The 279,975-nt window shown below is 54.6% G+C and overlaps 7 protein-coding genes and 1 non-coding gene across 23 annotated transcripts in view; 6 read left to right on the top strand and 2 right to left on the bottom strand.

Moving 5' to 3' along the window:
* THOP1 (thimet oligopeptidase 1) overlaps positions 1–9,902 on the bottom strand; it is a 17,795-nt gene extending 7,893 nt beyond the window's left edge. For 2 of the 8 annotated variants that reach the window (XM_027085874.1, XM_027085875.1), the window contains exons 1-5: positions 9,739–9,902; positions 7,362–7,574; positions 4,921–5,069; positions 3,803–3,910; positions 1,007–1,109 (exon numbers count right to left, since the gene is read on the bottom strand). In XM_027085874.1, coding sequence (XP_026941675.1) covers positions 1,007–1,109; positions 3,803–3,910; positions 4,921–5,069; positions 7,362–7,574; positions 9,739–9,754 — 589 coding nt within the window. In that variant the 5' untranslated portion in view covers positions 9,755–9,902. Of the gene's footprint in view, positions 1–1,006; positions 1,110–3,802; positions 3,911–4,920; positions 7,021–7,361; positions 7,575–9,738 lie in introns of those variants that run through there. The other 6 variants (XM_027085882.1, XM_027085878.1, XM_027085876.1 and 3 more) reach the window with 6 other exon arrangements.
* A 1,536-nt stretch (positions 9,903–11,438) lies between these two features.
* SGTA (small glutamine rich tetratricopeptide repeat co-chaperone alpha) lies at positions 11,439–26,320 on the top strand. Of its 3 annotated transcripts, none has more exons than XM_027085971.1 (12): positions 11,439–11,513; positions 18,536–18,674; positions 19,361–19,467; positions 19,654–19,738; positions 20,775–20,874; positions 21,233–21,337; positions 22,025–22,163; positions 22,842–22,904; positions 24,065–24,102; positions 24,642–24,731; positions 24,912–25,033; positions 25,168–26,320. In XM_027085971.1, the coding sequence occupies exons 2-11, from the start codon at positions 18,575–18,577 to the stop codon at positions 25,024–25,026; spliced, it is 942 nt and encodes a 313-aa protein (XP_026941772.1). In that variant the 5' UTR covers positions 11,439–11,513; positions 18,536–18,574; the 3' UTR covers positions 25,027–25,033; positions 25,168–26,320. The 3 variants fall into 3 exon arrangements, with proteins under 3 accessions (XP_026941772.1, XP_026941770.1, XP_026941771.1); XM_027085969.1 differs by having other exon boundaries at positions 19,630–19,738; XM_027085970.1 differs by lacking the exon at positions 11,439–11,513 and adding an exon at positions 11,556–18,423 and having other exon boundaries at positions 19,630–19,738.
* A 13,223-nt stretch (positions 26,321–39,543) lies between these two features.
* Positions 39,544–45,238, top strand: SLC39A3 (solute carrier family 39 member 3). Of its 4 annotated transcripts, none has more exons than XM_027085974.1 (4): positions 39,544–39,652; positions 40,265–40,380; positions 41,207–41,449; positions 44,307–45,238. In XM_027085974.1, exons 3-4 carry the CDS (start codon positions 41,240–41,242, stop codon positions 45,039–45,041), a joined length of 945 nt encoding a protein of 314 aa, XP_026941775.1. In that variant the 5' UTR covers positions 39,544–39,652; positions 40,265–40,380; positions 41,207–41,239; the 3' UTR covers positions 45,042–45,238. The 4 variants fall into 4 exon arrangements, with proteins under 4 accessions (XP_026941775.1, XP_026941773.1, XP_026941776.1 ...); XM_027085972.1 differs by having other exon boundaries at positions 41,111–41,449; XM_027085975.1 differs by lacking the exon at positions 40,265–40,380 and having other exon boundaries at positions 39,568–39,652.
* Positions 45,239–55,514: 10,276 nt separating this feature from the next.
* On the top strand, positions 55,515–56,111 carry DIRAS1 (DIRAS family GTPase 1). The gene has a single exon (XM_027085997.1). The coding sequence runs from the start codon at positions 55,515–55,517 to the stop codon at positions 56,109–56,111; it is 597 nt and encodes a 198-aa protein (XP_026941798.1).
* A 4,367-nt stretch (positions 56,112–60,478) lies between these two features.
* On the top strand, positions 60,479–215,002 carry GNG7 (G protein subunit gamma 7). Its single transcript, XM_027086008.1, has 5 exons — positions 60,479–60,594; positions 108,090–108,141; positions 180,053–180,089; positions 208,039–208,157; positions 211,442–215,002. The coding sequence occupies exons 4-5, from the start codon at positions 208,077–208,079 to the stop codon at positions 211,565–211,567; spliced, it is 207 nt and encodes a 68-aa protein (XP_026941809.1). The 5' UTR covers positions 60,479–60,594; positions 108,090–108,141; positions 180,053–180,089; positions 208,039–208,076; the 3' UTR covers positions 211,568–215,002.
* Positions 215,003–229,961: 14,959 nt separating this feature from the next.
* TRNASTOP-UCA (transfer RNA opal suppressor (anticodon UCA)) lies at positions 229,962–230,034 on the top strand. Its single transcript has one exon. It is a non-coding gene; the product is annotated as a tRNA-Sec (tRNA).
* A 10,438-nt stretch (positions 230,035–240,472) lies between these two features.
* On the bottom strand, positions 240,473–242,550 carry GADD45B (growth arrest and DNA damage inducible beta). 2 transcript variants are annotated; one of them, XM_027085696.1, is made up of 4 exons: positions 242,291–242,550; positions 242,088–242,189; positions 241,481–241,703; positions 240,473–241,209 (listed from the first exon to the last, which is right to left on the bottom strand). In XM_027085696.1, exons 1-4 carry the CDS (start codon positions 242,332–242,334, stop codon positions 241,096–241,098), a joined length of 483 nt encoding a protein of 160 aa, XP_026941497.1. In that variant the 5' UTR covers positions 242,335–242,550; the 3' UTR covers positions 240,473–241,095. The 2 variants fall into 2 exon arrangements, with proteins under 2 accessions (XP_026941497.1, XP_026941498.1); XM_027085697.1 differs by having other exon boundaries at positions 240,473–241,019; positions 242,291–242,526.
* A 16,958-nt stretch (positions 242,551–259,508) lies between these two features.
* Positions 259,509–279,975, top strand: part of LMNB2 (lamin B2) — a 20,556-nt gene continuing 89 nt past the window's right edge. The window contains exons 1-12 of one of the 3 annotated variants that reach the window (XM_027085693.1): positions 259,509–259,821; positions 268,197–268,333; positions 272,635–272,791; positions 272,874–272,999; positions 274,553–274,723; positions 274,849–274,974; positions 275,104–275,324; positions 275,420–275,693; positions 275,772–275,879; positions 276,395–276,514; positions 276,696–276,809; positions 277,420–279,975. The exon at positions 277,420–279,975 is cut by the window's right edge and continues 89 nt beyond it. In XM_027085693.1, coding sequence (XP_026941494.1) covers positions 259,534–259,821; positions 268,197–268,333; positions 272,635–272,791; positions 272,874–272,999; positions 274,553–274,723; positions 274,849–274,974; positions 275,104–275,324; positions 275,420–275,693; positions 275,772–275,879; positions 276,395–276,514; positions 276,696–276,809; positions 277,420–277,461 — 1,884 coding nt within the window. In that variant the 5' untranslated portion in view covers positions 259,509–259,533 and the 3' untranslated portion in view covers positions 277,462–279,975. Of the gene's footprint in view, positions 259,822–268,196; positions 268,334–269,403; positions 269,920–272,634; positions 272,792–272,873; positions 273,000–274,552; positions 274,724–274,848; positions 274,975–275,103; positions 275,325–275,419; positions 275,880–276,394; positions 276,515–276,695; positions 276,810–277,419 lie in introns of those variants that run through there. The other 2 variants (XM_027085692.1, XM_027085694.1) reach the window with 2 other exon arrangements.

The following is a 279,975-nucleotide window of genomic DNA, read 5'->3' as shown; positions in this document are numbered from 1 at the left end:
GACAGCTTGTGCCAGCAGATTCAGCTGCCAGTTTCCAGAGGCCTGGGATCACCCTTTGGCCCGTGAACCCCAGGAGCCACGTGGGTCTTGCTGCCCGGGACAGGGGGTTGGGGACCAGAAGTTAGGGCAGCAGAGGTTGGCGTGATGGACCTGAAAAACCTGCCTGGGTCAGCGTGCATCCGTGGGTGTCCCCAAAACCCACCCGCCCAGAGGCGAACGAGGTGTCACATCTTATGCAACAGCCTGTTACACAGAACTGGTGAGGATGCTCAGCCCCATCTGAACCCCGGGCAGAGCTGACAGGCCGCTGCCCACCTGGCCTAGATTTTGCAAAACTATCAGCGTGGGCAAGACGCAAGCAAGTTTGTAAAAGGCTGAGGAACCGATCAGCAGGGAAGGAGCCTGGAGAGACAGGAACTAAATGCAATGCCTGAGGCCTGGCTCAAGCCAGATGGGGCCAGAAACGTGAAGACTGCCATCGGGACGGCTTGGGGGACCGCTCCACGCTCTGCTTGCCGAGGGCTGCCTGCACCCGGGGACTCAGGAGGTGCCCTTGCTCCTAGAGACATGTCCGGAGGCCCTGGCGCAGGAACAGCACACACGGCATCCACGTAGGGAGGCCAGGCCCGGGGAGCACACGGGGTCTCCCTGGTGCTATTCTTGCCACTTCCCTACAGGTGTGAAGTTTTCAAAATAAAGCATTCGAGGAAGAGGGCAGAAGTTGCAAAAGCCGCCCAGGCCCCAGCCCTTCAAGACCCCACGCCGGGTCAGGCTGGGGAGGACCCTGTGAGATTAAAGAAACATCACAGAGAGCAGGGTTGGGGGGGGGCTCTTGGGGGACAACTCCCTTTGGGGCAGAATCTCGGTAGACAGACCGCAACCGCCCCCAAGGAAGGATCCAGAACATTGGGACCCAAACACTCTGAGCACCCCAGCAGAAGAAGGCCCTCCCGGGGGTCAGGGGCACACAGACGCCTCTCCACCACCGTGCGGGGCCCGCACGCACCCAACTCCTCGCGCGTGAATGGCAGGAAGGTGGTGTCCTCGTTCAGGTTCTTGTTGAAGTCGATGCACAGGAGACTCAGCTTCTTCTTGATGCTCTTGATTTTCTGAAGGAAGAAGATGGCCGTGAGATCGGGGGGTGGGGGCACGGAGTGGGGTTAAGGCAGAAGAGGCGGATGAGAGGAGGGAGATGGGAGAGAAAGGGCCTCGGGTCCTAACTGTTAGGACCCTCCTCAGGAGTTACCCCAAGGTGACAGCCTAAGCTTCAGCCATTTCAACGGAGCTAAGTTTCTGTCCCTTCAGGGTCTATCTGGTTTTCAGAAACAGGGAGAAATGGACCAGTCTGGGGGAGGGAGCAACGTGGGGTGCAGAGGAAGGCACCGGCTCCCTGGGGCCCCTGCCAAGCCAGCAGCAGGAGGGACGCCTCGAGGACCTGCCCAGGCTGCACCCCCTGCCTGGCCCAGGACTCAGCGCGCCCGCCCCGCTCCCGGGCTGAACAGCCATGCCTGTCGGAGGACAGGAGGGGCGCTGGGGGAGCGTGCCCGCTGGCTCTGCCAGGAGCAGGGGCTCGTTGGGCACGCCTGGTTCAGAAGCAGCCCGAGGGACGCCAGGCGTTTGCGGGCAGCAGGCGCCGTGCCAGACACTGGCCTCCCTGCAGCCTCACGGCCCCATGGGCCACGACTGGGCAGGAGCACAGGGCGCCCTGGGAGGGCGGGGCGGCACTGAGGACCCCGCCCCGTGCCAGCAGGCCGCCTCTCCTGGGCGCCCTCCTCCCGGGGGGCCCCGTGGTCCCTCCGGCCAGTGGTTCTCAAGCGTCAAGGCGGTCTGCGCAGCCCCAGCGTGCACACCCTCGCCTCCCCCAGCCTCGAAGCTCCACGCGCCTGCCACTCCGCAGGACTTCGGGGCCCCCGCGCCCGGCCCACCCTGGAAGCTGGAGTCCCACAGTCCTCCGAGTCCCGGTTTCCTCCACCACAAGGCACAGCACCGGCCGAAGTGGGACAGCGTTTTTCTTGAGTAACGAGAACTGCCGCTGAGCCCTGGGTCGGGCCTGGTACCTGCATTAACCGCTTCTGTCACTTTCTGACGCAAACCAGCCAGCGCAGGGATGCACCCCAGCCCCTTCTGTACGGGGCTGCCACACTCGGGGCCACCGTCCCTCTGCGCTCATCACCCTGGGTAGGCCCAGAGCCCCGGATCATTCTAGCCGATCCTGAGCTGCTCCTTCCCGGGGACGCACACCTCAGGCTCCAGTCCCCAGCCACCCCTCCCCTCATTGCTGCTGAACCCTCGTGCTCCCGGGAGGCCCTAGGTGACGAGGCGGGCCCCTGCCCAGGACCGCGAGTGACAAGCTCTTTCCTCATCTGCTGGCCTTACTGTTCTCTGTCCTCCACACAAACCGACTCGGTCAGCGCTCATGACCCCCTGTGAGGGGGTCCTCGGGTCACGCACGTTGCAGAGGGTGAACAGGGACAACGGGGTCCAGTGACCGGCCTCCGGGGACCCAGCCGGTTGGTGGCAGAGCTGGGTCTGATCCTGGAGGTCAAGACGCGTGCAGCTACGGCGCCACACGCCCCCCCACTGAGGTGACGCGCTCGACCATCGGTGGCTCGCCGTGCCCGCCCCCCTCCCCACCCTACGAGGCTGCCTCCTGGGAGGGGCCGGGCTGCCCATCACCCGCCTGTCCAGGGCGCTGCAGGGACCCCGTCCTGCTGGACCAGGGGTGGGAAGAGCTGAGGGCTCTGGGGTCCACGTTGGGGGCAGAGGGGTGTCAGGTAACTGGGAGGACCTGAAGGGACAGGCCCCGGGGGGCTGGGCCCACTGGGAACCTGCGTGGCCACAGGGCTCAGCCCAGAGAGGAGGGAGGGGGTGAAGGCGGACGCGCTCGTCAGCCTCCCATCACCCCCAGCCTCCGTGCCCAGCGGGATCCGCGCTGTGAATTACAGGAGAAACGCGTCGGAGCTTGGCCCCCAGTCCTGGCACACAGCTCCTAAACCTAAAGCCACAGGATGGGTTGCATCTTATAGCCCCACTACCTGCCCACCTCCTGGGAGGGGAGAGGGACAGGGGTTGCAGCGTGAATCAGTGGCCCATGGCCAACGATGTAATTGTGCTCATGGAACAAAATCTCGGTAAACTCGGGGCTCAGAGAGCTGCCGGGTGGGCGCCTGCAGGGGGACCGGAAGCCCCGGCCCCGCCCCACGCCTCCACACCTCCTCCAGCCACCTGGCTGCTCCTTATGATAACCCGGTGGTCCGGTCCGTGGACTGGGTGCCTGTGTTCTGGGGGCCGCGCTAGCCGACGAATGGAACTCGGGGTGGGTGCGTGGGAACTCCTGACACAGCCTGTCAGCCACAAGCGCAGAGGACGACGTGGACCTGTGGCCGGCGTGGGCCGAGCCCTGACCTGCGGGCTCTGACTCCGGGTAGACGGAGTCCAAACTGAACCGTAGAAACCCGACAGTCACAGAGCTGCTGCTATGGGAGCCCCACGGGCCTGGCGTCGGGACGGAAGCTCTGTGGGAGCGGGGGCTCAGGGTGGAGTGGGCTCGGAGGAGGCGGTCCTTCCTTGAGACTCTCCCAGCAAAGCCACGGGGGGCGGGGGGCCCGGCTGAGGCGGGGCTGAGGCGGGACGCAGAGAGGGGCCCACGCCGCCCGTGCTCTGGGGAAGCCCTGTGACCCTGAGGACCGAGGGCAGAGCAGGTGCAGTGGGACTGCTGGTCCACGTGGACCTTCCCTCCTGGGGTTGAGGCGGCAGAAAGATGGGCAGAGGCAGGCACGCGGGGCCCAGGCCAGGCGCTCACCTCCTGCGTCTCCTCGGGCAGGTGGAGCCCGTTCCTCCTGCCCAGGCTTATCAGCCGCTCCAGGTACCGCGACGCCTCTGGCCTCAGCGAGTCACTCTGGACCTTCTCCTAGAACAAGATAACCAAAGTTCTGCTCGCAGCAAAACATCGAGACGGTGCCCAGTGCTGGCGAGGCAGCAGAGAACAGGGAAGTCATCACTGGAGGCAGCGCAAGACAGTGCAGCCACTCTGGAAAGGAGTTGGCCAGTTTCCTAGAAAGCAAAACTTCCTAACAAAGCAGCCATCACAGGACTCGGCAACCGCAGTCATGGGCACTTACCCCAGAGAAATGGAGACTGAAGTCCGCACAGAAGCTGTACACAAATGCTCGCCCGACTGGGAAGAGCCCCAGACCGAAAGCTGCTGGGGACCTTCCCAGGGCAGCGGATGACACGGGCAGTTGTGTCAACGTCAGGAGCCTGCTGGGACGCTGACTTTACTTTCACAAAAGGTGACATTGGGGAAAACGGGGCCAAGTAGCCGGGACCACTCTGAATCATTTCTTACAACTGCACGTGAACCTACGATTAATTCTGTCAGTGAAAACGTCTGTTAAAAGCAGCACTGCCTGCGCTTTCAGAGGCCCCCGCCCTGTGTCTGCACAAAGCACCCAGGGGCCTCCCCTGGTCCCGAGGGATACGCATCAGCGGGTTCTAAGAACCACCCACCAGCCATGTGAGAAGTATCTGTGGTCCCGACACAGGCAGCAGTGCTCGGCCGGCTGCACGGAGCACCCACAGGAAGGCAGGAAGTGCACACACGTGTTACTCGTCCCTCACCTCACATTGGAGACTGGACGTCCCCTCTAGGTGTGCCCAGCAAGGTCGGGAAAGTGAGGTGACGTGTGGACCTGGGAAGGCATTTTATGCTTCCTCTCCTCCCTCCCCCCGTCTTTGTCACGTTTCTAACGTCGTCTGCTGTGGTCCAACGGCCCCACCGTGAAACTCACCACCTTCCCCAGGCCCGGCGCACAGCCCGTGGTGCCCACTGCCCACCTGAGGGGCTGCCTCCAGCTTGACACCTTGTAAAGCCCGCGGAGCGGAACGACCCAGTCTGAAGAGGTCCCACCGCGCGCTCACCTGCAGCCAGACGATCCTCTGGTACACGTCCTGCCTCATGCTCATCTCCACGTCGAACTCGGACAGCTTCTTGTCCGCCTCCGTGCTGGCTGTCCGGATGTCCTTGGATGGGGAGACGTGCTGAGGGAAGTCAAGGATGTTCCTCTGAACTGAAACAGGGAGATGACAGGACAGGTGTGAAAACGGCCCCGGGTGGAAACGGGTGGATGCCAGTTCCAGGCTAGAGATGGGCGCAGTTACCCCCGTCCTCGGGGACTCACATTCCAAAAGGGAAGGAACTTAGCTCAGGACACCCCAAGTCAAGAGGGACCGGAACAGGGAGTAGGATGAGACCGGAAGAGGCCAAAGGGACTCGGTGCCAGAAAAGAGCCATGGATGCCCATGGCTACGCTGCAGCTCACCAAAGATTTTGTACTTCACGGCACACGTGTACGCTTCGTGAGACAGAAAGTGTGGCGGCTGTGAAAGCACACGCTTCAGCTGAGTCACCACATGACCCGCAGACCCACCCCCAGGTGCACACCTGAGAGTAAGGGAACATCCTCCACCCAAAACTTCTACACACGCCATCACAGTAGCATGATCCGTAGTCACCAAACAGTGGACACGACCCAGACGCCATCAGTAGATGACTGGACACGTGTCCCTCCACATACAGGGGCATCACTCAGCCATGAATAGGGGTGAAGCCCCGACACTCACTGACACGTGGACGGACCCTGAGAACACGATGCTCAGTGAGAGAAGCCAGACACAGAAGGACACACAGGGTGTGATCCCATTGATGGGAAACGTCCAGAACAGGCAGATCCACAGACACAGTGGGTTGGTGTTGTCAGGGGGTGACTGCTGATGGGGTCGGGGCTTCTTTTTGGGGTGATGGAAGGCTCTGGAATTGCAGAGTGGTGAAGGTTGGATGTGCTAACTACACTAAAAACCAACGACATCTGTGCTTTAAGTGGGCAGGTCACGCGGTAGGTGAATTCTACCTCAACACGGCAGTGTCTAAAAAAGCATACACTTTGCATAGGGGAGACCTGAATTAACCTCACAGTTTGGTGGCTTCCACGGTTCCAGGCCACCGAGATGGCCCAGGTCTGGTGGGTCAGCTGCAGCGTGGAAACCTCTGCAGGGCAGTCACCGGCTCAGCTGACTAGGCCAAACACGGTGGGGCTCTGGGCGGGTGTCATGCCGGTGGCCCGAGAGCAAGCTGTGAAAAGGACAGAAACAGCCTTTTCTGTCCGTTTGGGATTTGCAGGCTGTGACTGCACCGAGTATGACAACGAAACACCAGAGTGTGGGATTAGTCCAGGTGGCTGGTGTGGGGAGACGGGGCACAGGAAGGGGCGCTGGGCGGAGCTCAATCTGTGCTCAAAGAACCCGACGCCCGGCCAAGCAGAGGGGAGGGGCTCCCCGGCTGGCACGAAGCCCCCAGATGGGGCACAGGATGAGGGGCAAGGCGGCGCGTGGCTGGGCCCCAGAGGCCACGTCGAGGGCTCCCACCTTGACCCCCAGGGCAGTGGGAAGGCACCGGAGTTGGTCGAGGGGAGTGCCATGGTCCAATTCTAGTTTTCTTTAAAATTACTCAGGTTACTGAGGGGAGATGGAAAGAAAAGGCCACAGAAGTGGAGTAGGAGAGACCAAATCATGTCTGGCAGGGTCCCTCCCGAGGTGGGAATTTGCATCATCCACCCTCCAGAGCCTCCTACCACAAATGAGAGGGGAGACTGAGCCCGTCACCCCTGTCCCGCCAGAGCAGGGGACTGGGGGGCAGAGCCGGCCTGCGGCCTCTCCATCTGCTGCCTGAGCCGCAGCCCTCACCCTTGGGCCCAAGGCACACTGGGTCCCCCCAGGGCGGACCCTCTGGAGTCTAAGCCTGCAGGCCAGGGGCAAGCAGACCCTGCACGGCGAGGCGTCAGGGACATGTGAGAATCCCGCAGCTGGAATTCAGGGATTCTAGACAGTTCGCAGAAAAACAGCTGCTCTGGAGATTCGGGCACAGGGGGCCTCCTTGGCTCAGAGTTCTCTGCCTCATCAACCTCTGCAGAGGGGGCTCTGGGAGGCGAGCTGTGTATCTGACATACAAAGGCAGCAGACAGACTGTGGAGGAGAAGAGGGAAGGACCCACGGGGTGGCGATGAGGACGCCTCAGGGTATCAGGGGACCCAGGGCGCCATGGGAGGAGAAAACCAAAGGGGACCAAGTTCAGCGGCTCAGAGAAAACAAACAGATCCCCGGGCAGGCACACGGGCAGGGGTGAGAAGGGGCTCCAGTTTCAAGGCTGGCACGTGAGCCGGCTCCCCAAGAGGAGAACTGGCAGACACTGCCTGACGCTGCCGTTCTGGGCCCTCGGGGACAGAGCAAGCTGGCCAGCCCGGGCTGCCTTTCTCCACCGGGCCCCCCGGGAGGAGGTGGTGTCGCCCAGTCTGGGCAGGGCTCACCTGTGTAGGACACCTCCACGTCGGCCAGCGCCTTGAGTGTGTTCTCGTAGGACACATCTTGGAGCTCCTGGGAGCCCACGCGGTCGTACACGCGCTTGGTCTCCTCGATGAGCTCGGTGGTGAGCTCCCCAATTTGCTGGGCACTCAGATCCCACCGGAGGTAGTTCACAGCCGAGCACGGTGCCGCCACGTCCAGGGCGTCTCCTGCACAGGCTGGACCCAGAAAACAGAACCCCACACCGGCGTGTCTGCTTCAGGCTCGGAATCAGGGTCAGAATAACAGGCTGGGGAGAGCCCACAGTTTCCCAGAACACATGGCGAGGCCCCAGGGCTTTCTGGGGACGCACAGGGCGATTGGTCCTCTAGAGCACAAGGTGATCCTGCCCCCAGGGGACACTGGGGGATGTCTGGGGACGTCTGTGGTTGTCACCACTAGGGAGTGATGCTCCTGCCTCAGCGGGGTCAGGCGTGCTGCTCAATACCCCACAGCAGCCAGGACCGCCCCCAGGAGAGGCCCCGCCCCCGAAGTCAGCGGTACTGAGTGGGACATCCGGCATAGACCTGCGTTTCACTGAAAGAATAACTGCACTGCAGGGTGGTACCCCCAACCTCCCTGAATGGAACCTGGAACATCTGTATTGTATTACTTCTCTGAAAGAGGGGCAAATCCTGATTACTGTGACGTCCCTAGCCCCAGGAGTTTTTGGATACAAGACTGTGGTCCTATAACAACAGCTGTCGGGCTTCCCTGGTGGCGCAGTGGTTAAGAATCCACCTGCCAATGCAGGGGACACAGGTTTGAGTCCTGGGCCAGGAAGACCCCACGTGCTGCGGAGCAACTAAGCCCGTGTGCCACAACTACTGAAGCCCGCGCGCCTAGAGCCTGTGCTCCGCAGCAAGAGAAGCCACCACAATGAGAAGCCTGTGCACCGCAACAAAGAGTAGCCCCCGCTTGCCACAAATAGAGAAAGCCTACGCGCAGCAACGAAGACCCAACGCAGCCAAAAATAAATAAATAAATAAATAAATCAAAAGAAAAACAACAGCTGTCACTTGAAAACCTTCTTGTGTGTTCCAGGGTGTTTTGACCTCACTGAACTCTCAGGCAGTTCTGTACTCTGCACCCTACGTAGCTCCACTTTACAGACGGGAATCCTGAGTTTGCCATGATGCCACAGCCAGCAAGCGACAGAGGTGGGGTTCAAAGCCGGGCAGCTTACTTCCACTGATACACACTAAGTGGCGGGGGGAGCCTCTTCACCTCAATAGAGGTTCGATTTTTCTGGCCAAATGACTGCTTCAAATTAGAGAATATCTTTGCAGAACATTCTGGATTTCAAGAACTGCACAAGAGGGACGGTGAGTCTGCATTAAATCTGGTGGGAAAGAAGGGCTCCAGGAGCTCAGGAAAGGCGGGAGGTCCGAGTCGGGTGGAATTGTCGGGAAAACCTTTTGGAGGAACTAGGATTTGAAAACTTGGAGCAGGCCCATTCTTTTCATAAATATTTACTGATTGTCACCTACGTCCCAGGTCTCTGAGCTAACAATCCCACAGCAAACAAGGCAGACAACATTCCTGCCTCCCTGAGGCCTGAATAACCATAATTATGATTATCAGCATGAATACAATTATCATCATCATCACAATAGGCTGCAGAAAGAACAGAGGGAGGATAGGTGGGCAAGAGAAAATTCCAGGAGGCACCACTCAACATCTTGGGCGATTTTCTAAAATAGAGTATGCGGGTGGCATCGCTCCCCTAAATGAAAACCAACCCTTCCATAGCGCCCCTTTGTGCTTCCCATAAAAGGGACTCCCAGCTGTGTTCCAGCTAAAATGACCTGTTGCTCCCCAAACGCCCTGCTGGTGCGCTTGCCTCCCCGCCTTTGCCCTCGCGAGTCCCACCACCTGGGACGCTCCTCCCGCAGGACAGCTGCTTCTCCCCACGGGGTCCAGGCTGAGTGAAATGCCACCTCCACCGAGAAGTCCTCCAGGACCGCCCTCCCTAAAGAAGCACCACCAGCCCCGGCACCGACGACTGTCTAAAGCCCTCGCTTAATTTTTGCCTGTTGAACGTCCGTCTCTGGCTCTGGAACTGCGTCTAGAACTCCCTCAGAGTCCACCCAAGGGCCAGACCCATCCTCATCAAAAGCGACACGGAGTTTGCCGAATGAGTGAAGCGCTGGAAAAGTTGTTCATTCATTCGGCAACCGAGGGTTCGGGGTTCCGGGCTCGCTGACCCCCCTTCCCTGCCTGGGCCCGGGTCACTCGAGAGTCACTGGGCTCCGCTCTTAGGCCCCAGGGGCCACCCCGAGGGACGGTGCGCGCGGCTCCTGGGTCCGGCGAGCGGGGCCAACACCAATGGGCGGCCGGTACCTGCGGGGGGCTTCATGGCTGGCGGGTGTGCACCGGCGACCTCTCCCTCCACCTGGCCTGCGTCGGCGTAACAGCCGTCAGCCTCCGTCCACTCAACCGCCGAAGCCTACTGGACTGAGGTGCCCGCCGCCCGCGCACCAACTGAATGCTGGGAGACGCGTGCGCCGGACGGGAGGGCGCACGCGCACCCCAGCTCCGCTCACAACCCGAGGCTGTGCACCCGAGCGCTGACTCCTCCTGAGCATGCGCTGGAACCACCCCCGCCCGTCATTGGCTCTCAGTGGTGAGAGGGCAGAGCCTTCGGGGAGGCGGGGGAGAGGCGTTTCCATGGAAACCCACACAGCTGGCACCTCGGAGCCTTCGCTAGGTTCTCTCTGCCAGTAGTTCGCTTGGGCTTCTAGCTCCTGTATTAATTTGTACTTGCCTCCTTTCTACCTTTGTTGGGTATTTGGCTAGTTTTACAAGTTATCTCCCTCACTTAAGGTCCTCCGTGGTCCCTTCCCATATCTCAGGCTCTTATCCCATTCCCAGCATCCTGGCCAGCTTCTAGCGTCTAATGAACAGAGATGGTGCGCCACATATGTTAGCTGAATCCAGTTGGTCAATTAAATTAAACACACATTCATTTAAAAAACAGAAATGTAAGCAAGTATCATTGAGAAAGCTTCAGTGAACGGATCCACGACTTCAAACAACAGGTGTTTTGGAACAGTGCAGTTACCTGACCTATATCTAGGGTTCTCGGTTAACACAAAACCTTGAACCGTCTAAAACACCCAGAAAGAAAAAGTTGCGAGAATTAAACCGGCCCCAAAACCCACCTCATTTATTTCTGAAAAAAAATGAAAATAACCCAGGGTGTTAAGTGTGCATGCGTTTTAAGTAGGATAAAAATGAGTTAGGAGAACGCTTCTGGCAACTTTAACGCTAATTTACTAGGGAATTTCGCGTTACCCACCCTCGGTTTTTTCTCTCTTGAGGACATCAAGTTTAGTTCTGTTAATCTTCATTTTCGCTGTTTCCTGTACTTGGAGTGCTTTCCTTCCGTACTCCAAATCCACGTGTGAAAGAGAGGCCTTCCCTAATCATCCCAGCCAACTTACCCCCGCCCATCACAATCACAGCACCCCACTTTTTCTTCATAGCGCTTGCCATTAAGTAAAATTTGTTCATTTATGTACTAGTATACTAGCTTATAGTCCGTCTACCCCAATACAAGGTAATGAGAGCAAACATTTTGTTGGCCATCAGAGTTGGTGTGCAATAAATATTTTTCGACTATTAGACATCTGCTGTAAACAAATATCTCTATTACTTTACTCTTATGGATTGAATAAATGAAAGAACGCACTTGTAGGTGGATAGGTGGGTGAATAAATGAACAAATATGTTCAAAGAACGCCTGTAATTCTCTGGTCGCCAGATACCTAAACACAACTGCACCACGTGGTCGACTCTGCACCACAGGACGGCTCCGCCAACCCACAAGAGTCCGCCACTGTCCCACCATGCACCGCTCCATTCCGATCAGTTCTGATTTCCGCCCTCCTTTCGGTCGCAGAGGTCAGTTGCCCTAACGACTAGCTTGTCCCAGCCTCTAAATTGCGTCACTTCCCCCCCACGCCCGCCTAGATAATTGGTGCGCCTGCGCAAAATGAAAGCCCGCCGGTGCTGGCTCCTTCTGCGCAGGCGTCGCAGCTGGGGGGGGCGGGACCGGGCGGGGCCGCGGTACGCAGGCGCAGCCGTCGGTGGGTCGGGGTTCGGCTGCCTGAGAGGTGAGTGGGGGGTGCTCGGCGCTGAGCTCGGCGGGCCTGAGGTCCGCGGTTCGGGGCTCTTGGGGCTCCCAGGGCTCCGGGCTCCGTAAGAGGACGTCGGTGTGGGGCCGGGGTCGCCGCGTCCGCGGGGTACTATGAGTGGGCGGCGCGGAGGGGAAACTGAGGCCGGACGGCGTCGGGCAGGCCCTCGCCGGCCCGGGTCTCCCTCCCGCAGACCCCAGGCCCGGGAAATGCGGGTTCGCAGGCCGGCGGGTGGACAGCGGGAGGCGAAGCGCTCCGCACATAGTGAGCGCTTGCTGGGTGTCCGCTGCTTTCCGGAAACACGGTCCTTTTGAATCGGGGCCCCCGTTCGTGGAGTTCAAGTCGGGGCTCCTGTCTCGGCGCCGCCACTCTCTACATGGGTGACCTTAGCCAGCCTCTTGGCTTCTCGGAGCCTCAGTTTCCCCTTCTGTAAAATGGGCGTCGTCTCCGCCACTGCCTGGGGTGGGAGGCTTCCGGGAGGATTAAAGTCGCAGGGCCCCCAGCGCGAAGTGAGAGCTCAAAGGGAGCAGCAGCGGTTAGTCTGATTTCACACGGAGGGCCTCTGCCTACTGTGCTGGAGGTGGGAGAAATCTGGGGTCGAGGACTAGCTCGTCCACCTCTCGCTGGCTGTGTAAGCTCGGGGAGATCGCTTCCACTCTCCACCAGCCCTTTTCTTCTACTAATAGGGGATCTAGAAGTACATGCCTCTTACAGGCATTTTGAGGTTAAATACACGTGGAACATTCTTTACTTAGTTTCCCTCTCCTTGTCAAGAGCTTTCTAGAGGACAGCTAGTTTTGTTATTAGGTGCCAGGAAATGCGTGTGCACTCTGCATCCTCGCTGAGTGATGTTCCCATTTTCCTTTGTTTCTGCCTCACTGGTTATTTTTCTCTGCTTTTCCTCTCTGTAGACCAGGGATTTTGTCCTGTCAGGGGACCCGGGGCCGTGTCTGGGGACATCTGTGGCTTTCACGACCAGGGGCACTCCTGGCACCAAGTGAGTGGGGACCAGGGTTGTTGCTCCACACCCCTCAGTGCACAGGATGGCCCCCACAAAAAATGATCTGGCCCCAAATGTCCACAGTGCCAAAGTTAAATCCTACCCTAGACTAGTGATTCTTTGCCAGTGGGCTTCAGAGGGGGCAGAGGGTGTGAACCCCCAAGAAATCACGTGCACGGTTTTGTGTGCATGCCCACTTTTGTGGGATGAGGAAAGTGTATTTTGGAGTTTAGGCTCTGGAATCAGCCCGCCCAGGTTCAAAACTGCCGATTTGCATCTTAGCTGGGTGCCCTTGGGGGGATGCCCCCATCTCTCTAAGCCTCAGTTTTTTGTTCTGTACAATGGGAGTTAGATTAAACAAACTGTAACCAGGGGGCCAAATCCCCCTGCAGCCTGTGTTTGTGAATGAGGTTTTGTGGGATCACAGCCCACTTGATTGCATACATGTTATCCATGGCCTGGGAAGCTGAACGTCCTCATTCTGACCCTCCTTTTCAGAAAATGTTTGCTGACCCCTGAAATAGGCCATTATGTGTACTCAGCTCAGGGCCTGGAAAGTCCTGGGCACTCCAAGGATTTCATTCAGGGGTTTATAATTCAGTCTTCCTGAAAGGGTGAGTGGTTCTAAATGGGGTTAAGGTCTGCCCCGGATTGAGAGCTATAGTCTTCCTTGTTCCTCCTTTTTTTTGGGGGGCAAGACCCAATGCTGGCCTTGACGGCCCATGCACAGTGAGGGTGAAAGAGTAAAGAGGACGGTTGGTAGGTAGGCTTGTCATCCCCTCTGCTGATGAGGAAACCGAGACCCAAGAGAAACGACCTCCCAAAGGAACCTGGTCACGTGTCTCTGACCATGACAAGGATCCAAGGTTTCTCTGAGTCCATGTGGACCAAACGCCCCTGAGTGCTGGGGTCCCTGGGGGAAGGTGATCTGTCCAGTGGCTCACAGTCGGGTGCAGAGTGGGCAGGCCAGGAAAGAGTCGGAAGGCCTTGTAGGAGATGCTGGACCAGAGGCAGGACAAGTACTGGGCTTTGCTGGAAGAAGAGGGTGTCCAGCTCTGTCTGAGGAGGTGACCTTCTGGCTTGGTGTTGAAGGGGGAGTGAGTGGTTCCCAGATGGCAGGAGGGAAGGTGAGCATTGCGTTTGAGCAGAGCACAGGGGCTTTGGTGAGGGGCCACATGTGCCTGCTCAGGAGGTTTCGGGGGGCTGTGGAGGGTTTTTAGAGTGCAGGACATCCTGGCAGCCCCTCAGAGGAAAACAGGGCTGCGATGTGGGGCTCGGGCTGGAGCCTGAGTTCCAGCTCTTGGGACCGCCCTTTCCTGGGAACCCTAGGTGCCCTGGGAGGGGAGGGAGGAGCAGAGGACCAGCTTGCACACACTGGTGTTGGTGAGAAGAGCTGGATTCGGGGTGGAGGCGGGGCAGGGCACCCCCAGAAGGGGTGGGCAGTCTCAGAAAGAGGGTGCTTCTCCTTCCTGGTGTCCGGGGCTGGGTCACTCATTTTCCTGAGTGTACCCTTTTGCCTCTTCAAATGATCAGTTCTGAGCAGGGAAATAAAAGGAGTAGAGGCTGGGGTGTTTGGGCGTTTTTTGGCCGAGCTGCACAGCGTGTGAGATCTTAGTTCTCGGACCGCGGATCAAACCCACGTCCCTTGCACTGGAAGTGCGGAGTCCTAACCACTGGACCGCCAGGGAAGTCCCGAGGCTGGGGTGTTTTTAATGATAAAATGGAAAGGTGGACGGAGAGCCGGCGGGGGTTCTGAACGCACAGGGAGGAACTGGCACCGGGACCCCCGCTGCAGCCGCACCCCGGGGCCAGCGTCCGTCCCCCGGCCAGGCTCGCGCCTGAACCCCGCACCTGCAGCCAGCGCCCCGGGTGCCTTTGGAACCTCACAAAGCCCTCGCTGTTCGCAGAGAGAGCGGCCTGCCCCAAGAATTCTGTCCGGCAGCCAAAGCCCAACAAGTCGGGATTGTTCCCAAGACCCCAGTGCCCAGGGGCAGTCAAGGAAAAGAGCATCCTGGCGTTCCTGGGCCTGCTTTGCAGGGAGCGGGAAGGCGAGCAAGGGCCGACAGCTGTTCTGCGCCCAAGAGGCAGGAGAGCGGCAGTCCTCACGGCGCGCCTGTCTCGGACATGTGCTGGGTCCCCGCTGTGGACCCACATCCGCTTTTCTGCAGTCCGGAAACCCCAAATACTCTGCAAACACAGGATTTGCTGAAAGTTTGCAGCCAAGTCGTTTGGCCAGAAACTCTGACCCGTGCTGACTTTTATTTTTCCCACTGAGTGTTTATCAGTGATTTTCAGCTGGTGGTGGTTTGGTGACGTCTGGAGACTTTTGTGATTGTTACCCCTGTGGGGGAGGGGGGCTGCTCCACACCCCATGGTGCCCAGGACAGCCCCCCCCAGAGAGTGACCCAGCTCCCATGTCAGCTGTGCTAAGGGGGAGGGGCCCTGCATTCATTCTTTGGGAAAAAATCGAGTTTGATCCCTGTTCACACTGGACACCAGAATAAACCCCTGATGATCAGACAGTGTAAACCAGGGTGACCCCCAGCATGTGTGGGTCACCTCCCCTCCCTCCCACTCAGGTGTGGATTTAAATGTGTGTAGCATCCCGGGACCTCAAAGGTCAGACAGTCATGGAACGTAACCTCCGGGGGTCTCGCCCCGAGTGATTCTGCCCCCGGGGGACACTGTTGGACGGATGCCGGGATGCTGTTAAATACCCTACAGTGCACACGCTCCACAAAAGGAGTGACCTCCCCCGCACCACGCGGATAGAGCCCGGGGGAGAAGCTCCGCGTGGGGCGCTGGAGTCTCACCACAGCCTCTGTCACCCTGTTTCATAGAAGAGGAAAGAGAGGGCATCGCGGGGGCTCCTTCAGCCGTGACACGAGCATCCCGGCTCAGGGGTGGGGAGGCGACGTGGAGCTGGCCTCGGGTGGAGACGGCTGGACCTCAGGTGCTAAGACTGCAGAGCCCGTTGTTACCCCCAGGGCGCCTCCGGGAGCCCTGGTCTCGGTGCTCACTGTGTCAACTTGGGGGGCCGGCCCTCGGGAGGAGGTCATGTCAGTAGACCAGGAGAAGCCGGGAACCAGGAAACCGGGTAGCGGTTGCCTCAAATGAGCCGTTTAGTCGGGGTGGGAGGGCTGGTAGCAGCATGTACAAAGGCCCTGAGGTACAAAGGGCCGGGGCCCTTGGAAGAACTGAAGCTGTGCCAGGAACGGGTGTGACTTCGTGTCTCAGTTCTCTGCACCCTGACGGTCCCCTCAGAGTCACCCCCTCCGTCCTCACAGCTCAGTCACGTAAAGATCAGATTGCCTCTTTATCCTACTCTTAAGCAAACGCTTGTCACCACAGGGCCTCCATTAGTTCCCTGTGAGGAAAACAGATCCCCCCACGCACAGACCCTCGAGCCCAGTGTGACGCTCAGTCACCCAGTACCAGCTCCCATGGGTCTGGCAGGGGGGCCGTGCCCCTAAGTGCTGCCTGGAACACATCGGGGGAGCCCCAGCTGCCCAGCCTGTGACCTTCCCATGTGACCTGTCAACCTGTGACCCCCTCTGGGAGACCCTGGCACCCCTCCACCCTGTTCGGTGATCGAGAAGTCGGCTGGGAGGGGTTGGCAAACATGAAGGCCCAGGTGGTAAATTCTGTGGGCTTTGGGGCCCTTGAGGAAAACCAAGCATGCTCTGCAGACACTTCTATAACGTAGGGATGAAAAGACATCCTCAGCCAAACAGGCGGCTGCCAGGTGTGGCCCTTGACCCCTGATTAGAACAGAACGTACAGAAGGATCAGGGTCCTGGGGTCTCGGAGGGTCACATCCTAAGAGGGTCACTTTGGGCTTTGAAAACAGATTTTCTCCTAGTTACAGTAAAATAGATATACCGCGAAGTTTACCACCTTAACCATCTTTAAGCGCACGGCTCAGTGACATTAGGCACATTCACATTGTCGTACAGCCATCCCCACCATCCATCTCCAGAACTTTCTCATCTTCCCAAACTGAAACTCTGTCCCCGTGAAACAGAGTCCCCCAGCCCCTGGCCGCCACCGTCTAGTTCCTGTCTCTATGGATTTGAGCCCTCTAGGGACCTCATGTGAATTGAATCAGACAGCGTTTGTCCTGTGTCTAGTTTATCTCACTGAGCAATCATGTCCTTAAGGTTCATCCAGGTTGTAGCAGGTGTCAGAACTTCCTTCCTTTTTAAGGCTGAATCGTATTCCGCTGTGTGGATGGATCACATCTGTTGATCCATCCATGCATGGACATTGGGTTCTGTCTGCCTTTCGGCCGTGGTGAATGATGCCTCTGTTTGTCAAATGTCTGTAAAACCAGAACCTTGTTGATGTTTTGGGCAGCAGCTCGCTGGTTCGGCTGGGGAAGATGACTCACCTTTGGGGGTTTCACTGTCTTCAGAACGAGCGGGTTGTGCTGGCTGGTCTCCCTGGGCCCCTCTGTGTTGCCCCTGAGAGCCTGTGCATCTGGGGCTGGCCGTCTGTCCTCTGGGCTCTAGCGTCCTGATTCCAGACCTCCCAGTTCCTGGGACGCTCTTGGGCCAAAGGCGCTTGCTTGGTAAAGGCTCATTGTATCCAGAAATGGGGGAGGAGAAAGCTCATTACCGTCCCCGTAGAGCTTTCCGGGGGTGGCCAGAGTGCCCTGTCCAGCTGTACAATATAGCTGCTTTAAGTCCTTCCCTTTTTAAAATTTGAGATATAATTCACATACCGTAAAACTTAGTAGGTTTTAGTATATTCACGGTGCTGTGCAACCATCACCACTAATTTCAGAACATTCCGTGACCCCAAAAGAAGCCCCACCCCCTCCCCAGCCCCTGGCAACCACGAACCCGCTCTCTGTGTCTGTGGATTGGCCTCTCCTGGACGTTTCCCATCAGTGGGATCACACACTGTGTGGCCTTCTGTGTCTGGCTTCTCTCCCTTTTTTTAAGTTGTCGATGGATGTAGTTTTCTGTGAACCGGAAACGGCTCTGAGCGCGGCCAGCATCGCGTGTCTTGACTGCACTCGCCCGGCGGCTCTGGGCCGGCAGCGCCCGGCCTGCTGTCGGCCAGTGTGCGAAGCCTGGGGGCTATGACTTGCTCTGTCCGGTTTGGTTTAGCCGCCGCTGGCCAGTGGTGGGTTAATGATAACTCAGCCAGGAGGCCGCCTCTCGGTTTCCAAGCCACACAGGCTGTTCACCCTGCGGGGGCATGTTTGGGGGACCAAGATGCTTCACACCATGGATCCCACCCTCCTGGGCGAGCCCTGCATGGCCTCGGGCAAGCGTGGGAGATGGGCCTGTGCAGGGGGCGAGGCTGTGTGTGAAGTGCCTGGCGCACCACGGCCCACGGGGAACAGGCCCTTCCCACGCCCGTTCTCCAGGCTTCTCGCCTCAGCACGGTAGGGGGCCATCCGCCAAGTTGTGACGACCACAGCTGTCACCAGTGTCCCCTTGGGAGAGTCACACCTGGCCTAGGAATACAGCAGGTTGTAGAGGAACCCGGAGGAGGCCCTGAGGCGGCCTGGGAGGGGGTGTCAGTGCCCTCTGGGCCTTTGGTCTGCTCAGGCCCACCCAGGGGTCCTGTCTGACCCTCGTGGGCGGTGCGTGTCCCCCGGGTGTTCGGGGCCCGGAAACTGTTGGACCGTTTTCTTGTCCAGAGCGTGGAGTAGCAGCAGGTGGGACTGCAGCCTGCCCTCTGTGTCCCTGGGGAGCCCCACGCCCCCCGTCCAGCTGGTGAGGAGGGATGACCACCGTGCCCAGGGCCACATCACCCTGGGGTTAGAGTCAGGCAGGACGGCAAGGGGCTCTGGACCTACAGCCTCAGCGTCTCCTCTGTGAAATGTGGAGAATTCACATGTCTGCCTCACCGTTGTCAGGCAGACACAATTAGCCAGTGAGTTAAAGTGGCTCCTGCCGGGCAGGGCGGGTGCGTGAGGGCAGAGGGGCAAAGGCTCGGCTGTGCCCGCCGCCCATCCCGTCCTCACACTGTGGACCGCCGTCCGCAGATCCTGAAACCCCCAGACCTTGTCTGCTCCCATCTCAAGATGGATAACAAGAAGCGTCTGGCCTACGCCATCATCCGGTTCCTGCATGACCAGCTCCGGCACGGGGAGCTCTCCTCTGACGCCCAGGAGAGCTTGGAAGGTACGTGCTGTGGGCCACGCGCGCCTCCCAGGGCCTCGAGTCCCCTGCCCGACCCCCCACTTGCATCAGCGCCTAGAAGCTCCGCGGGGTGGGAGCAATAGGCTGGTCCCTGTCCTCGTTTCACAGGTAGGGACGCTGAGCCCCAGGCGGGTGCAGGGCTGCCCCCCGCCTCCCTCACTTTAGGCTGGGCCTCCCGCAGCTGTTCTCTTCCGGAGGGATGCAGTTCCCGAAGGTTTTCCATGTCCCCTGTTGCGCGTGTGTCCCTATCGGTCAAAGGAGTGAGAGAGGCCAGGGGTGGGGAGCCCAGCCCAGACCCGGCCGCTAGCCTGCCTGGCAGGAGGTAGCTGTTACATGCCCACCGGGCCGCACCGAACCCCCGAGGCCTCCCACCCGGGCAGCCCCCGCATTGTGACCCCACAGAGAGGCCTGGCGTCACCACCTGAGCCCCGTGGGGCAGGGACGGCGGCTCCCCCACTCCTCCCGGCCTCAGGGCTCGAGGGGCAAGTCCATCCTGCGCTGCCCGAGGAATCACAGCTGGCACCCATAGGGCCCCGCAGGGCGCACGCAGCGCCTGGTGCATCCGAGGCCTTAGCGAGCACGTCCGAGAAAGGAAGCGTGAGCGCTGCCCCCCAGAATCGTCAGCTTGGGGTTGGGTTCAGTAGAGCACACCTTTGTCCCCCTGACAGTTGCCATCCAATGCCTGGAGACCGCTTTCGGGGTGACGGTGGAGGATAGCGACCTCGCGCTCCCCCAGACTCTTCCCGAAATATTTGAAGCAGCTGCGGCGGGCAGGGTGAGCCTCGGGCACTGCGGGGCTGTGGTTCTGTCTCAGTTCGAGGGCCTGAGTTACCCCCCAGAGCTCAGCTGTCCTCGGGCGTCCCCTGGCTGGTTGGGGGAGGGGAGAGGGTGCTGGGCTTGGGGGAGGAGGTCAGCGGTTTCCTGCTGCCCCTCAAAGAGATCATTGTGGCTTTGGGGCCAGGAGATACCACCTGATCTGAGGAGCCCCCAGCGAACCCCACCTTCGGAGGAGGACTCGGCCGAGGCAGAACGCCTCAAAACCGAAGGTAAGGAACGCCCCGCACAGCTGGCCTCCGGGTGCTACGGGCAGAGGCCGGCTGGTCCTGGGCTGTGGAGCGGATGGCAAACCAGCCTTTGGAGATGGGGCCGGAGGGCTTTTACACTGATGCAGAGATGCAGAGAAATCAGACCCTTGACCAGGAGGAATTAAAGGGTGAGGCCGCTGCGGAGGGCGGTCTGACAGCTTCCCAAATGGTTAGATAGAGTGACCATGTGACCCAGCAGTTCCACCCTAGGGTGTGCCCAGGAGGGGTGCAAACGCACATCCACAAAGACGCTTGTGCACGCGTGTTCATAGCGGCATAGGAGTGGAAGCCGCCCAGGTGCCCATCGGCTGACGAGCGGACACACACACGTGTCCCTCCACACACGGGGACGTCACCCAGCCACGCAGAGGAGAGAAGCCCCGACACTCGCTCCAGCGTGGATGGACCCTGAGAACAGGATTCTCAAGGAGAGAAGCCAGACACAGAAGGACACACAGTGTCTGATTCCGTTGGTGGGACACATCCAGAACAGGCAGAGCCAGACAGAGAGTGGATGTGTAGTTGTCAGGGGCTGGGGGGGGCGGTGACAGCTAATGGGGACGGGGCTTATTTTGGCTAATGGAATGTTCTGGAATTAGTGCTAACAGTTGGACCAGTTTGAATATACTAAAAGTCGCTGAGTTATATACGCTTTTAAAGGGTGAGTCTCACGGTATGTGAATTCCATCTCATTAAAACTGCGCTGTTTCTGAAGGAACGAGCAAAAGTGATGGTATCTGAGGCTCAGGTTCCCAAATACCACAACCAGGACAGTGACAGCTGCTGCACCAAGGGCTGGCTCCGGCCAGGCCCTGCGCTGGACGCAGACCCGCCCTCCGCCTCGTGCCACCACCCTAGCCTGTGTCTAAGCGTTGCATCCTGGGCCCCCAAAGTCTCGAACTGTCACATGGAAGCCGGGCGAGCTGAGAACGCCGTCTCAGAACTTCGGGGTCCGAGGGGAACAGCCGAGGGTACGTTTCCTTCCCTTTCTCTTCAGGGAACGAACAGATGAAAGTAGAAAACTTTGAGGCTGCCGTGCACTTCTATGGGAAAGCCATCGAGCTGAACCCCGCCAACGCCGTCTACTTCTGTAACAGGTACGGCAGGGACCGGTGGGGTCCTGGGCAGGCTAAGCGGAGTCCCCAGGGGAATGGGAGGGGCGGTCGATCTGTGGGTTAGTGATGGCTCAGCCGCTGTCCCAAATAACGAGCCCATGCCTGGTGGCCGGCCAGGTGCGGCCCAGTGTCAGTGGTGCTAGCGGCCGCACTCGTCTGCCCCCACAGCCTCGGTTTCCCTGGTGAACGGGGTGGCACCCAGATTGCTGTATCCTCCGGCGCCAGCCCCGGTGTCCAGCCCCACCGGGCCTCCCATCCTTGGCAACCCTGCCTCCGCCCCACCTGACAGACGGGGAAGCTGCAATCAGCTCCCCGACTGCCCTGGTTTGCCTTCTCCCAGAGCTGCGGCCCACAGCAAACTGGGGAACTACGCGGGGGCGGTTCAGGACTGCGAGCGGGCCATCTGCATAGACCCGTCCTACAGCAAGGCCTACGGCAGGATGGGGTGAGTGCCGCCCGCCCCGTACATGCTGTCTGCCTGGGGTCAGCGCGGCCCCGCACGTTAAGGCCCCAGCCCACTGGGCTGCCCCACCTCACGCACCAATCCCGAGTCCAGGCCGTCAGCTGAGCTTCTGACCGACCAGCTGTAAGTCCGGGTTCCCACGACCCTCTCCTTGGGTTCAGCGATTCCCTCGAAGGCTCACAGGACTCAGGAAAACGTTTCACTTAACCTTCTCTGGCTTATCGTAAGGGATGCAGAGGAGCAGCAGGCGGAGGACCGCCAAGGGCGAGGTCGGGGAGGGTCCCGAGGCAGAGCTTCTGTCCTGCGCGGTTCGGGGCGCGCCTCCCACCCAGCACGCGGGGCGGTCACCAGTGGGGGTGGGTTTTATAGCCCGTCTCTAACGCCTCCCTCCCCGGGAGTTGGGGGTGAGTTTGGTCTTTGTGGCCAGCAGCACATCCGGAGGCTTCCTGGAAGCCCACCTCATTAGCATAAACAGGCCTCCTCGTTAGCATAAACTCCAGTGCAGTCCAAGGACACACCTGTGATTCAGCTCGCGGAGGAGGGAGGAGCTCTGACCACGCCTGCCCCGCCTCCTCCCAGCTCTGGCGACCCCAGCAGTTGGGGCTGCTGGGCCTGGGCGGGCAGGCGGATGGCCTCTCAGGCCCTCCACGCGCACTGTCCCTCCTGCAGCCTGGCTCTGTCCAGCCTGAACAAGCACACGGAGGCCGTGGCCTACTACAGGAAGGCCTTGGAGCTGGACCCCGACAACGAGACCTACAAGTCCAACCTCAAGGTGGCGGAGCTGAGGCTGAGAGAGGCACCCAGTCCCGTGAGTCCTCTGGGGACTGGCCGCGGGGGCAGGGCGGCTCGGGGTCGAGGGCTGGGCCTGACCCGTGTGGGAGGAACGTCTCTGGTGCCGGGGGTCCGGCATCTGTTTAACGGGGTCCTGTCGTGAGGGAAGAGGCTTATCCTCGCAGAGTCCCCGGAAATGGGAGGGCGTGGGTCACATGGGGAAGCCCCAGCTCGTCAGGAGGCAGAGGGCTGGGGGCTGTGTGGGCCTTGGGAAGGAGCTGGCAGGCTGGGTGAGCAGGCGCGGGATCGGGTAGTTTGAATGGCACCAGGGCAGGGGGGCTGCCCGGGGTGACCAAGGCAGGGGGACAGTGGCCCCAAGCCCCGAAGAGGCTGGTTTGCGCGTGAAAGGTGCACTCGCGGGCCATTTGTTTACCAGTTTCTAGGGATTGGCCACCCCTGGGAGGGGCCGTCCCGCCACATTCAGCGTCACAAAGTGAAAGACACGGTTAATATACCGTGCTCTTCCGGGGGACCCACACCGTGGTGCGCGTCTTTCACGAAGCACCCCCGGCCGCAGGGCCTGGCCGCCCGGGTTGCTGGGACGCCCAGGATTCCAACAGGCCCCAGGTGGGACCTTACCCCTCAGTTCCCGGGGGGCCGGCTGTCGAGGTTCTGTGTCGAGGCCCCACTAACCAGGGCTTTTCTCACCCCACAGACGGGAGGTGTTGGCAGTTTTGACATCGCGGGCCTGCTGAACAACCCAAGCTTCATGAGCATGGTAACGGCCCCCGCCTGCCATGTCACCATGGGCCCCGGGCCAGGGCCGCCCCACTGCAGACACCATGGACACTGGGCGCCGTGGGGTGTGGAGCCGGACAAGCTGAACCCGCCTCTCCCAGCTGAATAACCTGGGGAATCTCCACACCCCTTCCCCCCCAGTCCGGGCCCCCTTGCGGTGTGGCCACGGTGACAGCAGCATCGCTGCACCTGCTCCCTGAGGTGCAGACGAGACACCGCCGGGCGCGGGGGCCCCGCGGAGGAAGGGCCGACCACCTTCTGGTCCAGATGCGCGTGTTCTGCGCAGGGCCGTCCCCTGGAACAGGCACCCAGCGTATCCGGCACATGCCTGTCAGCCCCCGGGTGGTCTCACCGGTCCTCAGGCCACACCGCTGGCTCAAGGGGCCTCATCTCAGGTCGCCAGGGAGAGAGGAGCCTGGAGCCCCCCTATCAGAGAAACGTCCGCACCTGAGCGGGAAGCGTCTGGCCTCCCATGTCTCGGAGCCTGGGCTGCCGTTCTCGTCCAGGGTGGGACGGGCACGAGGCTACCAGAGGACTCCTGGCGGCGGGGAGCGGCCTGACAGAGGCTGCTCCTTTGGCCTTGTCCGTCGGGGTCGGCGGTCTCGGTCCCCCTTAGCTTCGTGCTGTGCTGTTGGCACCCATCCATGCCCGACACTTGCATGACCGTGGCCTGGACACCCAGCCATGCAGGGCAGTGGACTGGCCGAGGCTGGCTGGTAGCGCTCTCCAGCCCTTTTCGGAAAGAGCCACAGCCTGGAAGGTGCTTCCCTGGCTTCTGCTCATGTGCACGTCTTAAAATCGGCCCTGAGGAGCTAATCCCGACGTGGCTGGGGGTGTCAGTGTAGGAGAGATGCCAGGATGATGTTCATCCACATAGCAGAGCTGGAACTGACTCCCAGGTGTCCCTGGTCGGGGAAGGATGACAAGGTTCCTGGAATCTTAAGATGAGAGTCCAGATGGGATCGAAGTGGGGAAAAGGCAGGGTCACAGTGTGTGGGGATGGGGTGGGGCCCGGGGAAGAGGCGGGCCTGGCGCTCTGGGTTCTGGGCTGGAGGCCCACGGTGCGTACGGGGAAACCTCGTCAATGATGAAATGCGTTTGGGAGCTTGCTTTTTCTGAGAAGTCTGTTTTTTTCTTCAGGCATCCAACCTCATGAACAATCCCCAAGTTCAACAGCTGTAAGTGACCACCGTTCTCCTTTGGGTCTTGTGGTTAAAATTACTGTGGTGCAAGGTACACAAAATGTACCATTTTAACCATTTTAAGGTTTGTGATTCCGTGGCATTAAGTATATTTACGACGTCCTGTAGCTGTGGCCACCATCTAGTTCCAGACATTCATCACCCGAAAAAGAAACCCTGTCCCATTAGCACCATCCCCAGCCCCTGACCACCAGGAACCCACTCTCTGTCTCTGGATTTGCCTGTTCTGGACGTTTCCCATCAATGGACTCAGACTCTGTGTGGCCTTCTGTGTCACTGGCATCACCCGGTGTCCCTGAGGGACAGCATTGCCCCGTTACGAGTCACTGTCTTTAAGCCAAAAAAGGGTGTTGCTGGGAAAGCTGATGGAATTGGCAGGCTGCAGTCAGAGAGAAGCGTGGGCTGAGGGCAGGTTCGGGCCCCAGGAGATGTCCATTGCCGGCAGAGGGGAAGGGCCAAGTGGGGATCAGAGGAGGAGGGCTGAACCGTCTGCGAGTCAAGGGCTCTCTTTGCAGCATGTCCGGCATGATTTCGGGCGGCCACAACCCCTTGGGGACTCCCGGCACCAACCCCTCGCAGAACGACCTGGCCAGCCTCATCCAGGCGTGAGTGGACCTGCCAGGCGGGGCTCCTGGGCAGGCGGGGCGTGTCCCCACTCCCCCAGGAAGAGAGACCTGCTCTGTAGGGCCTGCGTCCTCTGGGGAGCGGTCCCCCTGCCCTCGAGGGGCACGTGGGGTGGGCACCCTGGCCCAGGCTGAGCCCGGGCGCACCTCACCTCCCCGCAGGGGCCAGCAGTTCGCTCAGCAGATGCAGCAGCAGAACCCAGAGTTGATAGAACAGCTGCGCAGTCAGATCCGGAGTCGGACCCCCAGTGCCAGCAGCGACGACCCGCGGGAATGACTGCCCGGTGAGTCCGGGGCCGGGCCCGCGTCACTGAGGCCACGCGGGGGTGTCTCTGGTCATCAGGCCCCTTGCCGAGGGTTCCCACCCGGATCCCCTACCCCTCTCAGTCCCGCTCAGTTGGGCTGTTTCTCTCTCCAGCCCCCCAGCGCCATCAGGTCCTTCCTGGCTGACCAGAAGCCTTCTCTCACTTTTCCGTCTCTCTTCCCATTGGACCGCCCATGAGAGGAAAAGGAATTGGACCTGCATGTTAAGACGGATTTTTATTATTTTTATTTTTTTGCCTCAGCCCTTCCCTCCCTTTTTGTATTCTCTCACGGCCCCCAGACCCTTCTCGAAACAGAGCCAGCAAGCTGTGAGCACAGACCAGCACCAGTCTCACTCCCAGCCCCCCCAAAACCCAGTCTCTAAAGTATTTTCTAGAATAATTTGGGGGGGGTCCTTTCGCCGCTCTCAAGAAGCGCCCATGGGGAAGCCGTGGCACGAAGCCCCTTCCGCAGCCCCGCCCCCTCGGCCTGTCTTCAGGGGCCTCGCAGCCCACGAGAAGCTGCTCTCTGCGTCGACCTTGGCCACCCCAGCCGCTCCTGCTCGGACGGGCTCCCTGCCAGCCAGCCCGGCCCTTGGACCCGGGTTCTCGCATGAGCAACTCCCGCTGCAGGTTCCCAGGAGCCGGTTCTGTTGCCCTGGGCCTGGGGGCGGCCCGGAGCGGACGTCCTGGGTGTGCAGGACCCATTTCTGGGACTTTTCTTCCAGTCGAGCATTTGGATGGACGCGGGTCTGATCCCAGTGCTCTCTTCCGAGTACTCAAGACCGAAAGACCGTGAGGGGCCCTCTCACCACCTTCAGCCTGGCCCCCGAGCCCATCCCGGCCTGGCCATGTGTCCCAGCCACTGCCCTTCTACCCACAGGTGGTCCCGCTGGCCCGGCGCCTCCTCCCGTTGGGAGGGGGGGCTGCAGGGGGTCCTGGTGCCACCCGCCTTGGCCTGAGATTGCCAGGCAGCCACCGTGGATGCCCGGCGGCCCCAGGCGAGGCGGGACGGCGTGGGGAGGAGGGGTCGGCTGGCACCACCGCTCCGGCAGCAGTGTTGGCAGCTGGATCGTCGGAGGCTCCCTGGTGGTGTCGGGCCATGTGCGAGGTGACCCAGCACCGTGTGTGTAGGTAACTAGTAGGGAGACGGCCGCCGGCCACCCGCCGTCTGGCACACGTCCGGCGAGATGTGTCCTAACTCTTGCGTGCTAGCCATGGTGACAAGCATAACGTAACGTGTGGGGAATAAATAGACATCATGACCTCTGCCTGTCTCTGTGTTGACCTCTCAGCGCCGCCTCCCCTCCCTGCCCCTAGCTTCCAGGAACCCCCAGCCTGGACCCTGTGTGGGTCGCCTTGGAACCACTGAACCGGGTTGTGTGTGCATCTCCTGTCACCGCTGAGACAGTCCCACAGATTCAGTGGCTTTTAACCACACAGAGCATCTCAGTCCTGGAGGTCAGAAGTTGGACATGGCCCCTGCCCCCAGAGGCTAAATCCAGGTGTGGGCGGGTCTGCCTCCCTGCCAGGGCTCAAGGGGAGAGTACCTCCTGCCTTTCCCAGCGTCTGGAGGCCGCCACAGATGGTGTAGGCAAAGGGGGGCGTCAGCACCTGCACTCGGCTCCCCACTGGCCACTGGGCTGTGGGAACACCTTTGGGCCACGCTCGCTTCCTTCAGCCGTGGCCTCTGTGGCTTCTGGGGGATTGTACTTCAGCTTCCGGTGACCTTGAGCTGCCTTGTCCTGCAGAGATGACTTCCCCGTGTTCCCTGCCTCTTGGACGGTGGCCAATAGGGGATGAAGGAAGTTCAAGGAGGAGGAGGGGTCCGTCCCCGGTGGTTGCCGCTGGCGGGGTGTGGAAGCTCCTTGCCGTCCAGCCCTCCTGTTCCAGCTACCCAGTGCCACCGGGCAGCCTGGCCACCCGCGGAGCCGGCGAGGAAGGCGGGGTCCTGGCCGCCCCGAGTTCCCGATCTGCGTTTCCACAGAAGTTAATGCAGTAAACTGGCATTTACGTGGCTCCAGCTACCTGTCTGGGGAAATGGTTCCCTTAAAAAAAATTGAGATATAATTTACATGACATAACATTTGCCATTTGAAAACGTACGGGGACTTCCCTGGTGGTCCATTGGTTAAGACTCCACGCTCCTAATGCAGAGGCCCCGGGTTCGATCCCTGGTTGGGGAACTAGATCCCACATGTGGCAGCTAAGAGTTTGCACGCCACAACTGAAAGATCCTGCACGTGGCAATGAAGATCCCACGTGCTACAACTAAGACCCGGTGCAGCCAAATAAATAAATATTAAAATAAATAGCTAAAAATAAAATTGTACAACTCAGTAGTTTTTAGTACATTCACCATGTTCTGCCACCATCACCACTGTCTAAACCCCCAAAAGAAGCCCCGTCCCCATCAGCAGTCTCCCCCAGCCCCTGACAGCCAGGAACCCACTCTCTGTGTCTGTGGATCTGCCTGTTCTGGACGTTTCCCATCAATGGAATCACACCCTGTGTGTCCTTCTGTGTCTGGCTTCTCTCACTGAGCATCGTGTTCTGAAGGTCCATCCACATGGCGTCATGTATCAAAACTTCATTCCTTTTCATGGCCTAATAACATAGGAACCGGTTCTTAATCCTGACGCAACATTTTAATCATTGATGGAGCTTTAGAAAAAGTACCCATAAAAGTTAAGTGTTTATAAGATGTTGCATCTGGCGGGGAGGACATTGACAACCACATCTCCCTCACGGGAGTCACCAGTCGTCGAGCCCCTGCTGTGTGTCAGGTGTGTAGCGCCTCTTCTCCCATTCTTCAGAGGAGGGGTTTTTATCCTGAACCCACAGGCCCAGGTGCAGAGCGTGTTACCTGCCTGGCTCCAGGAAGCCTGTTTGCTTTCTGATACATGGGCCTTCTTCATCCTGCCAAACCCCATCAAAGGCTTGGTATCCGTTATGTATTTCTGCATAACAAAGTGCCATGAACTTAGAGGCTTAAAACAGTACACTGGTTACTTCCTAGTTTCTGTGGGTCAGAAACCAGCAGGGCCTCTGCTCAGGGTCTCAGCCAAGGCCACGTTCTCATCTGCCCACAGGTCGCTGGCAGACTTCAGTCCTTATGTTGTGGGTTGAGGCCTGGCCTCCCTCAGCTCTGCACCACCAAGGCCTCCTGTGTTCATTTCCTGGGGCTGCCATAACAAATTACTACAGACTCGGTGGCTTAAACGAGCACACATTGACTCTCTTGTAGTTCTAGAAGCCAGAAGCATGAAATCAGTTTGTCCAGTCCCAAAGCAAGGTGTCACAGGGCAGAGCTCCCACCAGAGGCTCCAGAGGGGGAGCCTTCCTGTCTCCCCCAGCTTATGGGGGCTGCGGTGTCCTGGGCTTGTGGCCGCATCACCCCAGTCTCTGCCTGTCTTCACGTGGCCTCTCCCCTTTTGTCTGTGTTGAATCTCCCTCTCCCTCCTTCTTATAACAGCCCCTGTGATGACACTGGACACCCCCCCCCTCGGGTGAGCCAGGATCATCCCCATCTCAAGGTCCTTAATTTAATCCCACCTGCAAAGTCCCTTTTGCCATATAAGGTACCATACTCACAGGTTCCAGAGATTAAGACATGGACACCTCTGGGGATCGATAGTTAGTCTTCCACAACCACCCCCCCCCTCCCCCCCATGGCCACTTGCTTCCTCAAAGCCAGCAGGGGAGAGAGAATCTAGAGGGAGTCAGCTAGCAGGACAGAATCTTAGGTACCATGATGGAATCTTGGGAATGGCAGTCATCGCCTATACTGTTGGTTAGAAGTGAGTCGCAGGTCTCGTCCACACCTGACGGAAGGGGATTATGCAGGGCATGACCACCAGGAGGTGGGGGTTATTGGGGTGCCTTATAGCCTTCCACCACAGGCTTGAGCTTGGCCAAGTCTTCCAGCCAACCAGAGGGACCTGATTGCCTAGCCTCGCAGCCTCCATAAAGGGCTGTCACATTCAAAAGTGAATCAGCAGGTCCCAGGTCTGGCAGGAGTCCCGGCATCTTGGGTCTTCACTGACCCTCCCCCCTCCCCCAACCTGGCTCACCTCCACATGGGTCCCAATTTACATCAATCCATTTGAGCAAGAATTCTTCAGAAAGGAGAGAGAAAAATCCCAGCATCCTTCTAAGGCTTTACAAACCTTCTAGAACGTGCTTTTAGCAAAATCTTAAAACTTCATGGTGCCAGTTAAGCCTGTTTCCTCCTTGTCTGTGATTAGCAAGGATTGGCTGGTGGCCCCCAGATCAGAGGGGAGGATTAAGTGGTCCCCACCTGGGCCAAAATCGTCTGAGAATCCTTATCACTGGTACCTGCATCCCGCCCCCATAAACTGACAATTCACCTAGGGTGGATTGTCCGCAGGGGTAACCCTGCCTTCCCAGGGGAAACTGGGCAATATCTGGAGATATTTTTGGATGTCAGGACTGAGGGATGCTCCTGGCATCAAGTGGGTAGGGACCAGGGATGCTGCTGAACACCCCACAGAGTTTGAGAACTACTGGTCCAGTCTATGTAGTCTCCTGAATTTATTAAGCCAGCCCCCTACTGGTTCTGCTTTTTTTTTTTTTTTTTTTTTGCGGTACGCGGGCCTCTCACTGCTGTGGCCTCTCCCGTTGCAGAGCACAGGCTCCGGACGCGCAGGCCCAGCGGCCACGGATCACAGGCCCAGCTGCTCCGCGCCATGTGGGATCTTCCCGGACCGGGGCACGAACCCGTGTCCCCTGCATCGGCAGGCGGACCCCCAACCACTGTGCCACCAGGGAAGCCCTGGGTCTGCATTTTAAACAAGCATCTCAGGGGATTGGGACACACCTGTTTGGAGAAGCCCACGTTGAGAGGCACTGGTGAGCACAGGAATAGGAGCCGTATCTTCCAGGAGCATCTACCTATGCCCCTTAGGTCTCCCCAAACGATCTCTGTTCCTTCTCTCCCATCCTGGGTGTCCATCGCTGGGAGACCCTACAGAGCCTCTTCCAAATTGACCCCACACCCAGTCTAAGTGTTCAGGAAAGATCCAGAAATTTTCTGTTTTGGAACCGCTGGAAGTGTGGGGAAGAGGGAAAGGAAAAAAAAACAACAAAAAAAGGAGTAATTGTCAACAACTCATCCCAGAAGCCCAGAAGCCAGCAGCTTCTCTATGTAACTTGATGAGTTGTGCATCACGGAGAATCACTGCTTGATCCCACACGAGCTAGAAATAGGATATTTCTGAATATTGCTGTCAGAAGTGCATTGAGTAAAAAAAAAAAAAAAAAAGGCAATTAAACATAGATTTAGCATAAGTCGTGCCTTGGAGAAAGCTTCCAGGAATAGGTTGAGCCTTGAGATGTAAGGCAGCTGCTGCTACTGTTGACGGGGTTAGAAAGGCTCCGTTCTCTGCATTTCCACAGCCTTGGTGCATAATTCCTAGGAGCAAGACTGCAAATCTCACCCAGATTAAGTCCCGTGAAGCAACAAGATGGAAACAAAGTTTGTCTCTCTCTGTCACAGAAGCAGGGGGTATCACCCGGGGGGCAATTCTGCCCCCTAAAGACACCAGGTGAGGGACTCTCCTGGTGGTCCAGTGGTTAAGAATCCACCTTCCAGTGCAGGGGACATGGGTTCGATCCCTGGTCAGGGAACTAAGATCCCACATGCTGCGGGGCAACTAAACCCACGCACTGCAAATACTGAGCGCTGGAGCCACAGCTAGAGAGCCTGCCACAACTAGAGAGCCCATTCACTCTGGAGCCCGTGTGCCACAGTGAAAGATCCCGAGTGCCACAACTAAGACCTGACGCAGCCAAGAATAAAATAAATAAATAAATAAATATTAAAAAAAAAAAAGACACCAGGTGATGTCTGGGGGGATCTCTGTGGCTGTCACAGTGGGGACCAGGGGTACTGCTCCACTCCCCACAGGGTCCAGGACAGCACCCCCGCCCCAGAGAATGACCGGGCCTTGAAAATCAGCAGTGCCAAGGCTGAGAAGCCCTGTCCTGCAGTATTACCAACACACAGTAGGCCCTAGATAAATGTGTCAAAGAAACAAATATCCCAAACAATTTTGCCATCAGCAAAAATGTATAATTTATTCAGGGGCACTCTCTGGGGGTCCAATGGTTAGGACTCCCTGCTTACGCTGAGGAGGGCCCGGGTTCAATCCCTGGTTGGGGAACCAAGATCCCTCAAGCTGGGCAGAGTGGCTAATAATAATTATAATTATTTGTTCACTGGCTCCAGAGTGCCCCTGTATCTTTTCAGCAAAGATTTCATCCCAACCTAGGTAACTTGGAAAACCCAAACTGAGTTGGCTTCCCCACCCGACCCCTCCCCCAAATCGACGCCAGCCCTGCAAAATCAGTTATTTCAAAGTCAGAACACATACCGAGCCCTCCGGACGTGACCCCCGTAGATGAGGAGCTGAGGCCACCAGAGGGCGCGCCGGCGCCGCTGCCTCCCCGACGGTGCCGCCTCCATCCCTGCGGGCCGCGCGCAGCATCAGGACCAGAAAGAACAAGGCTGAGTTTAACCCTGAAACCACCCGGGCTTGAGTCTAGAAACGGCCCGCGTCCTAGAGACTGGGGTTGCGCGTTTAGAGCTGATTCCCCTTTCAGAATTTTAAGTTCTCCTCACCAGGGATGTTTTGTGAGGCTTTGTGCTGTGGTAGGGCTGCCATCCTGCATTGCATGATGGGATATGGGGTCAGAGATGGGCTCAGAGAATGTGAATCCCTTCGGGGCGTGAGGTTGAGGGTACCAACCACAAATTCTGCTCAGCTCACAGCTGTTCCCAGGTCTTTGTAAGCTCCTGCGGACTTAGGGTGTCATCCTTCTCTCTCGCTCTCATGACTGTGCTTCCTAAATTTTTTTTTTATCAAAGTGTAACATACAGGCACGAAAGTGCACACATTATAAGCAAAGAGCTCAATGAATTTTCACAAAGGGAGCAACCCCCCTTGTCATTGGCACCCAGACCAAGAACAGACCCCACGACCCCCAAAGGATAAGATCTCCACTCATGACCCCCAAGGGATAACACTGCCCCAGTGTCTGTGCCAGGGGTTAGTTTTGCTTGTTTTTGAAATGTAAACAGATGGAATCTATGAAAGGTAAAGCCAGAAAGATGGCAAAAGAAAATATAGAATATGGACTTCCCTGGTGGTCCAGTGGTTGACTCCACGCTTCCATTGTAGGGGACATGGGTTCGATCCCTGGTCAGGGAACTAATATCCCACATGCTGCATGGCAAGACCAATATATATATATATATATATATATATATATATACACACACATATATAAATATGATTTGAGGCAGGCAAAATTTTCTTGAAGAGAACACAAAAATGCACTGTGGTAGTTAATTTTATGTGTGCACTTGGCTAGACCACAGCATCCAGACATTTGGTCAAATACCAGCCTACATGTTGCTGGGGAAGTATTTTTAGATGAGATTAACATTTAAATCGGTCAACTTTGGGTAGAAAATATAAGATGGATGGCTAGTGGGAAGCTGCTGCATAGCGCAGAGAGATCAGCTCGATGATTTGTGATGACCTAGAGGGGTGGGATAGGGAGGGTGGGAGGGAGGCTCAAGAGGGAGGGGAAATGGGGATGTATGTATACATATAGCTGATTCACTTTGTTGTACAGCAGAAATTAACATAACATTGTAAAACAATTATGCTCCAATAAAGATGTAAAGAAAAAAAACTTTGGGTAGAGAGATAACCCTCTTGAAGGCGGGTGGGCCACATCTAATCAGTTGAAGGCATTACGAGAAAAGACTGAGGTCTCCCCAGAGAAGAGGGAATTCGGCCTCCAGACACCCTTGGAACTCAAGCTGCAATGTCAACTCTTCCCTGGGTCTCCAGCCTGTCAGCCTGCCCTGCAGATTTCAGACATGCCAGCCCACATGATTGCATGACCCAATTCCATAAAGTAAATTCCTCTCTCTCTCTGTCTCTGTCTCTCTATCTCTGTCTCTGTCTCTGTCTCTCTATCTCTGTCTCTGTCTCTGTCTCTCTCTCTCTCTATATATATATAGATAGATACGCATCTTATATTGGTTCTATTTCTTTGGAGAACGCTGACTAATACAAGCTCTAACCATACATTAAGCTCTAACCATACATTAAAAAAAAAAATCAACAAATTGGACTGCCTTAAAAGAGAGAGGAAAGGTGAGCCATTGAATGGGTGAAGGCATTTGCAATATATACTTGACAAAAATTTAAAGTACTCCTACGAATCAATAAGAAAAAGAGAAATAACCCAATTTTTTAGATGGGCAAAACAGAAAGGCATTTCAAAAACCAGGATATGCAACTGACCAATAAACACATGAAAAGGGACTCAATTTCATTAGCCATGAGGGAACACTAATTAAAACCATAATGTGAGGGACTTCCCTGGCAGTCCAGTGGTTAAGACTCCGTGCTCCCAATGCAGGGGGCCCGGGTTCGATCCTTGGCCCGGGAACTAAGATCCCACATGCCGCAACTAAGCCTGCATGGCCGCAACTAGAGAAGCCCGAGCACCACACAGAAGAGCCCGTGCACCACCACAGAGACCCAGCGCAGCCAAAATTAAAAAACAAGACAAAACAAAAACCATAATGTGAGATGATTGCACCCGGATAGCTAAAATGAAAAGACAAAAGCAAGGGTTATTCATCACAAAACTGCATTGGGGGTCTCCAAGACTCATCAATGATCGTCCTCATGGCCATGGTTTACGAGAGGATATGAAGGAAAATCAGCAGAGGAAAAAGGCTTGGGGTGGGGTCTGGGGGACCAGGCACAAGCCTTCAGAGCTCTTTCCCAATGGAGTCCCACAGGATGCAATTAATTCCTGCAAAACGAGACGTGACAGCACGAGTGGGGTGTGGTTCCCAAGGAGGCTCATGGAGACCTGGTGCCCGGGGTTCTCTCTGGGGGGTCTGTGCACTCAGGCACCTCTGCCCAGCACAGCCGAGGCCCCAGACTCTAGGAGGACAGCAGGTGTTCAGCGTAAACCACGTGTTTGCACAGACAGTGTAGGGACAGGGAGCCCCCTCCGCGATGACTGAGGGTGGCAGGTGCCTCCAGAGTCCAGTTGCAGACCCTGCTGAGGGCCTTTGCAAAGACAAAAATCTTAAGCCTGCTATGTTAACTCTTTTCTGCACCAAAAGGGACAAGCCAGCTGTATATGAAGTTCTAAAGCTGAGCGTTTAGATACCCTAGAAACCCTGGATGTACAATTTCCCGCCCCGTGGTTGTATGCCCAACAGCAATGTGTATGAATTGCCACCCAGCGGCAGGCAGAGGAATGTTGGGAGCAGTGCCAACAGAAAGCCAACACTGGAAACTACCCTGTTGAGCAACCATGGCAGAATGGCGGTTGCTTGGGAGACGGGGCTGGGGAGGGGCAGGAGGACATTTTTTTCAGGGAGTGTAGTTTATGTTCACTATCTTGATTGTGAGGATGGTTTCACAGGTGTGTACATATATCAACACTTAATCAAATTGTATACTTGGAATATCTATAGTTTATTGTACGTCAGTTACACCTCAATAAAGCTGTTTCAGATGGTGGGTTTTTTTTTTTTTGGCCGAGTCACGTGGCACACGAGATCTTAGTTCCCTGACTAGGGATGGAACCCGTTCCCCCTGCAGTGGAAGTACGGAGTGTTAACCACTGGACAGCCAGGGAAGTCCCTGTTCAGATGATCTTATTTCCTATTTCTGTGATTATCTGTATGGCTTGAGCATATTTTCCTATATGTATTCACCTCTTGCGCTTGTTCTCCTGAGAACTGTCTGTTCCTTCCCTGCCCTTCCCATTTTAATTTTTTATTTATTAAAAAAATTTATTTATTTTTGGCTGTGTTGGGTCTTCGTTGCTGCGCGCGGGATTTCTCTAGTTGCGGCGAGCGGGGGCTACTCTTCGTTGCGGTGCGCGGTCTTCTCACTGCGGTGGCTTCTCTTGTTGCGGAGCACAGGCTCTAGGCGTGCCGACTTCCGTAGTTGTGGCACGTGGGCTCAGTAGTTGTGGCACACGGGCTTAGTTGCTCCGCGGCATGTGGGATCTTCCCAGACCAGGGATCGAACCTGTGTCTCCTGCATTGGCACACGGATTCTCAACCACCGCGCCATCAGGGAAGTCCCTCCCTTCCTATTTTCATTTTAGGATGTTTGCTTGCTATCAAAAGCTCGGTCTCATCTATTATCAACATTTCCTCCTGGCCTATCACTTGTCTTTTTATCCCATTCATAAGAGTCTTTCACTATGGGAGATTTTTGAAGTATTCAATGTAGTCAGATTTGTCAGTATATATATTTTTTATTGTACTCTGACAGTACCTGCTCTTACGTAGGTCCTGGCGTCTAGGAAGCTTTCAAAAATGTGTCTGAATGAATAAAAGCCCGAAGCTTTGCAGCTTCTTCTCTGAGTAGTCTCATGCTCTAAAGAATTATGAATAAATATTGCACATTACGAATTCTCCTATAGGAGGGAGTCACCCTGTGGGCACTTACCTGGTGTGCTGTTACTATGAACGATCCTTTTAGTTATTGTTGTGAATTACAGAAAACAGAAAAAGAGTCAAGTCACTTTGTGTCTAATAAAAATAGCTACCACACAAAATACAATGGAACACTACTCAGCTGTAAAAAAGAACGAAATAATGCCATTTGCAGCAACATGGATGGACCTAGAGATTATCATACTAAGTGAAGTAAGTCGGACAGAGAAAGACAAATACCATATGATGTCACTTATATGTGGAATCTAAAATGTGAGTCCATTGAGCTTATCTACAAAACAGAAACAGACTTACAGACATAGAAAACAGATTTGTGGTTGCCAAGATGGGGAGAGGCAGGGGAGGGTTGGATTGGGAGTTTGGGATTAGCAGATACAAACTATTATAGATAGGATGGATAAACGACAATGTCCTACCGTATAGCACAGGGAACTATATTCAGTATCCTCTGATAAACCATAATGGAAAAGAATATGAAGAAGAATATATATATATATATGTATAACTGCGTCACTTTGCTGTACAGCAGAAATTAACACAACACTGTAACTAATAAGAACCTACTGTATAGCACAGGGAACTCTACTCAATACTCTGTAATGACCTATATGGGAGTAGAATCTAAAAAAGAGTGGATGTATGTATATGTATAACTGAGTCACCTTGCTGTACAGCAGAAACTAACACAACATTGTAAATCAACTATACGCCAATAAAAACTAATTTGAAAAACATTGTAAATCAACTATACTTCAATTTAAAAAAATACCTACCATATATTGCATGCTTATAATGAAGCAAGCTCTGTGAAGGCAGAAAGTGACATTAAATGTTAAGAACTCATAGACATTTCATACTTAACCTCTGCAAAGCCAGACTTAGACTCTTGACTCCTCCAATGTCTGTGCCTCCTCCAGTCTTTCCTATTTTAGTGAATAACACCAGGATCCATCTAGTGGCTCAAACTAGAAAGCTAGAAGTCATTCCCGACACCTCCTACTCCTACGGCCCACAGACAAACCAGGACCAAGTCCTGTCAATTCACCCAAGATATCTTTCAAATTCATCCACTCCCTTCCTCCTCCCACCTACACCTAAACTAGCATCAGTTCTTTTTCAAATGACCCAACTGGTCTCCCTGCCTTCATTCTCGCTCCCTTACAATCCTTTCTTTACACGGGACTCAGAATAACCTTGAAACATCAGTTGAATCACAACCTTCACCTTCTTAAAACTCTTCAATGAGTTTTCATCATTGACTCACATTGCATCGATGGGGAAATTCAGATGCCTTAAAATGGTCTCTGGGAATGTCCTTGTCACTCACCAATATTCAGACAGCCTGGCTTTCCAGTTCCTCCAATATCACAAGCTCCTTTCTACTTTTGCATCAAACATCCTCTCTTCACCCCTTACTTCTCACTGTTCTTTATTTGATTAACACAGAACTGTCTCTCTCTCTCTCTTTTTTTTTCTTCATAACACTTAGTACAACCTACAGTTTTCCCTTTATATATATGTATTGGTTATCTTTTTTTTTTGATATGGACCATTTTTAAAGTCTTTATTGAATTTGTTACAATATTGCTTCTGGCATGTGGGATCTTAGCTCCCCAACCAGGGATCGAACCTGTACCCCCCGCACTGGAAGACAAAGTCTTAATCCTTGGACCAACAGGGAAGTCCCTGTATTGGTTATCTTTTGCTGCATAACAAATTTCCCCAAAACTTAGTGGCTTATGATAACAACGTTTATTATCTCATAGTGTCTGTGGGTCAGGAATCCAGGTTCACTTAGCTGAGTCCTCAGCTTCAGGGTCCCTCAGAGGCTTCAATCCAAGTGTCCACTGGGCATCAGTCCTCTGAATGCCCAATGGGAGCAGGACCCCCCTCCAAGATCACTCGTGGTCATTGGCAGGATTTACTTCCTTGTACGCTCTTGTGCCAAGGTCTCAGCTGTTGGCTGGAGGTCACCCTCACTTTCTTGCAGTGTGGGCATCTTCAGCATCTCAGCTTGCTTTATCAAAGCATGAAAGCAAAAAGGCAATAGAGAGAGCTGTCTAGGAAAACAGAAGTCAGTCTTCTGAAACCTAATCATGGAAATTATATCCTATCACTTGACAATATCCTATTTGTTGGAATCAAGTCGCTGGGTGCAGCCCAGGCTTAAGCAGAGGGGATTATACGAGGACATGTATCCTAAGATGTTGGGATCATTTGGAACCATCTTAGAAGTCTGCCTAATAATATGCTATTATTTCATTAATACTTGTCTCTCCCACTAGACTGTGAACTGTGAGGGCATGGGCTTTTTCACTCCATTTTATTAAAATTTTCAAAAATTGTGATGAGATATACATAACATTAAATTTACCATTTTAACCATTTTTAAGTGTACAGTTCAGTGGCGTTAAGTACATTCACATTGTTGTGCAACCATCCCCATCACCCATCTCCAGAACTTTCTCATCTTCCCAAACTGAAACTCTGTCCCCAGGAAACACTGACTCCCCAGCCCCTCCCCCGGCCCCTGGCCCCCACCATCTACTTTCTGTCTCTATGGATTTGACTAATCTAGGGACCTCTTATGAGTGCGATTACACAGTATTTATCCTTTTGTGACTGTCTTATTTCACTTAGCCTGATGCCTTCCAGGTTCATCCATATTGTAGCATTCTCCACTTTATTCTTAGCAACTTTCCCTATGCCTGGCTCATGGTAGGCTGACAATAAGATTTTGGTTAACAGATGAATACAGTCCTCTCTTTCATAAGTCTGGTTGCTTTTTTTTTTTTTTTCTTTTGCGGTACGCGGGCCTCTCACTGTTGTAGCCTCTCCCGTTGCGGAGCACAGGCTCCGGACGCGCAGGCTCAGCGGCCATGGCTCACGGGCCCAGCCGCTCCGCGGCATGAGGGATCTTCCCGGATCGGGGCACGAACCCGTGTCCCCTGCATCGGCAGGCGGACTCTCAACCACGGCGCCACCAGGGAAGCCCAGTCTGGTTGCTTTTATGGGGCAGTGGATCAACCCATTAAAAAAAAAAGTCTCCTTCTCTTCACCTAAAAAATATCCATTTGACCCAGCAATTCCACTCCTGGATACACATCCTTAAAAAACCTAAAATAGCAATCCACCACCCAGCACTCTTTTTTAAAAAAAATATATTTTAATTTTATTGGAGTATAGTTGATTTACAATGTTGTGTTAATTTCAGGTGTACAGCAAAGTGATTCAGTTATACATATACATATATTCATTCTTTTTAAGATTCTTTTCTCATATAGGTTATCACAGAATATTGAGTAGAGTTCCCTGTGCTATACAGTAGGTCCTTATTGGTTATCTATCTTATGTATAGTAGTGTGTGTGTGTTCATCCCAAGCCACCTCCCAGCACTCTGATAACCCTTACTGGGCTCTATTATTCCAGAGCGCTTGTCACCTTCTGACATAATTTTATTACTTATTATGTTTGTCGATTATTTTCTGTCTTCTCCTAGCACGTAAGCTCCAAAAGAGGAAAGATCCTTGTTTTGTTGACAGATGTTCTCCTAGAAAAGGTCCTGGTACATAGGAGGCAGAGATGTTGAACGGATAAATCTGCATCTTAAACCGACGGGAAGGGCATCAGCAGCGAGGACGCTCCGAGAGAGGCAGTCACCCGTAGCAAATCGTTTTCTGACAATGGCCAAACCTCGATCCGAACGGGATTCAGCACCAGGAACCCCTGGACAGCTCTGGAAGCCAGACGCTGGCGGAACCATTCCCCTAGGGTTGGAGTTTCCCACCGGAGCCGCCCGGTGGCTGTACCCGCCGCTCAGTGGGAGGAAACTACTTTCCCTTGCCGGTAGGAGAGGTGGAGTCGCGGAGTGAGTGGCAGCCGTAACAGCCAATGGAATGGAGACGTTGGCCCGCTGAGCTTGGGGCGGCCAATGGGCAGGGGCGTGGGTGGGGCGTGGGCAGCTGCGCGCCGAGCCGGGACTAGACCGGGAACGCTGCAGTGGGGTCGACACGGCGCGGCGGTTGAGCGGTGGGCGGCTCCGGCGGGCGGGCGAGGACCCGGCGGAGGTACGTGTGGGCCGGGGCGGGACTGGGGGCCGGGGCGGCCCGGGGCCTGGCGGGCTCTGCCGCCCGTAAGCCGAGGCCCCGCCTTTACTGGCGATCTGTGTGATTTGCGTCCGGCTCCCCCGGTGGAGCGCGACTTGTCCCCTCTCGAGCGGGGCGCCCAGTGCAGCGCGGGACACACAGAAGGCGCTCAATAAGTGCTGAGTGAAAGGATGAATGAATGAACCCGTCCCCGCTGCCCAGCCCCATCAGCCCCCGGTTTGAGGGCGTCCAGGTCACCCTCACCCCCACGCCACAGACTGGGGCATCCCGACGCTCGGTAGATATTTATTGGGCGCCTACTGTACCTGGCTCTGGGCTGAGGAAGACACACTCCCTGCTCCCGTGGAAGTCTCAGCCCAGGGCGAGTGATGACATTAAGAGACTTTAAATTATGTAGTTCCCTGTAGCACCAATGATGCCAGGGGACGGGGTAGGAGACCCCTCTCCACTGGTGGCATCTGAGCTGACATGGGGACGCGGGCAGTGAGAACTGGGAGGTTGGGGAGAAAGCCTAAGGACAGGGGAGCAGCCGCAGTCCCTCATTCTAATGGGAACATTTTCGGGTCTATCTAGGGCGAGATCTGCTTTCCTTTGGCTCATTGAGTCCCCGTAAAGAGGTCCACATGCTTCAGCTCATCCGTTTATTCAGCCAGCGGTTACTGAGCATCTGTTCTGCGCCAGGCCTTGCGGTGGGTACAAGGGATGCCATTTAGGGCAGGGGGAGGCCCTCCTGAGGGCCTGAAAGACAAGCATCATTGGAAGGTCAGGGGAGAGAGGTGGTCCAGGCCAAGAGAACAACCGGTGCAAAGGCCCTGAGGTGGGAACGGGCTTGCCACCGTCAGGGACCACAAAGGCCAGTGAGGTGAGGTGGAGCCCGAGCTGATGGTGCAGAGCCTTTGCCTCAGGGTAAAGCCTTTGGATTTTATGTAAGGGCAGTGGGACCCAGAACATTCTGCAACAATGGAAATGTTCTCTGTCTGTGCTGTCCAGTAGGGCAGCTGCTAGACTCAAGTGGCTATGGAACACTTGAAATGTGGGTAGCGCAACTGAGGAAATGAATTCTACATTTTCTATAATTTTTTTTTAATTAAAATAAATTTTTTTGGCCGTGCCACGTAACAGGATCTTAGTTCCCCAACCAGGGATCGCACCTGTGCCCCCCGCAGTGGAAGCGTGGAGTCCTAACCACTGGACTGTCAGGGAATTGCCTACATTTTATTTAATTTTAATTAACTTACACAGACACACTCGGCTACGACTGCTGTGTTGGACAGTGCAGCCGTGGAGAATTTTCTGCAGGAGACAGGGACGTGTGCTAGGCCTGGAATGGGGTGAAGTACTGGGGGTGATGGGCTTGGTTGCTTTAGCTGGTCAGATAACCAATCCAATAGCTGACGCGGTTGCCCCTGACATTCACAGTGGCTGGACTGAGGCATGAGCCCCCGGCTGCCTGGCTGGGCCCCGTAGCGCGTCGTGGGAGGGGAGTGTGTGCCCACACATGGTTTGGCCCTGCAGTGACCGGTGACCGGAGCAGCCCGGGCCGCCGCCATGGTGAAGTTGTTGGTAGCCAAAATCCTTTGCATGGTGGGCGTGTTCTTCTTCATGCTGCTGGGCTCCCTGCTCCCCGTGAAGATCATCGAGACGGATTTTGAGAAGGCCCATCGTTCGAAAAAGATCCTCTCACTCTGCAACACCTTTGGAGGCGGGGTCTTTCTGGCCACGTGCTTCAATGCTTTACTGCCGGCCGTGAGGGAAAAGGTAAGGCTCCCTGGGGTGGCAGCAGCAGCCCTTGGCACCTTATGGCCAGTCGTCTCTGGTGCCTTTTGTTTTTTCTTTCCTTTTTTTTTTTATAATTGAGATATAGTTGTTGTGTTTTTGTTTTTTTTGGCTGTGCTGCGTGGCTTGGAGGATCTTAGTTCTCTGACCACGGACTGAACCTGGGCCCTCAGCAGTGAAAGCACAGAGTCCTAACCACTGGACAGCCAAGGAATTCCCTAATTGAGATATAGTTGATGTACAATATTGTATAAGTTACAGGTGTGCAACACAGTGATTCACAATTTTTAAAGGTTATACTCCATTTATAGTTATTATAAACTATTGGCTATATTTCCTGTGCTGTACAGTATATCATTGTAGCTTATTTATTTTGCACATAATAGTTTGTACTTCTTAATCCCCTACCCCTATCTTACCCCTCCCCATCTCTGGTGCTTTTCAACCCTGATACCAAGGTCGGGGCCTTGACACTATAAGGGTGATGGGAAGTAGAAAATGAATTTGCTGTGTGACCATGAGTTGGTTGCGTCTCTTCTCTGGGTCTTATCTGGTAAACAAGGGGTCTGAACTAGACCTAGGGTTCCCGGCTGGTGGGCTCATCAGCCATTACCTGACCAGACCACCTGCCCCAGACACATGCACTTTGTCCTGAAGCTGGCAACTGTGGCCTCTCTTCAACTCCTGTATCAGTTAGCTACTCCTGTGTAACAAATTATAACAAACTTAGCATCTTAAAACAACACGTGTTTATTCCTACACAGTTTCTGTGGGTCAGCAGTCTGGGCACCACTTGACTGGGTCCTCTGCTGCCGGCTCTCATGAGGCTGCAATCAAGGTATCAGGTGGGCTGTGGTCTCATCTCAAGGTTTGACTGGGGATGGATTGGCCTCTGAGCCCGTGTGGTTGTAAGGCGGGTTCAGTTCCTTCCTGGCTGTCAGACTGAGGGCCCAGTGTCTCCCTGGCTGTTGGTTGGGAGCCACCCTCAGTCCCTGGCCACACTGTGCCATTTGCTTTATCCACAAGCCCCATCCTGTGCCTGGACCCCTGACGTTGAAGGCTGGGAGGTGTTTTATGCTGCTAAGCTTGCATTCCTCTGTTACACAGCGTGGGAAACTTGTGCACTTGGCATCAGTGAGGATGAGATCGGAGTCCTCTCTGACACCCTCTGCACCCTCCCCCCACCCCCCCACCCCCCGCCGTTTCCCACATTCCCGCAGTGCCACCCCTCAGGCCTGGACTGCTGCAATGGCCTTGCCCTTCCCCATCCCCCTTCAGTGCTCGGGGCCCTCTAACAGTCCTTCCCAAACCACTCCTGGGCCGCGCCCCTGCCCCAGACTCCCCACGCCTCAGTGAGCCAGGCCCCTCCTCCTGGCCACCTGCCAGCCTCAGCCAGAGTGTCTGCCTCACAGTCTGGTGTGGCTGCCACTCACCATTCTGGCTGGTCAGGTTTCAGTGAATTGAAGTCAAACACACTTCAACGTGCCAGTCCTCAGCCGCACCAGCCACATTTCAAGTCCTCGTGGGCCACGCGAGGCTAGCGGCTTCCATATCAGACAGCACAGATAGAGGACATTTCCACCATCCGGAACGTTCTATGGGACAGCGCTGACTCAAGGATCTGACGAGGATGGCTGGATGTGCCGGCGAGCCTCATGCTCGTTCTCAGCATGTTCACCCAGTGGGGTGGAGTGGTGGGGGCTCTGGAAACAGCCTCCGGGTTGTGTGGAAGCCAGCCCCGTGCAGGCATCAGGGCCAGAAGCCCTGGCTGATATCCCAGTCTGGAGGCCAGAAGTCCGAGACCAAGGTGTCGGTGGGCTGGGTCCTCCGGCTGTGAGAGAGGTCTATCCCGTGTCCCTCCCAGCTTGTGCGGATCGTCTGCGGTCCTTGGTCCCTTACCTTGTGGCTCCATCACCCCAGCTCTGCCTCTGTTGTCACATGGCCTCTCCCTGTGTGTCTGAGTGAGTTTCCTGGGGTGGCCATAACAGAAGACCAGAGACGGGGGGCTTAAACAGCAGACACTTATTCTCTCCCAGGGCTGGAGGCTGCAAGTCTGAGACCAAGGTGCTGGCAGGGTTTGGTCCTCCTGAGGCCTCTCTCCTTGCTTTGTAGATGGTCACCTCTTGCTGTCTCTTCAGATGATGGCTCTTCCTCTTCCTGTAAGGACAGCAGTCCTAGTGGATTAAGTCCACCCTCACAGCCTCCTTTTAACTGAATCACCTGTTTAAAAACCCTATCTCCAAGTATGGTTAGTTTTGAGGCACTAGGGGTTGGGAGACTTTTATATAGAAATTTCCTTTTGTTGGGGAGACACAATTCAGCCCATCACACCTCAGTTATATCTGCAAAGACCCTTCTGACAAATAAGGTCACATTCTGAGATTCCTGGTGGACATATCTTTTAGGGGTCATGATGCAGCCCACTACACTCTTTTTAAATTGGTTGACATAGTGGACATGACGTGAGGCCTAGTCCCTTTCTAATAGAGTTTTTATTTTTAAATATTTATTTATTTATTGACTGTGCTGGGTCTTAGTTGCGGCATGCAGACTTCTTAGTTGTGGCGTGCATGTGGGATCTAGTTCCTCGACTAGGGATTGAACCCAGGCCCCCTGCATTGGGAGCGCAGTCTTACCCACTGGACCACCAGGGAAGTCCCTTTATTTTTAAATCCGTCAAGGATGAGCCACCACCCCTCTTTAAGACCTGTATGATTTGGGTATTTCTGCTACTTGAAAGGTGACGTCTGAAGAACCTGTTGCGTGGGCAGCGGGGTCTCGGCGGTCGCGCCTCTGAACCTCTGCCCGTCTTTTCCCCCTCTCGCGCCCTCTGCTCCAGCTCCAGAAAGTCCTGAGTCTTGGGCACATCAGCACCGACTACCCGCTGGCCGAGACCATCATGCTGCTGGGCTTCTTCATGACCGTCTTCCTGGAGCAGCTTGTCCTGACCTTCCGCAAGGAGAGGCCGGCCTTTATCGACCTGGAGACGTTCAACGCCAGCTCGGACGTGGGCAGCGACTCAGAGTACGAGAGCCCCTTCATGGGTGGCTCGCGGGGCCACGCGCTCTACGGGGAGCCCCACGTGCACAGCCACGGGCTGAGTGTCCAGGAGCTGTCGCGCTCCAGCCCGTTGCGGCTCCTCAGCCTGGTGTTCGCCCTGTCGGCCCACTCGGTCTTCGAGGGCCTGGCCCTGGGCCTGCAGGAGGAGGGGGAGAAGGTGGTGAGCCTGTTCTTGGGGGTGGCCATCCACGAGACGCTGGTGGCCGTGGCCCTGGGCATCAGCATGGCCAGGAGCACCATGACCCTGAGGGATGCTGCCAAGCTGGCCGTCACCGTGAGCGCCATGATCCCCCTGGGCATCAGCCTCGGCCTGGGCATCGAGAGTGCCCAGGGCGTGCCCAGCAGCGTGGCCTCCGTGGTGCTGCAGGGCCTGGCAGGCGGTACGTTCCTCTTCGTCACTTTCTTTGAGATCCTGGCCAAGGAGCTGGAGGAGAAGAGCGACCGGCTGCTCAAGGTCCTCTTCCTGGTGCTGGGCTACGCCGTCCTGGCGGGCATGGTCTTCCTCAAGTGGTGACCATCCCGCGCCGGGTGCCCGCCCTGCCCCCACCCAGCTGGAGCCTCGCCTCCCCCGAGGGTCCGAGCTCAGCCCCCGGGCTGCGCCTGCGCACAGAGGGGCCGCCCGGGACTGCACTGAGCCCCAGATCCTACACCCCGAGCCTTGGGGCACCGCTACTACTTTTACAAATTCTTCTCTTAAAAGTATTCACCAAAGCTGTGTGGCCATGTCATCCGTGGGCGTGGGGGTCTGGTGACTCGCAGGGGAGGTGGCCCCGGGCGTCCAGGTGGGGTCAGACGCAGACCCTCCCCACCCCTAAACACCGCTGGCTGTAGACGAGTGCGGGAGAGGCCAGCCTCTGTCCTCTGCAGCCATGGCTACAGTGCCATCGCCGTAGCCACCCCCCACGCCTTCCCTGGAGCCCTGCAGCACGTGGCGGGCCTGTCCCCAGGGTGAGCAGAGGGTCCAGTCACTGTCACGTGATGCCCTGAGGGGTTTCTGAAAGGAGTCCGCCAGCCAGGAGCCTCTGGCCAGGAGCCTCCGGTTCGTTCGTGGTTAGTGGGGGTGATGGGGCTATGATTCCTGCCACCTGAGGCTGTGCTTCTGGGGAGACGGAGGTTCCAGGGATCTCGGAGCCGCCCTCTTCTTCCCTGCTTTCTGGTGCGGCCGCCCTGCCCGGAGAGGTTGCTTTCCAGGGGCTGGGGTTCCAGGCCGGGCTGAGCTGCTCGGCTCCCCGAGGCCACAGAGCCCCAGGGCTGCAGAGAGTGCGGGCAGGCCTGGGGCAGCTTGGCCACAGGGTCTCCAGAGCAAGACGACTCCCGCAGGCCAGGGTCAAGGGCCATGTGACTCAGCTCCCCCAGGCCAGACACGAAGCTAGGACCCCCCTCGGGGAGCGCAGGAGCCTAACAGCCCCGTGGGGCTGGCCCGAACCCTCCCCTCCGTGGCAACAAGCTCTGTTAGTGTAGTCATGGCAACCGTCTCCTGCTCGGGGCTGAGCCAGGGCTGAGGGCCCTTCCGGGGGGACTTGACTGTGTGCCCCCAAGCCTGGAGGCCCGGCCTCGGCTTCCGCAGCCCATCCCATTACTTATACCCTTCCTGTCTTCTCACTTGTCCACTCGGCCATGGGGCCCAGGCTCCTTCCTAGCACCTCTGATTGCCTTCCTCTCACTTACGGTTGCTGCCCAGACCCACACTGGGGAGACTGGCCGTGGCAGTGGGGCTGTCAAAGCTTCCCGGCGAGGACGGGCCCCTCTGCCCTGTGGCCCTGGGCGCGGCGGGGCCTCCAGCCCGTCACTCCAGCCCGGTGGGGTTCCAGGAGCCGCTACTTGCTTGTCCCAAGGGGCGTCCCAGGCGCCGGCCTGCTGCCACCTGCCCGGCTCCGCGGGCAGGAGAGCACACAACCTCCGCCACGGCCCCAGCCTCATTCGGTGTCGATATGGGTCTCAGGGGGCAGGGCCGTGTGTCCAAGGCCCCCCACCTCCACTCTGTTGGAAGTATTGGGCCCGTCTCCAGGCACTTCTGTCTGGCTTTTGCCAGGACCCACGTCTGAACCCCGCATGGCCTGACCCTGTCCCCATGCTGGGAAAGTGACCCCTGTGGGCATGGGACCATCACCTCCACCTTGTCCTAAACCCACCCTTGCTGGCGACCCCTGCCCCTACTTCACTCCACCTTTGCCCCGGGTGGGCGGGATGTCATGGAGTGGCCAGATTCCAGAGCCTGCCTTTAGAAGGGTGTGGCCCGTGGGACGGGGCTGGGCAGGGTCCCCCAGGGGCCCCGTCCCCCTGAATCCAGTAGGAAGCCCCCCCGTGGGTGCAGAGCAGCCTGCTCCAGGCTTCCCCCACTCCATACTCCTTCCCCTCCGTTAGCTAAAGCACACGCACAGCAGGGGCCCCGCCCTCCCGCCAGCCATCAGCTTCGTGGGATGCCTGGGGACACCACAGGCCTCTCCACCCATCAGTTGCATTTCCCCTTCCCTTCCCTGCACTGGAGGCTTCAGGGTCATATCATCCCCCCTCACTCTAAGCCAGCTTCCAGACCACGAAGGGCGCTGCCACACCAGTGAGGGGGGAAACCCCGGGGCGCCCCATCCGTCCCTCAGACACCGCCACCCCGGTCCCCGGCATCCTCGGATCCCCAGCCTGCCCAGCCTCTGTCTGCCAGGCTCTGGCCTCTCTCTATGGTCCTGCCAGACCCAGCAAAACTGCTTCCAGGTCCCCCAGGGATGGTGGGACCCCAAGAAGTTTGGGGGGAGCTGTGTGTCGTAGGAGAGGACACAGGCTGCCCCGCCAGCACCCCCAACGCCACCCCTCCCGTCTGCTGTGGTTGGAGGGGCCAGGGTCAGCCCTGGGGTCTGCCTCCTGGGGCCACAGGGATGATGGTGTCACTTGGTCATTTCCGGTCAGCTTTCCCTGCTTTGGCCAAGGATCAAAGTTGAAAGCTGAGGTAAGAAGAAAAATGGTCGTCCCATCTGACGGGGGCCCCGGAGAGGCCGACCTCACTCCTGAGGTCCCCCGGCTCATGGTGGCCGTGTCCAGCCTAGACCAGGGTCTTCTCGTCTAGGCCAGCTCAGTGGCTCCATCTCCCCCACACCTGCTCTGACACGACAGGTGCCGTGTGGTGACAGCTCTGGCTGAAGAAGCCTGTGGGTTGGTCACCCACCACCTGGGGCCCTGGACCAGCCCTGACATGGAACTGGACGTTGGCCACGAAAGCCTTCGTCTCTGTGCAACTTTGCGCCATCTAGGATGCGTCGCTTTGAGATCTGTGTGCGTGTCTCACGGAGGAGAGGGGGCACACGCCTGCTAATGACCTGTGTATTGCTTGGTGTCAACCAGGCACAGCCACCTTCACTTGGACACGAGCGTTCCCAAGCAGCACAAACGCCTTTCTGTTTAAAGAAACAAAACTCCCAGCACAAAACGCCACCTTTATCTGGATGTGCCTGGCTGGGTCAAGGCCACCCCTAGCCGCTTGGCTGTGACCAGACAGGCTCCTGGCAGCACGATTATGGGCGCCCAATGCGGGGGCTCAGCAAGCAGGAGGGTTGAGCCAGGACTCGGCTCTGGTCCTTGGTACAGCGTCACCCTCACCGGCCCCGCCGCCCCCGGGCCGAGTGGAGTCGGGGCTCCCAGTGCCAGCCACAGCTGGATGCAGTCAGCCGGGTCCCCCTCCTTGATCTGGAGACAAAAGAGTAGAAAGTTAGGAGGCGGCACCCAGGACTCGCGGATTGAATCAAGCGTAATAACAGTGTCGTGGCTTCTGTTGTCTGCTGTTTGCGTTTCTGGTGGAGAAGTTATTAGTGTGGAGCCGGGGAGGGGGTCGCCGGTTCCCAGCCAGTCTACATCTTCTGGGCCCTGAAAGACAGGCATCGGACGGGATGCTGTGTCCCTGCACGCAGCGCCTCCAGGCCTGCCCTGCCCACCAGCTCTGGACCCTCAGCCTTGCCAGGAAGAGAGGGTCATGCAGCCCACATGTCCCAGCCCGTGTCCACCCTGAGCTGTCTGTCAGCTTTGGTACAGAGCCGGTGACCGACCCACCTGACATTTTGAGAGCCTCCTAGAGGCTGGGACTGGGCTGGGACTCCTGAGGGCAGAAGGGGGCTGCTGCAGGGCTTGGGGTGGTTCTGGGAAGACCCTAGAATTCTTCTCCTGGCTGTCAGTTGGCTGAGGCCAGATTGGGCTGAAGAAGGGAGACCCCGTCCCTCCCCGACCCTGACACCCTCCAGGCCTCTGCAGCTCCTGGGACAAGAAAAGCTGACCTGGCAGACCGCAGTGTTCTCGCCGAGGGCCCAAGTGATTGCTGTGTGCCCAGCCTGGCAGGAGAGAGCCGGGATGGGCAGGTGGGCCGTTTAGAGCCCCCCGTCTCAGTGCCTGGGAGGCACAGCTGAGATGCTGCGTTTAAAGCAAAGGAAAAGGCCGCCACGGTTCACATGCCCTCTCCTTTGAGGGACCGGCTGGGCCTCCTGCTGAGCTAGTCTTGGCTGGCGCAGGGCCAGAGATTTTTCATTTCTCTTTTCTTTTTCTTTTGGCTGCGCCGCACGGCTTGTGGGATCTTAGTTCCTCCACCAGGGATCGAGCCTGGGTCCATAGCAGTGAAAGCCGGCGTCCTAACCACTGGACCGCCAGGGAATTCCCAGATTTTGCATTTCTACCAAGCTCCCAGGGGATGCTGGTCTGGGGACACGTTTGAGGTCCATTGCCCTACCCCAGGGTCCCCCCAGCACTGCTGACGTGGGGCTGGGTCATCCTCTGGGGGGCCGTCCTGGATGCCCTGGGGTGTGGAGCAGCCTCCCTGGCCCCACCCACTCAATGCCAAGAGCCCACCCTGGTCATGGCAACCACAAATGTCCCCAGACATCGCCCAGGGTCCCCTGGGGGCAGAATCACCCCCGGGGGAGACCCACTGTCCTAGAACCTAAGGCAGCTCACATTCTAGCAAGGGAGACAGATGATAGATGGACACAAAATGTGATAAGTGCCCTGAAGATAAGCAAGGTGGAGGGAGAGCCACGAAGGGAGACAAAGACTAATTTAGCAGTGTGGTCAGCGGGGAGTCTCTGAGGGCCTCACTGGAGTCAGGAGTTGGGTGAAGAGCTTTTCTGGCAGAGGAAGTGGCCTGTGCAAAGGCCCTGAGGTCTCCCTGCATGTCATGGTCCTTTTCTCTGACTGATCAAAGCTGTCCGGCTCTCTGTTAAAGGATGCAAGTGTGGCAGGGGTTCATCCTGCTGATGGCTTAGGCCCCAGTGACCCCGCTCCTTGGAGGTGTTGATGACAACACAGCCCCGTATGTGCAAGAGCCCCTCAGGCCACTCCCAGGGGCTAGGCAGGTGGCTTCAGTGAAGGACCAGCATCTTCCACCAGGGGCTGGGGTCCAGCTCCCACAGGAGCTGGTGGGCAGAATTTGGGCTCGAGACACCAGCCCATTCATTTTTTAAGGCAAACTGTGTTTTGACAAATGACCTTCTTATTTTTAAATGTTGACACCAAAGTTAAAAACAAATAAAAACCTCTGTGGGCCAAACAGCATCGGTGAGAGGCCGTGGCGCCCAGCCTCAGCTTCGCCCACGTAATTGCATTAATCCCGGGAGCACAGAAAGAACAGAGCATGAGACCCAGCCACCTTCCTCCCTGAACGGTGGGTCTGGAGAGCGGCCCCCACCCAGAGCAGCTGGCAGGAGGCCCATAGGCTGCAAGGCCAGGCGAGGAGCAGGGACCTCTCAGGTGAGTTGCTGTCCCTTTACATTTGAGAGGACTTCTGCAGATCAAGGACAGCCAAAGTCCAGGTGTGCGTCCCTGGGCCAGGCCCCCAGACAGCCTGGGACAGCAGAAAGGCTGGCTGTGGCTTCAGAACCTGATGGACCTGAGCTCCAGTCCCAGCCCAGTCTCTTCCCAGCTGGGCCACCCCAGGGGAGCCGATCCCGTTCTCTGAGCTGATAAAACCCAACCCTCTCTTGCACTGGTGCATGAAGGGCAGGGCTCTCCCGGCCGGCCACGGGAAAGGGGGCACTGCCGTCCTAGTTTGGGGTGCTCGGGTGGGCGTTGAGCCCCGTGCCTGGGAGAGCGAGGGGGAGACTCTGGGGCCTGTCCTCTCCTGGCTCATCTGGCCCGGAGCCTGGCCTGGGAGCTATAAGTAGCAGCTGCAGAGTGCAGCGTGCCCACACTCCTAGGCATGAGTCAGCCTGCCCCCGCCTGGGCTGGTGCCCGGAGGAGCAGAGGGCCGGCCCAAGGCTGGAGGCCCGGCCCAGTGCCCCTGGTCACTCAGAGACGGAAGCAGGCAGGCAGTCGGAGCGGGAGGGAGCAGGGCTATCATCTCTGAGCTCCTGTGTGCCCAGCAGCCCCAGGAGGGTGGACGTCATGCCCGATAGATCGCTCCCAGCAACGCTGGGAGGCAAGACAATGGTGATCCTCATTCACAGATGGGGAGACTGAGGCTCAGAGGAGCGCTTGGCCGGGACGTGGAGATCCACAGGGCTGTCTCCATCGCTGGCTGAGAGCACTTGGAGATGTGGGGCTGGGGCCGGGCCACCCTCTGTGGTGCCCCACATGGCCTAGGACAGGGCAGGAGTGGGGTGTGTCCGGGGAACAGCTCCAGGCAGCCGGGGTTGGATGGGGAACCGGAGGGGAGCTTGGGTCAGGTCGGGAGCAGCTCGAACGCCAGGCTGAGAAGCTGGACCTTGACCCGGAAGTGAAGGAAGCCAGGGGTGGCATGAGAGCAGGGGAGTCTGTGCGGTGAAGGCCAGGGTAGAAGGAGGGCTGGAGGGGGCTGTCCTGGGAGGCCAGGAAGGAGGCAGTTGGGATGGTCCAGGTGCTAGAGGCCGGGAGGTGCAGTGGAGGGGCTGAATCAGGGAGAAATGGGGCCCTTCAAGCCCCCAAAGCAGGACGAACCTCAGAGGCCCGGCCTCTGGGGGAGCCAGATGGTCTTGGGGGCAGTGCCCACCTCTCCAAGGGAGCAGGAAGGGTCTGGCTCAGCCAGAGCCACAGACATGTTGGGTCAGCAAAAATCAAGGAGCCAAGAGCCAGAGGAGCCCTTGGGCTCCAGCCGACCATCTGCTCACACACCTCATGATGGGGAGCTCATCACCCTACAAAGAGCCTCTTTCACCCTCCGACTGCTCTGACCCCAGAAGGTCCCTCCTTGTGGGACCCTTAGTGTCAGCCTATCCATCGAGGGGTGCCTGCTTCTAACAGGCTTGGGCCCTGGGGCGTTCTCACGCCCACCCCTGCCTGGTTCAGTTGCTGTTTCCCAAAGCCCGGTCTTCTCTGAGATGAGTCTCCACCCTCCCAGTCTTCAGGAGGGAGGGGTGATGGTACCCTGTTGGCTTAAACGTGGACACACAGAAGTCAACCGCACAGACGCTTCCCAAAGGCAAACGTTTATTCTCAGAGACAACTCCTATTTGATGAAGATAACATTTTCCTACCAGAAAACTGCAAATCCATTTCCCTTGTCTCCCTGTTCACCCCCAGCTTCAAAAGCAACTGTCCTCCCACCCCCCCCCCCCCCCCCCCCCCCCGGCCCCCACGCCCTCCCTGCCCCCGGGGCCCGCCCCTTGGGGCCCCCCCCCCAACCCCAGCCCCCCCCCGCCAAAAAAAACCCCCCCCCCCCCCCCCCCCCGGGATGGAGACTAGTCTCCAGGTACGTCCCCACTGCCCCGAGCCCCCTTGGGCCACCTCTGCCTTCTCATACATCTATTGATTGATTGATTGATTATTCATTCCATCAATGACCTCCCCGCTGAGGGGCCCTGCCCTGGACCCTCACCCCCACCAGCCCAAGGGTGTCCCGTTCTGTTCCCCCAGGCCCCTTGTCTGCAGTTCTGTCAACTGGCCCCTTCTCTTTGCTCCTGGGTGACCTCGGCTCTGCCCCCATCTTGCCCAGCGGCCGGCTGCTGGGTGGCCCTGGGGTGCGCCAGCTTCCTCCCGGGGAAGAAGACCCCACCCCTATGGCGTCCCTGGCAGGAGCCGGTGTTCACCGGGCGGGGGTCCAGATGGGGCGGCGGTGACCTTGCCCGGGGGCGCGGGGCCGGGGGGAGGGGCGGAGCGCGGCGCCCGGCGGCGGGCGGGGACGGGCGGGGACGGGCGCGGGCGCGGCGGCGGCAGCAGCTCCGGCGTGCGGGGGGCGGCGGCGCCCGAGCGGACACGGAGACGGCCAGCAGCAGCCGCGGCGGCGCCGCAGGGACGAGCGCCCAGGTAGGAGGCCGGGGCGGGGGACCGGGGCGCCGGGGCCCGCTGCGTCCCCCCGCGAGGCCCGCAGGTCCTCTCCCCGCGCGCGCTCCTTTGTCCGAGCCCCACCCTCCCCGGCCGCGGGGCCGGGCCCTCCACCGGGCCCCGCTCCCCGGTCCGGCTGGGCCCCGGCCGGGCCGCCCTCCTCGTGCCCACCTTGGACAGCTCCCTCCCGGCATCACCCCTCCCCCGCGGTACTGACGGGCAGCCTTTCGGCCGAGCCAGCCCCTCCTCCGGCCCACAGGAGCCCCCCTGGGTCCCGCTGTCAGGGCGCCTCCAGGAGGAGGAATCGAGTGGGCCCCGAGCCCGTCTCCCCGCACCGCCGCCCCGTTCAGCTCTCCTGCTCCCTCTCCCAGCCGAGGCCCTCATCCAGGAGCCCCTCCTCTGGTGGACGGCCCTCCCCCACCACTTAGATCCTCCTCGGGCCCAGGGGAGCCCCTCTCCTCAAAGCCCTCACTGGTCACGTAGTCCTTATGTCAGACCCCCTTGGGGCAGGCAGCCCGAGCCCCCAGGCCCTCCCCTGGGTGGGGCCTGCTTTCTGCACCTGAGGTCGCTCCAACCTCCCAGAGCAGTGGGCTCCGGGGACCCAGGACCTGGCACCTTCCCCTGGCCCGGGAGCCTCAGGGTGGGCTGCCTTGCACAGGGCAAGGACCCCAGGCTGTGTAGCCAGCCGGGGCCGGGTTCAAATCCTGCTCTGCTCTGCCACCTCTCTGCTGTGACCTTGAGCCCATGCCACCCCCTTTTGCGCCTTGGTGCCCACAGGCCCCTTCCCCCAACCCCAGCCCATGGGAGGTGCAGGTGGCTTTCAGATGGCACCAGGTGGATTCCTGGCATGGGTTTGCGGGTTATTGAATGGGGCTCCGAGTCAGGGATCCCAGGCCCCGGTGGGCCCCTCCCGGAGGATACCCCTGCTGACAGGCCTGGAGCACTGCCAGGGGGTCTGCACCCAGAGCGAGGCAAGGGCTGGGTCTGGGGTGGAAGAACGGAAGGTCACCAGCCACCCCAAGTCCCTCGGCCAGTTGTGGTGGTGACCCCTGGCTGCATGCTGATGAGCTCACTTCTTGGGGTGCCCACCCAGGAGAGGGTAGCGACTGCAGAGCAGGCTGGCAGCCCTGCCAGCCCCCCACCCCCAAGTACTACGCATGTCACCAAGATGCCTAAAAACAGTCCCCCACGAGTTAGAACCGCTAAAGCTCCTACAAGTTTGCCTGGCACGTAATTTGTGAGGTACGTGTCGGCTGTTACCTTCTCCGTATGTCTTTTTCTGACAAACTTGGTCCTTTTGATCACTGAGAATGTGCCTTCCCAACCCACGGCCAGCCGAGTGCTTTACACCCTGGGCCTTTGTGATTGATAACCACGTCCGTCCATCTTTACTGAGGGCTCTGTGTGCCAGGCACCTGGCCAAGGGCTTTATCCAGCTTATGGCACTGCTTGTGCCAGCGGCTCTGTGGAGTGGGCACTGAGACTGCTCCCATTTCACAGATGAGAACATAGAGGCTCAGGAACATCAATTTACTTGCCCGGGTTTTCACCGCCAGGGTCTTTCACACCATTGGGTCTTGCTCCCCGCCCCACCCCCCACCCCGCTCCCGCCCACCACACACACACCTGAGGGAAGTAGCATGGCCTGGGTGCAATCTTGCCATATCTTCTCTATCCCATTGTAGACCCCGCCCCGTGTTATGGGACCCTCAGAGATGGCTGAGAAGGAGGCAGGGAAGGGGTCTCTGCTGTTTCTATAAGTAAGGACACAGATGCTTGGAGACAGGCTTCTGCCTTCCCACCCCCAGGTCACAGTTCTTCTCCCACCTCCATCATTTCAGGAATTGCTGTGCTGTGTGACCTCCCGAGGTCACTGGACCTCTCTGAGCACAGGGTAGCTGAGAGGGGTGAAGAGGACCCCCTCGCAGGGAGTTCTGTTCCTACGGACACATCAGACCTGAGCGGGAGGCCAGGGCAGGCCAGACCATAGTCTGGGTTTGGAGTTCAGGGAGCGAGGCTTTCTCTCTTTAGGCTAAGTTTTACTTTTCTCACCTACAGCCTGGGCTGCTGTGGGAAACCCGCTTCATGATTTGCAAATTCTTGGACCTCCAGCACCAGGATCACAGTTATGGGAGGAGGGGAGGAGAAGAGCTTTAAAATGCAAGTTCCCAGGGCTGTGGCCCTGAACCAAAAGATTCACCACTTCCAGGGCTGAGGCCCTGCAATCTGCATTTTAAAGATGCCCTACCACACAGCTCCCACGAGGTTGACGAGCCTCTGGGCTGGGGTGAGAGCAGGGAGCCTGTGATGGCCGGAGAGAGGCACCCCTTTACTTATTTTGCGGAGGAGAAACCTGAGGCTCAGGGTGGCAAAGCAGCTTGCCCAGGTCACAAAGCCAGGGAAAAGCCAGTGCCACCTGGGGGCTGGGGGAGCATGCAGGTGGAGAAAGCAGTTGGTGTGCACCCCACGCTGGCATCTCCATGCCTCTTCCAGCCCAGAGACCACTCCCCCCCCGGGGAAGGAGTTTAGGCCCCAGATTTCATTGAGGGGAAGCAGACAGGCAGAGGGTCTGGCTCTGAGCCTGTGTGCAGGGCAGAATGGCAGAGTCGACCAAATCAACCGGGATGCAGGAGAAATGCCGCTCCTCTGAGAGGCCGACCTTCCCACCCCCTCCTAGTGGGTGGTCGCTCTTGTCTGACACTCCTCTCTGTGCAGGGTTGGTCTGGGGTTCTAGCAGCCGAAGCGAGCCCTCCCGGCCCCACCCCGCACCGCCGCGTGGAAGATGCCTGAACAGAGCAATGACTACCGGGTGGTGGTGTTCGGGGCGGGCGGCGTGGGCAAGAGCTCCCTAGTGCTGCGCTTCGTCAAGGGCACGTTCCGGGACACCTACATCCCCACCATCGAGGACACCTACCGGCAGGTCATCAGCTGCGACAAGAGCGTGTGCACGCTGCAGATCACCGACACCACGGGCAGCCACCAGTTCCCGGCCATGCAGCGGCTGTCCATCTCCAAGGGCCACGCCTTCATCCTGGTCTTCTCGGTCACCAGCAAGCAGTCGCTGGAGGAGCTGGGCCCCATCTACAAGCTCATCGTGCAGATCAAGGGCAGCGTGGAGGACATCCCCGTCATGCTGGTGGGCAACAAGTGCGACGAGACCCAGCGGGAGGTGGACACCCGCGAGGCCCAGGCCGTGGCCCAGGAGTGGAAGTGCGCCTTCATGGAGACATCGGCCAAGATGAACTACAACGTCAAGGAGCTCTTCCAGGAGCTGCTCACGCTGGAGACACGCCGGAACATGAGCCTGAACATCGACGGCAAGCGCTCCAGCAAACAGAAGAGGACAGACCGCATCAAGGGCAAATGCGTCCTCATGTGAGCCCAGAGCGCCCGCCGCTGGCGCCCTGCTGTCCTGGCCCCAGGCCTCTCCCCACGTCCTGTGCCCCCGCTGCCCCCCTCCTCCTCCTCTTCCCTCTCCTCTTCCTTCTTTCCCCTCCCCCCACCATCTCTTCCACTTCTTTCCCTCCAATGTCTCTGGCGATGAGGCCCTGCCGAGCGTGTGGCAGACCTGGGGCTCCAGCCCAGCTCTGTCGCGCCACTCTGCCTTCCCCTCCCTCTTTGCCCCGCCCCCCGTCCTGTCTGTACGCCCCGCCAAAGCCAAGCGCTGGAGGTGGCCCCCTTGATCTGCACATGGGAAAACGGGGGAAGCTGCCTGTCCCCACAGGGACTCAGGAAGCCGGTTTTTCCTCCATCTCCGTGTCTCCCAGGACTCCCACCTCTGACTCTGACCCCTGGGTGCCCCCAGCCAGACCTGCACCCTGCCCCTACATTAGATCACTGTGACCTTGCCGGGGAGGAGGGAGTTGAAATGCACATGGACCTCAGATTTTCTTTTCTCCAACTTGGTGTTTGACATACACTCCCCTCCCCCTTCCATCCCTCATGACCTCTGGCCTGTGCCCCCCTCCCCAGGTCCCAGACCACCCCTCTTGCCCCCGTCCCCACGGATTGGTGGGGGGCCTTGCGGGCTGGGTCTCAGGCCGCCAGGCAATAACCACAGGGCTCACAGCAGTGCCCCGCCAGCCCGGAATCTCACTCCTCGCCCCGCCTGGGCTTGGGGTGCAGGCAGGGGAGGCCCGGGACCGGCCGATGGCCACGGCACAACTCCAGGGGACTGTCTGGAATGAATATGGAGGGACTTCCCAGACATAGCCCGCAGACAGAGATCGAGACAGTTTGTCGCCGCCGAGCCCAGGGCAGGGAACCCGGGGTGCTGGTGAGGGGTTGCCGGGCCCTGTCCAGAGGCAGGCATCCGGACCCAGCACCGGCAGGATCTGAGGGGCCGGACGCAGAGCTCTGCCCAGCCCGATTCCTCCCACCTATGGGGCCCCCCGGGGGGGCGCACCCAGGAAGGCGTGGGTCCCCGCCACCACTGTGAGATTCTGTTTCTGTGAGTGTCTAGATGACACCACACTCACGGGACCCAGTGAGGCTGTGTCGGACAGTATGAAGGTGACCTGTAGGCCTGGGGTGGGGTGGGGGGCACCCATGGGATGATGCATTGGGCCCCTTGGTGCGCTGGGCGGATGGCTTGTGTCTAAGCGTGTGTGTGGGGCTCCTGTGTGTGTGATGGTCTGTCGTGTGATCCCAGTGTAGGGTGTAGGCAGGGGTGGGTCGTGTGGTTGCCAGGAGGACCAGACACCTGTGATGTGTGAGCCTTGGCACCTGCAAGAGTGTGACTGTGTGCAGCTGCGTTTTCGGGAGTGGGTTACGGGATTTAGCAGAGAGCATCTGTGGACCTGTTTGTCCTGACTGTCTGAGGAGCACCACGCCTGCTGCACTCTGTCGTAAGGGGGCTCTCAGCCCAACATCTGTATCCATCAGCTGTTGCTGGGGAACACAGGAGCGCAAACTCAGCAACTTGCAACAGCACACATTTGTGGTCTCAGCATGAGGCCAGCTGGGCTGTGGTCTCATCCAAAGGCATGACCAGGGACAGAGCCACATCCAGCTCATGTGCTCCTGAGCAGCGTTCAGTTGCCTGTGGTCTCAGGACTGAGGGTCTCAGCTGCCTGCTGGCCGTGGCTGGAGCTGCCCTCAGCTCCCTGCCTCCTGGGCCTCTCCCTGGGGCCACTCACGGCGCTGGTGTCATTAGGTGCAAGGAAGCGGCACGTGTGTGTGTACGTGCGCGTGTGCACCTGCAAAAGAGAGGTCATGTGACCACGTGGACTGTACGTGGGTAAGAGGGACTGTTTGCGTCCATCTTGGTAGCAGTGTGTTTTTTTCCTTCTGCATCTGTATGGCTGTTCACTCCGCAAATATTTACTGGGCCCACTGTGAGAAGGAGGGAGTGTGTGTGTGTGCACGTGTGTGTCACCGCCCGGCGTGTGGACAGGCCCACGGAAGAACAGGTAACATCCTGTCTGAGCACTGCGGAACACCCCTGTCCTGTGGCGGGTCCAGGGCCCACCAGCAGCTGGTGTTGACCCCTCCCACTTGAAGGTGCCGGAGAAAGTGGGGCTGCGCAGGGGTCTGCAGCCCTTTCTCAGGGACACACCCTGATAGCACAATCTCCCTGGGGCTCTGCCTGCCTCCAGGCCTCTCCTGCCCCAGGCCCTGCCCCGACTCTGGGGTTCTCCAGCAGGAGGGGGCCCAGAGCCTGCCCCAGCTGCTGGCCCGTCCTGCCTCGGCACCGCTGGGTCTGGGGACCGTGCCAGGCCACGCTTGCTGTCCCCGCCCCTGCCCCCTCGCCTCCCGCATGTGGGTGCCCCCCGACCCCGCTGTGGGGTCTGTGTAGCATTCGCTCTACAAATAGTCTTCCTGCAATAAAGAAGTGGATTCCGCATTCCCCAAAAGTGCGCCTTTTTTGGGTTGGGGAGGTCAGCTCGCCACCTGTAAAGGCTGAGAGAGACCAGAAAGATGGGGGTGAGGGATGGGTCTGTGGGAAGAGTTCCGACTTTTGTGACGAGAACTCTGGGGCATCATGGGAACATTTCAGTGCTTCACCCCTGTGACCCCCACAAGAGCTCACACCAGCCCCGCTGGACCCTGTACTTCCTGCAGCCATTGAGGTGATCGGGCAGGCACTATGATCCTCATATTACCTGGAGAACAACCTGCAGGATGTAAAGCAACTATACTCCAATAAAAATTAATTAAAAGAACAACAACAACAAACAAACCTGCAGGGCCTCAGTTTTCCCATCCACTAAATGGCTCAGGGCAGATTTCGTGAATTTATAAACACGGCCAGGACTAGGGTGAGAGAGCGAGGCACTCACCACGTGTGACAAAAAACTCAGCCATCTAGATACATATTTTACTGCAATATTTAATGTAAAGGAAGCCATGATGCACAGAACATCACTATTTTTGAAATAAAGACAGGATCTGACAGGGCTGGGGCTAGAGAGTAGCAAAGGAGGTGGTTTGCACCAGCGCAGAATCAAATCTTGTCTTTCTTTAAAATTTTAGTTATTTTGTTCATCATGGATTATTTCTGCATTTATTTTGACTTTTTAAAATATGGCATTTATACAGCATTTATCTGGATGGTGAGTGTTTTGGGGTGCCCCTTTAGGTTCAGGATTTGAGAAAAGTGCTTCACTTGCCTCACCCCAGCCCTGCCCTAATCTGTCTTTGGGGCTGCAAGAATCGCCAGACCTGATTTTTCAAGAATGCCTGGAAATCTGGATTTCTCTTTGTGAAACAACCTGATTTTTAAATGTTGGCAACGAATTTAGATTTTTACAGCATTTGCGGGCCACCAGTTTGCAACCCTTGTGCAGACAGTAATTCCTCCTGTGGGATGGAGCTGGGGAGTGAGATGCTGTCCCCAGGTACCTGGTTCTGCCTGTGCACTGCAGGGGGTGGGCAGGGAGGTTCCTGCAAGGATGACAGCAGCCGTGGGGGGGCCCAGCTGGGAGGCCAGCAGCTCAGATCACAGAGTAACAGTGTTGCACAAAGTTCTGGAAGTCCCAGAATACGGTGGCTCCATCCTCCTGTATAGGAAAGTCTCCCCTCCATGACCGCTGGGTACTTTTGGAGACAAACCAAATGTTTCCCAACATCAACGAGGGAGCATGTTAAAAATGCACATTCCAGGCGTTCAGTTCCTTTCAGGATTCTGGTTCATTCGATTTGGGTGGGGGCCCAGGAATCTGCATTTTACAATCAAGGTCCAGGAGTTAGGATATTAAGAAACCCTGGACAGGGTTGGGCAAATGACCTTGAGTTTAACCTCTCTGAGACTCAGTTTCCACCCCTGTGAAACGGGGGGTAATATCGTCTCGCCTCCTAGCCTTATGCAGAGCGTTCAACGAGAGGAAGCAGTTATTATTATTGTCTTGCAGGTCAAGCGACTGATTAGGAGGGGATATTCTCCCCCCGCACGTGAGGTAGGATTCGGATTTGAAGCCGCGGCCCCACCCGGGATTCGAACTCGCGAAACGCCTCGCGCCTCCTCGACGTCACTAAGTCACCTCTGAAACTCGGCTCGCCGCCCCGCTGCGGGGTGCCCCACACTGTACCTATTTGCGTATTAGCATAGCTCCTCCCCCCTACGCGTTCTCCCCTTGCGGGTGGCCAGCAGCGGTGCCACTCAACGCTCCGCCTCCCGGCCCCGCCCACGCCCCACGCCCCACCCCCTCTCCCTGGCGCAGCCTACCCCGCTGCCTGCCCTGCGCCCCGCCCCGAGCCCTGGCTCCCGCCGCCGGCGCCCGCGATTGGGCGCGTTGGGCGCCAATGCCCGCCCCGTGCGAGCCGCCCCCGCCCCCGCGGAGGGGAGCGAGCGCTCGCGGGCCCGTGGTGGGTTCGGCTGCGCTGCGTGAGGGGCTGAGGCGGTCGTGGTGGCGCGAGCGCAGGTAAGGGCGCGTGCGGCCGTGATTTGGGCCAGGGTCTGCCGCCACCGCCTCGAGTGCCGGGGGCAGGGCGCGGCCGGGGCGGATGGGAGGCCCGGGCGGCCGCGGGTGGCGAGTTCTGGAACGGCTGCGGACGGAATCGGGGGTCGGGGTCTGTGAGGAGGGGCCGGGGATCCGGCTTAGGGGTTGGGGTCGGGGTTCCTGAAGGGGTTGCTGGGCTGGGGGTTTGGGGTGGAGTTGGAGGCTGGAGCTGGGGGTCGAGGTTAGCTGGGGAGGGGACTGCGATGGAGTTGGGGGTCCCGGTGGCCGAGGAGGGTGATAGAGGAACTCGGGCTCAGGGTGAGCTGGCGCAGGGCCAGAGAGCTGAGTTGGGGGGAGCCGAGGGAAGAGGGGGCGTCAGGCTCCTTTCAGAAAGCTTCCGAGGGCTATCAGGAGAAATGGAGAGTTAGGAGTCTTTGAGTGATGAGAAAGGAGGGGTGGGGGAGGGAGGTGGGATAGAAGCTGAGAGACAACCCCCCCCCCGGTTTTGCAGGAGGTTGATTATTCCGGAGGAAATGGGGGGATCTCGGTTAGAAGTCAGTTATGAGGATTGTGGAGGGGAATTCCCCCCCACTTCGGCTAATCACCTGGTGTAGAAGGGGGCATGGGGCAGAAACCCCTTGGCAAGGCAGTGAGCTGCGGGAGATGGGCTTTGGACACACTTTGCAAGTTCTGTTTCTGGGAGGCAGGGTGCAAAGGGGAAGCAGAAAGGCTCGTGTTGGTGACCGAATTTTCCAGGAATTTGGGGGCTCAGGAGCCCGGAATCAAAGTGGGAGTTTTGTGGACAATGATATTGAGGGAAGTGGGTGGCGCTTTTATTTTTCCTGGGGAGCGGGGGTTGCTCAGGGCTGGAAGGTGGGCGGTAGAAGACAGGCGTGATGAGCAGCAAAGAGCCTTCCCCATTGCTAGGTGTCAGCGAGGCTAACGCCAAGTTCACAGACTTGTTCAGTCGCGTGCTGTGGTCTTGCACGGGTTGAGAGTGTAGCGGGCTCTGGAAGGTGGGCCCGTGTCCCCATGTCCACTCGGGCTGCTTGCTCGGCTGTGTCGCCTCTGGGGATTTAGTTTACTCCTCTGTAAAGTTGGAATAATAAAATAGGAGCAGGTACCTCACAGGATGGCCGCGAGGGTCAAATGAGGGGATGCGTGTACCTCGCACGCTCCTGGCACATGGCAAGGGTACATGTGCGTTGATAATAATGTTCTAAATTAAGGTTTTTTGGGGGGGAGGAAGGTGGGTGGGTAGAATTACTGGGTTGTCAGGGAGGGGAGAGAAGGAATCACTTGAAGCTTGACACCAGTCCCTCAATCTTGGGGTGCACATAAGAATCCCCTCTGGAGCTTTAAAAAAGAATCTGCAAAAACAATTGTTTCTTCATGTTATTAAAAATGAGGGGAAAACAACAAAAGCCAGGTCTACGTGCACCTGCCTGGATTCTGAAACTTTATCGAGGAACAAGCACATCTACTTAAGAGAAAGCTTCTCGGGTGGTTTTGATTAAGTGTACCCCACAGGAGCCATTCGGATGTGTGCCCTGAAGGGGACCACTGGGCCACGACTATATGAGCTTTACAGCTTGGGTTCTCGTGATGGACCAGGGTCCTTCCCCTTGGCAGTGCTGACAAACATCGCACTGCTGGCATTGGGGCTGGGTCTGTGGGGGGCCGTCCTGGGCACTGGGGGGCGTGGAGTAGCATCCCTGGCCCCATCCACTCAATGCCAGGACTCCTCCCCTGCCAGTGTGACAATGACAGATGTCCCCAGACGTCACCCCCTGCCCCCAGGGAGCAGAATCACCCCTGGTGGAGACACCTTTCGGAAACAAAACTAAGTTATTTTCTCCTTTAAAGGTCACACCTCACCTTTGATCCTTAGGAAGTATGGCCATTCAGATTTGGGTTAGTTTTTATATCATCTCGTGTTCTGGTTTTGAGAGGAAAAAAAAATCACACCGCTTTTAGAGAATTTTAGAAATGCTGACTTCTTTCTAGGTGGGTCTTTTGTGTGGCTTTTGAACACCTATACTGATTTTGAATATAGGATTAATTGATTGGCCGCAGTCACTGGAAGACGCCTACATTTGCGATTTGTTTCCTTGGCTGTAACCTAGTGCAGGAGGCTTCTACAGGAGCTTGAGTTCTTCCAGTGGTTCTTGGTCGCCACCTGCAAATAATTGTGACGGAGGCCATTGTTTTCTGCTCCATGTTTCATAAAGCCTGGGGCCCTATAGTTTGAAGGGAAAGACAACTGAATATGAATTACCCTGACACACAGACAGTTCAGCTTCCTGAACTGAATGGAAGCATTTTTCTGGGTACACCCTGTTGTGTAAAAAGTGCCTTCTTCTCACTTCTCAAAGTGTTATTACAGGTTTTCTCATTTGCATCTGGAAACAAATCGTCGTCTTTAAAATTGGATTTCCTATGGCATTTATGTTGTTTTCCTTTGGCTGTGCCGAGGGGCATGCAGGATCTTAGGTCCCCAGCCAGGGATTGAACCCGTGTCCCCTGCAGTGGAAGCGCAGTCTTAACCACTGGACCGCCAGGGAAGTCCCAGGCATTTGTGTTCTTGAAGCTCCTGTGTAATTTCTTAGGGAAGCGTGGTTGGGCCAGGCTTCCATGACTTTGGAACTTTCTGGAGCTTTCTAGAGAGGACGGTACCCAGGACAGTTGCGTGAATGCTGGGTGTTGACCCAAACTTCAACCCCTTCCATTGCTCCCTGCAGGCTGCTGTGTCTTCACAGCCCAAGGGAGATGGGCCGAGCCACGTCTTTGTTCTGGGAAGGTTTGTCTCCTGCAGGCCCCGTCCTTGACAATGTCAAGGTTTGCCATGTTCAATGCTCATTTCAACACCTCTGGACCTCGCTTTTCACTGCTTCTCTCTTGTGCTGCCCTTGGGCATGGCGTCTCCCTCCCTCTCTTCAGGATCTAGAGAAAAGTGTTCATTCCGTATGTCACCCAGGAGACCTCAGAGACCTGACTGGGTCACTGAAAAGGTGGGTGACTTGTCCCAGGCACTCACATCCCGCCCCCTCCTTGTCCACGCTGTGACGTTGCATCTTGTCCTGCAAGCTGGTGGATAGGGGGGCTTGTGGGCAGCTCTGAGACTCTAACAGAAAGAGTACCAGTTCTCCCTGAGAACCTTGCAAAGGGCAAAAGTCTTACTTTTTTATTTTTTAAATTGAGGTACAATTGCCATTTCATAAAACTCAGCCACTTTAGCACACAGTTCAGTTTTTTCATACGTTTATCGAGTTGTGCAACAATCTCTAGAAACCCGTCTTAGAACCTTCCATCACGTCAGTAAGATCTCCATCCCCATGAGCAATCACTCTGATCCCCCCTCCCCAGTTGACAACCATGAATCCACTCTCTGTGTCTGTGGATCTGCCTGTGCTGGATGTTTCCCATCAGTGGAATCACACACTGTGTGTCCTTCTGTGTCTGGCTTCTCTCTCTGAGCATCGTGTTCTCAGGGTCCATCCACGTGGTAGCAAGTGTCAGGGCTTCTCTCCTTTCGTGGCTGAGTGACGTTCCCGTGTGTGGAGGGACACGTGTTTATCCGTTCACCTGTCGGTGGACATCTCGGCCGCTCCCACATTTTGGCGGTAAAGAATCGTGCTGCTATGTGAATGGTTTTTTTCCTGGGCATTTGACAGCCCACTAAACTGAAGCTCAGAGGTTGGGGGTGGTCATGCGGGCATCAGCACCCCCGGATCTGCCTTTCTCTCTCCCGTCTGTGTTTCTTCCCCCCTTGAGTTAAGTGTTTCCCCGTCTCTCGATCAGAACATCCCAGCTGGCAGATCAGCCTCTGGTCTCTCCTGCTCCGATGGGTTGACCCCCCCCCACCCATGACCAGAATCTTCTCTCTAAAGCTGAGATTGGTTCGTCATTTTCCCGCCACCTTCACCAGCTCATCACCCACTCGACAAAATCGAGATTGCTTCCTTGGGCCTTGGTGGCACCGGGGAGTTGGGCCCACCCCACCTTCGGAGTGACCTTCACTTGGCCTCCAGTTACCACCGCTCCCGGTCCTCCTGGCCTCCTGCCCAGCTCAGGCCCCCCGGCTTTCCTGGATGGTGCAGTGTGCTGTCTCCTTTGTCTGAAATCTTCCTTCCTTCCTTCCTTCCTCTCCCCAACAAAGGCTGGTTGTGTGCCTATTTTAAGCTTCAGACCGGGTGCCAGGCTCCGGGAGCACCACGTGAATGGGACGCTTGTGTGCGTGTGGGGCGCAGCGTAGAGACGGGGCCCCGGGGCCTTTCTGTCCCTGGCCCGGCTCTCTGAGTTGGGGTCCCTGGGGGTGGCGGAGATGGGGGCCCAGGCCTGTGTGTTCCATGAGCTCCCCAGGTACGCGGCGACAGGAAGAAGTCTGTTGGGGGGCGGAGAGGTGGGGATGACACCTGTGCATAGGACGTCAGGGGCAGAGGCCAGAGAGAAGGTTTGCACCGAGAAGTTTGCCAGGGCCAGGGTCTCCCCTGTCCCTGGGCACGCTAGACCCTGGGGCTGGTCATCCTCTATCCGGGGCCCTCCTGGGCACCGTGGCTGTGGAGCAGCTCCCTGGCCTCCACCCTGTCGATGCCGGGATGCAGTGCCGAGGGGGAGAAACTGATTTGTAGAAGTTGCTCCCCTTTTTGGAGTTTCTGAAAATTAACTGTTTGGAGATGATAAAAGACAAAAAGATGACCCATCTTTGCAGTATGTCAATTAGTTTGCTTTCCATGACTGTGGGTGTGCATGGGAGTGTGCATGTGAGTTTCCGCAGCTCTTTGCTAACATGATGAGGTGCCGGGCAAGGGGCCAGGTGAATCTGGGGTGCGAATTAATTTGAAACCTGCCTGCCAGCTCTGCTTTGTGACAGTTACTAATGATCATATCTTTTGTCCTTGGTTGTCAAGACCGTGACCCCTGCCCCTGCCTTCTTAAGAAGCTCCTTAATTTGTTGGACAAAAAAGTCAAGAGAAATCAAAAACAGGAGATGAATCCAGCCAAGTCCGTGCAGCTCCCGTGCTGGAGCAGACAGGCTGTGGCTGGGAGGGTCAGAATAAGGCCCCGGCCCCACCAGCCCTGTCTTTGCCTACTTGTGTGACTTTCCTGGGGCCCCCGTAACAAAGCGCCACAGACCAGGTGGCCTGAAGCAACAGAAATCTGTCTTTTCCCAGTCCTGGAGGCCAGAAGTCTGAAATCAGTGTGGGTCGAGCCGCGCTTCCCCTGGGGGCTCCAGGGCAGGGTCCTTCCTGCCTCTTCTGGCTTCTGGAAGGTGGTAGTTTCCAGCAACTCTTGGTGCTCCGTGGCTTGTAGATGCATCTCTCTGGTCTCAGCCTCGGTCATCACGTGGCCATCACCCTGTGTGTCTGTCAAAGAAAACCCAGGGCTGGACGGTAGTTGGAACAGTAAAAACAGACTTTACCCTGAAACGATTGCAACGGGGAAAAGAAACCTCAGTGTGGAACTAGACTCCACTCTGAATACAGCACGGACAAGCGGGGACGCATAGCCGAGGAGCCGGTGGGGGTCCGTGGATGGAAAATGGCCAAGAGGAAGCATAAGGGAAGATTCTGGTTAAAGGGACCTCTGAAGATTCCGGCTGCAGGTGGCCGGATCAGACATCACCTGGGGGAGGGGCTGAGGAGCCGTAGCAGGTATTGGGAGTTATCAGATGTCGAGGCTGGGGGGGGTCTCAATCAACCAACTTAGCAGGATCCTTGTTAAAACTGGACGATGCAGAGATGAACACGGGAACCCAAATGTCGAGGTCCCATTGAAAAGTTCAAGGTAGCCTGAGTAGAATCGGGTCAAGGAGAGCATCTTTATCAAGGCTCACGCGTGTCCACGTTTCCCTCTTCTGAGGACACCAGTCATTGGCTTAGGGCCACCCTACTTTAGCTCGATGACACCCACAAAGATGCCATTTCCAAATCAGGTCCCATTCCCAGCTACCGGGCCTAGGAAGCGCACGTATCTTTGTGGGGGGACACTGCACCCCACGCCACCTAGAAAGGGGTCACCCTCATGGGGTGGGAGTCAGCTTTTGTGGGGCACTGTGGTCCTAGTTTCTAAATGCGCTTTTCCCCTCTCCCCCCGTTCCCTCTCTCTGAACACCAGAAAAGTCAACGTTGGCACCATCTGACAGAAAATGGAGAACTCGGGGCCTGACTGGGCCCCTGGGAGGAAGCGGGAGTTTTCAAGTTCTCGGGGACAGGAGCGTGGAGGAGGTCACAGGTTACCTCGCAGCCCCGGGGAAGCTCTTGGTTATTTGTCATCTGGAGGACGGGGCAGGAACACCCTCCTTGGCCACTTCCAGGTTGTGCAGATCCAGTGAGGCGCCTCTGGAGGAGCTGGTGGGAATTTTCTGCAAATATGAGGCGTTCTTGTTATTAACGTGATGGGTTTGTTTAAGGCAAGGTTTCTCCTCCTCAGCAGTGTGGACACTGGGCGTCCGTCCGGTCATCCTCTCTGGGGGGCTGTCCTGGGCACTGTGGGGTGTGGAGCAGCCTCCCTGGACCACACCCACTCGATGCCAGGAGCCCCCACTCCTGATAGCCATAGATGCCCGAGACATGGCCCAGTGTCCCCTGAGGGGGCAGAGTCACCGCAGATGGGAACCATTGGGCTGAACTATGTCTAATAAGATTTTACAATTCTATGATTGCACTAAAGTAAAAAGATACTTTTTAAAAATTTTTAATTTTAATTTTATTTATTTATTTTTGGTCGCATTGGGTCTTCGCTGCTGAGCACGGGCTTCAGTAGTTAGCTGCTCCACGGCATGTGGGATCTTCCCGAAGCAGGGCTTGAACCCGTGTCCCCTGCATTGACAGGTGGATTCTTAATCAATGCGCCACCAGGGAAGTCCCCAAAGATACTTTTTTTAATAGACTTTTTTTTGCTTATTTCTTTTTGTTTTCTGTTTTTATTTTTTGGCTGTGCCGCACAGCATGTGGGATCTTCGTTTCCAGATCAGGGATCGAACCAGCACCCCCTGCACTGGAAGTGCGGAGTCATAACCACTGGACTGCCAGGGAAGTCCTTTAATAGACTTTATTTTTTTTTAGAGCAGTTTTAGGTTCACAGCAAAACTGAGCAGAAAGTACAGAGGTTTCCTGTACGCCCCTGCCCCCCATGTGGACACAGCCTCCCCCATCATCACCGTCCCCCACCAGTGAGACTTTCGTTATAATCAAGAAACCTATGTGGACATGTCACTATCACCCAGTGTCTGTAGTTGACCTGAGGGTTCCCGCTTAGTCTTGTATGTTCTACGGGTTGAGACAGATATATACGGACATGTATCCACCTTGACAGTACCATGCGGAATAGTTTCACTGCCCTAAAAATCCTCTGTGCTCTGCCAGTTCATCCTCCCTCCCCATTATTTTGTTTTTATGGGCAAGGAGCTAAGAACAGCTTAGTAACCTTGAGTGCCCGTAGGGACAGGTTTAACTCTGTAGTGTACGGAGTTTTATATGAATTATTTCTCCACGGTCTCCACTCCAAAAAGCCATGCTGTCCAAACAGAAACAGGATTTGAGCCTCAGATGTAATTGTATTTTTAATTTTTTTTTGGCTGCGTTGGGTCTTTGTTGCTCCACGTGGGCTTTCTCTAGTTGGTGGTGAGCGGGGGCTGCTCTTCATTGTGGTGTGTGAGCTTCTCATTGCTGTGGCTTCTCTTGTTGCAGAGCATGGGCTGTAAGCGTGCGGGCTTCAGTAGTTGTAGCACGTGGGCTCAGTAGTTGTGGCTCGCAGGCCCTAGAGCGCATGGGCTTCAGTAGTTGTGGCGCACGGGCTTAGTTGCTCCTCGGCATGTGGGATCTTCCCGGACCAGGGCTCGAACCCGTGTCCCCTCCATTGGCGGGTAGATTCTTAACCACTGCGCCACCAGGGAAGTCCCTATTTTTTAATATTTTAAAATTTTATTTTATTGAAGTATAGTTGATTTACAATGTGTTAATTTCTGCTGTACAGCAAAGTGAAAGTTATACACATATATACATTCTTTTTTTTTTTTTTAATTTTGTTTTCTGTTACGATTTATCCCAGGAGTTTGGATATAGTTCCCTGTGCTCTACAGTAGGACCTTGTTGTTTATCCATTCTAAATGTAACAGTTTGCATCTACTAACCCCAAACTTCCATTCCATCCCTTTCTCTCCCCCGCTCCCCCTTGGCAACCACAAGTCTGTCCTCTATGTCTGTGAATCTGTTTCTGTTTCATGGATAGGTTCATTTGTGCCGTATTTTAGATTCCACGTATAAGTGCTATCATACGGTATTTGTGTTTCTTTTTCTAACTTACTTCACTTAGTATGATAATCTCTAGTATCAATGTTGCTGCAAATGGCATTATTTTGTCCTTTTTTATGGCTGAGTCATATTCCATTGTATCTACATCTGTATCCGTTCATCTGTTGATGGACATTTAGGTTGTTTCCACGTCTTGGCTATTGTGAATAGTGCTGCTATGAACATAGGGGTGCATGTATCTTTTTGAATTAGAGTTTTCTCCAGATATATGCCCATTTGGTGGGTCGTTTTTAGAGCTACTGAAATATCTGCAGGTTGAAAATGGGGATTGAGAATCAGAGCATCTTGGAAAGTCAGTTGTGGAAGGGCCCCGAGATTGACCAGTCCAGGGGGCGGTGTGGCTTATGGGCCAGATCCTCCATCGCCATCTATTTTTGTAAGGCCCCTGAGCTAAGAATGGTTTTTCTGTTTGTTTGTTTGTTGTTTTGGCCCTGCCTCGCGGCTTGCGGGATCTTAGTTCCCCGACCAGGGATTGAACCCAGGCCCTCGGCAGTGAAAGCCCCGAGCTCTAACCGCTGGCCCACCAGGGAATGGGCCACCAGGGAATTCCCAGAATGGTTTTTACATTTTTCTTTTTAATTGGGATATAGTTACTTTACAATGTTGTATTAGTTTCTGCTGTATAACGAAGTGAATCAGCTATATGTATACATATATCCCCTCCCTCTTGGACCTCCTGTCACCCCCCATCCCACCCATCTAGGTCAGCACAGAGCACAGAGCTGAGCTTCCTGTGCTATACAGCAGGTTCCAACTAGCTATCCGTTTTACACAGGGCAGTGCACATACGTCAATCCCAGTCTCCCAGTTCATCTCCCTCCCCCGGCCCCCCGCTGTGTCCACACATCAGTTCTCTATGTCTGCGCCTCTATTCCTGCCCTTCAAACAGGTTCATCTGTACCATTTTTAAATGGTTGAAAAAAATCAAACGAAGCCTGATATGTCATGACGCATGAAAATTACAGAGTTCACGTTTCAGTGTCCAGAAGCAAAGTCTTATTGGCACAGATCCACATGCATCCGTTCACGTGTTGCTCATGGCGGCTTTCCCACCACACACGAGACGCTAAGGCTCTCAAAGCAGAAAATATTGATTCTTTGGCCCCTTCCAGGAAAAGTCTGGCCACCCCTCTAGTCCAGCTTGTGTGATTTACAGATGGCGAGACTGAGGCCCAGCGGTTTCCCGGGTTCATGGCAATGCTGGGACTTGAACTTGGGGTTTCATAGCTTTTATGGTTTCATTTAAACTCTAGTATTGGGAGAGCAAATAATACTTGACTTCTGAGACGTTGCCTCTGATGCTGCCTAGTTAGGAGCTTGGATTCCCATAGCCTTCTGGGTGAGCGGGGGTTAATGATTTGGGAACAACTATATGGAATGGTTATATTTCCCGTAGCATTGTGCCCTACTGAGATGGATCATTGATTTTCTGTAGTGTCATGAGACGTGAGGGACACGCGTCTTAGAAATAACAGGCTCTTAGATTTAAAGAACCGTGGCCTCTGATAGCTCAAAAATAGGTCTCATTATAAGACATCAATTATGTTTATTATAACGTTACTTAAAAATGTACAAACATCAAATTTTGTATATAAATGTCTGTGCTCGTAGCTTTTACATAATGAACAGAAGAAAAGCATGTAAAGTAAATGAAAACAAAATAGTAACACAGTGAAGTAATGGGCATCCAAATGCATATTCAGACGAACGCTTGTAATGTCAGGCGATGGGTGTTTTTTAGAAAGATGTTCCAAGAGCCACAGTTTGCCACGCATAGCGTCCCAGAGCATCCCAGAGCGAGCTTGGAAAAGGCCAGGTTGCGGTGAAAACTAGGCTCCCTTCCCTGGGCTGGGGCTCCTTGCTCAGCACCTGCTGAACTTAGCACTGCCTTTCTCTTTAGGTTGAGAAACTGACAGATTAGTTCTTCCAGGCTGACTTGTAAATATTTGAGGCAGGAGCCAGAAATGGAATTTTTTTCTCCTTCAAATTGCTACTTAATGAAATGCAGAGCTGTTCTTTTTTTTTTTCAGAGTTGTTTTTGACTTGAATGATTGACAGCAGGAGGTGGTGGGAGGAAGCTGGGCTGGTGGGGCTTTGGGGAGGAGCTGGGCGGTTTTTATTGTTTAAAAAAATAGATTGGCTTCGTTCTGTCTCTCTGTCTCTGCCTCTCTCTCTGTCTCTCTTTGTCTCCTTCTGTCTCTGTCTTTCTGTCTCTCTTTCTCTGTCTCTCTTTTTCTGTCTCTCTGTCTCTCCCTCTGTCTCTGTCTCTCTGTCTTTGTCTCTGTCTCTCTCTGTCTCTTTCTATCTCCCTCTCTCTCTGACTGTCTCTTTTTCTCTGTCTCTCTCTCTCTGTCTCTCTTTCTCTCTCTCATCAGACGGTTCCAGGAGCTTCTCAGGGGCTGCGTAAAGAAAACAAAGCATGTCCAGTGATGTTCACAAACCTCACATGTGTGTGCAGTTTGGGGCCATGAAGGACAGGGACCAGGGTTCTGGAACCTCAGGTTCCAGTTTCAGCTCCATTTCTTTCTTTTTTTTTTTTTAAAAAAAAATATTTATTTATTTATTTGTTGTGCCGGGTCTTAGTTGCTGTATGTGGGCTCCTTAGTTGTGGCATGAGAACTGTTAGTTGCGGCATGCATGTGGAATCTAGTTCCCTGGCCAGGGATCGAATCCGGACCCCCTGCATTGGGAGCGCAGAGTCTTAGCCAGTGCGCCACCAGAGAAGTCCCTCAGCTCCATTTCTTATTTCCAAATTGTCAAAGTCCCCCGTCCTCTGGGCCTCCGCTTCCCTCACTGTGAAATGGGGCATAGGATAAGCTGATACTCATGCCCGTCGCTCTGGGTGCCACAGCCAGCACCCCACATGTCGTCTCTAAGAAGGATAGTGGGCTGCATTCTGAGATCTGCTTTTTTAAAAAAATTTTATTGAAGTATAGCTGATTTACAATGTTGTGTTAATTTCTGCTGTATAGCAAAGTGATTCAGTTATACATATATACTCCTTTTCATATTCTTTTCTATTATAGATTATTACAAGATATTGAATATAGTTCCCTGTGCTCTATAGTAGGACCTTGTTGTTTATCCATCCTATATATAATAGTTTCATCTGGCAATCCCAAACTCCCTGTTTCTTTTTAATTAACTTTTTTATTTTGGACTAATTTCAGGTGTCCAGAAAAGTCACAGAGGTAGTACAGAGAGTCCCGTGTACCCCTCACCCAACCTCTACCACCACCAGCATCCTGCTTTCCAGGGGTGCCTTGGCCACCCTAGGAAATCAGCGTGGGTGCATCACCATTGACTCAAGCCCGTACTGAGTTTGCATTCCACTAGCTTCCCCTGATGTCCTTTTCTGCCCCAGGGCCCCATCCAGGATCCCACATGACATTTAGTCGTCATGTCTTCTCAGCCCCTCTGAGCGATGACAGTTTCTCTAACTTTCCTTGTCTTTCATGCCTGGACAGCTGTGAGGAGGACGGGTCAGGAGTTTTGCAAGATGCCCCTCGGTGTGGGTTAGTTTAATGTTTTTCTCGTGATTAGATCGAGGTTACAGATTTGGGGAAGAACCCACAGCTGAGTGCCTTCTCATCCTGTCCCAGGGGTCCCTGACACCCACGTGGCATCACCCAGATGTTAACCTTGAACACCTGCCTCAGGTAGTATTTGCCCCCTCAGGTACGCAGAGGCCCGGATTAGTCTCCTCCCTGCCCCCCGCCCCCCCCCCCCACCGCCACCAGAACTGTTCCCGTCTCCATCCTCTGTGCTGTGAACTTTGCCTTGCATCTTTGCAGTGTGATGTCAGCTTTCTCCTGGTTCGATCATACCCAACAAAGGCTGTGCTCCTGGAAGTGACTTCGGGGAGTTGAAAACTCATTGTCTTGCATATTGTGGCCGCAGACACTGCTGGGTGTTGGGGAGAAGCGTCTTCATCCTACTGTGAGACACATGGGTCCCACCCATCCCAAATCCATGCATTGGTGGGGGGCGGACTTGGACGGTCCCGCTGCTGGTGACTGAAATCCCAGCGGAAGCCAGCCCTTCCTGAGTGTTCTGGCCCAGCTTTGCATAGGTGCCATGTTCTGATCAAAGGAGGGGGAGCTTTGAAACCCCAGGGTAGAGTTTTTTTTTAAAATATGTATTTATTTATTTATTCATTTTGGCTGCGCTGGGTCTTAGTTGTGGCATGTGTATCTTTAGTTGCTGCGTGCGGACTTCTTAGTTGCGGCATGCGGGATGTAGCTCCCCGACCAGGGATCAAACCGGGGTCCCCTGCGTTGGGAGCGTGGAGTCCCACCCCCTGGACCCCCAGGGACACCCCCGAAACCCCGGGGGAGAGTTTTGGCACAGACGGCCCGAGGCTGGGAGGCCTCCCGAGGGCGCTGCTGCCCCTGCCCTCCCGCCTGGGTCCCTGCCTCCGAGCAGCGCCCTGGGTGCTGGCTCACACATTGGAGGAGCATCTGGCCAAAGCAGAGGGTTGCTGGAAAGCAGCCTGCTTTGTGGGGAGGTGTTTGGTGTGTCCTTTAAAAGTGAAACTGGGCACCCCTGGGAGATGTCTGGGAGAAAGCGGGCAGGAGTTGCCCCTGCTCTGGGACCTGGGATGGTGAATGGGACCCTTTGTTGCTCCGAAGCCTTTTTTTCAGTGGCCTCTTTACTCAGCCATCAACGTCGGATGGTGCCAGGGGCAGGTGTAGGGACCATCCCATGCATGTTTCCCGCCGCCCCAGGGGAGGGCCCTGCCAGTCATGGTAGTTTCTGGGAATCAATAAATCAGTTTATCACATGCCAGACACCATCCCCCTTCCTTCTCCCCTAGCCCCGCCCCCGCCCATCTCTGCTCAGCACAGTGTGAGCACCCTAACTCACCTCCCTGCATCCACTTCCGCCCACTCTGATTTGTTTTGTTTTTTCATCATGGTGAGTTACACGTCGCTTTAAATTCACCACTTTAACCGTTTCTAGTGTACAGCTCAGCAGCATTAAGTACATTCACGCTGTTGTGCGACCACTGCCCCCCTCCCGCCCCCGCATCCATCCTGCACCTTTTCATCTTGTGAATTTGCAGCTGTCCCCATTAAACACTCCCCTGTCACCCTCCCCAGCCCCTGACAACCAGGAGCCCACTCTGACTCTGTGGATCTGCCTGTCCTGGACGTTTCCCATCAGTGGAGGCACACCCTGTGTGTCCTTCTGCGTCTGGCTTCTCTCACTGAGCATCGTGTTCTCAGGGTCCGTCCACATTCATATTTTACAGCAGAATAGTATTCCTTTGTACGCATCTGTCACGTTGTTTTGAGGCATTCATCTGTCGATGGGCGTTGAGGTGTTTCCACTTCTCGATTGCTGTGACTCGGGCTGCAGTGAACGTTTGTCCGGCTGTTTTCAGTCCTCTCGGGTGGATAACCAGGAGTGGCATCGCGGGGCCCATCATCTGTTTTTTTTTTTTTTTTTTTTTTTGCGGTACGCGGGCCTCTCACTGTTGTGGTCTCTCCCGTTGCGGAGCACAGGCTCCGGACGCGCAGGCTCAGCGGCCATGGTTCACGGGCCCAGCCGCTCCACAGCATGTGGGATCCTCCCGGACCGGGGCACGAACCCGCGTCCCCTGCATCGGCAGGCGGACTCTCAACCACCGCGCCACCAGGGAAGCCCCCATCATCTGTTTTTAAACCTCTAGATTGTTTGTGCTTCTCTGCCTGGTGGGATTTTCATCCATTTGCTGCTTCTCTCACAACTCAGCCCTGGGGGACTCTGGCAGGATTTGAGTTCTTCTGGCTGATTCCATTCACCGGCTCCCCGCCTTCATTCTTGTTTCTGTACAGCCGGCCTGGGGCAGCTTTCTCTGCACTGTGGATTTGTCTCCCTCCTGCCTCTGGGGTCCCACTCCTGCTTCCTTCCCCTGGCCTGGAATGCCCTCTGCTCTCTGTTCTGACAAACGCCACCTCCTTGCTGCCAGCCTGACCCTCCTATGGCCCCCTGTTCCCCGTGCCTGACTTCAACTTACTCCTGTGTCCAGTGATGCCACCCTAAACCCACCGGACTCCCAGCCACCTCTGCTCAGCAGTCGCCGGGGGACCTCACCCAGTTTTCTTTAGCCTGAGCTTCAGTGTTTGGTTGGTTGGTTGGTTTTCTCTATAAAGGAGGCTCCTGCCTCAAGGGCGGTCAAGCAGACCACACAGAATGTTATGTCTAGTAGCCAGCAAGGATTAAATGTGCAGAAAAAAATGGGTGTTTTATTCAGACAAAAGCATGGAAGAGTGAAAAAAGCAGAAGAAGCTGTGATAGAGTGATGGCCCCAAGGACGTCCCGGTTCTGGTCCTGGGGCCTGTGGACATGTCACCTCACAGGGCAGAGGGGACTTTGCGGGTGGGATTAAGTTAAGGCCCCTGAGACGGGGAGGACCCTGGATTCCCGGTGGGCCCAGCGTCATCCCAGGGTCCTTATAAGAGGGAGGCGGGAGGGTCAGACGCAGAGAGAGACGGGAGATGCTGCGCTGCTGGCTGTGAGGATGCAGGAGGGGCCGCGAGCCAGGGATGCGGCGCCTCTGGAAGCTGGAAAAGGCGGGAACCGATGCTCCCCTGGAGGCTCCGGCAGGACCAGCCCTGCCCACACCTGGATTTAGCCCCGTGAGGCCCAAGTCACACTCCTGACCCCCAGAACCATGAGAGAATCAATGTGTGTGTGTGTGGTTATTTTTTTAACATCTTTATTGGAGTATAATTGCCTTACATTGTTGTGTTAGTTGCTGCTGTATAACAAAGTGAATCAGCTATATGTATACGTATAACCCCATATCCCCTCCCTCTTGCGTCTCCCTCCCACCCTCCTTATCCCACCCCTCTAGTTGGTCACAAAGCATGAGTGGGTCTCCCTGTGCTATGCAGCTGCTTCCCACTAGCTATCTATTTTACATTTGGTAGTGTATATATGTCCATGCCACTCTCTCACTTCGTCCCAGCTTACCCTTCCCCCTTCCCGTGTCCTCAAGTCCATTCTCTACGTCTGCATCTTTATTGCTGACCTGCTCCTAGGTTCTCCAGAACCTTTTTTTTTTTTTAGATTCCATATACATGTGTTAGAATTACGGCATTTCTCTTTCTGACTTACTTCACTCTGTATGACAGTCTCTAGGTCCCTCACCTCACTACAAATAACTCAATTTCGTTTCTTTTTATGGCTGAGTAATATTCCATCGTATATATGTGCCACATCTTCTTTATCCATTCATCTGCTGACGGACACTTAGGTTGCTTCCACGTCCTCGCTATTGTAAATAGAGCTGCAATGAACATTGTGGTACATGACTCTTTTGGAATTATGGTTTTCTCAGGGTATACGCCCAGTAGTGGGATTGCTGGGTCATATGGTAGTTCTATTTTTAGTTTCTTAAGGAACCTCCATACTGTTCTCCATAGTGGCTGTATCAATTTACATTCCCACCAACAGTGCAAGAGGGTTCCCTTTTCTCCACACCCTCTCCAGCATTTATTGTTTGTAGATTTTTTGATGATGGCCATTCTGACTGGTGTGAGGTGATACCTCATTGTAGTTTTGATTTGCATTTCTCTAATGAATAGTGATGTTGAGCATTCTTTCATGTGTTTGTTGGCAATCTGTATATCTTCTTTGGAGAAATGTCTATATAGGTCTTCTGCCCATTTTTGGATTGGGTTGTTTGTTTTTTTGATATTGAGCTGCATGAGCTGCTTGTATATTTTGGAGATTAATCCTTTGTCAGTTGCTTCATTTGCAAATATTTTCTCCCATTCTGAGGGTTGTCTTTTCGTCTTGTTTATGATTTCCTTTGCTATGCAAAAGCTTTTAAGTTTCATTAGGTCCCATTTGTTTATTTTTGTTTATATTTCCATTTCTTTAGGAGGTGGGTGAAAAAGGATCTTACTGTGATTTATGTCATAGAGTGTTCTGCCTGTGTTTTACTCTTAAGAGTTTTATAGTGTCTGGCCCTACATTTAGGTCTTTAATCCATTTTGAGTTTATTTTTGTGTATGGTATTAGGGAGTGTTCTGATTTCATTCTTTTACGTGTAGCTGTCCAGTTTGCCCAGCACCACTTATTGAAGAGGCTGTCTTTTCTCCATTGTATATTCTTGCCTCCTTTATCGAAGATAAGGTGACCATATGTGCGTGGGTTTATCTCTGGGCTTTCTATCCTGTTCCATTGATCTGTACTTCTGTTTTTGTGTCAGTACCATACTGTCTTGATTACTGTAGCTTTGTAGTATAGTCTGAAGTCAGGGCACCTGATCCTCCAGCTCCGTTTTTCTTTCTCAAGATTGCTTTGGCTATTTGGGGTCTTTCGTGTTTCCATAAAAATTGTGAAATTTTTGGTTCTAGTTCTGTGAAAAATGCCATTGGTAGTTTGATAGGGATTGCATTGAATCTGTAGATTGCTTTAGGTACTATAGTCATTTTCACAATGTTGATTCTTGCAATCCAAGAACGTGGTATATGTCTCTATCTGTATCATCTTTAATTTCTTTCATCAGTGTCTTATAGTTTTCTGCATACAGGTCTTTTGTCTCCTTAGGTAGGTTTATTCCTAGGTATTTTATTCTTTTTGTTGCAGTGGTAGATGGGAGTGTTTCCTTAATTTCTCTTTCAGATTTTTCATCATTAGTGTATAGGAATGCCAGAGATTTCTGTGCATTAATTTTGTATCCTGCTACTCTACCAAATTCATTGATTAGTTCTAGTAGTTTTCTGGTAGCATCTTTAGGATTCTCTAGGTATAGTGTCATGTCATCTGCAAACAGTGACAGTTTTACTTCTTCTTTACTGATTTGGATTCCTTTTATTTCTTTTTCTTCTCTGATTGCTGTGGTTAAAACTTCCAAAATTATGTTGAATAATAATGGTGAGAGTGGGCAACCTTGTCTTATTCCTGATCTTAGTGGAAATGGTTTCAGTTTTTCACCATTGAGAACGATGCTGTGGATTTGTCATATATGACCTTTATTATGTTGAGGTAAGTTCCCTCTATGCCTACTTTCTGGAAGGTTTTTATCATAAATGGGTGTTGAATTTTGTCAAAAGCTTTTTCTGCATCTATTGAGATGATCATATGGTTTTTATCCTTAAATTTGTTAATGTGGTGTCTCACAGTGATTGACTTGCGTATACTGAAGAATCCTTGCATTCCTGGCATAAACCCCAGTTGATCATGGTGTATGGTCCTTTTAATGTGCTGCTGGATTCTGTTTGCTAGTATTTTGTTGAGGATTTTTGCATCTATGTTCATCAGTGATATTGGCCCGTAGTTTTCTTTTTTTGTAACATCTTTGTCTGGTTTTGGTATCAGGGTGATGGTGGCTTCGTAGAATGTGTTTGGGAGTGTTCCTCCCTCTGCTATATTTTGGAAGAGTTTGAGAAGGATAGGTGTTAGCTCTTCTCTAACTGTTTGATAGAATTCGCCTGTGAAGCCATCTGGTCCTGGGCTTTTGTTTGTTGGAAGATTTTTAATCACAGTTTCAATTTCACTGCTTGTGATTGGTCTGTTTATATTTTCTATTTCTTCCTGCTTCAGTCTCAGAACGTTGTGCTTTTCTAAGAATTTGTCCATTTCTTCCAGGTTGTCCATTTTATTGGCGTATAGTTGCTTGTAGTAATCTCTCATGATCCTTTGTATTTCTGCAGTGTCAGTTGTTACTTCTCCTTTTTCATTTCTAATTCTGTTGATTTGAGTCTTCTCCCTTTTTTTCTTGGTGAGTCTGGCTAATGGTTTATCAATTTTGTTTATCTTCTCAAAGAACCACCTTTTAGTTTTATTGATCTTTGCTATCGTTTCCTTCATTTCTTTTTCATTTATTTCTGATCTGATCTTTATGATTTCTTTCCTTCTGCTGACTTTGGGGTTTTTTTGTTCCTCTTTCTCTAATTGCTTTAGGTGTAAGGTTAGGTTTATTTGAGATTTTTCTTGTTTCTTGAGGTAGGATTGTATTGCTATAAACCTCCCTCTTAGAACTGCTTTTTGCTGCATCCCATAGGTTTTGGGCCGTCGTGTTTTCATTGTCATTTGTTTCTAGGTATTTGTTGATTTCCTCTTTGATTTCTTCAGTGATCTCTTGGTTATTTAGTAGCGTATTGTTTAGCCTCCATGTATTTGTATTCTTTAGTTTTTTTTTCCTGTGATTGATTTCTAATCTCATAGCGTTGTGGTAGGAAAAGATACTTGATACGATTTCAATTTTCTTAAATTTACCAAGACTTGATTTGTGACCCAAGATATGTTCTATCCTGGAGAATGTTCTATGAGCACTTGAGAAGAAAGTGTATTCTGTTGTTTTTGGATGGAATGTCCTATAAATATCAATTAAGTCCATCTTGTTTAATGTATCATTTAAAGCTTGTGTTTCCTTATTTTCATTTTGGTTGACCTTTCCATTGGTGAAAGTGGGGTGTTAAAGTCCCCTACTATTATTGTGTTACTGTTGATTTCCCCTTTTATGGCTGTTAGCATTTGCCTTATGTATTGGGGTGCTCCTATGTTGGGTGCATAAATATTTACGATTGTTATATCTTTTCTTGGATTGATCTCTTGATCATTATGTATGTCCTTTGTCTCTTGTAATAGTCTTTATTTTACAGTCTATTTTGTCTGATATGAGAATTGCTACTCCAGCTTTCTTTTGATTTCTGTTTGCATGGAATGTCTTTTTCCATCCCCTCACTTTCAGTCTGTATGTGTCCCTAGATCTGAAGTGGGTCTCTTGTAGACAGCATATATACGGGTCTTGTTTTTATATCCATTCAGCCAGTCTGTGTCTTTTGGTTGGAGCATTTCATCCATTTACATTTAAGGTAATTATTGATATGTATGTTCCTATTACCATTTTCTTAATTGTTTTAGGTTTGTTATTGTAGGTCTTTTTTTCCTTCTCTTGTGTTTCCTGCCTAGAGAAGTTCCTTTAGCATTTGTTGTAAAGCTGGTTTGGTGGTGCTGAATCCTCTTAGCTTTTGCTTGTCTGTAAAGGTTTTAATTTCTCTGTTGAATCTGAATGAGATCCTTGCTGGGTAGAGTAATCTTGGTTGTAGGTTTTTGCCTTTCATCACTTTAATTATGTCTTGCCACTCCCTTCTGGCTTGCAGAGTTTCTGCAATCCCCTTATGGGGATTCCCTTCTATGTTATTTGTTGCTTTTCCCTTGCTTTTAGTATGTTTTCTTTGTATTTAATCTTTGACAGTTTGATTAACATGTGTCTTGGCGTGTTTCTCCTTGGATTTATCCTGTATGGGACTCTCTGTGCTTCCTGGACTTGATTGACTATTTCCTTTCCCATATTAGGGAAGTTTTCAACTATAATCCCTTCAAATATTTTCTCAGTCCCTTTCTTTTTCTCTTCTTCCTCTGGGACCCCTATAATTTGAACGTTGGTGCGTTAATGTTGTCCCAGAGGTCTGTGAGACTGTCCTCAATTCTTTTCATTCTTTTTCTTTATTCTGCTCTGCTGTAGTTATTTCCATTATTTTATCTTCCAGGTCACGTATCCGTTCTTCTGCCTCAATTATTCTGTTATTGATTCCTTCTAGAGAATTTTAAATTTCATTTATTGTGTTGTTCATCATTGTTTGTTTGCTCTTTAGTTCTTCTAGGTCCTTGTTAAACGTTTCTTGTATCTTCTCCATTCTATTTCCAAGATTTTGGATCATCTTTACTATCATTACTCTGAATTCTTTTTCAGGTAGACTGCCTAATTCCTCTTCATTTGTTTGGTCTAGTGAGTTTTTACCTTGCTCCTTCATCTGATGCATATTTCTCTGTCTTCTCATTTTGCTTAACTTACTGTGTTTGGGGTCTCCTTTTCGCAGGCTGCAGGTTCGTAGTTCCCGTTGTTTTTGGTGTCTGCCCCCAGTGGGTAAGGTTGGTTCAGTGGGTTGTGTAGGCTTCCTGGTGGAGGGGACTGGTGCCTGTGTTCTGGTGGATGAGGCTGGATCTTGTCTTTCTGGTGGGCAGGACCGCGTCTGGTGGTGTGTTTTGGGCTGTCTGTGAACTTAGTATGATTTTAGGCACCCTGTCTGCTAATGGGTGGGGTTGTGTTCCTGTCTTGCTAGTTGTTTGGCATGGGGCATCCAGCACTAGAGCTTGCTGGTCGTTGAGTGGAGCTGGGTCTCAGCGTTGAGACGGAGATCTCTGGGAGAGCTCTCACCGATTGATATTACATGGGGGCCAGGAGGTCTCTTGTGGTCCAATGTCCTGAACTTGGCTCTCCCACCTCGGAGGCTTAGGCCTGACACCCAACCAGAGCACCAAGACCCTGTCAGCCACATGTCTCAACTTGGTACGAGGGATGCTTGCCAGTGAATTAAGGTGCGAAAAAGACACAGGGCATAAATATCAAAGGTGTTGCATGTGGTGCCATCACTCTGGTTCCACGGAGTCCAATGTGTGTGGTTTTAAACCCTGAATTTGTGGCAGTTTGTTACAGCAACTGCAGGAAACTAATGTGGTTTAGGGAACTACAGCACGGATGAAGCTCTGTGTCCTCACAGCTTCTGGTCCGTGAGCTTCTGGTCTGTTTCTGGTCCATGACGCGGATCACAGTTCCTCCCTGTCATGGGCTGCACTGCACCCTAAAGGGAGTGTGGAATTTCCAACCACACACTTTCCACCGTGTCTGTGGCTGAGCCCGTAATGCAGGATTCTCTCCTGGCGCCTCTTGGAGACGTGTTTCCCGTTATAGTTAACGTCAGCTGCATGTCTTTAGAGGGGTTTTTATTCACTCAACCCAGGTTGAATCTTTCAGAATGTGCTAGAATGTGTGTTCTGGGGCTAATGTGCTGCCTTCCTGCCCACAGAGCTGCAGTTGCATCTCTTTCCCCCTCCCTCTGCCCCAGGTCAAGTTTCCAGTGATGTACTGGTCACTGTTGTCTTGCATTTAACTTTGTGCATGGTGGTTCTCACCCAGGGCTGCGTTGGTCCCACGAGCAACTTCCTGCGGTGCCCCTCTGAGGGTCTGTCTTCAGATATGGAAACTGAAGCTCAGAACAGGGGAGCCAACACCCCAATGTTCATAGCGGCACTATTTACAATAGCCAAGATGTGGAAGCAATGTAAATGTCCATCGACAGAGGAATGGATAAAGAAGGTGTGGCGCATATATACAATGGAATATTCCTCAGCCATAAAAAATGAAATAATGCCATTTGCAGCAACATGAATGAACCTAGAGATTATCATACTAAGTGAAGTAAGTCAGACAAAGACATATTATGTGATATCACTTATATGTGGAATCTAAAAAATAGTACAAGTGAATTTATTTACAAAACAGAAACAGACTCACAGACTTAGAAAAAAAAACTTCTGGTTACCAAAGGGGAAAGGAGTGGGGTGGGATAAATTAGGAGTGTGGGGTTAACAGATACACACTATTATATATAAAACAGGTAAACAACAAGGATTTACCGTATTGCAGAGGGAACTTATATTCAATATCTTATAATAAACTATAATGGAAAAGAATAAAAATAAGAATACAGATATATTCACATCGTGTATAACTGAATCACTGCTGTATACCTGAAACTAACACAATATTGTAAATCAACTATACTTAAATTAGCAAAAAAAAAAAAAGAACTGGGGAGCCGAGTCAGGCGGGACCCCAACCCCAGGCTGTACCACCCTGTAGCTCTTTGGTGAGACAAAGCCAATCATGCTACCTACGTTTTGCACAGGATTTTTTGTCTTGTTGAGGGAACCAGCCACGCTTCCTTCTGGCTGTGGAATTGGGTGTGTGAAGCTGGCATTGGTGTACCTATCTCCTAGCATTGAAAACTGTGGTCGCATGTGAAAAGATGCTCCAGGTCAGTAGCCCTCGGGGAAATGGAAATGAAAACCACAGTGAAACACCCCTTCACATCCATCAGGATGGCTAGAATCAAAAGACAGACAATAACAAGTGTTGGTGAGGATGTGGAGAGGGTAGAACCTTGTGCCCTGCTGGCGGGAATAGAAAATGGGGCAGCTGACCGGAAAACAGTCTGGCAGCTCCTCAAAAGGTCAAACCTAGAGTTTCCATATGACCCAGCAATTGTACTCCTGGGTGTCTGCTTAAGAGAGATGACAATATATGTCCACACAAAAACCTGAACGTTAATGTTCACACAGCGTGATTCACAGTGGCCAAAAATGTGAAAGCCACCCAAATGTCATTTCATCAACAAACAAGCAGATATATGAAACTGTGGTCCATCTGCACACGGGAGCATCACTCAGCTGTGAAAAGGGGTGAAGCTCTGACACTCCCTACCATGTGGATGGACCCTGAGAACACGATGCTCAGTGAGAGAAGCCAGACACAGAAGGACACACAGGGTGTGATTCCATGGATGGGAAACGTCCGGAACAGGCAGATCCACAGACACAGAGAGTGGGTTCGTGGTTGTCAGGGGCCGGGGAGGGGGAGGGGGGTGACTCCTGATGGGGACGGGGCTTCTCTTTGGGGTGATGGAAAGTTCTGGAACTAGACGGTGGTGATGATTTCACAGCTCTGTGACTGTATTAAGTGCAATTGAATTGTACACTTTAAAATGGTTAAAATTGTAAATTTTATATTATGTTTATGTTACCAAAAAAGCCCCCCACCTATTGGTCTAAGTGGTGACATTTCAGGGCGTGAGCCCACTGGCAGTCCTTGACGGGCTGTGGGGGACTCCCGTTTCCGGCTGAGGTCAAGCCCGTGGAGCCATGATCTTTGACACGTTCTCGTTTTAAGCCCCGTCCTTGAGGGTCTGGCACAGGGGCGTGAATTCCTCTGCGTCTGGGGCTGCTGAGCAGTCACACCTTGGACGTAGGTCCTGCCAACCCTGGGCCCTAACTGACCATGCATGGGACTTAGAAGGACGGCAGATGCTCCGGGGTCCCTGGGAGAAAGCAGTGAGTGAGACAAGGCTGTGGGATTGTTGAAAGTCCTGCCCTCCTTTCAGGAAGGGGGACTCTGAGAGGGGGTAAGGTGTGGGGGAGGTGAGAGGTCAAGAATTATGGAACTTTCTGGAACCTTCTGGAACCTGGTGGAATGCAGGTGGCCTTGTGGCATAGTGAGACTTTGGGGTTGGAGTGATTGCTTAACCACTGGATGACTTTCTCCCTGCATGATTTTGGGCCAGAGGATGAGAGATTTTTGGATGGGGCAAGAGGGCCTTAGGGTGTCACAAGGATGGACTTGTCCTTTGAGCCAAAGGGACATTTGCACTGACATCTGTGGAAGGTTGGCAACGCACAGGCCACGCTCGGTCACTGCTAGGGCAGCGTCCAGTTACCCGGGAGCGGCTGGCGGGCCGGGGGAATATCTGCGCCGTAGACATCTGCGTTATTGTCTCGCAGGTGCAATCCCCGCCGTCTGCATTCCTCGCCCTCCATGCCGGATGTTCTCCAGGCTCGTTGCCTCTAAAGCAGGGTCCCCCCCTCGGCCCTGCTGACAGTGGGGCTGGGTCATCCTCTGGGGGGCCGTCCTGGGCACTGTGGGGTGTGGAGCAGCATCTCTGGCCCCGCCCACTCAATGCCAGGAGCACCCCCATCCAAGTCCTAATGACCACGGATGTCCCCGGACGTTGTCCAGTGTCCCTGGGGTGGGGTGGGGGAAGAACTGGTATGTAATGGGATCAAAGCCAAAGATAACGTGTTTGGAATTGTCGGCCGCTCTGTGATGCCTGTTGACATCAGAGCGAAGCTTGAAGCCCCACACTGACTCAGCACTGCCTGGAATGTTCTGTCTCCAGATGATGTTCCCAAACCGTCTTCCCTAGAAAAATTCTTGGTAGCACGTATGGAAATGTAATTAAGCGGCCGTTTTTCCTCTGCGGGGATGACACAGATTTGGGTCTGTAATAAAGATGAATGAGTCCCTCTAGCCCTGAGGGCCAGGCTGGGTAGGCTTCCTCAGCCTCCCCACAGCCGCTGCGGTGGAGCCGGGTTGTCCTCTGTGGGCCCGTCCTGGGCTCTGTGGGTGTGGAGCAGCATCCCCGGCCCCCACTTACTCGATGCCAGGAGCACCCCAGTTGTGATGACCATAGATGTCCCCAGACATGGCCCAGTGTCCGCTGGGGGCAAAATTGTTTCTCTTCTTCATTGAGAACCTCTATGCAATATATGTGAATGTAAGTTTTTCTTGGTATCCTACAGGATCTTGGGGAGCTGTTTCCCAGCTGTTCTCTGTGGGGCGAAGCCCACATATGAACCAATTTAGGTCATGGCTGTCCTTCAGAGCTGTCCTCAGGAGAGGGGCCACGCAAGCTGAGATTTGCAGTCTCTCACCAGCCTGGTTTGGTAAATAATGTTCCCTGCCTTTTTACCTCCGAGCGAGCGACCTCCTTCTCTCCTTGCTGGCCAGCATTTCCTGGTCTTTGCAGTCATGGGTTTTCAATGGATAACACTGAACTTGGCCATGGCATTCTCCCTTCCACTATTCCCTGAGCCTGGATGTCTCATAAAAGCCAGACTCCTGTTTCCTGTGATGGTCCGGGGGTTTGATGAGGCCCCCTCTGTGGCGGAGACACCCTTTAGTTCCACTGTGCACCTGTCTCCAAGAATGTGATCTGTTTCAATTCATTTATGAATATGACCAACTGTCAGGGTGGTTGGCACAGTCAGGACATATTTGAAGAATATAAAGCAGTTTGCAACCCCATAGAATGTTCCATGTGTTAAAACATTGGCAGCCCCAAGTGTGTAAAAATCTGGACTTTTATCTATTCTGGTCTCAGCCAGAGGGGGAGGCGTTCTGGCAGTTCTGTTTTAAGAAAAGTAGTACGATATATATACATATATATAACATAAAGCATTGTTTTCTGAATCAGTTTTTATTTTTGGTGACACACAGCAGCACAGCTTTCAAACCTGGTAATGCAGAAAACCTGCCTGATGTAGTATTTGCTATTGAGTGTGAAAATCTGGTTATGATCATCAGCTAAGGATAATTCAGCACCCCCAGATTTCACATCGAAGCAGGTTGTCCTCTCCATCTTCAAACAGTCACCTTGGGCGACCTTGTCCTTGGAACGTTGCATAGATGTGATTGCCTTCAAGAGCAGGCTGCACTGCTTTTGTATATTTCAAATATGCAAATTTGTATGTTTCAAATGCATTTCAGAGTCTCATCTTCAGAGAGTAGATTTGAATTTGGAAACAGTCCATGTTAGCCTGCTAATGCTGCATAACAAGTCACCACACACTTAGCGGCTTGAAACAGCACACGTTTATTGTCTCACAGTTTCCGTTTCCGTGGGTCAGGAATCCAGGTGCAGCTTAGCTGGGTCTTCTGCTCAGGGTCTCTCAGGCTGCAGTCGGATTGTCGGCCTGGGCTGCCGTCTTATCTCAACTGGAGAAGGATTGCTTCCAAGCTCACTCCTGTGGCTGTTGGCATGGCTTAGTTTCTTGTTGGCTGTTGGCTGGAGGCTGTTCTCGGTTTTTTGGCTGTTGGCCAGTGGGCCTCCCCAGCATGGAAACCTGTTCATCACAGCAGCAAAGGAGAGAGTCTGCTAGCAGGGTGGAAGTTACATTCTCACACACAATAGTCATGGAAATGACATCCCCAGCCAATGCCGTATTCTAGCGGTTAGAAGCAAGTCACAGGCCCCGCTCACACTGAGCGGGGGGGCGGGGGGGCAGTGGTACAGGCACGGGGACCAGGAGTTGGGGGTCGCTGGGGGACCATCTTAGGGTGCCCTCCACCCAGCCAAAGGTCACTCAGTGGTGAGTAAGGTGGACGGCCCAACAGGAACAGGGTTGATTTTGCTTGAATGAGAGATATTATTATTGCCAAGTCACAGGAGTGTATTTCTTCGGTATAAGGTTTTTGCTTTGTCTCTGAAAATGATTTCTGAGGATGCATCCAGAAATGTCATGAGATGGCATATTGCTTGGAAATAGTTTCTCAAAGTGGCTGTTTGAAGAGAAGGGTGCCTACTTAGTTCTTTCATGGTGGTTAATCACCCAGCTACTTGCCTTGGATCACCTCATGTGTTAATGGAGAATTAGAGACCAGCCTTTGCTTGTTTCAAGGGTGACTTAGGATGGGATGAGAGGGAGGGAGGCATGCTTGGAGTACTCTTGGATTTGGAGTCCTTCAGGTATGGGTTGCATCCAGGCTGTGCCACTCAGCAGCTCTGTGACTTTGGTAAGTCACTTAACTTCTCTGAACCTCCATCTTCCCATCAGCAAAATGGAGATGTAAGGGTGCCACATAGAAGAGAGCCATTAGTGGGAAAACTAGTGAAATCTGAATAAACCGTGGAGCTTGGTTAATAGTAACATAGCAACGTTGATGTATGACAAATGCACCCTGGTTATGTGAGTTAACATTAGGGGAAGCTGGGTGAAGGATAAACAGGAGATACCTGTATTATCTTTGTAACTCTTCCACAAATCTAAAATCATTCCAAAGTAAAAAATTTATTAAAAAAAAAAAAAGAAGACTCTACTTTTCACCTTTAAAATGGTGACTATTTTTTTTTCTTTTGGTCGCACCCGGTGGCATGCGGGATTTTAGTTCCCCAACCAGGGATCGAACCCGTGTCCCCTGCAATGGAAGCGGGGGTCCTAACCACTGGACCACCAGGGAATTCCCCTAAAATGGTGGCTATTAATAAAAGTAATACCCGTGTTGATGAGGGTGTGGACAGAAGGATAGTATAAGGTGGCATAATCTTTCTCAACAATAATTTAGTAGTGTGTTTCCGGGAACCTTAAAAATAAGTAACGGTCTCTGATCCCTCAATGCCGTCTCTAAAATATATATATTAAGAAATACATCAGTAATTAGAGATAATTACTCTAAAGTAATTAGAGTAAATAAATAACGCAGCAGCATTATTTATAAAGCAAAAAGTGGGAACAGTCTAAGTGGCCAATAGTAAGGAAATTAGTTCATCAATTATGATATATTAACTCAATGTTAATATATCATGGGCAGCCATGAAAAACTATGTCTTCAAAGAATACTTAGTGATGTGAGAAAATGCAGTGATAGAATGTTAAATAAAAATGGCAGAGGAAAAAGGGCCTAGTTGCTTTCCTTATAATTAAAAGCTAATTCCTGGGCCCAGAAGCTCAGCTGAAAGTTTCAAGTTTGCTTTTCTAGAAAGCCGTGGCCAATGCCCAGTAAATTATATACGGAGATGTTCTGTATGGTGCCTGTGTCTTGGGGCGCATAGGCTCCTAATGTGAATGACAGTAGACGGGGTTACCCGTGCATTGACTGCCTATGACAACACTGCCGTCTCTCGGAGTTAGATTTCCGGAGCCGAAATCCACACGGACTTCATCTCCACAGAGCAGTCTTTAAAGTACAAGTTGGGGGGCTTCCCCGACGGACCAGTGGTGAAGACTCCACGCTTCGATCCCCGGTTGGGGAACTAAGATCCTGCATACCGGGCGCGACGCAGCCCAAATTGGGAACTTTTACGATTAAAAACAACAACAACAGCCCTCCCAGCTTCTCAGGACACTTGGAGGAGCTGAGGTCATCGGGCCACTTCCCACGTGGTGGCAGCTGGGCCGGGAGCAGCGCCCCCTGCCAACAAGCCAGGTGTCGTGTCTCCAGGGAGCCACATCGCCATCACCCGCCCGCCTGCCTCAAACTCGTGACCGTGGGTCGGGCACGGAGCTCAGCGCGCCGCCTCCTCGGGCCTCGAGGGGGAATGTTCCCGGGCGAGCTGCTTCCCAGCACACAGCCCTCCAGGAGACGTTGGGGAGTCAGGGGAGCGTGGCGGATGCCGAACCGGTTACCCGGGAGCACTTTCTGATCGGCGCGAAGGACGCGGTTCGGGGACCGGCATATGTGGGGGTCAGGAGAGCTAGGGCATGGGGTGAGGCTGGGAGAGCAGGAGGGAAGGCCAAAGAGGTGGTGCTGTGGGCTGAACTGTGTTCCCCCCAAAAGATATGTTCCAGTCCTAACCCCTGGTACCTGGACATCAGGCCTCATTTGGAATTAGGGTCTCTGCAGATGTAACTAGTTAAAATGAGTCATGCTGGGGGACTTCCCTGGTGGTCCAGTGGTTAAGACTTCGCCTTCCAATGCAGGGGGCATGGGTTTGATCCCTGGTTGGGGAACTAAGACCCCGTAGGCTGGTGCAGCCAAAAAAAGAAAAAAAAAGTGTACTAAAAAAAAAGAAAGAGTTATACAGATTTCAGTGGGCCCTACATCCAAAGGATGGTGTCCCTACAAGAAGGCCACGTGAAGACTCAGACACACAGAGAAGAAGGCTGTGTATGACAGAGGCAGAGATTGGGCTGATGTGTCTACAGGTCAAGAACTTGAAGAATTCTTTCAGAATCACCAGCGGCCCCAAAAGCCGGGAGAGAGCAGGGAGCACTTCCTCGCAGCCTCCGAGGGAACCAGCCCTGTGGACACCTTGATCTCGGGCTTCTGGCCTCCGGCACTGGGAGAGGATACATTTCTGTGGTTTGAAGCCGCCCCGCCTGTGGTCATTTGCTGCGGCCAACCCCAGGAAATGAATACAGTTGGTGAGGGTCAGGTCATGAAGTAAACAAGGTTTGGAAAACCAAAACAGAACCCCTCAGCAAACCACATATTTGGAGCTTGTCAGGTGTGGAACATCTGGAGGTGCCTGGCGTGCTGCGGCCTGACTTTTGGTTTCACCTCATCTCTGCCTCCCCAGTTTGGTCTCTGAGTGACGGGTAGAGTCCAGCGCTTACTGCCAAGGAGTTACTTTCAACGGAGCAAGTGGTTTCCATATTTGCCACTGGGCCATGTCTGAGGACATCGGTGGTTGTCACGACCAGGGGCTCCTGGCATTGAGTGGGTGGGGCAGGAATACTGCTCCACACCCCACAGTGCCCAGGACGGCTCCACAGAGAATGATCTGGCCCCAGATGTCCACAGTGCCAAAGGGGAGAAATCCTGTGTTAGTTATTTGGAAAAACAATTGAGTTAGGTCCCTAGCTCTTACTAGACACCAGAATAAATCCCCGATGGTCAGATGGTGTAAGCCAGGGTCACCCCCACTGTCTTTGAGTCTCCTCCTCTCCCTCCCACTCAGGTGTGGATTTAAATGTGTGCAGCATTCCAGACCTCAGACGGCAGATGGTCTCGGGGCGCACAGCTTCCTGGGGGTCTGTGGGATCCCTAACCCAGGGGGTCTCACTGAGGGTGATTCTGCCCCCGGGGGACACTGGATGACATCTGGGGACGTCTCTGGTGGTCACGACTGGGGGTGCTCCTGGCATCGACAGGGTGGGGTCAGAGATGCTGCCCCACCCCAGAAAGTGACCGCAGTGCTGATGAGGAGAAAGCCTGGCCAAAGGTGACCTTCAGATGAAAGCGTATTCTGTGGGTCTCAGCACCGGGACCAGAGCTGCACCGAGGCAGCTGGGGCTCCGGGAAGATGAGCTGGGGCAGCTGTGCCCGTCCTCGCTCAGCACGTTCTACCCTCCAGAGGCTGCAGGGCTGAGCTTGCAGGGTCAGGGAGACGCGGTTCCCGCCAACACCAGAGCACAGAGCAGAAGCCTGGCTCTATCCCACGTGAGAGCGAGGTTGAGATGACAGCGCAGCCCACGCACCGCAGCCTCAAAGGCAGACAGGCTGGGGGGCTGCCAGCCGCTAATCACCCCGACAGTCCCGCACACCTACTGTGACACACGCTCCCTGGGGCCGGGCTGGGGTGGGGTTGGTAGTCGGGGAGTGGGCAGACCCCCCTCTGGCCGAGGAGCGGATAGATCGTGGGGCAAGCCTCCTTGGCCAGAGCCAGGCAGAACCAGCCCGAACTCCTTTCATTTCCAGGGAGGCTGCCTCTGCTGTCTTCATGCCTCCAACAGAACCTTCAGTGAACACTTAGTCTGAGAAGAGAACCCTGCGGGGCTTTGAGGCGGTGAGAGAGGATCTTCGTGCAGGGCCAGTAAACACTATGAAGGGCCAGGGGGTAAATATTTTCAGCTTTACGGGCCAGCTGGTCCTTTGTAGGAGCGAATGTCATAGCTGATGTGTAAGTGAATGGTTGTGGCCGTGTTTCAGCAAAACTGTATTTACAAACACAAGGGGCGGGCGGGATTTGGCCCACGCGCTGATAGATCAGCACTGCCCATCTCCTTCCGAGGCTTCCTCCCAACTTGGTGGCCGAAGACTGGCTTTATTGCCTCTCGGAGCCTCAGTTTCCCCATCTGGAGAGTGAGGATAATTACGCTCCTATGGACCCGTGTGTAGATTGTTAGCTCTTGTAGGTCAGTGGTTCTCATTTGGGATGTCCTGCCACAAGGGACACTGTCTGGGGACATCTGTGGTTGTCACGACTCGGGGTGATCCTGGCATCAAGGGGGTGGGGGCCAGGGAGGCTGCTCCGCACCCCGCAGCACCCAGGACGCCCCTGACAGGGAATGACCCGGCCTTGAATGTCTGCAAGGCCAAGAGGAAGAAACCCTGATGTAGATAAAAGCGTCCAATAAGTCAACTTGCAAAGACCAGGATGCCGAGTCGTATTAGCTGTCTGTCTGGCTTTCTTTGGACTACAGCTTCACCCTCATGTTCCAGAACTCTCCATCCATAAAACCGCTGCCCTCCCCCAGGCCCAGGCGCTGGCTGCGTACTCAGCAGGCCTCGCTCCAGCACCGCCTGGGCGCCATGGCCTTTCGAGTGGATGCGCCACGTGGCCCGGATCCGCCTGGGATGTTCCAGAAGATTCCTCATGTGAAGCAGCCCCTGTGCCAGGGTCCACCATGGCTGTCGCAGGAGCCACTCAGTCACCTGTCTTTTCTCCCCCTCCTCACTCCTTTCCTGGGAGCAAACTTCCCCTGCTGATTGGCATATCCTGTTCTTAGCGTCTTTTCTTTTCTGGGCTTTATATAACCCTGTCATTATTGCATGCTGTCACGGGGACTTAATATTCCTTCAATCACATTTCAAAGCCTTCTTGAACATAAGTAGCTAATTGTCATCACTCCCTTCTTTCCTTTTTCTTCTTAAATGAACTTTTCATTTCAGACTAGTTCTAGATTCACAGGAGAACTGGGAAGACAGTACAGAGAGTTCCCACATACCCCCCCCCCCCCCGCACCCCCCCCCCCCCCCCCCCCCGTTCTTAACATCTTACATCAAATCTGGTACATTTGTCCCAATTAAGAAACCAATACTGATATGTCATTATTAACTAAAATCCATACTTCATTTGGATTTCTTTAATTTTCCCCTGATGCCCCTTTTCTGCCCCAGGACACATGCAGGATCCCCAGGACACTGAGTTGTCACATCCTCTAGAGGTTTTCTCAGACTCTCTGTCCCCAGGAACCATTTCTCCTTCTAGGGAAGGATTACTTGGGGCCGTTACCGGTGGCGATTTTGCAGACGGTAAACTGCCCTGTCCAGAATGATAAGAAAATATTTTGCTCACCAAGTCGAGCTATTTTGGTTGCCTTTTGCAGCCAAGGTTGATAGAGAGGAGGTATTTGCTAACAGAAGTCGGCCCATGAATTTTTTTCAAGGTGATGGGGAAGCAACTGCCCCTTCTCTGAGTCTAAGAGAAATGACGCCTCTGTGCCTCTGTGGCGGTGAGGTTTCGTGTTGCAGATGGCCTGGGATGATCTTGCTGGGTGATGGTGAGGGGCACCGGGGTCCTTCTGGTTAGGACCCGGGATCTAGTTTCCCTCTGCAGCGGTGCCTCCGTGTGAGCACCGGTGCCATCTCCTCATAGACCATCGTCCAGTCTGGGGGTCGCAAGCTACAGCCTCTGGGCCGGATCCAAGCCACCTGGGTTTGTAAACGTTTGTCGGCACAGAGCCTCACCCACTGGTCGATGACTGGCCAAGTCCGGTAGTAGCGACAGTGGCCAAAAGTATTTGCCACTGGCCCTTCACAGAAACACTTTGCTGAGCCCTGGCCTTGTCAGCAAAGCAGTTAATAGATGTTCTGATGTTATGAAGAAGTCCTACTGATAAAGAAGTTATACGCTATTAACAATATACCAGCACTGATTTCTGCATTTTATAGATGTTCACTTATTTAATCTGAAAAAACCAACCTGCTCAGGTGTGGGGTGCTGATGTCATTGCCATGTCACAGATTTGGAAATTGAGGCACAGGCGGGCCTTAGTCAGTCATGAAGGTGGGTCTGAACGCCACCCATGCTGCCTCTCAGATGCAGGAATATCTGTCCCCACCCACCCCCTTCCGGGGGACTGAGTGAAGCTATTTTAATTTTGAGTGGAAAACGAAATCTGTGTGTACATGGTTTTGTTTTTTTTTCTGTCGGAAATTGGTCCTCTTCCCAAAGCAGTCGCCCGTTCCCCCATACGGTACAGCGCCAGGTGGCGGGGGGGTCTGATGATTGCTGCCTAACACAGTGGGGTGATCCTGTCCCCAGGGGAACAGTGGCAGAGGTCTGGGGACGTCTGTGGTTGTCACACTGGGGGTGCCCTGGGCCTCGAGTGGATGGGGGCAGGGATGCTGCTGTACCTCCACAGCACCCAGGACGGCCCCCCACAGAGGAGGACCCGCCCAGTGTCAGCAGGGCTGACAGGGGAGACCCTGTATTAATTATTTGGGAAAATACTGAGTCTGTTCCCTGCTCACATCAAGAAGCAGAATCAACCCCCAGGGGTCAGACGGTAAAAAGCAAGGAGACCCCACCTTGTGTTACATGGAGGAGGGTTGGGAGTCTCTAAGGCACCAGGACACAGAGCTGAGGGCAGCAGCCTCCTTCCCCCCTTTCTGCTGAGCCCCCAGAGACCTTTAGCCCCTGGGTCAAGCATGCCAGGACCTTTTGTCCCGTCTGATTGGGGTGTGCTGGCCCCTGATCTGTTCAGTCCCGTGGCTTTGGAGCAGCGTGTCTGCCCCGGGTGCCTCCCTGCGAGTCTCTCCCGGGGCTCAGGAGCTCAGGTGGCGAGGCTCAGGCTGCCATCCCCCACCCCCCAGGCTTCTCCTCCCACTTCATGCAATCAGAGCTCCTCAGGGTGACACATTTAGATGGTTGCTGTGGTGATGAGTGAAGGCTGGGGTGATAACTGCAGTGCGTGTCTATATTGAGCCTCCAGTGAGGCAAGGTGCGCCTGCCACACGCTGGTGGGATGTCGCTGTGGGAAGGGAAGGGGGCTCAGACCTCCCGGGCCCACCCACTCGGTTCTCAGAAGGGGCCTGGGCGGGGGGGGGATCTGCCTGTCGCCAGGTGCTGGGTCCCTGCCATTCCTGCCCGTGAGGGGCATGCCAGAGCAGAGGATCTCCACAGGGGGCAGTCTCGCCTCCCAGGGGACACTGGGTCACGCCTGGGGACATCTGTGCTCATCACAACTGGTGGAGGGGCTCCTGGCATGAGTGTGTGGGGACCAAGAATGCTGCTGCACACCCCACAGTGCCCAGGACGGCCCCCCACAGAACGACAGGCCCCCATGTCAGGAGGGCCGAGGGCAAGACCCTGCTTTAGAGAGAAGCAGATCAAGGCAGTGGATTTGTTCAGTCTCAGAACCAGCTGCTGGTATTTCTTGATGATCTGTGAGACCCCGAAGGCTTCCTTTTCTTGCCTCAGTTGTTCTACTGCTCTCCCCTCGTTGAATTTACTGTGTCCCGTTAGTCTCTTGTGTCCCCCCCAGATGATCAGGTCTATAGATGGGAAAACCAGAAAATGAAAAATCCAATGCTGTTAGTTGCTTGCCGTTAGAAAATCATACTGGTTGAAAAAAATATACATGGAGCTGTCTGGTGAATCAGCCCAGATGGCAGGTGTATCAGTCATCTCTTGCCGTGTAACAAATTACCCTAAAAACTTAGTTTAGACAACCAACATTCACTCTCTCACAGTTTGTATGGGTCCGGAACTTGGAAACAGCTTAACTTGGTGGTTCTGGCTCGGGGTCCCTCGGGAGTCTATAAAGCACACATCAGCCAGGGCTGCCTTATCTGAAGGCTCGACGGGGCCAGAGGAGCTGCTTCCAGGATGGCCCCTTACATGGCTCCTGTCCACATGGGCCCCCATGGTGCTGCTTGAGCCTCCTCACTACATGGTGGCCGGCTCCCTGAGAGCAGACAGAAGCCACACGTCTTTTTTTTTTTTTTTTTTTTTTACGTCTTTATTGGAGTATAATTGGTTTACAATGGTGTGTTAGTTTCTGCTTTGTAACAAAGTGAATCAGTTATATATATATACATATGTTCCCATATCTCTTCCCTCTTGCATCTCCCTGCCTCCCACCCTCCCTATCCCACCCCTCTAGGCGGTCACAGAGCACCAAGCTGATCTCCCTGTGCTATGCGGCTGCTTCCCATTAGCTATCTGCCTTACGTTTGGTAGTGTATAATAATGTCCATGCCACTCTGTCGCTTTGTCACAGGTTACCCTTCCCCCTCCCCATATCCTCAAATCCATCCTCTAGTAGGTCTGTGTCTTTATTCCCGTCTTACCCCTAGCACACATCTTTTATGACTGGTCTCAGAAGTGACCTGCTATCACGGCTGTCATGTGGAATTGGTCACGAAGACCCTGATACCAAGTGGGAGGAGACTGCAGGAAGGCCGTGAATCTCAGGAGGCTGGGAGCATTGGAGACGCTGCCACAGCAGGTGAACGTAGCTCTGGAAATCAGTCAGGATGGGAACATTAGTTGCCCAATGTCCCTAAAAAACTGAAGGAAATGAAAGGGCACACCACCTGCCACCACAGAGAGATGCTCTATGGAGTGACCGAGATTGTGATTTTATCAGGAATTAGGGGCACAGTCCATTCCCAGGGCAATCTGGGTGGAGTAGCAATTCCTGGAACCCTACTTGGGATGCCTTTTGTCCACTTATTTTAGCCACTTTCACCCTCCTCCCCGCAAAGCTTTGACGACAGCAACAGGGTGGGTGAAGAACAAGTTTGTATGGTCCCATCTCTGCGTTCCACGCAGTGTGGTGCAGAGGGGCCTCGCCGAAAGCTTCACGCCAGGAAGTGGAAGGGACTGACTCTCCCAGGCAGGGAGCGGTGATGGGAATGGGTGAGAGTCAGGCTGATGTGCGGAGTCTGTCCCGCGCAACGAGAGAAGGAAAGAGGTTGCCTGCTGCCCGGCGCGATCTTGTGGAAATCAGCTCAGCACTGGCCAGAATATGCTTTCCATCGGCCAAGTGAGATTTGGGAGTAATCCCAGGGCGTGATTCTATTAGGGCCCTTGTCTGATCCGCTTGTGGGGCTTCCATGGTCCCCGGGCCTGGGGATGGCTGCGGAGTAGGTTAATCCAGGCTGGAGTGGCCAGAAAATCTTGATCCTGTTGGTATGATCTTGTTATGATACTGGCAGGGGCTTTGGGGGAAACATAGAAAATCCATTTGGCCAGGATTGACCCAGCTTGTGTCTGGGTCCTGTTCACAACAGCCTGATGAATGGGCTGGTCAAGTGTGAGCGCAGAGCTGTCATCTGGGCTATGATGGGCTCCCTCCTCCCTTCCTCCTTTTCTTTCCTTCTCTCATCAGAGTTCCTGGTTCTTGGTATAACCCTCCTAATTCGTCCCTCTTCCAATAGGCCACTTTTTAGAGTACTTTTATTTTTTAAAAAATTTTTTGTTTATATATTTATTTATTTTATTTATTTTCAAAATTTTTGGCTGCGTTGGGTCTTCGTTGCTGCACGTGGGCTTTTTCTAGTTGCGGTGAGCAGGGCTACTCTTCGTTGCGGTGCACGGGCTTCTTGATGGAATGGCTTCTCTTGTTGTGGAACATGGGCTCTAGGCGGGCGCGCTTCAGTAGTTGTGGCTCGCGGGCTCTAGAGCGCAGGCTCAGTAGTTGTGGTGCACGGGCTTAGTTGCTCCGTGGCATGTGGGATCTTTCTGGGCCAGGGATCGAACCCTTGTCCCCTGCATTGGTAGGTGGATTCTTAACCACTGCGCCACCAGGGAAGTCCTGGGGACCTGCTTTTAAATGCAATGTTCTAGGGCTAGATGCACTCACATCGTTGGGTGTTACAGTGTGCAGTAGGCAGAATGATGGACCCCCAAAGACATCCGTGTCCCGATCTCCAGAACCTGTGAATGTGTCACCTTATGTGGTGAAGGGACTCTGCAGATGGGGATAAGTTAAGGCCCCTGAGACGGGGATGAACGTCTGGCCTCCAAGGCATTCACACCAGTGCGCCTCGCTGCGGCCGCATTGCGAAAGGTCCTGTGCTTTTCCATCCGGGTCCTGCTGAGATGCTTGAGGGTCCCCCCGCCACTCTGGGCTCAGCGAATCGGGAATTAAGAACCGCAGGTGGTTGGTCTCCAGCTCCTATTGCATTAGGTGCGAAGTGAAAAACAACAATTAAAAAAAGGAAAGCAAAAGCATTTTCCTGGAACACCCCACACGAGAGGTGGGGCTGCCACACCCATATGACCTTGGATGGGTGGAGGTCCCTGTCAGTGTCAGCCTCCTGGGTGTTCAAGCAGGAACCCACCCCGCATCGGGTGCAAACCTCTTCAAGTCAGAGAGCTCCGTCCGCTACGAAAACGGAGAGGGTTCCTGGTTCCTACCCTCCACTCCATCAAAATTGCCCGATGGGTCATTACCTGACCTTCCAAGACTAGGCAGGCCAGACCCATACACACAATAATAATTAGAAAATGCAGTAGTAATAATAAAATAATAATGAATTATTCCGATAAAACAAATAGAATAAGGAAAAAAATAAAATAATGAATAATTATGAAAGAAGATAAAAATAATTTTGGGGGGTGCATCAGTTTTGTGTTAATTAAGCACAGCTAATGAACGAATACTTATTTATTCATGTCGAGGCAATTTTCTTTGCCAGATCAGTGAACAGTTTGTAGATCACCAGGCTATACCATGGAATCTGTGCAGTGAACAGAAATCACACTTTTGTAAATATGTTCTTCACACATACCAAATACTACTGTTGTTCTTTTTTTAAAAAATTTTACTTATTAAACTATAGTTGATTTACAATATTGTGTTAGTTTCAGGTGTACAGCTTCAGATTCTTTTCCATTGTACTTTATTACAAGATACTGCATATAGTTCCCTGTGCTATACAGTCGGTCCTTGTGTATCTATTTTATATGTAGTAGTATCTGCTAATTCCATACTGCTAAGTTATCCCTCCACCACCCCCCATCCCCTTTGGTAACCATAAGTTTGTTTCTGTCTGTGAGTCTGTTTCTGTTTTGTAAATATGTTCATTTGTATCATATTTTATGTAAGTGATATCATATAATATTAGTCTTTATCTGACTTACTTCACTTAGTATGATAATCTCTAGTTGCATCCATGTTGCTGCAAATGGCATTATTTCTTTCTTATTTTTTAAATATTTATGTATTTATTTTTGCCTGCACCGGGTCTTAGTTGTGGCGTGCAGGCTTCTTTCTAGTTGTGCTCTGCAGGCTCCAGAGTGCGTGGGCTCTGTAGTTGTGGCACACGGGCTTAATTGCCCCATGGCCTGTGGGATCTTAGTTCCCAGACAAGGGATCAAACCTGCGTCCCCTGCATTGGAAGGCGGATGCTTAACCACTGGACCACCAGGGAAGTCCCTCATTCTTTTTTATGGCTGAATAGTATTCCATTGTATATATACACCGCATCTTCTTTATCCATTCATCTGTTGATGGACATTTAGGTTGTTTCCATGTTTTGGCTACTGTGTATAGTGCTGCTATGAACATTTTTAAATAATAAAAATAATACATAATGAAAGAAGGTAAAAATAATTTTTAAATAATAAAATGAGATAAGAATTAAAAATAAGTCATAAACATAAAATAATAAAATAAAGATTTTAAACAAAGAAATAATTAACTAAAAGCAATACTATGATGTTTGAGTACCTGGCCGAGAAGGGGCGAGAAGGAGAAATGGAGCAGCCACTTTGGAGAACAGTCCAGCAGTTCCTCAGAAAGTCCAGTGTGGACTTGCCAAATGACGCCGAGGTTCCACTGCTGGGATTGTGCCCGGAGAACGGGAAGCTCGCGTCCATCCACACAGAGATTAGCGGGAGAGACGTGCTGCAGTGGCCCCTTCCTGGCTGTGAGGTCTCCCGAGCTCCGGGGCGGCCACATGGCCGGTGGTGGTGGTGGTCCCGCCTGGCACCTGATGTGCTGCTCCCGTGACCCAACGCGACAGCGCTAGGGCGGTGTGCGCACACCAGGCCCCGGGCGGCGACCGCCAGCTTTCCTCATTGCCATCCCTCCTTCATCTGACCTTTCTTTTTTTTGTTGTTTGTTTTTTTGTTTTTGTTTTGTTTTGTTGCGGTACGCGGGCCTCTCACTGCTGTGGCCTCTCCCGTTGCGGAGCACAGGCTCCGGACGCGCAGGCTCAGCGGCCATGGCTCACGGGCCCAGCCGCTCCGCGGCATGTGGGATCCTCCCGGACCGGGGCACGAACCCGCGTCCCCTGCATCGGCAGGCGGACTCAACCACTGCGCCACCAGGGAAGCCCCTGACCTTTCTTGCAGAGTGGCCCGGAGGCTCTAGATTTTCCTAAAATGAGGCTCCAGAGAGAGCTCAGTTCAAGAAAAGGGAGGTGCCTAAATGCACTGTGGGATCTGGATGGGATTCTGGGACCGGAGAAGGACATTTGTGGAGAAACCAGTGACATCTGGATAAAGTGTGGAGTTGGTAGTAGTGTACCAATGTTGGCTTCTTGGTGGTGACAAACGCATACCGTGGTGATGGACATCAGAGGTTGGCAAATGAGCCTGGGGGTCAAATCCAGCCTACATTTGCCTGTTTTTAAAATTGTATTAATTAGCTATTTAAATTATAATTAATTAATTTTTATTCTGTAAAATATACATAATATAAAATTTACCATCTTCACCATTTTTAAGTGTGCAGCTCAGTGGCACTAAGCACATTCACACTGTCATGCAGCCATCCCCACCATCGTCTCCAGAACTTTCTCATCTTCCCAAACTGAAGCTCTGTCCCCATGAAACACTGACTCCCCAGCCCCTGGTCCCCACCATCTACTTCCTTTCTCTATGGATGTGACTCTAGGGACCTCAGGTGAGTGGAATCAGACAGCATTTGTCCTTCTGTGTCTGGCTTCTCTCACTGAGCATGATGTCCTCAAGGTTCATCCGTGTTGTAGCAGGTGTCAGAATCTCCTTCCTTTACAAGGCTGAATAATATTCCACTGTATGGATGCAGCATACTGTTTATCCTTGGCCTATTTTTATACAGCTTAGGAGCTAAGTGCCTTTTCCATTTTTAAAGGGTTGAAACGAACAAACAGGAATATGCAGCAGAGAGCCTGGAGCTGACAAATCCTGAATAGTGAACATCTGGTCCTTTGTGGAAAGGTTGGCCGACCTCTGCTCTAAGGTGTTAACATGAGGGAAGCCGAGTGGGGGTGTTTGGGAACGCTCTGTACTAGCTTCGCAACTTTTCTCTAAATCCACAATTATTCCAAAATGAAAGATTTTTAAAAGGAAAGTTTGGGGAATGAGGGAGGTCCTTTTTTAAAAAAAATATTTATTTATTTGGTTGCACCAGGTCTTAATTGCGGCAGGCAGGCTCCTTAGTTGCAGGGAAGTCCTTCTGGAGCAAGACGTGAAATGCCGGAGTCGTGCCTCAAAACCACCTAGGACTTTGCCTTGAAGCTGCGTGTGCCTTCTCGTTTCTCTCTTTATTACGAGCGTTATTATTTTGTAACTTTGAAGATGATGATTAATCAGTTAGTGTGACACTGCTTCATGTTTGGGACCTCCCCGCTGGAGGATTCCAGGACATGAGATGCACCACCGTGGTTTTTGCAGTGTTTCTCTCTGCTCAGAAACTTTAGGGTTTCTCTGTTCCTGGCCTGCAGAGCCCTCTGGAATCTAACTCTGGTTCAGGGATTGTCAAACTAATTCTGTAAAGTCCCGAGTGTGTATATTTGGCTTTGCAGGCCTCGTACTCTCTGTGGCAACTACCCAATTCTGCAGTTGTAGCGTAGAAACAGGCTCAGACGATCCAGAAATGAAGAGGAGTGGCTGTGTGCCAATAAAACTTTATTTACAGAAGCAAGCAGTGGGCTGGATTTGGCCCATGGGCCAGAGCTTGGCAATCCCTGCTCTTGTTTATCATTTCACCTTTATCTAATATTTCTCAGCTGCCTGTCCAGTATTGGGAAATGATTAGGAATTCATGCCTGCGGTCTGTCCAACCTGCCTTTAAGGCCTGGCTGTGCTCACACGTGACCTTGAGCAACTTACTTTCTTCCTCTGTGACTCCATTTCTTCCTTCATAAGAAGTGAATTATAGGGGCTTCCCTGGTGGCGCAGTGGTTGAGAGTCCGCCTGCTGATGCAGGGGACACGGGTTCGTGCCCCGGTCCGGGAAGATCCCACATGCCGCGGAGCGGCTGGGCCCGTGAGCCATGGCCGCTGAGCCTGCGCGTCCGGAGCCTGTGTTCTGCAACGGGAGAGGCCACAGCAGTGAGAGGCCCGCATACCGCAAAAAAAAAAAAAAAAAAAAGTGAATTATAATATTTGTTAGGATATTTAAATGAGCATATACATATATATATATATAAATGAGTGGGTATATATATATATGTGTGTGTGTGTGTATATATATATATAAAACTCAGCACAGAGACTGGCATGTATGTGTTCAGAAACTATTATTCTACTGTATGATTTATTTAAATAGTCTCCTATTGTATTAGTTAGCTAGTGCTGTGTAACAAATCACTACAAACTTAGTGACAAAACACTTTTATTATCTCACAGTTTCTGTGGGTCAGGAATCTGGGTTTGGTTTAGCTGGGTCCTCTGTTCAGGGCCTCTCCCTCACTGGTTACAGTCAAGGTGTCGGCTGGGGCTGGGGTCTCATACAAAGGCTCAACTGGAGAAGTTGCTGCTTCCAAGTTCATATGGTTGTAGGCAGGATTCAGCTCCTGTGGAGCCTTGGTTCTGGAGGTCACCCTCAGTCCCCTGCCACGTGGGCCTCTCCGACACAGCCAATGGCTTCACCAGAGCATGCACACTGAGAAGGTGACAATCTGCTAGCAAGATGGAGGTTGATGGCCAAAAGGCACGTGAAAAGATGCTCAAAGTTGCTAAATATTAGAGAAATGCAAATCAAGGCTACAATGAGGAATCACCTCACACCAGTCAGAATGGCCATCATCAAAAAATCTGCAAACAGGGCTTCCTGGTGGCGCAGTGGTTGAGATTCCGCCTGCCAATGCAGGGGACGCAGGTTCGTGCCCCGGTCCGGGAGGATCCCACATGCTGCGGAGCGGCCGGGCCTGTGGGCCATGGCCGCTGGGCCTGTGCATCTGGAGCCTGTGCTGCGCAGCGGGAGAGGTCACAACAGTGAGAGGCCCGCATACCGCAAAAAAATAAATAAATAAATCTGCAAACAATAAATACTGGAGGGGGTGTGGAGAAAAGGGAACCCTCCTACACTGTTGGTGGGAATGTAAGTTGGTGCAGCCACTATGGAGAACAGTATGGAAGTTCCTTTAACAACTAAAAATAGCGTTACCATATGATCCAGCAATCCCACTTCTGGGCATATATCCAGAGAAAACCATTATTCAAAAAGACAGATGCACCCCAGTGTTCACAGCGGCACTATTTACAGTAGCCAAGACATGGAAGCAACCTAAATGTCCGTGGACAGAGGAATTGAGAAAGAGGTTGTGGTACATACACACAATGGAGTATTACTCAGTCATAAAAAACAGTGAAATAATGCAACATGTAACAACATGGATGAACCTAGAGATTATCATACTAAGTGAAATAAGCCAGACAGAGACAAATATCATGTGATATCACTTATGTGTGGAATCTAAGAAAAAAGGATGCAGATGAACTTATTTCCAAAACTTAGGGTTACCAAAGAGGAAAGGTGGGTGGGGGAAAGGGTAAATTAGGAGGTTGGGATTGACATATACATATACTACTTACTATGCATAAAATAAATAACCAACAAGGACCTACTGTATAGCACAGGGAACTCAATATTTTGTAATAACCTCTAAGGGGAAAGAATCTGAAAAAGAATATATATATGTCTGTGTGTATGTATAACTGAATCACAGTATGTGTGTACTATGCTGTGTACCTGAAACTAACATGATATTGTGAATCAAGTATACTTCAATTAAAGCAAAAAGAGTTACAAAACAATGCAGGTCACAGCCTCATGGAACTTGATGACAGGAGTGGGCCTCGCCTAACACCACCCAGCTGTGTGGGGCTGGCCCGCTCACCCCAGATCCATAGGGCTCTCCGGCCTGTGCCCTTGGCACCGACTGGATTGTGCAGAATCCCGAGAACTAGCGAGCACCTCCTGTGGGCCGGCGGTGACAGCAGTGTGCGCTGCCGTGGTGAGCAGAGCACACGCTCTTCCTGCAGTCTGGGATCTCGCCTCTCTCGGGGGAGACTCAGCTTTGAACCATGTGATGCTGGTGGGCACCAGGTGTCTTCAGGGGGGATGACAGTGTCCCGGGATTAGTGTGATGATGCCACAACCCTGTGAATCTCCTAAAAGACACTGAACCGGACACTATTTATTTATAAATTTATTTATTTTTGGCTGCATTGGGTCTTCGTTGCTGCGCACAGGCTTTCTCTAGTTGGGGCGAGCGGGGGCTACCCTTCGTTGTGGTGCGCGGGCTTCTCATTGCGGTGGCTTCTCTTGTTGCAAAGCACGGGCTCTAGGTAGTGTGACTCGCAGGCTCTAGAGCGCAGGCTCAGTAGCTGTGGCACACAGGCTTAGTTGCTCCGCAGCATGTGGGATCTTCCCGGACCAGGGCTCGAACCCGTGTCCCCTGCATTGGCAGGCGGATTCTTAACCACTGCGCCATTGGGGAAGCCCGAACTGGACGCTTTAAAAGGGTGAATTTTATAGTAGGTGAATTCTGTCTCAATTTTTAAAAAAGGAAAAGAAAAGGAAAGAGCGTGGATGAGGTGGGGCTCACAGGTCATAAGAAGTGCTGCCCAGGGGCTTCCCTGGCGGTCCAGGGGTTAGGACTCTGTACTTCCACTGCCGGGGGCGCAGGTTCGATCCACGGTTGGGGAACTAAGATTTTGCAAACCTAGCAGCACAGCCAAAAAAAAAAAAAAAGAAAAACAGTCCTGCCCATGACAAGAGTGGGCGAATGTCCTATCCATGCAGGCCTCTGATCACCACCCTTCTAAGTTCTGTCTGCTTCCCTCCAGTGATTTATTTCTCCCTCACAGCCCTGGGCACCTTGCACCTGGCGTTTTCGTTGTCTGTGTCTGAGATTTACCGACCCTGCCTCGTCGGCAGTTCTGAGGGCAGGGTGTGTGGGGGGTCAGCAGGCCCCGGCTTCATGCAACCCTGTCTGCACCCCAGGGCTCTGCTGTCACCGTCCTGAAATTTGTGATAGTTTTTGAACAAGGGGTCCCACATTCTCATTTTGCCGCCAGCTCTGCGGATTCTATAGCAGGTCCTCCTGATGGCCTCGATCCACTGCTGGCCGGCCCCTCACGGGGGGCTCGGGGTTCACCCTGATGGGAAAGTGAAATCCTAGCATCTTTGTCAATGAAGATCACAGGGACAGCCTGGCGCCAGCTGGTGCGCCTCGCAGCCTGCTGTCTGTGAGCCCCGGGGATGTGTTCCTGTGGGCACAAGTTTCGTCCTCGCCCTTCTCTGCTCCGGTCTAAGCCAGTCTGGACTGAGCACAGCCGGGGTGGAGGCTCTGTGGTGGTCACCTCACTGCCCAAGTCCAGCTCCAAGGACTAGAGGACAGCCGGCAGTGGGCATTAGAGGGCTGGGGCGTGGGGAGATTTGCAGATGGTAGATGTGAGGGCAGAGAGAGAGACACCATCTCAACAATGATTCATAAGCTGCCCATGTTCACAGCAGTGTGATTCACAGTAGCCAGAAGTGGAAACAGCCCGAACGTCCATCAATGGACGGTGGATACACCCACTGTGCCCCTCCACACACGGGAGCATTACTCAGCCGTGAAAAGGAGTGAAGCCCCGACACTCGCTACCACGTGGATGGACCCCGAGAACACGATGCTCAGTGAGAGAAGCCAGACACAGAAGGACACACAGGGTGTGATTCCATTGATGGAATCTGGGAAACGTCCAGAACAGGCAGATCCACAGACACAGACAGTGGATTCATACTTGTCAGGGGCTGGGGAGGGGGATGGGGGTGACTGCTCATGAGGACGGGGCCTCCTCATGGGGTGATGAGAATGTTCAAAGATTGATTGCGGTGATGGTCACACAACTTTGTGAATGTACAGAAAGACCAGTGAATTGTCCACTTTATGCAAATTGTGTGGCATGAGAATTATATCTCAATAAGACAAAAAAAAAAGGTGCCTGGTTTATCAGTCACCATCTCCAGGTTTGGCTAATGTCCCCTAGTTGCATAAGGAGTTGCCATTGGGGGAATGGGTGAAGGGTGCCCGGGACCCCTCTGTACTAGTTTCCAACTTGTCGTGAGTCTTTCATTGATTCAAAAAACAAAAAGTTGAAGGATCGGAGGCATAGATGGTCCCTGCAACGTTGAGGCGAGTCTCGGCCTCCAGGTCTGTGGGCATGTTGCTCTGGCCCTCGCATCTCTCATCCCTGCGGTCCACTGCTGCCTGGCCCTCCGCGCTCTCCAGGGCGCCCCTCTGGCCTCAGTGGCCAGAGCAGTTCCAATCCTAGGCGGCGGGCCCGGTAGAGCAGATCCTGCTGCTGGAGGAGATTCTAGCCACTCCAAGAGCCCAGAGGGCGTTCCTGAGGCCACAGCGCCACCTGCAGGTGACGGTGGGAATGTCGGTTCTCCATCCTGGCCTTTGATTGGCAACAAATTAGCCTCAACTCAGAGAAAGGGAACCAGCATTTAAATTTTTATTTTTTAATCATTTTTAAAATTTTATTTATTTTTGGCTGTGTTGGGTCTTCGTTGCTGCACGCGGGCTTTCTCTAGTTGCAGCGAGCGGGGGCTACTCTTCATTGCGGTGGCATCTCTTGTTGTGGAGCATGGGCTCTAGGCATGCAGGCTTCAGCAGTTGTGGCATGTGGGCTCAGTAATTGTGGCTCGCAGACTCTAGAGCGCAGGCTCAGTACTTGTGGTGCATGGGCTTAGCTGCTTTGCGGCATGTGGGATCTTCCGGACCAGGGATCGAACCTGTGTCCTTGCATTGGCAGACAGATTCTTATCCACTGTGCCACCAGGGAAGCCCGCTTTTTTCTTTTATCATTTTTAACTTTAAATTTTCATATTGGGGTATAGTTGATTTACAATGTTGTGTTTCAGGTGTACAGCAAAGTGGTTCAGTTATACATATACATATATCTATTCTTTTTCAGATTCTTTTCCCATGTAGGTTATTACAGAGTATTAAGTAGAGTTCCCTGTGCTATACAGTAAGTCCTTGTTGGTTATCTATTTTATATATAGTACTGTGTGTATGTTAATCCCAACCTCCTAATTTATCCCTCCTCCCCACCTTTCCCCTTTGTTAAACAAACCGAAAGTTTGTTTTCGAAATCTGAGTCTCTTTCTGTTTTGTAAATAAGTTCATTTGTGCCATATTTTAGATTCCACATATAAGTGACATCATATGGTATTTTTCTCTTTCTGACTTACTTCACTTAGTATAATAATCTCTAGATCCATGCATGTTGCTGCAGATGGTATAACTTTGTTCTTTTTTATGGCTGAGTAGTATTCTATTGTATATATGTACCACATCTTCTTTATCCATTTATCTGTCGATGGACATGTAGGTTGTTTCCATGTCTTGGCTAATGTAAATAGTGCTGCTGTGAATGTTGGGGTGCATGTATCTTTTCAAATTAGAGTTTTCTTCCGATAAATGCCCAGGAGTGGGATTCCTGGATCATATGACAACCCTATTTTTAATTGTTTGAGGAACCTCCACACTGTTCTCCATAGTGGTTGTACCAATTTACATTCCCACCAACAGTGCAAGAGGGTTCCCTAAATTTTTATATATATTTTTAAATTTATTTATTTATTTTTTGGCCATGCCGCGAAGAATGTGGGATCTTAGTTCCCCGACCAGAGATTGAACCCGTGCCCCCTGCATTGGAAGTGTGGAGCCCTAACCACCAGACTGCCAGGGAATTCTCTCCCTAAATTTTTTTTTTTTTTTTTTTTTTGCGGTACGCGGGCCTCTCACTGTTGTGGCCTCTCCCGTTTGCGGAGCACAGGCTCCGGACGCGCAGGCTCAGCGGCCATGGCTCACGGGCCCAGCCGCTCCGCGGCATGTGGGACCTTCCCGGACCGGGGCACGAACCCGTGTCCCCTGCATCGGCAGGCGGACTCTCAACCACTGCGCCACCAGGGAAGCCCCTCTCTCCCTAAATTTTTTAACTGAGTTTTTTTTTAAATAAACGTTTTAGAATAATTTTAGAATTTTAGAGGTGTTTCAATGAGAGTTCCTGTCTACCCATCACCTAATTTCTCCCAGTGGTCACGTCATTCATTAGCAGTGCGTTTGTGACAACCAAGAGGTGGACGTGGGTACATTTCTGTGACCTCAATCTACTCTTTATTCAGATTTCACTAGTTTTCCCTAATGTCTTTTTTCTGTCCCAGGACCCCCTCCAGGATCCCACCTTGCATTTAGTTGGTCATATGCCTTAGGCAAACCCTGGGGCACCCTCGGTCAGGGGGTTGGCTCAGCCCCCTCCCCTTCCTCCCAGGGGACCTTGGGGGTCAAATGATACAGGTGAACATCTTTCATAAACTATCAAAGGTCATGTGAACATCCAACCCTTTCATCCAATTCAGTTTTGGAACATGTGGAAACCTCATCAGGGATAACATTGTAAATCACTAGCAAATCTTTCTGGCAAATTGCCTTTGTTACATTTACCCTCTCTGCATTTTGAAGCATCCTATCTGTGCCGTCCTCAACCTCTGGCAGAGTAACCAGAAGGCCAGGCTCCCAGAGCAATTTTTTTGTTTGTTTTTGTTGTTTGTTTTTTTGTTTCTTGCGGTATGCGTGCCTCTCACTGTTGTGGCCTACTCCCGTTGCGGAGCACAGGCTCCGGACGCGCGGGCTCAGCGGCCATGGCTCACGGGCCCAGCCGCTCCGCGGCATGTGGGATCTTCCCGGACCGGGGCACGAACCCGTGTCCCCTGCATCGGCAGGCGGACTCTCAACCGCTGCGCCACCAGGGAGGCCCCCAGAGCAATTTTTATGTCTATTCACAAGCGCACGACTCTTCCATGTGGACACTGCTAACACCCACCCAGCATTTCAGCGCCAATCATGCTCAGCTAACGTGGTACGTTTTTCTTCCAGGGAGCGGACATTGGGTTCCTCGGCGCTGAAGACAGCCAGGCCTCCAGCACAGGTCAGTGTCCTGAAGTTTTTCTTTTCTCCACGTTCAGTGTTTGCGCAGGCCTTTGATTGGCGGTTCGGAGCCAGGATGAGTTAAGAGGTTGGGGTTTGCTGTCCAGGCGGCGTCCTCGCCATGCACGCCTGCATCTTCCCAGCTCAGCTTGTTTCTGAGGGCTCGTCTTATCCATCAAGAGGGCACGGCAGCCACAGGGAACGTCTTCTGCTCTTGGCTCTGGGAGCAGGGGCACAGAGCAGGGAGACTGGCAGGGTGGTCCGGCAGGGTGGGTCCTAGCGCACCCAGGACGGGCGCAGAGCGGCGCGGGCCCGTCAGTGCCACCTGCTTCCCAGCTCTTAGCTTCCTCCTCAAGAGGCTTAATTGGGGTCTATGGTGCTTCACTCCATTTCCCGTTGGCGTGGAGGGTGACCCGTCGATGGCCATCGGCCAGAGCAGAGCTAAGTCGTGGGCTGCGACAGATATCTGAACCCCGTCACCCACCGCAGTGGGACAGCAGGTCGGGAAATGTGGCGAAGGCCTCCGGAAGATTAAGTCAGGAGCAAAATAAAGCTCAGTCCTGGTCCTTTAACTCTTGCTCGCTTGTTTGTTTCTGGTCTTATTCCCAAGAGGACTTTGAGTAGCTTTTGTGACGTTGAAGAGGAAATAGCATGAGAATGAATGAGGTTGCCCCATGGCCTGCCAGGTTCATTGACTGTAATTGTCAGGGACCACACTCCGTGCTCCTCTGATTCTGTCACAAATGTCTTTGCTACTTCCGTGGAGTTTCCTCTTTCAGGCCGTCTTTGGAATAAACTTCCGGTTTCTAACAAAAATACAGATGGATCTTTGATTCAGGTTGTGTTCAATCTAGCAAGAAATTTGAGGGAGATCTGACATCTTTATAACGTATATTCTCATTCAGTGTGTGTGTGTGTGTTTGTATAAAAGAAAACATGTTAGACAAGAAGGCAGACACTAAATGATTCCATTCAGATGATATTTCCAGAAAAGGCAAATCTGTAGGGACAGAAAGGTGACTCAGGGTTGCCAGGGGCTGGGGCGGGAATGGGGAAGAACTGTGCTTGGGCACCAGGCATCTTACAGGGCGAAGGGGAGGGTGCAGAACTGCGAGGGGTAGGGGTCGGGGTGGTCTCGTGACTTGGTGGACTGACTGCAGAATATTTGAGTTGTGTCCTTCAAACTGGCCAATTTTATGCTGTGTAAAGTGAAGCTCAGTAAAGTTAAAACGTATATATTTTAGCTCAGCTTGGGAGGGAGGCTGTGCCTGCAGACAAAGACCAGAAGCTGAGATTGGAACCCTGGGGTCCGTCTGGCCTGGTTATGCTCCGCCAAGGCCCCAAACAGATTCACAGTGTTAACTCTGTTTCACAAAGTCGCCAAGTGGGAGGGAAGTTTGGAGAGCGGCCCGGAGCCAGGCGAGGTCGCGCAGGGGGTATGGGTCTGCGCAGCGTGCGGGACGAGCTAGCCCCGCTCAACCCTTCTGTGTAGTGTTAACATCTGACCAACTTCTTGTAAAAAGAAAGTGAATTTAGACAAGGACAAAGGAGAGGTAAGTCACCCCAAACCCCCCACCCATCGAGGACCACTGCTGACACCTCGGTGAGTGTCCTCCCGAATCTCTCTGTGAATTACTTCTCCCGCACGCACGGGGTTTTGGAGAAGTAGGATTTTCTGTTTGATGTACGCATTCTCTTGATGGGCATCTTCCCTCATCCATAAAACCTAGATTTCCATCTTCTTTCCTGAAGCCGGATGTTACAGATGAATTATAATTTATTTCATTAAAAAAATTTATTTATTGAAGCGTAGTTGATTTACAGTGTTGTGTTAATTTCTGCTGTACAGCAAAGTGATTCAGTTATACGTATATATATATTCTCTTTTCATATTTTTTTCCATTCTGGTTTATCACAAGATATTCCCTGTGCTATACAGTAGGACATTGTCGTTTGAATTATAATTTATTTCTTTTAAAATAATTTTATAATTGATTTAACTGGTCTTATTAGTAGGCTTTTTTGAGGGTGTTCATTTTCTTTTTCTGTTTTTCTTTTTTTCTCTCTCTCTTTTTAAATTTTGCTACGTTCTGGGGTGGATGTCCTTGTGCAGACTTCCTACATCCTTGGTTGCCCTTTGGGGTAAATTCCTGGAAGTAGGTTTGTCTGTGAATTTAGTCTGAGTGTTCTCATTTACATTTTTTTTTTTTTTTTTTTTGCGGTACGCGGGCCTCTCACTGTTGTGGCCTCTCCCGTTGCAGAGCACAGGCTCCGGACACACAGGTTCAGCAGCCGTGGCTCACGGGCCCAGCCGCTCCGCGGCATGTGGGATCTTCCCGGACCGGGGCACGAACCCGTGTCCCCTGCATCGGCAGGCAGACTCTCAACAACTGTGCCACCAGGGAAACCCCCTACATTTTTTTAAAATCATATTTTATACATTTCCTATGCAACTTGAAATTCACTCTCTTTTTAAAAGAAATTTATTTATTTTTGGCTGCATTGGGTCCTGGTTGCTGTGCACGGGCTTTCTTTAGTTGCTGTGAAAGGGGGCTACTCTTCATTGTGGTGCGCGGGCTTCTCATTGTGGTGGCTTCTCTTGTTGTGGAGCACAGGCTCTAGGCGCGCGGGCTTCAGTAGTTGTGGCTCACGGGCTCTAGAGCGCAGGCTCAGTAGTTGTGGCGCATGGGCCTAGCTGCTCTGCGGTATGCAGGATCTTCCTGGGCCAGGGCTTGAACCCGTGTCCCCTGCATTGGCAGGCAGATTCTTAACCACTATGCCACCAGGGAAGCCCTCATTTACATTTTGACCTTCAGCTGCAAAGACCTCCAGAAACGCACCGTTTCCCATCCCAGGGTGCGTCTCCCTATCCTCCCAAGTTCAGTTTTAGGTCCTGGCCAACCTGACAAGCCCAGGTGATTTCAGCTCTTGCGTCCGGGCGTCCTTTTCGTGAGCGCAGCCGTTTCTCTAAGGCTGCGTCCTTTCTGTTGGGGTTTCTCTCCCAGCGATTTTTTTTTTTTTGGCCCCGCCACACGGCATGTGGGATCTCAGTTCCCTGACCAGGGACCAAACCCTTGCCCCCCTGCATTGGAAGTGCAGAGTCTTAACCACTGGACCACCAGGGAAGTCCCAGTGATGCGTTTAAATTCTATTTCTCTGTCTGTACGCCGTCCACTGCGAATTTTATTCTGAGCGTGTCTTTGCACTTTGCTCATCGTGGGTTTTGTCATCGGGCATCTGAAACGTCTCTCGCACACCCACGTTCTCCTTTGTGTTTTGTGTGGCCTTCCTCCACATGTCAAGATTATAAAAAGACAATTCACCTGCGTTTTGTTCATCGTGTATTTTACCCTTAAATCCTTGCACCATTTGAAATTCAGCTGTGCTAGTGGGTCTCACGCAGGCATGATTCTGACCCCCTGCTCCCCACTCAGGGGACACTGGGCCATGTCAGGGGACATCTATGGTTGTCATGACTGGGGGGCTCCTGGCATCGAGGGGGTTGGGGGCAGGGATGCTGGTCCACACCTTGCAGTGCCCAGGACGCCCCCCACAGAGGAGGACCAGCCTCCCTTTCAACAGTGCCCAGTGACCGCTGGGGGAGACAGAATTGTACCCTGAGCTGGTGCCCACCGCTGGCCTTGCAGGAGTTTTCTGTTCCAAGGAAGCCTACTGTCCTGTACGTGCTCCTGGAAGGGGGGAATCTGGGCTTTTCCTGATTGCTTTTTAGTCTCATAGTCACGATGAGCATATCCTGTTTGCCAGGCCTTGTGCTCAGCATCTGCAGGCGTCCTCACATCCAGTTCCCCACAGCACTGGGGCGGGCAGGGGGAGTCTCCTGTTGCTGGGCCGCCGCCTTTCCAGGGAAGCCAGGGTGTCACCAAGCACCCCACCCATCCTGATGACAGCACGCTGATCCGCTGCACTCAATTTCTGCAGACACCAGGGCTGAAAGAGGAACCGGAGTTTGGGGTCCGGGGCTGGAGACATTCCCCAGAGTGCTGCAGTTCCCACTGGCGGCCACTAGGGGGCAGTGAAAGTCCACGGGGTCTCTGGCGGGGCCGGCCTTGAGCCAGGCAGGGATGTTGATGGAGGGGGTGCAGGGGGTGCAAGGGGGCGCCCAGCTGTCTTCAGTCAACCCCTCGGCCCTCCTGGAGACCCGTGACCACCCGTCCACGTTCTCCGAGACATTCTGGTTCAGCCCCCAGGGTCCCATGGTCACCCTGTTCTGGGCACACACACCACACCCCCCTGCCCCTGCTTGCAGACCTCTGTGGGTCCATTGGGTGTAAGAGGGAGGCACAAAACACGGGCTCTGTCACCTTGGCGGGCTCACGGAACCTGCACCCCCGAACCCGCCCTGGCCCCAGCACCCTCCAGTGGCCGGAGCAGAGCCTGGACCAGGGAACGAAGGCCAAAGGGTGAGGGTGGGCAACCCCGCCGTGACGACTGGGTCTTGCTTCTGTGACTGTCTCCCCTGGCGCCTGGAGCCGGGCCAGCGGCTCTGGCCCCTGGGGGGCTTCCCCAGGCAGCCACCCTCAAAGCCTCCTTGTTTGGAATCTGCCCAGTGTCCCCTGCGGCACCCTCGGGCGTGTGTCACCTCCCAGTACAGTCACCTGGGCAGTGGCTGCCCGGCCTGGCCAGGCACGGGGTGACCCTCCCAAAGATTTCCTCCATCCCCTCAGCAAGGATTTCCCATTGTCTGCCCAGGCCAGGCTCTGGGGGACGCCAGTGAGCAGGGCGGGCAGAATCCCCAGCTCTCACAGGACTGATGTGTCAGTGAGAATCGTGGACCCATTTGGGGTCTCTCCCTCTCAGGAGTGCTGACGTCAGGGCCTGGACGCTGTGGGGTGTGGAGCAGCCTCCCTGAGCCCCCGGTTGTGACAACCACAGATGTCCCCAGGCATCACCCAGTGTCCCATGGGGGCAGGGTCAGCCGGGTGAGACCCCTGCCTCACTGATCCCTCTCTCACTCTGTCTTTGGATGTGTTTAGGGCCCCACTGGGTGGATTTTCCTGTTGGTTTGGAAGCTCTGAGTGGCCGCGATCACAGCCGGTTGGTTCCTGCCTCATGGAAGGGCTTAGCAAGTGTCCCTACGGCGTGACAGCTGTGCCAGGGCTCTGGTGTGGGCCATCGTGGTGCTGGCTTTCCTTATGGAGGTGCCGTCGTTCTTTGAGCAAGAGCTGGGCTTTCCAGTATGGCAGCCGTGAGCCCCAGGTGGCCACTGAGCGCCTGCCTGAAAGGGGGCCAAGGTGGAAATGAGAAGATTTTGCACGGACTGGGGTGATTCTTGGTTGAGAACGATTTCTCAGGCACTTCTCCAGCCCTCCCGCCCATGGTGAGAATGCAGAACTCCTTGACCTCCCAACAGCGGGGTGTTTTTCTGATAGCCCCTGTTCTCCCGGGAGTTTGCGAACATTTCTGCTGAAAGCGCCTATTGGAGCCCTTTATCTTGAGCGAGTGGCCCTGGTATGGGGAGCAAACTCCAACCCAGCGCGCGAGCCAGAGCGTGTTTCTTTCTCCTGGTTGGTTACCCACTTCTGATCTGTCCTGGGTGTGTTGAAATGCACATTATTATCAGTTCTCTCCATGGACAAGCTGTTCTCCTGAAAGAACTGCCAAGATAGACAGTTAAAAACCTTAAAACGTTCTGCTCACGGAAGGTCACGGTTTCTGCTGTCCCTGCCTTCCTGACAGCATATATGATACCTATGTAATTATGGGGTCCCGCGCAGAAACCAGCCAAGGGGGCCCCCGCTGCAGCCCACAGGGCTCGGAACCCTCTCCCTGCAGGCTGCAGCTCTGATTCTGGAGACCAGGCCACGTGGTGCTTCCCATGGCAGCGGGGGCAGTTCAGACATGAGTTTGACCCCCTACCGCAGGGTCTCACCCTGCTGATCCTGCCCCCAGGGGACACCTGGCCGTGTCTGGGGACGTCTGTGGTCGTCATGACTGGGGAGTTCCTGGTGTGAGTGGGTGGGGGCCAGGGAGGCTGTTCCATACCCCACAGTGTCCAGGATGGCCCCCCAGAGGATACCCCAGCCCCATGTCAGCAGCACCCGGTGAGTGGGAGGAGAGACCCCTTCTCCACAAGATTCTTGCTCCCAGGATCAATCGAGATCACTCTCCTTATGCTCTACTGTGAGTTATTACCGTGGTTCCCACCCAGGCCCCACTCTTCTGACCCTGCGGGCTAATCCCCTTATGGACTGGTTAGTGCTGCCACCTGATTCTACCAGTCTGAGCATCGAGGTCCAGAGAGGCTCATGTCTGATACAGCAGAGCCAGGCTTCCTCCCGTGGGGCAGCGAGAACTGGCTCAGCCCAGGCGGCAGCCAAGGCACAGAGACCCCTGTATCCCCAGTCATGGGCGCGTTGCTAGGCAACCACTTGAACAGTCAGCCTCCCTCAGGGCAGGGATGATACACACATGCGGTCGTAGGTAGAATCACAGATTCAAGGCCTCGTTTGACTCCAAACACGCACAGGGTGACAGTCACGTATGATATGTCACATATGAGGCCCAGCCTCATGGTCTCCTCTGTGGGCCCCCTCTTTCCTCAGTCTCTCACTGCAGGAAGGGCCCTGCCGTTGACACCCACGTGATTTGTCCTTTTGATCAACTCAAAGTCAACTGACTCGGGGCTTTAAGTACACCCTCCAAATCCCTTCTGTACGAAGTCTCCTAATGTGGGAAATGGTATCACGTTCACAGTCCTGCCCACACTTGGGGGTTGGTACACAGGGGGCAGGGGTTTGGGGACTTAGAATCCTTATGGCCACAAAGGGGGAGAAGGGGGCATGGTCATTCCAGACCCAGCCATGCTGAGCCTCCGCCAGGGCCATGCAGGGGGTCTCTTTACCCTCGCCTTCCTTGCTGAGGCACCGCGGGTGGGTCAGGGTTGGGGTAGAAAGGCGGTGCTTGGAGAAAGCATGCTTTGTCCTCGCCACAGCTAAACAAACCCATAGCTTCACCTGGTTTTATTTATTTGTTTATTTATTTATTTATTTATTTTTTGCCACGCTGTGGGGCATGTGGAATCTTAGTTCCCCGACCAGGGATCAAACCCGTGCCCCCTGCAGTGGAAGCTCAGAGTCTTAACCGCTGGACCGCCAGGGAAGTCCCCTCACCTGGTTTTTTAAAAAAAAAAACCTTTAATTTGAAATAATTCCAGATTCATAGGAAGTTGCAAAAACCGTGCAGAGCGATCCCATGCACCCTTCCCCCAGCTCCCCTCAGTGGCGGCATCTCGTGTAACTATTGCACAAAAATAGGAAGTTGGCGTAGGGACTGCGTGTGTGCAGAGTTCTGGGCCCTCTGTCACGTGCACGGATTCGGCTCTGTTTAATTTGTGGGTGTGTAGGACCGTCACATGTCTGCAGAGTGGAGAGAGCTCTTCCTGCTGTGTTTGGGGGGGCTGGGAAAAACAGATACGAACATCTAACCTTGGGCGGCACAGTGCCCCACGCTCGTCGTGCAGGGCTGTGCCTCTCTTTTCCCACAATTCTGGGCATCTCGTCTGTCGCCTTATTAGGCAGCTAGCCCTTCCAGTGGGTTTATTCTCTTGGGGGGGGGGGTCTGCAATTCTGTGGAGGCTCCCAGCACCAGAAGGCTCAGGTTCAAATCCAGATGCACCCCTCACTCACACGGACACCCCAGGCGACTCACTTGCCCTTTCTGAGCATAGGGGGCGGGCCCGCTGTCACCACCGCGGTCCTGGCATCCACAGGAGGGCCGCCAGAGGGAGGAGTGACGGGGAGGGCCGGGAGTTATAGTGAGGTACCCCAGTTCTCTCAGGGGTGAGAACCGTCCCTCATCCTCCCCTGGCCCTTCTGCCCAGGCTCCGAGGACTGCTGAGACATCCCGTTGTTGGAATCAAGACTTCCTCAATTTCCCCAGAGTTCTCTGCCGTCTTCTCTGCGCCCTGAATGGCAGGCGCTCCCCAGGCGGTGGGGGCTTGTTGTGTGCTTCCTCCTCACGGGAGCCCATACAGTGGCAGCACCCCATGTCACTGCACCTCCCGTGGGAGGGGGAATTCCAAGATGGCACCAAAGACCCCCGCCCCCCTGGTGTCCACACACTGTCCTATCCCTGCTCCTCAGTGTGGGCAGAACCTGGAATGGATGGGATGCCACTCTGTGGTTAGGCTGTTGTGATATGGCCCAAGGGACTTTATAACAAAGACCCCTGATCGGTGGACTTTTGAGTTCGTTCATCACAACGATTGTCTGGGTGGGCCTGACCTAATCAGATGAGCCCTTACAAGAGACCAGAAGCCTATCTAGAGGGGTCACGTCCACAGAGACAGGAAGTAGATGGTGGGGGCCAGGGGCTGGGGGAGGGGTGGGGAGTCAGTGTTTCATGGGGACAGAGCTTCAGTTTGGGAAGATGAGAAAGTTCTGGAGATGATGTTGGGGATGGTTGTCCAACAATATGAGTGTGCTTAATGCCACTGAGCTGTGTGCTTAAAAATGGTTAGGATCGGGGCTTCCCTGGTGGCGCAGTGGTTGAGAATCTGCCTGCCAATGCAGGGGACACGGGTTCGAGCCCTGGTCTGGGAAGATCCCACATGCCGCGGAGCAACTAGGCCCGTGAGCCACAACTACTGAGCCTGCGCGTCTGGAGCCTGTGCTCCGCAACAAGAGAGGCCGTGACAGTGAGAGGCCCGCGCACTGCGATGAAGAGTGGCCCCCGCTTGCCGCAACTAGAGAAAGCCCTTGCGTAGAAACGAAGACCCAACACAGCCAAAAATAAATAAATTTATAAAAAAAAAAAAAAAAAAAGGTTAGGATGGTTTATGCTTTTTACCACAAGAAAGAGAGAGAGAGAGAGACCAGAGCAACAGCAGACACTCTCCTACTGGCTTTGGAAAAAGCAAACAGCCACACGCTGCCCGTGGAGGAGGCCATGGGAGCTGAGAGCAGCCGCCTCCCAACAGCCAGCAGGAAAATGGGGCCTCAGTCCTACAACTGCAGGGAAGTAAGACTCTGCCAACCAGTCAAATGAGCTTGGAAGGGGACTCTTAAGTTCCTAGATGAGAGCTCAGCCCGGCCAATCCCTTGATTTCAGCCTTTTGAGAACCCGAGTTGAGGGCCCAGTTAAGCCACAGCCCCGTTTCCTGACACAGAAGCCAGGAGATGACAAAGGTGTTGTCTTAGACCCTAAGTTGGTGGTGATTTGTCATGCAGCAGTAGCTGATTGATACACCTACCCTGTTGACTTCCCACGCTCGCTCTGAAACTCACCTCAGCTCTGCCAATTAGAGGTAATCATCTCCACGTCACAGAAGAGAAACTAGGAGCAGAGAGAAGCTGAGTGTTAACACGATAACTGTTCTGTGACATTCAAATTAGCTGCATCTGTCACCCAGGCCGGATCGTAAGCTCCTTCGGGTCAGGGATCTCTCCCAACTGTGGGCCGGATGTTTAGCGAGTGAAAGAAAGAATGAGGCTCAGGGAGGAATCCTCACCTGACCTCCTGAGCAGAGAGGTGAGCCTGTGACCAGGACCGGTGGCATGGTGGGGCCCGCGGAGAATGTACTCATCGTGCACCGGAAGGAGCGATGACCACACTCTGACTCCCTGGCTGAGTCAGCGGCCGGGGCCAAGGTCTGAGCTGGTGAGCCTCCTGGAATGGGACGCGCCGTCCCTGGGTCCCTGACTAACATCCCGGCCGATTCACAGCTCTGCGCGGATGAGAGGCGAGCTCGGAGCCAGGGCCCTCTGACTGCAGGACTCACAAAGCCAGGCAGCCCAGAGCCACAGAGAGCCAGGCTGCCAGCTGTGGGCGTCCTTGGCTCGAGCTGGGGCTGCGGAGTGAGGACAGGCATGCAGAGTAGGCGGGAGGAGAGGCAGCCGCACACGCACGTGCCCCCGGCAGACCAGCAACCAGGTCTCCCGCGTCCCAGGGCTGAGCAGCAGGGCCCGCTGGCCCCCTCGACACTGTGAACACTGAGGCCAGGTTGTTCTCTGTGCGGGGTCGTCCTGGGCTCTGTGGGGTGTGCTGGCCCCCACCCACTCGATACCAGGAGCCCCCTAGTCGTGACAATCACAGATGTCCCCAGACATTGCCCAACGTCCCCTGGGGGGTAGAATCACCCCAGTTGAAACCCTGGTTGAGTGAGTTGATGGTGACAGCACTGCTTGAGGTGCTGCCTCTGGGGCTTCAGGGAGGCCTTCTTGGAGGAAGTGACATCTTGAGTTGAGCATGCCAGTGCCCTGGAGCCGATTGGGGTGGGAGGGACCCTCCAGGTGGCGAGAGCAGTGTGTGCCTAGGAGTAGAGGCTGGTTCCAGGATGGCGGGCAGGGGTGCAAGGTGAGGCAGAGGGAGCGAGGGGGCCTCGGGCAGAGACCAGCTTATCCTCAGGGCAGTGAGGAGCCATAGAGGGTTCCAGCCCCACCCATGGCAACAACCAATTGACCTTGTTTTCCAGATTAGGAAACTGAGGCACAGAGAAGGTGAGGGTGCCCCAGTCGCCCCCAGCAGTGATGGGCAGAGGCCCAGGGGGTTTCAGGGCCGTTTCTACAATGCTTGGGGGTGGGGCTGGGCACTGGAGCCAGGCCCAAGAAGCAGCATCTGCCTCAGCACCTCCCAGCTCCGAGACCCCTGGTCAGGCAGGCATCTGCTCCCACCCTCGGTTTCCCTTTGGTAAAACTGGGATGATAGCTGCCCTGGCCACCCTGGGCTGCTGCCTAAGGAGATGAGGTCATCAGCCCTGCAGTCCGTGTCCCTGGGCGGCACAGCGAGGGCTCTGGACGGATGGGAAGCGTGTCCTGTCACCCCACCGTCACTGGAGTTCTCTCACCCGAGCCCCACGCCCTTCCCCTTACTGGGCTCTACCTTCCTTCTTCCTGAAGGTTTCAGGGGTCTTCCAGCTTCTCTGGTATCCATGGAAACCTGGGCCTGAGTGAGGGACCCCCAGGCCCTTCAGCAGGTTGCTGGAGAGCCCTGGACCCCTGCTCTCCGTCCCAGGGCCCCTCCCCTTGACTGAGGGGGAGAAAGAAGTCGGGGAACCATGGGGACAGAACATGCCCCTGGCCCAGAGCCCACGCCCCTGGGAGGTGACCAGCAGGGTCCCGGCCCCGCAGCCACCAGGAAGGACAACAGCCAGGGCAGTGCTTCCATGTCCTGAGCTGACCTTGTTTTCCTGATCTCGGGGCAGGAACAGTTTGGCCAGCAGAGTGGACACGTCTAAGCTCAGTAAACAGCCAGGGAGCCAGGGGTGGGAGCTGAGGTGCCGGGTCCCCATGCCTGTCCACCTGCCCTCCCCTCCGTCCTTGGGAATTATCAGGAAAGCTCAGTGGAGCAGGTCCCTGAACCCTTCCCTTAGCACTCTAATGTGCTCAGCCACCTCCTGGAGGGTGGGGTGGGGTGGTGGATATGCCGCCTGGTGACGGTCACCTGTGTTGTGAGGCCACCAGGGTTGCCCTGTTTACGCATGGGCTGCGTTGCTGCACACACGCACACCCAGGACAGAGCCAGGCTCTTGTGAACATTTGGAGCATCTTCGTGTGTGTGTGTGTGTGTGTGTGTGTGTGTTGAAATACAAATGGCAATTAAATTCACCATTTTTAAGTGCACAGTTAAGTGGCATTAAATACATTCACATTGTCGTGGAACCATCGCCACTATCCGTCTCTAGAACTTTCTCATCTTCCCAAATAGAAGCCGTCCCCAGGAAACACTGACTCCCCACCCCTCCCCCAGCCCCTGGCCCCCACCGTCTACTTCCTGTCTCTGTGGATGAGACTTCTCTAGGGACCTCCTGTGAGTGGAGTCAGACAGTACTTGTGCTTCTGTGTCTGGCTCTCTCACTGAGCATCCTGTCCTTGGGGTCCATCCACGCTGTAGCGAGCGTCAGAATCTCCTTCCTTTTCGAGGCCGAATCACTTTCCAGCGTGTGGATGGACCACGTTTGTTTATCCATCATCCGTCCATGGATACTTGGGTTCTTTCTACCTTTGAGTCCTGCTGCTGTGAACACGGGTGTACAGCTATCTGTTTGAGACCCCGCTTTCAATTCTTTGGAGTATGAGACATTTTTTGGTTCTGGTTTGACACCTTGGCCCCAGCGTGCGGGTCACCTGTCCGCTCCCCCAGGACAGGGGGAGCCCAGTCCGAGCTGCAGAATCAGGGAGCTGGGCCAATACCTGGCTTTTCCCTCGCCTACCCTCACGCGGGCCCAGACACCCCTAGGAAGAAAAACTAAGTTTTTGCGTAAGTAAATATGCCACGGTACAAGAATTCAAAAGGTGCAGATTGTGTCCTGTGAAAATGGTGTCTCCCCTCCCACCTGTGCTCCCAGCTCTCAGCCTCCCTTCCTGTAAACAAGTGACTTACTGGTTTCCGGGTCTTTCCCCAGACATGCTCTGCATCCCAGGCACCCTTTGTGGCCATTAACTTTTGCAGGGCAAAGCTGTGTGTTCCTCAAAAGCTTCCACTGACAGGAGTGGTTCAGAGGGAGGCCGGGGCTGGGGGCCAGAGGGAGCTGTTAGGTCGGCAGGCCTGTGGGGCGTGTCAGCTCTGGATGAGCTCCCCTGCCAGGCGCTATGGAGCCACGGGGGCCCCACCCATCCCTCGCCTGGCCCCCCGCCTGTACACAGTGGATTTTTTTTTTTGGCCATGCCGTACGGCATGTGGGATCTTAGTTCCCCAACCGGGGATCAGACCCGCACCCCCTGCAGTGGAAGCAGGGAGTTGTAACCACTGGACCGCCAGGGAAGTCCCACAGTGGATATTTAATAATCATAACCTACCCCCATGTTATGGACTGGATGTTTATGTCCCCCACATTCACATGCTGAAGCCCTAACCCTCAGTGGGATGGTGTTTGGAGGTGAGGCCCTTGGGAGTTGATTGGGGTCAGTGAGGTCATGGGGGTGGAGCCTCTAGGATGAGATTAGTGTCTTTATAAGGGGATGGAGAGAGCTCTGGTCTCTTATAAGGGGATGGAGAGAGCTCTGGCCACGTGAAGTCACAGCAGGAAGGCGGCTGTCTGCAGGCCAGGAAGTAGGCCCTCACCAGGAACCCGCCATGCCAGCAGCCTGATCATGGGCCTCCAGCCTCTGGGACAATAAGGAATCATGTCTGTGGTTTAAGCCCCCCAGTCTGCAGGGTTCTGTGATAACAGCCTGAATGGACTAATATATCCAGTCAAAAATAAAATTTTAAGTAGAAGCAGTCCCCTCAAGGCACTGTGAACGCTTTTGAGGACAAGAGTGGGTGAAGGAGACCCTCTGCTAACCAGAGGGGTGTTTGGAGGACGGACTCTTCCACAGGCTGTCAGAATGTGGGGAAGGGAAACCTCAGAGGGGTGACAGCGTCCTGAGACCACCGTAGCAGATGACCCCAGACTGGGCAGCTTAGAACAACAGAGACTTATTCTCCCACAGTCCTGGAGGCCAGAAGTCCGAGGTCAAGATGTCACAGAGGCTCAGGGGAGGGTCCTTCCTGCCTCTTCCAGCCTCTGGGGCTCCAGGCAGTTCTGGGCTTATGGACACATCAGCCCAGTCTCTGCCCCCATTGTCATGTGACCTTCCCTCTGTCTCTGTGTGTCTCTCCTCTTCTTATAAGGACACCAGCATTGGGTTAGGGCCCATCCTATTCCAGCATGACCTCATCTTACTTCAACTAATTACATCTGCGAAGACCCTATTTCCAAATAAGGTCATCAAACTAGTCCGCTCAAGCTGCCACAACCAAATACCACAGGCCGGGGCCTTAAACAACAGACACTTATTCTCTCGCAGTGCTGGAGGCTGGACGTCCCAGATCGCGGTGTCGGCAGGGCTGGTCCCCTCTGAGGCCTCTTTGCTTGGTGTGAGGACGGCCGCCTTCTCCCCATGTCCTCACATGGTCTCCCCTCTGGGCATGTCTGTGTTCTAATCTGTCTTCTTATAAGGACCCCAGTCCCATTGGCTCAGGGCCCACCGTCAAGGCCTCATTTTACCTTAATCTCCTCTTTAAAGACCCCATCTCCAAATACAGTCACAGTCTGAGGTCCTGGGGGTCAGGGCTTCCACACAGGAATTTGGGGGACCAGAATTCAGTTCATATCAGTCACCATCTGAGATTTTGGGTGGACATGAATTTTGGGGGCACACTGCTCAACCCACCGTGTGGGAGCTGGGTGGAACTCAGTAAGGGACTGTGGCGTGGGGGCGGGGAGGGAGGGTAGGAGGGCGGGTCACAGGGGGAGGGGAGCCTGCAGCAGATAAAAGCCCAGTGGACCGGGCTCACTCTTGGCCAGAGCAAGTCATTTAGCCAAAGTGTAACCTCTACCCAGAGCGCGATGCCAGGAGGGGAGTCTTCGTGCCTTTGTAAACGAGAGTGGAAACCAGGGCTGGAGGAGGTCACCCAAGGTCACAGCACAGCCTTGACTGGACAGCATCTCCACCCCGCAAGTCCGTTCCGTGCACACTACCAGCTGTCCAGCTGGGGGTAATGATGCTGTGGAGACACCCAAGGGTCCCCCAGTGAGGCTGGCACCGTGACCCTAGAATCCCACCAATCGCTGGGACATTTCCTTGAAATCTCTTTTGCCTGTAATGGCTTAAACATGTTGAATTCTTGCCCGAGATCTTTCCAGTTTGCTTTGAGGGAAAACCACTTTGACTTTTTTCCTCTTTATAACATGCTGATCTTGCAGCACGAGCGCCCCCTGGGGGTGCCATGGGCCCTGCCCTGGGGTGCAGTCGGGGGACGGGGTGAGGGCTGTTACTATGTCTGAGGGGTGATTGCAAGGTGGGGCAGTGATTGGGACACCTCGCGTGTAGGACATGGAACAGGACAGTGTCCTATAGCCAAAGCGCAGGGCTGTGGGCTCTTTTTCTTTTACTGAGATATCGTTCACACAGCACACAGTTCATCCTTTAAAGTGTTCAATTCAGTGCATTGTAGTACCTAGTTGTGCAACAGCCACCACTAGCTAATTCTAGAACATTCCATCACCCCAAAAGACGCCCCGTCCCCACCAGCAGTCGCTCCCCCATCCCCCTCCCCAGCCCCTGACAACCAGGAACCCACTCTCTGTGTCTGTGGATCTGCCTGTTCTGGACGTTTCCCATCAGTGGAATCACACCCTGTGTGTCCTTCTGTGTCTGGCCTCTCTCACTGAGCATCGTGTTCTCAGGGTCCAGCCACGTGGTAGCGAGTGTCAGGGCTTCCCCCCCTTCTTCATGGCTGCGTAATGGTCCACGGTGGTGTTTGCTTTTGAAAGATGTTATGCGATGGACATTTCAATGGTACTGGTATTCTGATGTCTGTTGGGACCCCACACCCTGTAGGTTTTGGCCTGATTTTATTTATTTATTTTATTTTTTATTAAAAAAATTTTTTTGGCTGCTCACGGCATACAGAATGTTAGTTCCCCGACCAGGGATCAAACCCTCGCCCCCTGCGGTGGAAGTGCGGAGTCTTAACTACTGGACCACCAAGAAAGTCCCTGGCCTGATTTTAAACAAGCACTTGCTACAAACTTGCTATAATGGAAATCAACAGTAGCAGACTTTTTGGTAAAGGGCCAGACCTTAAATATTTTCATTTGCAGGTCAGGCTGTCTCTGCTGAAACACTCAACTCTTGTATCTTGAAAGCCACCAGAGACAATACCTGAGGGAAGGGGCGTGGCTATGTGCCAGTAAAACTTTACAAAAAATGTGCAGAGGGCCGGATGTGGCCCTCGGGCCAGAGCTCACCAACCACTCTTTAGGACAGAGGTTCTCCAGCGTTTTGGTCTTGAAGGCGCCAAAGAGCTTTTCTTTAATTTGGGTTATATTTATGAAAAGTCACTAGATTCAAAATTAAAACTGAGAAAAATCTTAAGTATTTATTAATTCATTTACAAATAACAAGAATAAGCCCTAAATGGCATTTTTAAATGGAAAGTAACTTTTTTTTTTTCCAAAACAAACGAAGAATTAGTGAGAAGATGGCCAGGGAAAGCCAGAGGCTTTCACTGCCCAGAGGTGACTGAGGACACGTGAGTGGCGACAGAACAGAGTGTCAGGATCCTGGGGCAGGACATTGGGGGGAAAACTAGGGAAATCTGAATAAAGTGTCCCCATGTCACTTTCCCAGCTGTGACAAACGCGCCCCGGGGAAGAGTAGTTGGGTGAGGGCAGACGGCACTCTCTCTACTGTCTTTGTAACTTTTCTGTAAACCCCAGATTATTTCAAAGTACACGTTTGTTGGAAAAAAACAGGACAGGAGAAAACAACTGTGTGGTCGAGTGAGCACTCCACCGCAGTCAGTGGAGGGTGAGGATAGCGTCAGGGAAAGTGGCTGGAGAAGCCGGGGAGGGGGTGATGGTGGCTGGAGAGTGAGTGGCAGGTCAGACCGTCAGTCAGAATACCGACCCGGCGCCCAGCACAGGCCGAGGGTGGTCGTAGGTGCCGGCCATGGTGGTGAGTGAAGCCCTGCCCTCCAAGGACAGCGCTGGCACAGACACCCAAGCAAACAAGAAGGACAAAACAGGACTTCCCTGGCGGTCCAGTCCAATGGTTAAGACTCCACACTTCCAGTGCAGGAGACGTGGGTTCGATCCCTGATCGGGGAGCTAAGATCCTGCATGCCGCGCGGTGCGGCCAAAGAAAAAAAAAGGGCAAGAGGAAGAAATCAGGAAATGTGCCTGGGGGAGCCGAGCAGAGAGATGAGAGCCCCGGGGTCCAGGGAGGTCTCGGAGGAGGTCTCGTCTACGTCCATGCCGGCTAGGGGGCTAGGGAGGGCATCCGATGCAGAAGGCAGGCGCCGAGGGTGAGGGAGCTCCAAGGGCTCCCTGGAGGCGGGGGCTTGCAGGGTGGGAGGTGGGAGGTGGTGGGCAGGGCATGGACAGTCGTGAGGCGTGACGGCCAGGCGTCCTGGAGAATGGCCCTCTGTCCAGGCTGGTCTCGTGCTTTTGATCAAACCGATGGGGGCCCAAGGCTCGCAGCCCCCGAGGCAGGGTCAGAGCTGCAGTGGCAAGTCGGGCTCAGCCCCGACGTGGCTTAGCCCAGCCTCCCCAGAAGAGACCAATCCCTCGTCTAGGCCAGTGGGTCTCAACCAGGGGCGATTCTGCCCCCGGGGACACTGCACCATGTCCGGGGGATCTGTGGTTGTCACGATGGGGCACGGGGTCTGGCATCAAGTGGGTAGGAGGCCAGGACGGCTGCCCCACAGAGGACGACCCCACCCTGATGTCAGCAGCACGGGGGGGGGGGGGGGGGGGGGGGACCCTGCGTTAACTATTTGGAAAAAGCATTGAGTTTGATCCCTGCTCACGCTGGGCACTTGGGTTTAGAGCCAGGCTTGCACGCAGGTGGACTCCAAATCGCTCTCTGCTTGGAAACTCAAATGCCTGTGACCCTGGGCTTCCCTACCCTCCCGCACCCCCATCCTGAGCGTCCCCCCAGGCGCTGGTGGCCCACATGGCGCTCAGAGGGACGAGGCCTCAGAAACTCCTGCGTCTTGCAGCTGTGGGATCAGCGAGAGGATCTTCAGGGCCAGGTACGAGATGAAAACCTGAGGCCCTTGCTCAGGAGTTTCCAGGAGATTCCAGACGGTGAGAGCAGAGCATTACAGCAAGGGTGGGCCCTGGGCCGGCACTGGCTCAGCTCTGAGGTCCAGGCCAGGAGAGGGGAGGCTCTGGGCCCCAGGTCCCTCCCCCTTCCCTTGCCTCATCCCCTGCGGGTGCCCCGCCTACGGGCGAGGCCGAGCGTCTGTCCTTGGCGCCGGGCTGTGTTTACTTCACCCGCCCCAGTGTGTAGGGCCGGGCTAACCAGGAAGGGGCTGGGAAAGACGGTCCTGCTCACGGGGCGGTCTCTAGGGCCATGGCTGCCGACCCGGGGACGGCACGGGGCCCAGGCCGCCCCCCACCCCGACCCCAGCCGCGGGGACTGTGGCTTCTCTCCCCCCGCGTGTTGCTGACGTGCAGACGGGACACGCCACCTGAGTGGTGTGGGAAGGAGAGGAGACCATTCAGAGACACTGGGCTCACCCGGGTTGTGCTGCCTGACCGTCAGCAGTTTATGCTGGTGTCCAGTGTGAGCAGGGAGCAGGCTCAGTTTTCTCCCAAGTAATTAACCCAGGGCCTCCCCCCTCGGCGCTGTGGGTGTGGGGCCGGGTCCTCCTCTGCGGGGGGCCGTCCCGGGCACCGCGGCATGTGGAGCATCCTCCCTGGTCCCCACGCACTGGATGCCAGGGGCACCCCCCGTCGTGACGACCACAGGTGTCCCCAGACTGTTCCCAGGGTGAGAGCCACCTCCAGTCCAGGCCCTCTGAGGGGCAGGCAGGGTGCAGAAGCCGAGGAGTCCCGCCCTCCCGGGGCAGCTGGGTCCCTTTCGCAGCACCTGCCGGGAACAAGCCTGGGGTCACGCAGAGCCGCCGCGGCCGCAATGCCAGGAACACAGCCCGGCCTCTGCTGGATTTCTTGGCTGTGATGCAGAAGGGCCGGGAACTGTGCTTTCCAGGGATTGGGCAACCAGAAATCTCAGCATCTGTGTTCTCCGTTTCAACACACAGTAGCCCAGCAACCAGCAGCTCCATAGGTTCCTCACTCTGCTCCTCAAATATGTCCGGTGTCCACACGGGGCCCTGGGCAGAGGGGCTGACCAGCTGCTTCCAAAGTCATTTCTATTATTGGACCCAGACGGGGGGGGGGGCTCATTGGGGCTGATCCTGCCCCAGGGGACACTGGGCCATGTCTGGGGACATCTGTGGTCATCTTGACTGGGGTGCTCCTGGCATCGAGGGGGTGGGGGCCAGGGGTGCTGCTGCACACCCTGCAGCGCCCGGGACGGCCCCCCAGAGGATGACCCGCCCAGTGTTGTCTCCGGACTCCTTCTAGTCCTGGGAGCTCGTGATTCTGGTCTTGGGTCCACGGGATGATCCCGGGACGCTGGTGCAGCCCCCTCTCTGTCATGGGTGGGGGTCATGGGTCTGCAGGAAACGCGCCCTGTCTGAAGCTCCTGCACCCCCTGCACGCACGGCGCGCTGTCCTCTGTGGGACGCGGGGATCGGGGAGGTGGGACGTCATCCTGACGCCCTGTCTCCGATTCCTCAAAGCCCTTTCAGAGCAGCCCAGGGTCTTGACGGCCGCAGCCTTGCACAGTGATGTCAGCAGACAGCTCCGTGGCCGCTGGCCTGCGGCTTCCAAGAAGCTCACACCCGCTCCTGGGAAGGAGCTGCGGGGACCCGCCTGTTTCCAGCAAACTCTGTGTCGGGGAGCCGAGGGAGGTGGACAGGGAGTCAGGGCCCAGCCCAGGCAGCTCCTGCAAACCCCCTCCCAACCCAGATGGAGCTGCAGGTCCCACTGCCAGGCTACCGTCTCCAGGCTGAGTCAGGGCTGCGTCACTTGGAGGAAAGAAACACCAGCTCAGCAGCTGCAGAGGCAGCCTTAGAAGCTTTGTCAGGTCATGTGACCTCCCTGCTCAGAGTACCCCCTCCCCAATCTCCCAAGGGCTACAGCTCACCTCTTAGTGGCCACAGGGCCTGTCAGCTTTTGACCTCGCCGCCCGCTGCCCCAAAAGGCATCGTCTTGCCCCAGGACATTTGCACAAGCTGCACCCCCACTGCCGCCACCTTTCCTCCAAATACCCACACGGCCGCCCCTCATCTCTTTAGGGTCTGTGCTCCAGTGTCCCCTTCCAGCAAGGGCTCTCCTCTCCAGCCCGTCCTTGAATCCCACCGACACCCACGGTCCTTTTGAGCTGCCTCGCTTTTCTCCATGACGCCTCCGAGTAAAACTGTCTCTGTTTCATGTAGTTATTTGTATGCATGTTTCTCTCCCCCATCTAGAATGTTAGGTTCACCGGGCTTGCCCAGAGGTCAGCGGTCAGCACACTTTTTCCAGAAAGGGCCAGAGAGGGAATATTGTCGGCTTTGCAGGCTGACACTCTCTGTCAAGACGACTCAGTTCTGCTCTTGTAAATTACCGGTTGTGCCCCGCGTGCCAATAAAACTTTGTTCAGGAGAATTTGTGTCAGATGATCACGGAACGGAACATGTCTTGGGGAACGTCCCACCGAGGATGACCCGGCCCGGATGTCAGCAGTGCCGCCGGGAGACCCTGCCTCTACCCCACACGCGTTGGGTTGTGACCTCTGGAAGTTTCCACGGTGCACAAACATTGGGTGGACCACCCCTGAGCCTCACTCTTGCCGCAGCCTTCCAAGTGACCACACGTCCTTCTTACGGTCACACTCGTGACTGGTGAGGCAGGCTGGGCTTATCCTAAGGCTCATCCCGTGCTGGTCCAGCGCTCTCATCTTCCTCACGGGGCACCGGTCGCCGGGCTTAGCCCGTGAGCACTCCTGCTTTGCTGAGTCCGCTCGGGTCGGCCCGGGAGCTGGTGCTGTGGGTCTTGCAGCAGTAACGTCAGCAGCCCCCCATGGGGCTCTCTTTCTGCCCGGCCCTTGCCCCTGCTGGTGCAGGGAGACAACGACCCACAGAGGATGCGACGTGATCGCCCTGCAGCAGCCGCCTGGAAGGCACGCGGGATTTGCTGCTGCCCAGCCTGTAACGACATTCTGGGGTGGCTGTCAGGACATGAGGGGACAGAAGTGCCCATTGCTTCAGGGCCACCCCTCAAGGCACATTGCAGGGCGCCCCGTGTCCTTGATCCCAGCAGACCCTCGAGTCACTGCAGAAATCACTGCTGCGAATTCCAGAAACGTTCAGAACAGGCAGATCCACAGAGACAGAGAGTGGGTTCGTGGTTGTCACGGCCTGGGGGAGGAGAGGTGACTGCTGATGGGGACGGCGTTTCATATGGGGGAGATGAGAATGTCCTGGAATTAGATAGACGTGATGGCTGTACCAATGCCAATGAGCTGAACAGTGCAACGTGATTAAAATGGTAGCTTTTATGTTACGTGCGTTTTCACCCCCGCGCCCCAGGCCCAGATGTGCAGAGGCCCTGCACAGACCTGGTAGGCAGGGAGTGGATGGTGTTCGCGAAGCTCCTCCCTGCGTGAGCCTGCTCAGGCCACCAGGTAGGAGCTGTCCTCCCGCCCTCCCTCCATCCGTCTCTCCAGCTGATTTGGGCCCCAGACATGGCCCCTCAGGCCGCTGTGGCCTTCTCGGGCTGTGGGACCCGTGGTTCTGGCAGGAACGGGTCAGGCTCCCCGACGTCCCTCGGAGCCCTGGGGCAGGCCCAGGGAGCATGGCTCCGTGGGGACCTTTTGTGTTGTATGTGCCCGTCCTTTGTGCTTGTGGGGTAGGTCACCCACAGCGTGACAACCACAGAGGTCTCCAGACATGGCAGTGCCCAGGGGGCAGGACTGCCTGGATGGAGAACGGGTCTAGGGCAGTGCCCCAGGATCCGAAGTGAACATCCAGGAGCTGGGCCTGTGCAGAGGGGGCTGACCCAGCCTGGGCGAGGGGAGGGGAGGCCCCCGTGAGAAGCAACGTTTCAACCAAGGTGGTCCGGGCAGCGTGCTCGCCCCCGTCCATCACAGGAGGCCCGTGCCCAGGGCCCACCAAAGTGCTTTCACTTACGTTAAAATCAGTCAACCAAGAGTGAATGTCTTGAGGAATATATAATAACAACCCAGCCTGGTTTGTATTCATCTTCACACCTGTGCAGTTAATAAACTATAACTTTCCGGGTTGCTGTTTGGCGGCAGGGGCCTACCAAGGCAAACCTATCTCGGGCTCGCGCCCCACAGGTACACCCCATAGTGCCTGGGAGGGCCGCCACAGAGAATGACCCCGCCTCAATGTCAGCAGTGCCGAGGGGGGGACCCCTGCATTTATTATTTGGAAAAATACTGAATTTGATCCATAGCACAGCTTAGACTCCAGAATAAATCCCCAACGGTCAGCCGGTATAAACCAGGGTGACCCCCCGTGTCTGTGAGTCACCTCCTCTCCCTACCCCTCAGGTGTGTATTTAAGCGTGTGCAGCAGCATCCTAGGACCTCGGAGGTCACATGGTCATGGAACGAAGTCTCCTGAGGGTCCGTGGAATCCCGAACCCAGCGGGGGTCTCAGCGGCCCTAAATCAATGCAGGTTTTGCAGCCCCTCCACCTTCATTCTCAGGCTCCTCGAGGGCTGGAACCCCTCCTTGTTCACCGCTGATACCCAACACCTGGGGTCCGCCTGCCACACTGCTGGGCGGACGTCGTGCTTCCCGTGCAGCCGTGGCCACCAGGTGGCAGCACAGCCCTCCCGCTGGCTGGCATTTCTGGCTCCCGGTTCCAGCATCCCAGAAACACCGCAGTCTAGACGCCCGCTGGCGGGATTCCTCTCCCCTGAAGTCAGTCTGCGGAGACCTTCGCGATCCTGATGTTCGGTCATCATCTCCCACGGTGCATTTCCAGGCTGTCTCGCCAGGGGCCAGATCACTGGGCTGAGCGGCTTCATGATGATCTGGGCAGGGGCAGCCCCGGCACAGCACCAGGGGCCCCCCGCTTCTCGGAAAGCGGGTGGGGAAGGGAACCGGCCCCACAGCAGATTCACTGCAGACCGCCATCAGGGCCAGCGCGACCGGCTGAGCTGGGGGTGGTGGGGGTGACAGTTTCTGTGTACGACTATGGCCTTTCTCCCACCTGGCCCTCAGCCTGCCCTGGGTCTGTCTTTGAGTTTCTTCCCTTTGCTGCCTTTTGGGAACTGAGAGTCTCAAACTAAGTGATCAGAAGACAGATGTGCGCACCCTAGGCCACACTGAAACCCAGCCAGCCAGGGAGAAGCATACCCGGCCCGGCTCCAAGCCCCTTCTGAAATGGGGTGGCATCTTGCAGAAGTTACAGCTGGTCTTTGTCACCCCTCCTTGGGCTGCCCAAGCTCACCCTCTGCGGCTGAGACCCTTGAAATGTCTTCATCCAACAATATGTGCCTCTGAAGGTTTGGGGGTGGAGACTGAGCAACGCTCCAGGCCAGGCAGGACTGAGGGAAGTGCCCGCTGGTGCCACCTACAGAACAAATACTTTTCTAAGAAAGTGCTGACGTGCTTCGTTGAAGCCTGATAAGGTGGCAGTGTGGTGGAAAGTTTCCCGAGGGAAGCTCTGCTGACATGCGGAGAGGCCAGCGGCCTCCTCGCCCCCTCCCCAGCACACACACACCAGGATCGTCTTCAGGCCCTTCAGAAGGGCCTCACCAGCGTGGCACATCCGCGGCAGGTGCTTTGGGGTGGCACAGACCCGCACCTTGCCGCCTGCCCTGAGCCCTCTTCTCCTTCTTTGGGAAGTTTGTCCTAAGGGCCCTGGGGAATCAAGAGGGAGAGGGGCCTGGCATGGTTCATGGAGAACCTGCCAAGTGCTGGCACTCTCATCCCCCAGCGACGCCAGTGATAGGGGCTATATTCTGTCGACAAGGAAACTGGGACTTAGAAGACAACGCCAGCTGCCACTCCAGACCAACAGAAAACAAAAAATGAACCCTAGCTTGTACCCCATCTCCTGTAGGTCATTCTGCGTTGTGCTGGCCCCTTCCAGGTTCTGGCAGCCGGGCTGATGGACCCTTTAACAGGCAGGACCCTCCTGGGCACCTGGACAGGTGCCAGGACATGCTGGGCAAGCGTCACTCCCACCCTCCAGCTCTTTTTGCACAACTGGGATTCTAGAAATGTCCAAAATGCGGCTCAGAGAAGGGAACCTGAGGACCACTAGCAAGTAGTCAGCTGCGCTGGGTTACTCACTCGGATCCGTCAGTCCCAAATCAAAGGGCTGAGACCAGGGTGCAGAGAGCACCATTGGAGAAAAATCTAAGGGGGCACCAAAAACCTCAGTGATCAAGATAAAGAATATTGAATGCAAAGTGAAAATTAACTAGTTCAACTTCATCTTAACTTATTTATTTAATCTAATTAGATTTCATTTAAAAGTAAACTGTTTTGACGTGACATTAGTATTTCTATTGAAAATCTAAAAGCAAAGCAAAAATCCATGATGAACTGAACTTCAAAATTTTAAATCAAGACAGGACCTGTCATTCTGATTTTGCCTCTTGACTGGGACTCCAAGATGGATCTCACGGCACCATTCACAATCCTGTCTTGATTTTAAAATGTCAATATCCGGGTTATGGTGGATTTTGTGCATTTGTTTTGACTTTTTTGTGTGTGTGGTACGCGGGCCTCTCACTGCTGTGGCCTCTCCCGTTGCGGAGCATAGGCTCCGGACGCGCAGGCTCAGCGGCCATGGCTCACGGGCCCAGCCGCTCCGCGGCATGTGGGATCTTCCCGGACCGGGGCACGAACCCGTGTCCCCTGCATCGGCAGACGGACTCTCAACCACTGCGCCACCAGGGAAGCCCTGTTTTGACTTTTTACAACAGCGCAGTAAGATATTTATCTTGATCGTTGGGTTTTTGGAGGGTCCCCTTCTGAAGATCCTCACTCCCCATCATCCCAGGGCGTGTAGATGCCTATCGGATAGATGTGCACCTGCCATTGTAAAGAGTTACACTTCCCAAAAGCCAGCTGCAGGCTGCAGAATGGGGAGGCCTGGTCTGGGGCATTTCAGGGATGGCAAAGGTGAAAAGGGAGTCAGGTGACCCAGTGAGTCCACTCCAAGAGAATCAAAGAGATACTCAAGCATACACACCCAAGTGTATGTGGAACCCAAGTGTCCATCAGCAGATGATAGACAAACACAAGGTGGTCCATCCACACATGGGGGCATCACTCAGCTGTGAAAAAGGGTGAAGCACTGACAGTCACTGCAACGTAGATGGACCCTGAGAACACGATGCTCAGTGAGAGAAGCCAGACACAGAAGGACACACAGGGTGTGATTCCATTGATGGGAAACGTCCAGAACAGGCAGATCCACAGACACAGAGAGTGGGTTCGTGGTTGTCAGGGACTGGGGATGGGATGGGGTGACTGCTGATGGGGACGGGGCTTCCTTTGAGAATGTTTTGGAACCAGATAGAGGTCGAGGCTGCACAACACTGTGACTGCACATGATGCTGGTGGAATGTTCACTTTCAAATGCTTTACTTTGATTTTATGAAAACCTCATGTCAATTCTTAAAAAAGTTTGCAGAAGGAAGTGTGGCTTTAGAGCAGGTCCGGGCTGTGTTCACAGGCCTGCAGGCGTCTGACGGAGGCCGTGGTGCTGGCCGAGAGGGTGCCAGCAAACCACAGACTTGGGAGGCCCCCGGGGCCACGGTGTCCTGCGCTTCTGTCCACCGCACGGGGGAACTTGGGGACCCTCCCTCCGAGCTCTTTGCAGGGGGAGGAGGGGGCCCTGAGCACCTCGGCCCGGGATGTCCGGCGGAAGCGAGGGAAGCTCTGCCAGAGTCCCCACCTTGTGACTCTGGGCTGAGTCCCAGACAGCACACATGTGCCTGCATCGGGCCCACGTGAGCCAGCTGCCTGTGTCCCATCGCAAACCTGCGTCCCTCGGGGAACTCATGTGCTGTACCCTCAGCTCCCACGGTGCTGGCTGCGCCGGCCACCTCTGTCAGAATATCCACGTGCCCCGCCCCCGGCCGGGTGTGTGTGTGTGTGTGTGTGTGTGTGTGTGTGTGTGTGCGCGCGTGCGCACACGCACACGCGCACAGAAAACCTCCCAGGTCCCGTGTGTCATCTCTGTTCGCAAGTCTGCCCTTGCATAGCATCGGGTTTCTATTTTTCACCGGGTGGATCCTGTGTAGGCAGAACCTTTGCTGAATCAGGTCTTACTCTCTCGTTTAGGCTTCGCTCCTCCTCTGTCCCTTCCCCGCCCCACCTCCCCTCCACCTACTCGCCACCTGCAAACCGTTCTGACTTTGAGGTGTCGAAACTAACGTGTTTTGCGCTGCACGGTGGCCCAGCAGCCAGCAGGCTCTGTCTCACCTTTCTCTCAAATGCCATCTGACCTCAGGAGCCCCTCGAGGGGCTGCCTGTGAGCTCCCGTGACCTTCCCGGCATCTCCTCCGCCGTGGCCCGCGTGCGTGCTCTCTGACAGCTGGCCAGGCAGGAACCTGTTTGCTGCCGTTGGCTGCAGCTGCAGGCCAGGCTCTCTCAGGCTGCTCCCTAGAAAGCCTCTCACTTGTTTTTAGTGGTGACCACGGGTTAATCCTGACACCCACCACGCCGTTTCCCACAGCAGGTGGCGGCAGCCCCGCAGCTTAAGTGGGGATGGACGGGGCATGCCGCCAGGGTGGGTCCCAGTGCCAGGCTGAGCCCCGGCTGCAAAGCTGACCCCGGGGCGGATTTTATTTTCCAACTTCATTTTTCTTGTTTTTTCTTATTTATTCATTTTTGGCTGCGTTGGGTCTTCATTGCCACGTGCATGCTTTCTCTAGTTGCGATGAGCGGGGGCTACTCTTTGTTGCAATGCACGGGCTTCTCATTGTGGTGGCTTCTCTTGTTGTGGAGCACGGGCTCTAGGCAGGCAGGCTGCAGTAGTTGGGGCGCACGGGCTTAGTTGCTCCGTGGCATGTGGGATCTTCCTGGACCAGGGCTCTAACCTGTGTCCCCTGCATTGGCAGGTGGATTCTTAACCACTGCGCCACCAGGGAAGTCCCTTCATTTTTCTTTTCCCTTTTTTTAAAGAAATATTTTGGGCCATACCCTGCAGCATGTGGGATCTTAGTTCCCCGACCAGGGTTGGAACCTACGCCCCCTATGGTGGAAGCGCGGAGTCTTAACCACTGGACCGCCAGAGAAGTCCCCTCCCATCTTCATTTTTCAAAAAAAATTCCACCATTTTAATCTTTTTGAAGCAGATAATTCATTGGCATTTAGCACATCCACAATGTTGTGCAACCAGCACCACTGCCTGGTTCTGGAACTCTCTTGTCGGCCCAAATGGGAGCCTTACCAGCTCCGTGTGGAGGCATCCTCCAGGAAGACACCACCGCCTCGCCCGTTGCTTCAGCTGCCTTCTCTCCTGGGCAGGCCGCCTGGTGCTGGGCATGGGGACATTCCTGTCAGCATGCACGTCGGCCCTGGAGAGAGACTTCGGGGTTGGCTGAAGAATGACTCCCCACCAAAGATATCAGGTCCTAAGTCCCAGGAACCTGTTACCTGAGCAGGCGAAGATTCTGCAGGTGTGATTTAATGAAGGCTTTTCAGATGGGGAGATTATCCTGGTGGGCCCTTAATGCAGTCATAAGGAGGAGACAGAGGGACTTCCCTGGCGGTCCAGTGGTTAGGACTCTGAGCTTCCACTGCAGGGGGCGCGAGTTTAATCCCTGGTCCAGGAACTAAGATCCTGCATGCCACGCGGTGCGGCCAAAGAATTTAAAAAGTAAAAAAAAAAAAGGAGGAGGCAGGAGGAGATTCTGCACAGACACAGAGGAGAGGCCACAGAAAGACAGAGGCAGAGACTGGAAGGCCACGACCACAAGCTCAGGACACCGTGGCCTCCAGAGCTGCAGGAGGTGGGAAGGACCCTCCCCTGGAGCCTCCTGGGGAGGCGAGGGAGCACATCCCTGCCGCACCTAGATTACAGCCCAGTGATGCTAATTTCAGACTTCCAGCCTCCAGAACTGCAGAGAATAAATTTCTGCTGCCTTAAGCCACCAGATCAGTGTGGTTTGTTGCAGCAGGCCCAGGAAACTAACACAGACTGCACAAAGGTACCCAATCTACCCCCAGAATTCAGTTGCTTTCCTGGGCCCTCCGGGCCGACTATTTCTTTTTTTAAAGAATAATTTTATTTATTTATTTATTTTTGGCTGCGTTGGGTCTTCGTTGCTGCGTGTGGGCTTTCTCTAGTTGCGGCAAGAGGGGGCTACTCTTTGTTGCGGTGCGCGGGCTTCTCATTGCAGTGGCTTCTCTTGTTGCGGAGCACAGGCTCTAGGCACCCGGGCTTCAGTAGTTACAACACGCGGGCTCAGTAGTTGTGGCACGCAGTCCCTAGAGCACAGGTTCAGTAGATGCGGCGCACGGACTTAGCTGCTCCATGGCATGTGGGATCTTCCCGGACCAGGGCTCGAACCCGTGTCCCCTGCATTGGCAGGCGGATTCTTAACCAGTGCGCCACCAGGGGAGCCCCTGGGCTGACTATTTCTAAGGTGGGGGGAAGCCCCAGCTGGATTTTGCCCTTCCCACGACATCTGTCTCTGGGAAAAGCATTCCAACAGACCACACTCCATCCCTGAATGTGGGGAGGGGGAGATGCAGACTCTCGAGGTGAGAAGTGGAGAGCATGGGGAGAGGTCTTCTTGCCGTGGTTCAGAGGCATGGAGCAGAAAACGTCCAGTTCCTCAAAAAAGAAACATCCCTCCCGGGAATTCCAGTGGTCTTTTGGCGGTCCAGTGGTTAGAGCTCAGTGCTTTCACTGCCGAGGGTGCAGGTTCAGTCCCTGGTCGGGAACTAAGATCCTACAAGCCGAGCAGTGCGGCCAAAAAGAAAGAAGAAAAAAAAAAAGAAACGCCCCTCCCTCTTGAGTTCAGGTCCCCTGTCTGTGAAATGAATCTCCGTGAGGCAAACTCTGGAATTCCTCCCAGCTCTAATGCCCTACAAAAAAACAAAAACAAAAACAATCTGTGAACAATGAATAAAAACAAGCTTAACGTTATCCTCCCAAATGCAGAAGCTGCATTCTCCAGATAGTTGGGTTTCCTATATTTAGCCGCCACCCAGTCAGCATGAGCCCTGCATAGTTTGGGGCAGTTTTGGGTCCAGGCTCCGCGAACACGGGCCTGAGTTTGCATTTCCCAGCCTGGGATGATTAGATTCCTTGGGCTTCTCCAGAGAGCTTCCACCATCCCATCTGCAGCCTGGAGGGGTGGAAAGAACACAGCAGGTCAGCTCTTGGTAGCAGGATGCCCGCCCTGCCCCACCCTTTCACCCTCGCCAGCCCCCGACCTATGACCTCTCGACGCTTCTGTGCCCAGCCCCTGCCCCAGAGCCCAGGGTCTGGGTTCCAGCCTTGATCTGGCCTGTCCTCCCCGGCCTTACACTTCAGTGGTTGCTACTCTCACCCTCTGACCTCTTCTGGTTGTTAAATATCAACCTGGCTATAAAAGGCAATTCTGATGGAAGAAAAAGTGGAAAAGAGGAGAGGCGTGGCCTGCTGCCCGGGCTGAGACCGGCTTCTGCTTCGAGCCTGGCGTCTGGGACTCATTTGATTCCCAGAATACCGTCGGTGGTGGCTCATGCTGTTAGTGGCTCGTGCTCAGATGCTCCAGGGCCCTGGCCCCAGGTGTCCCCACAGTCCGCCCGCCAACCGCAACCTCCCTTCATCTGCTCGCCGAGTTGGGGGCTGGTGTGACCTGGGGCCCTCACACAGTCTGTTCTTTTCTGCTGATTGCTTCTACCCGAGGCCCAGAGGGAGTAGAGCGAAGCCAGAGCCTGTGGGTGGTTCAGCCTCGGTGAGAATCATGTCTGGGGCCCAGCAGGCTTCCTTCCGGGGGACGCCTCCAACACGCTTCTCACAGCTTCTGGAAGGAGCGGGAAGGACCCTCTGGGATTCCCACCGCCTTTTCTTTTTCTGGCTGGCATCTTGTGGGGGCAGGTGACATCCGCTCCCTTTCTGCAGGTGCCTCTCTTTTCCTGCTGCCCAGCAGTGGGGACACTGGCGGGAGGGCAGGGGTGACAGAGGCGTATACCGCATGGAGGGCCGTGAACCTGCAAAACGGCATGGGCCTCAGCGGGACCCCTCCATCTCGTCACCTTGGAAACACTGGGCAGTCAGCGGTTGGTCGGATTGAACTGAGGCACGGTGGGTCTGGGGCTACCTACCCACGGCCAGAGTCTTTGGAGACGCAGCGTCCCAGGTGTATCCCGGGACTTGAGCTGCATGTGGTGGACTTGGGCAGGTCTGGTGCCGACTTTGAGCTCGCTTTCCCAGCTGTGAAATGGAGAGGAGACCCTGCAGCAGGTTCTCCCTGGTAGCGTCCCAAGACTAAGCACTCCTGGCCTCTGTCACTTGCATTTTCTCACACGTGTGTGCAGTTTTCTAGCAGTTACGTGGGTCTCACGTCACAGCAGATTGAACGCAGAAGCTGGCATGAGAATCCAGCCGTCTTCTGTTCAGACACACACGGAACAGATTTGCAAAACGCAGCAAACAGCACTGTTCTCCCTAAAAAAAAACTTTTTTGAAAAGCTGCTACTTGTCATTTGAAAATGTAGTCCTGCTAAAATTTTAGAAATAGGTTTTTTGGGGTTTTTTAACACAAGCTGTCTGGGGTCCTCAATATTTTTTTAATAGGCTATTTTTGAGAGTATTTTTAGGTTCACAGCAAAATTGAGAGGAAGTACAGCGTTCCCAGATACCCTCTGCACCACCACTCATGCACACTCTCCCCAATACCTTTTTATCATCATAATGATGTACATATATGTGGTTTTTTGGACGAGTTCCTCATCCAGAGATAGGATTTGCAAATATTTTCTCCCATTCTGTGCGTTGTCTGTTCACTTTCTTGCTGGTGTCCTTTGAAGCACAAATGCTTTTAACTTTGATGACGTTTCCCCATTTATCTGTTTTTTTCTTGTGTCACTTGTGTTTTTGGTGTCATAGCTAAGAAGGTTTTACCTGTACGTACTTCTTTTTTTGTACTTTTTATTTGTGTTTAAACTAAGCATACTCTTTTTTAAAGTAATTTTATTTTATTTATTTATTAAAAAAATTTTTTGGCTACGTTGGGTCTTCGTTGCTGTGCACGGGCTTTCCCTGGTGGCGGCGAGCGGGGGCTACTCTTTGTTGTGGTGCGCAGGCTTCTCATTGCAGTGGCTTCTCTTGTTGCGGAGCGCAGGCTCTAGGCGCACAGGCTTCAACAGTTGTGGCACACGGGCTCAGTAGTTGTGGCACACGGGCTCAGTAGTTGTGGTGTGCAGGCTCAGTAGTTGTGGCTTGCGGGTTCAGTAATTGTGGTAAATGGGCTGAGTAGTTGTGTCTCACGGGTTCAGTAGTTGTGGCATGCAAGCTCAGTAGTTGTGGCACGCAGGCTCAGTAGCTGTGGCTCACGGGCTCAGCAGTTGTGTTGCACGGGTTCAGTAGTTGTGGCTTGCAGGCTCAGTAGTTGTGGCACGAGGGATCAGTAGTTGTGGCTCGCGGGCTCTAGAGTGCAGGCTCAGTAGTTGTGGCACACAGGCTTAGTTGCTCTGCAGCATGTGGGATCTTCCCGGACCAGGGCTCGAACCCATGTCCCCTACATTGGCAGGCGGATTCCCAACCACTGCACCACCAGGGAAGCCCACCTCATTTGCCTTTAAGGCAGATGCTACGGCGCATCTCGTCCAGTTCAGTTTCCGTGTCTCCCGTAGCCTCTGGACAGGAGAACTTGGATGTGGGAACCAACCCTTCTGCCTCCAGAGTTGGTGTTGTTAGCTGCCATGAGTGTTCCTCTAATTATTATCTTTTAAAAGATTAAAGTTGAGATAAGTCAGAACATCCCGGGGGGGCTATCACTCAGTGAGTCCAACACGGCCGTTTTCCCTCCAGTGTCAGAAAAATCTGGGGTACCTTCACCTATATACAGAAGCAGATGGCTGGCAGTTAGGGGTCGTGATATTAAAAATAATAGGAAGAGAAGCGGTAATCACACACCGCAAGTCTTTTCACCATGAGAGCATCTGGAACAGGGACTGAACGGGAGAGCTTAATTCGGCATCACCCATCTCACTCCGGGTGTGTCCTCTGTGGGTGCCTTTGCAGAATGGTGGGTGGACTTCCTTTCTGCTTGGTTTACAAAACTTTCCTCATGTTGTGTTTTCAGTCCAGCTCACAATCATTGAATTCATGATGCCAAATGCTCAGATAATGAGACTTACCTTAACACCCCCCGCTAAACACAACAAGCCGCTCCCAACTGCAATAATGTGAATTTTTGCAAATTGCACTCTGTTATAAGTGCATTAGGAACATTCATTAAGGGGTCAGCCCAACCTGAAGTCCATGAAAAGGCTGGATGAGACCTTGGAAGGCCTGGAATTCCAAGGAGAAAACGCTGTTTTCAACCCTATTGTGGTTTTGGAGGCCACATTTCGGTTCACTTGTCACTCGTTTTTCTAAACTTCTTGCTTAAGTTTTTGCAAGTCATTTGGAGGCTGCATATGGAACTTTTTCAAGGGAGACAGAGATCGAGAAAAAGCGTGTAGTTTATGACTTCCGTGGGTGTCAGCTGGACTTCCCTGCATTGCCATGCCTTTTTTCCTGCTCTGTTCCTCTGTGCCTTCACCCACCCACGGCTCCAAGTAGCAAGCACCCCGTGGGGGCACTGACCGCACATCCCCAGGAGATGTGGGAGGGGTTGACTACCTGCCCAGAGCCACGCAGCCTGGGAGTAGGAATCCCCAGACCAACCTTCAGCAGATGCGCCACGGACGTTCCTTGAGCTGAATCAACAAAGGCCAGTTGCTTGTTCATGTGTTATGAGTTCTTCTAGATCAGGGCTCTCATCTGGGTGAACTGGCCCCCAGGGGACCCTGGGCGATGTCTGGGGTATCTGTGGTTTTCATGACGGGGGGCGGGGGGCTCCTGGCACTGAGTGGGCGGGGCCAGGGGTGCTGCTCCGCACCCCACAGTGCCCAGGACGCCCCTCAGAGGATGACCTGGCCCTGAATGTCCACGGTGCTGAGGGGGAGAACCCTGTTCCTACCCCATGGGCTCTGTGAACAAATGAAGTTCATTTGGCAAGGGATGGGCCCTTTTCTGTGAATTGACTACCTGTGGAAATGTGACCAATTAGTGTGAAATGCACGTTGATCAAATGTTAGGTACTGTATTTGAACCAATAAATGTGAATCCTTCTGCAAAAAAATAAATAAATAACTAAAATGCAAGAGGCAAGGATCCCCGGGGGGGTGGGAGCAGGGAGAGGGGAGACCACCACGTCCCTTCATTCAAGTGCTTCCGTGTTGCCTCTGAACTTTGACGTTCCAGACCAAACCTGGGTGGACAACCTACTTCACAACCTTAGAGAAATGCCCAGACTTCCCCGATTTTGGGGATTTTGGTACCCCCTGGCCTGCAGGGCTGCCAAGGGATGAGGGATCGTCCTCAAGCTCTGCATCCTGCATTCCGGAGGCCGGCAGGGCAGGGCTGTCTCTGCCAGCACCCCTTGAAACGCTCTCAGAAACCAGACTGGTTTGTTTGGATGAGCTGAGGAAGGGCTGGGCCAGTGCAGGATTTATTTTGGTGAAACTGAAACCTCAGATCCCAGCGTAGATTTTCAAAAAGGCAGATAATCCCCGAGTCAGCGAGGAAAAGTGCGGTGCTCCCGGGGTGAGCCCAGGACAGCAGGCCAGCCAGCAAAGCACCACGTGGTATTTATGCTTGCGGAGCGAAGAGCAGGGCGCCCTTCCTGCGAGCAGGACCCAGTGGCATTTGGCCTTTCCAGCCACACCTGGGGCACCCCGCTTCCTGCCTTGTCCTGCTCCCCAGCTCTCAGCCCCAATTCCTCACCGAAACTCAGTGGAACTGTTCCTTAGAAACTCAACTGCCCATTTTTGGAGATGTTTCTTAGAAACTAGACTTCTTTCCAGCTTGTAGTGAAGTGACCTTTTAGTTCAGCTTCAATCTTTTTTTCCTTCATGTAAAAATAAATTAATACAGAAGTGATACTGGCTCAGTAGAAATCAGCATTCTCTCAATCTTCCTTTTTCTTTTTTTCATGATCCTTTCTAGACTTTCTTGTCCTAATTGCCTATCAAAAAGAATAATGCTGGCAGTGGATGAAGACATACCACGTATCTAAACGCCACGAGTTCATAATGATACTTTTAAAAACCTCTTAATTGTTGAACCCTCCTACACTGTGTGGGAATGTAAGTTGTGCAGCCATTATGGAGAACAGTATGGAGGTTCCTTAAAAAACTAAAAATACAGCTATAGTATGATCCAGCAATCCCACTCCTGGGCATATATCTGGTGAAAACTCTAATTTGAAAAGATACATGCGCCCCAATGTTCATTGCAGCACTGTTTACAATAGCCAAGACATGGAAGCAACCTAAATGTCCATTGACAGATGAATGGACAAAGAAGATGTGGTACCTGTATACAATGAATATTACTCAGCCATAAAAAGAAATGAAATAACGCCATTTGCAGCAACACGGATGGACCTAGAGGTTATCATACTGAGTGAAGTAAGTCGGACAAAGACAAATATCATATGCTCTCACTTATATGTGGAATCTAAAAACTAGTACAAGTGAACTTATTTACAAAACAGAAACAGACTCGTAGACGTGGAAAACAAACTTACGGTTACCAAAGGGGAAGTGGTGGGAGGGATAAATTAGGAGTATGGGATTAATAGATACACACCAATAAATATAAAATAGATAAACAACAAGGACTTACTATACAGCACAGGGAACTATATTCAATATCTGGTAATAACCTATAATGGAAGAGAATCTGAAAAAGAATATATATACATATATATAGCTGAATCACTTTGCTGTACGCCTGAAACTAACACAATATTGTAAATCAATTATAGTTCAATTAAAAAAACCCTTAATTGTCCACCTTTGGAGGTTGCTCATTTTTGGGAAAAATTCAAGTTCTGGTAATCAAAGAGTTGATGAGAAAAAATTCTTATATGGAAGACCCATAAAATACTAACAGCACGGGGACTTCCCTGGTGGCACAGTGGTTAAGAATCCACCTGCCAACGCAGGGGACACGGGTTCGAGCCCTGGTCTGGGAAGATCCCATATGCCGCGGAGCAACTAAGCCCGTGCGCCACAACTACTGAGCCTGCACTCTAGAGCCCGCGGGCCACAACTACTGAGCCCACGTGCCACAACTACTGAAGCCCACCTGCCTAGAGCCCGTGATCCACAACAAGAGAAGCCACTGCAATGAGAAGCACCGCAATGAAGAGTAGCCCCTGCTCCCCGAAACTAGGGAAAGCCCGCACGCAGCAATGAAGACCCAACACAGCCATAAATAAATAAATAAATAAAAATTTAAAAAAAGATGTTGGGGGTGTAATAAAGATCACCACAGTTAAAAAAAAATACTAACAGCGCAGGTACACTGTGTATCTGTTTATGTGTTGTCTGTACAGCTGTGCTTCATGCATAGAAAGAGTTAGGTTTTTCTCGCCTCCCGGGGAATCGAGTTTCACCCCCTGTGGAGAATGTATTTATAAATAACACAGGCATGAGAAAGTGGAAATCTCCAATGGCAAGCCCTGCTCCCTGGTATTAACCCCCCGTCGAGAGTGTGGGATAGATGGGAATGGATGGTCATTGACACAGGGACAGGAGGCCGAGTGTCCAGTCTAGATTTGCCCACAAATTTTAATTGTGAGTCGTGGGCAAGTTTCTCTGTTTTCCTACATTTCAGCTTCCTCATTTGTTTGGTGGGATAAAAACCATCACAGGAACGTTGTGAGCATGAAATTGGATAATTTATTGAAAAAGCCAAGTGCAAGCCCAGATGAGAGTAATGTGCTAACTAAGTGCTCCCATTTCACCTCTGACCTTTCTTTCTAGACTTTTCCTGTGCACGCACCCATGGAAATGGGGATGTGTGACGATGCTGAGTGCATTGCACTTTTGCCAACCCAAGCCTTAGCTGGGAGGATCCCAGGTGGCCTGGGCTGAGAGCACGTCCCTTTGTAGGGACTGGGTTCTGGTAGGTTCCTCACATGTTTGGGACCACATTTTAGGTTGATTTCTTAACCCCAGGTTCTAAGCCACGTGGGGTGAGAACAGGACTATGGCTGCCAATCCCCAGGGAAGCCCATAGGCTCAGACGGAGGTGGGCATCTTACTGCACTTCTGCACTGCCGGGTGGACTTTCTGTCTAGTCTCTCTTCCCCTAAGGATGCAGCCCTATGGGGGTCCTGGCCTTTTAAATATATATATATATAAATATAAATAAATTTTTTATTGTGGTAAAATACACATAACATCATCTTAACCATTTTAAGTATAAAGTTCAGTGGCATTAAGTTCATTCACACTGGGCTTCCCTGGTGGCACAGTGGTTAAGAATCCGCCTGCAATGCAGGGGACACGGGTTCAAGCCCTGGTCCAGGAAGATCCCACATGCTGCAGAGCAACTAAGCCCGCGAGCCACAGCTACTGAGCCTGCGCTCTAGAGCCCACGAGCCACAACTACTGAGCCTGCGCACTACAACTACTGAAGCCCACGCACAATAACGAAGACCCAGTGCAGCCAAAAATATAAAATAAATAAATTTTAAAAACAAATTCATTTACACTGTTGGGCAACCATCCACACCATCCATCTCCAGAACTTTCTCATGTTCCCAAACCGATACTCTGTCCCTTTTACATTCCCTTTCTGATATTTCATTTTTAGAGTAAAGAAATTTTGATACAACCAGTTGCTGTATGTTAATCTTGCATCCTGACTGCTACCTTGCTGAATTCGTTTATCAGCTCTAGTAGTTTTTGTATGGAGTCTTTAGGGTTTTCTATACATAGTATCATGTCATTCTCATATAATGACAGTTTTATCTCTTCCCTTCCAGCGTGGATACCTTCTGTTTCTTTTTCGTGTCTGATTGCTAGGGAGGGCTTCCAATACTATATTGGATAGAGGTGGTGAGAGAGGGCATCCTTTGCTTGTTCCAGATTTTAGTGGGAAGGCTTTCAGCTTTTCACCGTTGAGTATTATATTGGCTGTGGGTTTTCTGTCCCATTTAAACACTGATTCTCCATCCCTTCCCCCAGCCCCTGGCCCCCACCATCTACTTCCTGTCTCTATGGATTTGACTCCTCTAGGGACCTCTTGTGAGTAGAATCAGACAGTATTTGTCCTTCTGTGTCTGGCTTATTTCACTCAGCATCATGTCCTCAAGTTTCATCCACATTGTAGTGTGTGTCCGAATTTCCTCCCCCCCTTTTTTTTTTAAATTTATTTATTTATTTTTGGCTGCATTGGGTCTTCGTTGCTGCACACGGGCTTTTCTCTAGTTGCGGTGAGAAAACTAGAGGCTACTGCTGCACAGGGGCTACTCTTCGTTGCGGAGTGCAGGCTTCTCATTCCGGTGGCTTCTCTTGTTGTGGAGCATGGGCTCTAGGCACATGGGCTTCAGTAGTTGTGGCACGTGGGCTCAGTAGTTGTGGCGCCCAGGCTTAGTTGCTCCAGGGCATGTGGGATCTTCCCGGACCAGGGCTCGAACCTGTGTCTCCTGCATTGGCAAGCAGATTCCTAACCACTGCCCCACCAGGGAAGCCATTCCTCCCTTTTTAAGGCTGAATAATATTCCAGTGTTTGGATGGACCACGTATTGTTTTTCTATTCGTCTGTTGATGGACACTTGGGTTGTTTCCACCTTTTGGCTATTGTGAATAATGCTGCTATGAATATGGGTGTGCAAATCTATGTTTGGGTCCCTGCTGTCAGTACTTTCAGGCCTACACCCAGAAGTGGAATTGCTAGATCATAGGTAATTCTATGTTTAATTTTTCGAGGAAGCTTCATACTGTTTTCCATAGTGGCTGCACCATTCTACATCTCCCCACCAGCCATGCACAAGGGTTCCAGTATCTCCACGTCCTCACCAATCTTGTTCTTTTCTATTATTGCTTTTTAATGCTTATAACAGCCATCCTAATCGGTGCAAAGGGGTATTTCTTGTGGTTTTGACTGGCAGTTCTCTCTCTCATGGTTAATGCTGTTGAGCATCTTGTCACGTGCTTATTGGCCGTTTGTGTGTCTTCTTGGGAGAGATGGCCATTCAGGTGCCCTTTTTTTTTTTCTTGCGGTACGCGGGCCTCTCACTGCTGTGGCCTCTCCCATTGCGGAGCACAGGCTCCGGACGCTCAGGCTCAGCGGCCGTGGCTCACGGGCCCAGCCGCTCCGCGGCATGTGGGATCTTCCCGGACCGGGGCACGAACCCGCGTCCCCTGCATCGGCAGGCGGACTCGCAACCACTGCGCCACCAGGGAAGCCCTGGGTGCCCATCTTTTAACCAGGTTGTTGTTGGTTTAGTAGGAGGAGGTCTTTATGTATTCTGGATATTAACCCCTTATTGGATATATGATTTGCAGGTATTTCCCTCCACTCTGTGGTTTGCCTTTTACTCTATCGGTAATCTCCTCTGATGCACAAAGGGTTTTAATTTTGATGAGGTCCATTTTTTGTTGTTGTTACCTGTGCTTTTGGTGTCATATGTAACAAGTATGTACCCTTCATATACTGGGGTGGAAAGCACGCTTTATCCTTGCAGCCTCTCTCCCCAGAATCCATCACCCCAGTCTAACTAGGAGGAAAACATCAGACAGTCCCTTGCAGCGGGACTATTTCACCAAGTATCTGTGCACCTGTGGCCTGCTCAGGCTGACACATAAAATTAACCATACAACGCCTAAATGTAGCATCTGGTCCTGGGTGGGATCCTATGACAGAGAAAGAGCACTGGGGAAATGCTAAGGAAATCTGAATAAATGTGGATTTGAGTCAGTAATAATGTATCGATATTGGTTCATTAATTAAGGCAAATTGCCATATAATGCCAGAAATTAACAATAGGGGAAACTCGGTGTGGGGTGCGTGGAAACTCTGTACTGTCTTCACAGTTCTTCTGTAAACGGAAAACTATAAATTAGAAAGAGAAAGACATTATAAACACAATAGCAACACCAAGGTGGCTGAGCCCAGCAGCCAGTCTCTCAGCCTGGCAGCTGATGCGCCCCTCCCACCATGCGGGTGTGCAGCCCTCTGGCATCTTGATTCTCTGCTAGTTTTCTTCCTTTTTGTGAGCCCAGAGTGTTAGTTTTCTTTAATCTGGTATTGCTTGGGCTTTACAGGAAGGGAGACATAGGCAATGCAGTCTGCCTTGTTGCTAGAAACAAGTCCTGTGACAGAAGGAGATCTTTTTCAAAACAAAACAAAAACATAACAACTATACTTTTCTGCCTTTAACAAAAACTGAACAGTGTATTTTGGCTATCACTTTTTGTCAGTACAATAAGTATGCTGTATTTAATTTCCCTAAATTTTAGTTTTACAACACCTGTAGGTTCATAGCAAAATTGAGGGGAAGGTGCAGAGATTCCGCATATGCCACCCCCCGACACATTTAAAATCTAGTCATTGACAAATGACCTTCCACAAAACTTATACCAATGTAATCTCCCTTCAACGACACCATTGCCCCCACAGCCTTACCATAATGGTTAGTAATTAAATGTAAAAGTTTTGCCAGTCAGTTGTGTGAAAAATGATGTCTCTTTGATGTATTAATCTTCACTTATTTGATCATTAGAGAGATTGATCACCTTTTCCCTCTCTTTCTCTTTTTTCTTTCTTCCTTCCCTCCTTCCTTCCTTTCTTTCTTTCTCTTTCTTTCTTTCTTTCTTTCTTTCTTTCTTTCTTTCTTTCTTTCTTTCTTTCAGCTGTTTGTATCTCTTCAAGTACCTTTATTTTTCCTGAGATTTTCTTCTTATTGATTTGTAGGTGCTCTTTACATGTGATGGGCACTAACACTTTGTCTATTGCATATGCTGTGAGTGATTTTTCCAGTTTGTTATCTGTCTTTTTATTGGCTTTATGGCTCTCACCCATCCTGAAGCTCCCAAGTGTAGAAGAGAGTTTCCTTTAGTCATTAGCCCTGGGAAAAACTTTTCCTCCACATTGGTTCTTTAGGTGAATAGCCTTGTCAAGGAGTTGGGAGTGAGAGGAGCTCCGGGTCTCATGCTCAGTATGAGAGCATGAGAAAAAAAACAATTAACTTTTTTTTTCTTCAAATGACAACACACTGAAAAATCTAGGAAATAACAAAAAGGCATAAAGAAGAAGCACAAATCATATTATATTTTTCCTCTTAAATGCCACCACTGCTTTTCAGTGTGGCTTCAGAAAAGCAAGGTTTGCCCTGAAGCTCTGCAGGCCTGGTCAGTACTTGGAGACACAGGTGGTGGGCAGCAGCCCCTTATTCCAGGGCGGTCTATGGGGTCTGTGGAACGCCAAGATTGGATCCCACGTGCATCTCTGGCATCTTACAAGAGAGAGAGCAGGGCAGAGTGGAGACAGTGTAGAGTTTTGGCAAATAGCATGGGCACATAGGAGTATTCCTTACAAATCTTGTAAGAGGTGGCAAGGAGGGCTGATTATTTTTACCCTCCACATCATCGGTTCACAGAGCCTTCTGAGCGAGGAGCACTTGCTTGTGAGTAGAACATGCTGCGGGAGAATTTTCTGCCTTGTCCTCTGAGAGATGTTGCATTGCTAGGTTATCAAGAGCATCAGGAATCCAGGGAACAGTGTACTAATAAGAATCATGTTTAGGGGTTTCCCTGGTGGCGCAGTGGTTGAGAGTCCACCTGCCGATGCAGGGGACGCGGGTTCGTGCCCCGGTCCGGGAAGATCCCACATGCCACGGAGCGGCTGGGCCCGTGAGCCATGGCCTCTGAGCCTGCGTGTCCGGAGCCTGTGCTCTGCAGCGGGAGGGGCCACAACAGTGAGAGGCCCGCGTACCGCAAAAAAAAAAAAAAAAAAGAATCATGTTTAACTTTGAAAAATAAAATAGGTATTGACATTTTTAAAGGATAAGAATAGTATTGGATCATGGTTTGCAGCTCCTGAATTCTAGTTGCAGTTCTACCGTTTCAAGTGTGTGTGTGTGTGTATGGAGGGATGGACAGATGGATGGATGGATGGATGGATGGATGGATGAATAGATGGATGGATGATGGATAGATGGATGGATGGATGAATAGATGGATGGATGATGGATAGATGGATGGATAGATGGATGGATGGATGGATGAACAGATGGATGGATGGACGGATAGATGGATGGAGAGAGAGGGAGTGACAGTTTTATTGACTAGTTCACATAATTCTACCATTTCTAAGCCTCAGTTTTCTCATCTATAAAATATGTGAAAATGATTATGCACTCAATAGAGTAAAATTGAAAACCACCCTCCTGTTCTCCCTCACCTGTTCTGTTTCTCCCATAGCACCTCTAATTTGTTTGGTTTTTTTTTTTTTGCAGTATGTGGGCCTCTCACTGCTGTGGCCTCTCCCATTGCGGAGCACAGGCTCCAGACGCGCAGGCCCAGCAGCCATGGCTCACGGGCCCAGCCGCCCCACGGCACGTGGGATCTTCCCGGACCGGGGCACGAACCCGTGTTCCCTGCATCGGCAGGCGGACTCCCAACCACTGCGCCACCAGGGAAGCCCTAATCTTTTTTTTTAAATGATACTCTTAAAAACCAATGTGTCCGAAGAATTCATTTGGATAAAGGGCCCGACCTCTTGATAATGTTGTTACTTATCATTTATTTTCTAATAGCTTTATGGAATCAAAATTTATATACTATAGGGAATTCCCTGGTGGTCCAGTGGTTAGGTCTCCTCACCTCTACTGCAGGGGGCATGGGTTCAATCCCTGGTCGGAGAACTAAGATCCCACAAGCCGCATGGCCAAAAAAAAAAAAAAAGAAAGAAAAATTGAAAAAAAATAAAATGGACATTAAAAAATTTTTATATACTATAAACTTCACCATTTTAAGTGTACAGTTCAACAGTTTTTAGTATATTTACAGAATTTACAACCATCACCACCATCTACTTCCAGAACATTCTCATCACCCCCAAAGGCGACCCCGTCCCCATTATCACAAGATGTTGAATCCAGTTCCCTGTGCTAAATGGTCATAAGCATCATACAGCCCTCCATGCTCAGGACCCAGGGGCACCAGATCAACGTTCTATTACCCTTCCTGCTCCCATGGCCTGGATGCGGGAGGAGGGGACCAGATTAAGGCAGTAGAGGTGGGAAAGATGCAGGAAGGCCGAGAGGCAGGCGGGAGATTTGCGGAGCCGTGTGAGAAAAGGCCTGCCTGGGGGACAGCACGGGGGCCCCAGTGTCACACCTAAGTCACCAGGGAGAACGATGGTGCCACGCAGCCCAGCGGGGGAGCCTGGAGGAAAAGGGGACCAGCTGGAGGAGTTCATGGGATGACCAGCCATCTGGGCCACCCTGGTTTGCCGGGGCTGAGGGGTTCCCAGGGTGCAGGACTTAGAACACTCAACCAGACAAGTTGGTCCCCCTGAGTTTGGGGTTCCCACGAAGCAGCCAAGGACAGATGCGTCAGCAGACAGTTGGGAGCGAAGGTGGGAGGAGGATGGAGAAGAAATACGGCCCCGACGGGACAACGTTCCCACAGGGCTGGCGTCCGGCTCCAGCTGCCCTCTGTCCCCACCCTGTTCCCGGCCAAGGAATCGGCCCTTTGACCTGCCCTGCCGGGCTCTGGGCCGCTGTTGACTTTCAAAACAAAAACCGAAAACCTCATGACGTGTTTTAAGAGGTCTGTTTACCACCTGTCCCTCTGCAGAGAGCCCGTCATGGGCTTATCTCAGTGGGACTTTCTAATCTGATGCCCTTCTAGTTGTCCCGAGGGAGTCAATGAGACCGTATAGGCCAGTCGTAGTTCGGCAGGACCCCCGTGCCCCCCCCCCCCCCCCGAGCCCTTGCCCCGTCCCCACCAAGCTCAGGAGAGACTCGTGGCTCCAAGACTAGCTTGGTCTCTCAGCGGCCTGTTGTGCGCTGCACTGCTGCCGTGCAGTTTATACCCAGATCTGTCATCTGCACGCAGAGACACGGTCTTCCTTCTTCCTCTCCAATCTGGATGCCTTTTATTTCATTTTCTTGCCCAACTGCCCTGACTGGAACTTCCAGTACACATTGAGTAGAAGCAGCGAGAGTGCACATCCTTGTGTACCCCCTGGTGACGGTGGAAAGGCGTGCAGTCTTTTACTGGGAGCATCCTGGTGACTGTGGGGTTTCTGGGATACCCTGGATCAGGTTGAGGAAATTCCCTTCTTTATTTCTTTATTTATTTGGTTGTGCCGGGTCTTAGTTGCAGCCGGCGGGCTCCTTCGTTGTGGCTTGCATGGAAGTTCCCTTCTATTCCTGGTTTGGTGAGTGTTTTTATGACAGAGGAGTGTAGAAAGACGTCACGTCTTCATCTGCATCATATTGAGATGGTCTTGTGGGTTCTGTCCTTTATTCTGTCGATGGGCTGTATTATGTGGACTGTCAGATGTTAAACCGACGTGTATTCCGCCACGTGGCCGTGGGGTAGAATCCTCTTCATATGTCGCTGGGTTCGGTTTGCTAGTATTTTGTGGAGGACCATGGACGTTTGATCGATGCACTGAAGAAGGGATTACGGAGGAGGAAAAGGAGGTGTGGCTGAAAGATGTAGCATGGGGGGGGGGGTTGCTCTTGGAACTGTCCTGTGTCTTGACTGTGGTGGGGGGCATGAATCTACACGTGCACTGAAGTTACATAGAATGACGCACACACATGCATGCACAGGACACCGCGGACATCTGACTAAGCTCTGTGGGTTGTGTCAGTATCAATTTCCTGGTTGTAATGGACTGAATGTCTGTGTTCCCCAAATCCATATGCTGAAGCCCTAACCCCCATGGGATGGTACTTGGAGGCGGGGCCTTTGGGAGAGGATTAGGGTTAGGTGAGGTCATGAGGGTGGGGCCCCCATGGTAGGGTTCGTGTCCTTGTAAGGAAAGGAAGAGAGACCAGAGCTCTCTCTGCCATGTGAGGTCACAGCAGGAAGGCAGCCGACTGCAGGTCAGGACGTGTACCCTCACCAGGAACCTGCCACGCCGGAACCCTGATCTCAGACTCCAGCCTCCAGAACCAGAGAAATGAATGTCTGTGCTTTAAGCCCCCCAGCCGGTGCTATTGTTCCTACAGTCCAAGAGGACGAAGACACTGGTTATGATACTAACTATAGTTATGCAAGATGTTACAACTGGGGGAGGCCAGGGGAAGGGTCCACAGTATTTCCTGCACATGGTTTTTGCAACTTCCTGTGAATCTGTAATGACTACAAAAGTTTTAAAATTTACTTTTTAAAGCAGAAATTAAAAACAAAAAAGACACTGAGTGGAAGAGGGTGGCTAAACCCACACAGGCCAAGCAGCCCCCGAGGGTGGCCCTGGGCCCAGAAAGGGACCGTGTGTGTGGAAGCTTCCACCCAGGACAGTGCAGGGCAGGGCCTCCAGCACGTCCTCTCTCTGAGCTCAGAGAGGCAGCACAAGCTTGGCAGTCCCCTTGTGAAAATGGAGCAGTAGACGTGCCGGAAGCCTTCGAGCAGAAGAGGACTGGTGATGCTTTTAACGCCACCAAGAATTGCCAGGCACCCTGAGGTCAACAGACTTTTCCCATAAAAGGCCAGGTAGCAACTGATTTTGGCTTTGGAGATGAGGAGGTCTCTGTTGCAGCTATCCAACTCTGCCACGCAGCCTCCAGAAGCTACTCGTAAAGGAATGTGGGCGGCTGTGTTCCAATAAAACTTTATTGACAAAAGCAAGCAGTGGACCAGATGGGGCCTGGGCCATGCTTTGCCCACCCCCCGGCTGAATCTGGGCGTGAGCACCTTGATGAGAGTCACCGTAGTCTCCCCTTTTGCCAGAAGCTGGTGAATAAGCAGCAAGAGCTTCTGCTTCCTTAAGTTCAAGATCGCGGGCACGTGTCCAGGGACCGTTAACTGGATGCAGAGAATGGCAGAGGCCTGCTGCTCCACGGCCGCAGAGATTGCCTTAGGGCCTGTGCTGTGAAGTGAAATACATCTCACAGGGACCATCAACCCGTTTGGGGACGGGCCCAGCTTCCTCGTGTGCCTTTGGTGTGTCATGGCTTCCACGTTGCTGGTTGTATCTACCTACCTGTCTACTTTCCTATCTACCTACCCATCTGTCATCTAAGAATCTATGATTGTATGTATGTTTCTGTCATCTCTATCTATCTATCTATCTATCTATCTATCTATCATCTGTCTATTCATCCAAGTGTCATCTATCTAAGAATCTATGTACGTATATTTTTTCTATCATCTAGCTAGCTAGCTACCTACTAGAGAAGCCATGGGTTCACACTGAGATCCCAATTCCCAGCCCATCCCTCCACGTTCCTTGTCGCCTGCCCCTTTGCACGTTTGCAGATGCTTTCTCAAAGCACAAGAAACAAGTCTCTGAGCATCCCCAGTGTGTTTCCTTTTTTGCTCAAGGACACCACCTTCAGGATCTCACCAGTCTCTGCCGCCCAGTCTCTGCCCCCCTGCCCCCCACTGCCCAGCACCCCTGCCCTGCCCCGTGGTCCCAGGAAGCACCCTGCCAGCTCGGCGCCCTGGGTGCCAGCGTGGCTCCCCACCCCCTTCTCTGCTAGATGGGGGACCCCGCTGCCTGTCCCGCCAAGCCAGGAAGCAAAGATACAGGGCATGGCCTAGACTGTTTGTGCTTCCTAAACATACGCTCAGGAAACAGAGTGAAGTTGCAGAGGAGAGTGGGGGAGTGTGGGCGTTGATAAGTGTCTGCTGAGCGGGGTGCCGCCACAGGGCTTGATGCTGAGAGCAGTGTGGGGCGGGCACCGAGAAGGAGTAGATGCAGATCTAACCAAGCTTCCCTTCCACGAAATCCTGCAGTGAGGGACCCCGTCCTTAGCTGGGGGTGGATCTGCACCTCTGAGTTTTCTGGGAAGGAAAACTCAGCAGCTAGCTTCCTGCAGAGAGAAGCCAGCCGGAGCCTGTGGGCAGAGTGCACCGCCCCCGCCAGCCACTCTCTCTGACTCATTGTGTCTTCATGACCTTGTTTCCTTCTGAGCCCAGAGCCCAGCATCAGGCCTCCTCCTTCCTCCCTCTGACCCTGGTGGGGTGGGGAAGGGTAGGGGGAGGCTGGCCATCACCTAGCAGGGGTCTTGCCCCAGGTGACTCTGCACCCCGCAGGGGACACTGGGCCATGTCTGGGGACATCTGTGGTCATCACAACTGGGGGGCTACCGGCATTGAAGGGGTGGGGGCCAGGGATGCTGCTCCACACCCCGCAGCGCCCAGGACGGGCCCCCACAGAGAAGGAGCCCGCCCGCTGGTCAGCAGGGCTGGGCGGTGGGGGAGACCCTGGCTCAGATGAATCCCCTTCCGCCGGGAGACCAGTCATGGGGCTTTCCTAGTATCTCTGAATTCTGTTTCATGAGTGTTGGCAGATGCTCCTCCTGAGAGCTCCTGGAGGCTGAGACGGCATCATATTCCTTTCATGCTACAGTGGTTGGCACGATGCTCCTCAAGTTAATAACCTTCTTTTGAAATGTACAAGCCCCCAGATGACTCAGCAGCCCAGCTGTGCTCCCCTCCAGCCCCTGGCTGGTCAGTGATCATAGCCTGCGCAACCCGTTCCCCACAGGCCTGGCGCCCTGTTGTCATAACGACCAAAGCCCCTGGCGTTCCCAGGCCCAAGTGCTAGATCCAGCAGCTCCCCCAGGTCCCCGGGACTCTCCCAGACCTCAGCCTCGGCTCCGCTGCAGCTGGGATTCTCATCACAGAAATCACCCACCAAGGAGAGTCCATCCATCTGTCTGCCGAGGACCTGGGCAGCGTGTCGGCCGTCAGAACCCTCCCCAGGTAGACAGTGTAGCACAGGGGGGTGCAGATGAGATCTAGGGGGCAAGAGAGACCCTGGATCCCATCAAGAAGCGGTTTGGTCCACATCCAGAAGCCCAGGAAGGGTCTGACTGCAGCACCTCCCCGATTTCTTCCGAGGTCTGTGAGTCAGCCGTGGTGAAGCCCCCAGCCCCATGCGGGCCTCACCTGGTGATCCCGAGGTGGCTGAGACAGCTTTGCTCATCACGACTGGGGGGCTCCTGGCATCCAGTAGGTGGGGGCCAGGCATGCTGCTCCACAGCCCACAGCGCCCCACAGAGAAGGACCCGCCCCGAATGTCCGCAGGGCCGAGGGGGAGACAGACAGGAACACAGCAGAGATTTATGGGGTCAGGCTTTGGTCTCAGAAGGATGGCAGCATGTGGGGAGGACGCAGAGCGGCCAGACCAGAGGTGGGGAGCGGCCCTGGAGAGCCTACGGGTGTTGCAGGACAGCAGCCGGCGGGGGCTGGCAGGACACGGCAACTGGTCTGCTGTGGACAGAGACCAGCGGCCAGGGGTGGGGGGCACGCAGAAAGGAGGGAAAGTTCTTGGAAACAAATACACGGAGGAGACGTGTGCATTTGTGTGGAATATATGTGTGTACGTGCATAAAGGTGTGGCGGGAAATCTGTAAATATCTATCACAATCCGTCTTATCTGTCTATCTATCTTATCTATCCTTTACCTATCATCTCTGTATCTTTTTTTTAATCTATTTTTGTTAACATCTTTATTGGAGTATAATTGCTTTACAATGGTGTGTTAGTTTCTGCTGTATAACAAAGTGAATCAGCTATACATACACATATATCCCCATATCCCCTCCCTCTTGCGTCTCCCTCCCTCCCACCCTCCCTATCCCACCCCTCTAGGTGGTCACAAAGCACCGAGCCGATCTCCCTGTGCTATGCGGCTGCTTCCCACTAGCTATCTATTTTACATCTGGTAGTGTATATATGTCCGTGCTACTCTCTCACTTCGTCCCAGCTTACCCTTCCCCCTCCCCGTGTCCCCATCTATGTATCTTATCTATCATGTATTTATCATGTATTTGTCATCTATCTGTAGATCATCCACGTATTGATTGATGTCACCTGTCTATCGTCTCTTTCTCGTCTGTATAAAATCTGTCTATTGATCTGTCATCTGTTGATGCGTAAACTACCTGTCATCTCTCTGCACAACACGTTTCTCAGGGGACCACTGGACAGTGATTCGCAGGCACCATGTCCGTGACCCTGCATGTCTCAGCGAGCACCTGCTGTGACACCCTCACACATCAGCACAAAACCAGAACCTTATAGCACCTGCTATCCAGCCCAACAGAATTTCCCACATCGCCCCTCGAGCGTGTTTTCGGGGCTGGTGGCTGCTGTTCTCTGGGCTCCAGAGCCCTGCCCCGATCCCACGCTGCCTCTGGTGACCACCCTGGCCTCCATCCATCAGGGAATGGAGTTTTTCTTTCCCATGAAAGTGACCCCTTTTCTAGAGCCCGAGAATCTTATGGAACGTCCCACCTTCTGGATTTCCTATTCCTCCTGTAAAAGGAGAAGGCAGGACTTCCCTGGTGGCGCAAGTGGTTGAGAGTCCGCCTGCCGAGGCAGGGGACACGGGTTCGTGCCCCGGTCCAGGAAGATCCCACATGCCGCAGAGCGGCTGGGCCCGTGAGCCATGGCCGCTGAGCCTGTGCTCCGCAACGGGAGAGGCTACAACAGCGAGAGGCCCGCATACCGCAAAAAAAAAAAAAAAAAAAAAAAAAAGGAGAGGGCGGAAGCTGCCCCTTTGTAACAAAGGCAGAAGGAAGGAAGGGCTCAGAAAACACCTTTCCCAGCCCCGACAGAGAACTGTGATGGCAAAGCTCGGCATCATCACACGCTGTGTGAGCTCCTGGACCGCGTGACAGTCACCACACTCGGGCAGCTTACACCAGAGATTTATGTTGTCTCGGTTCTGGAGGCCAGAAGTCAGAAATCAAGGTGTGGCACAGTCGCACTCCCTGCGGAGGCTCCAGGGCAGGGTTCTTCCTGCCTCTCCCAGCTCTGGGGTCCCTGACCATCCTCACATCCCTGGGCTTGTGGCCGTATCACTCCAGACTCTGCCCCCACCATCACATGGCCATCTCCCCGTGTGTCTCCGTGTCCCAAGTTCCCTCATCTTCTCAGGACACCAGGGCCACCCCACTCCATTATGACCTCTTGTTAACTTGATCACATCCTCCATCTTATTTCCGAATAAGGTCTCGCTCACAGATCTGGGGGGTCCAGGCACGAACATGCCTTTTTGGGGGGACACAGTTCAACCCGCACAGATGGTGACACCACTGGGGGAATGTGTAGGGGCACAGGAGGGTTACCCAAAGACCATCTATCAACTGCAGCGGGGAAGGACCCTCGGCAAAGACCCAGCCTCCCCCCGCGTCCCGCCTCACGTGGCTCAAGCTGCCACACAGCCGCCCAGGACCGTGTTACCGAACAAACGCGCTCTGGCTGTCAGACCTTGTTGCAGGAAACTGGGGCGGGGTTATGGACCCACCAGGAAGCACTTGGCCGGCTCTGATCACCTTTTAAATAAACCTTCTCCTTCTTGGATGGTTTTAGATTCACAGACGAGCCACAGACAGGACAGAGTGTGCCCGTCACCCACCCACCCCCGTGTTGGCACCTGACACCTCCCGGCCATCCGTGTGCATCAGCCTTAATGGAACCCCGGCGTTTATTCGGTTGTCACCTTCCATTAGTGTCCCCTATCTGTCCCAGGACCCATGTGGTGACAGGCTCCTTGGGGCTGTGACCTTCTCGGACTTCCCTTGTTTTTGATGATTGGGACAGTTTTGAGGACTGGCTGGGAGTTTTGTAGAAAGTCCCTCTCTTAGGGTCTGTCTGGTGTCTTTCTCATGCTCAGGCTGGGGCAATGGCTTTGGGCAGAGAGACTGCGGAGGTGAAGGGCCCTCTCGCCAGCACATCCAGGCTTGCGCTGCCGTGTGACTTAGCGCTGTTTGTGACCCCGGCCAGGCCGTGTCCGCCTTCTCTGCCGTGGTGAGGACTTGAGGTCATGTTTGTTTGGACCCACTTGTAATATTTATTCTGCTTTCCCACTGGGGGGATGGTTGTGCATCCGTTCTCTCTTTTTTCACTTGAGGGAATCTTGGCTCAGCAAAAACCCGGCTCCAGGGTCTGTGTGTCCTTCCCGCCTGCCCCGTCCTCTGTCTTGGCTCACGGACCTGGCACCCCAGCTCACAGCTTCCCGGCCACACACGTCACCCCAGCCACCTCCCCGTGAGGCCCTTGCTCTGAATTTAGGGGCCTGCTGAGCAGATGGGAGGCTCGGCAGGGAGCTGGCAAGGTGCTCTGGACTGTGGGAAGCGTGAAGCCATGGCTTCTGCACCAACGGGGGTGGCACAGGGTGCAGGCTGCGCCCCCCAGGTCCTTCTCATGCCGTCACCGTGTCCCAGGACACCAGGCCCAACCAACACGTGGTCCACAGTTTGTAAAGTGGTGAAAGGTCGGGTATTTTTAAGTAGCTTTTCCCCCACTATCTATGAAAATGATACTTGTTCATTGTTTAAAATTTTTTTCAGAAAACACACAAAGGTTTACAGAAAAAGAGAGATACTGAGAGTCACTGAACTGTACACTTTAAGAGGGTGAATTTGACGTGCGTGAACATACCCCAATTGAAATTTAAATTTGTCAATTTAAAATTAGCAGAAGTTCACCACTGTTAAAATACCCTCCAGGCTGTCTTTTTCTAACCGTTTGTTTTCAATATAGTTTCAAATTTACCAAGAAGTTGTAAGAATAGGACAAGGAACTCCTTGTACCCTTGATATCCACGTTCGCCGACTGCGTACGTCTGCCTTATTATTCTGTTTATAATTCTCCTTCTCTCCCTGTGTGTGTACGTGTACGGAGACGTGTGTATGTATACATCATACGTAGATAGGTGTGTGTGTGCATATGTGTACATACACAGTTATAGGATGTAAACTGTGGTACGTATAGTTATATGGTTACACATACAGTGGTATATATATGTAGTTACACATGTATGCAACTCAATTTTTCTGAGCCGTTTGGGGCTAAGTTGGAGACGTCATGCCCCTTAACCCTTAAATCCCTCAGGGTATCTGTACTAAAAACAAGGACATTCTCTTATGGGACTACAGGACTGTTATCAAAATCTGGAAATTTCACACTGACACGGGCTAAGCCACGGTCAAATTCTGTCACTGTCCCCACGTCATCTTTCACAGCCATACCATCCCAGACCCCTCATTGCATCCAGGTGCCCCGGCTTGACTGCCTCCTTGGATCAAAGGCCAAAAGTAACAGTTCCTTAGATTACCTATAATTTTTTGATGATGACGGTTTTAAATGTTTCATGATGGTCATTGTAATAGTAATGCTTTTTGCGGATTGTTAACAGTTCATTCGGAAGGTTTTAAGGTCATTTGCAACTTAGAGAAGAGGTGCAGAAACAACACAGAATTCCCTAATACCCTTCACCCAGCTTCCCTTGGTCCATGTCTCTTCCATAATCACAGAACATTGATCAAAGCTGAGAAATCAGTCTTGCTGCAGTCCTACTGACTAAAGCATGGAACTGATTCGAATTTCAGCGGTTTTTCCATGAATGAACTTTTCCCATTGTCCATCCTATCCACTATCGCACGTTCATTAAGTTGCTTCGTTCATCTCTCATTGATTTGTTGGAAATCTTTATATATTAAGGACATCATACCTGTGACAAAATATATCCCATTTTGCCTTTTCATTTTGTTGTGGGGAATTAGGAATCCCATAGACCAAAGTCCTAATCCCAGCCAGAGACGGGGGGCAGGTCTCATAGGAACATGCCACGTCCTGCGTTAAGGAGAGTTATGGGAACAAACATCAGACACCCAGCAGGGCACAGGCCACACGCCAGGCCCTCCACAAACTGTTCCCACACCTTCCCATCCCCCCTAAACATTCGCCGTTCCCCTAGCATGTGTTGAACAAACAGCCACACATGATCGTGTGAAAAACCTCAGGATTTTACCCCACAGAGTTGTGCTGGCCATGAGCCAACGTCATCCATCTGAGCCAACATCTGTGGAGTGAGGAGGAATGAGTGGGACCTCACCAGGCACTTGGGGGTGGGGGTGGGGTGTCTTCTGGCCTCCCCCCCGAAGGAGAGAGGACGGTGCCCGGAAAATGCGGAGCAGGGAGCTCCATCCCTGCAGGGCAGGGCACAAAGGCCTGGGTGCAGCCGGCATCCAGGCCGCAGTCAAACTGCTCAGCGATTTGACTGCAGGTGTGACATTGCTGCCTATTCAGGACGCCAGGGATGAACACGCCAGAGAGAGATGAGCGCGGGGCCAGTTCTCACCCTCCTGCTGTTTGGGAACTCCGCTGATCCCTCCTGGGAGCCCTCCTGGGCAATTTGCAAGTGAGGAAATTGACACCTGGCATCCAGGCCGCCCCATCCCCATCATTCTGTCACCTAGACCATCCTTTTTTTTGTTGTTTTTTTTCCTCTAGTCTCATTATTGGGGACTTTCTGTCCTTAGGACAAACTCCTCTGGGGGCAGGGAGGGGCCAAACCACAGATTAATGACACATCAGGCTGGGATTGCTCAAGAAAGTACTTCTGACGCGGGGACCGCAGAGAGTGTTCTGCAAGTTTCATGGCAAATCTTCCTCACGGCCTGATACGGGGCTAAAGAGGGGAGAAGAAAGATGGACCCTCAAGAACTGGGGAGGGGACTTCCCTGGCGGTCCAGTGGTTAGGACTCCATGCTTCCACTGCAGGGGGCACGGGTTCGATTCCTGGTCGGGGAACTAGGATCCCATGTGCTGTGCACGGTGCAGCCAATAAAAAAAAAAGGACTGGGGAGGGGCATGTGGGCCAGCGAGGGCTCTGCTGTGCAGACGGGGCAGAGGTCATGAGGACCTGGGCTGGGGGCGAGGCAGGGCGGGGCGGGGTGGATAACATCAGCTTCGGTTCTTGGGCCCTGATCACCCTGACATGTCCCTCCCACGGCTCCCTACATAGCTTGTCAGACATTTATTGGGTATCTGCTCGGGACCAGGTGCTGGGGATGCAAAGATCGCTTAAAGTCCTGATGTAGCCTAGCAGCATGGCTGAAGAGGAAATGGCCCTCAGGCAGAGTGCCCAGGGGAGAGCAAGGCCAGGAAGGCTTCCCGGAGGAGGCAGCTGAACTGAGTTTGAAAGAAGGGCAGCCTAGAGGCCATCAGCAGGCCTGTGGGTGGGCCTGGGATGGGGAAGGGGAGTTCAAGAGAAGGCGGAGTCACCTAAGCCGGGAGCACGCCCCCCACCCTCCAAGTGCCGTGGGGATGAGCAACTTGGAAAGTTCTCTCTGTTTGATATTCCTCGTTTATAGAATAAAAATCGTGTTCTCTCTCCTGCCTCATGGTCCTCACCAGCTCTGAGGACGATACTTGCTGAGCTTCCTGGGGGGGCCGCCTAGTGCTGCACCAGAAACCTGGGGGCTTAAACTGCAAGGATTTGTCCCCCGCAGTGCTGGAGGCTGAGTATCCAAGGTCAGGGTGGCTCCTTCTGAGGGAGGGACTGTTCTGTGCTCTCCCGGCTCCCAGGGGTGCCGGCAGTCCATGGCGTCTGTTGGTTTATAGAAGCGTCACCTCATCTCTGCCACCGTTGTCACATGGCCTCTCCTGTGTGCGAGTCTGTGCCCAGGTGTCCCCTTTTATAGGACACCATTCGTATTGGATTAGGCCCACCCTACTCCAGTGTGACTTCACCCTGAATAATTACACCTGCAGTGACCCTACTTCCAAGTGTCTTAGTCCAATCAGGCTGCTGTAACCGAGCGCCAGAGACTGGGGGCTTGTGCACAGCAGCGTTTATTCCTCACGGTACTGGAGGCTAGAAAGTCCAAGATCAAAGCACGGGCAGATTCCACATCTCTTGAGAGCTGGTTCCTGGTTCACAGCCAGCCGGCTTCTCGCTGTGTCCTCATGTAGCAGAAGGGGCAGGGCACTCTCTGGAGTCCCTTTATAAGGGCACTAATCTCATTTATGAGGGCCCCACCCTCATGACCTAGGCACCTCCCAAAGGCCCCACCTCCTGATACCATCACATTGGGGGTTAGGATTCAACATGGGAATTGGGGGAGGGGGACCCAATTCAACCCGTAACCCTGTCCTCACCCATGAGAGCATGTAAGGAGCAGGAGCATTACAGCTCAGCAAGCCAGGACAGGTAGTGACGGACTCGAGGGCCTGGGCCCACAGGGCCAGTCGGCATTAGCACATCCTGGGACCCCAGGCTGCCCGGAGGTCTGAGGAGCGCACCACCACCCCCCAGCCTCCCTGCAAACCACACCGTTTATTAAAACGGCTTGATTTAAACATGGGCGATCGTCTTCTAAGAATTCTTTTAGAACAGTGTGTGTGGCCAGCAGAATAATGGTCCCCAAAGACATCCACGTCCTTATCACCAGAACCTGTGAACGTGTCACCTCACAGGGCAGAGGGAACTTTGCAGGTGGGGTTAAGGCCCCTGAGATGGGGGTGACCCTGGATTCCCTGGGAGGGCCCAGCATCATCACAAGGTCCTTATAAGAGGGAGGCGGGAGGGTCAGAGGCAGAGAGAGACGGGAGATGCTGCCCTGCTGGCTGTGAGGATGCAGGAGGGGCCGCGAGCCAGGGATTCGGCGCCTCTAGAAGCTGGAAAAGGCGGAACCGATGCTGCCCTGGAGCCTCCGGAAGGACCAGCCCTGCCCACGCCTGGATTTTAGGACTTCTGACCTCCAGAACCATGAGAAAATCAGCATGTGCGGCTTTAAGCCACTAACAGGTGGTGTTTGTTATGGCTGCCCCAGGAAACTCACACACACGGTTACTGAGGAGTTGGGACTTACGACTGTCCTTTGCTTGTTTGGTGACTAGAAAAGCATCCTTTGCCCTCTCTCCTTGGTTCTGCGAGGCCCTTCAGATGGGTGGCCTGTCCTTGCCTGTCCCTGAGGAGGTGACCAGATGCCCGTCTCCCCTCTTGTCACCACAGACACTTCCAGACCTGCGGGCAAACGCTTCCAACACCCCCAGCGGAACCGCTCGTGTGCTCAGGTCCCAGCCCTGAGCCCCACTGTCCGGTTCCTGCCCCATGTCCACCCTGTGACTTTCCCACTTTCCCTTCTCCCTGGGCACCCGGCTCCCAGAACCAGCCCCCGCGGGGTCCCGGGTGAGTCACCAGCCAGAGCTCTGGGTGCCCACCTGGCCGCCCCTCTGCAGGATCGTGACCCAAGGCCCGGGAGGGCGGGAGGCCTGGGAGCCGCCTCCTTTGCTCTGGTTAACGTGACACGTGTCAGGTGCATCCGGGCGGCCACCTCCCAGGCCTCTGCCTCTGGACCTGTCCAGGAAGGGGCAGGACCCCAGGAGTAGGGGTCCCTCCAGAGTAGGCAGGCCGTGCGGGCCAGGGTTGGGGAAGAGGAGCGGTTTGCGGCCTCGGGATGTTTGTCCGTTTCACCGTCCCTCCCAGCCATTTCCTGGCCCTTCGCAGACAAGCAGTGCTGGCGGCTGGCCAGGGCTGGTGGTTTTCCACGCAGAGGGGTCAGGTCAGTCTGGGTCCACACCCCTGACCCGGGAGGCAGCAGACAGGGGTTCCAGGCCTTGCTGTACCCCTTTCTACACCTAACACCGTGGACACGGGGGCCGGATGATTCCTGGGGGGTGGGGTGGGGACAGGGATGCTGACCCTTACCCGTGGCACCCTAACCCAGGACGGGTCCCCAACAGAGAAGGACCCGGCCCGGCTCAGCAGCACCAAGGGGTCCGAAGGCACAGCAAGCAGGTGCTTCTGCATCCAGGTCCCCTGGATCCTGGAGCACGGTAGCCAAGGCTGCCCTTCACCAAGTGAGCAGTCCTCAGCCTGCAGGCTGGGAGTCTGTTACCCGCGCCCCGAGCACAGTTTCTTGAGTTATTCGTATTCTGCCTCGTTCCACAAAGAATTGAGGTGACCATCCAATCCAATAGAAAAACACAAACCTCTTTATGAAATCGAGCAGGGGGCGAGTCCCCACGGGGCCGCCCTCGGCGCTCCAGTTCTGGCACCGGCTTCTCCGAGGGTCCCGGGCTACGGAGGGGCTCGGGCCCAGCTGAATCTCAGTGAGTCTCAGAGCCTCATCTCTAAAAATCTTCTCTGTGCTGTGGTAGTGCTGCTTATGAACACCATACACTTTGTGTGAGAACGCTCTACTTCTCCTTTTTGATTTGTTGATAAATATAAGTATATAGAGCTTCCCTGGTGGTGCAGTGGTTGAGAGTCCGCCTGCCGATGCTGGGGACACGGGTTCGTGCCCCGGTCCGGGAAGATCCCACGTGCCGCGGAGCGGCTGGGCCCGTGAGCCATGGCCGCTGAGCCTGCGTGTCGGGAGCGTGTGCTCTGCAACGGGAGAGGCCACAGCAGTGAGAGGCCCGCATACCGCAAAAAAATATATATATATATATAAAAAATGAATGCATAAGTATATAATATATACATATAAATATATAACACATGCAGACAGTATATTACATACATGTATATGTGTATGCGTGTGTGTGTATACGTGTGTTACATGTAATACGTGTAACAGCCAGATCCGCTGCCCTCCCCGCTTTAGGGCGCATCCGGCAGGCATCTCCGCCTCGGAGCCCCAGCACAGCCGCCTCAGGCAACCTTGAACCTTCTCTCTGTCTTTTCTCAGCTCCGGGGCCCAGGGGGTTGGTCTCAGGCAGGTGCTGACTTTATTCAGTGATCTCCACCCTCCCCTTCTGGAACCAGGCCTTGCATAATCCCCTCTCCCTGAGTGTGCGTGAGACCTGTGACTGCCTCTAACCAGGAGAAGGTGGCAGAGGTGACAGACGTCACGGCCATGAGTGGGTTATGTCCTGTAAGACTCCCATTCAGCAGGCTCCCCTCGATACCCTCCCTGGCCAGCCTCGAAGAGGTCAGTTGCCACACATGAGAGGGTGTGTGGAGGGGGCCCACGTGGCCAGGACCCAAGGGCAGCCTGTGGGAGCCGAGCGCCGAAAGCAGGGACCCCAGTCCTGCAGCTATGGGGAGGCCGGTGTAGCAACAGCCTGAGGGAGCTCGGAGGTGGGCCCTTCCCCAGTTGAGGTTCTGATGAGATGGCAGCCCCAGCCCTACCTGGATTACAGCCTCAGGGGCCCAGTCCCAGCTTAGCTGTGCCCTGAATCCTGACCCCCCAAACCCTGAGATACTAGATGGTGGTGATTTGCTGCTCAGCATAGAAAACAAATCTGCTGCCCTGGTGCCCCAGCCTGCGAGCCTGCAGAGGAAACACAGAACCTACAGAGCTTCGCACACGTGACGGGGGGCCCGGATGACTGTGCCCAGGCCGCCTGATTTCCAGATGTCCGAGGCTGGCTGGCCGCTGCTTTTAGCCCCTGCCCCTCCCATGCTGCTGACCCTGTCCCCCCCGCCCGGGCTCTGCACGTGTCTGGGAGCCACGGTGGCCTAGCAGGAAGGGGCCAACCCCACCCCGTGCAGACTCCCAGCACCCCACGTGCAGGCTGGGACGGAGCTCGCTGCTGGACGCGGCCCCGGCGTGTTTGTTTTTATTGCCGGGCTCCCAGGCCCTCCCGGGCCGCACATCTGCACGTCATCTGAGGCGGCCCCACCGTGGGTTGGGAAACTCAGTCTTGGTGGCCGTCAGCCCCGCGACCCCTGCTCTGGGAACATGCGTGCATGCGATGTGGATCTGAGTGTCTGCGTGTGCGTGCGTGCATGAGGGCGGCGTCCCTTCTCCTGGGCTGTTCATCTCCCAGCAGCTCTCCAGACGAATTCCCAGGGGTGGCAAACACGCGCGTGTGCGCGCACACACGCACAACAACCCAACCAGTGTTTCTTCACTGGTTCCCCAACAGCCCAGGGACAGACGTTGTCCCCCCCAAAGCAAAACAAAGCGTGACATCCAAACACTGTCTTTCTTTCTTTCTTTTAAATATTTATTTATTTGGCCGTGCTGGGTCTTGGTTACAGCATGCAGGCTCTTAGTTGCAGCATGCGAGATCTTACTTGCAGCATGCAGGATCTAGTTCCCTGACCAGGGATCGAACCGCGGCCCCCTGCATTGGAAACACAGAGTCCTAACCACTGGACCACCAGGGAAGTCCCCTAAATAGCGTCTTTCATGGGGTCACCCAGCAGGCCTGTGGGAGGAGCCATGAGCCCATTTAATAGATGGGGATAGTGAGGTTCAGATAAGAATGGGGCTTAGAACAGGTATTGATGTGGAGAAAGTGAAACGTTCACTGTTGATGGGAATGAGAATAGGGCAGCCGCTATGGAGAACAGTCTGGTGGTTCCTTAAAGAATTAAGCATACAGGGACTTCCCGGTGGTCCAGTGGTTAAGACTCCGCGCCGCCACTGCAGGGGGCACGGATTCCATCCCTGGTCAAGGAACTAAGATCCTGCATGCTTCACAGTGTGGCCAAAATTAATAATAATAATGATAATAAATTAAATAAAGTAAATAAAAATTTTTTAAAGGAATTAAGCATAGGGCTTCCCTGCTGGCGCAGTGGTTAAGAATCTGCCTGCCACTTCAGGGGACATGGGTTCAAGCCCTGGTCCGGGAAGATCCCACATACCACGGAGCAACTAAGCCCGTGAGCCACAACTACTGAGCCCGTGCACCACAACTACTGAGCCCACGAGCCACAACTACTGAGGCCTGCGTGCCTAGAGCCCGTGCCCCACAGCAAGAGAAGCACCGCAATGAGAAGCCTGCGCACCGCACGAAAAGTAGCCCCCGCTTGCTGCAACTAGAGAAAGCCCGCATGCAGCAACGAAGACCCAACACAGCCATAAATAAATAAATTCATTAATTTTAAAAAAAGGAAGGAGATTCTGACACCTGCTACGACCTGGATGAACCTCAAGGACATGATGCTCAGTGAAATAAGCCAGACACAGAAGGGCAAATACTGTCTGATTCCACTCACAGGAGGTCCTGGAGGAGTCATATCCACAGAGACAGGAAGTAGATGCTGGGGCCAGAGGCTGGGGGAGGGGCTGGGGAGTCAGTGTTTCATGGGGACAGAGTTTCCTTTTGGGAAGATGAGAAAGTTCTGGAGATGATGGTGGTGATGGCTTCACGACATTGTGAATGTACTTACTGCCACTGAGCTGCACACTTAAAAACAATGCAGATGGTGATTTTATGTTAAGTGTATTTTACCACCGTTAAAAAAAACAGAAGGTCTCACAGTGCACCTGTCCTCTGAGGCGCCCCTCTGCAGGAGGGCTGCTTTCCTCCCCAGCACCCGCGTCTCTCTGCACACTCCTAACTCTGAGCCTTTGCTTGAGCCCCTGGCCTCGCAGAATTAATTTTTAAAATTTAAACAGAAAGCAGGCTTTCCTGGAGAGAACGCTCAGGCTCCGGCTTGGCAGACACCGACATATGTCCATGGTGGGCCATGCTGTTGAGCTTAGGGTGGGATGACCAGGTGCAGGTACATTGAGCGTCCAAGACAGGTGGTGGGCGGACCACAGTGGGGGCAGGGTGGGGAGAAGCCAGGTGGGTTTACCTGGACTCTGCCCAGCAGAGGTGTGACGGCTCCCGGAAGACCCAGGCGTGGAGGTGAGATGAGGCATCTTCAATCTCGGGCTGTCCCGGCTCCTCGGGGCTGAACTCGGGGCCTCAGCCTCTTTCAACAGCCGGTCTCTGGTCTCTGCCCCTCGAGGTCTGTCACATTCATGCAGTGTTTTTCCAGCTTCTTCGAGACACAACACCATGGGAGGTGAGGATCAATTCCGTGTTTAGATGTTTCTCTGCAGAGAGCAGAGAAGCAGCGTGACCAAGGACACGGGGCCCAGACAAGGTGTGTGTGTCTTTGGGCCATGTCCCTCTGACCCACCTGGCCTCCGTCAGCACATAACTGGTGGCGGAGGGGCACCCAGAGCTGTGACCCACACAGTGTCCATTCAGTCGAGGAAGTCCACTCCTTTTGACCCAACGTAATCCTCTACAGGAACTCTCCACATCAGTACCTGGAGACCTGCCTCATTCTTTTTCACAGCCACGTAGTATTCCGCTGCTTGGCAAAGGCAGGGAGCACATGTTTTAGGCTTTGCAGAATGATGTTGGCTCAAGAAGAACAGGCTTTCTGTATTTAACTGCCAAATTGGGTCATTGGCAGGAGCTGTACCGGTTTAAAGCTCCAGCAGAAATGACCACAACTGGCAAATCCACACAGACGGAAAACGGATTCGTGGTTGTCACGCCTGGGGTGCCCCTGGCATCAAGGGGGTGGGGCCGGGGAGGCTGCTCCACACCCCACGGAGCCCAGGACAGCCCCCCAGAGAAGAGGACCCGGCCCAGTGTCAACAGGGCCAAGGGGGTGACCCTGATCTAGCATCATATCAACAAACTATGGGACTTCCCTGGTCGTGCAGTGGTTAAGAATCCGCCTGCCAATGCAAGGGACATGGGTTCCAGCTCTGGTCCGGGAAGATCCCACGTGCTGCGGAGCAACAAAGCCTGTGAGCCACAACTGCTGAGCCCACGCACCACAGCTACTGCGCCTAGAACCTGTGCTCTGCAACAAGAGAAGCCACCGCCATGAGAAACCCGTGCACCGCAACGAAGAGTAGCCCCCGCTCGCCGCAACTAGAGAAAGCCCACGCGCAGCAACGAAGACCCAATGCAGCCAAAAATAAATAAATAAATATTTTTGAAAAAACACACACACAAAAAAACTATGCATCATCGTACGTGCTTGTTCTTCAAGAATTTGGACAATTACGATCTGTTTTGTAGCCATTATTATCCCCCAGTTAGTCAGTTAGACTTAATTCTGTGTTTACTGGATTCTACCAGGCTTTTCAGTTTCTCCCACTGATGAGTTGTGTTTGTGTGTGTGTATTTGTATATACATATGAGTGTTTTGTGTATGTGTTATGCGTATCTCTGTGTATTTATATGTGTGTATATGTGTTTTATTGTGTGTTTTATGTGTATTTGTATATGTATATTTGTGTGTTTATGTGTTTGTGTGTATTTGTATGTGTGTGTATGTGCGTATGTGTTTCTGTGTTTGAGGGTTGTGTATGTGCGTGGGTGTGTATTTGTGTATGCATGTGTATGTGCGTATGTGTCTGTGTATTTGTATGTGTGCATATGTGCGTGTGTGCATGTGTGTATGTGGGGGTTGTGTGTGTGCATGTGTGTGTGTGTGTGCGTGTGTATATGTGCATGCGGGGTTTGTGTGTATGTGGGTGTGTGTATGTGGGTGGGTGGGTGGGTGTCTGCGTGGGTAAACCCACCATCCGCGCCTGCCCTGCGTCATGAGGGTGGTTCCCAGGCCAGCTCTGTGGATGCTGGTCCCCAGGTCCTTCCCTTCACTCTGCGCATCTGAGCAGCGTCCCGGAAAGGATGCGGGACTCTCCCGTCACCCGGGGCCAATGCTGGGCTCCACTCGCGCGGCGCTGCCTGGTGGTCTCCCCTCTGGGCCCCTTGCTCCTCTGCCTGGAGCTTGGAAGGTCTCCCCCTGGACCGGCGGCCACTGTAGCTCAGAAGCCACCGAAGACATGTAAACAAGACGAAACAGAAGACCCCAGAGGAGGCACGGATGAGCTGATGGAAAAGGCGAATTGTGTCTCAGGGAAAATCTCCACAGACAGGATCACCATCAACATGTAACTTGAACAGATGGAGCTTCCAGACCAGGGGTCGCAAACCACAGCCCAGGGTGACGGCGTGTTTTGTAAATAAAATTGTGTTGGCACGCGGGCAGGTCCATCCATCTACACGTTGTCCGGCCGCTTTCCTGCTGCGGGGCGCAGTGAGCAGCTGGGACAGGACTGACTCCAGGGGCTTTACAGGAAAGGGTTGCCAGCTCTGCTTTACAACCTCCATTTAGACCTTTAGCAGTGGGCGGGCGAGGGTTTGGGGGAGGTCGCCGCAGGGGCAGGGGTTGCCGAGCCCCAAATTCTGGTCTCTTGTCGCCGGCCCTTCCCCACCGAGTCAGACCAAGCCAACAGCCGGGGGTGTGTGTGAGTTCCCAGGGCGGCTGTAACAAAGTTCCACACAACAGAAGTGTATCCTCTCCCAGCCCTGGAGGCCGAAGTCCAGGATCAAGGTGTCGGGAGGGCTGGTTACGTCTGAGGACGCGAGGGAGGGTCTGTCCCAGGCTCTCTCCTAGGCTCTCTCCCAGCTTCTGGTGTGGCCAGCCGCCCTCGGCCTGTACACGCCTCAGCCAGTCTCTGCCTCCGTCTTCACGTGGCCTTCTCCTTCTGTGCGTATTTGTGTCTAAGCGTCCCCTCTCATAAGGACACCAGTCATGTTGGATTAGGCGCCCCCGCTCTGGCGTGACCCCATCTTCACTAATTACCCCTGCAACAACCCTCTCTCCAAATCAGGTCGCATTCTGAGGCCTGGGGTTAGGGCTGCCACGTCTGAATTGGGGGAGACACGATGTGCCCCACGCCAGGGTGTTTGCTTCCTCCAAGTGTCTGCTCCGAATCTGGAGAGAAGTGCCCGGGCTCAGCAAGTGTCGGGCGATGGCGGTGGGGCCTGGGCAGGGGGACAGTGAAAGGCCGCAGAGGGTCACGGGAAAGCACCCACTCTCAAACCAAACACCTTCTGCAGGGGCTGGCGCCGATCTCCTCCTCACCAGGAGCCCCTGTCTCCGCGGCTCCCCCGTGCTCTCAGAAGCTGGACGTTGGGCCTCGGAGGCCGGCTGGGCCGAGTGCCAGGTCACAGAGAACGCGTCCTGCTCGAAGGCCAGGCTCTGCTCCTCTGGCTTCAGTGACTTCTCGGAAAGATGGATGTGTCTGGTGCTGGCCTTGCTGCTGCTTGGAGAGCAGACACCCCCATCTCCCCAGTCTCAGGCCTGCCTCTTCCCTCCCCCACAGCCCGCTCTTTAGTTTGGGTGCAGAGGGCCCCCCTGAACCTCAGATCGTCCTCGATTCCTCCCCCACGTTCCCAACCACTTAAATTCCTCTTCATCCCCATCACATCCTCCGTCCACGCCCCTCAGGGTTCTCATCCGGGCTGTTTCCACCTGGTCTCCAGGTCTGTTTATCCATGAAGCCCACGAGAATGCTTTAGTTTAACATCAGAAGAAAACCATGAATATACTGATCCAGGCTGGATGGTGTCCATCTTTACACCAATGTGGTCGTAAAGTATGTTCAATATTTTTTTATGGAGAGGGACCTTGAAAGTCATAGTGAGGCCCTGCTTTTGTTCCTTCCACCCTGGACCCATCACTGCCTGTGTGGAAACTTCCTTTGGCCCCAGGAAAAGGCCCAAACTCTCCACACAGCACGCACGTCCATTTTGGACCACACCTGCCTGGCTCTGGCTGCTGGCCCCCCATCCACTCTGCTCTGACCTCCCACATCCTGGCCTGAACTCGGGGTATCATCCAGCCGGGGCCTCCCACCGGGGTTTACCCAACCTTAAGCTCTGGGCCTGGACACTGTCTCCTGTAGGAAGCTTGTTGTACTTAACTCCTTTTTTAAAAAAAAAAAAAAAGATTGAGCTATAATTCACATGCCATAAAATTCACCTATTTAAAATATGCAATTCAGTGTTTTTGGTACATTCATAAGGTTGTACAATTACGGCCACTACCTAATTCCAGAATATTTTCATCACCCCCCCGCAAATAACCCTATACCCCATTCAGTCTTCCCCAGCCCCAGGCAACTATGAATTCACCTTCTATGTCTGCGAATCTGCCTGTTCCGGACGTTTCCCATCAATGGAATCACACACTGTGTGTCCTTCTGTGTCTGGCTTCTCTCACTGAGCATCGTGTTCTCAGGGTCCGTCCATGTTGTAGCGAGGGTCAGGGCTTCACCCCTTTGCGTGGCTGAGTTTATCCATCACCCAGTGGTGGACATTTGGGTCATGTCCAGTTTTTGCCTATTATAGATGATGCTGCTTTGGACGTTAGTGCACACTTTTCTGTGTGGACATGTGTTTTCATGTCCCTTGGGTACATACGTAGGAGTGGAACTGCAGGGTCAGAGGGTAATTCTTTTAACCTTTGGAGGAGCTGCCATTCCTTAACCTCAGAGGCTGTTCATCCCTCCAGCTCAGGGTTCTGCAAACTACAGCCAAGGGGGTGGGATCTGGCCCTCTGCCTGTTGTTGCAAATAAAGTTTTACTGGCATACAGCACGCCCATGACATGTCTACGGCGGCTACTGAGTTGAATCTTTGCCACAGAGACTGAAATATTTACTATCTGGCCTTTTATAGAAAAAAGTGTGTTGATGTGTAGCACTTAAATGACACACTGTGATCGTCTATTTATGCATCTTGAGAACCCCTCCCTCTACTTTCCTCCTGCGGAACAGAAAGTTCCCCACTGGCGGGAATGTGATCTTCTATTTCTGTTTCCTACCATCATTAAACATGTGGACTCATTACCCCACCCTCGCCTTCCGGGAGCATTGAACCCGTGGAAAGCCTGGGCCTCCCTTTCCTGTGGGTGCGGGCCGGCCTCACCCGGGGGTCCCGCCCTGGCTGCCCGGTGGAGTCACCAGGGCCCTCTGCAACCGGCCACACCCAGGCCAGCTGCCACAGTTCCCTGCCCCCCGCCCCAGGCAGACCGCAGTGGCCCCTCCAGAGGGTTCCAAAGCTTGGGAACCCCGGGTAACTGGTTCCTAATCCCAGATGTCTGCGGTTCCCATGGATATAGTCCCAGAGGCAGGGAATCCACAGACCATTTCTCCCATGCAAACAGCCTGGATGTACCAACCCTGCAAGGTGCAGTCATCTCAAGGGGGTTTGGGGTGCCTTCTCTGTCCTCCCCCAAATGCCCAGAGCCAGTCAGTCCAGCGGTGGGAGGGGAGCCCTTGTCACTCAAGGTCCCAGCTCTCACAGCTGCAGGGACGTGCATCTAGAGACTTTTTTTTTTTTTTTAATTTCCTGAGACTGCTATAACAAAGGGCCGCAAACTGCATGGCTCAAACCAGACATTTATTCTCACACATTCTGCAGGCCTGAAGTCCAAGCTCAGGGTGTCACAGGGCTGTGCTCCCTCCAGAGGCTCCAGAGGGGGACCCTTCCTGCCTCTTCCAGCTTCTGGGGCTGCATTGTCCTCAGCTCGTGGCCGCACCACCCCAGTCTCTGCGTCCGTCTTCACGAGGCCTCTCCCTGTGTGTCTGAGTATCAAATCCCACCCCCACTCCACTTTCTCCGATAAAGACACCAGCTATTGGGTGTAAGGCCCACCCTGAAACCAGGAAGCTCTGGCGGGGGGTGGGGGGACGGGACGCGGGGGGCACGACATGGATATTTGAGGGGCAGTATCGGACCCGCTATAACCAGTGGACATTATTTTTGTTTAGGCAAAAAGTACCCAAACTAAAAACGAACACCAGACGACCTTTCCAGAGAACGGTCACCCCACTTTGCAACCTTTCCTTTTATTTCTTCCTGCCATTTCCCCTCCCACGCCAGCTACCACCATCATTGCCTCGATGACTTGTCGTTTGCCCTTGTGGAAGCGCCTCAAATCCTTCTTGGTCCAGGGAAGGATGGGAGGGTAGGTAGAAACGTTTAACTCAGTGGACAGTTAAGGTGGTAATCGTGTTGCAATAAATAAATGTATCAGACTGACACAGGAACACCTGAAGCTCACACAGGGTTGTGTGTCAATTATGTCTCAATACAAATATATTTTTTTAACATCTTTATTGGAGTATAATTGCTTTACAATGTTGTGTTAGTTTCTGCTGTATAACAAAGTGAATCAGCTATATGTACACCTACGTTCAATACAAATACATTTTTAAAAAGTAAGTTGAGGGCTTCCCTGGTGGCGCAGTGGTTGAGAGTCCACCTGCCGATGCAGGGGACACGGGTTCGTGCCCCGGTCCAGGAAGATCCCACATGCCATGGAGCGGCTGGGCCCGTGAGCCGTGGCCGCTGAGCCTGCGCGTCCGGAGCCTGTGCTCCGCAACGGGAGAGGCCACAACAGTAAGAGGCCCGCGTACCACAAAAAAAAAAAAGTAAGTTGAGAGTAAACAGTTGTATTAAAAATTCCTACTTGAGGGAATTCCCTGGCGGTCCAGTGGTTAGGACTCCAAGCTTCCACTGCAGGGGGCACGGGTTCGATCCCTGGTCGGGGAGCTAAGATCCCAAAAGCTGTGCGGCACAGCAAATGAAATGAAATGAAATAAAAATTCTTGCTTGAAATGAATCCACTGAAGGGATTTAAAGACGTTAACTCAATAATCCTAGAGCAGGAACTTTGCTCAGTGGAGCTCTGCCCCCCAGGGGACACTGGGCCATGTCTGGGGACATCTGTGGTTTTCATGACTGGGGGGCTCCTGGCATCGAGGGGGTGGGAGCAGGGATGCTGCTGAGCCCCCCACAGTGCCCGGGACGGCCCCCCACAGAGTGACCCGGGGCCCCAACGTCAGCAGGGCCAAGGGAGAGAATCCCTGTCGTAAATACTGAAGGTGAGGATAGCTTTCAACTGAAAAAATATATATAATGTTTATTGGTCATTTAAAAAAAATCAGCTGTAGGTGTGTCTCCCTGCAGCTGTGACAAGCTGGGCCCCCCCTTTTTGGCCCAGGACAGGCTGAGGGCACAAGGGGGCCATGGCAGCTGCTCAGGGGCATCGCGGGCCCCCAGGGTACCTGGTCTGATGTGAACCTTCCGAATCCGTCGGATTTTTGCTTCAAAGCCCCGAGTGGGTGGAGGGCATGAGTGCTTGCCCGGGAGCCCAGTTTCCTTCTGAGAAGCAGAATGCAGAGTAACTTCTAAGAGAAGTGCCTGAGGAAGGGGATTACCCTACAGTCTCCCCAGAAGAGCTGGTGAAAATCAACAAGAAGCATTTCTGGTTTCTTTCACTGCCTAGGCGGCTTCCTCTGCCGGGCGCTGTGCTCTCAGGCATCTCTGAGATTTAAAAAAAAAAAGAAAAGTAGATGATCTATTTTTGAATCCTTCTCGGAGAAGCCCTTGGCAGTTGAACAGCTGAGCTGAGACCAGCAAGGACAAGAGCTTGGGCAAAGGCACCCAGAGGTGGAGCCGGGAGTCCTGGGCGAGGCCAGGGTTGTGCAGAGAACAGGATTCGGTCCCCCACCGACCCCCCCCGCATCCAGCCCTGCTGACATCAGCCGGGCATCCTCTGGGGGGGCCGTCCTGGGCACTGCGGGGTGTGGAGCAGCATCCCTGCCCCCATCCACTCGATGCCAGGAGCCCCCCAGAGTACCAACCACAGATGTCCCCAGGTACCGCCCAGTGTCCCCTGGGGGCAGAACTACCCTAGGAGAGACCCCTGCCCTAGTGACCCACTCCCCCAACTACACACACACACACACACACACACACACACACACACACGCACGTGAAGACCTCCCCCGTGTCCTGCATGTAAAGCAGGGCCTTGCTAATGAAAAAGCACAGAGTCAGAGGTTCTGGAATTTTCCTCCCTCTGTCTCATGGGTGAGCCATGGAGCTGCATGCATCTCCAGAAGCACCAGGGACCCTGCCAGGCGGGTCTGCAAAGCAGCCGTTAACACCTTTCTCAGGAGAAAGAAGGGAAATTCAACTTCTGACCCATAGTAAACACTCAGCGAGTGTGATGACCCCAGCCCAGCCCCATCCCCCCACCCAGGCTCCGCCCTCCAGGAAATGAGGATAAAATCAGAAGGGACCTAGGGATCCAGGCCTCCTCAGCTGTACCCGTGTCAGCCCAGGACCCAAGGCCTTTCCACTCGACCCAGGCCACTCAGCCCTTGATCCTGGAGCCACAGCTGCTACATCTAATAATTCGGGTTTCGTTCAGTTAAAAAATACTTTGGGGACTTCCCTGGCGGTCCAGTGGTTAAGACTCCGTGCTTTCAGTGCAGGGGGCCAGGTTCCATCCCTGGTCGGGGAACTAAGATCCCACCTGCCGTGTGATGCGGCCAAAAAATTTAAAAATAAAAAAATATCATTAAAGAAATATTTTATTGCTAAAAAAAAACCCCGCTAACCATCATCTGAGCCTTCAGCGAGTCATAACCTTTTTGCTGGTGGCAGGTCCTGCCCCCATGCTGTGGATGGGGCGGCCGTGGCCATTTCTTAAAATAAGGTAAGAATGAAGTCTGCCGAATCGGTGGCCTCTTCCTCTCACGAACGGTTTCCCCGTAGCGTCCGATACGGTTTGATGGCATTTTACCCGCAGGAGAACGTCCTTCACAGTTGGAGTCAATGCCCTCAAACCCTTTGTCAGCTAAGTCTATGTCCTGTCCTCAGTCCTTTGTTGTCATTTCAACAGTCTCCGCAGCATCCTCACCAGGAGGAGATTCTTCCATCTCCAAACCCGTTTCTTTGGACTCAGCACACTCTTTATTCCTTGCGGGAACGTGTTGCCCCAAACCTGCAATTTGTAAAGAACGCGATATCCGTGAAGCGCGATAAAACGAGGTGTGCCCGTGTATCACGTGTCATATCCGTCGGGTTATTTTTATCATCGTTGCCTTAGTTCGCACCTCCTGCAGTGCTGGGCACCGTCTTTGTCTCATTTCGTCATCACCATGACCCCGAGAGCGATGCCGTGGGTCCTTATGTTACAGACAGGGCATCAGGGTTCAGAGAGGCAGTGGGCTGACGTCCAGACCAACTCCCCGAGCCAGGGCCGGAGCTCGCTCAAAATCCCCTCCCTGCACCTCAGCTGGGCCAGAAAGACCGACTCCTCACCCCCTCTGAGCAGATGCTGGCTGGCTATCTTCTAGAACATTCTAAAATCTTCTAGGAAGTTCTTCTCACCTAAACAGCTCATCCTGCAGTCGGAATCTGTACCCTCTTTCCCATCCTCACGAGTGAAAGTCAGGATGACCATGATCATGAAAATGATGATAATAAAAATAAATCATTCCATCGGAATAGTGATTCACTGCAGGAGGAGGCCCTGGGATGCCTTCGGGGGTCTTGGAAATGTTCTACGTCTTGATGCAGGTCATGGTGACTCGGGTGCACACACTTTTTAAATGCATGGTCTGTACGTGAGCAAACTGTACACTCTTCTGTAGGCATGTCCTACATGTCCTACTGTCAACCACTGTGCCACCAGGGAAGCCCTGCAATCTTTTTGAAGGTCAAGTTGGAAGGCGGATCAAGTCCTCTCTACCTTTAAACTCAGGGTTTACACATAAGAATTCATCCTCAGGGGCTTCCCTGGTGACGCAGTGGTTGAGAGTCCACCTGCCAATGTAGGGGACACGGGTTCGTGCCCCGGTCCGGGAAGATCCCACATGCCGTGGAGCGGCTGGGCCCGTGAGCCATGGCCGCTGAGCCTGCGCGTCCGGAGTCTGTGCTCCACAACGGGAGAGGCCACGAAAGGGAGAGAGGCCCGCGCACCAAAAAAAAAAAAAAAAAAAAAAAAAAAGAATTCGTCCTCAGGAAAAAAAAAGAGAGAGGCACACACAGAATTCCCTGTGCTTTGATATTTGCCTCATGTGCACTGATTCTCATGGTACAATGATTTAAGAAGAGGAAAGAATCAGAAACAACCCAAACATCCAATAATGGGCAAGAATAGATATACCTAGTACTACTACTAATCATAAATTTTGGTACATCCACAAAGGTCCTGTTGGTAAATGCAGCGTTAGTATCCTGGACGGGACCCCGGAACAGAACAGACATTGTTTGGTGGGGTGGAGTAATGGTGAAACCCAGATAAAGCCTGGAGTTGAATTCAGAGTAAGGCGCCTGGGTCCATTTCTTCATTTTGATGAGATGCCGACCTTAAGAGGAGCTGGCTGAGGGCACGTGCAAACTCTCTGTGCTGTTTTTGTCACTTTTCTGTCCATCTAAAATCATTCCCAAATCAGAAGAATTTGTGACGGCGTGGGAAAAGAGTGGTTCCCCTCACAATGTGATAGACAGTAAGCAAATTAAGAAAAATTGTAAAGGCAGGTGATCAAATGGCACGTAGGATCTGAATTTGTAAAAACGGACAGGTATGTGTATATGCCGTGAAAAATCCAGGCGGTGGGATTATGGATGATTTTTTGTTATTTCACGTGATTTCTAGATTTGGGAAAATGCAGTTGTGTTCCTTTCATGGTCATAAAGAAGAGAAAATATGTATACAGTTGATTCTTGTCATTGGCAGCGGTTCTGGGCCATAAAGTCACCGCAAACACTGAATTAGTGAACACCGCACCACCGCTCCTGGGGACACACAGGGCCAGGATCCCGTGGGCCTCCGTCACCCCATTGTCACGCCCGATTCCCACGCACACTCGTGTGATGTGCGTTTCTGTTTAAAGGCGCCTCGTCTGATAGCAGTTGTTGATTCATTCACGGCGGGGCTGTAACCCTGGCCTGAACAAAGCTCATCTAACACACGCACTGTCCCCGTGAGCACGACACCGCCCTCCTGCACGTGGGACACCGGCCAGCAAGCACTTCAGCTCTACACCGGGGGGCCATTTTAGAGGCAGAATCACCCGCCAAAATCCCCAAAATGCCCAAAACGTAGCCCTAAATGGTGAAAAGGACCCTGGTTACCACCCGGTTCCACTTCAGCTGGGAAGATGGTTGTCGGTGACTCGAATGTTTCACTGCTCTGCCTGTGTCCTCTCATGACTGCACACACCCACCCCCAAGTGTCAATCTGGGGGTTACAATCTAGCCAGTAGGTGAATTCCCAAGTACAGAATCCGAAGGTATCGAGGCTTGACCCTACAGAACACCTCCCGTGGCCCGTTCCCACGCAGGCCTGCGGGCGTCCACACAGCAGGCGGGCCCAGCCCTCGCCGGGAGCATGGGCTGGTGCTGAGGTGCCGCCTTTGCGCCCCGACACCCCGGTGCCCCAGCACACTCAGCCCAGCAAAGGTGTGTCTCCCCCTCCAAGCCCCGGGAGCCCAGTGTTGACCTTTAGCAGAAGCTGGGGTTCCCCCGCCTCAAGGGACCGGGGCAGGAGCGCCCCCTGCCAGATGCCTTACTCTGTGTCTGTGTGTCTCACCCAGCACTTCCTTAAGACAGGGGTCTCACCTGGGGGTGACTCTGCCTCCAGAGGACACTGGGCCCTGTCTGGGGACATCTGTGGCTATCAGGACAGGGGGGCTGCTGGCGTCGAGGGGGTGGGGGTCAGGGACACTGCTTCACACCCCACGGTGCCCAGGACGCCCCGACGTCAACAGTGCCGGGGGGCAGAAGCCCTGCTTTAGAGAAAGCTGCCCCAGGGACTTCCCTGGAGGCCCAGTGGTTAGGACTCCGAGCTTCCACGGCAGGGGGTGAAGGTTCGATCCCTCGTCAGGGAACTAAGATCCCGCGTGCCACACGGTGTGGCCAAAAGAAATAGCGAAACTGCCCCAGCCAGCTCCTTCCTGTGGCTGAGACTCGGCTGGGTCTCCCCCCCGCCCCACCCCGTGGTCTCTGATGCCAGCCCCCTGGGGCCCAGGGCCACTGAGAAAGGCTCTGTGGCCCTCGGCGCTGGCCCTGGAGTGGCGGCAGCAGCATGTCCCTTTGTGTAGGTGGAAAAAACCCCTGTAGGTTTGTGGAAAGAGCTAATGTTTATGAAGGAAGAGGGGCCAGCTCTCCGAGACCGAAGGGGACCTGGAGGGAAACAGCCTCGCCCGAGGCAGGCTCCGCAGCTCAGGAAGCCTGGCCTGCACTGGGCAGGGGCTTCTGTTGACCTCCCCACAGCAAGCCCACGGTGGAATGGGCCCCGAGCAAGGGCCTGCCTAGAACTCGAGGGTGGTCAAGCTGCTGGCTTGTGAACTGTGGTCAGTGGCCCGGCAGCTGCCGGGGGTCCCTGCCCCCGGAGCAGAGGCTGAGGCATCCTTCTGGCCGAGCAGGACGCGTAGCCCCGCAGCAGAGGACAGGCCTCCGTAGCCACAAACGGGAGGCTGGTGCTGGCCGCCTGGAGGGGACGGCGTTACCGCTCACCTCTCCCTCCTGGCCTTGGTGGGTGCCTCCCCAGGCGCTGCAGTGTGGAGAGTGGGGTGGAGGCTGGCGTCCAGCCTCAGGGTCACCCTGACAGCTGGACGTGGCGGCCCCAGGGCCCCTCATTGCTGTGTGCATCAATCATCAGAAAGAGACTGGACTCCGTCCAGGGTTCCGCTTGGAGCAGTGGGTCCCATCCCCCGGAAGGCCAGCGGCTCCAAAGTACCAGAGCCCACCCCGCCCCCGGGGTCCGATCACGGGGACTTCCATACTTTCCCGGTGACCTCCTGGCCCCAGGCGGCCAGCCTCAGATCCCTCGCCTTCCTGGCCCCGTATACCTGTCACCTCTTCCACCCGGGGTTAATTGCTTTGCCCCGAGATCGCTTTTTCCACCTCTCCCTTTTTGGCCCCGGCAAGTGGCTTCCATCAAAACCGAAAACCAGACGTGGAAAAACCCCAAGCGTGACACATCAAGGCTCGGTTCCATTTCAAGGCTTGGGGTCCCCGTGTCCTGAGATGGAATAATACAAGTTCCAGACAAAAACTCAACTCCCCCCTCCCCAGAGAAACACAGTTGTCTCTCCTGAATGGATCAGTGTAAAGAATAGAGTGAAATCTCCAGAGGCACCCCCGTTCCTTCTCTGGAGGACACGGCCGGTTCCAAACCAAATGCCACATTTTCAGTGACAGCCAAGTATCTCTCTGAGAAAAGCTGGAGCTAATTACGTTAAAAATATTTAACCGTGATTTTTTTTTTTTTCCTCTCTCTCTCTCTAAACAGGGTCAAACAGTGCTGCTTCTTGGAAAAACTGAAAAAGGTATGTAGCATTTTCTCTTACTTCACGAGCTTGGAATCCCTTGTTTTCGAGCAAAGGAACAAACAAGCCAGAGTGTTTCGTGCGCACATGACACACTGGGAATTGTGTCACCGTGAAACGAGCTCCGGGCTCCCAGCCAGGAAACCCGAGTTCAAATCCCAGGTCCACCTCTGAGAGGCTCTGCCATGTCTGGGCGGGTTCCTTTCATCTCCCTGCAGAGGAAATAACACTCTGTGACTTCCCAAGCGTGGTGCCGGCCGTTCGCGAAGGGGGCCGTCCAGCAGGTTGGAAATGTGCGCCTTTCCAGGAAGTGGTCCATTTCGTGTAGATTACCTAATCCGCTGGCAACCTTGGTCCCCAGCACCCTCCTACAGCCCTTCCCACTTCCAGGAGCTCAGTGGTCACGCCTGGCTCTGGCCCCCCGGCGTCTTCCCCCTTTTTCTCCCCATCAGTCTGGCTAAAGGCCAGGATCGCCCCTCTTCTCAAAGGACCAGTTTCAGTTTCTCAGGCCGCCCTCTGGTTTCTCTGGTCTGTTTCATTTATCTCCGGCTCTGTCATTTCCTTCCTCCTGTGGGCTTTGGGTTTCGCTTGCCCTTCCTGTCCTCGTTCCTTCAGGTGTCAAGTCGGGTCGTGGATCTGGGACCTTCCCCGATGCGCCCTCTGCAGCTGTCACTCCCTGCCCCCAGCGCCCGCATCCCGCAGGTTTCAGCAGGTCGCGTTCTCAGGCCAGGCGCTTTCCACCTTCTCCTCAGCCCCACTGCTCGTCTGAGCGCGTGTGGTTTAATTTCCGCGGGTTCCGTGACCGCTCTGGGAAGGAAAGGGCATCGGGACGCCTTTCTCGGTGACTGGACGTTGTTGGGAGTATGGCTGAAATGGGATTCTCTTGGGATCCTTCGTGGGGCTAGCTGAGAATATGGAGGGAGGGCTGCATTGAGGCGGGGGGCGCTTCGCTCTGGACCCCCGGCTTCACTGCTTCGTCCCTGAGCCTCTCTGAACGCCTGCTTCATACAGCTGGAGGGGGGTGGGGTGTGAGGCCCGAGGACACGGGGCTTGATCGGCTGTGAGGTTTGGGGGTCCGGGGTGGAGGTGCCTAGAGCAGAGGCTGAGACAGAATCCCCTGAAGTCGCTCGCTGGGGCCGCCATCACAAAGTACCACCGACTGGGGGGCTTGCAACCACAGAAACGCGTCCTCACGCGGTTCCGGAGGCCGGAAGTCCGAGATCCAGGTGCGGCAGACGCCCCCCGCTCCCTCTACAGGCTCCGGGGAGGGTCCTCCCTGCCTCTTCTGGCCTCTGGTGGTTTCCAGCATCCCTGGAGGCCTTGGCTTGTGGCTGCATCCCCCCAGCCGCTGCCTCCTCTTCACATGGCCTCCCCCGTGTGTGCGCATGTCCCGTTCTCGTGCAGACACCAGTCACTGCGTTTAGGGCCCCACCCCACCCCAGTACAATCTCATCTTAACTAATTACATCTGCAGTGACCCTATTTCCAAATGAGGCCCCAGGTATCAGGACTTAGGACTATGTGTCTTTGGGGACACACTTTAGCCCACAGCCCTCCTGGCTCTGTGTGCCCTTTGCAGCCGGGAGGTCCCAGAGGGTACCCAGTGCCCATGGCACTGGGATGGCAGCGCCCTGGGCCACAGAGAAGCCAGAGGGCGCTGGGGCTCCCTCCCCGTCTCTGAGGGACTGTGTGCTCTCCCTCCCTCTAGGATCTTCCTTCGGGGCTTCCCCTCAAGGCCTCTGGTTTGGCCAGTGCCGCCCTGGGCCCCCCCACCCCCAGCAGCGGCCCCGGTAGAGGAGACGGGCTTTCATCTGCAGCCCCCACGCGGCTCCGTGAGCAGAGCTAATGCCCCCCTTCGGCCCCGAGCCCCCGTGTCAGCCACGCATGAGCAGGGTCAGAGTCTCCAGCAACCACCCCCGCCAGCACCCTCAGCCCAGGCTTTCATGCTTCCAGGCACGGGGTGCTCACTCCCTGAGTCCCAAAGGGCTTTGAGCGGTGGCCGCTGATCGGGGTGGCGGCCCGGCTGAGTCCCTGGGACCCGGGTCCCTGCCGCAGCCCAGGGTGTGGCTTGGAGCGCTCATTTCACGTCCCATACCTGCGAGATGGAGATGAGAACTCCCAGGGGGCCTAAGGAGGACTACTGACGCTGACGCAGGCCTGGCCCACGCAGGGCTCCTCGTTAACTGTAGAGCTCACACGTGGAGGCTCACCTCCCTCCTGCCTGCACTCCTCGGGCCCTTTTGCCCCTGAGGATGCCACACCTCTCTGCTTTGTGCAGCCTGCAAGCGGCCCAGGCAGAGCCGGCCCAGGGTGAGGAAAGCCGGGCACCCGCCCCCAGCGCAGAACTTAAGGGGGCATTGAAAAATGCAGTCATCGCTATGCTGTATCTTAACATAGCAATATGTCCTAAAAATCAAAATAAATGCCCCCCAAAAAATCCATGGTCAAGATTTTAAAAATTTTATTTTTTTGGCCGTGCCACACGGTTTGTGGGATCTTGGCTCACCGACCAGGGATCAAACCCTCGCCCTCTGCAGTGGAAGCTCAGAGTCCTAACCACTGGACTGCCAGGGAACTCCGAAGATTAGAATTTCAGTTAAAGAGGGGATTGCTGGGCTTCCCTGGTGGCGCAGTGGTTGAGAGTCCGCCTGCCGATGCAGGGGACACGGGTTCGTGCCCCGGTCCGGGAAGATCCCACATGCCGCAGAGCGGCTGGGCCCGTGAGCCACGGCCGCTGAGCCTGCACGTCCGGAGCCTGTGCTCCGCAACGGGAGAGGCCACAACAGTGAGAGGCCCGCGTACCATCAAAAAAATAATAATAATAAGAGGGGATTGCTTTGCCCTAACCCCAGCCCCATCAGATCCTGTCCCTAATGAAAACCTTGACATGTGATTCATCATGGATATTTTGCATTCATTTTGACTTCTTAAAAAAAATATTGCATGAAAGTATGTGATCACGGTGACCGACTTTTCGGTGCCCCTTAGATTCTGTGCCTGGGGCGGATGCCTTGCCATCCTCACCCCAGCCCGGCTGGCGAGAACGGTGGTGACAAACATGATGACTTGAAACGCAGGTACTCCCCAGTGGTCACCAGATACCCTCATCTTGGTCTTTTCACGCTCTCCATCAGTTGGACCACAGGTCCGCAGCCCCTTTTCCTGATAGGGAGGCCAGTGCTCAGTTGCTTCTGGTCCCCGGGGACACACACGTGTACAGGGATCACAGCAGAGCTACCCTCCGCCAGGCTCAGGTGTCAGGAGAGCGGCTGGGGCCGCGGCCGCGTAGCCTCGTGCTGCAGGGTTAGGCCCACGCACTACAGCACCTGCCAGCGGGGAGGACACAAAGCTCCAGCCCATGACTTCGGCCGGCTCCACCCGGGCCCCGGCCCACTCCCAGGCACCTGGCCGGCCCACTGCTGACCGCCCCACCACCACTTCCTCATCCCCCGCTGCAGACCCCACTCAGCAGCCCGGCTGGTGTCTGTCAGGTGCCTCCTGTGAGCCAGACCCGGCTGCTTGGTCTCATTTTGTCCTGGTAGAAGCCGTGGGGAGCGGGTTTTCTCATCCCCATTTTATAGGTGAGGAAACTGAGGCTTAGCTGCAGAGAGACTCAGCAAGGCCCCGGGCTGGTGGACCATGGGACCAGGGTTCCAGCTCCTTTCTCTCCACCCACAAGGCACCTGGCAGTCCGTATTAGTCAGGGTTCTCCAGAGAAACAGAACCAACAGGATGTGTGTACACAGAGAGAGTTATTTTAAGGAATTGATTATGGAGGCTGCAGGGTGGAGACCCAAGAGCCGACGCCAAAGGCAGTCACTGGAGAATTCCCTTCCTCTCAGGAGAGGCCCTCCACCTCCACATGCCCCGCAGTCTCATCCAGAAACACCCTCACAGAAGTATCCAAAAGAACAACTGGCCACAGACATATCTGGGCATCTCGTGGCCCAGCCAAATTGACACGTAAAATTAACCATCCCATAGTCTTTTTACTTTTTTTTTTTTTTTTGCGGTATGCGGGCCTCTCACCGCTGTGGCCTCTCCCGTTGCGGAGCACAGGCTCCGGATGCGCAGGCCCAGCGGCCATGGCTCACGGGCCCAGCCGCTCTGCGGCATGTGGGATCTTCCCAGACCGGGGCACGAACCCTTGTCCCCTGCATCGGCAGGTGGACTCTCAACCACTGCGCCACCAGGGAAGCCCCTTTTTACTTTTTTTTTAAAGACCAGGTTCTATTTTTTATTTTATTTTATTTACTTAAATATTTATTTATTGGCTGCATCGGGTCTTAGTTGCGGCACTCAGGATCTTTCGTTGTGCCTCACAGGCTTCAATCTAATTGTGGCGAGTGGGCTCGGTAGTTGTGGCATGCAGGCTTAGTTGCCCCGCGACATGTGGGATCTTAGTTCCCTGACCAGGGATTGAACCAGTGTCCCCTGCATTGGAAGACGCTTTTTTTTTTTTTAATTTCATTTATTTTATTTATTTATTTATTTTTGGCTGCATTGGGTCTTCATTGCTGCGTGAGGGTTTTTCTCTAGTTGCGGCCAGCGGGCTTCTCTTGTTGCAGAGCATGGGCTCTAGGCACGCAGGCTTCAGTAGCTGTGGCTCACAGGCTCAGTAGTTGTGGCTCACGGGCTCAACCACTGCGCCACCAGGGAAGCCCTGAAGACGGATTCTTAACCACTGGACCACCAAGGAAGTCCCAGTCTTTTTTCCTTTTTAAATTTGTTAATGACAAAGTCACAACTTGGCACCAGGTCTATTGACCGCAAGCCCAAGTTCCCTCCCATCCACCCACCCACCAGGTTTGTATTGGTGATGTGTTCTGAGGAAATGGAATTCTGCTTGGTTGAATTCTTTAATTCAAAGATAAACTCAGCACAGTTCAATTATTGGGTTTGGGAGAATTTGAGCAGTGGTGATTTTGCCAACTTTTCTCTTAGAGACAAAAAGATGGCACTTCCCTGGTGGCGCAGTGGTTAAGAATCCGCCTGCCAATGCACGAAACGTGGGTTCGAGCCCTTGTCCCAGAAGATCCCACATGCCGCGGAGCAACTAAGCCCGTGCGCCACAACTACTGAGCCCACGTGCCGCAACTACTGAAGCCTGCGTGCCTAGATCCCGTGCTCCACAACAAGAGAAGCCACTGCAACAAGAAGCCCACACACCTCAACGAAGAGTAGCCCCCGCTTGCTGCAAGTAGAGAAAGCCCGCGTGTAGCCAAAAAATAAATAATTAAATAAACAAATTTAGTTTAAAAAAAAAAAGAAAAGTCATTTGACCAGTTTCCTGCTGAACAGAGACTAGAATTATCAGAATTTTCTTGGCCGTATAATGCAATGAGAAAATGGTAAAGAAGTCTCCACACATATCTGGGCATCCTATGGCCCAGCCAAGCTGATATGTAAAATTAACCATCACATAGTCTCCCAGGCTGCATGGCCCCTTGCCCACCTGGATAAGACCCCTCAGAGCCCTCGGGGGCCATCGCCACTTTCCCTGAGAGTCAGAATAGGGCTAGAAGTGGGAGTTCAGTGAAAAGCTACAAGCTCAGATATTTGTACAGAAATGTGCACAGCAGCACGATTCACAGCAGCCGAAGGTGGACACAACCCCACTGTCCATCAGTAGATGATGGATACACCCACCGTGTCCCTCCCCACACGGGAGCATCACTCAGTCACGAAAAGGGGGGGGTGCAGCCCTGACACTCACTACCACGTGGACGGACCCTGAGAACACGATGCTCAGTGAGAGAAGCCAGACACAGGATACACAGTGTGTGATTCCATTGATTGGAAATGTCCAGAACAGGCAGATCCACAGACACACAGAGTTGGTGGTTAGTGGTTGTCAGGGGCTGGGGAGGGGGTGGGAGTACCTGCTGATGGGGATGGGGCTTCTTTTTGGGGTGATGGAATGTTCTGGAATCAGAAAGAGGTGATGGTTGCACAGTAACGTGAATGCACTAAATGCCACTGAATTGTACACTTAAAAATGGTTAAAATAGCAAATGTTATGTCACACATATATATTTTTACAATCTTTAAAATTTAATAATGTAATATACCAGAAAACCATTGAGTGAGTGAACACTTTCAGTGGTGAACTGTTTGTTTTCTGACTTTCTGTCTCAGCAAAGCTGTCAACAGGGAAAAGAGGAGGAAGCACAGAGCATGCTGAGGGGTCGGGGGTGGGCCGTCAGAGCTGCTGAATCACAGCGATTTGTTTTCTTTCCCGTGTCCCCAGCATCTCGTGGCTACGCCGGGGTAACGGGGACAGACGTTGGGAAATGTTCCGCAGGGCAGGCGTGAGCGGTGAAACACAGGAACAGAATTCTAGTCCTGCCGGGCTCGGTCCCAGCAGGTGCTTGGCATGACAGAGCCCCCATCCCCGCCGTGCCTGGTGCGGTACCCATCTGGGTGCAAGTGAGACCCGCCGGGCACATCTGCAGGGAGTGCTGGTGGGACAGACAGCAAGGGAGGAGGCAGGGCTGTGATTTCCCAGGTGGAAAATCCTGGACTTTCGCAGCAGGGTTCCAGGTGATTTGTTTTAAAAGGCAGCAAGGAGTGACGAACGGTTTTCTTTCAACATGGCTCTTTGGCTTGGAATTGATGGATCAGCAAACTTCTCCCTTCACTGGTGTGGTTCCTTCCCCGCCACAACCGTGGGAGTCACAGTTGGCCACGGCCTGGGGCTGGCTTCTCAAAGCAGGACACACAGCGGTACCTTCCTAGGGCAGTCATTTCAGTCAAAGGCTTTGGGGTCAGGAGGGAGATGTTATTATTTTTTTTATGTTAGTTTTGTATTTTCTATTTGTATTATTTTTACAGTCACATAGATTAATTTAGGAGTGGCAGGCCCAACTGACATGACATCGTAGGAAAAAATGAGGGAACGTCGACAGGCCACATCAGGCCACATCCCCTTCCATCTCCTCCGGACCTGGGTCCTCTCTGCAGGTTGTGCTTCTCTGCTGTATTAGTTAGCAATGCTGCATGACAAATACCCCCAAGCTCCACCCACTTATCATCTCACAGTGAGTCAGGGGTCCAGGCACAGCCTAACGGGGTCCTCTGCTCAGGATCCCACCAGGCCACCATCCAGGTGCCAACTGGGCTTCATTCTTACCCAGAGGCTTGACTGGGGGAAAATCTGCTCCAGGGTCCTTCGGGGTGTTGGCAGAATTTGTGGCCGGCAGCTGCAGGACTGTCGGCAGCTCCTAGGGGTCACCCACCGCTCCGGGCCACATGCACTTTTTTTTTTAAGATTTATTTTTATTTATTTATTTGGCTATGCCAGCTCTTAGTTGCAGCATGTGGGATCCTCGTTGCGGCATGCAGGACCCTTTAGTTGCAGCATGTGGACTCCCACTTGCGGCATTCAGGATCTAGTTCCCCGACCAGGGATTGAACCTGGGCCCCTGGCCTTGGGAGGGCAGAGTCTTACCCGCTGGACCACCAGGGAAGTCCCCACGTGCACTTTTTTTTTCTTTTTAAATAGATTTATTGATTTATTTATTTATGGCTGCGTTGGGTCCTCATTGCTGCGCACGGGCTTTCTCTAGTTGCGGCGAGTGGGGGCTACACTTCGCTGTGGTGCGTGGGCCTCTCACTGTGGTTCCTTCTCCTGTTGCGGAACACAGGCTCTGGGGGCACAGGCTTCAGTAGTTGTGGCATGCGGTCTCAGTAGTTGTGGCTTGCGGGCTCTAGAGCACAGGCTCAGTAGTTGTGGCACTCGCGCCTTGTTGCTCCACGGCATGTGGGATCTTCCCGGACCAGGGCTTGAACCCATGTCCCCTGCATTGGCAGGCGGCTTCCCAACCACTGAGCCACCGGGGAAGCCCCCCACGTGCACTTCTTAAACACAGTCGCCTGCCTCATCAGGCCAGCAAGGAGGGTCTCTAGGGGCGAGGGCAGAAGTCCGAGCAGCTCTGCCTGGCCTTCTCTGAGAACACACCCACCGGCTGCCCTGCACCAGTCCCTGAGGATCCCATGAGGTCACGTCCGTGCCTTCTGTGCACCTTCTCCACTTCCTGTGTGCAGTGCGGCCCAAGCCACCTCTCCCAAGTCCTGCAGAGACCCTGAGAGCTGGGCACCCAGCCCCAAGGCAGCCATGGTTCCCCTTTCCAGCGAGAGCCGCAGGAGACCTCAGCGCTTCCTGGGCAGCCCTGCACTTGGCCGCATTTCTGCATTAACGAGAAAAGGCGTCATGGAATTTGGACAGGCGAGAAACGGGATGTCAATGTGAACAGAACCAGACACTTCATCTCATTGTTAGAAATTCCAAGCAGGTCATCGAAACCTCGTCTTGGGGCAGAGACCGCCGGGAAGCCGAGATTAACTCTGTCTCGCCAGGCGCGTTCTACAGACCCAGTGCTGGTCCCTGCACCCCTGCTGCCTCCTGTAGGTACCTGGGCCCCGAGATCCCTCCTTCCCTCCCTCCTGCTCACTGGGGCTCCTTGGATGCTGGGCTGTCAATGGGGTAGCTGTGATTGGCCCTCTCTGGAAGGTTCCGCGGTGCTCCCCAGCTGTGTCCCCAGATGAGAACACAGCCCAGCAACACCTCCGTTGGGGCCGAAATTTGCATCCCAGACCAAGACTGCTGCTTCTCTGCCCCACCCCCCCGGGTGCTGCGTTTGAAGGTCAAGCTTCCAGCCAAGACACACAAGGGTCAGCACCCGAGTAGGGGGTTCCGTCCAGATGTCCTAATGCTTTGTTTTAGTGCCAGGCAGCCTGAGCTTTGACCCCAAGCCCCTGTGTCCGCACCTCGTGGGCACCTGGGTCCCCTCGGGAGTTTGGACACTGAGGATGCATGGCCGGGCCCAGAGGAGGTGCCCGGGAGCCACGTTGGTGGCCTCAGCCCACCCGGGCTTCTCAAGTGAAGCCGGTGGGACCAAAATAATGTGTATATTTTACAGGAAAGAGGCTCCCAGGCAGGCACACTCCTAGCCCATTCGTCAAGGGGTCTCCCCCTGACCCCCGATCCACCCAGCACTGCTCCCATAGCCCAGCCATTCTCCGTGGGGGGCTGTCCTGGGCGCTGCGGGGTGTGGAGCAGCGTCCCTGACCCCACCCACTCGATGCCGGGAACCCCCCAGAGGGAAGACCAGAGATGTCTCTAGACATCCCCCGTGTCCCCTGGGGGCAGGAGCGCCCCGGTGAGACCCCTTGTTCTAGAGTCTGGCGCCTGACACAGGCACATCTCTGAAACCGTTCAAGTAATCTCACCATTGGCCCTTTTTTTTTTTTTTTAAACGTGAAAAATGTCCCTAACTACAGCTCGCCCTTAGGGAGAGCCTCTGTGGGTCTGTTTGGTTCCGGCACTTTCTAACCACACCAGAGGTGGAGTAACCTGCTCAGTAACCACTGGTCATTCTGATGCTGGGGTGTTGAGGCTTCAGTGCCCTGGGTGTTGGCCGTCAACCCAGAACCCAGAGCAAAGAGCCGGAGGCCATGACCCGGGCCCGAGGTCCGTCCGCAGCAGCACGTGTGCCCCGGGCAGGCCATCCCCACTCTGCAGGGTGGGCCATCCTGGGCACATGCCCGCGAGTGGCATCCACTACGGACTTCAGGTGCGGCCAGTGCTCTGCCCCTGGCAGCCTGATCCTGGGGGCCTGTCCTGGGACAGAGATTGGCCCTGGGGACAGAGTGAGTTCCTGGAAGGAGCCTCCTTGGTAAATGCCCTGCACTGCAGCCACCAGTCCCTTCCATCCAGATGGCCCTTTGGTGCCCAGCTTCAGCCACGGACCCCAAAGATGTCCCTGTCCTAGTCCCAGGGCCTGTGGATGTGTCACTTCACATGGCAGAGGGGACTTTGCAGGCAGGGTTAAGTTAAGGCACCTGAGATGGGGATGACCCTGGATTCCCTGGGGGGCCTAGCGTCATCCCAGGGTCCTTATAAGAGGGAGGCGGGGGCTTCCCTGGTGGCACAGTGGTTGAGAGTCCGCCTGCCGATGCAGGGGACATGGGTTCGTGCCCCGGTCTGGGAAGATCCCACATGTTGCGGAGCGGCTGGGCCCGTGAGCCATGGCCGCTAAGCCTGCGCGTCCGGAGCCTGTGCTCCGCAATGGGAGAGGCCACAATAGTGAGAGGCCCGAGTACTGCAAAAAAAAAAAAAAAGGGAGGCGGGAGGGTCAGAGGCAGAGAGAGACGGGAGATGCTGCACTGCTGGCTGTGAGGATGCAGGAGGGGCCGCGAGCCAGGGATTCGGCGCCTCTAGAAGCTGGAAAAGGCGGAACCGATGCTGCCCTGGAGCCTCTGGAGGAACCAGCCCTGCCCACGTGTAGATTTTGACCCAGAGGACCTAGTCAGACTTCTGACCTCCAGAACTGTGAGATAATCAATGTGTATGTTTTTAAGCCACCAAATTTGTGGCAATTTGTGACAGCAGCCACAGGAAATGCAATGCCAAGGAATGTCTAGGGAGCTGTGTATACCCCAAGAGGGGGTTCTGGTGCAGCCTTGTGCGCGGACAGCAGACCAGGGGCTTCTCAGAGAGGGTGACACTTCATGGGGTTTTGCAGAATGTGTAGGAGTTTGTCCAGGCTCAGGTGGGAAGGCCTGGACCTGCCCTCCCCTCTCTCCCAGCCTCCTGCCCTTTGGCTCCAAGCTGCACCCTCACGGGGCCAGGGTGACAGCATTTCCTCAGTGCCGGGAAGCCGAGAATGGGGGTGACACCCTCCACGGGCGCTTGGCGTGCTGGCCCAGCCCAGTGCCTGGCTTGCACACCCTCACATGACTGCAGTCATCCTCCGGGTGCACAGAGAGGGCCCTTTCTTCTGCTCCCGCATTAGCCACACCGTCACCCTCTGTCATTGTCCGCCCACCTCCCGGCTTGGGCCAAGGGTGGCCGTTTGCCCTGCAGCTCTGTTTTTCCGTCGCTTGTGGGCACCTCATTCATTCCCCTTTTTCTAGCCTTTTCTAAATATAGCTGCCAAGGGACCCGATTTAGCCTGTGCATAAAAGGACCGGCTGACAGGGAGTCACAAGACGCTGGTCTTGGGGGGGGGCGGGGCAAGCCTCCTGCTGGGAAGCGTCTGCCTGGCAAAGACCCAGCTGGCCTTTTGCGGCCCCCACGTCCCACCAAAGGTCATGATGCCCAAGGTCACAGAAGCCATCACGTGGCCAGCCCTCCCCACGCCAGGCCAGGGTGACCTCGACCCTGGAGAATCTCGGGCCCAGCAGGGAGGCCCGGATCCCGGAGCCCAGAGCCAGCCCTGGCTTGGGGGGGGGGGGGTGCGGGGATGCCTGCTCGGCTCCTGGTTGTTGGGGGGTTCAAAGAGGTTTTGTCTCCTCACTCGTAGTAAAGTCCAAATGCCAGTGTGGCACCCGTGGCCCTCCGCAGGTCCCCTCTGTCTGTGACCCCTCTTGGAGCCAGGGGCGAGGCCAGGAGGCCACCGCATCCCGGATGCTGGGGACACCGCGAGGCACCTGCCCCTCCCTCTGACTTTCTAATGGCGTGTGCACGTTTCTGTAGGGTCTAGGGCAGGTCTTTCCACCTCGGCACTGCTGACGTCAGAGCTGGGTCATTCTCTGGGGGGTGCGGCGTCCCTGGCACAGTGGGGTGTGGAGCAGCCTCCCTGGTCCCACCCCCTCAATACCAGGAGCCCCCCAGTCGTGACAACCACAGATGCCCTCGACATCGCCCCTGATGGAGACCCCCTGTTCCAGGGGCTTCCATGCCATGGACTGTGACGCAAGGGTACCCCCTGGAGGCGTGCAGGTCCGAGGCCTCGTGCACACAGTAGGTGTGTTAAGACGTGCACGGTAATCAACCTGCACGTGGGCACAGCCCTCGGTCAGCCAGCTCCCCGGGCCCTGCAGGAGGGCAGCTTGTTCAAAGAAGCCCAGAGACTGTTCTCTCAAACCTCATGCCTTTCTGTTTTGCTTTGGGATTGATTTTCCTCTTTCAGCACAGCAGCCCGCCTCCTCTTCTTCTGAACACCGTGTACTGGGGGGCGGTTATCCCCGGGGTGGGGGAGAGCCTGCTTTCTCACCCGCGTCTCGTTTGTACTCCTGTCGAATCTCGCTGGAGGTTTGTGTTTTGGGGCGGGGGGTTGTTTTGTTACCTTCCTGTTTAATGGCAGGTGGGGATGGGGGTCAGGCTGCCGGGCCCTGGGAGGAAGGAATTCAGAAGCTTGGTGAGCTGCAAAGCTACCGGTTCCGGAAGTTTTAAAGCAAAATGAAGGCTGTTTCTGTTCTCTCTGAGGACAAGGAATTACTGCCCTCCGCCTGCCTCCCCTCTCTTCCCCTCCCCTCCCGAGAGCAGAGCTCTGTGGGCTGGGGACGAGGCCAGGGACGCAGGCTCCCGCTGCCAGCTGCCCCCCTCCCTCTGCAAGGCCACCTTCTTGGGGCTCTGACTCACCCAGCTCGCCGGCCACACAAGCCCCAGCCGCCTGGATGAGGAGGCTATAGAGGAGGGTTTCAGAACCGCCTGGAAGCAGCAGGCTTTCTCTGAGCTGAGATTCACTGAGGCCAACTTCCTGTGCCGTCAGGGGATGAAATGCATGTGGCACTCATGTCCCAGGGAGCAGGAACCACGGGGAGCAGGTTGGCCGCTAATGGAGAAGCTGCCAGAAACTCCTCTGGCTTTAATGCTTTACCTGCGTCTCAGGGCTGTTAACAGAGAGAATGAGTGCCCTGTCCACGCTCAGCGGAAGCAGTGGGTGCCAGCTGGAATTGTCCCTGGCCCCATGGCCAGCGTCTAGCATGTAGAGTGCTGGGAAGAAGCCAGCCCAACAGTCAGGAGACCCCACTCAGGCCTCCCCTGGCCATTGTATCAGCTATCCGTGCTGCGTAACAAGCTATCACAGACCCAGCAGCTTCCAGCTCTCAGTTCTGGAGGTCAGCAGTCGGGCCATGGTGTGGCTGCCCTCTCTGCTCAGGGCCTCACCAGGCTGCAGTCGAAATGCCTCATCTGGAGCTCATTCAGATTGTTCCAGAATTTGGTTCCTTGCAGGTATAGCAGCGGGGTCCCCCCCACTCTTGCAGCCACCCCCATTTCTTGCCACCTGGCCATCTCCAGCTTCAAAGCCAGCAACACAGGGTCTCCCTTGCATGGAATCCCTTTCACACTCACTCCCCTGATTAGAGCAGGCCCACCAAGGGTACCCCCTCTCTGTCACCTGTGCCACACGACACGGCCCGGCCCAGAGCTAAATCCCTTCCTATCCTCGGGTCCTGCCCACACTCTAGGGGAGGGTATTGTACAAGGTCACTGGGGGTCATCGTAGATGTGGGTACAGCCCCAAGGATCCCTTGCTAGATTGCTGGTGAAGGTCGGGTGTGACAAATGCCTTGTCATTGCAAGTGGGCCCCCCAGAGGACGTAGGCCCTCCTGTGCATGGCCTAGGGGGGTCACTCCAGGCCACAGGTGAGATCAAGCGCGTTAGCCCTGACTCAGGATGGGCCCTGAAACCAACACCACACAACAAAAAGGAAACCCTCATTCCTGTTTCCCGTGATTCTCCTTATTGTCTTTAACTGTAAAATTCAGGGCAGAAGCATTGCTGTGAGGGGTTCTGACCCAGTACTTCGAAACTGAGGGGGCGGTCCTCCCCCCCCCGGGGACACGGGGCCATGTCTGGGGACACCTGTGGTGGTCATGACTGGGGGGCTTCTGGCATCAAGTGAGTGGGGGCAGAAATGCTGCTCAGGACGGTACCAGTGTCAGCAGTGCCTGGGGGACAGACCCTGAACTAGTCTGTCCTCCTCAGGACATTACGTGGCCTTTGAGGGACACTCTGTCTCTGAGAGCCAGGGCCTCCCAGCCCACCTCATCCCAGGCCTATGGGCTCGTGCTGCTTCTGGAAGTGGCGGCCGCAGCTCCCAGGGGAGCAGTTCGTCTCACACTGAGCCCCCAGGGCTGCGGGTCCACGTTCAGTGCACAGAACTGAGAGCCGGGCCGGGACTGTGCCTGGGTATCCGCCTGCCACAGGCAGACCCCTCGGCCAGGGAGGGGTCCCCAGTGGCCCCCTGGCTGCACCGCCTCTTGGGCCACCAGAACCAGGAGCCGCTCCTCAAAGGCCCCGCTCACCTCGCCAGCCGCATTTTTCACATTCTTTTCCCTTTACGCAGCCCAACCAGCCAACTTTCTCAGAAGCCTCTGTGGCATCCCATTCTTTCTCTTCTGGTAAGAAAGCAGCCTTGGCGGCTCGGGTGTCAGTTTATCGAGTGGGCTGGGAGTGGCACTCTTCCCAGCTATGAGAGCTATGTGTGGAATTCACAGGGATCGCTGGCATTTTTGTGTCTTGCTGTCACTGCTTCCTGTGCAGCTGGAAAACACCTCTGAGGGTGGAGATGGCATCACAGGCTGAGCAGGGGGGCACGTCTGCTCTCTCCGGCCTCTAAGTCTGCCTGCCAGAGACACGCCCGGCAGGTTGGGGCTTCCCTAGATGCCCAGGGTGTGTGTCTGATCCACTTTCCCCTGAGCCCCGCTGCTCAGGGCTCGGAGCTCCAGGGTTCCGGCAGGGGCTGGGGCCCCCCAGGCCTGCTGTCTCCTTCTTGGCTTTGCCCACGAGGACACGAGGCTCAGCCCACCCACGCCCAACGAGGTCTCGGGTACCTATCTGCCACACATTCCCCCCCGCCCCGCAGCCATGAGTGATCTGGACACAGTCACGCCAAGTATCTTGGCAAGACACAGAGGCCAAAAGACATCTTAGAGGTCCTGCATCCGGGCCCGTCCTGCCGCCTTAGAGAGCGCCCGTTACTCCGTCTGACTCGCCCAGGTGGAAGGAAGCAGGCTCGGCCGCCAGGAAACACCAAGCCCACGTCACCAGGAGCAAGGGGACAGAAACGTATCTTGAGAAGGCCTGGTGGGGGGTCCTCTGCGGGGTGCAGAGGTGATGATGCAAAGGTCTCCCAGGCACACACGTGCAGCCCTGTCGTAAGCTGGCAGGACAGTCTGCTCAAGTCCTTGGGGAAAAGCGTCCAGGACTTCGAGAGCCCCAGAGTCACTTACAAACCACCAGACGGGAGGCGCAACGCTGGGAGTCTGCTGTTTCATCTCACTCGGGGTTTTCTCTGACCCTTTTGGCCGCACAGGCCTGCCCCAGTGTTGTCGATGTCCCCAGCGTTCTGCCCCAGTCTTTCTCCAAAGCAAGAAGCCGTGTGAGGGTCCTGGCACCATCCCTCGTGTGTGGAGGCCCTCAGCCCTGGGACCACTGTATGTCTAAACCCTTCGCCAAAGGCACTGGGCCATGGAGGATGCAGAGACCGTGCCCCTCACCCTCTGAAGCTTGCCTCTGGGTGCAGGGGGGACAGAGCTATGTGCTGGGACCCACCCGACTGCCCCTAGATCTGGTCTCCCAGTGAGCCCTGGTTTGGGAATTAGATTCAAACCCTGGCCCGACCCGCTGCGTGGTCTCGGGAAGGTTATTAACATACGAACGTCTTCAAGCCTCAGTCTCCTCATCTGTAAAAAATGGGCACAGAAGTCCCTTCATGATGCCCGACATCGTGGTCCTCCCCAGTAACAGAGACTATGAATGCACTCCGTCACCTGCAGAGTACACATGAAGCTTGGCACTCCAGTGCTCTTGTCCACAAGCCAAAGACACACAGCCTATATATTTCTTGGTCCAAGTCAAACAAACCACTGATTTTTCCCATTTTCCACTTTCCTCCTGATTAGGAAAATATATGGCTACCCTTCAACAACAGCAAGATGAGGGCTTTTCTTTATCTTCCTTTTCTTTTAAAAAATGTTTGCTTAAAAATGTTATTCCATACACACGATGAAATATTACTCGTGAAAAGGAGCGAAGCACTGACACTCACTACAACGTGGATGGACCTTGAGAACACGATGCTCAGTGAGAGAAGCCAGACACAGAAGGATACACAGGATGTGATTCCATTGATGGGAAATGTCTTGTTTCTCTTTAAAATTTCACCTTGGGATGGTTTTAAGCAGAGAAGTCACACTGTGATAAAGAAGTCACACTTTTACCCAGGGGGCCAGGGTAAAAGATATTTCTGAGAAAGACATCCTGAGAGAAAGACATCAACCCAGTCCCCAAGGAACCGCCAGGCCTTGGGAGAGACAGGCAGACAGGTGTACCAATCACCTGGATGTAACGCAGGTCCCCACACAAGATGTGAACCCACACAGGGAGGCCCAGGATGGCACGTTGCATTACCTTGGGAGCACCCACACCCAGAGAATGGAGTCAGATGGTGGAAAAGGAGAAGTCTGGTCCCTTCAGCCCCTTATGAGGGCACCAATCCCATTCACGAGGGCCCCACCCTCAAGACCTAGGCACCTCCCAAAGGCCCCACCTCTTGATACCGAACAGGGCTTCAACATGCATTTTGGGGGGGTGGGGGGCAAAATATTCAATCCATAGTAGGCAGGATAGGGGGTGGGGGAAGAATTCCTGGCAGAGGGAAGTGAGTGACAAGCTTTGACTTTGTACTTGGTTTGTGAGGCCGCAGGGGCCCCAGGTGGTTTCTGAGTAGGGCAGGGACAGACTCAGGTGCATTTTCAGAAGTCACTCTGGCTGTTAGGAGGAGGGATGGAGGAGGTGGGTGGACGCCCCTGGCTGGGGATGGGGGGAGGGCACAGGAGTCTGCCTGGGGCCACTGAGGGCTGGACCAAGGAGAAGTCTCCAGGGACAGCTGGCCTGGTCCCCCATCACTCTGGCCTTGGACCAGTTGCAGCAGATGGAGAAGTATACATGTTTTTTCAGATACCGACTTTATTTTCTTTTTCTGTGTGTAAAAATCACACAGTTCAAATGAGTGACCTCCTGAATTAGTACTGAGGACTCCAATCCCTGAAACCCAGTAACCGAAATAGCATAATTTAAAATAGCATCATACAATGTTCAAGGCAGAACCTTAGAGCATCTTCTGTTGATGGACTAGGTGGAGGTAAATATCGAATTAATGGCTCTTGTGATTCTTGTGTGTTTTCAGGGCTGTTCACTTCCTGTTTATTTTTCCATGGGGACTTTAGAATTATTTTATCAAGTTCTTTCCCTTCCTCAACATTTTGATTTTGTTTTGTTTTTTGCATCTTCTTACATTTCCCGCCTTCTATCTGAGGTCATTTTTCTCTAATATCTTTTTATTTTACCTTTAATAAGGCAGGTCATCTGGAGACCGTCTTCCTGTTTGTCTGAAAATGTCTTTATTTTACCCTAATTCTTTTTTTTTTTAATTAATTATTTTTGGTTGTATCAGGTCTTAGTTGTGGCACACGGGCTCTTTAGTTGTGGCACTTGGGCTTAGTTGCCTCGCGGCATGTGGGATCTTAGCTCCATGACCAGGGATCAAACCTGCATCCCCTGCATTGTATTCTCAACCACTGGGCCACCAGGGAAGTCTCATTTTTACTCTAATTCTTGAAGTTGATTTTCACCAGGTCTAGAATTTTCACTGGATCCATGAAATTGTTGGTCCTTATTCCTCTGGCAGATTATGTTTGTTTGTTTTGTAATTAAGTGATTTTATTAAGGTATAATTCCTTTTCAGTAAAATGAACAGAGCTTACATATGTAGTTTGATGAATTTTGACAAGTCTATACACCTGTGTACACTAGCACCTCAGTCGAGATAGAGAACACCTCTAATGTCTGTCTTCTTTCACCCTTTGAGAGTCCCACATGTGGCTTCATCTGTCAGTAGGTTCTTCTTTCCCTTGTGCAGTAGTATTCCATGGTATGAATTACCGCAGTTTGTTTATCCATCCTCCTGTTGGCAGGCATTTGGGTTACTTCCAATTTTTGCTGTTACAAATACAGATGTATGAACATCTTGTACAAGTCCTTTTGTGGAAATATGTTTTTATGTATCTTGGGTAAATTCCTAGGAGTGGAATTGCTGGGTCATGGGTTAAGTATGTGTTTAGCCTTATAAGAGTCTGCTAACCCACTTTCCAGGGTGGTTGTACTATCCTATGCTCCCATCAGTAACGTGTGAAAATTCTGATGTTTGTACATCCTCCCCAATACATGGTATTGTCGGTCTTTTAGATTTTTGCCAACTCTAAGGGCTGTGAAGCAGTCTCCCACGATGGTTTTCATTTATACTTGCCCTGATGACTAATCATTGAGCACCTTTTCAGGTGCTCATTGGTCATTTCTCTGTCAATTTCTAAAATGTTTTTCCTGCCTGAGGTTCTAGGGCTTCTTGAATCTGTGGCTTAGAGTTCTTTTTTTTTTTAATCAGTTTTAGGAAATTATCCATCACTATCTCTTCCAAGATTGCTTCTGCCCCTTTCTCTCTCTCCTCCTTCCAGAGCTCCAATTACACGTGTGTCAGAACTTACTGCATCCTCTGTGTCTTATACCTTGTCTCATGTGGTCCATGCTTCATTCTGGATATTTCCTATCTTCCAGTTCACTAATTTTCTCTTTAGTTACCTTTAATGATACTGCTTCTTCCATTGTGTTCGTTTCAGATATTGTCAGTTTCCACACATCCGTTCAGTCTTTTTCTTTAGTTTCCAATTCGCTGCCAAAATTCCAACCTCACATATTTACCATAATTAATATAGTTTTTTTTTGTTGTTTTTTTTTTTTGCGGTACGCGGGCCTCTCACTGTTGTGGCCTCTCCTGTTGCGGAGCACAGGCTCCGGACGCGCAGGCTCAGCGGCCATGGCTCACGGACCCAGCTGCTCCACGGTATGTGGGATCTTCCCGGACCAGGGCACGAACCCATGTCCCATGCATCGGCAGGCGGACTCTCAACCACTGCGCCACCAGGGAAGCCCAATATAGTTATTTTAAAGTCTGTCAATTCCAGTGTATCGAACCCCTGGGAGCCTGTTTGTATAGTCTGTTATTTCTGCTGATTTTTGTTCATGTGGTCCTGTCTTCTTCTGTGCCTGGTCATTTCTGATTGTGTGCTAGACATTGTGACTGCTGACTTGTTTGTAGAAATAATTTGAAGCCTAAGATGATGTTGTTTTCCACCAGAAAGGGTTCATTTTTACTTCTGTCCAGCATCTAGGGCTGCTAGCAATCTAAGTTCACCTCAATCCAGTATCGGGAACTGAGGTTATTCAGAACTCAGCTACAGTCACTGTGAGGGCCTGTCTGCTTCCTGTGGACCCTTTTCTTAGAAGGCAGGACTCTTTTGTCCTAGCTCATACCAAGGAGGAGTTCCCCAATCTCTCTCCCCTTAGGAGGCCCCGGATCTCAACCTCTGAGCCCCTAGCCTTGTGAGGGCAATAGCCACTTGGCCTCTTAGCAAACCCTCCACCCCAGTAAAAAGCAGCCCCAAAGCCAGACTCCTGGGTTTCCATCCTCCCCAGATCCTGGATGGAAATCTTCACTATCTTAATAGTGAAGTCCTCCAGTCCTCCAGTCCCTTCAAGCTTCTCTATTCCATGAAGCTTTGCTAGTTGCCCTCGTCAGGAGAGCGTCCACACGAGCTGGCCCACCGTCATTGGAGTGAAATCTGCAGATAGAGGGTTTTTTGGTTGTTGTTTTGTTTTTTATTTATTTATTTATTTTTGGCTGCGCTGGGTCTTCGTTGATGCGTGCAGGCCCTCTCCAGCTGTGGCGAGCGGGGGCCACTCCGCGTTGGGGTGCGTGGACTTCTCATTGCGGTGGCGCCTTCCGCTGCAGAGCACAGGCTCCAGGCACGCGGGCTCAGCAGCCGTGGTGCACGGGCTCAGCTGCTCCGCGGCACGTGGGATCCTCCCAGACCAGGGCTCAAACCCGTGTCCCCTGCACTGGCAGGTGGATTCTCCACCACTGCGCCACCAGGGGAGCCCCAGATAGAGGTTTTAGTGCAAAGTCCAGGTGGCTGAGGAGGAGGCCATGAATGTATCAGTAGATCAGCGTGATCTTAGAGCCACAGAACGACAGAAGAGGATCCATGCTCAGCTTTTTTTTTTTTAAATTAAGTTATTTATTTATGTATTTTTGCCTGTGTTGGGTCTTTGTTGCTGTGCATGGGCTTTCTCTAGCTGTGGTGAGCGGGGGCTACTCTTCGTTGTGATGTGCGGGCTTCTCATTGCAGTGGCTTCTCTTGTTGAAGAGCACGGGCTCTAGGCATGCCGGCTTCAGTAGTTGTGACTTGCGGGCTTGGTAGTTGTGGCACGTGGGCTCAGTAGTTGTGGCTCGCGGGCTCTAGAGCACAGGCTCAGTAGTTGTGGTGCACGGGCTTAGTTGCTCCTCGGCACGTGGTATCTTCCCAGACCAGGGCTCAAACCCGTGTCCCCTGCATTGGCAGGCGAATTCTTAACCACCACTCCACTAGGGAAGTCCCTCCACTCCTAGTTTTAATACAGTCCACTTCAGATCTGCCCCGCTTTCCCCCAGGCCAGGTGGGCTTTGTGACGCCCTGCCCTACCCGGCCCCTGGGCAGATGAGTGGTGTGGCCACTGCGGGGCCAGCAAAGTCCGAGGGCAGGGAGATTTCCTAGTAGCTTCCAGCAAACCGGCCAGTGCGCACTCACTGTGCAGAGGAGGTCCAGGCACCTCGTCTCTCGTCCCTCCTCCCCCGCAGCTGTGTTTATATGTGGCAGTTGCCACAGGTTCCTGAAGGAGGGCCCTCCCCGTGGCTGCCAGCCTCTGGGGCCCCCGTCCCCCAACATAGGAACCTGGGGACCTGGAGGTTGGCCAGGCCCTACGCCGAGAGGGAGTGTCACTCTGAGCACTGAGCAGAGCTCACTGGAGCTCAGAGAGGGGAGGTAACTTTCCCCAAACCACACAGCTTTGGGAACTGGGACAGAATGCAGGTCTGCCACTTTCCACAGGGGCTCTGCCTCCCCCTCTCTCCCCCCAGGGCTGTGCTCTTTTCTCCTTCAAATGTGTTCTTGGTTGAGTTTGAGGGAAACTCTGAAACTCTGGCCCCGTGTGACTTCTCCCAGCCACAGAGGTTGTTGGATGCTAAGAAATTCTTTTTTTTTTTTTTTTCTGGCCAGGCCAAGCAGCTTGAGGGATCTTAGTTTCCCTGACCAGGGATTGAACCCGCGCCCTCAGTAGTGACAGCACAGAGTTCTAACCACTGGACCGCCATGGAATTCTCAGATGCTAAGAAATTTAAACCCTCTTTGAAACAAACTTCTGTTCCATTCAGTACCATTTCACTTCAAACTGGACCATTTCAATTCCAAAAAACTTTGCATTTTGCCTAAATGAACCTCTTTCAGCTGCTGGGTTTCTTCTGATAAGAGAGTTCCACAAAAGCCTTAGATTCTGCCCCCTGGGGACACTGGGCGATGTCTGGGGACATCTGTGGCTGTCACAACTGGGGGAGCTCCTGACATTGAGTGGGTGGGGGCCAGGGATGCTGCTCAAACCCCTACAGTGCTCAGGACGGCGCCCCAGAAAATGATCCAGCCACAAATGTCAATGGGGGTGCTCACGGTGGCGTGGGGGCAGGTCTGCAGGCAGGTGTCCTGGCTGGGTGAGGGATGCAGGAGAAAGGGACTTGGATCTCAGTCAGGGATAGCGGCCAGGACAGGCGACATTTAGACCAGACCTTCCTGGAGGGGTGAGTGGTGACAAACGTCCCGTCTGCACACATATGAGTCGTGGGAGGGCTGGCAGAACCTGAGGCCGGTGAGCATCGGGCCAGCAGCAGTGTCCCAGTTTGATATTGTCCCACAGTCACATAAGATGTCACCATTGGGGGAATCGGGGGAAAAGGGTGCATGGCACCTTGTACAATTTTTGCAACTGCCTGTCAGTCTGTGATTATTTCAAAATACAAAACAGCGCAGTTTTTTACTTGTGTGTGTATATTAGGATCTTTGCAAGTGTATCCCCTGCAGTGACTTTGGAAACTGTTTGAAAATGTTTAACCTGTAAAGTTAAACATACACCTGTCCTAGGAGCCAGAAATCCCATGCCCAGGCATTTCCCCAGGAGAAACAGAAACTTAGGTTCCCACAAAAACCTGGACATGAATGTTCACCACGGCTTTACTCACCATTGGTATTGGCTACGGGGCTGTGTGCATTTCTAAGTTCTCATCGACTGCATGCCCCAAAGCACGGATTTTACTGGATGCAAGTTGTACCTTAATGGAAACCACTTCATTAAAGGAAATCATAAAAACAGTTATTAACCAGACTGTCAATTTGAGGTTCCCTTTCTGCCTTTATCCACGTATGTTTTAATACAGTGGTAAGTAGCCACACATCCCCACTTTATCCATCTCTCTGTTTTTTCATGAAACACCTCCTCTGGGCTCCCCATCTTTGGGTACCATTTATAACAGTTGCTCCACTAGGAAAACACCCCACTGAATTAGCCATTCCCCTGTTGCAGGACACATGGTTTCATTCAATTTCTCACTATTATAAATAACACCGTTGTAAACACCTTTCTATATATAGCTCTTTATTTCTTTTGATTTTTGTTCCCTCGGGATAAATGCCCCAGCAAGGGATTTGAGAGGACAGCCTTGTAAGCTCCTGATGTCCAGTTTACGAGGCTGAGATGGGCCAACAATACCAGAGAGTCGGGGACGAGCATATCCCTACCTGCGTCAGGTGTCGCTCTTCCTGCAGCCTTCCTGGTGTCCTGGGTGAATGAAGTGCTGGCAGCCCATGATCCCTCCAACCTACTTTCGTCAATTGCTAATGAGGCCACGCTTTGTTCACTTTGTGTTTTTTTTTTTTTTTTAACATCTTTATTGGGGTATAATTGCTTTACAATGGTGTGTTAGTTTCTGCTTTATAACAAAGTGAATCAGTCATACATAAACATATGTTCCCATATGTCTTCCCTGTTGCGTCTCCCTCCCTCCCACCCTCCCCATCACTTTGTGTTTTACCGGTTAAATTACTTTCCACATGAATTCCTCGAGTGAGTCCTCTCCCGATATAAAATACCCAGCTAAGGTATTATTAACATGACAAAGAGGTCACTTTCCAGTGTATCGTTGCCATGGTTCTTCCTAGGTCGCTGGTCTTGGGTTTTAGTTTTATAGGTTTGCCGTGAAGAAGTTCTGAATAGTTTTATACAATCCTAGCTGTTAATCTCCACTCGTTCTGTTGCTTCAGTTGCTAGGGGGTAACTTCTCTGGAACAGAAAATCAACATTCTATACATTTTCAGTAATCTGTGTATATCTTCTTTTTCATCCTATGACTTGTTTTGTTTTGTTTTTTTACTTTGTGGTCACGCCGCACGGCATGTGGGATCTTAGTTCCCCAACCAGGGATTGAACCTGCGCCCCCTGCAGTGGAAGCGCAGAGTCTCAACCGCTGGACCACCAGGGAAGTACCCATTCTATGACTTTTTATATGGAATCTCTTTGGTTGGGAAAATGAGGCCTAATATAATCCAGAGGTTTCCCCCCTCCAATCCCGGGGGAGGTGGCTCTGCCCCTGGGCCACACGGGGCCATGTCTGGGGACGTCTGTGGCTGTCACGACTGGGGGCCTCCTGGCATCGAGTGGGTGGGTCCAGGGTGGCTGCTCTGCACCCCGCAGCGCCCGGGACGGCCCCCCACAGAGAGTGACATGGTCCCAGTGTCAGCAGGGCCTTGGGGGAGGGACCCTGTTCTAACTCGGTGTCCCCCATCCTGCCATCCCCCAGCTCGCCATCGAGAAACACCACCCTCCCCCAGTTGTGTTTAATCCTCATGTGCATTTGAGCCTGGCATCTGGGCTCAGGTCTGTAACACTCCGGTGATGACCCTCCCTCTGTAATCAGCGCAGCCTCACAATGCGTCCTGGCGTGCTCAGGGCCTTCACGGTCCTTGCCTTGCAGCCACGCACCCGCGATGCTTCTGTGGGATCCAGCCTGACCCTGGTGACTTCCTAGCCCTTTACTGGGAGGCCAGCCAGGGCCTGCTGTCGTCTGTTAAGTTTCTATTTTTAGGCAAACCTCACCCCAGGTCATGCCCCCAGCCTTGCCACGCTAGAACCGGCCACTCCCCAGGCGGAATCTGACCGCTACCTGCAGCCCCAACCGCCTAACCCCTCCCTCCTGCTTCCCAAGGCCCTGCCCGGCTTCCAGGGCCTTCCAAGGCTCCACGGGCCAGGCAGGACTGGCCAGGTCTGGTGCCTGGAGCCATCACGTGTCTCTGGCAGGGAGGCAGCTGGTGAGGAATGTTCCCGGGCTGACTCACGGCCACTGCCTGTCCTGCGAGAGGTGACCTAACCCCGGGGGGCACGCGGTGAGGCAGTGACTGACCGTGACACCGCCAGGACCAGGACGTCGGTCTGCTGTCTGGGCTGCCGTGATGCAACTACGTCTGGTCTCAGCTGCTCATGCACACACACACGTGCACACACATAGATACAAACTGACACACGTGCATGCACATGCATGCAGGCTCACACACGCACATACATGTAAACAAATGCACACACACACGTGCATGCACACACACAAGCACACACACCCCCCAATGCAGCCCACTCCGGCCGTCCCGGGGGGTCCAGGTTATAACCCAGCCTGGAGGGAGCCTCTCAGGGCATCGTGCCCGGAACAGAAAGCCAGCAGCACCGAGGGGCTTAGAGCTGACGAGGGAGGCCATGGTTTGGGGTGCCCCACGGGGTAGCCGGGCCTCCTAGGGTCCTGGTGGACACTCTGAGTGTGGGTGCTGAGCAGGACTCCCCGGCCTTCCAAGGAAAACATGCTGTGAAGCCACCCCATTTGTTCTCTGTCAGCATCTATATTTAGTGCTGAGTAATTTAGGTATTTTTAAGTCGAACCAAGGGCGGTTTTCCCTGAATTGGATGTTTTGTGGCCGCTGTGAAGCTCTCTGCTGAATCAGAGCCCTCTGGAAGCCCACATGTGGGCCCTGTATGCCCAGAGCAGGCACATTCGGGCCTTTTCTGACCCAGAAAGGGGCCTGGGTGTCTGGCGGGAAGGCAGGCAGCCAGTAGTGTGGAAGGGATTTTTTTTTTTTAATGGAACTTGGATGGAGATCACTGTAGGTTCACACGCAGTCGTACCAGATCGCAGAGAGAAAGTCCCTGCCTCACCTACCGAACACAGATTCCTGCAGTTTTACTTGTGTGTGTGTATTAGGATCTTTGCAAGTTTATCCCCTGTGCAGACACGTGAACCCCACACACACAGTCTAGATCTCCAGCACTTCACACAGCATGAGGACCCGGTGTCCGCCTGTCCACCCAGACCCCTCCCCAGGCCGCCGCCCCCCTGCAACCACAAGCCTTTCGTCCATCTCCACGACCCTGTGGTCTCAGGGCTGTTCTGTACATGGAACCGCACAGCATGTGGCTCTGGGGACTGGCCGCCTCACTCCGCGCGATCCCCTGGAGGGCCATCCAAGACGTGCACGTCCGCGGTCTGTTCCTGTTTATTTCCGAAAGGGAAATTTTTTGAGAACCTGAACTCTGCCTTTACTTTTCTGCAGCCGCCCCTCTGGGAAACAGACAGAGGTACAATGTATGATGACAGAAGCACATGGTGCTACTGAAAGGCCTGGGTAAAAGCCAGCCCAGTCGGGCGGCTCCCCAGGACTCCTGAGCTTGGGCTCTGCACCCCACCATCCTGAACGAACACTGCGTGGACACACTGGGAGCGTCTTCAACCCGGGCCACGCGCACACTGGGGCCAGGTCGTTCTCTGATCCCATCTCAATGCCAGGAGCCCCTCTCCCTGTCGTGATGACCACAGACGTCCCCATGTGTCGCCCAGTGTCCCCTGAGGACAGGATCTCCCCAGGTGAAACCCCTGGGTTACGGATTCCATGGGCGCCGCCAGGGCAATGTGACCTCTGAGGTCCTGGATGCTGCACACATTTAAGTCCACACCTGAGTGGGAAGGAGAGGAGGAGGTGACTCTCAGATGCTGGGGGCCCCCCTGGTTTACACCAGCTGACCATCGGGGATTTATCCTGGTGTCCAGTGTGACCAGGGATCAGACTCGATTTCTCAGCCTTGGCGTTATCATCATTTGGGGCTGGGCCGTCCTCTGTGGGGGGCCGCCCTGGGCACTGGGGTTGGGGGGTGTTGAGCAACAACTGTGGTTGAAAACCACAAATGTCCCCGGGCATCAGCAAGTGTCCCCTGGGGGCAGGATGGCCCCAGTTGAGAACCAGTGTCCCAGGGCTCACTAAATGTAGATTGGATGGAAAAAGTAGAATTTTCACCACCTTAAGGGACAGAAAAATTGTGCATAACTGAATTATAAAAAATAAATTTACATCACTCGTACATGGCTGGTGGGAATGTAGAATTGCGTAGCCACTCTGGAAAGCAGGCCGGTGTTCTCTTAAAAAATTAAACAAGCAGTCGCACTCCTCAGCATTTATCTCTGAGAAATAAAGGCTTATATTCACGCAGAAGCCTGCACACGGACGCCTGTGGCAGCTTTGTTGCCGACACAGCCAGAACCGGGAGCCAGCCCAGCTGTTCTCGGACAGGCAAAGGGTTGCGGGGCACCTCCACACCGTGGTCCTTTACTGCAAAGGAATGAACTGTGGATAAGCACAGCCGCAGGGGTGGATCTCCAGACAATTAGGTCGAGTGGGAAAAAACAGCCAATTCCGAAAGGCTCCTTACCGAGTGGTTCCATTTAAACAGCATTCTCCGGACTTCCCTGGTGGTCCAGTAGCTAAGACTCTGCGTTCCCAACGCAGAGGGCCCAGGTTCAATCCCTGGTCGGGGAACTAGATCTCACATGCCTCAACTAAGACCCGGCGCAGCCAAATAAATAAATATTGAAAAAATAAATAAATCGCATTCTCATCATTAATTGAATATGGATGTAAGTCAGGTTAAGATGGTTTTATCATTTTTTTTCCTACATTGCGTGCTTTGACTTTTTATTTGAACAACAGTGAAACTTTGACTTTTTAACCGAAGTTGAATGGCATTTGTCTTAATCCTGCCCAGTTATAGACCAAATCATACCTAGAAGATGTTTGTGTTAATTTTACTTACACGAGCCATTTCCTGTTCAAGTGGCCTCACTCTGTCTATTGCATCGTTCTTGCCAAGTCTAAGCTCTGTCGTGTTGGGATTCTTCTAACAGTGAATTTGTGGGGTAGAAACGTATCATGCGCTATACATTTTATTCATAATAAACTAAGTTATAGCCTATTGCAACCTAAAATAAAGAAATAAATAAACAGCATTCTCAAGGCCATGGTACTAAAGTTTAAAAGGTGAACAATAGCCATGGCCTGGCCACCTGCCGTGGCCCCTGAGGGAGGCATGAGGACCCTAGGGGTGGAAGTGCCCCCCATCTCCCCTGTGTCAAGGTCAGCATCCTGGTTATGACGTCACTACAGCTTTGCAAGATGCCGCCGCTGGGGGAAACCAGGCAGCGGGCGCACGGGCTGTCTCTACTGTTTTCTACAAATGCATGTGAATCTATGGGCATCGCAACATTTTAAATGTAATTAAATTTTAATGTGCTGGACAATTGACCAAATGAAGGAGGGAAACAGGCCCAGGCCCTGCAGAGAAGGGGTGGGGTACCCAGGACCCATGGGTGCAGGCTTCCCACGTGATCTGCCTTGGTCCAGAGCCAGGGGTCTCGCCCCTGGGCGACTCTGCCCCCAGAGGACACTGGGTCATGTCTGGGGACATCTGTGGTTGTCACACTGGGGGTGCTCCTGGTATCAGGTGGGTGGGGGCCGGGGAGGCTGCTCGACACCCCACAGGGCCCAGGACGGCCCCCAAGAGAGAATGATCGGCCCCAGTGCCAACAGTATGGGGGGAGGGGACCCAATGCAGGAGCAGGAATCAGAGAAAACTCCCCTCGTTCTGAGCCAACCAGGAGCCGATGCAATGGTTTTGCGAGCTCTCCTGGGACCCTCAGTGGTCATGTCCAGTGAGCACTTACCCCCGACCAGCCGCAGGAGGGGACTGTAGGAGAAGATGTGCTTGGCCGGGCCTCTCACTGTGACCCAGGGGCACAGGCGTCATGGCTGCAGGGTGGCGGGGATTCAGAGCCCCCTGAGGTTTCCGGAAGTGGGGCATCCCTCCTCGACGTCCTCCACCTGCAGTCCTGGGGCGTCACGAGCCAGCTCACATCTGTCTGCTTCTCCCCACAGCTCTCTGGACGACAGAGGCCCAGAGCTGATGGCAGACAATGTCAGCCACTAACAACATAGCCCAGGCTCGGAAGCTCGTGGAACAGCTCCGCATCGAAGCCGGGATCGAGCGCATCAAGGTGAGCAGGGGAGAGAGACCCCCGGGCGCGCCCTCAGCAAACGGTGGGCACGGAGGCTAGCAGGACGGTAGGGGTTTGCACTCGGCTCTGCCTCTCGCTGTGTGACCTTGGGCCACTCGACCTCTCTGAGCCTCAGTTTTCTCAGCAGAAAGACGCAGCTGATGTAAACCTACCTCATGGGTTGTTGTGACGATTGATGTGCCAGCATGCTTTGTAAACAGAGTGGGACCAGAGGCAGGCCTCGAGTGCTGCTGTGAGCCTGCCCCAGCCCTTGGGGTCCGTCCCTGGACGGCCCCAGAGAAGGCCAAATCAGGCCCCTCCAAAAGGGTCAGCGTGAGACAGTCACTTTCTCTTCTATCCCCTCATCCTCAGAGCTCTGTCCAGCTCCCCTGTTGTGACAGATGCAAAGAGAAGTCAGAGGCCTGGCCCCAGGGAAGAGAGGACACAGGGCCTTTCCCTGTTTACTTTCGCCACTTCTGCGTTGATTGCATTTTTTGAAATAAGCATGTTTGGTTTTTAGCTAAAAAGAGAAAAAGGACAAGCAGCTCCTCCTAGCAAACGCTTAACCCATCAGGGACCAGGAACGTGCAAAGCAAAATAAGATAGTGCGTAATCGGGCAGTCAGCTCTGCGGGCTTTTTTTCTTTTTTTTAATTTGCATAAAGTTAACTGTTTTTAAAGTGCGCGATTCAGTGGCATTTGGTGAACTCAAAATGTGCAACCATCATGACTAATTCCAGCACATTCCATCACCCCCAAAAAGAAGCCCGTCCCCATTAGCAATCACCCCACATCCCCTCCCCAGCCCCTGACAACCAGGAACCAACTGTCTGTCTGTAGATTTGCCTGTTCTGGACGTTTCCCATCAATGGAATCACACTGTGGGTCCTTCTGTGTCAGGCTTCTCTCACTGAGCATCATATCCTCAAGGTCCATCCACGTTGTAGTGAGTGTCAGGGCTTCACTCCTTTGCATGGCTGACTGATGCTCCCGTGTGTGGAGGGACCGTATTTGTTTATATAGCTGAATCTTAAGTCCACGAGTGGACATCAGGATGACATCCAGGACTTTCAAAGGATATAGACCAACGGGCCAGTCATGGCCTCCCACACGAGAAAGCTGTCTGACACTGTTCGAAATCACCTTCTCACCAAACCCATGTCCACTTTGCAAAGGACGGTGAGCCACCTCCGAGAAGCTGATTCCTGCCCCAGACAGGAATGGGTGGGTGGCTGGGTGAGGACCAGGGAGTCTCCATCCAGGGAAGACACGGGTCATTTATGCTTCCACATTAGCCGTGCTCTAGCTACCCACTGGATTAGTCAGGGATATATGACTATATGTTAGAGACAGAGAGGGAGCATGAGAGGTAGTTTAAGGCATTGGCTCACGCAGTCGTGGGGCTGGCAGGTCTCAGGGTGGCAGGGCTGAACCACAGGCTGGAGACCCAGGGAAGAGCTGATGCAACTTGAGTCTGAAGGCCGTCGGGAGGCAGAATTCCTTCCTCTTCGAGGGACCTCAGTCTTTCCTCTGAAGGCCTTCAACTGATTAGATGCGGCCCACCCACATTATGGAGCGTCACCAGTTTTCCTCAAAGTCCATCGATTTAAGTGTTAATCTCACCTTAAAAAGACCTTCGTAGAGACATCTAGGCTGGCATTTGGCCACACGCCCAGGTACCTGGCCTAGCTAAGCGGACACAGAGAATCAGCCGTTACTCCACGCATCTGCTCAGGCCTTGCTTCCCTCAGCACGGTCATCCCCCAGTCACTGCTGGTCGCGGGTTAGGAACGGAGGGCCCGGCAGTGCGGACACGGGACCCCGTGTGGCCATGGGGCCAACCCCTGTCGTCGCCTTGCACCTCCAGCCCAGCCAGGTGGGAAGGAGGCTGCAGCACCCCCCGGGTGGTGTCGTGGGGGGCGCCTCCCACGAGGCGTCTGAATGTTCCAGGACTCTGAGCATTCAAAGCATTCCTTGGGGCTGAAGGCAGAGCAGCCCCGGTTGAAGTGGTTTCCTCTCAGCGCCGAGCCAGCCCCGGCCCTGGCGGAGGCCGCTGACTCAGGAGGCCGCTGACTCACCCGCCCGTTTGATGTCGGGAGGGCTCCCCCCGCGGGCGGCCTTTGAACGTGGGGAGGAGCAGAGTCGGGCGTGACCGGTCTCCCTCCCGTCCCGCCTGAGGTTTTGAGGCCCCAAGACGGCGACTGGGAGCGCAGGGCCGGCCTGAGTGAGAGGCCGGCGAGGCAAGGCGGAGGGCGCGCAGCATCCAGGGGCCCCCGGGGGCTTGTCTTCCAGGCGGAGCAGTGGAATCCGAGCCTGGGGCCCTGGCGCCCGGGGCCACAGCTCTGGGGCGCAGAAGACCCTCCGCAAACTTTCCCTGCCCGCCGCTCTTCCGGGTGGGAAGGGGACTGCTGAGGGGTCAAGGCCGCAGAGATGCACCCGGGACTCGAGGAGCCCCCCAGGTCCCACAACGCAGCCGCGGTGCTGCCAGCAGGGTGGGGCACCCCCCGGACACTAGGCACCACTTTACCCACGCCAGCTTCCCCAGGGCTGCGGTGGGCCCTCCCTGCATCTCCTCCCTCCTCTTTTGGGGACCCTGACGCAGGGGGTCCTAAGTGTCAGCCCCCTCACTATGGCCACCGACACCGCGACAGCTCACACAGCACAAGAATCAAATGCCGAAGGCCTTGTCCCGCCTCTCGGGCGATGTACCTGCAGGGTTCTGCCCGTCAGGTCCTTTCTTCGACTGATTCCTCCCCTGACCCTTCCCTTCAAACTCCACACAACCCCCTCTGGAGAAGGTTCAGTTCTTCTGCTTATTCAATCTTAAATTTCCGGTAAAATACATATACGTGACATAAAATTTACCATTAGTGATACTGAGTACGTTGACATTGTTGTGCAACCTGATGCACCACTGCCTAATTCCAGAATATTCCATCACCCCAGAAGGAGGCCCATCCCCATGAGCAGTCACTCCCCAGCCCCTGACAACTGCCCTCGGTGTCTGTGCATCTGCCTGTTCTGGACGTTTCCCATCAATGGAATCACACCCTGTGGGTCCTTCTGCGTCTGGCTTCTCTCACTGAGCATCGTGTTCTCGGGGTCCATCCACGTGGTAGCGAGTGTCCGTGCTTCTCTCCTTTTCGTGGCTGAGAGATGCTCCCGTGTGTGGAGGGACACGGTGTGTGTCTTCAGGTGACGGGCACTGGGGTTATCTCCACCTTTGTGCTGCCGTGGGCACGGCGCTTCTTATCTTTCCTCTCTTGTCCTTGTGCCCACACACAGGTCTCCAAAGCCTCCTCCGAACTCATGAGCTATTGTGAGCAGCACGCCCGGAACGACCCCCTGCTGGTGGGAGTCCCCGCCTCGGAGAACCCCTTTAAGGACAAGAAGCCTTGTATTATCCTATAGCTCTATCTTCCCTCAGCTCCTCCCTGACCCCCGCCCCCCCCACCCCGGCCAAGGCATCATTCAGTACACAGTCAAGCAAAACTCTTCATTCCAAAAGAAATGCAAAAAGTTGCCGTCACCCAGGTGGGGTAAAATGTATCCTCTGGGTTCAGATGGATTTTCAGACCCCATATCGCAGCCCTGTCAGGGGCCGGGCTCCACCACCACTTCTCATGGGAAATAGCTGAAATGCCCAGGCAACGCGGTAACGATTTTTGAAAACGGCCTTGCCGTTTGAGTCATGGTCTAGAGCCGAGCTGGGCGGGGAGACGGGAAGGAGGTGGGTGAATTAGCCGCTGGCGTGGCTCACCCGGCCGGGTGGCGAGTCTCACACGGTTGGCCATTTGTGAGGACTTCAGCCAGGTTGATGATGTGATGCCTTTGGCCAGGGTGTGTGAAGTGGACAAAAAGTGGGTGGAGTTGGGAGGAGGGACATAACGAACTTTTTTCAGAAATCTTTCTCCTTTTCATTTAAAACCTCGTAATTCCGTACCGCTAAAATCGGGTGTCATTGGCTGAACTTGTAGCTAAGCTGGGTTGTGTGACTTGGATTTCAGGGGCCGGGAGGGGGGCTTTGCCTGTGAAACGCACCCCTGTCACCCAGGGTCACCCAGCTGTGTGGCTTTTGTGTGGCATGTGTCATCCGACAGCCATGCTGAGGCCCCCTCCCTTTCCTGGGGACCCCGCCCATCCCAGAAACGGATTTTCAGCCCATGGCTCTGGTCACTGCAACGACCAGCTGTGTTTTCGTTAGTTTTCAGCACGAGACATCAGCGTGGGCAGTTAGAGGCTATGGTCATATTTGGCTCTTCCGTGTTTTGTTCTGTTTTTTTTCCACTTTCTGCATCTCCATGGCCATTTTTCAGACAGAAATGCAGCCTGGGGAGGCCAGCCCGGGGCCCCCTGGTGCTTCGGGGTATAAAATGGTGCGAGGGAATTCCCCGGTGGTCCAGTAGTTAAGACTCCGCGCTTCCACTGCAGGAGGCACGGTTTCGATCCCGGGGAACTAAGATCCCGCAAGCCGGGTGGGCGGCTGGCCAAAAAAATAGGTGTGAAATTGTCTGGAAGTAGCTGCAGAGGCCCTGGAGATGGGATCCTTTGCCCAGAAATGGAGAGGCACTGGCAGTACTCCCCTCTGCGCTCACACCCGGCCGCCCGGAGCACCTGTAAGGTGTCGCATAGTTGATGGTGAGGGCGGGCTGAGGGGCTCTTTTACAATTGCTGTTTCCTCGGTTACAACAAAAACATTTAAAGAGGTGGAGGCAGAAGGACGGGTCAGATGCACACCTGTTTTCGGCCACCTGATCCCCGGTGGCCCACCTGCCCGTGCGGCCCTGCGGGGGCGGGGTGGGAAGTCAGGATCCCAGGGTCCCCCGAGCAGAAGGGCCCTGGGCAGCCGGCACAAGGCACGCGGGTTGGTGGGACCCGGAGCCTTGAGCTCCTCTCCCGACGCCTCTGCTCCTCTCGCGCCCCTGGGGCTCAGACCGTGCACAGCTGCGAAGGCTGGCGGGATGCCCGGCACCCCCCATGGCCGGCTCCCGCGGGGTGCAGACCCAGGGCCAAGCTTCTCCCCAGCACCCAGCTCTCTCCGGCCGGTCCGGGAGCACCTGGGGCTTCGGGGAGCCCACTCCCACACCCATGCAGGTGGAGGGGGGAAGCCACAAAGCCCCCCACCCCACGCTGCTGCCCCCGTACACTGCGCAGGCAGCCAGCGGCCCAGGGGCGCCTGGCCTGCCCACGCCTGGCAGCACAGCAGGACAGAACAAAGCCTGTTCCAGAAACCCCGGGCGCACCCCACGGCTGGGGGTTGGGGAAGCCAGGGCACAGCGGGGCTTAGCCCGAGGGTCAGAGGGGCAGCTGGCAGAGCGAGTCTGCTGGCGAGGACAGCCCACCAGCCATCTGCCGACTGGTCACCCTTTGCTCCGTCCGTGACAGAAGCCTTAATCCCTTCAGCCTGAGCTCGGTCTGCGCACACCCAGCCGTCCTCCTGCACCCCTACTGTCCCAGCCTCCCGCTGCCAGGCCCCGAAGAGGACAAGGGGTCCCGGTGCTGAGGTCACAGGTCCCCGGGCCCAGGCCTGCCCTCTCTCTCGGGCCCCTGCCCTGCCAGCTGTGCCAAGTCTATCCCCACCGCGTGTCCCCGCCGACTGACCCCGGAGAAGCCAGTGGGAAGCCAAGCCCAGGACCCCTGGCCGATGGGGTGGAGGGACCCGAGTTTGGCAGCCCCATCGCTGGCGGCCGATGGCCGCCCCACCCCACCCCCACAAGCCCTGAAGCAAAATCGCACCGGGCCAGAGGCCCCCGAGTCAAGACCCCAGGGACCCAGCGGTCTGGGTAAACTGAGGCCCAGAGAGGGGGAGGACCACCGTCCCCCAGCCCCGCCCCATGGCCACACCTGCCCCGCTGCCTCCCCAGGTGCCCGCAGCCTCGGAGCGCAGGGAGGTGGCAGTGGGCAAAAGCCCCACCGTGGGTTTCTTTCCAGCGGAGGAAAAAGCGCTCTTCTCCTTTTTTTTTCTTCTTCAACATCAGGGTCCCCAGCATAGGCCTGAAGCATCACACAAGCTTGTGCTCTCCTGGTGCAAGTGTCAGTGTGAAACCATGGTTTTCAGGGCGTTGGGAGACTGTAAGTGCCCCGCGAGGCCGGGAGCCGGCAGTGGCAGCGCGGGCCTCGGGGGAAACCGGCGCCTTGCAACCACATCCCGGGGGGGAATTAAGGACACAGGCACCCAAAAAAGGCAGCCCTGGGCGACGCGGGGTTTCTGTCTGCAGCCTGCAGTGTTTCCTGTGGGCCTGGCCCGGCCCGGCCCCTCCCCCATCCTCCCTAAAAGTCACCCCCCAGGCCAAGAATTAAGTGACTCGGTTGTGACCTCCAGCCCCCTTGGACGGATGGGGACGCAGAAGGTGCTCTTTCTCCCTTTGATGTCCCGGCCACCCTGTCCTGTCGTCGCTGGGCCTCCAGGCAGCTCATCCATCTCGAGCCCGGGGCGGGCAGGAAGAGGCCATCGGACCACCGCCCCAAGCATGAGTGACCGGGGGCAGTTTCCGGGCCACGGTGAGGCCACCACAGGTCGCTTGTCCTTCAAGAACCTGCCGCGGGGCGCCTTGAAAAGAAGCCATATGTCGACACCACTCCCCCGCTCCCCTCCCCGCCCCGTTTCCTTCTGTCCTCAGAGACCATTGCCAAACATTGTAAAGACCGGTTCCCGGTTCTCAGAAAGCAATCCGTGGTTCTAGTGGGTTCTACCCCATCTGCGTTTGGATGTCCAGTGCTTTTTATTTCTGATTTTTAAAAACTTCCAGGTGTGCCACACCCACTTTCCTGCAGTGTTTGAATATTGTGTGGAATTGTTAATACCAAGTGAATTAATGCACAATAAAAAGTCTCACTGTTCCTTTCCTCCCGGCTCCGACCCTTCCTTGGCTCCCTGGCCGCTGCGTGCGGTGGGGGGGGGGTGGGGGAAGACAGGGCGGGGTCTTGGCTCCGGCGGGACGGCTTCCCCTCCACCCCCCACTGACCCAGCTGCCCCGGGAAGAGGCAGAGTGGATAGAACCAGAGGCAGCGTGGATAGAACCGGGCTTCAGGCAGCAGCACAGACGAGGGAGCTTCAGCTTCTGATCTACAGTGGGAGAATTTCGGGGGAAGCTATCTGAGGATCTCCACGCGTGTAAGCCGTGGGTCCCACGGTTTGGAGGGCCGTGGGAAAGCGCCACGCTCCTCCGAGAGCTTGGAACCTGTGAAGATCTTAATCTTGCCCCTTCCTGCTCTGCGTCACCCAGAGACCACCCTCGACCACCAGACTCACAGGAAAAAGTGGAGGGAATCTTGGCCCTGCCCCATAGCACACCACGAAGAGGTAAATCTTTAGTAATGGATCTGTAAGTGGGGGATTCTGGCCCCTGAGCGGAGAACTTTCTCTGTATAAGCTAAGATCCTACGTGCCGTCTGCGCAGAAAGAAAGAGAGGGAGGGAGGGAGACATGGATGTATCACTGTTTATTTTTTTAAAAAATAATAAAACATTTATAGATTCAGCTGCATTAAAAATTGTCCCCTATGTATCAAATGTATAAGATTAGGGAAAGGAGGGGGGAGGGATAAATTAGGAGTATGGGATTAACAGACACAAACTACATAAAATAGGTAAGCAACAAGGATTTACTGTATCGCACAGGGAACTCTATTCAATATCTTATAATAAATCAGAATGGAAAATAATCTGAAAAAATATATATATGAAGCTGAAAAAAATTTTTTTTCTCCTGGAAAAATAAGTATAAGATTAGAAAGCCGTTCTGCTGTACCCCTGAAACTAACACAACTTTGCCAATCAACTATACTCCAATATAAAATAAAAACTTTAAAAAAAAAAAAGATTAGGGCTTCCCTGGTGGCGCAGTGGTTAAGAATCCGCCTGCCAATGCAGGGGACACAGGTTCGAGCCCTGGTCCGGGAAGATCCCACATGCCGCGGAGCAACTAAGCCCGTGCGCCACAACTACTGAGCCTGCGTTCTAGAGCCCGCAAGCCACAACTGCTGAAGCCTGCGTGCCTAGAGCCCGTGGTCCACAAGAGAAGCGTGTCCATCCATGGATGTCGAGTAAACAAGACATGGTCCATCCACACAGTGGAATATATTATTCAGCCATAAAAAAGAAGTAAATTCTGACACATGCTATGACATGGGTGAACCTTGAGGACATTGTACTTAGAGGAGCCAGACACAAAGGGACAGATACTGTCTGATTCCACTCACATGAGGTTCCCCAGAGGAGTCACATCCACAAAGACAGGAAGCAGATGGTGGGGGCCAGGGGCTGGGGGAGGAGGTGGGGAGTCAGTGTTTCATGGGGACAGAGCTTCAGTTTGGGGAGATGGGAAAGCTCTGGCGATGATGGTGGGGACAGTTGCCCGACAATGTGAACGTGCTCAATGCCACCGAGCTGTGCACTTAAAAATGGTTAAGATGGTACATTTCATGTTCTATTTTACCACGAAAAGAAAACCTCACCCAACGTCCACCTGAATGGCTACAATGTAACAGATGAGCGTTGCCGAGGACACAGAGCAACCAGAACCCCCAGGGCTCACTGGTGGGGTGTGAAGGGCTACAGCCAGTTTGGGAAAAGTTCCTGCGCTTCCCTATAAAACTGAACACACACCTGCTCTCTGACCCGGCGATTCCACTCCTAAGTGTTTTTACCTAACAGAAACCAAAACACATGTCCGCAAAAAGTCTTGGAAGGAATGTCAGAGCAGCTCTTCTCCCCATAGTCAAAACCGAAAACATCTCATCTTGGTCCCCTATTCAGCAACAGGGGATCGAGCCACTCGTACCCCGGAAGCCCCTCAGCCATGTGAGGGCCAAACCACCCACCACCAGGGACAGCCTGGGTGGCTCACAAGTCCACAGTCAACAAATAGCCTTACACAGAAGGATGGCCTGCATGATTGCGTTTATAGGAGGCTCTGGACCAGGCAAGCCAGTGCACAGGACCCCAAGGATGTCCACATCCTAACGTCCAGAACCTGTGCTCACGTCCCCTCACGGGGCAGAAGGGACTTTGCAGGTGGGATTAAGTTAGGGCCCCTGGACTCCCCGGGGGCCTCAGTGTCATCACAAGGTCCTTATAAGAGGGAGGCGGGAGGGTCAGAGGCAGAGAGAGACGGGAGATGCTGCGCCGCCGGCTGTGAGGATGCAGGAGGGGCCTCGAGCCAGGGAGGCGGCGCCTCTAGAAGCTGGAAGAGGTGGGAAAGAAGTCAGTCTGCAAAGGCTACACGCTGTAGGATCCCAATTTGATGACATTCTGGAAAAGGCAGGACCACGGAGCTGGTGAAAGGATCACTGGCTGCAGGGGTTGGAGCGGGGGAAAGCAGGATGAACAGGTGGGTCACAGGGAGGTTTTTAGGGCAGGGACACTTCTGTAGGACAAGATCCTGCTGGACACAGGATGACATACGTTTGGCAAAACCCACAGAATGTACCCTGAGAGTGACCTTGAGGGTCACCCCTGGGCTGGGCAGGGTACAGTGCAGATGCAGACCCCGGCCCCATGGCAGGAGGGAAGCTGGCTCTGCTGGGTGGGAGGCCAGGCCCAGGGGACGCCTGTGGCCTCCAGCATCCAAAGAGGCCCACTGGGGACTTGCCTGGCGGTCCAGTGGGTAAGACTCTGCGCTCCCAATGCAGGGAGCCCGGGTTCGATCCCTCGTCGGGGCTCTAGGTCCCTCATGCATGCCTCAGCAAAGATCCGGTGCAGCCCAATAAATAAATATTCAACAACAACAACAACAGAAGCCCATTAGGCATTGTGCCGCCAAAGAGGAAGGAGGGCTGGAGACCACGGCTCACCCTTCACCCTAGACTGTCCCCAGGGCTGGAAGGCCCCCCATTCTCGTGGGACTCCTTTCCCACCCTCCTACATGCAAATATCTTCCCGACATTCTGGAGGTTCAGGGCAGGGTCCCTGCTGCCTTCTCCAGCTCTGGTGGCTCCTGGCCATCCTTGGTCCTCAACTGGTCCCGCATCTCCCCAGTCTCTGCCTCTGTCATCACAAGGCCTTCTCTGTGTCTGTGTGGTCACTCCTGTCCCTATAAGGACACCCGCCATTCGATTCAGGGCCCACCCTACTCCAGCATGACCCCATCGGATCTATTCCATCTGCAAAACCCTGTTTCCTATTCATTTTCTTTTTTGGGGGGCCACACTATGAGGCATGTGGGATCTTAATTCTCCAACCAGGGATGGAACCCACGCCCCCTGCAGTGGAAGCGCGGAGTCCTAACCACTGGACCGCCAGGGAAGTCCCAAGACCCTGTTTCCAAGTGAGGTCACATTGTGAGTTTCTAAGTGGGTAGGAATTTGGGGGAGACATGTATCAACCCAGTACTACAGATACTTCCAAATTCTTTCGTTTGGCTGAGGAAACATCTCACTGTGTTCTCACCAAGCACACTTCCTGCTTTTATTTACTGAGGGCCTATCCCGTGGCATACAGTCCAGGGACACAGAGTGAGATCCACAGATTCTACAGTCATCACTCCCAAAGGATCTCCTCTGAGACACGGGGAGAGGGCTTTAGAGCCGGCCTAAGGCATTGGGTTGAGTTGCATCCCTCCCCAAAAATCTATGTTTGAGTCCTAACCCCAGTACCTGTGAGTGTGACCTTGTACAAAAAGGGATGTGCAGCTGAAATCCAATGACTGGTGTCTGCACAAGAGAAAGGGCAGGGAGATCTGGGTACAGAGACACAGGGAGACACACAGCGGGAAGGAGACCCTGTGGCGTCAGGCACGGATCCAGTGATGCGGCCACGAGCCAAGGGTCGCTGGCAGCGCCAGAAGCTGGAGGAGAGGCCTGGCGTGGTTTTGCCCTCAGAGCCTCCAGGAAAAAATCAGCCCTCCCAACACCTTGATCTCAGACTTCCGGCCTCCAGAACTGAGAGAGAATACATTTCTGTTGTCTTTTTTTTTTTCCTGTTATCTTAAACTAGGAATGTCACATAGCCAGGAACGTCTGGGCGTTTACCCGGAGCTGGGAGATGGGAAGAAGTGACAGCTCAGGCTCCAGGATGGAAAGAGCTGCCCTGGCCAAGGCAGGGGGACCTGACACGGGAAACTGGGAAGAGCTGGGTATGCTGGAGCGGGGGAGGGGGAGTGGCAGGACCCAAGGCTGGAGCGACAGAGGGCAGAAAACGGAGGGCCTTAGGGGCCGTGCTAAGGAGTCTGGAATGTTTCTAAGCAGCTCTGGGAACCCAATAAACAGGACAACAGCCAGCCAGAAAGGGCTGCCACAGGGACCCCTGAGTGGAGTGGGCCATCTGGTAAACAAGAAATGAGAATGACCATCAGTCACTACACAAACCCAAGACACCAGTATCGTTTTCAGAATCTGCCCCTTCCACCCAGGAGTTCACTGAAACCAAGAGGGGAGAAATGGCAAATTCTGAGTCACAAAGCTTCTCAGTGGGACCAGCTCCGTAATTTGAGGGCCCCTTGTTCAAAAATTACAAATGTCAAGATGGTAACAGCAGAGCATTTAATTTTCTGAGTGCGTGGGCAGGGGGTTGGGTGCCGACGCCCACAGAGCCCGCCTGCCTCTCAGCAGAGAAGCTTGCAAGGTGGTTTGTTCAGAAGACAGGAACCTGTAACCGTTCTTGCATTTGCAGCCAACATTTCTCTTTTTTTGCCCGTGCCGTGCGGTATGTGGGATCTTAGTTCCCGGACCAGGGATTGAACCCACACCCCCTGCAGTGGAAAGCGCGGAGTCTTAACCGCTGGAAAGCCTGGGAAGTCCCTGCAACCAGTCTTTCAAGAAATTCGATGCAAAAGACCTCGAGTTCTACTTCACAAAAACTTTGTTCAGGAGATGGCGTAAATTAGGAAAAAAAAAAATCTCTATGTCCCTTCCAAATCAAAATGACAGCATCTTATTTACGAAATGAAGAGGCTCATCTTTAACTGGGATGTTCAGAGACAGAGCCATCACATCACAGCAGCCTCTGTAGCCAGGTCCGTCGCACAAGGGCCGTTCAAGCATGACATGCTCATTCGCTCTTTTGATCTATACAATCTATATATTTTTTCTTTCTTCTGCCATTACTTTAGCCTGTTTTTACATTTCTTCCTCTTCATCTTTTCAATACATTTGAAGACCTCAACGAGTGGAACCTGCCCGGCCTTCCCTGGGACCGTGGGCAAGTCACTGTAACCCACGGGCGCTTAGTTTCAGAGTTGAGAGCAAGGCCAAATCGCCAGATGAGACCTTCAGGGGTTCATCATGCTGGTAAGAGACACACCCACAACCGAGATGAAATTCACACAGATACCACTAGGTCAAAATATCAAAAGTAAGAACTGTAGGGACCCTTCAATCGTTCTGGAAGACTAGTCCTACCATTCTTTCACCGTTTTGTTTTTTTTTTTTGGTCTTTTCAAGTAGGAAAGTTAAGTTTTTTAAAAATTTGATTTAAGTATAGTTGATTTATAATGTGTTAATTTCTGCTGTACAGCAAAGGGATTCAGTTATGCATCTATATATTTTTTCATATTCTTTCCCATTATGGTTTATCCCAGGATATTGAATATAGTTCCCTGTGCTATATAGTAGGACCTTGTTGTTTATCCATCCTATACATAACAGTTTGCATCTGCTAATCCCAAACTCCCGATCCTTCCCTCCCCACCTCCCTGCCCCTTGGGAACCCCAAGTCCGTTCTCAGTGTCTGGTTTCACCATTTCTGTAACTTCAGTTCGCTGCCCTACAGAAGGAGATGCAGCGCACGCACACACACACACACACACACACACACACACACACAGACACACACAGACACAGAGGCACAGTCGTCCCAGTGTTAGACGGGCACATTGGGTTCTTGGGGAAGCAGAATGCCTTGTGTTCAGGTTGCTTATTAGAAAGGACTTCTGGGATCACCAGATGTGGAGGAGAGAGGAAGGGGCCTCAGGCTACCCCAGGGGAGCTCTGGAGCTGGACCAGCCTTGCAGAATTGTCCCCTGTTGGGCCCAAAGACAGGACTCTACCTCCATGTTGATCAGCCATTGGATGGGCTGCCTCCAGGACGCTGGGACCCGGGGCTGGGCAGCTGTCTGCAGCCGAAGCATTTCCTGAAGGGGCTGACAGCTGAAGGGTGTCCACTGACAACACCCCCAGAAGCTGGAGCAACTCGTCCCTCCCTCCGTGAAGGGACGTGGCAGGTGTATCTGCACGCCCACCAGCCCCAGCCATCCTGAGCTTTTATATCCAACATGCTTCTATGCATAAACGTCTGGCACCAACAGACGCTAATGAAGAGAAACCTTTGGAAATTGGCTGACATCAACAAGAGAAGGATAACGCGTCCCACCAGCCAAACTTCACGTCGCACACATTTTATTTACGATTAGAAAGTTTGTTTTTGCACTCAGGAAAGGGTAAGCAAGACTTTTAAGAGGCTGTGGTGCAGAAGCAAAAGTGCTTATCTAAGCGATGACTTGAATCCTGTTTATCAGCACTTCTGCCTTTGACCCGCAGCCAGCCTCAAACCCTGCCCCCTGGGATGGTCCCTCCTCCGAAGCCCGCCCACTCACTGGTTCCCACCCCTGCCGAGTGGTCTGTGAGATTCCTTCCCAAGCAGCGGCTGGGCTGTGGAGCCCGGGCAGCCAATGAGGCGGGCTCAGGATTCAGTCTCCCCCAGAGATCCAGAGATGAGGGACAAGAATCCCACACGAGAGGGCTTTGGCGGCAGCGGCAAAGCCTCCTGGATGAGGGGGTTCCCCCTGGGTGGCCACATGCGGCTCAGCCCTATCTGCGGGCCACGTGTGGCTGACCTGGAGAAGCCAGCGCAGAGTTTACAGTGGCAAGAGGGATACAAGGCCTCACTGGAGAGCCGGCGCTAAGAACGCGGGGCTCTTTCTCACCAGAATTTATCACTCTGGGAAGAACTCCAAGCCCAAGCTTGAGAAAGGCATTTTCCCTCTAGTCAGAGCCCAGTCTGCGTCCTGCCCCGAAGCAGAGTGGTGGGCTGGAGGCTGGACCAGCCAGCAGGTGGCCAGGGTCACATCCTTCTCATACCTTCCGTTTCCACAGCCAATCTCAGCAATGTCTGCAAACTCCCCTCCTATCAGTGAGAAAATGAATAATCAGATAGGACAGCATTAGGATTCTGGAACAAGTACTTGTGACACACCCCCTTCTGGAGTCTCAAGTCCTAGGTAGGAGGTCGGCTTTAAGCAGGAGAAAGGCGAGTTTCTACTCTACAGAACATTCAGGAAAAGCTCTGCTTGCATCGCCCCCAACCCACTCCCCACGTGTCAGGAGAATCTAGATGATTTGGGTTTGGCAAACCCTCACGTCCCCATCCTCACAGCCACGAGGAGCTGTCCAGGTGGAGAGGAGGAATTTCCAGACCAGGGTCTCAAAGTTTCATGGGACAATCTGGGCACACCTATTGGGATCAGAGCTACAGTCCCCCACGTGTGAAAGGCTTAGGGGTAAAAGAAAGCAGTTCCCTTGGGTCGTGGAACTGCTCTCCCAGCTACGTCCCCGCACCGGGAGGAAGTAGTGGAAGCTGCCCTACTGCCGACATTCCTGCTGCTCTTGACTCTCTGCCAGCCTCGTCCTGGCCACCTTTGGAGCAGAGAGGAAGTGCCCTTCACGTCTGGTCTCCTTCCTGGCCAGCACACTTTGAGACATTCCCTCTGGAGGCCCTCTGACTTCAGAAAGCACCTCAGATCCGGAGGGCCCAGGATCCTGGAACCCACTGTCTTCCTGTGACTGTCCGGGAGGGTGGGAACAGGGGGACGGCTGGACAGTGGGTCTGCACGGCCTCTGAGAGCAGTCCAACAAGAGGCAGCGCTGTGAGATGAAAAAAGAACGAGCAGGGCAGGTTCCGCCACCAACTCAGCTGGGGGACTTCAGCAACTCAACTCTCTGCGTCTCAGTTTCCTCGTTTCACTAGTAGCACCAAGGCTGTTGTGAAGATATTTAATAGGCGTAAGGTACATAAGAAGTATCCAACACGTAAAACTGGCTGAGGGTTTAAGATGCTGTAATGCCCTTGACATTCCCCTGGCCTAAGGGACAAAGCAGGCAGGCTGGGACCTGGGACGCTTTGCTGCAGTGCTTGCACCTGGACAAACATCTCCTCAAGCAACAGAATAGGAAGAAACTATAAGGGACTAAAAATAAGTGCACGCATGCGCAGTTGGGACAAATTAGGAACAATAAGATACAAAAAGGGCAAAACCCAACCGCCACTTCTGAGGTGCCGGAGCAAAGGCAGGGTCCTGTGCATGACCCCCGCACACAGCACCACCAAGGGTGTGGCCAGACCATCTAAGTCACCTGTCTGGCCTGACCCCTGTATCCACCGCTATCCTCACCCCACTTAAGGGACCAGCTCACCCCTCTTCGGGGATCCAGCAATGGAAGCTGTTACTCGTTTTCCCTCCCTCAGGCTGCAGCACAAGTACCAGTAAAGCCTTGCCTCCTCTGGCCTCTTATCAATTTCTATTGATCAATGAATCCCAGGTCGGTATCACAAATAAGTGACAACTGTCTCTTTCAACTCCCCTCGGGGCACTTCCACCCAAACGTTGAGCCCGAGTTTACTCTCTGTTCCTGGGCCTTATCTCCCCTGCCAAACTGCCCTCTCTTGGACAGACTCAAGAGGCCTGCAAGAAATCACCCCGCACTACGGGAAAGGTAAAAAATAAACTTAGAGAGGACATCGCCCGCTGTCATGGCTGCTGTGACCCAGGGCAATGCTCAGAAGGGCGAGCCTAGGCGGCTCCTCCTTCCATCCCGGCACTGAGGTCTGCCAGCCGGGCTGACTTCCCCCTTGGCCGGCCGCCATTTCCTCTCCGTTTCCTGCCCATTTCTCCGAAGATGGGAGGCCCCGGAGGAGGAGCCGGCCCGCTTCTCGGAAGGGGCGTCCCACCTTCGCCCTGCTTCCTGGGCTGGCCTGGGGGACCGGGGACTGGCCTGCGGGGCCGAGGCCTCCGGCCCGAGTCCCGAGAGGGGCCGCTGCGGGCTACTACAAGCTGCACCCCCAGCTCGTGCAGCACCTGCGCCGCCCCCAGCGCTTCTGCGCCGCCCCCGCCCCTGCCCTTCGTGCCGGGAAGCCAGCGCGAGGCCCCGCCCACCACCAGGCTCCGCCTCCGCGAGGCTGCGCAGAAGGCACCAGAGCGGGGGAACGCGCATCCTCAGACCCTGACCCTAAGGCTCGGCTTCTGATTGGTCGACCGTCTCAGCGAGCCAAGGAGAGATGCGCCTGTGCAGGCACGAGAGGCGGAGCCTTCAGCACAGGGCCCGCCCACTCCGAGGCGTAAAACAGGGTGAAAAGCCTTTGGAAAAGCGATAAGTGGGCGCCTAGGCGCAAAACGTGCCTGTGTACGTGACCCCGTTCTCCACACCAAGGCCAGTGTCATCCTAACACACGTATTGGCTTATTTGTTGCCTCTGAGTAAAACCCTTCCCTGTTCCAATAAAGATGTTTAAAAAAAAAAAACCTTTCCCTGGTAAGTTATAACTTGTGGTCTAGTCAGCGTGGGAGTACTATACATCTATTCCTTTTTTTTAGTGTATGACTCAAATATTATATACCTATATACTTTTTAAAAAACTGATTTTTTAGGGACTTCCCTGGTGGCGCAATGGTTAAGAATCTGCCTGCCAATGCAGGGGAGACGGGTTCGAGCCCTGGTCCTGGAGGATCCCACATGCCACGGAGCAACTAAGCCCATGTGCCACACTACTGATTCCACATGCCATAACTACTGAATCCCGTGCGCCTGGAGCCCGTGCTCTGCAACAAGAGAAGCCACCGCAATGAGAAGCCCGCGCACTGCAAGGAAGAGTAACCCCCACTCCCCGCAACTAGAGAAAGCCCAGGCGCAGCAATGAAGACCCAACACAGCCAATAAAATAAATAAGTGAATAAAAAATATTTTTAAAAATTCTTTTTTAACTGTAAATATGTCCCAAGTATCGTATTAAATATATTAGTATTCTACTAAAAAAAGTATTTGTTGTTTTTCAAAAATTTCACCAGGTGTCTTGAATTTCATCTAGCAACCTTATTTATAATCATGTGTTCATCATTGTGACCACCTGGTGGACGTGGCCACGGACCCCTGTGCTCCACGAGGGCAAGCACCTGTCAGCTTCTGTGCCTCATTTGTCGGGCGCTCAGCAGGGTCTGGCCAGAGAAGGTGCCTGTGGTAGGCTGAATAAGCCCCGCCCCGCCCCGCCCCGCCCCGCCCCGCAAAGATGTCCGTCCTAATGCCTGGAACCTGTGAATATTTTCCAGACTTTGCTGATGGGACTAAAGTAAAGATCTTGAGATGAGGATGATCCTGGATTCCCCCTGGCAAACCCAATTCGTCACAAGGTCCTTGAGAGAGAGACAGAGACAGAGAGACAGAGACTGGAGACTCATCAGAAAGAGAAGATGATATGATGCCCAAAGCAATAGAAAAGGCCACGTGATGTGGGGCCGTGAACCAAGGGCTGCGGGCGCCTCGAGAAACTGGAAAAGGCAAGGAAATGGATTCTTCCTCAGAGCCTCCAGAAGGAGCTTGGATGGCCTTGCGGAAACCTTGATTTTAGTCCAGTAATACGGACTTCCAACTCCTGACCTCCAGAACTGTAAGATAATAAATCTGTGTTCTTTGTGGTGACTTATTACAGCAGCAATAGGAAACTCATACAATGCCCCACAAATATTTGCTGAGTGAGTGAAGGAACGGATGGAAAGAATGCAAAAGGCAGCTTTGGAACACGGCACGTCAGAGCCAGCAGCGTGAGGAGTCATCTGGCTTCCCGTGTGTCACCAGTCATGAGACCCTTGGTCCGTGAAGTTATCCCAGGGCCTCGGTGGCCTGATCTATAGCACGGGGTCACTCCTGTGAGCCCCAAGGACTGTAAGGAGTACGGAGGTGGCTGGAGCATCGTCGCGAAGTGTGGAGCGGGATCCCAAAATGTTCCCCTCGGCTCCAGGCAACCATCGCAGCATCCTTTCTGGGGCCACCTGCTCCATCACCTGCCAGGACCCTGTTCTAAGATCTCTAATCCTTTCACTCACTTTTTTTTTTTTTTTTTTCCGGTACGCCGGCCTCTCACTGTTGTGGCCTCTCCCGTTGCGGAGCACAGGCCCCGGACGCGCAGGCTCGGCGGCCATGGCTCACGGGCCCAGCCCCTCTGCGGCATGTGGGATCTTCCCGGACCGGGGCACGAACCCGCGTCCCCTGCATCGGCAGGCGGACTCTCAACCACTGCGCCACCAGGGAAGCCCCTCACTCACATTTTTACAGTAACTCTATTGTGGTTATTACCCCATTTTCCTGAAGGAGGTGGCTGAGGCACAGAGAGGTGGAGTCACTACCCCAAGGTTAAGCCCAGCTGTTAAGCTGTAAAGTGTGGATGGAGATGAAACCATCAGGGAATGAGCCTCAGATGGGTCCCACTCCTGCCCTGGGTTCTGTGTGCCTCGGTTCCCCCTCACCAAGCAGATGTTCCTCTTGGGGATGAGAGCCCCAGCCAAAGAGTGTGGAACTCAAGATCCATTCTCCGCAGAGCAGACGTGTCACAACCCTGAAAGGAGGTGAAAGGTGAGTCTGGGGAGCCCCACCCTGTCCTGGAGGTGGAATGGAGATGTAGTAGGTCAAGGATTCCGAGAGGCCAGAAGGTCTGGCTCACCTGGGACGTGGGAACGCCCTTGAGAGGCCCCTCCCCCCGCAACCAGGAAACATGGGGGTCTCCCCCCTCCAGGTCTGCCCCAAGGGAAACCCCCCACTCCTGCGGGCTGTGTGTCCTTGTCTACCCTTTTTGATCCAGGCAAGCCTTGGGTCAGCCAGGAGGAGAGGCGGACGGCCAGCCTGGGTGGAGGAATCCCCAAACCGGCTAAAAATAGCGGTGGAATTTATTCCGACACCTTCCCAAAATAGAAACCAGCCTCCCCGCCCGACAAAAGGCCCGGGCAGCTAGAGAAGGGGGTGGGGTTTCAGGAAAGGTGGCCTCGGGCCACCCCTCCCCGCCCCCAGGTCCTTTCTCCCCAACCGTCCACCCCAGGGCTGGCTGTGCGCAAAAGGGCAGCGGGGTGATCCGGGCACCCAGGTGGGTCGGGACGACCAGGAGGGGGAAGGGACCTTGGAAAGTGGAGCCCCTTCCCTCTCCTCACTGCCCTGGCCCCGAGGGCTGCTGACCCGGGAACTGGGAGGGCCAGAGCCACGTGGGCTAAAAATAGCGCCTCCTCCCAGACTATTTTTAAAGTCCATTCGCCCCGGCCTCAGCACTAAGGCAGCCAGCCGGTGGGCACACCCCGCCGGGCAGCCCGGGCTCAGACGCGGGCACCGCCTCTGGCCACCGCAGGGGCCAGGGCTGGAGACAGACCAACAGGGTAGACAGATCTGGCTTGAGTGCCCGACTTGCTGGGTGGCGCCAGGGCAACCCAGGCCCTCTCTGAGCCCGCTTGCTGCGGAAGACAGAGGGAGACAATCACGTAGGGGGGTCCGGACCCCAGAAGGCGCTGGGCGAAGGGGGCTTCCGGCCCCGGCCCCTCACTCGGGACTGGGTGACGACTCTCTGAGAACCCCGAGATGAGGACTGAGCAACGGCCTATGCGCCAGGCATGCAAGCCTCACAGATGAGGGCCCACGGGCCTCAGTTTCCGCATCTGGAAATTGGGGACACTGGCACCGCCTGGCTCAGGGCCGAGCAGGTACAAAGCGCAGCGCACGTGTCGGCAGCCTGAGTCACTTTCGCTTCTCCGGTTTCCCGCTCCCGCCCACCCACCCTGGCCCTCCCCGCCCAGGCCGGCTCCAGAAACGCTGGGGCTGATGTCATCCCAGTCGGGTCCAGCCTCCCCGCGCGGCCGACTCAGGCCGGCGCCGCCGTCACAGGCGTTCCTGCGCCAGGGAATCCCGGCCTCCGCGCGGGGGGCCCAGTGGAAACCCGTGACGCCAGCGCCCGCCGTCGCCGGTTTTCCGGCCGCGGCGGCAGGGCGGGGCGGGGCGTGCTCCCGCGGCCCCCCACGCCCAACGCCGGACCCGGGAGCGCGCGCGCACGCTCCCCGAGCGCCGAGTGCCCCGGCGCCCGCAGGGACACGCACTTGCGCGCCTGGGGGGTGCGGGCGTGCACAAGTTCATGGACGAGATCGAGCGGGGAAGGCACCGTGGGCCTGCGTGCGGGGCCCCGGCTGGCTCTAGGGAGGGCGTGTCTGTGATATGCCCAGCCTGGACACACACACACACGCATATACACACACACGCGCGCATGCATGCACACGCACGCACACTAATGGGTGCCGGTGGCCTGTGGGCGTGGGGCCGCGGCGATGACTCTGGGCCTGTTCACCGTCTCCCCGCCAGTCTGGGAGCTAATTACTGTCAGGTCGAGACGGCTTGGCTGGAATGATGAACAAATCGCAGTGTGTCTGCAGCACGTCTGGTTCTGCAGGCCCCATCGGCGTCTGTTCCGGGGGTGTGGGGCGTGACAACCGCGCTGCTTGCGTGCACCGTGGGGAGCCTTGGGCGTGTGCGTGGGTCCTGGCGGGCTTCGGGTGGGTGGTAGAGGCAAGAGCTGTGTGTGTGTGTGAGAGAGATCTGTGGAAGGGTTTACTCTCCTTATGTATAAAATGCGTTAATTATATAGTACTCACCTCCTTGATTATGAGGACTAAATCAGTTAATAGATGTGAGGTGTTTATGCACCGCGGAGCCCAGTAACCCCACTCCTAGGTATTACCCAAGAGAAATGAAAACGCAGGTGCACACGCAGACCCCGCCATGAATGTCTGAAGCGGCTTTATCCCTAATCACCAGAAACTGCAAACAGCCCCGCTATCCATCCCCAGGTGAACAGGTAAACTGAGGTCGGGCCATACCACGCAATACGTAGTCAGCAATAAAGAGGAACCAACTAACTTTGAAATATTGACACTCGGTGAGAGAAGCCAGACACAGAAGGCCACACAGGGTGTGATTCCATTGATGGGAAACGTCCAGAACAGGCAGATCCACGGAGAGTGGGTTCCTGGTTGTCAGGGGCTGGGGAAGTGGTGGGGGGGGAGTGACTGCTTACAGGGCGGGGCTTGTTTCGGGGGGTGATAAAAATATTTTGGAATTAGAGATGTTGGTTGCACAAGTCTGAATACACTAAAAACCACTGAATTATATATTTCAAAGGAGTGAATTTTATGGTATGTGAATTGTGTCTTTTTTGAGGAACAAGCTGCTTACACATGCAATGAAGTCTATGTGTCTCAGTTGCATTGTACTGAGATCAAGGACCAGACTCCGAAGGCCGGGTACTGTGTGATCCTACTTATGCGACTTCCTGAAAAAAGCCAAACCGTAGGGACAGAGCAGATGGATGGTGGCAGGGGCTGGTAGTGGGGGAGGGGATTGACTACACAAAGGGACACCTGGATGGTGGCCTGCTCTCAGTCTTGATTGTTAAGGGTTACACAACTGTATGCATTTGTCAGGACTCACCAAATTGTACACCTAGAAAGTACGAACTTGCTGTTTGCGAATTAGACAGAATTAGACCCCTATACATCTGGCTTCAAAAAAAAAAGTAAGGTGTTTAGAAAAGTGCCCAGTACTTAGTAAAGCAACAGTAGACGCTAGCTGTTACTATTATTGTTATTGGTGGTGGTGGGGTGTGTGTGTGTGTGTGTGTGTGCGCGTGCGCACGTGCAAGTAGCCCCAAACCCGTGAAACTAGATCCCCGAATATGAATCTTGGATTCTGGGGACACCTGGAGCCCCCCTCCAACACACACACACACACATCTGTGAGCACACACACAACACACAAACACATAAGCACATACATGCAAAAATACATTGCACAGGGACTTCCCTGGCGGTCCAGTGGTTAAGACTCTGCACTTCAGCTGCAGGGGGCACAGGTTCGATCCCTGGTCAGGGAACAAGGATTCCACATTGGGGGGGGGTGGGGGGGAAAGCATGTGCATAGAAGCACACACAAAACACATCCACACGAACACATGCACACACACTTATAAAATACACACGTGTTTACATACACACAAATACATGTGCATGCACACGCAGGCACCCACAAAAACACACACACCTACACAAATACCCATGTACACACAATTACAAAAAACAAACACGCATGCACACTCATACACACAAAAACGTCCACACAAATGCATGTCACCTACACATACACACAGGCCAAACACACACACACACACATGCACACACACACGCACACACACACACTCCAGCAGGACAGGAGCCCCATCTGGAAGCTGGGCTGGGAGCCTCTGGGACAGGACAGGAACAGGACGTGTGTCTGTGTGTTCCAGATTGGGTCGCTGTGAGCTGTGTGTGTGTGTCTGCCGAGGTGGGCGTTTCTGGGCCGCCAGCCTCACTCTCTGTCTCCAGGACACAGACAGGCCCCCTCCCCCCACAGGCCTCCTCCTCCCGGCTGGTCCCCACCTTCCTGTCCCCACCCTGGCTGCAGGCCGTGGGAACCTACTGTTTGGGCTGCAAGAGTATGAGAAAGAAGAGGGCCCGGGCCAGGGCGGCTGTTTCTCACAGTGCCTCTCCCTTCTGGGCCTCAGTTTGCTAGGCTGTAAAATGGAACGATGGTTTCTGGGGGTATCTAGGAGCCGCCTCTCCAAGCCCCCCGTCCTGCACAGCTGTGACCCCGCCAACTCTGGCTGCATGTTAGTCTGAAGCCTTCTGCAGAAATAGCCTAAGACTGAGGAGAAGCTCAAACGGAAATCCCAGGCCACAGGGCCACCTGGTAACAGAAGTTCAGAGGGTCGGGGGCGGAGTTCATTGCACCCTGAGGAGCCCCTCCATACCCAGCTGTGGACACCCAGTGGCCTTGGGAGGGGAGGCCAGGAGCCAGGTGGCGGGTGGAGAACCCAGGCAGAGAAGGGGGGAAATTGTGTGCACAGGAACGTGTGTTTATTCTCAAGGCCTGTGTGTGCACACCTGACTCTGGTTTCTGCAGGTAAATGAATTGAGGTGGCCTCAGGTGTTTCCTGGTCAGTGCGCATGGTACCCACAGGTGTGTGCAGGTGTGAGCTTGTTCACACCCCTGCACACATGCCTAGAATGTCTGTCCAAGGATCTTTCTGTTGTTTCCGGATGTGCAAGTGCCCACCATGTGGTGAACACTTGGCACGTAGTTGCAAACGGATGCGTCCACTTATTCACTGGTTCACTCCACAAATACTTAGCAAGAACCACCCACTTGGGTGCTAGAGACACACCAGGAGCCTAAGGGCGAACATGGACCCTGGGGCCATCGCCTGTGTTGTATGGTTAGCGCGCAGCCCACAAGGGCAAGCCTCTGTGTGTGCACGGCACACACACTGGTGTGTGCGCTGCAGGGTTCGCACACGCAGACACACGGGGTGTGTGCGCGTCCCCAGTGGTTCCCATGCGGGCATGTGCAGGCTGGGCCCGGCTCCTCCTTGGCACTCCCCCCCCCGCCCCCCCCTCACCCCTCTGCCGAGAGTGCCCCAGGGCCGGGTGGGGCCCGGCAGGCCCGGAAACCTCTGGCAGCTGCTGTGCTCAGTTTCAGGGAAGCCACCCGCTGCCAGCGTGCTGCCCGCAGAGCCCACCTGCCTTTGCACCTGCCCCCTGGGCTTCCAGGAAGGCTGGGGGGGGGGGGGGGGGGCCCCCCCCCCCCCCTTGCATGCCTGAGTCCACAGCCCAGACTCACCTGGTGGAGGGGGTGTGCAACCCGCTTTCTCTCGAACCTCCAGAGCCCCTCACAGCTGGGACGAGCAGAAGAGACTCAAGCAGAGGAGGGTCCCTCTCCAGGAGGGGAAACTGAGGCACACACAAAGGCTCCTTGCAGAGGGTCCCAGCTCTCAGTGGGTGCCCTCCACGCTGCTCCCACCCCAAATCTGCTGGCGTCAGGGGTCTGCACAGCAAGCATTTGAACTTGGAAAGAGTTTGCAGTCCTGGTGACCACACATGGTGCTGGCCAATGCAGGTGTGCTGGTCTGAGGGTTTTTATCTGCTCGTGGTACCTGCACAGACGCGGGTATCTGAGGGTACAGACGTCTCCACTAACGGGCATCGGTGAGCGTGCATGTACCTCTGTACAGAACGATGCGGGCACACGCTCAGGTGCCACACACGGGTGTTTAATGTCAGCGTCTGCGTGCCCTGCGCGCTGGCACGCACGAAGGGATCCACTCTCTGCAGGTGTTTGTAGGCAGGTGAGTGTCTGCACACAGTAGGCCTTGGCGCGCAGACAGGGGTCGGCCCACAGTAGCCTTTGCAGGGAGGAGAGGGGTCGGCCCTGCACGCAGATCAGACCCGGGCTGACCCAGTGGGCGTCTGCAGCCGGAGAGGAGCTCCCCACCGTAGGCCTCGTGCGCGCAGACCCGCGCCGCTGCGGCCGGCTCCCCCCACCCCCCGCGCCTGGCCGGGCAGGTCAGGCGGCTCCGGCGGGGCGTGGGGCGGCCGGCGGGGCGGGGAGGCTATTCCGGGCGCTGGCGCGGCGCCCGGGCCCTGCGCGCCAGGCCGCCCGGGGAAGGCGCCTCTCACAAAAGGAGGGTCTGTGCAGACGCCCCGCCCTCGGCCCGGCCGCCCGCCGCCAGGGGCTGGGAGCGGGGAGACGCCGCCGGGGCCGCCGCCGGCCTGGACACCACCCCTCCACGCCGGGGCGGCCGCAGACAGCGCGCCTGGCGGGCACCGCAGGGAGGCTGGCACCGCGGGGCACGGGAGGGGTTCGGCGGCCGGCGATGGGGGCTCCGATCGCGCACGGGCTGCGCGCCCAGGGCGCACCCTCGGGGGCGCCGGTGAGGGTCGGGACGTGGGGAAACGAGGGGGATAGGCCCCTGCATTTCGCCCACTCGGGGATTTCTGTCTCTCACACACCCGCCTCTGACTCCAGTTACCCAATTTAAGGAACGAGGAAGCCGGGACTCCTGCCTGCTGGGGAGGGAGGGGCGTCTGGGGCCTGGGTCGGCGCCCCCCACCCCACCCCGAGTGGCTGGTGGGAGGGTGAGGTGGAGGGAAGGGGTAATAAGGGTCGCCCAGGCCCAGCGTTTTGCGAAGTGCTTTGGTGCATTATGTTTTCGCCTAGCCACGTGGGAGGGCAGTTAGATTTTCCCTTTTGCGAAGGGGGAAACTGAGTCAAGCTTGCACGCGCCGGTAGCCAGTTAACCGTTGAGACTAGATTCGAATCCAAAGCTCCGCGGCTGCCCCCTCCGCCACCCTGCCAGCCATCCCGGAGGCATTTATGGCGCAGCGGCACAAACGCCGCTCCGCGCCTGCACGCCGGCGATTGCGCGCTCACGCCTGGGGCGGGCACGCGCACGTGTGCAAAAGGGTCTTCGGCTGCCCCGCGATGCGCCTCACCCGCCCCAGCCCAGCACAGCCCCGGACCTTGGGAACCCGGCGCCCGGGAGCAGGGGGTGGGTGGGAACCAGGAGGAACAACAGGGCAGGGAAGAATGGGGAGGTGCTGCGAAGGGACCCCCCCACACACAGATGCAGCTGTGTGTGTGTGTGTGTGTGTGTGTGTGTGTGTGTGTGTTTGCGTGCGCCCGCTACTCCCCGGGCATCCTCGGCGGGGGTGTCACTCGGGTTGTGTGTCACTCTGGGTCTCTGCAGGTGGTCGCCGTGGGCCCGTGGGTATCTGTGTGCAAGGCTGTGGGTGACTGGCGAACTTGTCCATCTGGTGCTCCCTCTCCACACTGGGGTGTGGGCTCGGGGGCGGTGGCAGGCAGGCCTCCCAGAATCTTTCGTGCACAACTCCAGGGGGCATCATTCGCAGACTTTTCCCTTCCAGCAAAGACATGCTCCTCCAGCACTCCCCACCCGCCTGTGCCCAGGGCAACACTTCGACCCTGAAGATCTAGCCGGGAGGCCACGGCCTCTGCCGGGCCCCTGAGGTCAGGGAGAGAAAAAAAAGAGCAGGCGAGGCAATGGGGGAACGGGGCGGTGGGGCACCGCCGGCGAAGGGACCACGGGCTGGTTTGCAGAGGGAAGGGGAGAGCTAAGGACAAGAGGGACAGGGCCAGAGGTCCCACCCTGACCCCGGGGAGTAAGCAGGGAAGCATTATGTAGAAGCCCGGCCCACCTTCTGCAGCTTCCTAGAAAGGGGGAGCCCCCGCTCTGGCAGACATGGGTACCCCCAAGGGCGCCATCTTACCTACTGAATGGGAGGAGCCAGAGGTGTGAAGCTGAGGCGGGGGCTCTCGTGCACCCTGAGGTCTGAGAGCCACTCTTCCGAGATGCTAGCTACCCACGTCTCCTTAGCCACCCGAGGGGACAAGCCCCAACACCACACAGCTGTCCTGGGGCCTTTCCTGGACCCACTGTGGGCAGGCAGGAAGTACCAGGGAGTCGAAGCCCCCAGGAACAGCCTGGAACAGGAAAGGTGAGGTTGGTGGATAAATAAATCCCGCCCACCACTTCCTCTCTGGCCCGTGTGTGCACGCTGGAGGCTGCGTGGTTCTTTATCTGTGTGTCTAAGGGCAGTGGCCCAGGTGTGTGTTTTCGTTCGTTCAGGGTTACTTGGGCCGCTGCTGGGGCTAAGTTGGGAAACCAGAGTAGACAAGACACAGAGAGGTGTCAGTTGCATGTGAGTCTAGGGGTCTCACGTGTCCAGATGTGTGACTGGGAATTCAGGTTTGGGTAATATTGGGGGGTTATGGGTTGAACTGTGTCCCCTCGAAAGATGTGCATGTCCCGACCCCCGGTACCCGGGAATGGGAACTAATCTGAAAATAGGATCGTCGCAGATGATCAGGTTAAGATGAGGTCCTCAGCGTGGCCCTGATCCATCGTGACTGGTTTCCTTATAAGAAGGGGACATTTTTGGGGAATTCCCTGGCAGTCCAGTGGTTAGGACTTTGTGCTTTCACTGCCGAGGGCGTGGGTTCGATCCCTGGTCAGGGAACTAAGATCTCGCAAGCCACGTGGCACGGCCAAGAATTAAAAAAAAATAAAATTTAAAAAGAAGGGGACATTTGGACACAGAGACACACATAGAAGGAAGAGATGTGAAGATACAGGAGAAAAACATCTAAGAGGCAAGGAACACCTGAGGCCACCAGAAGCAAGGGAAGCCTGGAGAGATCTGCCCCACAGCCCCAGAAGGAACCAGCCCGGCTGACACCTTTTCTCAGATTTCTGGCCTCAGGAACTGGGAGCCAATAAATCATGCAATAATCATGGCACCCCAGTTGGTGACCCCAACAGTCACCTCTTTCTGTGGAACAGACTGTTTTGTCCCTAAGGGACACACTGACCAGCCAAGTGCTGGGTCCTGGCCAGACACAGGTCCAACCACCCAAACACGTAGCCACACAGTTTCAGAGACCAAGCCCTACTCACAGGGACACAGGCAGAGAGGCCAATGCTGCCATGCACAGGTAGAAGGAATCAAATAGTCACATACCAACCAACCCTTCTGGAAGGCTCTCCCCTCTGCTCTAAGTGCCTTACCTATCTTCACTCAGTTAATGCTCAGGACGCCTGAGAGATGGGCACTCTGATCAGTATGCCCATTGTATAGATAAGGAAACTGAGCCCAAAGAGGTGAAGCAATCTGCCTAAGAGCGCAGGGCCGGCAGCCTCCACGTCAGGTTCCAGCTTCCCCGGAGAGGTGGTGTCACTGCGTCTGGCCAGGACCCAGCACTTGGCTGGTCAGTGTGTCCCTTAGGGACAAAACAGTCTGTTCCACGGAAAGAGGTGACTGATGGGTCAATCTCTGGTTATATGTAACTCCGGATCCGGGCTTGAATCTTCGGGCCACAGCATTGAGGAAGTGCCAAGTGGGTCCCACGAGGGGCTTGGCCACAAGGGGCCTGGAGGCTGAGAAAAACACATTTCTCCCAACCCTCTTGAATCTGCAGCCTAACACAGGAGACGGATAAGGAGCAAAGGATGACAGGATGAAGTTTTCATTCCAAACACAGCGGGGCAGGGGAAGTGGGCAGAGCCAGGAGGCAGGCTCTCAGGGGTCTCATCTGGAGGGTTCCCTGAGGAGGACATCTCAGGTGAGGACAAGAGGGTGCTGGGTGTTAGCTTGCGGAAAGGGAGGGACGAAGGGTTCTGGGCAGAGGTTAGAGGGCCAGGTGTGCAAGCAGCGTCTAGGCCCAGGGTGTGTGTGCCACGCTGCATGCCAGGGGTGGGGTGGGATGAGGGTGCGGTGCCTTCCCAGATCCTGGGCTACGGGGAAGTGCTAGTGCTGGGGCCCACAGACGCAGGGCGGGCACTACGAGTCCAAACTTTGGTAGTGACACATCCTGCAAAGTGGATGAGCCCCCAGATGTCATGCAGGTGAGAAAAGCCAGACACAGAAGGCTGCAGAGTGTGTGCTTCCACCTGCATGAAACGTCCAGAACGTTTTATTTCCAGGGAAATCCACAGAGATAGAGAGTGGATTCGTGGTTGTCAGAGGCTGGGAGAGGATGGGGGTGACTGCTCATGGGCTCATGGGGACGGGGCTTCTTTTTGGGGTGATGGAATGTTCTGGAACTAGATCATGGTGATGATTGCATAACTGTGTGAATATACTAAAAACCACTGAATTATACTTTAAAGGGGGTGAATTTTATGATATGTGAATTATATCTCATATATATGCACATATATATATATATACACATATAAAGTTCTAACTCTGAATTACTACCTGTAAGAAGCAGAGAATAACAGTACCTATCGTGGCGTTGTTTTCAGAAGGATAAGTGATGGCAGGGCTGAGGGGCTGGCCCAGTGCAACGTCAGCTACTATCATATCACCTCTCCCAGTATCGCTGCCCTATGTGACTGTCTCACTCCTGGCCCCCCAGCCCGGTCCCCAAGTCCAGGGGGACATTATGGGCTTCATGACGTGCTCACAAGGCCAGTCCCCTTTCCCGGGCAGGGAGGGTTCGAGGAAATAGCGGGAAGTGTACGCACCATTGAGGCCTCGGGACAGGGAGCACATCTGTATTTACACATGTCGACACGCGTGTGATTCTGTGGTCGTGTCCACTGTGGCGTGTGTGTGCACAGGCGCACGTGGGGACAGACGCTTGACAGAGCCAGCGTGTTTAGGGGACAGACTTGGAAATGGAGCTCAGAGAAGCCACGTGCCTAAGGGGATGGGGTGAAGCTGGAGTCTGAGCTCTCCACCCAGAAGTGCTGGGGGGACCCATGTGGGCAACAGTGTGTATGAGGTCTGGGGGGCTGTGTGTGCGTCTCCAGGTGTGCCTGCGTGTGTGTGTGTGTGTTTGTGTCTCAGGCCCGAGGGTGCAGGTGTGGGTGGAGGTGAGCGTGGGTGCACACCCAGCTGGGGAATAGCGTCTTCCTGCACTGTCCTGCTCCTGGCACCCAGCCCCCAGCAGTGGCAGCCCCGGGGAGGCGGCACCTGCAACAGTGACCGAGCCTTTGTGACCTGTGACCACTCCTCCCTGAACTCTGGCGGGGGGGGGGAGTGTATTGGGGTGCAGCCTGCCCCCTCTCCCTGTCCCCCTGGGTTTTCAAGACTCCTGACCAAGCCGTGGCTCCTCCAGTCTGGACCTCAGGCTCCTCTTGTGGAAAATGGGACAACGGCATCGTCCTCAGTGGACAGTGGTCAAGTTCAGGGTGTCTGCACCCAGAGACGACCGAATCAGCCGAGCTGCTGTTAATACCTCCTCCGAACAGCCATTGGATTCTGGGTTCGGTCAGGAAGACTCAATGCTTTTATTAACGACAGCAACAACAACAGCAAGAGTAGTAATAACATTAATGAGAATAATGGGAGAACTGGTATCAGAACGTAAGAGCCATGACCCTGCAAGTTCGCACGTTCGCGTGGTGGCAGCGGAGAGAGCTGGGGTTCACCTCTCCTGGGAAGCCACGCCCCCTCTGAGAAGCCACGCCCCCTCTGCGTCGTCAGTTAACCTCTAACCCTAACCTGCAAAGTAAATGAGCCAAATATCGAAGTTGAAATCAAGGCAGGGTCAGGAACGGTGCCCGCAGAGAGGCAAAGGGACCAATCGGCTAATCCTATCTTGATTTACAGTTTTGGTCCCCAAGGGATATTCTCTCTCTCTCTCTCTCGTTTTTTTTTTTTTGTTTGCATTCGAGTTAGAAATATATTGCTTGAAAATATTCTTTATCTTGCCCACCGAGTTTTTGGTCTCCTGCTGTCTTAAATTTTGCACGGAAGGCGTGTGCCGCTCGCCTCACCCTAGTCTCGGCTCTGCTAATTCGCAGGGTGGCTGTGAGAGGATTAAAGGAGATGCTTCTGGAAATGCAGGGGACAGTAAGTGTGCTGATAATAGTCGTAGTCGTAATAATGGCTAATCCTTTTTATACATTCTGAGTCAGAGGAGCTAATCTAAGGAATATATGTTTCATTTGACCTCAACAATCTATGAGGTAGGTAGCATTATTATCCCTATTTTTCGGAAGGAGCAACTGAAGGCACAGAAAGGTTAAGGTACCAGCTCAGGGTCACACAGCTCGGGTCCCACCCATGCCCTGTATCTCCTTGGACCCCAAGGGCCTGGGGTCTTGCTCCCACTGCACCGGGGACTTAGGGAGGAGAGAGTCAGAGGTCATGCGGCCCTTTTGTCTGGCCAAGGTCAGGATGGGGACAGAGCAGCCCACACCCGCGGGCGGAGCCGGCCGGGAGCTTCTCCTGGGTGCCCCGCCTGCCTCGACAGGGGGAAGTCCAGGTCACCGTTGGAGCAATGAGCCCAGCCCTGTCCACCTCAGTCCTTCCCCATTGATGCCCCCCACTGAGGTCCCTCAGCCTCTGCTCCCCTTCCACTCTCTGGGCCCCATCTCAGGGATCCTCCCCATCTCCCCCCTAGCCCCTCGCAGTCCCTTCTCCACCCCTCGGGGCTTCAGGCCCCTCACTTCCCAACTCCAGCAGGATCCCCTCTCTCCCCTCAGACTCCTTCCTCCTCTCCTGGAGCTCAAGTCTCCTCACTCCCTTTTCCCCCACCCCTACAGGGATTCCTTCGGCCCTTCTCCCCCTCCCGCTCTGGGTTCCCCCTCGCCCCACCCCCATCCCTAAACCCCTCCTCTTCAAACTCCTACCTCCACCCCTCAGGGCTCGGGTCTCTCCACTTAGAATCTCCCCTCCCCCAAATCCCTGCAGAGATTCCTTCCAACCCCCTTTAGACCCGCTGAGTTCCCCTTTCCCCCCTCCACCCCGCGGGGCTCGGTTATCTCCTCTTAGCATCTCCCCTCCCCCACCCCCAGAGGGATTCCGCTCCCCGGGGCTGGCGGGGGCGTTGTCCCTACTCCGGGCTGCGTCTCATTTTCCTCCCTCCCCACTCCCGATCTCCCCTCTGGAGGGATTCCCGCCCCTCCCCCCTCGTCTCCCTCTGGGATTTCCCCCTTTCTCCTTCCCTCCCCCATCCTCCCCCGGCGGGGCTCCCCCCAGCCCCGTGACTCCCCGGGGCCGTCGGGGTTTTCCTCACTCGCCCACGTGGGGCTCCGTGGAAAGGTCGCGGCCTACGTCTGGCCCCTGGGTTACCTCCCCACCCGGTTCCCAGGCCCCGGGGTGCGGGGCAGAGGTGAGAAGGTGTTGCACGGGCTCCGCGAGCCCACCCCGCAGACTCGGCGCGGGAAGGCTGAGGCTGGAGTTCAGGCTGGGCCGCGCTCCCAGTTCCCTGCCCCGGGTCAGGGGAGTCACCGCGCCTGCGAGTTCAGGGGAAAAGGAGGTGGCCGGCCAGGCCTCACAGTTTCGGTTTAGAGGCAAAATGCAGCAGCGTGCCAAGCCCAGCTGGGCCGGGAGCACGACTTCCTGGGGTATTTTTCTGCTTGTTGATTTTAGTTTGGGGAAAGAAAAAAAAAAAATCTTTTTTTCTTTAGTGCAGTGCAGAGGCCCACCCTGGGAGGGAGAAGGCCTGGGTGGGTGGGGGTTGCTCTCTGGGGGATCCCCGAAGCTCTTCCTGCAACGCCCAAGCCCAGGGGCAGCTCTGAGCTCCAAGCCCACCTCGCTGTGTGGTCGAGGTGGCCCATTGACCTCTCTGGACCTGGGCTGCGGTGGCAGCCGGGCGGGCAGGGGCTGCAGCCAGCCCCCAGGGGTGCGTCTATTATGTGCCCAGAGTTTGGGGTTGGCTCAGCGAGTAACAGCGGCGGCACGACGGCCAGGTTTCGTAATAAACCGGTCTTTTAATTGCTCGGGGGCAGGAGGAGGGGAGAAGAAAAAAAAAGAGGCAAAGATTTGTTGGACTTGGGTGGCGCCGGTTGCAGAGAGAAGAGGCACTGTTTTTGCAAGGAGCCTGGAGCAGCTAACTCGGACTTAAGTAACACTTCCTGGTGAGTCTGCAGGAGGTGGCGTGGGCGGCGCCAGTGCTGTTGGAGCGCAGGGGAGGTGGAGGTCCTGGTCCCGCACTGAGGCCGGGGGTAAATACACAAGAACCCAGAAGCTTTAACAATTTATTACAAGGCCATCATAGTAGAAGTAAAAATATATGTATCTGTAAGCTTCCCATCTTTCTTTCACCGATTCAAGTAACAAGTGCAAGTAACAAAATAGATTGTCTATTTAGTTTGCAGACTGGGAGTTCGCCGGTAGAGAGCAACATAGCCCTGTCTCCCAAGTCCCAAAGTACTGTCCTGGCCAGGGTGCGGACCCTCGGCCCACCAAGGCCCGTTTGCACATGTCAGCTCTGGTCTCAAGGAGGGGGGCGGGTACTATCAGTCCCACCCCACCCCTGAAGTGTGGAGTCTCGGCCCTCCTGTGGGGGGGGGCACAGCTCCCCCACTCCAGCTTCTGCTCTGTCGCCAGGCCTGAGCTCCAGGGTCCCCTCTCTTGCTGGCCTGGGTCCCATCTTCTCCTCACACGGTGGCCGCTGCTGGCGCTGCTCCAGCCCCGGAGCCCTGGGGTGGCCGCGCACTCCCTCTCCTGTCTTCAGCCTCCAACGATCCTGCCCCCGACGGTCTCATAGGTTGGGTTGTTTGGGGGGGTTCTGGGAGGGAGGGGGAATCAAATATTTATTTTATCGTGTTTTTTGGCAGCAACAGGTTCTGACGCCGGGCAGGGTCTCAGCGCTCCTGGAGGGGGATGTAGGGGACCCACTGGTTGTTCTCCCTGCTCTCTTCGCAGTAACTGGCAACCTCCACCAGGCCGTGGCTTTTCCAGGCGTCTGTGTGAGGGTTCTGTGGGAAGGCGAGGAGACGGGGTTCAGCGGGAGCCCCAGGAGTGGCTGGGGAGCCCCCCTCTCCCAGGGCCCCTTTGGGGAAAGCAGGCTGGCTCAAAATAGCTCGCTGGGTGACTAAGGCCCCGAGACCCGGCCGGCTGCCCACGGGGACATGCCGAGCGTGGCTGAGCGCTGAGCTGGTGCAGACCGGCCAGCTCGACTTTGTTGACAAACACGGGTCCAGGTGCCGGGGTAGGGAGGGGGCGGGGCGGGGCCGAGGCCCAGCTCACCGTGACCAGGAGGCAGTGCAGGTCCCGGGCCTCGGTGGTGCCCTGGGTCTCGGCCGGCTCGCCCAGCAGCTGTGCCAGGCGCTGCATTCCTGACACCCGCACGATGTCAATGTCGTTGTCACAGCAAAAAGACTGGATGAGCGTGAAGTGGATCTGCAGGGCGATGTCGTCCTCCTCCTCCTCGTCAATAGCCAGGAGGCACAGGACCACGCTGTCAGGGTCCCTGAGGAGCCAGAGTGGGATGGTGGGTCAGCTGGGGACTGGGGAGGGGCCACCGTTACGGCGGGGAGTTTGCAAAAGCAAAGAGAAACCGCAGGTGCGCAAGGGATCGCGTCTGCATGCAGATAAATGGTGGGGGAGAAGACATTCGGTTCAAAGGATGGCGGGGTAAGGCAGGGGCACAGACGCGGTGACTGCCTGCAGATGATGCCGCACCGGGATACTGCAGCCTCCACCCCTCAAAAAAAATAAGGCAGAAAGACCCTCGACCCACAGCAGTAGGGACACTTGGGGGTGTCCCAGCCCCATGCAAGAGAGGGATGCAGCAAGGAGCGTGCGGAGCGGAGATCCCCACTCGCGCCCAGCCCGGTGCCGGGGTCTCACTCACACATTCATCAGCTTGGCCGACTCGTACACCCCCACGGTGAGGCGGTCCTGGCGCTGCGCAGCCACCAGCAGCTCCTCCACCGCGGCGCTCACCGTCTGCATCCTGGGGCCAAGGGAGACAGGGGTCACGCCGGGCCGGCCACGGGGCGCTCCGGTCCCCGCCCGGCCCGGCCGACTTCAGGCGGCGGGGGCCCCGCTACTTACTTCTGCGCCGCGTTGTCGCACGCCACGAGCTCTTCCAGTGTCATGTTGCAGTTATAATCCACAGTGGAAAACAGCCCCACGACAGTTCCAAGGGAGAAAATGCAAAGTCCGAGGCCGGAGAGCCCAAAGCCTTCCTACAGAACCCAATCGTTCGTCAAGACCTTCGGAAGGCAGCGAAATCCTCCCCAAATAAGGCGGAAAAAAATTGCAAATGCCTCAGCAAGGATAATCCAGGGAACTGCAAAGTCTGACGTCCTCGGCTTCAGCGACCTTAGCGCGCGGCTGCCGGCGCCGCCATTTATAGACTTGTACAAACAGGGGCGTGGCCCCGGTGGTTCATCCGCCCCTCCTATTGGAGAAAAAACAAAGGCGAGAGAAACCCGCGCTGCAGTTGGCCGGCGGCGGGGAGGGGGCGGAGCGCCGCGAGGGGGCGCCCCACGTGGGGGCGAGAGCCGGGAGGAGGGCGCGGGGCGGGGGGAGGGAGCTGGGGGAGCTTGAGTGCCAGAAAAGAAAAAAAAAGCAGAAGTTTTCTCCTGATTTCCCGGCAGCCGCGCCGCGTTTCGGGGCGCGCGCGGGATTTCCAGCGCGCGAGGCGGCCCGGATTTTCGGGGGGGCCTGGAAACCCCGGAGAGTCCCCGGCCCGCGCCTTTCCAGGTTCTGCTGGGGTTTTGCACGGAGATGGAGTACGGTTTGCAGCCTGATCCTTTCTAGGTGGTGGTGGCGGGAGTCTCCCCAGGCTTCAGGGACCCCAGACCCTGGGTGGCTTTACTTTCTGGGCCTCTGTGTCCCTATCTGTCCAATGGGAATGCAGCGCTGGCCTCTTTGGATTGCAGTGAGTCCTAAATAAAATGAGGGGTGCACGGTAAGCGTTTAACAAGAGGTGGTGGTCGCTGGAGGCCGCCTCGAGGTACCCAGAAACGGGGGCTGCAAAGCCTAGGGCCGGGACCGGTCGCCCCTCCCCACCCGCCGCGAGTTTCAGGGTGGGGCGCGCGTGGGAGGCGCAGGTGGCTCGGCCTCGTGGGCTCCGCGCCCCCTGCAGGCGCCTCGCGTTGCAAGGTTCTGACCGCACGTCCGCCTCGCACCTGACCGTGGGGGGAAATCGAGGCCCGGGAGAAGCGAGGGGAACCGGTTCCTGCGTGCGTCGCGCGCTGCCACCTGGGCGCGCTTGCAATGGTGGTCGCCGCCTTTATTTCCTCCCTCCGGAGCGGGCGCTGAACGTACCTAGCGCCCACTGGGCACCAGGCTCCCCGTTATCACGGTTCATTTAACCCCCAAGGACGCGGGAAGCAGGGGCTACTCTCATCTGCAGGATGCAAAAGGGGAAACTGAGGCTTGGTGAGGCCTCCACTCTCTCAAGCCCCCGGTTATTTCGTGCTGGAGCCACACGTGTGCGCCAGCCACGGCCGCACGCTGGGACGGCCGCCAGCCTCGCCATCTCCCCTGGTAAGCAGTTCACGAGCCAGGCGGGCAGGCCCGCGTGGGACTGGCTACCACGGCCGAACGGGGGCTCCCGATGACTCACAGCTGCGCCCCCTCCCCCGCCAGCCTGGGGTCTGGCCTCCGCCCCGCGGCTCAGTTCCCCCAGCTCCCGGGCTCGCTGTCCCGCTGACGCATCGCGCCGCCTCCGCGCCGCCCACCGTGGGGGCGCGAAATGTCCCGGGGGCTGCGGGGCGCAGCGGCGCCACCTGGTGGCCGCGCGAGGTCCCTGCGCCCGCAGCGCCGGAAGGGACAGACCGGCGAGGGCGGGGTGAGGAGGAGAAGGACAGGGACTGGGGTGGCAATTGCAATATTTTAAATACGCAATATTTTATATGTGAAACATGTATTTAATAACTTTATAGTTGCAATATTTTTTTAAAATCAACTAAACTACTTCCCAGGGGTGCCTGCTTTTGTTTTTTTAATTTGGTTGTGCTGGGTCTTAGTTGCAGCTCAAGGGCTACTTAGTTGCGGCTCCAGGGCTCCCTAGTTGCCGCACGTGGTCTCCCCAGTTGCTGCATGCGACCTCTTAGCTGCAGCATGCACGTGGAATCCAGTTCCCTGACCAGGGATTGAATCCGGGCGCCCTGCATTGAGAGCGTGGAGACCCAGCCACTGTGCCACCAGGGAAGTCTCCTGGTTTTTTTTTTAATGATAAAATATACACGATATTCATCATTTCGATCACTTGTAAGTATACCGGTCAGTGGAATTAAATACGTTCACGATGCTGGGTAACAATCATCGTGATCCTGACCCAAACCTTTTCTATCATCCCCAGAGTAAACTCTTGGGAATTAGACATGAATTGCCCCCAACTCCTGACACCCACCATTCTACTTTCTGTCTCTATAAATTTGATCCCTTAGAGACCTCCTGTAAATGAAATCATACTGTATTCATCCTTTGGCATGTTATTTTACTGAACATAGTGTCCTCAAGCTTCATCCATGTTGTTCATCCATGTGTGTGTCTGCATTGACTTCTTTCTGAGGCTGAATAATATTAGGCTGTAGGGAGGAGCCACATTTAGTTTATCCATTCATCCGTTGATGGACACATGGGTTGTTTCCACCATTTGGCTGTTGTGGACGCCGTTTTTGTCAACAAAGTTTTATTGGAGCAAAGGGCAGGGTGTAGGGTGAGGGGAGTGAGGTATTCACCGCTGACACACATTTTAAGGGAATGCCACAAAACTCAGTCATCAAGATAAACAGTATTATAGGGACTTCCCTGGTGGTCCAGTGGTTAGGGCTCTGAGCTTCCACTGCAGGGGGCACGGGTTTGATCCCTGGTCGGGGAACTAAGATACCACAAGCTGCATGGTGTGGCCAAAAAAATAAAAAGACATTTTTTATTTTAAAAATTTATGCCAAAATAGCCCCACCCATGATGAGCAAAAATGAAGGTTTTATATACAGACACCATCTGACAGGGTCGGGGGTGGAGGGCAGGGAGGTGAGTTGTGCACATGCAAGGTCAGATCCTGTCTTTATTTGCAGTTTTGATCTTTTATTCATCATGGATTTTTTGGTATTGATTTTGACTTTTGAAAATATTGCATTAAAATATTTATCTTGAGGATTGAGTTCTGGGCACCCCCTTAAATTTTGCTCCTAAGGTGAGTGCAGCCCTAAGAATGTCCCTGTCTGCTCCTAGGAGAGAGAGGTGACCCTGTTTACCGGGGAACCCTCACCACCCTCATGGAGAACATGTGAGTTGGCAACTTCCCCAGCCAGGAAACCGGGCATATCTGCACCCGCGTTGCAAATGAGATCCCTTGTCTTTAGAATTGATAAACCTAAGCGCTTTAAAATTTAATTTTGCATTGCATTCAAGACACGCATAACAGCAAACTTTTCTTGAGCATTTACTACGTGCTTAGCCTTTTGTAAGCAGTTTCTCCTTTGATGCCCATGAAGCAGCACTTGTGTGATGGTTGCAAGTTTATAGGGGGTGGAATAGAGACTCAGGAAGATGGTGCTGTTCATCCAAAGGCATGGAGCTCAGAGTTGTCCAAGGATATTCCAAGATACTCCAGCTATTCCAAAAGGCAGGGGTTAGGACGGGATGTTTGGAGTCTAGAGGGAAAGAGAGGGAAATTGGGGGTCGCAAAATTTAAAGGGGCACCAAAACCTTGCTCATCAAGATAATCTTTTTCTCTCATTTTTTATCAAGCTAGAAATCACATACCATAAAATCCACCTTTTTCCAAAAAATACATTTATTTATTTATGGCTGCATCGGGCCCTTGTCGCCGCGCGCAGATGCTCTCCAGTTGTGGCGAGCAGGGGCCACTCTTAGCCGCGGTGCGCGGGCCTCTCACTGCAGTGGCCTCCCCCGTTGCAGAGCACCAGCTCCAGGTGCTCAGGCCTCAGTAGTTGTGGCATGCGGGCTCAGTAGCTGTGGCTTGCAGGCTCTAGAGCGCAGGCTCAGTCGTTGTGGCACACAGGCCCAGTTGCCCTGCGGCACACGGGATCCTCCTGGACGAGGGCTCGAACCCATGTCCCCTGCATTGGCAGGCGGACTCCCAACCACTGTGCCAACAGGGAAGTCCCAAATCCACCCTTTTAGAGGCTCTAGTTCAGTGGGTTTCTGTAGAGTCACAAGTTTGTGCAATCATCACCACTAATCCAGAATGAGATAAATATATTTTTTCCTTTTCTTTTTCTGGCTGAGCCATGTGGCTGGTGGGCTCTTAGTTCCCCGACCAGGGATTGAACCTGGGCCCTCAGCAGTGAAAGCACAGAGTCCTAACCACTGGACCGCCAGGGAATTCCCGAGGTAAATTTTTTTTAATGTGATAGTTTAAATCATAATGCACGCCAAAACACCCATGATGAATGGAATATTAAAATTTCCCATCAAGACAGGGTCAGTGACAGTCCCTTACCAAGCCATATTGGAGCCCCAGACGAAAGGAAAACAGTATGATTGATCCTGTCTTGATTTCAAATTTTGATAATGTAGTCAGCATGGATTTTTTTGCATTAAAAAAATTTTTTTTAAATATTGCATTGAAATATGATTTTTCATTGTGACTGAGCTTTGACCTCACCCTCGTTCTGGCCCTGCTTCTTGGGACCCGGCCCTTAACCCCCCACCACAAGCAAACCCGGGAGACAGGAGTGATGTTACCAGGGGACAGAGGGGAAACCAAGTGTCTAGGAGGTTGGGGCATTGGTTTTGCCTTGGGGGGTGGATCAGGGTTCTCTCCCAGCATGGCAGCTGGAATGCTGCAGGGTTAGGAGTCCCAGGGCTGGGGAAGGACATTTGAGAGGTGAGTGCAGAGCTGGAGGCCCCTTTGCATCATAGGAGGTGTTATGGACCAAAAGTTTATGTCCCCAAAATCCATATGCTGAGGCCCTAACCCCCATGGGATGGTGTTTGGAGGCAGGCCCTTTGGGAGGGGATGAGGGTTAGGTGAGGTCGTGAGGGTGCCCCCCCGCCCCCCCGGTAGGATTTGTGTCCTTGTAAGGAGAGCAAGAGAGACCAGAGCTCTCCCTGCCATATGAGCTCACAGTGAGACCAGGAAGCAGGCCCTCACCAGGAACTGGCCACGCCGGCACCCTGATCGTGGGCCTCCCGCTTCCAGGGCGGTGAGGAATCATGTCTGTGGTTTAAGCCCCAGACTGTGGTGTTCTGTTATGGTTACTCAAGCCAGCTAAGACAGGAGGGGTGTGAGGGGCAGGGATGAGGAAAACGGGGGCTCAGGCCAGGGGTCGGGGGTGACCAAGGAGACTTCTGACTGCCTGGCTTTGAATCCCCTCCTGACCAGCTACATGAACTCGGGCATGGCATCCCGCGCACGAGACCCCTGTGCCTCAGTTTCCCCCTCTGCAAAATGGAAATAACAGCGTTATCTAGGAATGCCCTGAGCACAAAATGCATTCAATCTGGTCCACACTTAGGAGAGGGCTCTGTGCGTGGTAACTGCCCTCTGAATGGGGGAATTAGGGACTTCCCTGGCAGTCCATTGGTTAAGACTCTGAGCTCCCAATGCAGGGGGCACAGGTTTGATTCCTAGTTGGGGGACTAAGATCCTGCATGCCGCATGGCATGGCCAAAAGATAAAATAAAACAAAACTTTAAAAATAAATAAATGGGGGATTCAGGAGTTGATTGAAGGCCTACTGGGTGCTGATTCAGCGCTGGGGGGGATGGTAACGCAACTACTTCAGGTGGAGTAGTCAGGGTGGGCTTCTCTGAGGAGGTGACATTTGAGCTGAGACCTGAGTGATATAAAGAAGCCAGACCGGGGAGGCTGTGAAGGGAGAGGGCTCTGGGCACAGCACATGCAAAGGCCCTGAGGTGGGGCCACACCTGGCACAGGCGAGGATCCCTGAGGAGTTCCGGATGGCTGGAGCAGAGTGACTGGGGGGAGGAGAGAGGAGATCAGGAAGGTGGGCTTTGGGGGCTGCAGGTGGGGTCTGGATTCGACCTGGGGTCAAAATAGCAAAGGAAGCCTTTGGCAAGCTTGAAGCAGGGGAGGGACTGGCCTCTGACATCATTTTTTTTTTTTTTTTTTCCAAAGATGAACAAGACATGATTCTGGTCCCCAAGGAGAGGCTTCTGGGTGGAGGTGAGTCATCATCTGAACTTCTAGACGTTGGGAAGACAGGGTGTGCTGGGAGGAGGTGGAAACAACACACACCAGGTGGCAGAGATGTCAAGGGCAAAGCTGAGGAGGCGGGGAGGCCGGGGTCACTTATGGGGATACTGAGGAGGACGGCGGTGGGGCAGGAGTGGGGGAAGCAGCCACAGCAGGAGGAGGCCGGGATGTCTGTGACTGTGACGTCCGGGGGAGGGGCTTGGTAGAGGCATCTCTGCTCTGAGGTCAAGCTTGCCTGATTCAAATCCCACTCCATCCCTCATAAGCTGTGTGTCCTTGGGTTGGTGACCTAACCTCTCTGAAACTCCCTCCTTTCCTGGGAAAATCAGGTTGTCAAAAGGCTTACAAAAACCCACGTACAGCACTCACCTTGAAAGCCACTTGAAGCCACTCCCTCCCTCCCCGGACGTCAGTGCCCCCCATAGCCGGCTCTCCCTGCAGTACCCAGAGGGATCCCTCCAAAACCATCTGCTCACCCTCCGAACAAAGCCCCAGTGGAAACCCATTCCCGCTGTTCTCTGAATGTGCCCGCATGGTCTTACCCCAAGGCCTTTGCCCTTGCCAGTTCCTCTCCCTGAGCACCCTCCCCTGCCCGTGCCAGCTTGCCATGTCCCCCTCTCAGTGCCACTTCCCCTGGCCACCTGTGAAACGTTTCACGCCCCCACCCACATTTCGACTCCCCCTTTTTTCCTTAGCACACAACACTGTCTAACATACTATGCCTATTCTTATTCATCCGAATCATTCCGTGCCTTCACTCAAGTGTTGGCTTCACCAAGCAGGAGTTGCCATCTGTTCTGCTCGGCATGGTGTTCGTAGTATACGGTAGGTGCTCAATAAATAGGTTCTGGTCGAATGACTGAATGAGACCCCAGCAACCGGCTGAGGGGCTCGGCATTACGTTAAAAGATGCATTTTGGGGAGTTCCCTGGTGGTCTAGTGGTTAGGATTCCGGGCTCTCACTGCCATGGCCCGGGTTCAATCCCTGGTTGGGAAACAGACCCCTCAAGCCGCGCAGAGCAGCCCCAAAAAAATGCATTTTTTAAAAAAGGAAAAAGCATGATTCTCACGTGAATATCCCATCGATGTGCGTCAGAGAGTGCATGGAACTCGTAAATAATGAAGGGACATGTAAGATGTCTTCTAGGCCATCCGGTGGCTGAAATGAATTTGTTTAGTCAATGCAAAATGGATACAGGACACCACCTAGAGGGGTGGGATAGGGAGGGTGGGAGGGAGACGCCACAGGGAGGAGATATGGGGATATATGTATATGTATAGCTGATTCACTTTGTTATAAAGCAGAAACTAACACACCACTGTAAAGCAGTTATACTCCAATAAAGATGTTTAAAAAAAAATCAACAACAAAACAAAACAAAATGATACAGGGCAATCATCATTTTTCCATCAGATAATTTACAGTTCTATGGATGCATGGAGTTTAGCCCATTATTTGCTTAGAAGACATGGTTCCCATAAGACAAGCCCCACTACAGACACCATCTGTCAGCTGGGGCCCTTGGGACCACCTTCACTTGGACCAGCTGACTACAGATTTGGGGTCCCCATAACTATCCTCGCGTTCCATAATTCACCAAAATGACTCAGAACCAGCAAAGTCCTCAATGTACAGTTAGAGTGTAATAGTCTCCTAACGAACATGTTGGCAGGGCTGTTTCCTCCTGGAGGTTCTGAGGGGGAATCTGTTCCAGGCCCCTCTGGTGGCTGCCTGTGGACCTTGGCTTGTGGACACATCCCTCCAGCCCCTGCCTCCATCTTTACCTGGCCTTCTCACATGGCCTCACCTCTCTGTATCCAAATCTCCCTCTTCTTACAAGGACACCAGGCATTGGACGAGGGCCCACTCTGATCCAGGATGACCTCACCTTTTTTTGACTGTGCCACCTAGCTTGTGGGATCTTAGTTCCTGGACCAGGGATTGAACCCGTGTCCCCTGCAGTGGAAGCACAGGGTCCTAACTACTGGACTGCCTGGGAAGTCCCCAGGATGACCTCATCTCAATTGAACCAATTATACCTGCAAAGACCCAGTTTCCAAACAAGGTCCCATTGACAGGTTCCAGGTGGGGTGTGAATTTGGGGGGACACTATTCACCCCAATACAGACAGTGAAGATTTGGGGCTCCCAGATTGGAGGGGTACAAGACGTGCAGCCAGGTCAGCCACCTAGAGTGAAGGGCTGTGAGTTGCCCTGCATGGGGTGCAGAAGGGGTCGGAGGTGGGACTAACTTCACACCCTCTCTCTTCCCCGATAACTAATCCATCAACTTTGGCCCCCAGACAGATCTCAAATCGATCCCCCCGCTCCATCCCTTGGTGCACCACCAGCAAGCCCACCCCTAGTATTTTTGGGACCCATTACAAGAATTCAAGAGGGCTGCACAACCCATGGCTAAGGGCTCAACAATTATACACCAAGTAACACACTGCCGAACAAAATAGAACTATCCTCCCACCTGACAAAGTCTCCAGTGGATTAAAGATGGCAGCATCAGGACCACAGTGAGATACTGCGTCACACACACTGGGATGGTTACGGTCAAAAGACGGATAAAAACACACGTTGGGAGGATGTGGAGATACTGGAAGCCGTGTGCACTGCTGGTCGGAATGAAAAACGGTGCCGCCACTTCCCTCCCCTTTATCGGGGCTGGGTCTGTGATGGCCTTGACCCGTGCAGTGTGAGGGAGGTGACACTGCCAGCCACGTCACTTAGCTTCAGGAGGACGGCAGGTACTGTCCTGCTCTCAGGGAGTCCTGAGATATCTCATAGGAAGTTTGTGCTGCATCAGTGGGCCCTGGAGAGACCCTGAGTCTACACAGAAAGGGAGAGGGGCTGGCGAGGCACCAGACCAACCACAGAAAGAGCCCAGAGCCCCTAGCACCGTTGCCAGCTGGACACCAAGCAAGGCCCCCTGTCAACCCCACGTGGGACAGAAGAAGCGCCCTTCTGAGCTCCACCTGCATTCCCAACCCATGAAATCATGAGACATAGTAAAGTTTGGGGGTAGTTTGTTACACAGCAACAGATTAGAATTGAAACCTGCAAAGCCTCCTGGCAAGTCCGGTTCACATTTAGAACTCTCAGACTCCTGGCAGTTCTGCCCTGGAATGTGACAGTGTGGGCAGAGCTGGCCCCAAGCTGGTGGCCTGCTGCCTCTGTTTTGAGGGTCTCAACATCCCAGGGTTGGTCCTGTATTGTGAAGGTCCTCACCTGCACACGGAGGGCACCTCAGCTCACAGATCCACACCCCACAAAACAGCTGCCTTCTGCCACCCCTGGGTCCTGGGAGTGTACAGACTGGGGGCACTGCCTGCCTTGGGGGGAAGCACCCGGGCTTGGAAACAGGGGATTCCTGAGTGCTGGGTACTGGAGCGAGGCCTGGAAAAGGAGGTGTGGGGAGAGGTCCAGAAAGGGGACAGGCGGGCTCTAAGTGAGGCACTGACCCCAGCCCAGGCCACTGCAGTCCCTCACCTCAGTGACTTCTCAGCATCCTCTCCACCTGTGCTGGCCAGGCAACTACAGCAGCCTGAGGCTACTGCACCCTTGAAATGTAGCCAGAGCCACTGAGTAACCGAATTTCGAATTGAATTTCATTTTAATTAATTAAAACCCACAAACAGAAGTGATGTAAAATACTTTTTCGTTAAAGACAACTTTATTTTTTCCTTAAACCACTGAAAATTTAGCACCCAAGTTGTGATAGGCTGTGAGTGTGAAAAACACACTGGACTTGGTGTGGAAAAAAGAGTGGAAAATATCTCCTCAATAATTTGGTTAATTATTGGAAAAGAATATGAAAAAGAGGGAATTCCCAGGGCTTCCCTGGTGGCACAGTGGTTGGAAGTCCGCCTGCCGATGCAGGGGACGCGGGTTCGTGCCCCAGTCCGGGAAGATCCCACATTCCGCGGAGCGGCTGGGCCCGTGAGCCATGGCCACTGAGCCTGCGCGTCCGGAGCCTGTGCTCCGCAACGGGAGAGGCCACAACAGTGAGAGGCCCGCGTACTGCAACAAAAAAAAAAAAAAAAAAGAAGGAATTCCCTGGGGGTCCAGTGGTTAGGACTCGGTGCTTTCACTGCCAAGGGCCTGGGTTCGATACCTGGTACCTGGTCGGGGAACTAAGATCCCACAAGCCTCGCACTGCAGCCAAAAAAAAAAAAAAGAATATATATATTTATAACTGAGGGACTTCCCTGGTGGCGCAGTGGTTAATAATCCGCCTGCCAGTGCAGGGGACACGGGTTCGAGTCCTGGTCCGGGAAGATCCCACATGCCGTGGAGCAACTAAGCCCGTGTGCCACAACTACTGAGCCTGTGCTCTAGAGCCCACAAGCCACAACTACTGAGCACGTGCGCCACAGCTACTGAAGCCCGCGCGCCTAGAGCCGGTGCCCGTCAACAAGAGAAGCCACCGCAGTGAGAAGCCTGCGCACCGCAACGAAGAGTAGCCCCCGCTCGCCGCAACTAGAGAAAGCCCACACGCAGCAACGAAGACCCAATGCAGCCAAAATAAATAAAAATAAATTAATTATATAACTGAATAACTTTGTTGTAAAGCAGAAATTAACACAACATTGTAAATTAACTATACTTCAATAAAATAAAAAAGTAATTTGTGTATGTCGAATACAATATTGGTTAGAATATTTTGGGTATGTCAGGTTAAGTAAAACATTAAAAATTAGGGACTTCCCTGGTGGTCCAGTGGTTAAGACTCCACGCTGCCAATGCAGGGGGCACGGGTTCCATCGCACATGCTGAGCGCGGCCAAAAGATTAAAAAAAAAAAAAATTGAGATATAATTGACATATAACCTTGTGTAAGTTTCACATGTTGATTTGATACATTTATATGTTGCAACGTGATTACCACGAGCAGTTAATACCTCTATCCAGTCACATAATTATTGCGTAATTATCGTTTCTTTTTTGTGGTGGGCTATTCTGTTTCTATCGGAACCGTGTTCTACACAGCAGTCTGAGGGAGGTTGTTTTTTTCACTTTTGAAACACAAAATACATCAAACACACAAAGAGCGTCCATAATTTATGCGTGCAGCTAAGAATAGAGACATTCACAACCGCCCAGCTTTCAAAACACAACCGCTATGCTGACTTCTGGGTTAATCACGTCCCCACTTTTCCCTTCAATTCTCTAACATTTGTAGCACACTGAAATAACGTATCAGCTAGTTTAGCTGGGTTTCGAATTTTATAAAAACGGAAGCATACTGTAGATATTCTTCTGCACTTCGCTTTTTTTGCGTGATCTTATGTTTGGGAGGTCATTCTGTGTGTTAGTTTTCCACTGCTGTATAATATTCCACTGTGTGAGCCTACACAAAGGTGTCGGTGTGTCCTTTCTTTTGTGTGTGTCCTTTTTTTTTTTTTAATCTTTATTGGAGTATCATTGCTTTACAATGGTGTGTTAGTTTCTGCTTGTGTCCTTTTTTTATTTAAAAAAATTTTTTTTGTTGAACTACAGTTAATTGACAATGTTCTGTTAGTCTCAAGTGTACAGCAGAGTGATTCCGTTATACATATATATATTCTTTTTCAGATTCTTTTGCATTATAGGTTACTACAAGATACTGAGTATAGTTCCCACTGGTCTATATGGGATATCTGGGCCATTTTCATTTTTTGTTTCCCTATTACAACAAACAGTGAGGGTTTCAAAACCCAAATCAAATCCTCTCTTACATGATAAGGAACCAAGCCAGCCCCTGGATAATGGCCAGCAAGGACATGAATCCTTCCAAGATCAGTACAAATGCCCTTGGGAGTCGACCCTGCCCCAGGGACGCCTTGTCTGCAGCATCATAAAGCCTGGAGCCAGCCCACCCAGCTAAGCCCCACCCCGCTTCCCAACCTGTGGAAACTGAGGTAAGAAACATGAGTGGCTTTAAGCTACTGTGTTTTGTTACCCAGCACTAGATGACTAATACACGGGTGTTACATGTGTTTCCTTCTCTAATACTGTACTTGTCTCCACCCACTGGAAATTCTTATTCCTTGCCATGTCCACCATCCTGGAGTGTGATTTTGTGCTGGCTGGTCCCTCTCCCTGGGAGGCTTCTCCCCACCTGTTCACCTGGTTGGTCCCCTCCTTCTCTTCGAGTCCTTGCTCAAATGCCACCTTCTCCAAGAGGCCCACCCTGTTTAAAAATGCACTCCCCCTCGGGCTTCCCTGGTGGCACAGTGGTTGAGAGGCCGCTTGCCGATGCAGGGGACACGGGTTCGTGCCCCGGTCCGGGAAGATCCCACATGCCACGGAGCGGCTGGACCCGTGAGCCATGGCCGCTGAGCCTGCGCGTCCGGAGCCTGTGCTCTGCAACGGGAGAGGCCACAGCAGTGAGAGGCCCGCGTACCGCAAAAAAAAAAAAAAAAAAAGTGCACCCCCTAGCTCACATGCTCCCAAGCCCCTCACCCAGCTTTTTCCATCCCCCTCCCACCTTATTATATTCTAACATGCCATAAAATTCACTTATTCATTAGGTATCTGTTTCCTCTGTCTTCCTAGTTCATCCTTGTCAGCTTCCCAAGCGCAGGGATCTTTGTTTTGGACATTGATACAGCCCCAGTGCCTGACAGGCGGAGATGGCAATCAGCATTTGTTTGTTTCTTTGGCCACACCACGGGGCATCTGGAACTTCCCTGACTAGGGATCGAACCCGTGCCCCCTGCAGTGGAAGCGGGGAGTCTTAACCACTGGACCACCAGGGAAGTCCCAATATTTGTTGATTTCATTATTCCGGAACCCATTTAACAAACAGCTGTCCCTTCGGCCCCAGCTCTCTCCTTGCCCCCAGATTTCAGTTGGGATTTCAGGGTTCCAGCCCCAGATTCCTGAGTTCTGATTCTAGATTCCAGGTTTAGCCTCCAGGCTCAGGAACTGGGGTTCCAGAACCCGCCCTCCTCCGGGCTCTGGAATCAGTGCCCTCCAGACCCAGGGTCCGGAATCCCAGCTCCCCAAAACAGGCTCCCGAATCAGCGTGCCCAAAATTCAGGCTCTGGAATCTCTGCCCCCCCCAGATCTGGAATCCACAGCCCCCCAGATCCAGGCTCTGGAATGAGCCCTCCCCCACCCAGTCCAGACTCCAGAATCCGCGGTCGCTCAGATCCAGGCGCCGGAATTCAGGATCAAGGCTCGCGATCCGGGCTGGGAGCCGTTTCGCTGAGATTTTGAAAAATCTGGCGCCAAACTCCGGCGCGGAGCTTGGGCGGCGGCGCAAAGGGGGAGGGATAGGGGAATGGGGAAGGGATGGGGGAGGGAGAGGGGACAGGGCCTGGCCGGACCTTCTCGGGTTCGGTGATTTCTCGCCCACCGCCCGCACCCTCCACCCTCAAAGCAGGCAGCAATTAGCCATTAACTTTTCTAGCGCCCTGGGATCAGAGGGTCGTGGGTTCGAACCCCGCTTCGTCCCGCCCCTGCAGGGGTTCCCGGGACAGGTCCCCGGATCGCCCCGTGCCTCAGTTTCCCGTCCTGGAAACGGGCCGAGTGCCACCCCTCGCCGCCGCGTGTCGCGCCTGGGGAGCCCGCGGAGTGCCCAGGCCTCGGGCTCCGGCGTGGGGAGAGGGTCTGGCCGCAGCTGTCGCCGCCCCGCCCGTTCAGCGCCAAAATTTGAAAATTGCCAACGCCTCCCAAACTGAACAAGGGGAGTGGACGCTCCGGCCGCACCCACGGGAAGCGCAGGGCTTTCTGGGAGTTGGAGTCCGGCCCCCGGGGGGGTCCGCGATTGGGGGGGTGCGGAGGGCTCGCGGCACAGGTTAGGGCGGAGAGTAGGGGCGCAGCCGCGGAAAGGGGGGTTGGGGAGGATGGGGCGCGGGGAACAGCATTCCTGGAGGAGGGAACAGCACAGGCAAAGACCTGGAGACAGATGGGGCACCCACGTGCCAAGAGGGGCCAGCTCGGTGGGCGGCCTGTGGGACCCTGCAGGGTCTTGAATGGCAGGCTACTGGGTGGCCCGGGGCGGTCGTCAGCAGGACCTGTGATGGGGAGGGGGTTGCAGCTAAGTCTGGGGGTGGAGGGGAGGAAAGGTGACCCCATGCCACCCCCAAACCCAACCCCCCATCATTTTTCTCCCCTCGGGCCCCCACCTCCTGTAGTATCACTTATCCCTATTTTGCTTTAAACGCCCTCACGTTGTACCAACTGTGTTTTGCATTCGGTGTTCCTACTGTTATGAGGGAAAGGCGACGACATACGGTCCCCAAGTACAAGCTAGTTTTTGAGAGGCTAGTCACAGCCTAGCCAGGGACTCGTGCCTGCCTGGGTGCTGGGGCAGGGCAGGGGGCTTTGCTTCTGGTAAGAGGGGAATGTGCATGAGTATCAGGATTCAAGACAGGAGGAAAAAAAAAAGGCTTCCCTGGTGGCGCAGTGGTTAAGAATCCCCCTGCCAATGCAGGGGACACGGGTTTGAGCCCTGGTACGGGAAGATCCCACATGCCGCTGAGCAACTAAGCCCATGCGCCACAACTACTGAGCCTGTGCTCTAGAGCCCGCCACAACTACTGAGCCGGCGCGCCACAACTACTGAAGCCCGCGCACCTAGAGCCCGTGCTCCGCAACAAGAGAAGCCACCGCAGTGAGAAGCCCGCGCACCGCAACGAAGGGTAGCCCCCGCTTGCCGCAACTAGAGAAAGCCCGCGCGCAGCGGGGAGGCCGTCCCACCCCACACCCCAGAGGGCTGGTAAAGGAATCCAAGTTCTCAGTGTGTGATTTGCTGGGGTCCCCGAGGAAGGCTGTTTGCACCAAGTCCCCCGAGGTGAGATGTAAGGGGGGGTGGCCGTTCTCAGGGCAGAAAGAACAGCGGTGCAAGTTCCAGGGTTAGAGGAAGGAAGTGGTTCTCCACTGAGGGTGATTTTGTCCCCTCGGTGACATGTGGCAACATCTGGGGACATTTTTGGTTGTCTGGATCGGAGGGTGTGGTGGTGCTGCTGGCATCAGGTGGCCGGGGTGGGGGGAGCCCAGTGATGCCACCTGACATCCTACAATGAACAGGATGGTCCTCCCACAGAGAGTGATGGGGCCCAAATGTCCACAGAGCCGAGTTGGACAGACCCTGCTGTATCATTTTGCCTCTTCTAGGCATTTTATATGAGTGGACGCATACGCTGTGTGACCTTTTGTGTCTGGTTTTTTTTTTTTTTTTCGGGTGAAGTAGAAAAGAATAGCTTTATTGCTTTGCTAGGCAAAGGGGGACACAGTGGGCTCGCACCCGCCAAAAACTGTGTGTCCCAACCTGGGGGAATTTGGTGAGGAGTTTTTATAGCAATAGTTCAAGGGGGTGTGAAGGGCCTGTGCTCCTTTAATCTGGGCTCAGGTGGTCCCTTGATGAGCTTCTCAAGGTTACCAAACTGTGACCTTCTCTCTGGAACATCTTCCATCTGGTGGGGGGTTTTGTGCTGGTCTCAGGACTTAATGAAGCTCAGGTTCTTGATGTCTTGTCACAGAAAGAATTCAGTGAGGGACAAAACGATAGGTAAGAAGTGGATTTATTTAGAGAGAAACACACTCCACAGACGGAGTGTGGGCCATCTAGAAGGCAAGAGAGGCCTGTGTCTGCCTCCTTTCACTGAACATTTTTTTTAAAAAATGGAGGTATAGGGCTTCCCTGGTGGCGCAGTGGTTGAGAGTCCGCCTGCCGTTGCAGGGGACGCGGGTTCGTGTCCCGGTCCGGGAAGATCCCACATGCCGCGGAGCGGTTGGGCCCGTGAGCCATGGCCGCTGAGCCTGCGCGTCCGGAGCCTGTGCTCTGCAACGGGAGAGGCCGCAACAGTGAGAGGCCTGCGTACCCCTCCCCCCCCCAAAAAATGGAGGTATAATTGACATAACATTATATTAGTTTCAGGTGTACAAACTAATGATTCGATATTTGTATATCCTGGGAAACGATCACCACCATAAGTCTAGGTGACCTCCGTCACCACAAATAGTTACAGGGTTTTTTCTCATATGATGAGAATTTTTAAGATCTACTCTTTTAGCAACTTTCAAACATGCAATATAGTATTACTAACTACAGTCACCATGCTGCCCATTACATCCCCATGATATTTATTTTATAACTGGAAATGTGTACTCTTTGACCCCCTTCACCCACTTCATACCCCACACCCACAGACACCAATCTGTTCTCTGTTCATATGAGCTTGGGCTGTACACATGAAACTAACACAACATTGTAAATCAACTATACCTCAAAACAAAAACAAAAACAAAAACACACATACACAAAAGAAAATGGCAAAACTTTGCTTATGGACATAAAAAGAAATTCAAATAAATAAAATAATTTAAAAGATGATTCAGGGCTTCCCTCTTGGCGCAGTGGTTAAGAATCCGCCTGCCAATGCAGGGGACACGGGTTCAAGCCCTGGTCTGGGAAGATCCTACATGCCGCGGAGCAACTAAGCCCGTGCGCCACAACTACTGAGCCTGTGCTCTAGAGCCCGCAAGCCACGACTACTGAAGCCTGCGCACCTAGAGCCCGTACTCCAGAACAAGAGAAGCCACCGCAATGAGAAGCCTGCGCACCGCAACACAGAGTAGCCCGCGCTCGCCGCAACTAGAGAAAGCCCGCGCAGCAACGAAGACCCAACACAGCGAAAAATAAATAAAATAAAATAAATAATAAATTAAAAAAATAAATAAAATAAAAGATGATTCAGGGTTGACAGCAATTCAGGAAAACAGACAATCTCATACATTGTTGCAAAAGTGTAAACTGGTAAACCTCTTCAGAGGACAACTTGACAGTATCTACATGAGCCTGGGGTATTTTTGATTTTTTTTTTTTAATTCCACATATCGGTGAGATCACCGAACATATTTCTGAGGTTCCTTCACCACCCCACCTTTAATTTTAATGAATCTCCAAAGAGGTAGGTAGGTAGGTTATACAAGAGGGGAAACTGAATCCCGGAAAGAAACCCGGTTTCACGCATTGGCCCAGCTGGGATTTGGAGCCCGGCGGTTTGGCTCCAGGACAGCGCGGGAAACTGAGCGGGAGACTACAGCTCCCGCCATGCCGCGCGCGGCGCCGGCCGGACTACAAGTTCCAGGCTGCCCCGCGGCGGCGGCGGCGGCGGGCTGCGGGCGCCATCTTGGTCGGCGGGTCGGATTGAATGAGCCCGCCGAGCCGCGGCCGCCGTTCCGAGCCGCGCGGACCCCGAGCCGCCGCCGCCGCCGCCTCCGCCGCCGCAGCCGCCATGGCCACACCGCCGCCCGGCCGCGCGGGCGGGCCCGCCACGCCGCTGTCGCCCACGCGCCTGTCGCGGCTGCAGGAGAAGGAGGAGCTGCGCGAGCTCAATGACCGCTTGGCGCATTACATCGACCGCGTCCGCGCGCTCGAGCTGGAGAACGACCGGCTCCAGCTCAAGATTTCCGAGCGGGAGGAGGTGACCACGCGCGAGGTGGGCGCTGCGCCGGGGGCTCTCGCTGGGGCGGGCCGGGCTCTCAAGGTCCCCGGGGGGCTTCGGGGACGCCCCTGCGAGAGGGGGAGACTGGGGCGGGCCCTGCCCACCGAGACGTCCCCAGGGGGCTTCGGGGGCCCCGGCGAGGGTCGCACGCTTGGTTGGGCCCCGGCCTGTGAGTGTCCCCGGCGGGTTTCGGGGACCCCTCCAGTGCGAGAGGTGGAGACTCTTTCCTGCCCCGCCCATCGAGGGGTGTGGGGAGATCTCGGGGTCCCTCGAGTGAGGGGTGCACGCCGGGGCGGGCTTCTGTCTCTGAGAGTCCCCGGGGAGGTTCGGGGGGCCTGAGTGAGGGGTAGAGGCCAGAACGGACGCTCACGAGGGATTCCCCGGGGGTTTCTACCCCCCCTCCCCGTACGAGAGGTGGAGACTGGCGCCGGCCCCGCCCCCCGAGTGATCCCCTGAGAAACGTGCAGACTAGGGCGAGTCCCGTCCTCTGGTGGGTCCCCAGGGTATCTGGGGGGCCCCGAGTGAGGGTGCACCCTGGAGCAGGTCCCCACCCACCGGGGGTCTCCTGGGTGTTTCACGGATCCCATGAGTCTGGGGCTGACCAGTCCCCTGAGGGGAGTTGGCCTGAGGGAGGGGTGCAGACTGGGCAGGTCCCCTCCTCTGAGGGATCCCCAGGGGACCTTGGGGGTGTTGTGCCTGGGGAAGTGAAGGGGGGGGCCTGCCTGGGCAGGGGGAGATGGGTCAGGCTCTGCCCACCAAGGGATTCGGGGAGTTCTAGGGGGCCCCTGAGTGATGGGGTGTGAGCCAGGGTGGACCCCACCCCTAAGGGAGTTGTGGGGAGTCTTGAGGGATGTGTCTGGGTGTTCGGGTGTCCTAGGAGAAAACGGGGGAGGTTCTCGGGTCTCTGGGGAGACTGGGAGGCTCAGACCCTCTGAGGGGGTCCTGAGGAGGGGTGGGGGGTCTCAGGGGGGTCTCTGGGGTGAGTCAGTGGTCTCAGTTCTCCTTGGAACTTTGCAGGGGTCCTGTAATGAATCCTGGGGAGTTCGGTGATTGGGGTGGGGTTAGGCAGGAGGTTCGGTCTTTTACCGGGGCCTGGGGTGGGCGGGGGTCAGAGGGGGGGAATCTGATGTCTCCCAGGTCCCATGGGAAATTTGGGAGGCCCTTAGTTGGGCCCTGGGACCCCTTGGCTGGTTAGCAGGAGCCTAGTAGTCTGGTAACCCCTGCCCCGTCCTGGGGGATGTGAGGGGAGGGGGAGGCATGAGTTCTTGGGGAACCAGCGGGAAGTTTTGGTGCAGACTGAGGGAGAAGGGGCTGGACAAGCCCTGTCCCCTAAGGGGATGTGAGGGCTGGTGTCTGGGGGTCCTGGGTGGGGTGTGTCCGGACTGGCTGCCAACCTAGTGCCCTCCTTTTCTCCCACTGGCGCCTCCCCCAACCCCAGGGCAGGTCCTCAGAATAAGGGGGAGGGACGCCCGCCATGTGGTTCCCCTGTGGGCCCCGTGCAAGAGTCATGGTCTGAAGTTGGCACTTAGCGCTCTGAGCCTTGGCCTCCCACTCCGGAGAATGGGCCCAGTGACTGACTTCTGGGAGGAGAGCCTCAGGGGGCTGGGGAGGTGGGGGGGTCATTTCTGGGAGCCACGTACCCTCTGTGATCTTGGGCAAATCACTTAACTTCTCTGGGCTCAGTGCCTCTTCTGTAAATTGGAAATAATAATAAATACCTACTTTGGGGGCTTGTTTGTGGGGCCGCAATGAGTTCACATTTGTTTTGTAGAATAAAAGCAATGAAGTGAAGGATCCCGTGGGTTCTGTTGTCCCTGTGATGGTCCCTAGGGTAGGGATGGTCCCAGAAGGTGTGGCTTGGGCATCCAGGGGGGTAGAAGCTTGGTGGCTGGTGGGGCTGTATCAGGTTGCCTGAGATTGGATTAAGGCTCGGGATCCAAACCTGCTTTTAATTTGTGACCTTGGGCAGGTCACTCAGCCTCCCAGAGCCTTGGTTTTGTTGTCTGTGCAATGGGGCTGGAGTGGTCCGACTCAGAGCGCGGCCACCTGCTTCAGCAGTGCGTGCACGTCCTCGGGATGCAGGCCCAGGTCCCCCCTGCCAGGCTGGTCAGCGCCCGGGATCATTCCCCCCAGCCTCTTGTCCCACCTGCGGGCTGAACCACCGTGCTGACCTTTGGGGGTGGCAGCCTAGTGGGCCTGATGGACGTGGGGTGCTGGACCCCGCTGGATGGATGTTGTGCTCGAGAGTGCATGCAGGGGCAGGGCCTGGGGAACTGGATGTGTCTGGGCAGCTGCCGAGGCTGGTTGGGATGCAGGGGAGCCCAGCCCCACAGTGAGCATCCCCCAGGGCTGTGCTCAGGATCTGGGGCCACCCAGGTGACAGGCGTGTTTGCAGCGGGAGTGGGGAGTTCCCACTAGCTTGCTGTCCTAGAGCTTGGGGGTGAGATGACAAATGCCCCTCTCAGCTGGACAGTGGAGAGGGCCGGTAACCTGCTGGAGCAAGAGGTGGTGTGGTCATGTGGGTGGTGCGAGTGACCTGCAAGTGGCCTGCAAGTGGCCAGGGTTACGGAGGGGCGGGGCTTGATGGGCGGGCCAGGCAGGTTCAGGGAGCCGCCAGGGCTCAGGCTGGAGCGGGCGGGATGAGGCACGGAGGGCGGGATGAGGCACGGAGGGCGTTGGGGGGCGTGGTGTGTCAGGCCTCCCAGAGGGCACTTTACCTGTTCCGCAGCTCCTCACCTGGAAGGAATCTGCCCCCAGGGGACACTGGGTGATGGCTGGGGACATCTGTGGTTGTCACACTTGGGGGGGGGGGCAGGGATGCTGCTCCACACCCCGCAGAGCCCAGGAGGGTCCCCCACAGAGGATGATCTGGCCCCAAATGCCATTAGTGTCAAGGCTGAGAAGCCACTTAAGGAATCCTGTGATGATGCAGTTTAAAATGTTGTGAGCACACTGTGTGCTTGTAATCAATCCGAAGGGTCCAGGGGCATAAGGTAAAAAGTCAGATTCCCATCCACAAGCCTGGGCTGGCCACTTGTAGACTCTAGCCTTTCCCATCGGAAGTCAGATGATGCATCTTCTGGCCGGGTGAGCGGTAATGGGGCGAATGCCACGTGCAGATGTCACTGGAGGGTTTCTGGGAGGCTGGGGGCTGGCCAGATTTCTGTTTGAGAAGGATCATGGGTGCTGAGGGGGCAGGAGTGGGCCAGGGAGGGAGGGGGGTTCTCCGGGGAGCCTCCGCATCGGATGTTGAGTTCCTCTGGGCTTCGCTTTCTTCCCCCTTGCTGCCCAGGTGTCCCATTGCTGCGGGGGTCGGAGGGTGCTCCCCAGGTGGACCCTGGGAGCAAGAGCTGAGCTGGGCTCTGGGAGTTTGGGGAGGGCCGGTGTTTGGCTGTGGTTCTCAATCCCTGGGACGCAGGCGGGTCCTCACAGGGTAAGTCTGGGGCCCCAGGAAAAGGCCACGTCGGGTGACGCGAGCCCTGCTGCTCCACGGCAGCACACTTGCTGGGATTCCTCAAGCTCGGCGATCGTTCCGCACCGGCCAGAAAAGACAGAACTAAAGGCCCAAGCTGTGCCCGGGGCTCCCACAGGACTGTCCCAAGTGTCACAGTGCAGGGAGGCACAGGCCTGCCCGGAGAACCCCTGTTCACTGGTTGAAAGAGCTTTTGTGACATTGGCCATCTGCGCGTCCTCCTCTAGATAGAATTTTCTCCATCGTCCCAGTGCTGTCGATTGGGTTCGGCAGATGTTTTCTGGAAAGGGCTGGAGTTGTTCTCAGCTTTGTGGGCTGATGGTTTCAGGCTTGAGCACTCAGCTCGGCCTTTGTGGTGGGGAAGCTGCCCCGGGCAGTACATGGAGGAATGCGCAGATTGCCTGACAATAAAGCTTTATGTATACACACTGAAATGTGCACTTCATATGGGTGCCTGTGTCATGAGATACCTTTTTCTTTTTTTTCACCCAGCCAATTTGAAAACATAAAAACCATTTTAGTCCCACAGGCTGGACAAAAACAGCTGGTGGGCTGGAATTTTGGCGCCTGGGCCTGAGTTTGCAGTCCTGGCTGTAGAGGATTGCCTTACTAAGACACACAGATGGGTGTGCGCGCGCACATGCGCGCGCAGCCCAAAACGCTGTGAGAACCGAGCACAGACACGTCTCGGGTCATTGCGCTGCACAGACACTGCCTTTTTACAAATTGAAGGTCTGTGGCAACACTGCCTTGGGCAAGTCTGTTCCCTTCAGGTCTCTGTGTCACGTTTTGATCTTTCTCCAGATATTTCCAGTTTCTTCATTTGTGTTATTTGTTATGGTGATCTGTGATCAGTGACCTTTGATGTTACTACTGCAAAAAGATTACAACTTGCTGAGGCTCAGGTGACAGCATTTTTTAGCAATAAAGTATTTTTATTTTTTTAAATTTAAAAAATTAAAAAAATTTATTTATTTATATATATTTTTGGCTGTGTTGGGTCTTCGTTGCTGCGCACAGGCTTTCTCTAGTTGCAGCGAGCAGGGGCTACTCTTCGCTGCAGTGTGTGGGCTTCTCGCTGCGGTGGCTTCTCTTGTTGCGGAGCACGGGCTCTAGGCGCGCGGGCTTCAGTAGTTGTGGCTCACAGGCTTAGTTGCTCCACGGCATGTGGGATCTTCCCGGCCCAGGGATCAAACCCATGTCCCTGCATTGGCAGGTGGATTCTTATCCACTGCGCCACTAGGGAAGTCCTAATAGGGTATTTTTAAATAAGGGCTGTGCATTGTTTTTTTTGCCACAAGGCTATTGCACAGTCAATAGACTGCAGGATAGTGTGAGCATAAATTTTTTTTTTTAGCTGAGTCATGCGGCTTGTGGGATAAAGATCCATTCCCAGGGATCAAACCCACGTCCTTGGCAGTGAAAGTGCAGAGTCCTAACCACTGAACCGCCAGGGAATTCCCTGGGCATAACTTTTTTTAAAAAAAAAATTTATTTATTTATTTTATTTATTTATTTGGTTGTGCCGGGTCTTAGTTGCAGCAGGCAGGCTCCTTAGTTGCAGCTTGCCTGCTCCTTAGTTGTGGCATGTCGGTTCCTTAGTTGCGGCAGGCGGGCTCCTTAGTTGTGGCATATGAACTCTAGTTGCAACATACATGTGGGATCTGGTTCCCTGACCAGGGATCAAACCTGGGCCCCCTGCATTGGGAGCACAGTCTTAACCACTGTGCCGCCAGGGAAGTCCTTTTGGGTATAACTTTTATACGTACTGGGAAACCAAACAATTCGTATGACTCGCTTTATTGTGATACTCGCTTTATTGCAGGGGTCTGGAACGGGACCCTCTGTGTCCCTGAGGTCTGCCTGCTCTTTAACAAGACCCCCGAGAGTCACCCAAGATGGCCTAGGACAAGTGAGGCCCTCGCCTTGGGCACGGAATCTAGTGGGACGCCCACGTTCTCGCTCACAGAGATGAACGCACGATGTATTTTGAATTGCTCGAGCTTACTTCTTTTTTTAAAAAAATTAATTAATTAATTTTTTTGGCTGTGTTGGGTCTTCGTTTCTGTGCGAGGACTTTCTCTATTTGCGGCGAGTGGGGGCCACTCCTCATCGCAGTACGCGGGCCTCTCACTGTCGCGGCCTCTCCCGTTGCGGAGCACAGGCTCCAGACGCGCAGGCTCAGTAGTTGTGACGCACGGGCTTCGTCGCTCCGCGGCATGTGGGATCTTCCCGGACCAGGGCTTGAACCCCTGTCCCCTGCATTGGCAGGCAGATTCCTAACCACTGCGCCACCAGGGAAGCCCCTCGAGCTTACTTCTTGGGTCAGTGTTAGGTGTATAGACAAAGGTTGAGGGCGGTACTGGGTCCCCATCAGCATCTCACGTCAGTGTGTCTCACAGCTTGCTCTCCGACAGTGCTGCATCACTTTAGCTTTGCTCAGATCTCCTGAGCTGACCCACCATCCTCTCTGCCCCAGGACCCCTCAGGACCCCTGTGACATCCAGGTCTCCCATCTCCTGGGCCCCTGTGGGATGTGCTGGTTCCCCACCTTTCCTGGTTCCTGGGGCCCTGGCAGCTGTGAGGTGGGGACAGGAGTGTCCCCATTGGGGTTCATCTGGTGTTTTCTCATGGGCAGGCCGGGTTAGGGGTGTGAGTGGTACCTTTTTTTTTTTTTTTTTTGGCCGCCCCGCGTGGTACATGGAACTTCCCCAACCAGGGATCGAACCCACACCCACTGCAGTAGAAGCACAGAGTCCTAACCGCTGGACCACCAGGGAGGTCCCCATGAGTGGTATCTTAATGGGATATTTCAGAAGTCGAAATTAATGCTGACGTGCACTGTGGATAAGCATCAGGCGCACATGCAGGATCTCGTGCTGGGTTTCCTGCCCCCTGAGCCCCAACAGTTTCTGTTCTGATCTCACCTTGATGTTCTGTCGTGTTGGTCCATCTGCGCCCCTCGTGCCATGAGGGGAGGCTGGAGAGACAGGTCCCCAGTAGGAACCCAGCCTGTGGGGCCGGAGATCTTGTCTGAGATCCCTGTCTAGGTGCCAGGCCCTCCACTGGGGTTAGGAAAGTTCTGGAAGGTGACTGGATGGGCGGGGAGAGAGGGCAGAGACACATGCCCTGCGTGTCCTCCTCTCGGAATTGCCCCCAGCGGACTGCTCTGCTCCGTACCTTGACAGGTCAGGAGAGGGCAGTGTGCTGTCCTGTGCCTCAGCTTCCCCATTTGTGAAATGGGGCTAAGAGCCCATACCCCCCCTACCTGTGGGATGAAATGACCAGGAGTGCTGGATTGAGGTGGGAGAGCCAGGCCCCAGCCGGAGAGGGTGGGAGTCTGAGATCAGACTGGCTATTAAATCCCACCTCTTCTGGATTTGTTCTGATCTGCCTGGGACATTCCGGTTTGAACCCTCAAAAATCCCACATCCTGGAATCCCCTCGGTCCCAGGCAAACGGGGATGGTGGTCACCCAACCAAGTGGCAGGTCCTTGGCAGCTCCCCTGAGCCTCGTCAGCTCAGGGGCCTCTCCTGTGCAAGGGAGGGGAGTGACCCGCCCAGGCCTTAAGTTGACCTCTGACCCCTGGCACAGACACTCACTGCTCTGTTGTAGTTTTGTGGGAAATGGTGCCACTTTCAAAGCCAGCTGCCTTGTCACCCTCTGCCTTCTGTGTCAGCCCCCAAAAGTGTTTTAACCACTTTATTGAGGTATAATTCCCGTCTCATGCAGTTCACCCAGTTAAACTCTGCTCTAAGTTCAGGAGTGGTTAATATACTTAGAGCTGTGCAGCCATCTCCCCAAAGGAAACCCCTTCTTGGGGAGGGGCAAGATAGGGTAGGGGATTAAGAGGAACAGACCGTTATGTATGAAGTAAATAAGCTACAAGGATATATTATACAACACAGGGAGTATAGTCAATATTTTTTAGTGACTATGAATAGAGTATAACCCTTAAAAATTGCGAATCACTGTGTCATATACCTGAAACTTATATAATATCGTACATCAACTGTATCTCAAAAAAAACATAACAAAACAGAATTGCACTAAAAAAAAAAAAAAAAGAAGCCCCGGCCCCATTAGTGGTCACCCCCTCACCCTCATCCAGTCGCTTGACATGAACCCACTGTCTGTCCCTGGGGATTTGCCTGTTCTGGACGTTTCCCATCGATGGAATCACACACCGTGTGTCCTCCTGTGTCTGGCTTCTCTCACTGAGCATTGTGTTCTCAGGGTCTGTCCACGTTGGAGTGAGTGTCAGGGCGTCACCCTTTCTCACAACTGAGTGGTGCTCCCATGGGTGGAGGGACCACATTCTGTTTATCTGTCATCTGCTGATGGGCATTTGGGTTGTTCCCACGTTGGGGCCATGAGGAGTGATGGGGCTGTGAACGCATGCACATGGGTCTTGTGTAAGATGTGTGTTATTTCTCCCGGGTAGATTCCTGGGGGTGGAATTGCTGGGTTGGTGGTTGCTCTGTTTGTCCATCTGAGGAAATGCCAGACTGTCTGCCGTGGTGGCTGTACCGTTTTAATCCCCTGGCCGTGCGTGGAGGTGCCGATTCCTCCCTAACCTCACCAGCACTTGTTATCGACTGTCGTTTCCACGGTAGCCATCCTCGTGGGGGGGAGGTGGTGTCTCACTGTCCTGTTGGTTCCAGATATTTGTAAACACGCTCACGGCCCTGTGCCCCTTGGCGCGGGGCAGGGAGGCTGATGGGAGACCTGAGGTGTGTGCCCAGCTGGCAGGTGCGACCTAGCGGCGGGCAGTGATGGGGACCAGTGACCTGGACAGGCTGGTGTGGCCCGGGGCAGGTGGGGCAGTGTCGGGGTGAGCGGGAGCCGTGTTGGTGGGGAACGGTGGGCTTCACCTCGGCCTGGCTGTCCCCCCAGGTGAGCGGCATCAAGACACTGTATGAGGCGGAGCTGGCTGATGCCCGCCGGGTGCTGGACGAGACGGCCCGGGACCGAGCCCGGCTGCAGATCGAAACTGGGAAGCTGAGGGCCGACCTGGAGGAAGCCAACAAGAGGTGGGGCTGCAGCCGGCACGATGTCACCTGATTCTGGGGCGCACAGGGGCCCGGGGCAGGGGTTGTCGCCCTGTGCGAGGTGGCGGCTCCCGTCTGAGCGGGGCCCCCGGCTCGGGCAGCCCTCCTGGGAGCGAGCCGTGTGGGTTCTGGGGGCCGCTGGGTGGGTGGGTGCGGCCTCTGTGGCCTGGCCCTCTGGCCGCCCCGTCTAGAGCCTTTATCCCCCAATATAATTTGGCCCCAGTAAGAGTTAAAACCCAGCAGCTCTCCTGGGACTGAATCCCTGGTAGCTGGTAGCCCTGTGCCTTTCCCCTTCCCCAGAGGAGGGGTGCCTCAGGTCACAGAGCCCAGCCGGGGAAGCCGGGGGCGGCGGGTGACCTTCTCTTCCCGTTCTTGAGCACCATCTCCCACCTGTTCCCGAGTAGAAGGCTCAGGAAATTTGGAGGACAAGGCGGTGCTGGTGGTGATGGTAGCAGAAGGAATAAAGTGATGTAAACTCGTGGAGTGTTTAGATAAAGGACTCCGTGAGGGACACCAGATCTCCTCCCTGCTGACGGCGACCCCAGCAGGTCCTGGCTGGCATCAACTCCGGTTAGAGGGGAAGCCGAGGATGAGGTGTGGGGAGGAGTCATCCATGGTCCCTTGGCGTGGCAGGGACCAGGACTGAGGCCTGGACCCGGTCTCCAGTCCCCATTCATAGTCCCAGCAGCAGCTGACTGCCACCTTCACGTTTGCAGGGTTCTTTTTCATTTTTTTCTAATTAGTAGACTTCTAAATTATCATTAATAGAGATTTTTTTTGTTTTTGAACAGTTTTAGGTTTACAGGAAAATGAGTGGAAAGTACAGGTTTCCCCAAATCCCTCTCCAGGGTCCCCGATGATGACCACCTTGCAGTAATGGGTGTGCCGCCTTGTCACGATTGAAGAGCCAATATTTTTTTTTTTTTTTTTTTCTGTACGGGGGCCTCTCACTGTTGTGGCCTCTCCCCTTGCAGAGCACAGGCTCTGGACGTGCAGGCTCAGCGGCCATGGTTCACAGGCCCAGCCACTCCACGACATGTGGGATCTTCCCGGACTGGGGCACGAACCCGTGTCCCCTGCATTGGCAGGTGGACTCTCAACCACTGCACCACCAGGGAAGCCCGAAGAGCCAATATTAATACATTCTTCTTAGCTGAAGTCTGTAGTTGACATAGGGGTTCTCCGTTGGTGTCCTGCAGTCTCTGGGTTTGGGCAAATGTACACTGACACGCGTCCACCATTACAGTATCACACAGAGTAGTTTCACTGCCCTGAAAATCCCCTGTGCTCCTCTGACTCATGCTTTCTCCCAAGCCCTGGAAACCAAGGATCCTTTTTTTTTTTCCCAAGGATCCTTTTAGTGTCCCCACATAGCTCTGCCTTTTCCAGAATGTCCTGGAGTTAGAATCACTGTGTGTCGCCTTCTCAGACTGTCTTCTGTCACTTGGTGATGTGTTTCTGGTTCCTCTGTGGAAGAGAACAGAGAGCCCAGAGACAGACCCGCACAGTATAGTCACCTGGTCTTTGATGAGCAGCAAAGGCAATCTGTATACTTTTAAAACAGCCAGGTAAACTGGATATCCCATCAATTTATTACTTTTTTTTTTTTCCCTTTTGGCTACACCTCCCGGCTTGCGGGATCTTGGTTCCCCGACCGAGGATTGAACCCACGCCCTCGGCAGTGAAAGCGCGGAGTCCTAACCACTGGACCACTAGGGAATTCCTAATTTATTACATTTTTTAATTAAAAAGGGACTTGAGCTTCTTGGAGAAGATTAGGAGAATTCTGGAATTCCCCCGGCCCCTCTCAGGCCCTGAACCTCCCAGACACCTTTAACCTGCGTGTTGCTCCTTGTCTGGGCCGAGAGGTCACGTTTCTTTCTGCTTATCAGAGTCATAGATACTCCCTGGCGAGAAAGCAGATAATGCATTTAATTTCAAGAGAAAAATGAAAGTCTCCATGAGCCTCTGCCCAGACAGAATCTCCGAGGCCAACCTGGTGCATTTCTTTTCCACCTTTTTAAATTTAAACTCAAGGTGGACGCCGTCAGACAACACAAGGCTTTCCTGACCTCGAGCCTGGTCATCGATGGCACCTGTGTTGTGATGCCGTCCCAGCCCTTCGGCCGTGTTCCAGGCTCCTGCGACAGCTTAGGGTAGCAGCTGTGTCCGCCGTCGGGCACCCGGGCTGGTGGCTTTTGCTTTGGCCCCTGCTCTGGGAGGAAAGCTTCCCGGGCTGTGGGCACTCACATCCACAGGTGCTTTGCCCAACAGCCTCGCTTCCTGCTCTTCGGCTCGCAGCCCTCACAGACAGGTGTGGGTGGCACGTGACAGCGAGCAAGGTGAGCTCCTGACAGGTTACAGCAGTGCGTTTCTTTTCCTACCAAATATATTGCGAAAACCCTGTGATGATGGAAACGCAGGTGGTCAAGTGGAGGACTGACAGGCCGGGTGCTCCCGCCTAATCCTCCCGGAATTAGGGCTCCAGGGGAGGAATCTGCTTTCGCGCCTGGAAGCTGTTAAGAAGCAGGCACGTAAGCCAGTGAGGGCTGCTGGCACCCCTGCTTTCTGGACCATTCTGTGTCGTTCTGCAGAGCCCTAGCATGGGGTGAAGACATCTAGAAATCTGTCACGTTTCCTGATCCCTCTGCTGCTGTCGCCCTCGCCTTGTGGCTGACCTTGACCTGCCTGCGCGCCTCACCTCACTCCTCTGCACTCTGCTCTGCCCGACGCCCCGATCCTGCCAAAGACGAGGCCCAGCCCCTGGCTTCGCGGCTCCGGCTCAAGGGCCACGCCCAGCAGCTCCTGCCCCGCACACACCCGTCCCTTCCTGCTTCATCCAGCCTCGGACCGCGCCGGTCTCGGCTGAGGGCAGCACGTTGCACTGCTGTCTGCACCTATGAGAAAGTTCTCCACGAAGACAGGGGTGTTGGCAGATGTATCTCTAGTGTGAGGACGGTCTTTTCATGAAGCTGGTCCTCAGGAATGATGTGTCAGATGGTTCTAGTTTCCCCAAACCCTCCAGGGATGTGGGGTTTGCAGCCCCACGCCGTGAGTGGAAGAACCGGGACTGTGTGGCTTAAGCTCAGGAATGTGGGCTGCAAGCCCCCAGACCCTCACAGAGGCCATCGTGCAACACCCGCACAGAGCTCCTGTGAGGACGGGGTCGGCCTGGAGGCCGAAGTCACCGGACTTTATGCCCCGTCCCCTCGAACTGGTGTGGTGTTGCCAGTGGTTGTCACCCAGGGTGGTCCGGCCCCCAGGGGACACCGGGCATGGTCCTGGGGACGTCTGTGGTTGTCAGGACCAGGGAAGGGGGTGGGCTGCCAGGGCTGCTGCTCCACCTCTTGCAGTGCCCACTGGGAGAGACCCTGGCTGTCCCCCCTGCTGCCGGGCAGTTTCAGTTCCTTGGTGGGGAAGTGGGCAAGCTGTCAACCCCAAGGAGATTTAGAGCAGCGTTCAGAAATGTTCCCCCTTTTTTAAGAGTTGTGTGTTAGAAAAGTCTATTTGGCATCTTAAATATTTCATGTTGGAGATAATTGTCTGTTAGAAGCTGGGCAAGCCCGCCTAAAATAGCTTAAGTTTACAAATGAGATCGACTTTTCAAAGACCGAGGTTTTTTTTTTTTTTTTTTGTGCGGTACACGGGCCTCTCACTGTTGTGGCCTCTCCCGTTGTGGAGCACAGGCTCCGGACGCGCAGGCTCAGCGGCCATGGCTCACGGGCCCAGCCACTCTGCGGCATGTGGGATCTTCCCGGACCGGGGCACGAACCTGTGTCCCCTGCATCGGCAGGCGGACTCTCAACCACTGCGCCACCAGGGAAGCCCCAGGCCGAGGTTTTAATTTGTTACTTTAATAAATTATACACAGGGAATTCCCTGGTCGTCCAGTGGTTAGGACTTGGCACTTTCACTGTCAAGGGTGCGGGTTCGATCCCTGGTCAGGGAACTAAGATCCTGCAAGTCGCACGGCGTGGCCAAAAAAAAAAAAAAGTAAATAAATAATACATTAAAAAAAAAATCAGAGTTCTCCTCTAAATGACCCTTCCTGTGCCCAAAAGTCTTGGAAAAGGACATGAAAACCCACGTCTTGAGGGTTATTTTGAGCGGCTGGCGGGGTCCCCCTGATACAGAGTGGGTTTGAAGATGGGGCACCTTTGGTGCCAAGAGGTGAGGCCGTGCTACTGAGAGGGATGCTAGGTCGGGACCCGGGGCCCAGAGGCAGACGTGAAGTTGGCCTTGGGCATCGGGGCTGCCTGCTAACTTCTGCCCCTGACTTTCAGCGCAAAGAAGAGGGAGGGCGAGCTGACGGTGGCCCAGGGCCGCGTCAAGGACCTGGAGTCCGTGTTCCACCAGAGTGAGGCAGAGCTGGCCGCTGCTCTCAGCGACAAGCGCGCCCTGGAGAACGACGTGGTGGAGCTGAGGGCCCAGCTGGCCAAGGTAGCTGTGGGTGGGCTGCAGGCCCCCAAGGACCGCCTGCTGAGGCAGACAGCGTCACCAGCTGCTTGTCCCACGTCTTCAGGCGGAGGATGGGCACACAGTGGCCAAAAAACAGCTGGAGAAGGAGACGCTGATGCGCGTGGACCTGGAGAACCGCTGCCAGAGCCTGCAGGAGGAACTGGCCTTCCGCAAGGACGTCTTTGAGGAGGTGGGGCCCCGCCCGGCGGAACCAGGGTGCTCCCTCCTTCCCACGTCACCCTGATGCCCACCTCTGTCGTCACGTGGCCGTCACTCTCTGCCTCTCCCCTGCTCATCTGTGTCTTCCAAGCACACTTGTCCTCAGACTTAGGGCCACCCGGATAATCCAGGATGGTCTTGAGACCCTTAATCACATCTGCAAAGACCCTTTGTCCAGGAAGGTCACACTCACAGGTTCTGGGGACCAGGACATGGGCACACCTTTTGGGAGGGCCGCAATTCAGCCCCCTGCAGACCCTCCCCCGCCTCCTCATCGCTGGGCCTCGGGGCTCCCTGGGCCCTCCCACCTCATCACAGCCCATTGTGCTGTCGTGGTGCAGAACAGAACCCTGGGGGCCGGGCCACTTCCCACGCTCACTGCTCTGGAAGAGTGCTGGCGGGAAGGGTGCCCATGCAGCCACAGAGCGGCTTCCAGCTCCAGCCAGGCCCCGCTCTAGCCAGAGCGGCCAGGGGCGCCAAGAAGCAGCTCACATCCGCCAGGGATCCCGCGAGGAGGCCCCGTGGGGGGGCGGGTCCCTGAGGCAGGCCTGGGGGCGGGGGGGCGTTCTGCTGAGGGTCCACCACACTCCTTTGTAAATGCCTGGCTTTCTTTAGAAACAATTCCTATCGTTCCACAAACCGGTGCCAGAGATGAGTGACTGAGGTCTGTGGAGTGAGCTTCGTCTGAGGCCCTGAGCTCTGGGGCTGCCCCCTCTGCCCTTGACTCCACCGCTGTCTGGTCAACTCCTGGCACATGTGGCTGGGGCATCTGTCAGCTGGTCACTGTCTCGACCCACTGCTGTCCTGTCTCGGACCTCAGACACCCGGGATGGGCTCCATCAGGGATTCTTTTTTTTAATAACAGCTTTATTGAAACATTCCCATACCAGAAATCTTTCAAAGTTTACAATTTAGACTGGATTTTTAGTCCATTCACAGAACTGTGCAGCCATCACCGCTTAATTCCAGAACATTCTGTCACCCCCCAAAAGAAACTGTACCCGTTACCATTAGCGCTCCAGTTTTTTTTAATATAACAAAACTGTTTTAAAGTATACAATTAATTTAATGAAATTTAGCACATTCACAGTATTGTGTAACCATCACCTCTAATTCCAGAACATTCCATCACCCCAATAGAAGCCCCGTCCCCATCAGCAGTCACTGCATCCCCCTCCCCAGTCCTTGACAACCACGAACCCACTCTCTGTGTCTGTGGATCTGCCTGTTCTGGACGTTTCCGTCAGTGGAATCACACGCTGCGTGTCCTGTGTCTGGCTTCTCTCACTTCTCTCGTGTTCTCAGGGTCCATCCACGTTGTAGCGAGTGTCAGGGCTTCACCCCTTTTCATTACTGAGTGTTGCTCCCATGTGTGGAGGGGCACGTGTGTTGATTGGCCGTCAGCTGGGAGACGCTGGGCAGCCGCTCTTCAGTGGTTGTGAACCGTGTCCTCGGTCCAGCCCCTGGTGGGTCCAGGACGCTGGTGAGCAGGCCTGGGCGGTGAGCGCGCGGCTGTGTCCCCAGGAGGTGCGGGAGACGCGACGGCGACACGAGCGGCGCCTGGTGGAGGTGGACAGCAGCCGGCAGCAGGAGTATGACTTCAAGATGGCCCAGGCACTGGAGGAGCTGCGGGCGCAGCACGATGAGCAAGTGCGGCTGTACCGCCTGGAGCTGGAGCAGACCTACCAGGCCAAGGTGCGCGTGTGCCCCGCCCCGCCCCGCCCTGCCCCGCCCCGCCAGCGCCGCGTGCAGCCCCGCCCAGCCCCACCCAGCCCCGCGCGGGCTTTCCCGGGCTCTCACGCACTCTCGTGTCCCCGCAGCTGGACAACGCCAAGCTGAGCTCCGACCAGAACGACAAGGCCGCCAGCGCCGCTCGGGAGGAGCTTAAGGAGGCCCGCATGCGGGTTGAGTCCCTCAGCTACCAGCTCTCCGGCCTCCAGAAGCAGGTGACTGGCCAGAGCCCCCTGACCCCTCCTCAGGCCCTGTCCCGTCGTCCCTACCGCTGTCGTCGGTGCGGGGAAGAGGCCCGGAGGTGGCCGGGCTTCCCCCTGTGACGCGCGTGGACCCTGCCCCAGGCGAATGCGGCCGAGGACCGGATCCGGGAGCTGGAGGAGACCGTGGCCGGGGAGCGGGACAAGTTCCGTAAGATGCTGGACGCCAAGGAGCGGGAGATGACGGAGATGCGGGACGTGATGCAGCAGCAGCTGAACGAGTACCAGGAGCTGCTGGACGTCAAGCTGGCCCTGGACATGGAGATCAGCGCCTACCGCAAGCTCCTGGAGGGCGAGGAGGAGAGGTGGGCGCGGCGCGGCGGGGGTGGGGGTGAGGCGAGCGTGTTGTCCCGGGCCGGGCGGGTTGAGTCACCAGGCACCCCGCGACCCCGCCCCCCAGGCTGAAGCTGTCCCCCAGCCCGTCATCGCGCATCACCATCTCGCGGGCCACATCGAGCAGCAGCGGCAGCAGCGTGTCCGTGTCCGGGCGCCTGGGCCGCAGCAAGCGGAAGCGGCTGGAGGTGGAGGAGCCGCTGGGCACGGGCTCCAGCGGCACCGGCTCCAGCAGCAGCAGCTTCCGCCTGGCCCAGCAGGCCTCGGCCTCGGGCAGCATCAGCATCGAGGAGATCGACCTGGAGGGCAAGTTCGTGCAGCTGAAGAACAGCTCGGACAAGGTGAGGCCCCCACCCAGCCCGTGGGGAGCCCGCTGGGTCTTCTCGGAGACGTGGGCCAACGCCCGTCCCCTTTGCCAGGATCAGTCTCTGGGCAACTGGAGGATCAAGAGGCAGATCCTAGAAGGGGAGGAGATCGCCTACAAGTTCACGCCGAAGTATGTGCTGCGGGCCGGCCAGACGGTCACGGTAGGTGGCTGCGGAGAGGGAGCGGGCGGGATGTGAGGTGCGACTGGGATGGGGTGGGGGGACCGGGGTGCGGGGGGAGAGCATTACAGGGATGGAGCCCCGGCGCTGAGAACAGCTGCCTGCTGTCACAGATCACCCGTGTGCCAGTGTTTCTTCATCCGGGCTTCCCTGGAGCCCTTGGGAGGGCCTAAGTGATGTGCTGGGGGTCCATGGTGGAGGTGGGGCTGAGTCCAGGCTGTCTGGGCTGTCTGTCCAGGCACTGGTGAGACACATGACAGCCAATAGGCATGGACTCTAGGGCTTCCGATTCCAGCCTGGCCCGTTTGCCCTGGTCACTGTGAACCTCAGTCTCTTCTACCATACCCTGGTGACTGTCATCTCTAGCCAGGACCCAGTAGGGCCAGGAGGATTAAACACCCAGGGCATCGAGGGAGCCTGTGATAGAGGGCCGGCTGGTGGTACATGCCACTGGGACCGGAGCTGACATTAACCGGGAGGCCCTCCTGTGTCCCCAGGTATGGGCAGCCGGTGCAGGGGTGGCTCACAGCCCCCCGTCAACGCTCGTGTGGAAGAGCCAGAACAGCTGGGGCACGGGCGAGAGCTTCCGGACCATCCTGGTCAATGCTGACGGGGAGGTGAGCACCTCCCTCTGCCTCGGTCCTGGCGTCCCTCCTGGGGTGGGGACTTGGCCAGCAGGGCACGTGAGCGCAGCTTGGGCCAGGTCCTGGGCATCCGAGCATCCTGACCACCTCGCCTGTGGGCTGGGCCCCCAGCACCTGGGGTGGCCGTCTGCAGCTGCTGTGTCGTCTTGCACAGGAAGTGGCCATGAGAACCGTGAAGCAGTCCTCGGTGGCGCGGGAGGCCGAGGACGGGGAGGAGGGTGAGGACGAGGCGGCCGAGTTTGGAGAGGAGGATCTTTTCCATCAGCAGGTAGAGGCTCCCAGGCGGCACGCGCACACTCGCACGTGCACACGCTTGTGGGCTCTGTTTACGTGGCTGCTCTGGGCACCTCCCAGGTCTCGCCCTGGCTCGGCCAGGCCGCAGAGCTCACAGCCAGAGGCAGGCCATGGAGCCAGTTGCCCTCGCCTCCCGGGCTTGCTTGTTGTGTGGACCTTAGGGTACTGGCCCGGGCACCCTGGGAGTGGGGTGTTCAAAGCCTGTTGCATCTCAAAGTGACTCTGGTGGAGCCCTGAGGGTTCTCAGCGAACCCCCTGTTACCACGTTTCCTCCAGAGTGGGGTGCTGGTGGCTTAATAATGGCTGTGGGGGGAAGGTGGGGAGCCAAGGAACCACACTGAATGAGATATAAGTGCAAGACGCTCCGGGGTCTGAAACAATTGTACCGTGTTCTGTAGCTCAGAACAGAGGTGAGGGAGACATGGAAGGTTCTGGAACAGGGACCATTGAGGCTGGGGTCATCTTGCTGGGAGCTGAGCTTCTCATGGTGGCTCAGGCCCTGCCCCGCTCCAGCCCCTCCTGAAGGGGGCTGGGGCCACCAGCCACCTTCCTGGCCTCCTCACTGGTGCCATCCTTCCTTGCAGGGGGATCCGAGGACCACCTCTCGAGGCTGCCGCGTCATGTGAACCGAACATGCCTCGTCACACGTCTTTCTTTATCCAGGGCCACTGAAAACTATTTTTATATCGTTGGCTTCTTTAGTCCTTGGTACATTTCTAGAGAGTTTTTAAGCGAACTGCCAGAGCGTGGGGGTGGGTCTCTGCTGAACTTTCCTGTCGCTGGGTTTCCCTGGGCCCTTCATCACCACTGTCCAGAGTGTTAAGTGCCCCGTTCTCACCTTTCAGTTGAGCTTGGGGCCCAGGAGCCGAGTGGCTAGCGGGCTTTGGGCTGGGAGTCCAGGGGGCCCGTCCACCGCTTCGGTCTCAGCTGCAGCCTGGGGTCAGGGCGGGAGAGGAGGCCTGAGGTGGACAGAGCAGAACTGCACGTAGGAATCCAATAGTTGTTGGTTTTATTAAGCTTTTAAAAAAACCAGATTCAGAATCCAGGTTCTGACCTGGTGGGGGGAAGGGGCACCCTGTGGAAGTTTGGTGGCTCAGCCAGCCGAGCACCAGAACAAGGGAATCGCAGGCTTTTGCCGTCAGGCCTGGGCTTGGGGTTTGTCACAGTCTCTGCTCTGCTCTCAGGAATGGGGTGCGTGGGGTCGGCCTCCTGGCTCCCTCTCTGGCCGCTGGAGCCTCACGCTTCTGGGGCTCTCTGCAGCTGAGTTCCTCACCTTACGGGGATCCGTTATAAGACTTGTCCTCAGGTAAGCCTTGAGGGGACAGGTGTGACGAATTCGGAAACAAATGCCTTGGGCTCCAGCACGATGTCCACCTGTAACCACCGCTTCCCACCCTCCCGTGGGAGGAGGGTGACTTCAGGGCGAGACGCTGGACTCCCCGTGCTCCGACTCCGTGCCTTGTGCACAGGGCACGCTGACTCACGTGTATTCTTGGGCATGTACTCATATCGCGGCTTCCTCTGTAACTTCTTGCTGAAATGGTGTTCCTGAGACAGACCTGCCCGGGCCAGTTGACCCCTACGGGATGGCTCCATGTCACGGTCCAGCTTCTGGCCGCCTGGCCGCCCCCTCCCTGCATCAGCTTACCTTCGACGCCTCTGCCACGTAGATACACAGAAGTTATTTTTTTAACGGATATTTATTTTTTTACATCGGTCAGTACACACATTGCCTGGATCCCACCTCAGGGGCTCATGTATGCCAGGGTCACCAGGACAGTCCCCCGAGGGGGTGGCATTGGGGCGCCTGTCTCTGTGGGCTCTGAGGCCCCAGACGGCAAACTTCTTTCAGTAAGCGCAGCTCAAGTCTTAAAAGACGCAATACTGAGCCATGGAGGTGGCCTGCCCCCACCCCAGGCCGGGAGCAGCCCGCCTGCCTCCTTTCCCTGGGAATCGATCATGGCGACGAGGGCCCGAGGCCTGAGCCCCAGGCCGGGAAGGTGCCAGTGGCCGACAAAACTAAGCTGCTTCTGAGTCTAGAATCCCCTGCAGACTCTGGCTTTAAGTCCGAGCACCTTTCCGTGGCCACCTGAGTCCCTGGACCGCGGGCTGTCTTCCTTCTCCCAGAAGTAGCAGGAGCTGAGGGAGCGTGAGGGTCTGGGGAGCCTGATGAGATGCTGGGAGGGTGGGGCTGGGTGGCACTCCAGCAAGTGGGAACTGCACTGGCTACATCCTTCAGGGTATTTTGAGAGTCTCTGGGGATCAGAGGTCTGTCCTGGAATTTGGGGTCTGAATTGCTGAAGCAGTTTTGCAGGCTGGGCTCGAGGACAGGAAGGAAGGGAGAGGGCCCCACCCTCCCTGCAGGCCCAGAGGTCCTGAAAAACAGCCCAAGGGCTGCCCTAGTGCCTGCAGAGCCCCCAGGCTCACTGGTAGGGGTTGTTCCCAGCAGATGAATTTTCTTGCCTGCTTGAGATCTTGGGTGGAGCCTGAAGTGGCCCAGACAGGCGCTGGGATGCCCTTGGCTGGTGGGGGGAGGGTGCACTGGACTGGTGGCCACTTGTGGCTGGAGGCTGGTGACCGTCATTGGTAATCAAGTATTTGAAAACACGGAGCAGAGTCCAATGTTACAATGTCAGCCAGGGCCTGGGAAATCGAATTTGCATTTGTCCTTAAACATACTTAACATTAAGCCACTTAAAATGATGCAGAAGCGATTCTTTTTTCTAAGCCCCTGTCATGTGATGAGGAGCACCCTTCCGGAGAAAACCCACTCTTCCCAGCCCTGGGGAGGGACGGCCTCCGGGGATGTGGCCGGCAGGAATCAACCCCTGGGAGACACCAGTGCCTCCCCCCGCTCCCCGCCCGCGGTCTGGGCGCTCAGCTGTTGCCACAGCAGCCAAGCTCAGACTTGGGCTCGTTTTTACCCACACCGTCTACCCAGCAGTTCTATTTATATCAGCATATCCGAGCTGGGACTGACATTCCTCAAGGACATTAAAGCTACTGGAAAGGTCTTAATTCTGAGCCCGAAAGGGATCATCAGCACTACACGCTAGTGGGCTCGGTTTCAAGAACTCGGCTGTTTGGACACGTTTCAGAGATCTGTTGGTGGTTTTTACGATGCATGCCAAACGTGTGGT

Source organism: Aethalodelphis obliquidens, unplaced genomic scaffold (assembly GCF_003676395.1).
Source record: "Aethalodelphis obliquidens isolate GAN/ISIS:26980383/991018 unplaced genomic scaffold, ASM367639v1 scaffold53, whole genome shotgun sequence".
NCBI classification, from domain to species: domain Eukaryota; kingdom Metazoa; phylum Chordata; class Mammalia; order Artiodactyla; family Delphinidae; genus Aethalodelphis; species Aethalodelphis obliquidens.
Note: the sequence above shows the minus strand (reverse complement) of the source record. Positions and strands in the feature narration are given on the sequence as shown.

Excerpts from the sequence above, each read along its gene's own strand:
- GNG7 (XM_027086008.1), top strand. The coding sequence starts at position 208,077 with ATGTCAGCCACTAACAACATAGCCCAGGCTCGGAAGCTCGTGGAACAG. Across the intron at positions 208,158-211,441 it reads CCGGGATCGAGCGCATCAAG|GTCTCCAAAGCCTCCTCCGA; the intron begins GTGAGCAGGGGA and ends GCCCACACACAG.
- DIRAS1 (XM_027085997.1), top strand. The coding sequence starts at position 55,515 with ATGCCTGAACAGAGCAATGACTACCGGGTGGTGGTGTTCGGGGCGGGC.
- GADD45B (XM_027085696.1), bottom strand. The coding sequence starts at position 242,334 with ATGACACTGGAAGAGCTCGTGGCGTGCGACAACGCGGCGCAGAA. Across the intron at positions 242,190-242,290 it reads TGCGACAACGCGGCGCAGAA|GATGCAGACGGTGAGCGCCG; the intron begins GTAAGTAGCGGG and ends CCTTGGCCCCAG. Across the intron at positions 241,210-241,480 it reads TGCACTGCCTCCTGGTCACG|AACCCTCACACAGACGCCTG; the intron begins GTGAGCTGGGCC and ends GCCTTCCCACAG.
- SLC39A3 (XM_027085974.1), top strand. The coding sequence starts at position 41,240 with ATGGTGAAGTTGTTGGTAGCCAAAATCCTTTGCATGGTGGGCGTGTTC. Across the intron at positions 41,450-44,306 it reads TGCCGGCCGTGAGGGAAAAG|CTCCAGAAAGTCCTGAGTCT; the intron begins GTAAGGCTCCCT and ends CCTCTGCTCCAG.
- SGTA (XM_027085969.1), top strand. The coding sequence starts at position 18,575 with ATGGATAACAAGAAGCGTCTGGCCTACGCCATCATCCGGTTCCTGCAT. Across the intron at positions 19,468-19,629 it reads AAGCAGCTGCGGCGGGCAGG|AGATCATTGTGGCTTTGGGG; the intron begins GTGAGCCTCGGG and ends TGCCCCTCAAAG. Across the intron at positions 20,875-21,232 it reads GCCGTCTACTTCTGTAACAG|AGCTGCGGCCCACAGCAAAC; the intron begins GTACGGCAGGGA and ends GCCTTCTCCCAG.